This window comes from Schistocerca nitens, chromosome 5 (assembly GCF_023898315.1).
Source record: "Schistocerca nitens isolate TAMUIC-IGC-003100 chromosome 5, iqSchNite1.1, whole genome shotgun sequence".
NCBI classification, from domain to species: Eukaryota; Metazoa; Arthropoda; class Insecta; order Orthoptera; family Acrididae; genus Schistocerca; species Schistocerca nitens.
This window is the reverse complement of record NC_064618.1, coordinates 390,295,892-390,584,249: the sequence shown is the minus strand read 5'-3', so window position 1 is coordinate 390,584,249 and position 288,358 is coordinate 390,295,892. Positions and strand designations below refer to the sequence as shown.

Below are 288,358 nucleotides of genomic sequence, written 5' to 3'. Positions count from 1 at the left end.
CACCCGGCCTCCCGCATGCCCACTATATGCCCTCGCTCAAAGTCCGTCAACTGCACATACGGTTCACGTCCACGCTGTCACGGGATGCTACCAGTGTTAAAGACTGCGATGGAGCTCCGTATGCCACGGCAAACTGGCTGACACTGACGGCGGTGGTGCACAAATGCTGCGCAGCTAGCGCCATTCGACGGCCAACACCGCGGTTCCTGGTGTGTCCGCTGTGCCATGCGTGTGATCATTGCTTGTACAGCCCTCTCGCAGTGTCCGGAGCAAGTATGGTGGGTCTGACACACCGGTGTCAATGTGTTCTTTTTTCCATTTCCAGGAGTGTATTTTTCCCACGTGGAATGTTTGCCTCTATTATATTCAACTAATTGTCAGCATTTTTCTGTAACACAACAGTTCAAAGACTTATGTTGTCCACTTCCCTGTGCTGTTTATGGTCCATGATTCACTTTCATATAAGGCCATATCTGGGACAAATATTTTAGAAACTACAGGGCTGTTCACAAAGAAGAAACATATTTCAACTATTTATTGTTTCTAAACTACAAAAGACAGAAGCAAAATTCCAATGTTTCTGGAAAGACTTAGGTTCAAATTTTTATGCATTCAGTATGAGCACCATCTGTTACACAACAAGTATCAAAACAATGGTTGATTCCCTGCCACACACAAAGCAGCTGGTCTCTCATTATTGAATTCACAGCTTCAACAATGCAATGTCGCAGACTTTCAAGACTGTCAGGCATAATGTGAATAAAAACATGATCTTTTACCTAACCCCACAGATAAAAGTCACATGGTGTGAGGTCTGGAGATCTGAGAGGCCATCAGTGAAGAAGTTCACCTTCTTCTCCTCCTCTTCTGATACAACATCCTGGAGTGGTGTCATTGAGGTAACATCAGAGAGGCTTAGAGAAATTCTCTAACCATGTCTGATGTTACCTGACTGACACCATTCCAGGATGATGGACTGGAAGAGAAGAAGCAGAAGATGAACATCATTATCGGTGGCCCCCAGTTCTCTAGACCTCACACCTTGTGACTTTAATTTGCGGGTTTATGTAAAAGACAGTGTTTTTATTCCCCCTATGCCTGACACTCATGAAAGTCTGTGACACTGCATTGTTGAAACTATGAACTCAATAATGAGAGACCAGCTGCTTCATGTGTGGCATATAATGAGCCACTGTTTTGGTATTTGGCATTTAATACTTGGTGCTCACATTGAATGCATAAAAATTTCAGCTTTTCTCTTTCCAGGAACATTGGAACTGTGTTTCTATCTGTTGTATTTTGGAAACAATAAATGTCTGAAATCTGTTCTTTTTTTTCAATAGCTGTTTACTTTATAACATTTATATTTATATTTAATGATAACAAATTTCTCTGTACCAGAAAGCTTTCTTTGTCGTCCCAGTCAGCATTTTATACCTTCTTTATTTTGGCATTCATCAATAGATGAATTCTTCTTGAGTTATCAGCCAAGTGGTAGCATTGTCTTGTCATAACATTTCGATGAGTTTTGTACCCATCATCTTCTGGTGAAGTCAGAAGATGATGAGTATGAAACTCATCGAAACATTGCATCAAGACGATGCCACCACTCAGCTGATAACCCAAGAAGAATTCATCATTCGAATACACCGAGAAAGACTGCAGTTGCGTATATTAATCAATTATTTTACTGTCCTAATAGCAAAACTCATATACTACTTTTAGTGTGTCACTTCCTTATCTAATTCCCTCAGCATCATCTGATTTAATTTGACAACACTCCATCACTTTTTTTTACTTTCATTGGATCTCATAACTTCCTTGTGAGACACCATCCACTCTGTTCACCTAATTTCAACAACTTGTAGGTAACCTTCTTCTCCCTGTATTTCATCCTTGCTGTCTTCAGATTTTTAAAATTGTATTCCAGTCAGTATCATCAAAATCTTTTTCTAAATATACAGATGTGATGAATGTAGGTTTGCTTCTTTTCAGTCCATCTACTAAGATAAACTGCAGGGTCAGTACTGCCTTGTGTGCTCCATACAATCTGATCTTCCCCAAGTTTGGTTCCTACCTGTCTTTCCATTCACCCGTAAACAGTTTGTGTTAGTAAGTGATCTGATATTTTCTCAAAGTGCTTGTAACTTGTAGAGTTCTCAGGTGTCTGACCAGGCTATGTGGTAAATTCTTTATTGCATTTCATCTAACATACTTGTTGCCATCTTCAGGTGGGTCCTGATGACTGATGCTCTGTTTGGGTCACTGTCCTACATATGGTGGCCATTACCCATTCTACTATTCTGCTCCTGTCATAATCTATGTAGCCATCACATTGGTTGGTGATGGAAAGGATAAAAACACTAGAGAGCAGACTGTGGCCTCCAGAATTCATGTTATTGACATTGGGTATAGACCTCACTGTGCAGGAACACTTTTATTTTATTATTATTTTCTCAGCTCGGTGCAGGATTCCATGACATATTTAGCTGTAGGCTACTATCATTGTTAATTAGATCATTTTGGGCTCTATTTTCAATGGCATCTTTAGTCATATCCCAGAAAGAGCAAGATTGAGTAATTATCTTAGTTTTGGTGTAATATGTACTACAGCCATTTTTTATATTACAGTCAACCACAGCTGATTTGCTGATCTGCTGTAATTCAGTGTTGCATCTATATTCAAGTCTATGTTAGTGAGGTTTCACGTAGATTCTCTCTTCAACAGGGCACCACTAAAGGAATCCATTAAACTGATCTGTAAGAAATTTAAGATGAACATGATGAGACTCTAAAGTTTGTGCTCGCCTCAAATTTTATTCCTGTTCAATGTAAGTTGGTATGAAATGACAAACATGTCAACATGGGATGTCCTCTGCTGCCAGTTGTAACAAAGTTGTTTGTGGAATATTTCAAGAGCAAGATATTGCAGCAAAAGCAACTTGTTTCTGCCATTACATGAATTTCTCATTTGACCAGATAGAAAGGACAGCTCAGTTGAAGCTTTCAATTACCTTAACATACAGCTTAGCAGCATATGGTGAAGTGTGATAAATCTTTTTCCTCTTGCTAACCCTTGTAATTCCAACGGCTATGCTGTACAGTCATGTATCTTTTATATTCTGTAATATTACCTAAAAATATCAGATTTGACCTTAAATATGTATTTTATTCTCTAGTTATGTGAGTGATCTTTTTTATTAATAATATTTAAAGTTTGTGTTAATGTTTAAAACCATTACATTCATTGGATATGGTTGGTTTGATGACGCAGTGATCCGTGCCATCAGTGCACTTTTGTTTCTGCATTTTCATTTGTACAAGTCAAGACTGCAAGCTAATGTTCTTTTTGACGTTTGATCATCACTGATATTATTGTGCACATAATTTGGTTCCATTGATACTAGACATTAACACAATCTAGTGTCACAAAACTTTTCCGTTCTCTAACAATGACTTCTGGGCCTGTAACTCACTTACATGAAGATACCAGGTATTTATCCAAGTAAAGGGATTAGATAAAGCAGGAGAACTTGATTCTAGTCCATTAATTCTAAAAGATATAGTATTCTTTTGCTGTCAGCAGTTTCATGCAGTGTTGTTTCGCAAACATTGTACTTCAAATATAAAAAAAAACTTTGAAAATTCCACACCAGTCAAAACAAAGTCAGTGTTATGCTGGTGATGCAATGACAGGTGCAAATTATATGTAAAACTGATGAGTAATAGGAAAATTAATGAGCAGCCAAAGAACAAGCTGATTATAAAAAGGAAATTAAAATGAACAACTCTGAGCCAAAAGTCCTTCACCAGAAAAAATTAAAGGAAATTAAAATGTACAACTCTGAACCAAAAGTCCTTCACCAGAAAAAATTTTTCAAAAAAATTGTGGAGAGCATTCTTAATTACATCATAATGCAAAAAGTAAGGGAAACATCATTTATTCTCCTTTACCCATGCATAGAGTAGATTTTCTGGGCAGCTGTAATCATTAAATTCTTAATTTTCTTTGGTATTTGAATATTTTAGAATTTTTATAGTAACTAACCTTAGCAATAGTGAATTTGATATGTACAAGATGGCTGCCTTCTTATCATGAGAGTGTGGAATAATGCACCATTTCTTTATTGTTTCAAATAATTAATTTTATCTTTCCAGAATGTCCACAGTCAGCATTATTGTCATTTGATAACTAATATTAAATTAAAATACATGATTTCAGACACATTAATTCTGTCACTTTCTATGTTATAGTAAAAATATGGTAGCCCACAAAAATGAAAACTGAAACACAAAATGAGATAGAGTTGAATGCCAGTGATAATGAATTGACTGATGTGGCCATTGAAAATGTTGGCACTTCAGCACTCAAAATAGGATCTAATGCTGAGAGTGAGGAGATAAATCCAACCACTTGCCCCTCACAAGATTTGTATAACACTTTGTATCATAGATCAGAAGAACTGTTGAAAGCAAATGTTAATAATTCTCACGAAAGTTAAATGAAGGGTCAAGTCAATTGCCAAATAAATTTTGTGATGAAATATCCACTAAATGTAATGAACTATCATCTAAACTTACAAACTTGATAAATAATGTACTAAATTTGGCACTATAACAAAATGAAATTTTAACTAAACAAAATGCAATGTCAACCACCATTAAAAATTTAATGTTACAGCAAAATGACATTGTGGGGACACAAGCTCTATGGACTTCTGTTACTAAGAATATTGTTGCAAAAACAGTATCTCTGGACCTTGGACAGTGTATTCTAAGATGCCAAGTATTTAAGTTGTATCTGTCTGTATAATGTGTATAAATAAATATTGTGTATGTGAATCGGTAACATTGACAGTCATTACACATCATGAACATCGTGTTTGTAACCGAGACCCTACAACATGTCTTCTAAATCGACAAATTTGTTAGTACAGCAGTGTGCCTTCTCAAAAGAAATTAAAGCACATATGTAATGAGGTTTGAAACATAACTACTTCTAAAAATAGGAATGAAATAATACAAACTTACTGCAAGTTTGTCCACCAGAATTATGCAGTCCAGAACAGTAGTGTAAAACAGACACTAAATTATTTGTATTTGATGTCCCAGTGATCTTGACTACAACAGGATTGCTGGAACTACCACCACATTTCAATGTGACTTGAAATAACAGTTTCACCTTTATACATTTTTAAGACATTTTATTACTCAGAGTGAGACAGGTTGTCTGTCACAAATAACAGCTCAACAGCTAACAGCACACTCCCCAACTCACATCCTTCAATTAAAAGTATTTCATCAAGTCAATTTTACATATCTATAGAAATGGTACAAACAATACTATTTGTTTCAATGTAAAATTGGCCATAAGACAATGCTATTGAATCCACATCAAATATTTGGAATAAACAATGACTTTGACAGTTTCATTAATAACACAAAATTAAGGATGATGTTCCTGCCATGTTTTTGACATGCATTTTAACAGAACTTTCCGTTAACATTTACAGTAATTTGTATTTTACACAGAAAGGTTCTTTTGATGACTTTTTTTTACATATGATGCTGTTCAATATTTTGTTAAACTTGCACATTTATGTAGAATATCAATAAACTTTGATACATATATTGCTTACAAAGATGAATAATAGCAGTTCTTGTAATATTCTGAACTTTATCTATTTTGACTGAAAAGCAAAACTAGCGAAATGGTACAACACATTTTTATGATATGTTAGTTAAACCAGAATATGACAATTTCTGATGCTGCGAGCAATTGACCAAGTTTTATGGGTTTGATATGTTAGTACTTCAAAATCAGTTACGTGTTACATTATCCTCTAGGTGGAGATTATTACTTTATTTACATTTCTTACATTATAGTTATCTTGTTCTTTGTCTAATGGGGAATGGTTTCATATGATATAATTGGTGTACTAAGGCAATATACAAAGCAGAGCCATTACATTCTTATAACAGTACTGGAATCTGAGCGATGGCTAGCTCTCACTGAACTAAGAGTTGTGGTAATGATCTGTTCAATTTGCTTTTCCTTCTGGCCAGCTACATTTCATGCATATTCTGAGACATGATGTATGACCTGACACATGGTGCATTTGCATTCCAGCCACATGAGAGGATGCGTTATCTGGTACTCATGTCATGTGGGGGCATCATGGTGCAACTAAATGTGCAAGAAAGATCAATTTGTATTGCTGTTTTCCCAACATGAGAAGGCAAATACAATGGATACTTAAAACATGTCTCATATGTCAGAAAACAAAGTCTGTGGACAAAAGTGACTGCACAGAATTGCATCTTATCATATCAACAAAACCCCTAGAAATTGTTTCAGTTGATATTTCAGAACCTTTTCCATCTGCAAGAGGCAGAGTTATCTATGTAGCAGCTCTTTATGATATTTTCAGAAAGTATGTTAAATTATATGTTACTCATCCTGTTTCAGCAGATGACTGATTACTCTTTTTTTTCTATTCAACTAAGTACCTGTGTATACATGAATTATTAAATATGATTTAGCAACTAACTTAATAAGTGATGTTTGTAGAAACTTTGGAGCCATATACAGGCATCATATCTATATGAACTGAAACAAAGCTCTGTGATTAGCACTAATGGCACTTAGACTTGTTACAGGGAGAGAACTGTGACTCTTAGTATTTAGTTTGACCAAACTCTCCTGCAGTAGCTATATATGGCAAATTGACTTATTGCTAAGCCCCACACTGCCTGGATCACTCAAACATTAGTTGAAATGTATAGATAAGCAATAGTTATTAGAAACGCAAAATCAAAGGGACATTTTAGTTTTTGTATGTATACTGTATGGAACCGTACATTATGATACACATAAGCTATGTATTATAATGCCATCCTACTCAAGATGGGTATACTAATATTCTATAAAGAATAGGAAGTCATTTGTAAATACACTCCTGGAAATGGAAAAAAGAACACATTGACACCGGTGTGTCAGACCCACCATACTTGCTCCGGACACTGCGAGAGGGCTGTACAAGCAATGATCACACGCACGGCACAGCGGACACACCAGGAACTGCGGTGTTGGCCGTCGAATGGCGCTAGCTGCGCAGCATTTGTGCACCGCCGCCGTCAGTGTCAGCCAGTTTGCCGTGGCATACGGAGCTCCATCGCAGTCTTTAACACTGGTAGCATGCCGCTACAGCGTGGACGTGAACCGTATGTGCAGTTGACGGACTTTGAGTGAGGGCGTATAGTGGGCATGCGGGAGGCCGGGTGGACGTACCGCCGAATTGCTCAACACGTGGGGCGTGAGGTCTCCACAGTACATCGATGTTGTCGCCAGTGGTCGGCGGAAGGTGCACGTGCCCGTCGACCTGGGACCGGACCGCAGCGACGCACAGATGCACGCCAAGACTGTAGGATCCTACGCAGTGCCGTAGGGGACCACACCGCCACCTCCCAGCAAATTAGTGACACTGTTGCTCCTGGGGTATCGGCGAGGACCATTCGCAACCGTCTCCATGAAGCTGGGCTACGGTCCCGCACACCGTTAGGCCGTCTTCCGCTCACGCCCCAACATCGTGCAGCCCGCCTCCAGTGGTGTCGCGACAGGCGTGAATGGAGGGACGAATGGAGACGTGTCGTCTTCAGCGATGAGAGTCGCTTCTGCCTTGGTGCCAATGATGGTCGTATGCGTGTTTGGCGCCGTGCAGGTGAGCGCCACAATCAGGACTGCATACGACCGAGGCACACAGGGCCAACACCCGGTATCATGGTGTGGGGAGCGATCTCCTACACTGGCCGTACACCGCTGGTGATCATCGAGGGGACACTGAATAGTGCACGGTACATCCAAACCGTCATCGAACCCATCGTTCTACCATTCCTAGACCGGCAAGGGAACTTGCTGTTCCAACAGGACAATGCACGTCCGCATGTATCCCGTGCCACCCAACGTGCTCTAGAAGGTGTAAGTCAACTACCCTGGCCAGCAAGATCTCCGGATCTGTCCCCCATTGAGCATGTTTGGGACTGGATGAAGCGTCGTCTCACGCGGTCTGCACGTCCAGCACGAACGCTGGTCCAACTGAGGCGCCAGGTGGAAATGGCATGGCAAGCCGTTCCACAGGACTACATCCAGCATCTCTACGATCGTCTCCATGGGAGAATAGCAGCCTGCATTGCTGCGAAAGGTGGATATACACTGTACTAGTGCCGACATTGTGCATGCTCTGTTGCCTGTGTCATTGTGCCTGTGGTTCTGTCAGTGTGATCATGTGATGTATCTGACCCCAGGAATGTGTCAATAAAGTTTCCCCTTCCTGGGACAATGAATTCACGGTGTTCTTATTTCAATTTCCAGGAGTGTATACAAGGTATTCAGAAATTCCACTAACAAACTTCTCAGACTTGTAGAAGGGAGTAAGCACATAATATTATTAGTAGAAAACCGTGTCCAGAAATGTACCATTTCTGTTCCATGATGGTTTCACTTCAGATGTTTAACTCATCCACTTCTGCTTGAGGAATTGAACTAAATGACCCAATACAATTATTAGCCAATAATTTGAAAGGAAACATAATGAAACATCAATTTACCTCTTAAGCACACTTGTTTGTATTAACACTTGCATTACATGTTTACATTCTTCCAAAACAAAAAAAGAACTCAGTATATTGTATGTACAGAGCAGTACTGATGCATTCAGCAGCTTGATGTGGCAACCATCAATGTTGTTACAGAGACTGTACTTATGAAGAATGTTCCAGTACACATGCTCCATCCCACCTGGTGTCTCATCAGTTTCTAGTGCAGCAGCCAGAACTCATGCCAGCAGATCTAACTTGGTTGCTGCAAGTGTGTCATAAATTAAAGCAGTCCATAGGGGTTAAATCCGTCAATTGCAGTGACCACACAGTTGAATCGCATTGGTCTATTCATCTTTCACCATATCATCTGTTGGAATGTTTCCAAACTATACATGAGAAGTGAGGTGGTCCACTGCCATGCTGAAGCCACATTTTCTGATGGGCATTCAGTGGTACAACTTCCAAGATGAGTCCAGTATGTCTTGTAGGAAGATCAAGTACGCAGAATCAGTTAGTTTGAGTAAAAGAGGTATAGCCAAATCACATAACCATCCAGCAGCAAGGCAGGCATTAAGTGACATTAGGTGACCATCTGATGTAGTACATGTCATGCTGTCTACCCTACTGCAGTTCTGAGACTTTTCTCCTTCCTTCAGCAGACATGGATGCTTTACACATCTAAATTGAAATTATCATAGAATGGAAATGGTATGTGTCCAGACATGGTTCCTATTCAAAATATTATGTACTCACTCCTCTCTGCAAGTTCTAGGAGTTTGTGGTGAGATATTCTGAACATCCTGTATGTGGCTAGACTCCTCACTATGAAAATGCTCTCTTAAGTTGATTGAAATGTCATGTATTTAGCTGTAGGTAATATTTATTTATGTATTTTTCCAGTACTTCTTGTACAAATGAAATAAAAGATTGGCACAAGAAAGGCATGCCATCACTATCAATTACTTGTAGGTTCATAAAAGTCCTGTTGATATATGGTAATGATGGAAAATTGGTTTGGTATTAGTGGTATTCAGAGCCATGTAAAGAGTGATATTTGCCATGTAAGCAGGCTTTGCATGATTACATTTGTCCTGGTACCTTGTGAGTTCTAAATAAGTGTTCTGTTCAGATTTGAGCATATTCTTGGTTCTTTCACTATGTTTTGCCAGTTTGTCATGTATGGTTTTGACTTTATGCAGACAAAAGTTAATTTTGACCTATGCATGAATGATGTTGTCCTAGGTTTACAAAATCAGGCCAGAGTAATAAAAGAAAACTATTTTATTGATTGTAAACTTATTTCTGTATTGGTGTATGGATATATTCCACCAGAATGATGTATGCAATTAATTCTATGAGCAATTTACTTGAGTTTTGATTTAATAAAAAAAAACTGAGAACTGTGGACATAACACAAAAGCACATACTATAAGTAATTATGTATGATGAACTGTAGTGTAGTGAATTTGGTTTCTAACAGGTTATTGTGTTAGTGAATGTGTGATGAAGATTTGGGGCAGAGATGAACAGACATGATGTAATGCAAGCTGTTGAAGTTTTCTTCATGTGATTTGGGACAGTTTTACATATACTTTCACACACTCTAAGGAACTCAGATGAACCATGTGTCTAGCCTGATTGTTGTTATCAAATACTGGTTGTGCAGTCATTATTGATTTGAACTGTATATTCAAAAAATATAAAACTGCTCTACAGAGACACTTACACACTGCATGCTATGGACATTAATTAATAAACTGAGTTTGGCTCTATGGACTCGTTCATCACAAACCTCGATTATTTAAATCGCTGCATACTAGACACTGAGAGACACTTCGTAGATTACACATAAAAAGATCTGCCCCATGATAACATAGAACCATCTACTGTGCAGAGTGTTTCAAAATTAGTTATATAAAAGTAACCTTTAATTGTGAAAAAAGTAAATAAATTACAGAAATCCAGAATGAGATTTTCACTCTGCAGCGGAGTGTGCGCTGATATGAAACTTCCTGGCAGATTAAAACTGTGTGCCCGACCGAGACTCGAACTCGGGACCTTTGCCTTTCGCGGGCAAGTGCTCTACCAACTGAGCTACCGAAGCACGACTCACGCCCGGTACTCACAGCTTTACTTCTGCCAGTATCTCGTCTCCCACCTTCCAAACTTTACAGAAGCTCTCCTGCGAACCTTGCAGAACTAGCACTCCTGAAAGAAAGGATATTGCGGAGACATGGCTTAGCCACAGCCTGGGGGATGTTTCCAGAATGAGATTTTCACTCTGCAGCGGAGTGTGCGCTGATATGAAACTTCCTGGCAGATTAAAACTGTGTGCCCGACCGAGACTCGAACTCAGGACCTTTGCCTTTCGCGGGCAAGTGCTCTACCAACTGAGCTACCAAAGCACGACTCACGCCCGGTACTCACAGCTTTACTTCTGCCAGTATATCGTCTCCCACCTTCCAAACTTTACAGAAGCTCTCCTGCGAACCTTGCAGAACTAGCACTCCTGGAAATAAAGGATATTGCGGAGACATGGCTTAGCCACAGCCTGGGGGATGTTTCCAGAATGAGATTTTCACTCTGCAGCGGAGTGTGCGCTGATATGAAACTTCCTGGCAGATTAAAACTGTGTGCCCGACCGAGACTCGAACTCGGGACCTTTGCCTTTCGCGGGCAAGTGCTCTACCAACTGAGCTACCGAAGCACGACTCACGCCCGGTACTCACAGCTTTACTTCTGCCAGTATCTCGTCTCCCACCTTCCAAACTTTACAGAAGCTCTCCTGCGAACCTTGCTAGTTCTGCAAGGTTCGCAGGAGAGCTTCTGTAAAGTTTGGAAGGTGGGAGACGATATACTGGCAGAAGTAAAGCTGTGAGTACCGGGCGTGAGTCGTGCTTCGGTAGCTCAGTTGGTAGAGCACTTGCCTGCGAAAGGCAAAGTCCCAAGTTCGAGTCTCGGTCGGGCACACAGTTTTAATCTGCTAGGAAGTTTCAATTACAGAAATGTTTGATAAACACTGAATGCAGTATATCTTCAAGTTTTATTTAAAAATTTTCAATGTGCGTACCTCTCATAACACAACAAGTGTCCCATCTGTAATAAATTTCCTGCCAAATCATATGAAGCAAGTCTTGATGTATGGTGGCACCTGCATGTGTTATCCATTGTCACAACTTGTCAATGTTTCCTGTAACCAGAGGAATAAACACTCTGTTTTTGATTTAACCCTATAATAAGTTCACTAGGATTAAATCAGGTGATCATGATAGCCAGGATATTATTCCACCATCTCCAGTCCAAGTCAGCATGTTGCTACAGAGATACAAAACAGCTTCACGGTGATAATGTGGTGGTGTGCCATCTTGCTGGAAAATAAATTCTGCGCCCATATGTTGTTGTAAGTGAGGCAACTAATGCTGCTTTACATAATATTCAACTGTGTCCAGGTATGATATGCTTGTTACAATTGACTCACCAAATACAAAAGGATTCTAAATCTTGTTTCAACTTACAGAGCGAGAAACATTTACCCTAGGCAATTCCCACACATGTTTGATTTATTAACACAGTTTCTGCTCATCCCATACCCAAAAATTATGGTGATTCACTTTACCATAGCTATGGAAGATGGCTTCATCACTGAATACAGTTTTATTAAGAAAATCACCTTAAGTTTGCATTTTGTTAAATAAACACAGAACTCAGCTTGTTTTTCCTTGTCATTTTCTCTTAAAGCTTGCAACAGTTCCATTTTGTAGGGTTTTAATGACAGGAATTTCCATAATACCTTCCACACTGTAACCCTAAGCTGGGTCTCATTGATTTACCTGGACTACTGATGTAAGACTGTTTCCCGTCCTGACTACTCTTTCGTTAATTGTTTTTATAAATTGTTAGTCTCTTTGGTTCATTTATTTATTTTTTAATTATTATTATTATTAGCGTAACAACGCATATATGGAAAGAGTGACGAGAAAATCTTTTAACAATGCTGTGCCTTTAATTTCTTTATCATCGTTACCTTTTAGTAAAAAAAATGTATCTATGGAAGTCTTATTGTTCTGGATCTGGCCTACAATTTAAAGAACGATTTTTAGTAACTGCAACTCATGCTAAGGATCAATATATCTTTCCTACTTCATAGTTATTCAAAGTTGAAATTACTGTTTTATGATCACTGATGTTACAGTTCGTACAATCGTTCAAAAACACAAGTTTGCAGTGGATTTTATTTCTTACTAGAATGCTGTTTCATACCACGACTAGCCCAAGAACATGAGACTCTCATTAAAGAAAATTACGTTATCACTATAAAATTTAGCCAGATCAGAACGGAGCACAGCAAGATTCCTATCAGATTCGGTAAGTACATTAAATTATTTGCACTGTAATTTATATCCTATCAGCAGCCCGCGTCAACCTGCAACACATCATAAAATCTGCTGATCTTCACTGCCAGTCTGGGAGCTAAAAGAAATAATATTATTCTACTATTATTTTACCGCTTCCTTGCGGTATACTCGACGATATTGTAAGTCGTTTAAATACGCCGCGGCAGCGGCTCTTCTTTCTCCACACAGCTCAGCTCCACAGATAATAATTTTTTTTTATATAACTGAAAAATATCTTAACAGGATGGGATAATAGTCAAGCAAGCTTTAACAATTAAATAATACACGTTTTCATTTAAACAATTCTATTGAAACATTTAAATATCTCAACAATTACAGACCTGTGTAAATGCACACGTAATGGCGTACAATTCCCAATCTCGACAAAAGAATGCTACCTCCTCGCTCTCTACGACAACAACAGGAGATCTTTCTCTCACAGCTTCCAGATTAAGAAGACAAAGACTTTACTTTACATCATGCATTATATACTAATTCATTTTGTGATCTCTGTACAACATTTATCTTCTGTGTCGGTCTTATTACTCGCCGACGCAGACGTTCTCAGAAATAAATAATAAAGAAAAAATACATAATTTTACACAATGACACAATATGACACATCTAATATTCTCATTATTACACAATATATTGTCTTTGTTTATTACTAGACGTTACAATGCCCCCTGGCAGCAATTGACTAACGTTGAAAATGTTCGGCAATATGCTGCCACTAACGTCTGTTTAGTTATTGTCTGTTACTTCTGTTGGAACATTCACTTTACACTACTCAATTCTTTTACACTGTAGGTTTAATTACACTTTGTATACTGTTCTTACACTTTGCGAGGTGACCGTCAACCTAGTCCCAGGGTCATTACATTTATTTGGCTCCCCCATTCGGGCTACGTGCGATCAGAAAACCTGGGAAAACTGCGCCGGAGCCATGGTCATCTCACCAAAAGTTCAAACTCTATTCCATGTTCACATATAACAAAGGCTATTTGTGATAGTATGCTACACTTTTAGTCTCTTTGTTATCAACATAATACTTGTGTTCTGGATTGTAATGTAAGTCACTTATTACACATTTTTACAATAGTATAATGAATCGTCCTTGCATTTACTCGCGACAGTTGGTTTAAAATGTCTAGCATTCGTGCGAGTATCCTTCATTAACATGACGAAAACATATTAGATCGATACATCACTAAATCCATGAATATTTTGAGTTTGTGTTGGATAACAACAAAAAAATGTTTATCACGTCTTTTCGTGTCCATTAAACACTTCTCATGTTAGTACATTAAACACATAGTTCATAGTTCATTTGAATGACAACAATGTGGTATGGAGCTGGCGGCGCGAAGCAATTGTTGAGTAGCGTCGTCTGGAACGCCGCGTACCGACGGTCGCTGGGTTCGACGACCGGCTCTCAATAACATCGACGTCGTGCTGGCGTGGCGCCCACGCAGTCGCAAACCGCGCTGAACCATTCGCTGGTATCGGCGAGTGGCAGTGGTTTACCGCGACCGGCTGGATGGCGGCACGGCACTCGTCTCTGCTTCTCCGCATGGCTCCCCGTCGTAGCGCATGAAACAAATATTCCACAACGGTGTACTGTCTTTAAGGACACAGATTACTAGCTGTGGAAGAAGAGGCAATTTGTTAAAAGCGTTTATTGTTCAGTAAGCCGTCGCTTCACTGGTATGCACAGGATGTTTTGGCGTGATAACAGGTTTCTTGTGGCATTGTGACACTGGTATTCAGAGTTCGTCACACGCACATTGTACTACACGTTTTCATTCACTTTCACGGTTGATGCACTGCCAGAGCGTCTTTCAACACGCGAAAATGGTTCGTTACACTCATACTACATGTCTCCGCCGAGCGATGTTTGTTTAAATCGACTCCGAACGGACCAATAACTACTGTTTTTATACATTGTCTATTGTTCGTTGAGCACTGCACTAGGACAGTCTATCACTCAACACTAGACTTATCGACGTATATATTGGTGCAGATACAACAGTCATTTTCTGTCCCTACTACACACAATATTCCGTCCTGTACTTAATTGTTTATGCACACAGTTTATTTTTTAACACCTTTTAATTGTTCTTTGCATAGTCACTCTCATTTACATAGCATTTATTTGTTTTTACCTTATCACAACACACTTTTCATATTGTTACTAGGCGTATATAGCCCTTTTGTAAAAATTTTTAAAGGTGTGTGGATTTTTTGTACATAGTTTTTCTTTCCTCCTTAGTGTAGCTTGCCTGGTTATCACCCATCTATCATACAGATTTTACCATGTGCATGACAGCTTGACTTGGGCATATTGCTCAATAAATACTTCATTCATCACTAACATTATTTTTAATGATTTCTCCTATATGACTACAGTGTAGGTTCTGCATTGTCTGACTTAACTCCCGTATCGCGTAATGAATATTCAAGGGCGTGTACCCAGTACACAGGCTTCAATTGAAGCATTGCTACATACAGAACGGAGTTTCCACGGAACGGGTTGTTTTTAATTAGCTTCTGCTCCAGTGTCGTTCTCAAATCACTACTGGCAGCAAACATCACATCACATAATTGTTGCATATTGCAAAGTCAATGTTTGGCTAGTAAAGACTCTCTCTCTCAGGGTTCCTTATCTTAATACAATTACAGCAATTACCTTACTCTATAAGATTGCCTCATTAATTGCACTTACACACTACACATAGAAAATGGTTCAAGACATTAATTCTTTATAAAATGATTCAAGAAATTAGTCCTCACTTTGTCAACAAGAAGATTGTTCATTGTTTAATAAGCACATAATATCTTAATGACTAATTGTCTGTAAACAAAATCTGTCCTGTGTAAGCTATTGCTCACTTTCTGATTCCACTTCCTCCCAGCTTCATTACACACAAATTTCTTTTTAAATACTAACATCCTTATGTTCTAAAACACAATTAACATCTTCTTACAACTATTACTCTTTATATGTGATATGTCACTGAATAAATAACTTCACGTCTTCAATGATGTCCCACTCTAACATCTTTCGAATCTCTTTGGCTATTAATTCCCTCCTCGACCAAGGGATGGAGTAGGTTGCGCGACAGTATGTTTTATGGGGCATCACCTCTATGTGATAGTGGTACCCTTTGACTATTCCTGGTCGGTCGGTAAATACCGTAGTATATTCCGATAGCAGCTGCGTCAACCGTTGCTTTTGTGTATCATTTAAACCTTCAGATTCGTGCACTTTGGTTTTAAATGCCTCAACATTTGTCTCAAAATTTTGGTCCTCTAAATTTGTGTAATAGAGGTCTGTTGCATGTGAAAAATCATCGAGTTGTAGTACCCAAGGGTTCCTACCTTTGATATTGATTCGATTACAGCACGGCACAAGTACCTCCTTCGATTTTATCATAGATAACTCAATCCTTCTACCCCTATTAATTATGCTTAATTTCCCTACGGAGAGGTCGATCAATGCGTCCCTCTCTCGGAGAAAATCTACTCCCAGAATGCAGGCCACCTTTAATCCTTTAACCACGAGGAACGAGCTCACTATGGCTTCGCCCTCCTTATGAATCTCCACCTGCACCTGGTACTTAACTGATTGGCTCTGTGCACTAATGGCTCCAGACACTTTACAATTGTTAACCGGGAAGGTCGGAATACTATGTCCCTTTCCCAGTGCTTTAAATAACTCCATACTCATCACACTTACTGAGGCACCTGTGTCGATAATTATGTTCACTGCAACATCATTGATTCTAGCTTCAATAATAGCTTGCACATTTTCGTTATTATCTTTCTTACATTCGTGCGGCTCATTCAGTAGCTCTTTATCCATACTAACACCTTCGTTGTATCGCAGCATGCGTATCCCAGGTATATTACTATTACTCGAGTTGCTCTCACTCCATCCCTCGGCCGTCGATGGAGAGCATATCGAGGCCGATTCTAGTTTGTTGGATTAATTACTTGTGAGGTACTTGGACGGTTATTGTCCGCGACCTCCACTATATGTACATTCTGATTTGTAGGCCGCCACGGCTGCGCAATAGGCGCGTTTTGCGGTGGTGGTCTATTGTTGTCATACCGGTCACTAGCCTGTCGTTCTGGGCTTCTACGCTGATTCTGTTGCCAATTTCGATTACTATCATTATAATTGCTCTGCCACTGACCTCGCGCATTTTTCCAGCGGTTGGTCCCTGACATTCCGGATTCGTACCTGTCGTCAAATCGACGCTTTTTGTTATAAATTGGTTGTCCATACCCGTTCTGGCCTCTACCGTTACTACCATTTTGCGATTGTTCTTGTCGCTTGCTACCACCCCCACCATTTCCATGGTTGTGGTTCTGTGCACTACTATTTCTATCGTGTTTACATCCTGACCCATTATTCCGCGAGTGATCGCACGCTGATTTTGCGTCTTCCTGTATCAAGTCTATGGAATCTAGGACCGACAGGAAGTTTTCCATGTCGCTTTCTGGTACATGTATTAATTTCTCCTTGATATGAATAGGTAAATGTGATTTTAGTAGTCTTACTATGTCTCTTGGTGATATAGGCTCGTCCCAGTAGCGCGTTTTGTTTATATATTTTTCAAAATACCGCCTCAAATTCCCAAGACGGGGTGAGTACGGTTCGGGATTATATACCTCTTTTCTTAGTCGCTCTTGTATACAAGGCGACCAATATTTTGACAAAAATGCCCTTTCAAACTGTTCGTATGTCTTGCAGCTGTCTGCTACTTCTGTAGCCCATAGCGCTGCGTCACCTTGAATGTACGACATTACGTATTGTATTTTCTGTGTTTCGTTCCATACACTGGGTAAGATATTTTTGAAGCTTTTTATGAATACTACTGGGTGTACTGATTTCCTTTCAGTAGTAAATGTTTGAAATTGCCTATTTTTAATTAAACTTTCTTCCACTAATATTTTTGAACTACATGGGTTTGCTGCTGGGACATATGCTGTGTGCTCCGAACCGGAGCTACAGCTCTTCGCATTATCGACTACAGATTCCCCATTGTTGTATCGCATATAAGTTTGTGCGTTGCCAAAACCATGGGCTTTTGGCGACAGAGATTCCTGTTCCACATGTTTCCTGCTTTGTGCTAAACCTTTCTCCAGTTCGGATATCCGTTTGTTAACATTCACTTGCCACTGCGGAATATCCTCACTGAGTATTTGTTTAATTGTTTGCACATCATTCTGTACTTGACTATTTACTGCGGTACTGAATGATTCAGAATCTCTATTTGCTATGGCTGCTTCTACTTTAGACTTAATATTCGTGTCAATCTCACTCTCCTTCACTTCTAGCCATGAGTTAAATTCTGTTTCAATTTTATTTGCCTGTTCATTCCACTTCTGCTCTACAAGCTGTGTGGAATCTATTTCGAGCTTTTCTACTCTGTTGGCTAATACACCTATTTCGTCTACCATGTTAGTGTTTGCTACTTGCAGGTTGTTGACCTGTTCAGTCAGCTCCTGCATGGCCCTAGGTATCGACTCATAATTCCTTTTCATATCTGCTATCTCTTTTTTCATACTTTCTATCGATTGCACAAGTTGCTGGTCTCGCTCAGCTTGCTGGCGATCTCGCTCGGCTTGCTGTTGCGCAAATTCTGCCTGGTAATTTAGCACACGCTCTAATATAGCCTGAATTGAATACCCACCAGGCAGATTACCACTCTCTGGTTCCTGCTTTTCTGGTGGTGGTACAATTTCTTTATCTACATCGACTTGATGACTAGTGGGCGGAGGCACTACTTCCTGTGCCCCTGCCCCCCCATTTTCGTCTGTTATATCCTCAAAGAGAGTACTAGTACTACTTGAGGCACCCGGTTCCACATTTCCTTCACTAGCTAATTGTTGTTCCTCAGTATCCATATTGCTTGGACGTTGACTACGCAACTTAACCATATTCCTAAATTGCTTACTAAAACACAAAATCTAACAGTTTTTCCCCTTGCACACAAAATACATCACTTTATATACACTACACTGCACACTAAAAATTACTATCTACCACCACTTTGTCCTGTCACAAATACTAACATCAAACTACGTACAATATGCACACCACTAGCGATATGAGATTACTCCACTGGAGCTCAACTTCTACCAACAGGACAACTACACTGTAGTCTTACCTTTAATTTATCTTATCTCGGGGTTCGGCTGCCCCCCGGATTACGTAGTCGTTAGAGCTTCTCAGTACTATCAGGATCGTCTTCTCAGACTCGCTTGCAGTAGTGCGTTTTGTCATGAAAGAGTGTTTGCACATTCATTAATACATAGCATAGATCATGATATACATACATACATTTAACACTAAATACATATATATCTATACATACATAACAATAGACACTGAAAGAAAAATACATAAAATTTTATAATTGTGGCCACTGCAAATTCGGGCCCCGCGTTTTTGGGCGACAGTTTCCCGTCGTGACTACTCTTTCGTTAATTGTTTTTATAAATTGTTAGTCTCTTTGGTTCATTTATTTATTTTTTAATTATTATTATTATTAGCGTAACAACGCATATATGGAAAGAGTGACGAGAAAATCTTTTAACAATGCTGTGCCTTTAATTTCTTTATCATCGTTACCTTTTAGTAAAAAAAATGTATCTATGGAAGTCTTATTGTTCTGGATCTGGCCTACAATTTAAAGAACGATTTTTAGTAACTGCAACTCATGCTAAGGATCAATATATCTTTCCTACTTCATAGTTATTCAAAGTTGAAATTACTGTTTTATGATCACTGATGTTACAGTTCGTACAATCGTTCAAAAACACAAGTTTGCAGTGGATTTTATTTCTTACTAGAATGCTGTTTCATACCACGACTAGCCCAAGAACATGAGACTCTCATTAAAGAAAATTACGTTATCACTATAAAATTTAGCCAGATCAGAACGGAGCACAGCAAGATTCCTATCAGATTCGGTAAGTACATTAAATTATTTGCACTGTAATTTATATCCTATCAGCAGCCCGCGTCAACCTGCAACACATCATAAAATCTGCTGATCTTCACTGCCAGTCTGGGAGCTAAAAGAAATAATATTATTCTACTATTATTTTACCGCTTCCTTGCGGTATACTCGACGATATTGTAAGTCGTTTAAATACGCCGCGGCAGCGGCTCTTCTTTCTCCACACAGCTCAGCTCCACAGATAATAATTTTTTTTTATATAACTGAAAAATATCTTAACAGGATGGGATAATAGTCAAGCAAGCTTTAACAATTAAATAATACACGTTTTCATTTAAACAATTCTATTGAAACATTTAAATATCTCAACAATTACAGACCTGTGTAAATGCACACGTAATGGCGTACAATTCCCAATCTCGACAAAAGAATGCTACCTCCTCGCTCTCTACGACAACAACAGGAGATCTTTCTCTCACAGCTTCCAGATTAAGAAGACAAAGACTTTACTTTACATCATGCATTATATACTAATTCATTTTGTGATCTCTGTACAACATTTATCTTCTGTGTCGGTCTTATTACTCGCCGACGCAGACGTTCTCAGAAATAAATAATAAAGAAAAAATACATAATTTTACACAATGACACAATATGACACATCTAATATTCTCATTATTACACAATATATTGTCTTTGTTTATTACTAGACGTTACAACTGCCAAACTTGTCCAATTGCTGCATCAGAGACTGCTGCCTGACACTGACCTGGTGCCCTATATGATACACTTCCAGTTTCAGTGAGATGATTGTAACAATTAATAATAGTTTGGTTTTGATGTGGTAGCTTGTGATATTTGGTCCTGAATTGTCTCTCAACTATAGCAGTGGATTTGGGTTCATGAAACCATGTTCTGCACTGTTATATAACTCTATGATGACTGTTGAAATAACTCATTCATGTATTTGGTCTAGCAGGAATGTTAGCAACTATCAGTGACAGGTGGGAATAAAATTGTAGATATATTCCATTCAGTGCTACATAAAACATTTCTGTAAGTTGTTTACCCTTTTCCCTATTAAAGATTACTTTTGTATAACTAATTTATAAAGACCTGTATTTAATTATCCTTATACATTTCTATTTATGTAAAATATTTCACTTGTATGTTAACAAAGAAGTTTCTTTCACTACAACCAATGTAAGTCATACCTTACACTGTAGTAATTATGTTGTAAAAGTGTTGGATGGTAAACTGATGACGATGCACTGTCTGATGGCTTCATGAGGTACAACATGAGCTATAATGACAAGACCTGCCTGTTTGCTGTGCTGTGCATCATCTGGGCTTGACTACAGAGACAGGTCCCAAAGATGATTGACAATGCCAACTACAACATGTCCTTTGGTCCATCACTCATTGTCAGCCCAGCAAAACCACCGAACCATCGCCACCATCCAGCATCTCCTGATTTTTACACTTACTGTAATGAAACACAAACCATAATTGTTATTTCACTGCACCTATCCAATGTTTATATGTTGCTTGTATGATGCTAACTGCAAGAAATAATGGAAAAGAAAAAATAATAATGAGAAAAATTATCTGTCAGTTTAATGTGTATATTTGTCGATTGCATCAAATGAAAGTTTTTATGATGAATTTGAGACATACAAACTGAAACTGTAAAATATACTAAATGATAATTTTGCTGAGCACTACATCTACATTATGATATACTGTCTTATCGAGAACCATACTCAACAGAATTAGTATCTACTCTGTACTGTTCTCACTGTTAAATGCTGCATTACATCTCTAACTCTGTAGAGTGTTAACATATGAAAGCACTGTCACAGCTTTTTCAGGTTTTCTGTTGACTACAAATATTCACCTAAATAGTCTTGAGAATTGCTGTAGGGTAAGGTTGTGTTAGTTGTACCAAAACCTAAGTCATACTACAGTAATATCTGATCCCATTTTTATAAATGTAACAGCAAGTAATCAGAAAGAAGTGAATAGACTGCTGGCTGTCATGACAGGAAAGTAATTAGCAAGTATAATTTTTGGCTGTTTTTATTACACTCTCTTACTCGACTGTACCATTTTCAGAGATGAATATGATGATGAAGTAATTGCTTTATATCATATTTATTTTCGCGGTGCTCTGTTACTCATTTAAGCATAATCAGATGGTAGAAAACTTTGAAGTTATGCCTGTAGTTCTTGTTTGAAATGGTTGAGGTCTCACTCTCTAAGTTATACCCATGATGCATTCATTAATCATACTGGTATGACTTAGGCATTGGTGGACATTACATACCAAGAAAAAAATGTTTATTTCAGCTGATTACTATGACAAGAGAGTTTACAAGTGGAAGCAGGAATATATGGATGAAGCTTTACTGAAACATTGGCAATGGCCTTGTCGCAGTGGCTACACCGGTTCCCATGAGATCACCGAAGATAAGCGCTGTCGGGTGTGGTCGGCACTTGGATGGGTGACCATCCAGGCCGCCATGCGCTGTTGCCATTTTTGGGGTGCACTCAGCCTCGTGATGCCAATTGAGGAGCTACTCGACCGAATAGTAGTGGCTTCGGTCAAGAATACCATCATAACGACTGGGAGAGCGGTGTGCTGACCCCACACCCCTCCTATCCGCATCCTCCTTGAGTAGGGTGGTCCCGGTAGGCCACTCGTGGCCTGAAGACGGAGTGATTTTTTTACTGGAACATCGGAGTGGTGAAATTGTATTTAGTGAAGAATTTAGAAGATATAATATACCAAAGCCTACACTGCATCATCATTTTAAGGGTTTGTAGAACATCAAAATTTGGAAGACCTAATGATATGACAGATGAGATGGAAGACAAATGAGCATAGTATATAATAAATTTAGAGTCTAGTTTCTTTTAAGTAACTAATACTGAATTAAGAAAACATGTCTACCAATTCACTGAGAAATATCATGTACTGCACTGCTTCAATAAAGAAAAAACGGTAGCCAGTAAAATATAGTTTTACAGGTCTATGAAAGATCATCCCACTTTGTGTTTGTGAGTTCCCAAAACAATATTGATGGCACAAAGGAAGGGGTTTAATAAAGAGCATGTTCATGAGATTTTTGATAAATATGAAGAAATATTAGATGCCTGAAAAGGCAGACACCAGGTGGGCACAATCACAAGTGGAGAAAGGAGTCTGTGGTGTCAACGCCAGACACCACACTTGCTAGGTGGTAGCCTTTAAATTGGCCGCAGTCCGTTAGTATACGTCGGACCTGTGTGTCGCCACTATCAGTGATTGCAGACCGAGTGCCGCCACACGGCAGGTCTAGAGAGACTTCCTAGCACTCGCCCAGTTGTACAACCGACTTTGCTAGCGATGGTTCACTGACAAAATACGCTCTCATTTGCCGAGACAATAGTTTAGCATAGCCTTCAGCTATGTCATTTGCTATGACCTAGCAAGGCGCCATTATCAGTTATTATTGATATTGTGAATTATGTACCGTCCAGACCGACGTTCACCATTAATGGATTAAAGTTAAGTATTCCACCAGCTACGTCCTTTTTTCTAAATTCTAATTTCCTTGCACTGTTCCAGACCTCACGCCAGCCTGCGTGAGCTAAAACGCGTGCCTTTCGGCCTCCTCTAGTAACACGGTGTTGGCTCTCCTGCCAACCAAAACATTGGCGACGAGGCCAAACCGCGTTCTTATCGATATTGCCCTGATTTACTTGTGTAATGGCTTCGCCACAATCTCCAGATGTACTGTCCGAATTTTATAGCTTACAGAATCAGCAGACGCAGGTCTTACTGGATGTCCTTGAACAGCTCATCCAGGGTCAACGGGCAATGCAAAACGATGCGGCAGCCGCTGCTCCACCGCTAACGCAGCCACAACACGCTGTTGCACCAACTTTTCGACCTTTTCATGCTGCACTGGAAAGCTGGACAGAGTGATCACGCCAATTTGGATTCCATCTCGCCGCCTACAGAATTCAAGGTAATGAGCGGCAGCCTTTTTTGCTATCATCAGTCGGGGTGAAAATGTACCGTGTGATAGTCAAATTATTTCCCCAAAGCGGCGTAGCAACTCTGTCCTACAACGAAATTTTGTCTGCATTAGATGCATATTTCAAAGAATCAGTCAATGTTGTTGCGAAAAGGTATACCTTCTTTCGTACAAAATGTACGGCAGGTCAGACTAATCGGGAGTGGGTTGCAACCTTGCAAGTCCTTACTAGAGATTGTGCTTTTGAATGTCAATGTGGACTCCCTTATTCAGATACTATGGTGCGTGATGCAATTGCACAGAACATTTCTGATGTTCGTATAAGGGAACAGATTTTGAAACTAGTCAATCCCTCCCTTCAACAAGTGATGGACATATTGGATCGGCAGGACACACTTGACTTTGCTCAGGAATCATTTGAAACTTCACTAGCCGTGTGTCAGGTTAACCGGCCCGTTGGGCGAGCTGCACGGAGCAGTAAACAGCCCTCGCGCCTGGCCGTGCTGCTGCCGCCAGGTTCTCAGCCACGTGTGCCGCGCAGGCAAGCAAATGCAGTGCTAAAATCATGCCCGCGGTGTGCTACTAGACATTCGCGTGAGAATTGCCCATCACGCCAAGCTATTTGCTTTTTCTGTAATAAAAAAGGACATGTTTAGAGTGTTTGCCAGAAAAAGCTCAGATCGGAAACTCACAACCATTCCAGGCCCTTTGCTTCGTGCCGGAATCGGAATCAAACCAAGGATACTCAAGCTCGTGAAACTTCGCCCATGGGAATTCATGTCGTTCATTCCACTCCACCCAGTGCTACTCTCTCTGTCAGTGACTGTGTTCGTCCCACGAATAGTGTGCGTCGACATCGCCGGAAATCCCGTCAAGTCGCAAGTGATTATGTGCCAGTGTCAGTTCACGTTGCACGAGACAGTCGCTCTTGTCATCAGCAGGACAATAAACTATTTGTAGGCTTGGACATTAACGGCATAGTGATACCCTTCCAGCTCGATACCGGAGCTGCAGTTTCACTGATCAATCAAAACACGTACAAACAGCTGGGCACACCTCCGTTGCGTGCCGCAAATGTTAAGCTAACTAGCTATTCAGGTCAAAAGATCCCTGTGTTAGGACAGTGCAACCTTCTTGCAACATACAAAGGACACACAAAACTTGTGTCATTTTACGTCCTTCGTTCTTCTTTGGTTTCGATTTATTTCAGTTGTTCAACTTGTCTATAGTAAATCAGGTCCTATCAGTGAACCAGACTGTGCCTTCAGACAGTGTTTCTGGTCTGTGTGAAGAATTTGCAGACATTTTTGCACCGGGCCTTGGTTGCGCTAAGAACTATAAAGCACACTTGGAACTGAAAGTAAACGTGCAACCGAAATTTTTCAGAGCGCGCAATGTTCCCCACGCATTGCGTGATGAGGTCGCAAAAACATTACACAATTTGGAATCGCAAGGTGGAATTGAACGTGTGCAGGCTTCTGTCTGGGCATCACCCTTAGTAATTTTGCCAAAACCTTCCGGAAAATTGAGACTTTGTGTGGACTTCAAGACAACAGTGAATCCGCAACTAGTGATTGCAACTTTTCCTTTACCCTGCTGGAAGATCTTTTTGACAAACTGTGCCCGGGTAAATATTTTTCGAAGTTGGACCTAGCCGATGCGTACTTGCAAATACCGATGGATGAAGAATCCCAGCGCGTTTTGGTGGTTAACACGCATCTTGGATTGTATCGATTCAAACGACTGCCATTCAGGTGTGCATCTGCCCCTGCATTGTTTCAGCAATATTTACAAACTGTTTGTGCGTCGGTCCCTACTGCAGCAAACTATCTGGATGATATTGTGATCTCCGGAAAGACGGAAGAAGAACATTTAGCCAATCTCAGAACATTGTTTCAGGTCTTGCGACAAAATGGTCTTCGCTTGCGGAAGGACAAATGTGTGGTTTTTGCTCATGACTTGCCCTACCTGGGACATGTACTCAATGCCCAAGGCATACATCCTAGTCTCGAGCACCTTCGTGCCATACAAGACGTGCCTTCGCCGCAGAATTTGAAGCAGCTACAGAGTGTGCTGGGAAAAATCAACTATTATCATAAATATGTGCTGCATGCCTCTTCCATTTCAGCTGCGCTTCATCGCTTACGCCGTAAAGGTGTTCAGTTCGTCTGGACGACGGAATGCGAACACGCCTTTCACTAGTTGAAATCGGCGTTGCTTTCCAATACTTGCCTTATGCCATTCGATCCCCAGAAGCCCCTTTTGTTGATGGTGGATGCATCGGATTTCGGGATCGGTGCTGTGCTTGCGCACAAAGATGGATCGCACGATCGCCCTATTGCCTTTGCGTCCAAATTGCTCTCGTCTGTGCAAAGAAATTATTCACAGATCGAGAAAGAAGCATTGGCTCTCGTATTTGGTGTTACAAAGTTTCATGATTTCTTGTATGGTCATCGCTTTACCATCATCACAGACCACAAACCTTTGACATCGCTTTTTCATCCGAACAAGCCTGTACTTATTTTTATTTTTATTTATTGTATTTTCTTTGCATGGAGACACCAACTGGTGTCTTTTGCAAACGTCATAGCATTTTTTTTACAAGTTTAGTACAGTCATATATACATATGTGATTACATATACATGATACAAATGTACCATTGTACCTAATAAGGCACAATATTGGGTGTTACATCGTACCTATTACAAATATTCAGATTTTATATATATATATATATATATATATATATATATATATATATATATATATATATATATATATATATATATATATTAGTTTAATATTAATATTCACTTAAAGAATATAAACACTTGCCAATCAAGAAATATTTCAGTTTCACTTTGAATAAGTTCCCTTTGTGGCACCTTATAGAGCTCGGTAATCTGTTGTACCATATTTGACCACTAATGCATGGACTATGGTCTGTTGTTTTTAATTTTGTTCTTTGTCTGTAGTAGCAGTCTTTATTTCTTGTAATATAGGCATGCATATCAGAGCACTTTGTTGCTTTGTTTTGATGTGTCACAAAAAATATAATTAATTTGTAAAGATACAGTGAGTAGACTGTGAGGTATTTATGATGAACAAAGATTTCCCTGCATGAATCTCTATACCCTAATCCATGGATAATTCTGATTGCTCTTTTCTGTAGGGTTAATATTCTGTTCATATGTATGTCGGCAGCACAACCCCATATCTCTATCCCGTAATTAATCTGTGCAAAAATGGTTCCATAATAAATTGTTTTTAATGTCTGATGTGGGACTACTTTTGATAACTGGCTGATTAGATGTAATGAACTGCTGATTTTATTGCATAAAAATTTGATATGGTTTACCCATCTTAGATTTTCATCTAGGTGAATACCTAGAAATCTGCAGCCTTCTGTGTCCACTACTTCAATTCCACCTATGTCACTGATAGAGGTTTGGTGTGAGTTTGTAAGTTTAAATGGCAATAACTGAGATTTACTGATATTAACTTTCAAACCTTGATCTTGGAAATAAGTAGTTATTTGACGTAGGCCCTCAGTTGCTACCAACGTTAACTCATCATTTTGTTTACCAAGAAATAACAGTGAGGTATCGTCTGCATAGGTTACCAATTGGGAGTTGAAAGGTTGCTCTATATCATTTATGTACACTAGGAAAAGGAAAGGGCCCAAACTTGAGCCCTGGGGTACACCTTGCATGACTGTCTCATATTTGGACTGGAAATTAATGATCTGATTATTGATTTTGTAAGTCAGCTTTGTACACTGCTTGCGGTTAAATAAATATGTAGCCAGCAATTGCATGGATGCAGCATTTACATTGTATGACTCAAGTTTACTTAAAAGTAACTCATGGTTTACCGAGTCAAAGGCTTTAGTGAGGTCTAGAAATATGCCAGCTGTTTGCATTCCTTGATCAAGGGCACCACACGTTTTGTGAAGAAATTCTGTAATTGCTGTGATAGTACTATGAGCCTTTCGGAATCCATGTTGTGTGTCTGTTAGGAACTTATTTTTCAAGAAATAGTCGCTAAGTTGTGTCAGCAGCACAACTTCAAATACTTTGCTGAAGACAGGTATTAATGATATGGGCCTGAAATTTGAAACCTCTTCCTTGGATCCTTTTTTATGCACTGGTTTAACTGTGCTCCATTTCAATACATTTGGAAATGTATGTTCTCTAATACTGCAGTTTACCAGGTGGGTGATTATTTTAACTAATTCCTTATTACATTTTTTAATCGCGATACTACTCAAACCATCCCATCCAGATGAGTACTTATTCTTTAGGTTATTTATTATCCTGCCTATTTCTTTTTCACTTACTTGTTTGAATTCAAAAGGTGGCTCTTCAAAGGGGCAGAGCTTTACCTCACTACTCACAATTGTGTTATTAACTGGACTAACAGCTGCAGATATAAAGTATTTATTGAAAACATTGCAGACTTTATTAGGATCTTTAATTGTGTTTCCTTCATGTCTTATATTTACAATTTCAGTTTCTGGCTTCGGTGTGGCTTTGCGAAATTGATTTACAATTCTCCATGAGGTCTTGGCTATATTGTCTGACAGCTATTTCACTGCTGTATATCTGTTTTCTTAGATTTGAAAGCTCTTTCTTAAAGATTTTCTTGGCTTCATTGTGCTTGGCCTTAAAAACCTGCAGGTTTGCTGACTTGTGTAACACATCCAGGTCCTGGATGTTTTGCCTGAGTTTTATCATATTTGCTGGAAGTATCAGTCTGTTGGTTTTTGCACTTTGGTTATGGGTGAACACTCTTTGTATTTTTTTAACAGGGCAGCATCTGTCAAAGTGTCTTAGCATAGTATCATAGAATTTGGCCCATTTGTTTTCAGATCCTTCAGTCTGATAAACCAGATCCCAGTCCTCTATAGCTAATTTATTTCTTAGGGCAAGGATGTTACCCTCTTTTAGGATTCTTTTATTTGCCGTAACTTTTGTCATTTTTGGGATGCTTGTGTTTACATACTCTACAAGCTGGCATTTGTGGTCAGAGTAGTGAAAATCCATATTGCAGCACCTAACACTGTCTTTAATATGTTTACATAGTATAACGTAATCAATTCTGTTAGATGTGGACTTTGTTACCCTGGTATCACTATTTACTACATTTATGAGATTATATGAGTTAAGAGTATCTATTAACCTCATATTACACAAACTGGAAGATTTTGCCTCAATATTCAGATCACCAAGTATAGTTAGGTCACTGGGACCACAACGTCCCACTACTCTACTAAATATGTCTATGAAGCTAACTACATCAGTCTTTGGTGGATGATAAATCCCAATAACTTTATGTTTTCTCATAACCTCTCTACACTCTTTGGTGTGGACTTCGATGCCTGTCACTTCAATCAAGCCTTCTTTGTTGTACTGGTCTAGATAGTTTAATTTCTTGTACTCAAGATTCTCACTAATGTAAACTGCCACACCACCAGCCTTATGTTGCTGTCTACAGTAACTATTTGCTAAGGAGTAGCCCTCTAGTTTACAGTAAATAATTTCATCAGATTTTAATCCATGCTCAGTTAGCACTACTATATGAGGTGACTGTTCATTTACAAAAACCTGTAATATATTAAGCTTATTTCTAAGGTACTGTATGTTTAGGTGCATGAGCCTTAGTGGTATTTTTAACTGGTCACTCTGATTGTCTTCCTTTAAAATGCACTGAGTTGGTTCACTAACAGTTGGCTTTAAATGTAATAGTTCCCCTTCCTGTAATATACTAAGCACTTCACTTGCTCCCTTTGCTTCTGGTACTATGCAGTGATTTTTTTCAGTTTGTGTCATTAAACCTGGATCGTATCTTTGTCCGGTGTTTACATTCCTCTCACTATTGTCACACTGGTATTTAAGATGGACAGTTTTACTTACATCTTTTTCCATGTTATCTTTCTGCTTACTCGGTACCATAAAAAATCCTCACTTAGTGTAGCAGGTCTCCTAGTCCTCAGGCATCTGGCTTGATTGGAAGCTGCTTCTGCTGTTGATCTCCCAGGCCTCAGGTACCTCTTCTGTGTGGTTGCTGTTGCTGATGACTCCTGTGCTCCCCGACTTGGTGACTGCCCTTCTTTGTTAGCTGCTGTGGCTAATGACCTTTGTATATTTTCCTCACATGCATTTTCATTGCCTTGAGGTAGTATTATGGGGTCTGCTGTTCTGGATGATGTTGCTGATGACGACAGCTCTGCTGATGGTTGTGGTGATTCTGCTGCTATTGGTTTATCTGACACTGCTGCTGAGAATATCTGAGCCTTTGCTGCTGCTACTGGTGTTTGTTGTAGCTCTACTGCAGATAATGATGGTTCCACTGTTACAGACAACTCTTGTTTTGGCGGAATTGGGATTGGAGACACTTCCATTACAGATGACTCATTAATAAATTTAAGTATTTCGGCACTAATAATGTTTTTCCCTTTTACGTTCATGTGGAGACCATGTCTTGTGAAGTGCTCTCTGTGAACACTGTTTATCTCTACGAAAGTCGTATTCTGGAAACCTCGACATATTTTCTCAAATAGCCTGTTTGCTGTAACAATCTCGATGTTTACGCACGAGTTTTCCATCAGATCGTGTCTCTTGGGGATGTTAACGATGTAGAAATGCACTCGAGGCATCCTTTTGATTGTTTCCTTTAGGATTCTCGTTGCACGCCAAGTTTCATTACAGTAAACATCATTTGCGCCTCCTATTATGATGCAGCTGTTACCCGTCGTTAATATGTTGTCACTGTTTTTCAGAATTTCGCGTAATGGCGCGCCTGGTTTGATGATGCCTGTAACTCCTCTCCCATGACTATCTGCAAAAATATATGTCTGTTGCTTGTATCCTTGCTTATGCATAAGGTGATTGTTTACTTTTTTTTCTTTACGAATATTTACCTTGTGTTTTTCTCCGTTTAATCCACTTGTATATTTTTGTGTGGATAGTTTATTCATATTTTTATCCATAGATGCACTATTAACACTTTCTTTTCTTGCGTTTAATTCACTTGTGTCTTTTTGAGTGATCAGTTCGTTCATATTTCTAGTTACAGTCGTACTGTTTACACTTTGTACATTTGGTTGTGCAGACCTACGAATTTTATGGCTAGCATTAATGAGATCTTGTTGCCTTGACGATTCAGATAGTTCCCGTATGGTTAGTACCAAATTTTCCATTGTTTTTATATATTTTTTTATAATGTCAAGTTCTTTTTGAAGTTCGTCATGCACGCTGTCTTCTATTCCCGCGTAGCACTTTTCACTCGCGATCTCGCGGCCGTTACACTCTATGTCACATTTACAATGTATTTGTAAATCATCTTGAGCATACCAGTGTGAATGGCACCATTTATGTTTAAACACGCATATTCTAATTCCATTTAGCACTGTTTAGTCACAAACACTACACTTGATTGAAATTAAGTCCTCAAAAACTGCAGAGCGGTTTAAAGTTACGTGTACACTTGCCGCCATATTTTAGCACACCTCCTGTACCTCCACGTACAGCGCAGAAATTCATTCGCTGGTCTATTTTCCTCTCGCAGTACCGCTACAATATCTTGAATCGGTCCACTGCTAAGCACAGAAACACCGATGCGTTGCCCCGTTTGCCTGTTGCTGAGGATAGAGCATTCAATTCCTCCGAACTTGCTTGCATGTTCATTGATTCGGCAACCGATGACGTGGTCGAATCCTTTCCGATTGATTTTCGTCGTGTAGCTACTGCCACAGCTGCCGACCCAGTCCTTCCTACCATTCTGCGTTTTGTTGCTACGCAATGGCCCTTGTCGAAGTCACGGATCGGGGACCCGTTGGTTCGCCGATTTTTTACTCACAAGGAGAGACTTTTTGTTCGACGTAGTGTTTTGTTGTTGTGTTCTGATAATGATCAGTCCAGGGTCGTGGTCCCACGTTCGTTACAGTCCTCTGTCTTACAGCTTCTCCACCAAGGACATTGGGGTATAGTGAGAACGAAACAACTTGCTCGTCAGCACTGTACTTGGTTTGGAATCGATGCCACAATTACGAATATGTGCTCTTATTGCATGGTTTGTGACGAACAACAATCAGCCCCACCGTGGAAATTCTTTGCATGGCCAAAAGCCACTTGCCCTTGGCAACGCTTACACATCGATTTTGCTGGTCCATTCTGGAATGCTCGATGGTTGGTTGTGGTAGATTCATTCAGTAATTTTCCTTTTGTTGTCAGGATGTCTTCCACGATGTCATCTGCCACCATCCAAGCGTTATTTGCTCTCTTTTGCATTGAAGGTCTTCCACAGACTATTGTTTCCGACAATGGCCCACAATTCATGTCCGCAGAATTTCAGTCATTCTGCAAGGCCCATGGTATTCAACATCTGACGGCCGTGCCGTTTTCGCCACAGTCAAATGGTGCCGCTGAACGATTGGTCAGGACTTTCAAGTCACAGATGTTGAAGTTAAAAGAGTCACATTCTCAGGAGGACACGTTATTGCTCTTTTTGTCTTCGTATCGCTCTCAGCCCCGAGATGGTCATTCACCAGCTGAGTTGCTCCACGGTCGTCATCATCGAACATTGATGTCTTTGCTACATCCGCCGCATCAGGTTCCTGTGCAGCGGCAGACACCTGCTTTTGCTCCAGGCGACGTTGTCTACTATCGTCACTACCGAGGTTCACGGCGTTGGCTCGAAGGGCGCATTCTTCGCTGCCTCGGACGCGCTATGTATCTGGTTTTGGGGGCCTCTGGTGAGGTGCGCTGGCATCTCAACCAGCTGCCCCTCTGTCGTCGCATGGGATCTGCCGCTCGCCGTCTGCTTTCAGCGACGGTGCCGTCCGGTCAGCGCCCTGGGGACCCATCTACTGGCTCGCCTCAGCCCCAGGTGTTACCGACGCTGCCTTCCATTTTGCCCCATGGCGACACACCGCCGCCACCGCTGACGCCGCCTGTTCTCCCGCCGGCGATGCCCGCAGTGGATGCGTCGCTGCAACCGTCGGGCACCTCCCTGGGTCATGCGCTGCCGATCGCTTCCCATGACCGGATGTCGTCCGACATGGAACTCTTGCCCGCTCCGGACCATATGTCGTCTTCGCCCGTCGGGTGCCCCGACCCGATGGAGGTTGACCCTTTGGCCCCTCCTGTCTCTCTTCAGGCGCATACACCGCATGTTGGCGTGCATCCTGGAGCAGGTTTTCAGGCGTTTCCTAGCTCCCCGCGGTCCAAATGGCAGGGTGCGGGTGGCACAGCCTCGCCTGTTGTTAGGCTCCCCACCTCGTCGCATATGTCAACATGGAGTCCTCCCCACGGCTGGCGGAAGCCTTATGTCACAACCGTACGCCGATTCGCGGGGGAGGAATGTGGTGTCACCGCCAGACACCACACTTGCTAGGTGGTAGCCTTTAAATCGGCCGCGGTCCGTTAGTATACATCGCCAGTGATTGCAGACCGAGCGCCGCCACACGGCAGGTCTAGAGAGACTTCCTAGCACTCACCCCAGTTGTACAACCGACTTTGCTAGCAATGGTTCACTGACAAAATACGCTCTCATTTGCCGAGATGATAGTTTAGCATAGCCTTCAGCTACGTCATTTGCTACAACCTAGTAAGGCGCCATTATCAGTTACTATTGATATTGTGAATTATGTACCGTCCAGACCGACGTTCACCATTAATGGATTAAAGTTAAGTATTCCACCAGCTATGTCCTTTTTTCTAAATTCTAATTTCCTTGTACTGTTCCAGACCTCACGCCAGCCTGCGTGAGCTAAAATGCGTGTCTTTCGGCCTCCTCTAGCAACACGGTGTTGGCTCTCCTGCCAAACAAAACAGAGTCTTACAGTAATGTGGATTTGCAATGAATGTAGCAAGCAAATTCATACCTCCAATGTTAATATTGAAGTGCAGCGGAATAAATGTCTTAAAAAGGGTAGCTCCACCAAACACAGCATTCGGATGCTTAACAAATGGATGGATAACATCAGACGTGTTTGTCCCATGACTATCACATTTCATAAAACGTACAAAAGTAGAAAAAAGGGATCAGAAACAAATTTTGCTGTTACTGGATGGACACAGCACATATACCCAAAATGTAGAGGCAATTCTGTTGGCTTGCAATTATGGTAAATTTACCTATCATTTCCTGCTCACACGAATCACCACCTGCATTCAGTCAGGGTAACTTTTTATCAGTCAGGGTATCTTTGTACCACTTACCATTTTTGTTTCAAATAGCTTCAGCTTCATCTACTTGTATTATCTTGTACTGAAAGTAATTTTATTACCTCTGTGATTTCCAGCTAGTATTTCAGCAGCCTTTCCAACTTCCTTCAAGCTCTTAGGCTTATGATTATTGTTTAATTGAGTTGGTTGTGAAGAGAGCTTCTGATGACTGTGATTTAAGTTGAACAATCACAGGTCGGTAGAAATATCTTGATATTTCAAAGTAAACCTGCAGTACTGAATTAACGCTGTTTGTTTTTACTTTTTATTCACATCTGATTTCCTTCTGGCACCATCCAAATTTCCCCAGAGCATTAAATACACAAAAAATTCTTTGTCTTTTAAGACTGGTCTAAAGTTATGCTGAAATGAAATTTTACTCTAACAGGTCATAGTTAGTATACATTTTCACTTTTCCAAGCACTCAGTAACTAAAGATGTAAAATTTTACAATGTCTGCTGTGATGTGTAATTTATTTTGTGTCCCGTATTTTCAAAAAAAAAAAAAAAAAAAAAAAAAAAAAAAAAAAAAAAGTGGTACAAAGTTACTCCAACTGACTGTACAGCAATTGAACAGATCATTATTCAAAACACTAAAAAAACAACTAAAATGAACCAACAAATCCTGGGAGCATCATAAAATAAACTAACACTGTAGAACTCCTGGGCTATGCGTAACCCAGATCAGTCCATGTGAATATAGCACCACACAGTTTTAAGGGAACATGCTTGTGACCAAGTATAGAAATGTAGTCGAAGAAGAGAATTTTGTGGCTACTACTGTTGATCAATCAGACCAAGAATAAGCAGATGGAATTGAAACAACAACACTAAAATCTGGAAGGTCACCTAATGTTGCAACACCATTCAATGATCAGTTTAGACCTTGTACAATGTCTCAAGGATTTGAATCTGATTAACAATATTGCAACAGTTGCCAAAATTAAAATTTATCTTGTATCCCACATATAACAACACTTATCAAGAAAAATATGAAACAACCAAGAATAAAAAAAATAAAGGACAGAGTGACTTGGTTATGGATGTCATCTCTGCAACGGAGGTCAGAAGAAGATATGATTCAGTGTATGAAATGTTAAGGTTGGGCACATGACCTATGTGCTGGCATGGAAAGTGAAACTAAGAAATATTTTTGTGAAGTCTGTGTTCAACCAACTGATTTTCAATATGCCAATTTAAGCAGTTTAATTTGTTGAGAACTTAAATTATGTTTTTTGTGTGTAATTTATTTATGTATAACTGTAGATGTAACATTATGTTTACTGTTTGTAATTCGTTATTGTGACATTTTGTTACATTATCCCATATATTTATTATGCTGTTGCTGACTTCATATACCGATTGCAACTTAGGTTATAGGAAGTATGGATTAGAAAAATTAGGCCCCTTAATGGTACTGAAGGGACAGATTCAAAAAAAGGCTGAAAACCCATTTTGAGAAAAGAGTTTTATACTTGTGTGGAAGCTGGCTGATAACTTAAAAATAAAGATTCGGTGTACACAAAACAAACTGTGTTATTTAAATAATCCTATCAAATACTGTAAATCTCTCTTAAGGGATATGATTCAAGCAAGCTTACCTTAATCCCAGACTTTAACACTAAGTCATGACATCTAATATTTCATTACCAAAACTTGAAGCAAACTGTTGTGACCAGCTTCCCTAAATGACATGTCACAAATCACTTCTTTCATATTAGTCAGCTGTAACTGCTTACTGTGAATCATTCTTTATCTAAAACAAACCATTATCTAGTGAATCTGTTTTATATTCAATTAACTGCAACTACACTATGTGATCAAAAGTATCCAGACACCCTTAGAAACATATGTTTTTCATATTAGGCGCATTGTGCTGCCACCTACTGCCAGTTACTCCATATCAGTGACCTCAGTAGTCATTAGAAATCGTGAGATAGCAGAATAGGGCACTCCGCAAAACTCACGGACTTCGAACGTGGTCAGGTGATTGGGTGTCACTTGTGTCACACATCTGTATGCGAGATATACACACTCCTAACCATCCCTAGGTCCACTGTTTCCAATCTGATAGTGAAGTGAAATGTGAAGGGACACATACAGCACAAAAGTGTACAGGCCAACCTCATCTTTTGACTGACAGAGACCGCTGATAGTTGAAGAGGGTCATAATAAATAATAGTCAGACATCCATCCAGATTGTCACACAGGAATTCCGAACAGCATCAGGATCCACTGCAAGTACTATGACAGTTAGGCAGGAGGTGAGAAAACTTGGATTTCATGGTCAAGCGGCTGCTCCCAAGCCACACATCACACCGGTAAATGCCAAACGACGCCTCACTTGGTGTTAGGAGCATAAACATTGGATGATTGAACAGGAGAAAAACGTTGTGTGGAGTGACAAATCATGATCCACACTGTGGCAATTCAATGGCGGGGTGTGGGTATGGCAAATGCCAGGTGACCGTCATCTACCAGCTTGTGTAGTACCAACAGTAAAATTTGCAGCAACTGGTGTTATTGTGTAGTCATGTTTTTCATGGAGGAAGCTTGCTCCCCTTGTTGTTTTGTGTGGCACTATCATAGTACAGGCCTACATTGATGTTTTAAGCACCTTCTTGCTTCCCACTATTGAAGAGTAATTCGGGGATGGCGATTACCTCTGTCAACATGATCAAGCACATGTTCATAATGTACAGCCTGTGTCGGAGAGGTTACATGATAATGGCATCCCTGTCAGGGACTGACCCACAAAGAGTCCTGACATGAATCCTATAGAACACCTTTGGAATGTTTTGGAATGCTGACTTCATGCCAGGCCTCACCAACTGACATCGATACCTCTCCTCAGTGCAGAATGGACTGCTATTCCCCAAGAAACCTTCCAGCATCTGGTTGAATGTATGCCTGCAAGAGTGGAAGCTGTCATCAAGGCTAATGGTGGGCCAACACCACATGGAATTCCAGCATTACCGATGGAGAGCACCAAGAACTTGTAAGTAATTTTCAGCCAGGTGTCTGGACACTTTTGATCACATAGTGCATGTAATTTTTAATATTGTTACACTGAGTCAAACACTGAGCCCCTAAATGCTGTAATGTTGAATGGTGCTCCCAAAAACAAAAACATTGTCTTTACTGTTCAAGGGGACAGTGTGCTGCCTCAGAGATGACATGAACCAGAATTTATTTCCACATTATGAATTGATATCCTCTTCTGATGATGGTTTAAAAAAAAAGTGATAAGTCTTCTTCTTTTTGCTAACCCCTATTGTTCTGCCATGCTATAAACTTACATATCTTCTATATGCAGTAATCTTACTTTAATACTATAAAATTTGAGCTTAACTATGTTTTTATTTTTTAGTAATCTGAGTGATTCTCTTTACTAATAATGCGTAAAGCTTGCATTAATGTTACAGCCTGTTACACTCATTGGAAGTAGCTGGTTTGGTGATGCAATGGTTTCTGTTGTTTATGCATTTTCATTTCTGCAAGTCGAACCTGCAATCTAATGTTCTCCATGAAATCTGATTATCACTGATATTATCAAGCAAATCATTTCATTGCTTTAAAGTCAGTACTGCCATTAGACAGTTTTTTTGTTTGTTTAAAGAAATATATTATGACTGTGGCCTCACATTACGAAAAAAAAAAATCATTTCATTGCATTGAAACCAAACATGAATATGATGTTGTGTCACCAATTGTTTCAACTATCCAACAATGACTTCTGGATTTGATGAGTCATTTTCATGAAGACAACAGGTATTTAATCAGTTCAAGGAATTGGATGAAGCAGGAGAATTTGATTCTAGTTCATTAACTCCAAAACTTGGATTTTCATGACTTTAGTATTCTCTTACTGTCATCATTGTGATGTGGTCTTGTTTTGCAAACATTTTATTTCCATTTTCAAAACACTTGCTAAATTCCACACCAGTGAAAACAAATCTGGCATTACACATTCTCCCTTTTCTTGACACCCTGATGAAACATAAACCTGATGAAAAGCTGGAGCACAGTGTATTGAGAAAGTTTACATAGATTCGCCTGTATCTACATACCTCTAGTAGCCACTACAACTTCGAATGTAAAGGCATTTTACCCACACTTGATCACTGGGTGGATTTCCATGTGCAACAGAGACAGTCTTCCAACTGAACTGAAGCACCCAGTGACAACATTCTTAAGAAATGGGTGTAGCAACAGGCAGAAAAGACATGCATTTAGGCAAGTTATACATAGACAACAGCAGGAAGAAAAAGAGAAGCACAAATCATTAGCATACATCTCAATTGTAGGCAACACCTCCAGAGAAGTCAGTAGAATTGTGCAGTAACACAATGTCAGATGTGTATTTTGCCCATAATATAAGATGTTGACTCTACTAGGTTAAGTAAGGCCTATGAAAATCAGGGGTTTACCAAATGCAAGCCATATATAGAGAAAACTGTAGTCATGATATAAGAGAGGTGTCAGCAGCAGAGACATCACACTGAATTATGCCAGGCTACCAAATCAGCAATGGCCAACCATATAGAAAAAACTGGCCATGCTATAGACTGCAACAAGACTAAAATCCATAGGTATTCTTCTTTCTCCCAGGAATGCTTCATTAAAGAGGCCATTGGAATTAGGATCCAAGATGGTCCAATTAACAAAGATAGTGGCCTACAGCTAAGTCAGATGTGGAAACCCACACTGAGCAGGAAAAAGGAAAAAAAATTCATGTGCAGTGAGGTCTGCACCTGGTGGCCATTCCTGTATGGCCAGCTGCAGAACAGCTATAGAACAAAGACTGAAGACCCCAATCTGCAACCAGGCATTACCACCTTCACCACCCAACAAGGCAGCTGCAGGGATAGTGACAGGAACAGAGCGGTTGAGAGCATAACACCCAACATATATAGGACACTGACCCGGGTAGAACAGCAGTCATCAGGAACCACCTCGAAGATGGCAACAAGTCTTTTTGCCAAAATGTCATGGAAAACTTAGGATGGGACCCAAACAGGCACCTGAGGATTTTACAATTTTGTGTTAATATATTAAATTGATGCTTTGATAATATCCACATCTGTCAGGACCTGCTTTCCTTGGAATTGGGATTATCATATTCTTCATAAGGGCTAAGGGTATTTCTTCTGCCTCATATATCTTGCACACAAAGTGGAATAGTTTGGTTATCTAAAAGATATTTACAGTTCTGATTCAGTGACATCTATTCCAGGTATTTTGTTTTGTGGTGTACTGAGATATCATACAAGAAGAGATTCTGCCAGTTGGTATCAGAAGTACTGTGGACATCTGTCTGCAGCAGGAACAATACTGCACGTAAACCAATAATGCTGTCCACATCCCCTGGAGCTGCAGCAGCACCAAGAAGAGAGAGAGAGATACTAGCTTAAGTAACCATGCACAAGCAGACATTGTCAGCTGCAAGTTGTAAATCAGTCCAAGTCTTGCTATTGCTTTCCTGCAGAACATTCATTGTGTCTTCAAGTTGTAAAGTGAGACAGAAGCAGTGGCTGACAGGTAGACAGTAAAAACAGAACAGTTAACAGAATTATCATGTATGGACAGAGACTGCCTCCTTAGAGATTTAAGTGAGTACTGTTACATTTGTTTTGTAAATAAAAATTGCCTTCCTTTGCATCACTGCAGCAAGAAAAGGTATTTTTCTTTACAAAACAAATATTTCTGTGCTTGCTGTGGAGGATGGCCACACAAACAAACTTGTTGAGTACTGTTAGTTTGGAACAGTTCTTTGAATATTATATGAAGACAGAAGATTAGTTTTCTTCCAATTTTAGTTCAGAGAACATTATTTACTTGTGTTCATGGAACTGTAGTCAACACAGGATAGATGCGCTAAACTTGCATTCCACGACTGCGTAATCAGAGTTACCAAAGTTGAGTAAAATATTCTACTATTCATTATTTTGTATTACTTTCATTGTGTGTGTGTGTGTGTGTGTGTGTGTGTGTGTGAGAGAGAGAGAGAGAGAGAGAGAGAGAGATGATGTTACTTACACAATTCAGCATTCCCTTGTTTGCTTTGTACAGATGAGCCATCTGAGTTTTTGACTTCAATACAACTATTTCTATATTCTTCAAATGTTTCTTAAATTTTGCTATACACAAAACCTCTGTTTCTTATAGTCATGCAAGCCTCTACATCACTGCACTTACCCTCTAGCCATTGATTCTTTCCAGTTTTGCTCATTCTGCCAAACTCATATTTTAGATGTCTGCTTGAAACCATGCCACATCACGTAAAACAGAAGGCAAATCAGGACAAACTGTTTTGTGACATTTTGTCATCATGATAGGAGACAGCCAGTTACAACATAGTATACAGTTTTCCGTAGTTCACTAGCCCACTACACACTTGTGAGGCCTGGAGTGGGAGGCATGAGTAATAGACTTCTGTCCTCTAAAGACGTTTGACAAAATTATTTCATCTTGTTTCAGTGGCTAGAAGGAGAAACATCATGACTAGGTGATTGGTTTCCTTGATCATAGCTTGTAGTCCATCAATCTTATTGACTCTTCCTCACACTAACACCTGATTCTGTCCCATGACAATGTAAAGACAGCACTTAATAGGACAAAAACTTATTCCCCATCCATTTATATGGTTTTGCTTAATTGTAGAACAAGCAATGCAATGAAACTACAATGAGCAAGGGGTTAACAATCATGATACTTTTTTCTTATTTGTGCCCATCAGATCTTTGGTAGTGACATCAAACAAAGATTTATTTGTAGAGATGCCAATACAAAAGTCAAACAGAGAAGCCAAACAAGTTACTACGTTCAGTCTTGATTAATACTTTCTCATTTTGCCTCAAAATCCTGGAAGGAATACAGTAAGTCTATAATTATAAATTACTTGTTTTTCTCTTCCTTTACAGTGAAGAAATTTTACTGCATGCTTCAAGTTTTCAAGAAATTAACCTTTAATAATTGATTAACTATAAATATACATGAAAATCTCAGTATTTTTCTGGATACATCTCTGGATTATCATATTTGGATAATCACTTCATCGACTGCATGGTTTTTGTAAACTGTTCATCAGCTGTCTTGTGATAAATGACCCTTAGTAGTGTATTGGTAATAACTTCGGCATCGAGACACACCAATGTTGAATTTGTATCTGTCCTGAGACGTCATGACCGGCCTCATTTGGACTCTTCTGTTGGGAGAGTTAATTTGGAGTTGGAACGGCTGCTTGGGTCGGGTGCGGGGGCTCATATTGGTGTGGTTCCTGTTGATTATCTCAGTAGGTGGGACTATACCAGGCACGGCCTACATCTCAACAGGAAAGGGAAGGGGAAACTGGCTGGGGTAATAGCAGGAAATTTAAGGGGGGGAGGCACTGCCATGAATGGTAAAATACCAGTGGTTACAGGTGTTGGAGCAGCACCTTTTTTAGGATAGGTAAGACAGAAAGATGTCAAGTTCTACGAGAGGTCAGGATTGAAACAAATCTTCAGTTTAGGAAAGAAATTAAACAGCACAATTCTAGCACATTGGATCACCAATCACAGCTATCAATTATAAATTTTCACCAATCACCAGAAATTTTATTTCCACCAAGTTGTAGCTCAGTCCTAGGTAATTGCATTGATGAATTAAAGTCACCCAACCCAGTTGACATAATCTGCCTCTCTGAACACCGTGTGACCACTGGTATAGGAACTAGGCCTAAGCACAATGAGAAACTCAGACAGGAGAGTACTGCAAATGTTAGAATAACGAAAGGTTCTCATAAAGGTATAATTAAAAATAATGTAAGTATATTTCATCAAAATATTGGGAGTTTAAAGAATAAAGTAGATGAGCTTCTGGTTTGTTTAGAAGATTTAGAAGCTGAGAATGAAATAGATATACTATGCCTGTCTGAGCATCACATTGTTACTGATATGGATAAGGTAAATGTAAGTGGATATAAGCTCTCTGCACATGTAATGAGAGAAAATATGGAGAAAGGAGGAGTTGCCATATATGTCAAAAGTTATCATTGTGCAAAAAGTATAGAAACAAAAAAGTTTTGTGTAGAGAAACATATAGAAGCATGTGCCTGTGAGCTTAAATTAAATAAAGGCACATTTATAATTGTAACTGTATATAGGTCCCCATCAGGAAATTTTCATCTATTTCTGAAAAATTTGGACTCCTTGTTGTGCTATCTGTCAGACAGGGGGAAGCAAATTATTATTTGTGGGGACTTCAATGTAGATTCTCTGAAAGAGGGTAATAGGAAAAATGACCTTGAAGTATTACTCGGTTCTTTCAATTTGACACCTGTTATTGATTTTCCTACTCGGGTGGTAAAGGATAGCAGCTCACTGATAGATAACTTCTTTATAGACCAAGATAAGTTTAACCAGATAAATGCTCAGCCTGTTGAGAATGGTCTTTCTGATCATGGTGCACAGCTAGTTACAATATATGACATAGCTCCATTCAGCAATACTAAACAGTCCTCCAAAGTGGTACGTTCAGTCAACGATTTAACAATTGCAAATTTCAGGGAAAGCCTACAGCAGTTAGACTGGGATGAGGTGTACCGTGAACCTGATGCCAATTTAAAATATAATTTATTTCATGACATTTTTGTAAATGCATTTGAAAACTGCTTCCCCAAGAAAATAGTTAAATATACTCGTAAGAAACCTTGTAAGAAACCATGGCTTACTAAGGGTATAAAAATATCTTGTAACCGCAAAAGGGAAATGTATCTGACAGCAAGAAAGAGTAGTGACCCAGAAACTATCAAAAATTATAAAAACTACTGTGTTATATTAAGAAAAGTTATTAAAAAATCCAGGAGTATGTGTATCATGTCTGAAATCAGCAACTCTGATAATAAAATTAAAACAATTTGGAATATTATTAAAAGAGAAACAGGTCAACCAAGAGCAGAGGAAGACAGTATTACCATCAAATTGAATGAAAACTTTACGAACAAAAAGTCAGAAGTTGAAAATATTTTTAATAATCATTTTCTAAATGTTGTGGATATAGTAGGATCCAGGTGTTCATTAGAAGATGCTAGGCTGTTAATGGAAGAGGCCATACCTATGCAATTTGATACAATTGAAATCTCACCCACTTCTCCCTTTGAAATTAGGAAAATAATAAACTTGCTTAAAAGCAAAAACTCACATGGAATTGATGGCATTTCCAGCAAAATACTAAAAGCTTGTTCTCAACAGATAAGTAAGATTCTCAGCCACCTGTGTAATAGCTCTCTGGAACAGGGCATTTTCCCTGATAGACTGAAATATGCTATTGTTATACCTTTGCATAAAAAGGGGGATAGATCTGATGTCAACAATTACCGTCCAATCTCCCTTCTAACAGCTTTATCCAAAATTTTTGAGAAAGTAATGTATTCAAGAGTAGCTTCACATATCTGTAAAAATGAAGTACTAACAAAATGTCAGTTTGGTTTTCAGAAAGGTTTTTCAACAGAAAATGCCATATATGCTTTCACCAGTAAAATTTTGAATGATCTGAATAACCGAACACCACCCATTGGGATTTTTTGTGATCTCTCAAAGGCTTTTGATTGTGTAAATCATGAAATTCTGCTAGACAAGCTCAAGTATTGTGGCATGAGTGGGACAGTGCACAAATGGTTTAATTCGTACCTAACTGGAAGAGTGCAGAAAGTTGAAATAAGTAGTTCTCGTAACATGCAAAGATCAGCACATTCCTCAAACTGGGGAACTATCAAGAATGGGGTTCCACAAGGGTCAGTCTTGGGTCCTTTGTTGTTCTTATTATATATTAATGACTTGCCATTCTATATTCATGAAGAGGCAAAGTTAGTTCTCTTTGCTGATGATACAAGTATAGTAATCACACCTGACAAACAAGAATTAACTGATGAAATTGTCAATACTGTCTTTCAGAAAATTACTAAGTGGTTCCTTGTAAACGGACTCTCACTGAATTTTGATAAGACACAGTACATACAGTTCCGTACAGTGAATGGTATGACGCCATTAATAAATATAGACCTTAATCAGAAGCATATAGCTAAGGTAGAATATTCCAAATTTTTAGGTGTGTCCATTGATGAGAGATTAAATTGGAAGAAACACATTGATGATCTGCTGAAACGTTTGAGTTCAGCTACTTATGCAATAAGGGTCATTGCAAATTTTGGTGATAAACATCTTAGTAAATTAGCTTACTACGCCTATTTTCACTCATTGCTTTCATATGGCATCATATTTTGGGGTAATTCATCACTGAGGAATAAAGTATTTATTGCACAAAAGCGTGTAATCAGAATAATAGCTGGAGTCCACCCAAGATCATCCTGCAGACATTTATTTAAGGATCTAGGGATATTCACAGTAGCTTCTCAGTATATATACTCTCTTATGAAATTTGTTATTAACAACCAAACCCAATTCAAAAGTAATAGCAGTGTGCATAACTACAATACTAGGAGAAAGGATGATCTTCACTATTCAAGATTAAATCTAACTTTGGCACAGAAAGGGGTGAATTATACTGGCACTAAAGTCTTTGGTCACTTACCAAATAGTATCAAAAGTCTGACAGATAACCAACAAGTATTTAAGAAGAAATTAAAAGAATTTCTGAATGACAACTCCTTCTACTCCATAGAGGAATTTTTAGATATAAATTAAGAAAAAAAAGAAAAAAATATTAAAAAAATAAAAATAAAAAATAAAGAAAAACAAAAAACACAAAAAAAATAAAGTTGTTATATTAACTTAAGTATGTTGTTAAATTAACCTAATTATGTCATGTATTGGAAAATTCGACTCGTTCCACATCATTGCGAAATGTCGTATTCATGATCCATGGAACTAGTATTAATCTAATCTAATCTAATCTAATCTGAGTAAATATACAGGACATATACAGGGGTTATGATGGTTTTAGAAAAGTAATAAGGCTGGGAACAGTGTGCATGAACTGACAATGCTGTTGCCTTATTGTTCATATGATAGATAGGTTGCATTGAGCATCTTGCAAGTGTCTGAAGCAAAATTATGTTTGTTAAATGTGTTCTAACATGAATTGAACTGACAAAAATATGAAACACATTGTGTAATCAAATTTTGTGTAAATCTTGGTGAGATTGCTGTTTGTGGAGAACATTCTCTATCCAGGATACAAGTTTTCAGATTGCATAAGTCATTTTTCACAGACTGACAATTAATAGAAGACAAAGCTCATCTGGGAAGAAATTCAAATTCAAGAACGTATGGGTAGAGTGAAGTATTTTATGAGATGAGGTATTTATTGATGGTAAGAACAATCGGTAATAAGTTTAATTTGAATGTGTTAAGTGTCCATCAATTTTCAGTACAGTATTTTGACATGCAGAAAGAGTGCACAAACATGGGTCCAAAAAACATAATGACTGAGCAGAAAAAAAGTTGGAAGAATGCATGTGTTCATCTTCAGACCACCTTCGGAGGGAGTCAGATTTCTTTAGTAGCATTGCCACGATATATGGTGGTACAGATTCTCAAATTCCAAAGTCGGATATGACACATGTACACTTTCCCCATCCCAAGAAAATGAAAATGAAAGAACCTAAATTGAAATGGATTTTTTTTTCTTTCTTTTACAGTCAGGGAATCGTATTCAAATACTGTGACACCAGGAGTCACACAAACAGTTTATCATAACATACTTGAAAGGCTCAGGAAAAAGGTAATATGGGTGTGCCCACTGTCCAGGCATTGCATTTACTGGGATGCTGCACCACAACAATGCTCTTTGTAACACAACAATCCCTATTAATAAATGAGTGGCAAGGAATGTCATTCTTGGAGTTACTCAACACTTCCCTCCCATACCTAATCATTGAATCTCAATCCCTGTTACTTCTCTTTATTCCCTGACTCAAAATAGTCTCAAAATGTCATCCCTTAAAAATATTATGTCAAAAGCCTACTGGTACAGCTACAGAGACAATGTCTTCAACACTGTATAACTGGTGAGGGAAACTATTTTGAAGGGGATTACCTTGATGTGTATAAATAATAATAAAAAAAACACTAGAAAATTAGTGAATTACTTTTCTAAAAGAACCTCCTTCATTTGACTGGCAGTTTTAAGAACCTAATACTCCTGTCAGTGTTGGTAAGAAATCCAAACAATGGAAAATCCAGAATGGAATGTAACAATATTATGAAAAGGAAAGTTGCTACTCACCATTTAGAGGAGATGCTGAGTCACAGATAGGCACAACAAATAGACTGGCACAGATAAAGCTTTTGGCCATTAAGGCCTTTGTCAACAGTAGACGACACACACACACACACACACACACACACACACACACACACATTCGACTGCAGTCTCAGGCAACTGAAACCACACACTCAGTGTGTGTGTGTGTGTGTGTGTGTGTGTGTGTGTGTATGTGTGGTGCCTGTTGTTGACAAAGGCCTTAATGTCCAAAAGCTTTATTTGTGACAGGCTTTTTGTTGTTACTATCTGCGACTCAGCATCTCTGCTATATGGTGAGTAGGAACTTTCCTTTTCATAATATTGGTAAGAAATCACGAACTTGGTGGCCAGTTATTTCAGTTTATCTGTGTTGTAACTAATGTGAAGGTTTTGCTCGATTGTCTCACAGGTTTTTCTTTGTCTTTTTTTTTTAATTTTTGCTTTGTAATGTTGGAAATATATCTCCGGTCTACTTAGAAGTTCCTTTATTTTATTGCTTAGCACATTCATCATGAATATTTTCATACATATCAAATTAGTGTTGGTTTGAGAACCTTTTCATTCTTGACAGTTTTGAGTATTTAAGTTACTGATAATACATTAAGTGGTAACGCCAATGTAGTCTGTTACACATACCTTACTCTCATTATAATGTCAATGAAATTCATAGTATATAACATGAAAGTATTCGACCATCTACATTTGCATCTACATGACTACTCTGCAGTTCACACATAAGTGCCTGGGAGAGTCTGATGTAAGGAAATATTATTATTATTATTATTCAGCATCAGATTGAGAGGGGGAAGACACATATACTTGCATGGCTCCCTTTCCCGTTTAGAAAGTGCTATGTACCATTGTGAAACAGTGAGGCTTTGTGTGAGCAATGTACAATTTGAGAAGTGAAGTTGGCTAAGAAATTCCCGGACGTCACTCACACTGAAAATGTAGCTAAGGGCCAGTTTACAACACAGTTTGAAAAATATTACAAGTGGGGGGGGGGGGGGGGGGAATAAAAGTAGTATGTTAAAGTTGGCCTCGACTGTTCTGTCCACACAATGACACATTGGGCACGGTTGGATGTCAATAACAATGACAGAGCCTGAGTGGTGGTTTGTTATGTCCATAAAAGTTTATAAATCACATAGAAATGTCCATTCATTAACCGCTCTGTGTTTTTCACATGTACTAGTCTCACATTCAAGAAAAAAACAGTATTTCTGAATAGATTAAACAAATGAAAAATCTTATAATGACACTTATGTAATGGTGCGACTGTATTATACAGGAGATAAAAAGAGAGTAATATCGCCCGGCAGTGGATGACAGGTTGCGCACTTGTTTTTAGTAATATTCAGATTTCTTCAGAGTCTGTCTCTAATATCAATGTTCTTACATGTGCATTGAATAGTCTATAGTCTCTTAGGAGCGTCAGTGGCGCTGGCTTCATTTCTCCTCGTAAATCATCAAAATACATCATTACAATGTGTAGTTAAATATTACACATTGGCAAATAAATGGCTCTTGGCCTCTTTCCTTACTCAAATCAATGTTTTATGTGATGAGATGTGGTGGTGAGAAAATACAACACCCCAGAGAGGGTTCATCAAATCACTTTCACACCATCTCCCTACCAACCCACTATCTAATAGTATGTGGGAAAAATGAACACTTAAATCTTTCTGTGCAAGCTCTGATATCTCCTGTTTTTTTCTAGTTGGGTGTCAACAAAATATTTATGCATTTGGAGGAGAAATCTGAAATTGAAATTTTGTGAAAAGATCTTGCTGCAATGAAAAATAGTTTTGTTTTAATGATTGCCATTTAGCTTGATCGTATGTGTATTTAATTAATCTACAGTTTAATATAAATATTCTGTTGCACAGATAACATTCTCTAACTATGAGCTGAAAATATGATAATGTAAAATAAATAAATACTTGGACTGATTTAAATTGTTCAACATGTTTTTAGCCTTTGCAAGTTATTTAGGTACTCATTACACAAACTGTATTCATCTTACAAACAGATGATAACCATTCTGCCAAGACTTCACATTTGTTCATCAATCAGCTGTACTGTACATAAGTTTTATCTTTAAGTTCATATATTATTGTCAGCAAACTATGAGGTGGTATTACTGTAATACATAAAAAATTTATATTTAATCTTCCTTTTCTAAAGTGTCTGCAGAAAAGTCTAATATTAATAGCTATTCATTAATAATTCAATGAAAATCACCCTAATTTTAATGTCAATAAACATCATTTCTCTTCTGCTTTTAAATGACAGTTACCATTCATAACTACATTCTAAGAACTTATAATGGAGCAATTACTAAATGATATGTCTTTGTTGATAACTATATAAAATGGAAGCAATCTGATGTTAAAACTTGTACATCTTTGAAGCAACTGATCTGGAGTCTGGTACAATCTGCATAATGTTTCGAGTTGTATTTTCAAAGGAGTTTCAGTTGGATTATGGATACTGCGAAAAATCCTACAGAAATAGAAAAATTTTGTTTACTTGATAGCAGCATCAGTCTACTGAAAAACATTGCGGCTGATTCCTAGCTTTTAATGTTCTGTCAGTAGAATGATGCTGCTACCAAGCAAAGAAAACATATATTTCTGTAGGATTACTTATTTTTCCAATTTGAGTATAAACTGGTTGAGAGTTCTGTATAACTAGTGCTCTAAAATCTGTTCACTACTTCTGCTACTGTGCTTATGATGCACAGAATGTGCTCTAGAAAACTGTAAAACGTTAATATTAGCACAATTTTTTGACCCAGAAGTTTCTTTTTTCCAGTCTGTGAACAGGCAATGCTCTTCAAAGTCCTATGATAAGACAGATAGCACTTCAGCTACCTTGGTGCTCAGCAGTAGTTCTCCAAGATTATCAGCATGCTCCATTTTTTCTGGGGTCAGTAAATACTTCTATACACATGATTTCTTTGTTGCCAGCAATAATTGCTGTGTCAGGTTCTTTAGGCAGTCCTTTTAGACACTTCGAAAAAAGAAACATCCTACTCTCTCTTGTCCCTTTATTTTTGTCCCACCTGATGACAAAAACAAGCTGGTCACTCTCAACCTGGAGTCTGAGTGGTCTGATCCTCCTTTCTAACATTCCCCAACTTACATGTCTTTCCTCCCAGAGGAAGCAACAGTTCCAAATGGTAAGGTAGTACTTTCTACTTTTATATGTTTCTGTCATCAGTACATTCCACTTCACGATCAGCAATTGCACCTCCTCCTAATTACGTAGTTTTCTAGTATCAGTCAATCACATGTAATTAATCAAGATCATGGATATGCACATGAATGTGCATTCAAAATGACCGATATTAATTTTGTCAGAATCAGTGTCTTAGCATTATTTTAAGGTCAATTGTAAAAATAGGAGTTTGGAGAATTCCAAGACTCAGTGCACAGTTTTCTATATGATTTATTGTAGTTTCATTGCTGATAGAAGTGACTGAATACACAAACAAATATTGAAATGAAAGTCTTACTATGGCCACAGGATTGCACATTTCAGGGTTGGTGTGAATGTATGTACTTTTGTTAGAAAAACAACAAGAGATTGAAAGCTAGTGTCAATGATTTTTCCTGTTATGTGTGTCTGTGCTCTTGAATTGCTGCACTGTAGGTGAATAGCTGGCTTCCCTTGATTTACGTGTTGCTCCATCCAGGAATTTCCATTATTGTTGTGAAATGAAAAACGTAACTTTTCAGAATAGTACCAATGAGTAACACAAATAATTGATCAGAGTAACACAGAGGCTGAGCACTTCAGCAATACGTGGATTGTTCATGTAAATAATAAGGCAACTGCACATATTCTAAAGTGGCTTGTGTTCTCTTTCAGTTATTTTCTTTTCCTTTGTGTGCAACTCATATTTTGCCAAGTCAAGTAATTATTCCTGTTTACTTTGAATTTATGGTGTTGTCATCCTTTACTATCAATTAGCTGATAAGGATAGCATATTTATTGCTCTAAATGTGTGGTTTGAGGGTGGCACTAAGTTTTTTTTTCTACCTTTTGAAGAAATGGGTTGTATAGTTTTCAAATGGTCTAATTAAGGTTGTACATTGTAAAGTACAATTAGCTGTAGATTAATCACACTTACTGTTGTTGTTGTTGTGGTCTTCAGTCCTGAGACTGGGTTGATGCAGCTCTCCATGCTACTCTATCCTGTGCAAGCTTCTTCAACTCCCAGTACCTACTGCAACCTACATCCTTCTGAATCTGCTTAGTGTATTCATCTCTTGGTCTCCCCCTACGATTTTTACCCTCCACACTGCCCTCCAATACTAAATTGGTGATCCCTTGATGTCTCAGAACATGTCCTACCAACCGATCCCTTCTTCTGGTCAAGTTGTGCCACAAACTCCTCTTCTCCCCAATCCTGTTCAATACCTCCTCATTAGTTATGTGATCTACCCATCTAATCTTCAGCATTCTTCTGTAGCACCACATTTCGAAAGCTTCTATTCTCTTCTTGTCCAAACTATTTACCGTCCATGTTTCACTTCCATACATGGCTACACTCCATACAAATACTTTCAGAAATGACTTCCTGACACATAAATCTATACTCGATGTTAACAAATTTCTCTTCTTCAGAAACACTTTCCTTGCCATTGCCAGTCTACATTTTATATCCTCTCTACTTCGATCATCATCAGTTATTTTGCTCCCCAAATAGCAAAACTCCTTTACTACTTTAAGTGTCTCATTTCCTAATCTAATACCCTCAACATCACCCGACTTAATTCGACTACATTCCATTATCCTCATTTTGCTTTTGTTGATGTTCATCTTATATCCTCCCTTCAAGACACCATCCATTCCGTTCAACTGCTCATCCAAGTCCTTTGCTGTCTCTGACAGAATTACAATGTCATCGGCGAATCTCAAAGTTTTTATTTCTTCTCCATGGATTTTAATACCAACTCCGAATTTTTCTTTTGTTTCCTTTACTACTTGCTCAATATACAGATTGAATAACATCGGGGAGAGGCTACAACCCTGTCTTACTCCCTTCCCAACCACTGCTTCCCTTTCATGTCCCTCGACTCTTATAACTGCCATCTGGTTTCTGTACAAATTGTAAATAGCCTTTCGCTCCCTGTATTTTACCCCTGCCACCTTTAGAATTTGAAAGAGAGTATTCCAGTCAACATTGTCAAAAGCTTTCTCTAAGTCCACAAATGCTAGAAACGTAGGTTTGCCTTTCCTTAAACTTTCTTCTAAGATAAGTCGTAAGGTCAGTATTGCCTCACGTGTTCCAGTATTTCTACGGAATCCAAACTGATCTTCCCCGAGGTCGGCTTCTACTAGTTTTTCCATTCGTCTGTAAAGAATTCGTGTTAGTATTTTGCAGCTGTGGCTTATTAAACTGATTGTTCGGTAATTCTCACATCTGTCAACACCTGCTTTCTTTGGGATTGGAATTATTATATTCTTCTTGAAGTCTGAGGGTATTTCGGCTGTTTCACACATCTTGCTCACCAGATGGTAGAGTTTTGTCAGGACTGGCTCTCCCAAGGCCGTCAGTAGTTCCAATGGAATGTTGTCTACTCCGGGGGCCTTGTTTCGACTCAGGTCTTTCAGTGCTCTGTCAAACTCTTCACGCAGTATCGTATCTCCCATTTCATCTTCATCTACATCCTCTTCCATTTCCATAATATTGTCCTCAAGTACATCGCCCTTGTATAGACCCTCTATATACTCCTTCCACCTTTCTGCTTTCCCTTCTTTGCTTAGAACTGGGTTTCCATCTGAACTCTTGATGTTCATACAAGTGGTTCTCTTATCTCCAAAGGTCTGTTTAATTTTCCTGTAGGCAGTATCTATCTTACCCCTAGTGAGATAAGCCTCTACATCCTTACATTTGTCCTCTAGCCATCCCTGCTTAGCCATTTTGCACTTTCTGTCGATCTCATTTTTGAGACGTTTGTATTCCCTTTTGCCTGCTTCATTTACTGCATTTTTATATTTTCTCCTTTCATCAATTAAATTCAATATTTCTTCTGTTACCCAAGGATTTCTACTAGCCCTCGTCGTTTTACCTACTTGATCCTCTGCTGCCTTCACTACTTAATCCCTCAAAGCTACTCATTATTCTTCTACTGTATTTCTTTCCCCCATTCCTGTCAATTGTTCCCTTATGCTCTCCCTGAAACTCTGTACAACCTCTGGTTCTTTCAGTTTATCCAGGTCCCATCTCCTTAAATTCCCACCATTCTGCAGTTTCTTCAGTTTTAATCTACAGGTCATAACCAATAGATTGTGGTCAGAGTCCACATCTGCCCCTGGAAATGTCTTACAATTTAAAACCTGGTTCCTAAATCTCTGTCTTACCATTATATAATCTATCTGATACCTATTAGTATCTCCAGGGTTCTTCCATGTATACAACCTTCTATCATGATTCTTAAACCAAGTGTTAGCTATGATTAAGTTGTGCTCTGTGCAAAATTCTACCAGGCGGCTTCCTCTTTCATTTCTTAGCCCCAATCCATATTCAACTACTACGTTTCCTTCTCTCCCTTTTCCTACACTTGAATTCCAGTCACCCATGACTATTAAATTTTCGTCTCCCTTCACTATCTGAATAATTTCTTTTATTTCCTCATACATTTCTTCAATTTCTTCGTCATCTGCAGAGCTAGTTGGCATATAAACTTGTACTACTGTAGTAGGTGTGGGCTTTGTATCTATCTTGGCCACAATAATGTGTTCACTATGCTGTTTGTAGTAGCTTACCCGCATTCCTATTTTCCTATTCATTATTAAACCTACTCCTGCATTACCCCTATTTGACTGTGTTTATAACCCTGTAGTCACCTGACCAGAAGTCTTGTTCCTCCTGCCACCGAACTTCACTAATTCCCACTATATCAGCCCGCATCTCGTGGTCGTGCGGTAGCGTTCTCGCTTCCCACGCCCGGGTTCCCGGGTTCGATTCCCGGCGGGGTCAGGGATTTTCTCTGCCTCGTGATGGCTGGGTGTTGTGTGCTGTCCTTAGGTTAGTTAGGTTTAAGTAGTTCTAAGTTCTAGGGGACTTATGACCACAGCAGTTGAGTCCCATAGTGCTCAGAGCCATTTGAACCATTTTGAACCCACTATATCTAACTTTAACCTATCCATTTTCCTTTTCAAATTTTCTAACCTACCTGCCCGATTAAGGGACCTGACATTCCACGCTCCGATCCGTAGAACGCCAGTTTTCTTTCTCCTGATAACGACATCCTCTCTAGTAGTCCCCGCCCGGAGATCCGAATGGAGGACTATTTTACCTCCGGAATATTTTACCCAAGAGGACGCCATCATCATTTAATCATACAGTAAAGCTGCATGCCCTCGGGAAAAATTATGGCCGTAGTTTCCCCTTGCTTTCAGCCGTTCGCAGTACCAGCACAGCAAGGCCGTTTTGGTTATAGTTACAAAGCCAGATCAGTCAATGATCCAGACTGTTGCCCTTGCAACTACTGAAAAGGCTGCTGCCCCTCTTCAGGAACCACACGTTTGTCTGGCCTCTCAACAGATACCCCTCTGTTGTGGTTGTACCTACGGTACGGCTATCTGTATCGCTGAGGCCCACAAGCCTCCCCACTAACGGCAAGGTCCATGGTTCATGGGGGGGAACTTACTATTTATACTAATTTAGGGCAATAACGTTTAAGATAAGCAAAATAAAGCTGTCCCTTTGAAAACCACAAAAAGCAATTACATACTACTGACTGCTCAATACTTCACTATTAGAAGTGTATTCATTTCCATTTTGTTTTGTCAAATGGATATTATGACTTTTTTCCCCACTCATATGTCACAAGTAAATTAAAATTAAGCATAAAACAGCGATAAACATCTTGGTAAAAATGGAAATGCGATGTGGCTAGGGCCTCCCGTCAGGTAGGCCGTTTGCCTGGTGCAAGTGTTTCGAGTTGACCCCACTTCGGCAACTAGCGTGTCAATAGGGATGAAAGGATGATAAGGACAACACAATACCCAGTTCCTGAAAGGAGAAAATCTCTGACCCAGCCGGGAATCAAACCCGGGCCGGTAGGTATGACATTCCGTCGCTCTGACCTCTCAGCTAACAGGGGCGGACAAAATCTTGGTTATCAATGAATTTCAGACTTATTTTTGTGTAATTGAATGAAGATTTACTTTAATCCACACCATATTTGGCTTATTTATAATTTAAAGTCTCTCCAGTGGGAAGTTATACAGCTGCTACTTGGTTAATGGGTTTACGTATTGCAATTAGCCACACCATACTGACTACGCTGTGCTTCATACCAAGAGAAACATAGAATGAGAGTTCTGTTCTCAAAATAATGGATTTGAAAATAAACCATTATACAGTAATTACAAATGTTGCTTTGTTTTTGATTTACTGACAGTGTCTTCCTCTGTCAAAAAATTTGGAGATGAATATTCCCATAATATGTATAACATGCATGTCCTTTCTTACTGAAAATTATAAGGCTACCATTATTAATTTCACAGTATGTTGCTGAAGAAATGGTATACAATCTTTTATATTTGTCATTGGAAGGGCATTATTTTTTAATCTAAATTGATAAGTCTTACTTTTCAGACATTTTTATTCAAAACTCACACAAAAAAATCCTTAAATAATTTGAAGTGAAACAAACTGTTCTTCAATTTGGTCCCTTGATTTATTAAGAACCATGAGGTATATTAAACATGACAAAAGTTGAAATATGCCGTCTTTTACATCTTTTATGTGAAAAAGAATGTTTGTTTCATAATAAGGAACAGCAAAATAAAATTAGCAAAGAAATCTTATCACAAGATAGCAGCTGACTGAAACAACATGCAAATGTTGGGAAATACACCAGATTTCAGAACACTTCATTCCTTCATTAGTATTAGAAAGAAAAAATATTGGGACGAAACCATTCTTAAGTATTAGGCAAGATAGGCACCACAATCCTTAGGACAATGAAGACCAAACACTTGAGTTTTCTGTTCTTCAGATATGGAATTTGACAGAGGATTACTACAAAGTCATTTTAATTTCAGAGTTTCAGTTTACTGCAATCTCATTAATAGACATTTTATTTTTTATTTACATTTATTTTAATTTTTGGTTGTTCTTTACTTTATACAAAAACATTTAAAAATTACACTAGAACAAAATTTCTTCAAAACTGAGTATCCAAAGAACACATAAATAATGTTTTGCACATCAAAAAACTATTTGCTGTCTAAGAGCTGACCACTTACTTGCTAGCACTTTTCTTCTTATTAGCAGAAAAGACCATAGTTACATGCATAAAAATGAAGTGGTACCTTGAACTTTACAGAGGATAAATGTGCTGATATTTATAACTTTAATTTAAAAAAGTCACTTATAATTAAAAAACACTGAAAACTGTCAATAGGAGAAACGTTCTTCAGTATGGAACAAGCTGAGGAACATATAAGCAATATTTGGCAAATAAAGAAAGTCATTTGGTTTTTATGAGCTGTCCACATTATTGGCAGAGCACTTTTCCACACGTACATGTCACACCTGTGTACCCTGCACTGCACAACTTGTTCTCCTTGTAGTTTCAGGGAAGAACTTCCAGTTAGGACGTTCCAATCTCTGTGCATCACTATGAGCTCGATCTGAAAACAAGAAAAGATATGGCACTTATTTTTTCTGCTTTTGTGGCATTGATCTTCAATTTAATAAAATAAATAGTATTATTGTTGAATTTTGTCACATTCGACCACAGCCTAATGTCCATGTAGTGAAAATCAACAACAATGCGAATTTTAGTCATTAAAGCCAGAAGTTTGTTTGATAAAAAATACATTGTTCATATTCAAAAATGCTAAAAATTAAGAGAGAAACTTCGTAAAGTAAAATAAAATTTATATGCATCAAGCTATTGTGGGAACTCTGCCACAGTGATAAATTTTATGGCTGAAGACAACTGTATTACAATGGAAATAAGGCAATGGTTGTAATTATCAAGTATTAATCACATACAAAGCATTTATCATTTTCTTCAAACTTAATACATTGATTGTGCAGAATTGTACACAGTTTGCAACTACATTGGATGTATATTTACCTCTAAATTTCATCAGCTGTGGAGATTCCAAAATGTCAGAGTTACATTCTGTGGCAGTCCTTGTACGGTGAGGTAACTGAGTGTGCCTGAACGATGCTATTGATGTCAGTACTGAACGGGCACTGGAAACAGTCTGTGTTGGATTTCTTTCAGGGAGACGGAGTCTATCATGTTGTTCAGAACCTGTAAAATACATAATGTATTATTAAATTTAATAGATATTGAAAATTTCCAAAGTAATTACTACTACAGAGGAAAATTCTGTAGTGATTGTTTTAGCTTATGTTAATTTTGTGTAAATTAAATTAGTCATGAGCTAAAAGTGACATTTCCATTGAGAAGCATCACAAGTAAGGTATATCAGGTAAACAAAACAATGTTTGTAAGTGATAAGAACTCGTTGTGATGTAGTTTATAGCAATATCAATAAAGAAATTAAATCAGATATTCATATCTGAAAGTTAGAAAGATAGGGCAATCCAAGAGCACAGAAGAGAAGACTGGAAAAGAAGAAGTCACTCAGAACACAGACCAGAGATCTAGACCTGATTCAAAGGCAGCAAATTCTTATCTTTTGTCTTCTTGTAATGACAAATATACACTGGTGTCCAAAATTAAAGCAACAAATGGAAATTTTGCAAGGTTGCATTTATTTCTCCACAAGACAGTATAAATAGATGATAGTAAAGTAGAAACAATGTAAAGAATACAGAATGCAAACAAGTGCAACATGCGTAACGATAGACAAAAATGTGCTTCATTTTTTCCAACTTAATGGATTTGCACACACATTCTAACAACTGGTTAATGTGCTCAGTATGGGATGTGACCACCTCTGGCAGCAGTACGAGCCTGACAACAATGGGGCATGTTGTAAATTATTTCATCAGTCTTATGATGAAGCAATAATGCCCTTTCTTCCCGCAGAGTTGCTCTCTTCTTGGAGAGTGGTTAGTGGATGCTGAGGTGACACAAGCTGCCTCCCTAGTGCATCCCAGACATGCTCTATGGGATTCAAATCGGGAGAGTGAACAGACCACGTCATGCTTGCAGTATCTTCTGTTTTCAAGAAAACATCAACCACATGTGTTCTATGATGTCGAACATAAATAGTAAGTCTAGGCTCACGGCACCTTGCAACAATGACGAATGAGGTCCCATGATCTCTTCACAATACCGGACAGCAGTTAAACCTTGCCAATTCACCTGTCCAATTTTATGAAGAGGGACATGAGTGGTACACATAATCCCTGTCCGCACTATTAGGGATCCTTCTTGATATCTCTCTCTTTCCACAACATTTGGGTCCCAAAATCATGTTCCACATTCCCTCGAATGCGAATCCATTGAGAATCACTCTCCAGACTAAATCAGGATTCGTCACTGAAAACAAGATTGGCCTGCTGTTTGACCATCCCAGGTGACATGTTGATGTGTCCACAGGCATTCCATTCAGTGAAGATATGTCAGAGGTAGATACACAGCAGGGCACTGCCGAAGCCTTCTGCACACCATTTGCCTCCATACAGCACATCCAATGGATGCTGCGAGCTCAAATGCTAGTTGCTATGTAGTGCAAGGTGGTACAGTCATGCCCTTACAGCAAAATAATGGTCCTCTCTTCTGAAATCAAACAAAGGAAAATCCAGGATGGAATGTAACAATATTAGAGAAGGAAAGTTGCAACTCACCATATAGCAGAGATGCTGAGATGCGATAGGCACAACAAAAGATTCACACAATTATAGGTTTTGGCCATTAAGGCCTTTGTCTGCAGTAGACACACATACACACACACACACTCACACAAACGCAACTTGCACACACATCTGCAGTCTCAGACAACTGGTTTCAGTTGTCTGAGACTGCAGACGTGTGAGCATGTTGCATTTGTGCGAGTGTGTGTGTGCGCGTGTGTGTATGTGCGTCTATTGTTGACAAAGGCCTCAATGGCTAAAAGCTAGGATTGTGTGAATCTTTTCTTTTTTTTGTGCCTTTCTGGGCTCAGCATCTCCTCTATATGGTGAGTAGCAACTTTCCTTCTCTAATATTGTTACATTCCTCTCTTCTGAAGTCACATTTCAGCCCTGTCCTGGTCTTTGGGATACAGTTTCAGTCTGTGTTAACTGTTGCCACATCTGAGAAACAACAGAACAATTCACATTAAGCCATCAAGCCAAATCAGTTTGTGACTGTACTGCTTCCTTTCTTTCTATGGCCCTCCACTGTAGAGAGTCTGGTAGGTATCTTCTCTGTGCCATACTACACCACCTATGACTGTGTGCACAGCAATTGTGGATGTCACACTACACAGCAAACACTCTTCATTTTGTAGGTGCCCTGATGTCATTGTCAGCATGGTTGTCCAGTGACTGGAATGCCATCTTCTGTGCAGAACACGATTGTACAGACATCTGGTTGACAGTTTGTATGATTATATCGTGGATTAGACACAAATAGGGAAATAGCAGTTTGTTGCTTTAATTTTGGACACCAGTGTAGTAAAAATCTTGACAAGCTACCCTATTTTACATTTTTCATCATGCTCCTGTATCATACAGGATTGTTTAAGATTTTTTCATTAAGAACTACCATCACCTACATTGCATGTGACAGAATAATTATAAATGAAAAAGGATGGAGACAGAGATTGCTTTGGTAATTAAGTAATCATGCCTTCTGTAGCTTCTGAAGGCACACACTGTATTTATTTTCTCCTTAATCTCTACAGTTTTACATTCGATGAGTTTATCATTTTTTACTTGATGCCACGATCAAGGCCCTTCCACTTCTGGCCATATCAGATTTTAACACTTTTCACACACTTTGAAATGTAGAACAAACTGTATGCAATAAAATATATTTACCTGAAGACATGAAGAACACATCACTGTTGAGACGATAGCTTGTAGGTCTGCCCCTGAAGGTCGAAGCAACTGACGGAGGATTTTCTGATTGTATGTCACAGCTATTGATGTCAATATCTGTTAACACTGGAAAAAAAATCTGGTTTTATTTGTGTACAAGTAGTGATACACAGGTAATAAATTCTTGTTCCTATAACTCAGACCTATATTTCATATGAATGTTTAAAACTGATGACTGTTTCAAATGACACGATATGGCACAGACAACTCATTGGAAAATTTAAGGGTAGAGCATAATGCTCAAATCACTTACATGAAAGTCTATTTTCCCTGTCAAAGTGCTTGCGTAGGAACCATCTTTCATCATCATCTGCGTCTGCACACTCTGTTCTTCGGCGATCTTCAGTTCGGAGATGCTGCTGACGATGATGCTGTGCCAGGTCAGGAACACTGTCTGATAGCTGTTGCTGAAGGTGACCTGCACAAAAATTAATGTTTGAGTTACAAATGTATACGGTAGTTTATTGTATCTACTATATCCAGCAGGTATTAATACAATTGATCTACAAGAACTGAATCTACTCAATGTGAGAATACTTCCCAGAATATGCGATTTCATATGAGCTGTTTATTTTTTAGATTTCTTTAGTGTAAATCACTTTCAACCTAGTGGTACTCAATCTGGAGATGGCAGATATAAACTCTACTGCTATAATATTTTCTCAACATCAGTATTTGTGGATCAAATGGACAGGAGACAGTAGATTACAATTCTTGATCACAGGACTGCATATCAAACCTCTCCACAAACTCTTATTGAGGGAGAGCATGTGCTGTTAATAGCAATCTATCTGTCTGATTAGAGCTTTAAACTTGGTGCTAACTGAGAGGAGTAGGGTGTGTATTTATCCTTTCATCTTCTCCCTTCCTTTATTTCCATGCTAATCCATAACAACATGAACTCAGATCTATATTGTACATGCACTCAACAATCACCCACAGTGTTAAGAAATGCCAGTGAGATATGACACTGCAGAAAAGGATTGAAACCATATCTTAGTGCACATAAATCCTTCAGATGAATGGCTAGGTGGATCAGCTGAGAAGGGTGTTCCAGTTCATTGTGAATCATTGTGTAGAAACCAGATTTGCCCTACCCCTCCACCTCAGTCCAAGACACAGTGGCTGTACAACTTCTCACTTTTAGGGGTTTAATGATGTAGCATGAATCTGAAGAAGTAACGACAATTATCTGTGCTTACCAGAGTTCCTGGTTAACAACCAGTCTTGCAAAGGTGTTCCACGGTGAGGAGTTGGTGATGGCCAGCCTGGGTTGTGAGATCGTCGTAGAGCACGCCGCCGCTCCTTGCTTGCCAGTGTACATTCCTGAAATTACAGACAAACAACAGTCAGTTGGTTACAGTGCAGTACTGTACATGAATTGCCTGCAATAAATTAAAAACAGTGAACACTCCTGAATTAAGGCACCTGTCTTCAGTTCTGACAGATTTGTCTGGGCTATCAAGGTTACTCAGCACTGTTATCTCACAACATTCTATCTTATGATGGGAAGTGTGTTTAAATATAAGCTTGTAAGCTTCTAAAATTGTATTCCATCACATCAATAACATTACAAATTCAACTTATGTGAACACTAATGTCTACTTTTCTGTCAGTATAGAGGTCACTGGGGTCACATTACAACCACTCTCCAGAGTGAAAATTGCATAGTACAGTACTGTGTTAAACATCTTGAAGCATAAGTTCAAGTGCAATGTACTTCTGAATAGACATTTGTGACCAACCCACTTGATCTTCCAGCCTTGGCTATTTATCACACAGATCTGAGTCTGTTACTCCATTTCCAACTGAAGTACAACTGTGCAGGTTCCCCACAACGTATTCCTTTTGTTCATGTTACTACTGGGCTTTAAAATGTGCAAATTTTCCGGTAATTCCACTTCGTTTGAATTAACATGAAAGTGTTGGGGGGAGATGATTGAACAGCTGATGTGAATGTCAACTGGAGTTTGGATGACTATGAAAAACCAAATAAAATCATACTGAGATTGACATGTATACTATCTGATCAAAAGTATCCAACCACCCCAAGTAATTGGGAATCGACCACTAGACGCCACAAGAGGCCAATATAAAAAAAGATTTTTTTTTGGCTGGGGGGGGGGGGGGGGGGAGGAGTGCGGAAGGGTACTGTGTCATCAACAGTGAAGCAAAGAGCAGAATGGGCTGGTCAGGAGAGATCAATGATTTCGAATGGGAACGGGCATTGGATTTCACCTGAGCAACAAACCCATAAGAAGGACATTGAGTTGGGTCCAAATCTGTAACGTTCAAGTCGATTGCTGGTGATGTGATTATGGAGTGAAAACACAAAGGAACAACCACGGCTAAACCAGGACCACACAGACCACAGAGATGGTGTATATAACTGTCAAATGGAATTGAACGAAATCAATCGACATGTTTGTCAGAAAATTGTATCATGCTTCAAGTCTAAATATTTGTTAATCTTCGTGCATAGTTCTGTAGTTCTAATTGTCAAAGAGGTTTACTAAATTGTAATTTGCCCTGACTAACCTCAGCCTAGCAAACCATGAGTTTCCTCGTTCTGGATTTGTATATTATGAGCGTACTCGCTGCCTGGGAGCTGTTTAGGTTACTGCGGCTCCCGTAGTAGCAGTAGATGCACGCTCCAGTTGTTGTGTAGTTGCGTGCAGCTCCTGCTGTTACGGCCTGATTCCGGCCCTACCCTAAATCGTTCTGCGGAAATTTGTTTCCAGTTTATTTGACGTTCTAACACACTCTTGCTGTGAAAAAATAATTAACTGTAATCCTCTAAAAATTATTTTCATCTCTTTTCGTTACAAGTGTCTCCTGCCTAGTGTTTGGTTTCTTGTACAATAATACTAACGTCTTAATTAGACAGGTAGCACACAGAAAACGATGTCTTGAAATGGTCGGTCCGTGCTGCAAGCATCTCGTATTTATTTGTTTCTGCTGCCAACGAGCGTTTTTTTCACGTCAATCTACCTTAAGCTCTAATACTTATCTTTTCGCTGAGGTCTTTGTCGCTGCGTGTATGCTAGCTCAAACTTTTCGATAAATGTGGATTGGTCTGTGAGCGCGTGTAGATGACTCAGCGTCATCGTGAAGTTCAAAGACCCGGACTCTATTCCCAGTCTTGCACATTATCCATTCCAGTGCAAACGTGTCGGCATATGTGAAATAACCAACCTTTAACCGTTACAAATTTGGGCCCAACTTAATGTCCTTCTACAGCGAAATGCTTCATTAAACAGAATTACCGATAACTAGGACGTAGATGACAGACGAAATTTGACAGTACCTTCCTTTTTTTTCTTGGTAAATCCTCGTAGTTTCAATATCGTGCTCAAAAGCTTCTAGTATGTCTATACATGTGCGTCCAAAATGCATAAAGTTTGGCGCTCCAGTCGTAGCGACTTTTGTTCATACTCTTATTTCCGATCTAAACAAAAGAATCTGAATGAGTCAGCAAAAACGCCTAATAATAACAAGCAGACTTGATTGAAGGTCACAGATAAACTTGATCGAAAACTAATAAATTAGCTCCATATATGACTGGAAAGATTTGCGTGCCAGCCAGAGGTTACATGGTACTATATACCTACTTTCTACACCAGTGTTCTTAATGATTTTTTTTATTTGCTTCTAGCATACAAACTTTTTAGCCATCACAAGTTCTTAATTATACTTGCGTCAAATATGTATATACAGATACCGAAAGCTCTCGGAGACTTTGCTGATAACTAACCTACTCCTGAGAGACGTTTTTTGCATCAGTACACGTCCTCTCTCCTTCATTGGAAGTTTTCCTTTTAAGGTTGAAATGGCTCTGAGCACTATGGGACTTAACAGCTGAGGTCATCAGTCCCCTAGAACTTAGAACTACTTAAACCTAACTAACTTAAGGACATGACATACATCTATGCCCGAGGCAGGATTCGAACCTGCGACCGTAGCGGTCACGCGGTTCCGGACTGAAGCGCCTAGAACCACTTGGCCACCGCGGCCGGCTCCTTTTAAGGTTACGGAATACGTCAGGTGGGCTTCCTCTGTGCTTCACAAATAAACAAAATGACTTTTGTCCCTGATGGAGGCATTATATGATGCAGAGGATCGTTTAAAATGCTGGCAGGAAATAAAATTTGAATATAATGCTCTCAATCCGCAGTCATGCGCGTCATATTTCCTCTGTAAGGAAGACGTTACGTTCCAGGTCTCTTTATTCTTTCCTGCTTCTCGATGCATCATGTCTGCGTGTGTGATGCATCTTTACGCTTTTGACCACGAACTTCAATTTACTTTTACTTAGGAATTTATTGCCTCGGTGTGAAGGCAGCTGAAAATACACATCTGTTTACGACTGTTTACAGACAGCTGCAAACAACTATTAGGCACGTCGCATCGGTAATTTATTGCCATCTTTTTTCAATGTGAACACCGCGGTGTATAAAATCTTAATACAAAACACATAAATAGTCACACACGTTAATGCCGTATCCGACGTGGTCATAAATCTGCGACTTTCGCTAAATAAAGCTATCTGTAGTTTACGCTTTTAGATTCTGCTTTACGACATACACAGAACATGTTCCTTCCACTCGTTTCTGTTCTGTGAAATTTTCTTTGTTATAGATTTCACGTCTAATTTTGCTCTTATGTACACGTTCCTGATTTTATCTGATCTGCTACACATTTTTACTGATCTGAGTAGCATCACTTCTAATGTTTCCGATTGTCTAAGATCCTTCATTCTTGGAGCGCAACAGTCTGATCCATACAACGAGGTGGAAACTATCATTAGTTCATAACCTGTCTTCTGCTACTATCGGGGTTCTTGCAGTTGTCCTTGCGCTCTTTTGAATGTTACACGGACAACGGTACATCATTGTACCAAACATTTGGCCCAACTAAGTGAAAATTCTGACTGATTAATGAACAGTGATGCTGTGTTCTAATAGCATTTGGGATACATATAGGCCATCACCATTGATTACACAATACAAATTACAGTCATAAAGAATCTTGTGCAACCAATCAGCTTATACAATGAAAGACTCGTTTCACAGAGCTCATTGGTCTTGTACAGGATAGATAGTTAGGTCCCTGCATCAAGTTTTTTTTTGTTGTTTATGATTTTTCATTCCACCTCTGCAAGAGTTGGTGGGTTGCAGGAGATCACAGCCCTTTCAGCAAGTAGTTGTAGTCTACGCTATTGTGTCACCCTTTACTTACAACTGGGTGTTTATTTAACTTTTTAGGATTTTTAATTGCATGCAGACGAGTAGTTGAGAGGAAGATGTTGCTCATTAAATTTCCTTCATTCCAGATCCCAGAATTTGCCTTACCGTTGGGGGAAAAAATTCTAGGTCGAAATAAACTCCAGCTGGAATTGTTTGCCTGTTGTTCAGCTTATATATCTTCATATTTTCTCAGTGATCTTGATAATGTTATATCGTGATCTTGGAATTTTGTTGATGTAGAAAATTTACGTTTAATTCTGTAAAAGATGAAAAACTTTTAAATCTAGTCGATGTAGATAATATTGCCTTCTTCTATAGGAGTTGATTGAAGTAATTTTCGTCGATAAGTTGTTCTTTCTACACACTCGACAAAAGTTTAGAGTGTCGTTGAGATTACCGCAATTACTTCATACAGTACATCCTTTGAGATTTGTACAGGGTGTTTCAAAAATGACCGGTATATTTGAAACGGCAATAACAACTAAACGAGCAGCGATAGAAATACACCGTTTGTTGCAATATGCTTGGGACAACAGTACATTTTCAGGCGGACAAACTTTCGAAATTACAGTAGTTACAATTTTCAACAACAGATGGCGCTGCAAGTGATGTGAAAGATATAGAAGACAACGCAGTCTGTGGGTGCGCCATTCTGTACGTCGTCTTTCTGCTGTAAGCGTGTGCTGTTCACAACGTGCAAGTGTGCTGTAGACAACATGGTTTATTCCTTAGAACAGAGGATTTTTCTGGAGTTGGAATTCCACCGCCTAGAACACAGTGTTGTTGCAACAGGACGAAGTTTTCAACGGAGGTTTAATGTAACCAAAGGACCGAAAAGCGATACAATAAAGGATCTGTTTGAAAAATTTCAACGGACTGGGAACGTGACGGATGAACGTGCTGGAAAGGTAGGGCGACCGCGTACGGCAACCACAGAGGGCAAGGCGCAGCTAGTGCAGCAGGTGATCCAACAGCGGCCTCGGGTTTCCGTTCGCCGTGTTGCAGCTGCGGTCCAAATGACGCCAACGTCCACGTATCGTCTCATGCGCCAGAGGTTACACCTCTATCCATACAAAATTCAAACGCGGCAACCCCTCAGCGCCGCTACCATTGCTGCACGAGAGACATTCGCTAACGATATAGTGCACAGGATTGATGACGGCGATATGCATGTGGGCAGCATTTGGTTTACTGACGAAGCTTATTTTTACCTGGACGGCTTCGTCAATAAACAGAACTGGCGCATATGGGGAACCGAAAAGCCCCATGTTGCAGTCCCATCGTCCCTGCATCCTCAAAAAGTACTGGTCTGGGCCGCCGTGTCTTCCAAAGGAATCATTGGCCCATTTTTCAGATCCGAAACGATTACTGCATCACGCTATCTGGACAATCTTCGTGAATTTGTGGCGGTACAAACTGCCTTAGACGACACTGCGAACACCTCGTGGTTTATGCAAGATGGTGCCCGGCCACATCGCACGGCCGACGTCTTTAATTTCCTGAATGAATATTTCGATGATCGTGTGATTGCTTTGGGCTATCCGAAACACACAGGAGGCGGCGTGGATTGGCCTCCCTATTCGCCAGACATGAACCCCTGTGACTTCTTTCTGTGGGGACACTTGAAAGACCAGGTGTACCGCCAGAATCCAGAAACAATTGAACAGCTAAAGCAGTACATCTCATCTGCATGTGAAGCCATTCCGCCAGACACGTTGTCAAAGGTTTCAGGTAATTTCATTCAGAGACTACGCCATATTATTGCTACGCATGGTGGATATGTGGAAAATATCGTACTATAGAGTTTCCCCGACCGCAGCGCCATCTGTTGTTGACAATTGTAACTACTGTAATTTCAAAAGTTTATCTGCCTGAAAATGTACTGTTGTCCCAAGCATATTGCAACAAACGGTGTATTTCTATCGCTGCTCGTTTAGTTTTTATTGCCGTTTCAAATATACCGGTCATTTTTGAAACACCCTGTACAATACCTTATAAACAAAATAAACTTAATTCCTCCTGAAAACAAGATCGATTTTGGTTAGTTATAAAAATCATTACAAAACAAAGCAGACTCTCTCCGAAATGTCATCTTGAAAACAAAAACAGTGAAAATCCTTCTCATGATGACGATTATTAGTCTTTGGTAGTGAATATATCCTCCGCGCGCATGGATGAGTTCTTCAACTCCGCGAGGCATGCTCTGGATGAGACCCTCAAATTTATCTTGGGTCATGAGGTCCACTGCTCTGTGGCAGTTTGAGTAAGGTCCTGAAGATTGTCTGGTGGATTCGGACGCTGCGCAATGGCCACCTTGCATGCTCAGTTGCACTTATGTCATGGGAGTGTGCTGGCCAATGCATTCGGTTCATGTCGCGTCTTTGAAGATACCGAGACACTGCTAGAGCATGACGCGGTCTAGCACTGTCATCGACTAGCATGAATCACCGACTTCACAATATCTGTAGCGCCTTACAATCGTTTGTAGAACCTCTTGAATGTATCGGGGACCGGTCAAATTGCCGTAGATGAGAATTAGAGGGGTCCGCCGTCCCACCATTATTGCCGCCCAGAACATTACATTTCCACTTGGAAACGGATGGGTTTCCGGAACGTATCTGCGTTCCTGGAGTCGTGTAGCGCTTCTTGAAACCCTAACACGTCTAGTGTCTGGTCGCAAACCAATCCTGGTCTCGTCAGCAAACATGATATGACTCCATTCTGCAATGATCCAACGTTGATGTGCAAGAGCCCAGATCCTTCGATTGCGTCCTTTCCGTTGGTTCAGAGCAAAACTTCTCAATGGTCCTCTGGAATGACGACCACTCTGCTGCACTCTTCTCTGCACTTTTTGGTCTGAGATAAGAATCCCTATTGCCCAGGAGAAGTCATCTCCAATATTTCTGGCAGTTGATGTTGGATGTTGTGCGCCTGCGAGCCGGCAGTTGGAGGAAATGATCCTGCATTGGTGTTGCCATACGAGGACGACCACTGCGAGGTCTATTGTTCCCATCTCTCTGTACTTTCTCCACGCCTTAGACACACCACTATGAGTGACATGTAACCGGTCGCTAACATCTTGCTGTGTATAACCTGCTGAAAATAAAGCCACTATCCTGACTCTATCAAAGTGTTGCATGCTTTAACGTGGCAGGTTACCGCAGTGCTGAACACAAACCGAATGAAGCTGTCGTTGATACTGGACTGCTCGTGGTGTGCTGCTGTGGCAGTGGTATGTTTATATGACTGGGAAACGGCCACAAAGCGTGCCGGCGGTAAACACTGTCCAGCATATGGGCTCTAACTGGATAACGCATGAGACATCTAGTATCGTTGACTACTTTTTACGACAGTATTCCACACTTTTGTTTATCAGTATATATCAGGCTGCTACATCACCCCAAATCCTTGTCAGAGTTCTTGGTCTGTTGACAGTTTCATTGATTTCTTCGTTTACCAGAAGATTCTATTGGAGTGAATTCGATACTGCTTCAAGAATAGTGTACGGAGAAAATGCATATTTGAATTTCGGAAAATTAAACGATGCTGCGAGAGTGATTTTGTAAGTCCATTGTTTTGTTGTCTGTTGAGCCCGAATCTGGTGATTTATTCTTTTCTTCTGTCTGTCATGTTCTTGGTTTCAAGTGTTTTGTGAAGGGGGTTGGTTGGGAACTCTTAGTGCATATCTCCAGCTACTCGAAGCATCGTCCAGTCAGTAGGTAGAATTGTTTTCGTTTGGTTAGATGACATAATCCATGCTTGAGATCCACATTCGAGAATGGGACGGACAAATACTTTCTAGGTACGAAGGGCAACTGGTTGCTCCACTCCACGTGTAAGTTATTTCATGAGACACACCAAATTAAGTAGGCTTTCATTTTCTTTAATCTTTTCAGACGTCTTTTTCTGCCAATTTAACTGTTCATCTAGATAGAGTCCAAGATATTTGACGGTTGGTCGCGAAGTAATTTCTTATCCCAGAAGTTGGATGTTGAGTTTGTGGGGTCCTATTGTTGGTAATCAGTAAGATTTCTATGCCTGAATAGTAAAAGTTGACTTTTTGTTGGATTAGGTCAGATTCTTCATTTACTGAGCCGGGTTTCAAGTCTGCTGACGTAGTTGTTGGCTTCTTCATTGATTGCATTTCAGGTGGGTGCATGACACCAATACGTGGTGTCAACCGCGTACAGAGCTATGCCTTCATGTCACCACCTGAGTGTTGGGATGTCAGCTGTATATATCATATAACAATGGGGAGATAACAGTGCCCTGAGGGACTCCGTCCTACGATGGTTTTCTTTGGTGCGTTTGGACGATTAGATAGTTATAGTTGTCAAGGTCTTCTATAGTATTAATGGCTGTCGTGATGAGCTAGTTATTTAAAAATTCTGTTCTGAAGTTTTCTGTATTAAGGTTTTTGGAGTCGATGAAAGTTTTCCTCTCGTGGTTGTTATTTTTGACGAGGGTAATAGCCGTTGTTTTTATGATAGTGGGCAGGAGGTCGCTGGAAATGCTATCACATATTTCTACTTCTCTGCAGTTAGTAGCAATTTGCGGTGTGCAAATAATGGCCGGCCGGGGTGGCCGAGCGGTTCTAGGCGCTACAGTCTGGAACCGCGCGACCACTACGGTCGCAGGTTCGAATCCTGCCTCGAGCATGGATGTGTGTGATGTCCTTAGGTTAGTTAGGTTTAAGTAGTTCTAAGTTCTAGGGGACTAATGACCTTAGAAGTTAAGTCCCATAGTGCTCAGAGCCATTTGAACCATTTTTTTTGCAAATAATCTGATCAACTATGGAGGTTCCAGTTCATTGATGAAAGTAGGTGAATTATTTTCTAAGAGGATAAAATTTTCGTTTCGAGTCGCAATGAGAAGATCGCCATTTTTGTTGTTGATTTTGTCACCAAGAGCAATGCATCTGGTATTAAGGTCCCCTAAGATGATTGCTGAGCCATGTGTAGAGATATAATCAAAGAGATCTATTGGTAGCTCCTGAGTGGGAGGTACATATACAGTTGCGAAGAAGATCGGTTTCCTATATTTTCCTACTATTTTTAGGACAACAGCTTGATGGGTATTCAGTTTTTCTGATAAATCAAGTCATATAGGGGCAAGTTGTTTTGTATGCAATATGGCGACCCTTCCTTGTGAACATCTTCCTTTGCCTGTCTTGGGTTTGTCTAGCCTATGACGTGTATAACTGAGAAGTCTTACGTCTTTGCCGAATCATTTGGTTTCGGCAATTCCAATACTTCAAATGTTTTCTTCTCGAATCTATTTTTCTAGGAGCCCTCTCTTAGTACAGAAACCATTTTCATTGACAAAGCATATAGCTGCAGTGTCTTTTCTGGACGTGAGTGTGAGAAGACTGCCAAATTTGCAGAGCGTAGCAATAGGTTAGGCTTGGGTTGGTTGGTTGGTTTTGGAGGGGGAGATCTGACAGCGAGGTCATCGGTCTCATCGGATTAGGGACGGATGGTGAAGGAAGTCGGCCGTGCCCTTTGAAAGGAACCATCCCGGCATTTACCTGGAGCGATTTAGGGAAATCACGGAAAACCTTAATCAGGATGGCTGGACGCGGGATTGAACCGTCGTCCTCCCGAATGGGAGTCCAGTGTGCTAACCACTGCGCCACCTCGCTCGGTTTAGGCTTGGGAAGATGGGTCAAGTGGGTTGCTGATGTAGATGTGTTTTTTGTTCCGGGCGTGCGTAATTTCCAGGGCCCGCTGGAGGAACTTTCTGGAAACCGTTTTCATCGTTTCAGCAATAAGGGATCTACGTACCGGAAGAATGTAGAGTAGTGCAGTGGTGAATGCACGCAGAAAGTTTAAGTTTGTGAACGTTCCTGCACTGAGTAAGTTGGTTCATCAATGCACTTGATCTTCTCCGTTCTGTCGGCGGAGATGGATTTCTTCAGCCTTTCTGAGCAATTTGAATCGGTAGCGAGAAGAGTACTACTGCTATCGCTGCATTTAAGTGTTTCCTTTTTAGAATACAGTTTGCAGTTGAAAATCGGGTGAGGACCGCTAAATTTCCATATTTGATTTGTCGCGACATTTTTCTAAGGTAATCGGCTCCATACTTAAGATATTTCAATAGTGTAGATCGCAACTGTCATCAGCCTCAGGAAGCACCTGGTGAAGACTGCGAGTTACGCAGTCGAAATATCGTGCAAGTACGACATGGAATATCGGCAGAAACCCGATTTTCCAAGATGACAACACAATAACACTTTTTCAGGCGATTTCAGTTTCACAACAATAATCTAAAACAGACTTTAACTATCAGTACTTGGGGCCGGCGGCAGACTTGTCGCGCCTTTACTACACCTAGTCTATTGGTGGCACACGTCGTACTAATTTATGTAGGCTACCAATTAGTAACATCGGTACATACACTACTGGCCATTAAAATGGCTACACCTCGAAGATGACGTGCTACAGAAGCGAAATTTAACCGACAGGAAGAAGATGCTGTGATGTGCAAATGATTAGCTTTTCAGAGCATTCACACAAGGTTGCCGCCGGTGGCGACACCTACAACGTGCTGACATGAGGACAGTTTCCAACCGATTTCTCACACACAAACAACAGTTGACCGGCGTTGCCTCGTGAAACGTTGTTGTGATGTCTCGTGTAAGGAGGAGAAATGCGTACCATCACGTTACCGACTTTGATAAAGGTCGGATTGTAGCCTATCGCGATTACGGTTTATCGTGTCGCGACATTACTGCTCGCGTTCGTCGAGATCCAGTGACTGTTAGCAGAATATGGAATAGGAGGGTTCAAGAGTGTAATACGGAACGCTGTGCTGGATCCCAACGGCTTCGTATCACTAGCAGTCGAGATGACAGGCATCTTATCCGCATGGCTGTAACGGATCGTGCAGCCACGTCTCGATCCCTGAGTCAACAGATGGGGACGTTTGCAAGACAACAACCATCTGCACGAACGGTTCGAAGACGTTTGCAGCAGCATGGACTATCAGCTCGGAACAATGGCCGCTGTTACCCTTGACGCTGCATCACAGACAGGAGCGCCTGCGATAGTGTACTCCACGACGAACCTGGTTGCACGAATGGCAAAACGTCATTTTTTCGGATGAATCCAGGTTCTGTTTACAGCATAATGATGGTCGCATCCGTGTTTGGCGACATTGCGGTGAACGCACATTGGAAGTGTGTATTCGACATCGCCATACTGGCGTATCACCCTGCGTGATGGTATGGGGTGGCATTGGTTACACGTCTCTGTCACCTCTTGTTCGAATTGACAGCACATTGAACAGTGGATGTTACATTTCAGACGTGTTACGACCCGTGGCTCTACCCTTCATTCGATCCCTGCGAAACCCTACATTTCAGCAGGATAACGCACTACCGCTTGTTGCAGGTCCTGTACGGGCCTTTCTGGATACAGAAAATGTTCGACTGCTGCACTGCCAGCACATTCTCCAGATCTCTCACCAACTGAAAACGTTGGGTCAATGGTGGCCGAGCAACTGGCTTGTCACAATACGCCAGTCACTACTCTTGATGAACAGTGGTACCGTGTTGAAGCTGCGTGGGCAGCTGTACCTGTACACGCCATCCAAGCTCTGTTTGACTCAATGCCCAGGCGTATCAAGGCCGTTATTACGGCCAGAGGTGGTTGTTCTGGGTACTGATTTCTCCAGATCTATGCACCCAAATCACGTGAAAATGTAATCACATGTCAGTTCTAGTATAATATATTTGTCCAATGAATACCCGTTTATCATCTGCATTTCTTCTTGGTGTAGCAATTTTAATGGCCGGTAGTGTATGTGGCCCGAGCTGCCGCCCCACAACGTAGTATTGGCTCTTGATCAGAAAAGTTTAGCGACCACTGCCCTAGTCTGTTTCTGGCCCCAGAGTGGGTTGATTGCAGGGAGCAGAGGGTGATTAATCGCCGCGACGGCGGAAGCTGTGCGGCCCGGCGGCTCCACGCAGTCTGGCGCGCCGGCAGCGGCGGATGTCCGCCCGTCCACCGCCGAGATAGAGAAGCGCGACAGCTCAGCACGACGCGGCACCGTTTGCGCAGGGGCGACCTCGTTCTCGCTTTGCGTGACAAACGGGACAGATCTGCAGCGGCCTTCGCCGCCGTCTCGACAGCCGAGAAAAAGGCTTTGCAGCAGCAGCCGTCGGACAATCGGGGCGCCATTCGAAGGTATCCTCCGCGTTGCCGATTTGTGCCGGTCGCTTTTTGTACAAAACGTACTTTCTCCGACTATTGTCTTTTTTGGTAGGACAATACGAGCTTTAGAGTTGTAGCTTGTCGCAAGGCTACAAATGACTGGGCAATTACTACAAATAATCTGACCTTCAGGAGCGGGAAGGCGTTCATATATTTCACAATCTTCATCCGAAAATGGAGACTTGATAGAAATCTGAATTACATGTTTGTACGTAGCCAACAGAATATCTGTTTTCTACTTCTAGGCCTGAGAATCATTCATAGGACCAAGTTAACGAATAACCAAAATACTGAAATGGAAACTGTGGAAATTTGCAATTGAGTCAGAAACCTACTAAGTCTGGGATGCTTTTGGTAACCGAAATTGCGGTTTCAAAAGTAATCTTCCTATAGGGCTCAAACAGACAGTTCACAGTTATTATATGTCACCAGTTTCGGCTTGGAGCAATGAGACGAAACTTTTAATCCTAAAACAATTCGAGACCTGAGGTTGCTTTCGAAGCGATGTTAAGGTACGTTTTGAGAACTACCAATGGGGCAGAAAAACAAACGAATGGATCAGGGAAGAAATTGGAGTGCAGAAAGTGGACTGAAATGAAAATAAAACTGAAGCAGGTGGGACATGTAGCCAGACAAATTTATGTTATTTTTATCTGACAATGCTAACGGCAATGATCCCGACAGATCACCGATGTTAAGTTCTGTCGGGCTGGGCTAGCAACTGGATGGGTGACCATCCGATCTGCCGAGTGCTGTTGGCAAGGGGTGGGGCGGGGGGCACTCAGCCCTTTGAGGCAAACTGAGGAGCTATTTAATTGAGAAGTAGCGGCTCTGTGCTCGTAAACTGACATATGGCCGTGAGAGAGGTGTGCTGACCACATGCCCCTCCACATTCTCATCCAGTGAGACCTGCGGTTCTGAGAACGACACGGCGGCCGGTCGGTTCGGACGGAGTTCAAATGGTTCAAATGGCTCTGAGCACTATGGGACTTAACATCTGAGGTAATCAGTCTCCTAGAAATTGGAACTACTTAAACCTAACTAACCTAAGAACATCACACACATCCATGCCCGAGGCAGGATTCGAACCTGCGACCGTAGCGGTCGTGCGGTTCCAGACTCAAGCGCCTAGAACCGCTCGGCCACTAAGTCCGGCTTTGGACGGAATTACCTGACAATGTCAGCAGGATATAGATCTCTGAATTTGAATAATGTAATCTTCTTTCTAGTTTCGGCAAGTTAAATTACCGTCTTCAGATCTTCTATATACACAGACCATTGTGGCACTCTGTGTGGTACACGGTCATTTAGCCATTCATCAAAGACTTGTTTCCAGGTATGTCCGTTACTACATGAACGTGCACTACATAGCATGGCACAGTGGTGTATCTATGTAGACGATCTGAAGATGCCAATTTAACCTGTGGAAAGTAGTTGGCTATATGAGTATCTGTTGCCATCTGGGCAAATAAACTTCTCTAGTAAGAAGATTACATTATTAAAATTTATGTTACAGGGACCAAGGATTTTTTCCGGCGATCTGACGAAGGACGAGTAGACAACAGTAGCAGACATCTTGTACTAAGGTAGGTAGATGCGTCTAGCTGAAGACAGTAACTAGCAGCAGACTTACATAGACTATAGTCGTGAGCTATCGGTTCCGTAGAGGCCCTGAATTTCATCTCCTTAGGTTTATGATGTATTATACATGGGTGAGTTTGGTAAATGTGGACAAACTATAGGAAACGATCCCTGAGAGGAATAAGTAGGAAAACAGGCCATATGAACATGTCGGAAACGCGTTCCAAAGGAGGTATATCCACTTGAAGGTGCAAACAATAGAAAGCACACAGAGCGTACCAGGCAAGTGGGAATGTTCTGCCTGTAGGAGCGTTTTAGTCCAGGCTCCATAGGGCAGAGTGCTGGAGCACCGTCACGTAGTGGCCACACTACCCTTCGCACCCCATAGGCACGTCTTCCAGCAAGGCAGAAAGGGTCACTCGCAGGAGTTGCAGATATGCCTCGCCTGCAAGGCGTTGTAGACGGATGACTAGTCCCACAAATCGGCCCCCCATAATCCCAAACCAAATATTGACGCCGAAAAGGTGTTGATGGTTTGCTGTAACCCTACCATGGGTATTCTCCGTATCCCGCAAGTGGTTGATGTGACGGTTGGCAATATCTGTGGAATCCTCCAGCATCATGGTGGACTATGGGACGAACCAGCGACTAAACCACTGCCTCTGAGGCAGGTCCGTATGTAATAAGGCCAAGTGATACGGACAGTGGCAGCTGTTCTGCAAAATGTTCCACACTGTCGTCTGGCTTAACCCCCCCCCCCCCCCTCCCCCGCCCGCGGGCCACACGCCTTGTGCTGATACCGGAGTCACTGTCAAAGATCTTTTATCTCCAAATTCAGGTCTGTGTACCTCCCATGAAACGCATTTCGGGCCATATATTCATATGACCGTTTATGCTCACTATCCCCTTAGAGAACGTTCCATAATTTTGTTCCCATTTAAGAAAATCACCCTGCTTAAGAGGACTTTCTGTCACCCTTCCACCCTTCTCCTCCTTTATGCCTTCAAAGGAAGTAAGGTAGAACAAGTCTTAACGACAATAAGGTCATTACTAGCAGAGATGGAGCAGAGACTTACACTGGGCAGAGCAAAAGGTCCGCGTCTTTTCCAAATGGAGCATCCCAGAGTTCGCCTTTATTTTAGTTCATTTCACGTGTTAACGGACTCTGAAAATAGTTTCGATGAGTACATCACGAATTTTGCCTCATCTCCACTTTCAGTTATGAATGCTATGTCATCTTCAGATCTCGTTAACTGGTACACTCGTAAGGTCTTAACAAGTCCATTCCCAGAATGCAAAAAGATTCCATATCCGCATCTCCTGGGCCGTTATAGTAAATAGTTGTCAACTTCGGCATTCTTTTTTAAAAAATCAGTGAAAAAATTTCTTTTTCGTTCCAGGATATGTTACTGCAAAATCGTGTTTCGTGAACAAGCTTCCAAGCTTTTTGTTCGTTTCCGCACGGATGGAAAAAACATCCGGCTTCGCACCTGATAGCTTTCATTTCGTAGTATTTGCAACTCCGCTGCGTGTAACGAACAGGAACCAGACCGTAGTTTGCAAAACATCCGGGCCAGTATCGTAGAAGTGGCCGGGCACAGCTGACCCGCAAGCGCGACAGCGACTGAAATCACGAATCGTACAGGAAGCTGCGGTAGGATGTGTGACGTAGAATTCCTGAGGTCGTGAGTCACAGACTCGCACAGGAAAGAGATTCTGGCAGCTTGATTCTTTCTACGGCTTTTCTATGTAACAGCACGCGAAATGTTTTAGTTGTTCACGCTTGCATTCGTCCCCTCCCACAAAACACCTTCAAGTAAACATGTTCTTCGAACGCATATTTACTGGTTAAGCGAGCGAAATTTTTGCGATCTTTTGGTCTTAAGCTCTAGAATTATGAATTTTGCGCACAAGCTCGCGAATTGTGGAAGATAATCGAGTGAAAATGCACAGTCTCAGTTAAAATACGTACATATTATAAACATGTGTGTGTGTGTGTGTGTGTGTGTGTGTGTGTGTGTGTTCCACTTCTCCTAAACCACTGGACTGATTTCAGTCAAAATTGATACATATATCCTGTCAGACAACAATGCCTGTGGGGGTAAGAAGAACCTACCTAGCATAGTTCACGAGATATGACGTCATAAAAATGAGATGCGTGAAAAACTGCAGCATCATGCATGACGTTTAAATCTATTACGTCTGTGTTATTAACTATATTCTCAATAAATTTCGCAGACAGTATCCACATATCCCAGCAAATGCACCTACAGAAGTACTAGTATATCTGGTAACAGACGGTTCAGGAGATATGACGTCATAAACACCGACATGTGTCAAAAACTGCCGCATTATGTACGATGTTTAAATTTCTTACTTCCTTTCTACCGAATCTATTCTCAACACAGTTTGCAGAAAGTAGCCACATATGTCGCAGAATGTACCTAAACAGGTACATCGTTGTATGATACATAGATCAGGAGATATGACGTCATAAACACTGACATGTGTTAACAACTATCGCATGATGTTTGGCGTATAAATTTGTTACTCCTCTGGAGACAGCATACACTTATGCCGCTGAGTGTACCTGCACAAATGCATCATTGTACGACACACAGTTCAAGAGATATGACGTTATAGACACTGAGATGCGCGAAAAATTGCCGCAGCATGCGCGAAAGTTTAATACATTTGTTCTTTATTACTAAGATACACGTGCAGTCGAGTCAAAATAAGGAAAATTCTTGACATCTGACACCTCTTTCGACACCTAGCGCCTAAACCGAAGTGGTGGGAGAGGAGGCGAAGAGAAAAACATTAAAAGTGAAAATAAGATGTTGACATATGAATGACGAGATCATTATAGGCAGAGCGTAAGCATGCAATGAACCCGGGGAAGATAAGAAATCTGAACTGTGATGCCATTGCCATTCGTTATACAGGGAACGATAGAAAATCTAAATTTGGACACTTAGGCAGAGATTACTCGCTTGTAAAAAACGAAAAAATGTTTTGATTACGTGCACATAGCTGAAAATGGAAGTACTTAGAAAACTACAAGGTGTACAAATTTGCCTCCCCTGTTTGCCGATAGGTGGCGGCAACGGTAAGTATCGGTCGAAAGAAACAGATTGCAGACGTCAGGCAGTTAGTTTGGACCTCGGTCAACATAACCTCATTCAAACATTAGTCGATTTGTGTCTACATCATGAAGTTGTTATTGATTGAAAATGTCAGTTTACGAGCCTAATTCTCGTCATTTGCGGGAGGTGTTACTGTTTTGTTTCAGTACGAAGATAACAGCGGCCGAGTCTCATCGAATGCTCTCAAGTACGTATGGTAAGGACGCTATTAGTGAAAGAACGTGTCGTGAGTGGTTTCAACGCTTCAAGAACGGTGATTTTAACATCGTAGACCGGCATAGTGGTGGAAGAGAGAATGTTTTCGAAGATGCATAATTGAAGACATTGCTGAGTGAAGACTTGCGTCAAACTCAAGAAGAATTGGCACGATTAGTGAGAGTGACACAGCAAGCCATTTCGAAACGTCTCAAGGTTATGGGCAGGATTAAGAAAGAAGGAACTTGGGTCCCGTGTGAGCTGAAACCAAGAAACATTGAACGGCGTTTGTGTGTAGCTGCTTCAGAGGCAAAAACGGAAGTGATTTCTGCATCGCATTGTGACCGGGGACGAAAAATGGGTTCATTACGATAACCCTAAACGCAAAAAATCATGGGGATATCCTGGCCATGCTTCCACGTCGACGGCCAAACCTAATATACACGGCTCCAAGATCATGCTCTGCCTCTGGTGGGACCAGCTAGGCATCGTGTACTATGAGGTGTTAAAACCAAGTGAAACAATTACAGGTGCCCGTTATCGAAGGCAGTTAATGCGTTTGAGCAGAGCATTAAAAGACAAACGGCCGCAATACAGCGAGAGGCACGATAAAGTGATTTTGCAGCACGACCATGCTCGACCCCATGTCCCAAAAGAGGTCAAAACGTACTTGGAAACGTTAAAATGGGATGTCCTACCCCACCCACCGTATTCTCCAGAAATTCTTCCCTCTGACTATCACCTGTTTAGATCAATGGCGCATGGCCTGGCTGACCGACACTTCCGAAGAAGTGACAAATGGATCGATTCGTGTATCGCTTGAAAAGATAAACAATTTTTTCAACGCGGGATTCGTACACTGCTCGAAAGATGGGAAAAAGTAGTGGCCAGCGATGGAAAATACTTTGAATGATGCATGTTTCATTAAAGCCTCAAATGTTGAGGAAAAAACTGCGGAAGCAAAGTTGTACACCTTGTATGAAAAATTTTTACTTAAAAATTTTGTCCTTCCGTGTCAGACCAAGTAGTTTCTTTGTGACAGAAATGATTCTGGGTGTCGTACAGCGTCATTGTATAAAATACACTACTGGCCATTAAAATTCCTACACCACGAAGATTACGTGCTACAGAAGCGAAATTTAACCGACAGGAAGAAGATGCTGTGATATGCAAATGATTAGCTTTTCAGAGCATTCACACAAGGTTGCCGCCGGTTGTGACACCTACAACGTGCTGACATGAGGACAGTTTCCAACCGATTTCTCATACACAAACAGCAGTTAACAGGCGTTGCCTGGTGAAACGTTGTTGTGATGTCTCGTGTAAGGAGGAGAAATGCGTACCATCACGTTTACGACTTTGATAAAGGTCGGATTGTAGCCTATCGTGATTGCGGTTTATCGTATCGCGACACTGCTGCTCGCGTTGGTCGAGATCTAATTACTGTTAGCAGAATGTGGAATCGGTGGGTTCAGGAGGGTAAAACGGAACGCCGTGCTGGATCCCAACGACCTCGTATCACTAGCAGTCGAGATGACAGGCATCTTATCCGCATGGCTGTAACGAATCGTGCAGCCACGTCTCGATCCCTGGGACAACAGATGGGGACGTTTGCAAGACAACAACCATCTGCACGAACAGTTCGACGACGTTTGCAGCAGCATGGACTATCATATCGGAGACCATGGCTGCTGTTACCCTTCACGCTGCATCACAGACAGGAGCGCCTGCAATGGTGTACTCAACGACGAACCTGAGTGCACGAATGCCAACACGTCTTTTTTTCAGATGAATCCAGGTTCTGTTTACAGCATCATGATGGTCGCATCCGTGTTTGGCGACATAGCGGTGAACGCACATTGGAAGCGTGTATTCGACATCGCCATACTGGCTTATCACCCTGCGTGATGGTATGGGCTGGCATTGGTTACACGTCTGTCACCTCTTGTTCGCACTGACGGCACTTTGAACAGTGGACGTTACATTTCAGATGTGTTACAACCCGTGGCTCTACCCTTCATTCAATCCCTGCGAAACCCTACATTTCAGCAGGATAATGGACGACCGCATGTTGCAGGTCCTTTACAGGCCTTTCTGGGTACAGAAAATGTACGACTGCTGACCTGGCCAGCACATTCTCCAGATCTCTCACCAATTGAAAACGTCTGGTCAATGGTGGCCGAGCAACTGGCTCGTCACAATACGCCAGTCACTATTCTTGATGAACTGTGGTATCGTGTTGAAGCTGTATGGGCAGCTGTACCTATACACGCCATCCAAGCTCTGTTTGACTCAATGCCCAGGCGTATGAAGACCGTTATTACGGCCAGAGGTGGTTGTTCTGGGTACTGATTTCTCAAGATCTATGCACCCAAATTGCTTGAAAATGTAGTCACATGTCAGTTCTAGTATAATATATTTGTCCAATGAATACCCGTTTATCATCTGCATTTCTTCTTGGTGTATCAATTTTAATGGCCAGTAGTGTACTTAAATTATAAACGTAGCCTTATTGCAACAGCCTTTCTCTTTCCCTGAGGAAGGCCTTTGCAATAAGGTCGAAACGTTGGTTTTAAGTTTACAATTAAAGTACTTTATACCATGACGTGGTACAACACCCAGAAGAATTTTAATCATCATGAGACCGGTCGCATAAACCTACGTAGTTTTGACAAAAGAGTTTCTTGTTATGCACCTAGTTTCAATGTACAGACGCAGACGTAGCGTAACGTGGTGACAGAACACTGGCAAGCAGGCTGCAGGGGCGGCGCGTCGCGCTCTGCTTACGTCACGAGGCCGACGAGGGCCAGTGATCCAGCCGGGCGCCACCTTCCCACCACAGCTCCCAGACAGACTCGCCGTACACTGCCAGGTGTCGCGTGCTTGCTGACCAATAGTAGTCAGAAGCACATGTTTACGCTTTCGCGGCTTATCAGCCGCTCATAACCGCCTCATAATCCGATAGCTTGCTTGCATCGACTGAGAGTAGTGGGGAATTTCCAACCTCCTGAGATAGTGAAGTGATCATTATACGTTCAGTTGTCATTCAAAAAGTCGAAACATTAATCGGGGTACTAATAAAATCGGTAGTACGTTTACAGCCATGGCTACTTGACCTCAGATCTAGTTTAGCCCACAAATCGTGCCCAACAAAGGGCCAAAAAGCGGACAGAAATTGAGTCGTCTGCTTAATGATGTGGAACGGGTGCTAGCTGATAGCTATAATCACACAAACAAAATGGAAACTAAGAAAAAGGTGCGCGCAGGAGGTAGACATGCACGATGGCGAAATGTTGAACAAAAGAGTGTAGAAGAAGTGCATGGATTTCACCATCTGGAAGATAGAGTAAGTAGGAAGGAAAGGCATAGTAACAAGGATTGCACGAGGAGAATGGACTTTCAGAGAAAGAAACAGCTAACAACATCCACACATATAAACTGTGAGAGTAGAACAACATTTAAGAAAAAGCTTAACTGGGAGCACAGCACTATGTGATTGCGAAACATGGGCAATGGGGAAGGCGGTAGTTAAAAGTTGAAGTCTTCAAAATATGGTGTTAAAGAAGACTATTGACGGGCAAGTAGACTGATCTGGACGTCTTGCAACTAAAAACAATAATTATAAATAACATAATGAATCGAAGATACAGAAAGGCTGGACACAAATTAAGACATGAGTCGTCGCTGAAAACTGCAAATGGAGGGATTGTGGAAGGAAAGAACTGCAGCAGCAAGCCTAAATGTGAGTTCGAACAGCAGATCGTCCATGATGTGGCATGCAGCAGTCACGTCAGAACGAAGAAGAGGAACGGGAAGCGACAGAAATGGAGAACTGAATCGAACTAATCTTAAACATCTGCGTTAAATATCAGGCGTAGTTCAGGGAACGCTGTTTCTAGTTAACGAGTCACCTCGCGGTAAAACTTCCAAGGAACTCGGTCGTTCTGAAAGCCTCTTCCAACAACAGAACGCCGGCCGCGGTGGCCGTGCGGTTCTGGCGCTGCAGTCCGGAACCGCGGGACTGCTACGGTCGCAGGTTAGAATCCTGCCTCGGGCATGGGTGTGTGTGATGTCCTTAGGTTAGTTAGGTTTAAGTAGTTCTAAGTTCTAGGGGACTTATGACCTAAGATGTTGAGTCCCATAGTGCTCAGAGCCATTTGAACCATTTTTGAACAACAGAACAAAACAATCTCGAACTAATTCTAGGTCTTAGAGACTGTTTAGAACAAAATAGGCAGAATTAACTATCTATCACAACGCACCATACACGTACATGTATGGAACTTGGAGGTGCACTTCAACGCCGGCCTCTGTGGCCGAGCGGTTCTAGGCGCTTCAGTCTGGAACCGCGCTGTTGTTACGGTTGGAAGTTCGAATCCTGCCTCGGGCATGTATGTGTGTGATGTCCTTAGATTGGTTAGGTTTAAATAGTTCTAAGTATAGGGGACTGATGACCTCAGATGTTAAGTCCCGTAGTGCTTAGAGCCGTTTTCTTGCACTTCAACAACAGTTTGTGGATTACTGCGGAATTGCAGATGTGGCTTAAAATGCTGCAGGTACTGGCGCAAACGACAGCAATTTCAGCTGTCAATAATACATTCACCCCCCCCCCCCCCCGGTCCAAAAAAGGACGCACCACAAAGGAATTATCCGAATGGGGCGGAAGTCGTTAGATGTGATGTAAAAGTACAGAAAAACACATCACAGTTTCAGAAAAGTGGATAATTTAATCAAGAGGAACAGATTCACAAAGAGAGAAAGTCAATAACGCGCTGGTCCACCTCTGGCCCCTATGCAAGCAGCTATTCAGCTTGATACTGGTTGGTAGAATTGTCTGATGTCCTCTTGAGGGCCATTGTGCCAAATTTTGACCAACTGGAGCGTTAGATCGCTAGAGTTTCGATTTGGAGGGCCTTGCCCATAATACTCCAAGCGTTCTCAATTGGAGAGAGATCCGGGGACGTTGCTTGCCAAGGTAGGGTTTGGCAATCACGAAGACAAGTAGTAGAAACTCTCGTTGTGTGTGGGCGGACATTACCTTGTTCAAATGTAGGCCCACGATGGCTTGCCATGAACGGCAACGAATCGAGTGTAGAATATCGTCGACGTACTGCTGTTCTGTAAGGGTGTCGCGATGACAACCAAAGAGATCCTGCTATGAAATGAAATGGCAACCTGGGCCATAACTCCTCGATGCGGGCCATATGGCGTGTGACAGTCACACTGGTACACCGCTGTCCTCCTTCCCTGCTCATCGGGGCTGAGTTTGAAGCGGGACTCATCACTGAAGACAATTCTACTCCATTCAATGAGATTCCAGGCCGAATGTGCGCGGCACCACTGTAAACAGGCTTATTGGTGTACAGAGGCCAACGGTATTCAGGACAAGGGCCGCCATTATATCAGCCGCCTATCTTTGAGGCGCCTATTAATGGTCCCTGGGGTCACTGATGCACCAGTTGCACACCGGATCAATCACAATGACGAATCCGGGGCTCTGAGGGCCCCTCTGACGATTGCTCTGTCCTCACCTTCTCGTCTCTATAGGTCGACCGCTTCCTTCTTGACGCCGTTTTCGGCCATGGTTCAACCATTCCTGCCGACATCGTCGAATAGTGGCATCACCCCAATACAAATGTCGAATGATTCACCGATTACTCCGACTGGCTTCTTTGAGCCCAACTATACGTCCTCTCCCGAATGCTGTGTATATTGTTCAAGTGCCTGTCTTCGACGCATAATTACTGTCTGAGTAAACGGAATGAAATTCGCAAAGATTTTATGCCCTGGTTTCGACATGTCTTCTATTCGCTAGAAGTGTCAAATGGTTCAAATGGCTCTGAGCACTATGAGACTTAACATCTGAGATAATCAGTCCCATAGAACTTAGAACTACTTAAACCTAACTAACCTAAGGATATCACACACATCCATGCCCGAGGCAGGATTCGAACCTGCTACCGTAGCGGTAGCGCGGACCCAGACTGAAGCACCTAGAACCGCTCGGCTACAGCGGCTGGCCGCCATAAGTGTCAGCTGGGCTGTGAAATTTTCTTACACCGCCACACGTTCATCCCTCGGCAGCCAAAGTTTACAGTTTTTCATTTTCCGTCGACACCTGTACGAATAGCAGTTCGCGACCAATTTGCATAATTCCTTCGTGGTGCGTCGTTTTTCGTCTTAGAGTGTATTAACATAAATAAGCAGTTAACGATAACCGATTTCCAAAATAGGAATTATCTACGTTCATTTCGGTCGTGGAACTGTTGTACTTGGTGACAAAAACAAATGACTTTTTTTCACTTGAAATCGTTGTGGTACAATATTCACAAATATTAGCATGTCCCCTGTAAATGTAAGGTTGATTCGTACAGAAAAATACCGACGTGCCACATAATAATAACGTTGTTTATAAAGGACAAATAGCGTCGTTAGTGGTCTCAGGTTCACTATCAGACTGCTGTTCTCGTTAATTTTTATTTAAAATACCCTCCACTCGAAATGTCGGCTGTTTTTTATTCTGGTGAAAGTTTCTAGCGGCAGTGGCGCTGTACAGCAACAACCCTATCAGAAAAAGGACTACTTTACATTAACCAGTCCTAGTAATGAGCTGAAAGAAGAGAAATACTGTGCCTATAATAAAACCCAAGGCAGTGGCTAGCGAAAAGAAAAGAAAAAAATAAAAAATTATGAGTAACTACAGGGTGGTCCATTGATCGTGACCGGCCCAAATATCTCACGAAATAAGCGACAAACGAAATAACTACGAAGAACGAAACTTGTCTAGCTTGAAGGGGGAAACCAGATGGCGCTATGTTTGCCCCGCTCGATGGCGAAAAAAGTGGTCCAACTAAAATATTCATATTTGTTTACATACTACACGAATATGTAATAAAAAATGGGGGTTCTTATTTTAAAAAAACGCAGTTGATATCCGTTTGACCTATCTGGTTTCCCCCTTCAAGCTAGACAAGTTTCGTTCTATGTAGTTTTTTCGTTTGATGCTCATTTCGTGAGATATTTGGCCCAGTCACGATCAATGGACCACCATGTATAGTAGGCAGGTTGCTACGAAGTAGGACGTTACATATGGAATCTGGCAAGGACTTCCGAACTGGGCGTCAACGATCGTCGGTAGGAGATGTGGTAAACTTCAGACTGTACCGGTTGGCAGAGCCTACGCGTTCCGGCTTCGATTCTTCTGAAATGCAGCCGGACGGAAGCAGCTAGTTGAGGTGCAGGAACCATAGCTGCAGGGACCGTCCCCCTCATAAGGATAACCGCAGCGCCGCAGCGCACGCCTGACTCACCAGGAGCGTTGGCGGACATTGCGGGAATCTTTGCACCACAACTATCCGCCGCGAAATCTGAACGGAAGAGCCAGCCAGCTGCATTCCTGAGCTCACAGATGGCAGAATTTCGTAGCTCGTCTCTTGGAAGCTTGCACAGAAGTTCGTCGAATGATGTACTCTAGTTACGTAATTCTTATTCACCATGAGTGTGGCTCAAGTTCCAATTCGTCCATGATGATCTTTGTTTCCGTTTCACCAACTGTCTTTAGGCGAATGTTAGAACAGTTCTTCCGACGAAGTCACGGCCGGTTCTTCTTTCCGTTCTCGTGCCACTTACCTTCTGCTTCATCTCTAAGATCTTCGATGTTAACAAGATGTTAAGTTCTTAGTGTACTTCCATACTGCTCACTGCAGATTTGTTTTTAACCCGCCACATTGTGTAATACGTAAATACAGCGCAAAAATCCGCGTGCTTTTTCGACGAATGTTCCTGTGGCAGATACGTGAGCGGTGTGATAAGCTCCACGATGGCACCCAACTCTGAAATTTTTGCTCCAGCTGAAAGCGCTGAACCTGAGCTATACCGTAAAGTGGTGTTGCTAGTGAGGAACAAATCTACAAAGTCTTCTTCGCCCAGACTGTAACGGTACGGATATCACAAGGCTTATATATAATTACAGAGTGTTTATTGACTAACATTAAAAAAAAAAAAAATGGTTCAAATGGCTCTGAGTACTATGGGACTTAAACATCGATGGTCATCAGTCCCCTAGAACTTAGAACTACTTAAACCTAACTAACCTAAGGACATCACCCAACACCCAGTCATCACGAGGCAGAGAAAATCCCTGACCCCGCCGGGAATCGAACCCGGGAACCCGGGTGTGGGAAGCGAGAACGCTACCGCACGACCACGAGCTGTAACATTACATGTTTTGACTTTTTTCAGTAAACGTTACCCATAATTTGACAACCGCACTAGTCAACTCTTACATAATTCAGCACTGTGTTACTGCATACAGCTGTCACGTGATGTTCCAATATGGTGTGCTTCGTTCTACCTAGCTATAAAATTCCCTACAGCCACAATAAAAAAAAATGGAATAGTATCATCTTCGTAGAAGAATTTCATGTATCTGAATGCGATGCTAGATACTAACGACAGCGTTAGTTCGACTCGAAACTTTCGAATAACATTTTTCTTCATAACAAAAATAAAGCAGCAGTCCTTTCCAAAAACTCCACTAATTTCTGTTCTTAAATCCACATTAAAGACGACAGATAAAGGGAAACACCCTACGGAAAGTAAAGCGAATTCTCAAACGAGTTGGGAGAAAAGCGGTGATATCGCAAGGGCCTCAAGGACTGTCGAATAATTCTTTGCACGTGATTTAAGGAGTAAAAATAATATGCGTCTGCTTTTAAAGTGTAGAGAAATTGGGCGGAAAGAAGCTGCTATGTTCAGTAGATAGTGCTCAAGCGAATGAAATGGTTCGGTGTGACACATGACTAAGGTCCCGTCAGCATCCTTACTGATCGTCTAAGTGAAAAACGCGACATCGAGGCTGGACAACACAGGGAATCTCCACGTGTCTATGGAGTAGTGCGGCCATTCCTCTATTCATTGACCAGTAGGGAAGAGACAAAGCGAGCGATAAACCTATCCTTAAATCGCAGCCGATACTGTGGTCAACACCGTTTGAATGACTGGTGTCAACATCGGCTAATTGAAACTATCACAATATACAGCGAGCTGCATATGCCACAAACACATCGTCGGCTAAATAATTAAAGAAAACAGTATTTTAGCACCCATAACATACAGAAATATTTCGTTGCTAAGTCGTACTGAATCCCCTTCCTCCAGTAGTAGTTTTACCAGCCGCACGTCACAGGACATAGAAATTAGGACTGGTGCAGGAATACCACTGCAACGCCAGACGCATGTAAGAAGGTCTCTTCGGCTGATGAGGTGCGTTACAATTTGGTACCCGCCCACAGAAGAATACATTTCAGGCCGTAATGACAGCTAATTGTGGGGAATTCTTACGTTCTTCTTCTGTCATTGTCCCTCCGTCAAAATTCACAAAAGGGTTCGTGTGCAAACATTTGTTGGTGTACATGAGCTCGGAAGAGTCCTGTAGTTTCGATTCACCTGGACATTATACGGCCTCATCGCTCCCATAGAGCGTCCAAATGGTTTAGTGAACATTATACGTGCCCCAAGATCCGTACTGATCATCGCTAGGACATCTAACCTTCAAAGCTGCTGAACACATGTCAGAGTGGCATGTGTCGCTGGAATATTTCGAGTTCTGCTCAGTGATGTCTCAATATGACTCTTCTACCACCTCAAAAAGATGGGATGAGGGGAGGTAAAGAGGGAGTGAGCGTCTAAATCAAGTTACTCCTCTGAAACGACAGATTCTCGTCGTGAAGTGGAAAACAAGTATCGTAGTCAGACAGGGTAGTCAAAAACAGTCTGAAAATCATGTAACTGCGTTACAGGACACGTTGTGCTCAGAAATAATTTTTGAGAAACAAAATTCGACGCGTTGCGCCATTTCCGAGTAATTTGGCATTGAAATTAGCCAATCAGATCGTCGCGCTCGCTAATTCAAGCAATTGCACCCCCTAAAATGAGATAGTGCACAGGCAGTTTTCGGTCTGTGAGTTATCACTTGTTGAAATGCTCATTACCAGTTAAAATGTGCCTTTTTCGGGAGTGATAAATTTAAGCTAGGTGAGCAAAAGCTACGTTTGTTCTGTTTGAGGAAACCAAACGAGGAACACTTTTGGGGCACTGTCTCCGGCAGGCTGCTTCAATTTGCCCGCGCAACTACCTCACTGGCTAACTTCAATTATAAGCAAATCGGAAATGGCGCAACATACCAATGTTTTTCTTAATAACGATTTCTCAGCACAGCCTCGCCTGCAACGCCTTTACAAGCTTTTCGGACTGTTTCTGATCATCAACGGAGGAAGAGTAAGAGTAATAGGTGTGAGTACGAGGCATAGAGAGCACAGCAACTCCGACTCTGAACTAGAGAGCAGCACGGAATACGCACCTCTAGCAGCTCGAACCAGTCCTCGAGTCCGTCGGGGGCCCGTAGCAGCAGACGGCCGTCCCTGGGACCCAACTCGAGCGCCACCGTGCTGTAGCTCTTACGGTTGATCCACTCCACGCGCTCCACGTCCACCAGCTTCAGCTGTAAAAACAGACACGACAGTAGATTATCACATATGTCACTTGGCTCATCTACAGTTTTATATATTTACTAGCGGAGAAACCCGGCGTTGTCCAGGCATCTGTTTATAGCCGTGCTTTCACACCTGCACCACGCAACGTCTGGCCTTGCGCTTAGTGTTTATAACGTTATACCTACTGAATTATGTGTGGTACAATGATATAGCTACATTCAGCATCGTTTGTCGATACCGTCGCGAAATTTATTGCTGACAGACTTAGCACCAAAGAAGTAGTAAATTTAAACGTCAGGCATGACGCAACAGTTTTTCCCGCATTTCATTGTTCATGACGTCATATCTCCTAAAGTATGTGTCGTACAATGATATAATTTTCCATTTTCATTCAGTGGTACATGTCCATACTGTTTGCAAAATATGTCGTCAATACAGTTAGCAGCCGGCCGATGTGGCCGAGCAGTTCTAGGCGCTGCTGCGACGGTCGCAGGTTCAAATCCTGCCTCAGGCATGGATGTGTGTGATGTCCTTAGGTTGGTTAGGTTTATGTAGTCTAGGGTTCTAAGTACCATAGTGCTTAGAGCCATTTGAACAGTTAGTAGTAAAGAAGTAACAAATTATAACATCATGCCTCATGTGGTAATTCTGCAGCATGACAGCGGAAAAGTAGTACGCGATAAATTTTTCCCTTTCTTCATTTTGTAGGTCTTGACAGTGAGGGGGTTGTCAGTGAGAAAAAAAATGGTAAACGTTTGAAATTACGTGTTAAGTCTGTTGCAAGTCGCTAGGTGTTCTCATTCTCAAATACTGGATGAATGAAGTGTGGGAAATCTTGTGTAGCGGTCCACGCTTTTCTTTTTTCACCCCCACTTGTACCCCTTTGACAGGTAGATGGCTCTTACCCCGACAGCGATTGTCGCCTGACACTAAAGCATACATGTACCAGGTTTGGTTGAAATCGATCCAGTGGTTAAGGAGAAGATACAGAAAACACACACACAGAATTCATACATATTTTTGTTGTTATTTTCTTGCGCATTTAGGAACGCACACTGTGATCCAAAATAATGAAATACCTCGAACAAAACTGTCTATTGACACATAATCACCAAGGATTTAGAAAATATCGTGCTTGTGAAACACAGTAGACTCTTTACTCACAGGAAGTAGTTAGTGCTGTCGACTGGAGATCCCAAGTTGATTGCTTATTTCTAGATTTCCAGAAGGCTTTTGGCAACGTTCCTCACAAGTGGCTTCTGCGCGCTGGATTGCCGACTTTCTGCCAGAAAGGTAACACTTCGGAGTAACTGACGGGAAGTCGTCAAATGAAACAGAAGTGATATCTAAGGTTCCCCAAGGAAGTATTGCAAACTTACTGTTGTTCATCTACACAAACGATTTAGGAGACAATCTGAACAGCCGGATTAGATTATGCAGTCGCTTACCGTCTAGTAAAATCATCATTAGATCAAAATGACTTAAACAAGATACTTGTATGGTGCGAAAGGTGGCAACTGGACATAAACAATAGGGAGTGTGAGGTCCTCTACATGAGTGCTAAAAAAGGCTGTTACATTTCGGTTACACGATAAATCATACAAATTTAAATGTTGTTGATCCAAGTAGATACCTAGGGAGAAAAATTTCGAACAACTTAAATTGGACCCATCACACAGAAAAGTTTGTGGGGGACGTGGAACAAGGACGGCATTACATTGGCAGAACGCTTAGAAGGTGCATCAAATCTGCTAAAAAGACTGTCCACACTGTGCTTGACGCGTTCTCTCTTGGAATGATGCTGCGCTATGTGGGATCGTTACCTGACAGAACTGGCGGAGGAAATCCAAAAAATTCAAAGAAGTTTACTTCTTTTTCTATCACTGCGAAGATAGGGAAGAGACCGTCACGGCTGTCACAGCTGGAGAGGCAATCGTTAAAACAAAGGCGGTTTTCGTTGCGGCGAGATGTTTCCGCGAAATTTTTCAGCAACTTCCTCCTCCGAATGCAGAAGTATTTTGCTGTCGCCCACTTACATAGGGATAAATTATCATCGTAATAAAATAGGAGAAACCAGAGCCCGCTTGGAAAGATTTAGGTATTCATCTTTCTCACGTGTCGCTCGAGAGCACAGTCTGAAAGTAGTTTTATAAACGCTCTCCCAAACACTTGAGTGTGAAGTGCAAAGTAGTCATGCAGACGTAGAAGTATCTGTTATATTGTTGTGATCTCGTTCCATGTCGGCGGAACACCATTCCAGCAGTGTGGATTAATCTGTATTTGTTTCTTGTGAGAAATATATGGCACTTAATCAACTATTGATAATTTATCCCCTAAAACTACACTCTACCTAATATTACAAATGAAATAAATCTAATAACAATAATAAAGAACTAATACAGTAAAAAATGATTCATAGAAGTAGATGGAAAAATAGAAAAGGAAAAATAAGGAAGATGTTTGTCACTGTTACTGAAATACGACAATGTATCTGACATGCGATTTACCCTCAAGAGAGTCTTACTCACTAGCTCCATAACGCACTGCGGAGAGGTCTGTAGTTTAGCACAAGATCTGGTGATGTGTCAGTTCCTCCATATTAGTTTATCAACCAAATTCTGCAGACCATTATGATTCTATGATGACCATTATGATTCGAAATGGCTAGTTCATTGTAGAGAGACATAACACACTTGTGGGAGCTATTCGAGATGCTCCGTAACAAGCGTTTCATATTTGTGCAGCAGAAATGGCTACTGGTTTGTTTTAACCATGGAATAGCGTTACGGAACTACTTAACAATCTGAACAGGCAAACGCTTAGACGTAGAGGCCTACTGTCCCACGAAAGCCTAGTTCAGAGTTCCAAGGATCACAGCTAAATGAGAAATCTAGGAATATACTACTGATCCCTAAGTACCGTCACGGCATGAACCGCGAACACTAGACCAATAACAGCACGCACAGAGATGTTTAAGCAGTCATACTTACCGCGCTCCATACGCGGATGGAAAAGGTAGAAACCCTAATACGTGGTAGTATCGGAAGTACCCTCTGCCATGCACTTCAGAATGGTTTGCTGAGCACGATGTATACGTAGATAACTGCCATTTAGTGACAGTAGCCACTTAGTAGCTTCAGCGATACATGAACTTCAGACTGTGTGATTGGATTGAAGAGTTCCCAATAGACAGACAAGCATCTCATTCTCAATGGAGAGACGTCTTCAGACGTAAAAGTGACCTCGGGCGGACCCCAATGGAGTGTTCTATGTTCATTGCTTTCCACAAATGGTATAACAGGCAAGTTCCATGAGGATTTGCGCGGATGAAGGTGTTGTATACAGAGAAGACGCAATGCTGGAAAATTGTAGTGATATGCACGAAGACCTGCAGAAGAGTGACACTTTGTGCAGAGAATGGCAGTTGTCCCTCAACATAAACAAATGAAACGTATTGCGAATATATAGACAGAAAGACACCTTACTCTATCACTATGCGATTGCAGAATAATCACTGGACGCAGTTACTTCGATAAAATATCTACGAGTATGCGTACGAGGCGATTTAAAATGGAATGACCATGCAAATCGAATTGCAGGAAAAGCAGTTCTTCCGAGCGCTGTTGGCAAGCGGGGTACACTCTGCTCGGGTCACGAAAACTGACAATGGCCGGGAAGGCGGTGTGCTGACCACACACATATGGTAACGCCATCGGCGGAGGATGATGCGGCGGTCGGTCGGTACCGTTGGGCCGTCCGAGGCCTGTTCGAACGGAGTTAGTTAATCAGTTTTAGGTAGTATAATTTAATCTGTAAACGCATGATTTCTCCACACTAAGCGACAGACAATTAACAGAAGCTTAGTGTCACTAATAACACAACATTGTATGCTCTTCATATCACAGTAATAGTTCTAATATATCATTTTTTCCCCTCGTTTGCTATGATGAACAAATTCTTTCTGGTCACATTCGCATACACCTGATTCCCGCCTGTTGACAATTGGTAGGCATCATGGCACTCGCGAGGTAAGAGGCGTGTGCTGGTTTCCAGGTATTGTCAGGGTTCTTTTGGTAACACTATTATCGGCAATAGGTCCCTTCTAAGAGAGTGCAGTTCCTCCGCCTTTAGTCATAGGGTGTCTGCCGTTTAGGACCTGTTGTTTGACGACTTAGCCGAGTGTTTGCCGGTGACGCAGTTATTTACGACAAAGTGTTGTCACAGGAAAAATGTACGATGTCCGGCTTGCTGCTGATAAGATTGTGACCTGGTATGGGGAGTGGCCGCTGGAGGCTCGCAGTTGACTCACAACTCTACTGATGTTGAGGCTTCGCAGTAACAACCTGATACGCTGTGCCTATGATTTACTATGGAGTCGCACAGAAATGTAATCAGATAGCGACTTGCTTCATCCGCAAACTGGAATTGGCACTAATTGCTTACGAAACATTGAAAAGCAATAGCATGTTATTAGTATTCATTACTCGGCTATGAAATGAAGTGATCCACTTCGGTCAGACAGGTGGACGAAGCAGTGAAAGAAACTGAAAACGGTGATATATACGAAACATATTCATAACAAAATATTGACGCGTCCTGTAATGAATCTCGTCTTCTCAGAACTTTCATACTTCAGTTGAAATGTTCGATTCCGTATAAATTTAGACCTGACTTGAGTTAATTTTTATATTTAAATTATATATTCCACATCCAAAAATAATTCTTCATATATTGGATCACAAAAGCACCATTTTTCTGATAATATAATTTCATTTTTCGTATCGATCCATTTAGCAACATCGATCTTGAACCATGAAATTAGTTATCACAATTGTTAACTTAAGTGAGTCAAAAACTACTTTACAGCGAAGCTAATATTTTTATGCTTTAGTTTTCATGCACATAAATTTCTGTTTTCAATTTTAATTTTTCTAGTTATATTATTGATAATTCAATCAGCAATTATAGAAAGACAAGAAGCTGATAGTTTTTATATATACTGCCAAAATTTGCAACCTCCATTATTATTAGGGGCATAAAGCTTTATGCAAATAATTATTTCCCAGAGATGTTATGTAAATTATACCCGAAAAGTAATTTCAGTAAAGAAAGATTCATTTGAAGTACGTCCTGTTCTATAAGGATCCGGAAGCTAGGTATGTATTACTTACACAAATCTTAGGCTTCAAACGCTCCATAATAGTTTCAGTTGTCGTCGAGATTTGTCAATGTAACTAACAAGTTTTTTTGTTATGTTGAAATGCTGCACAATGCATGTACTTAACAATTGGTGTTGTAGAAAGTGTCAAGAATTTCTGAAAAAATACTGATGATATCAAAAAGCAACAATATTCCAGTGACTTTTACTGAAACAAAAAACCTTGCACCTATTCGTTGGAAAGCATAAACAGAAACTGACATCCTTGATAACGAGACAGCCACAGAAAGGTAAGTAACATTTACCTGCTAAAAGAATGTTTCTACCTTTATGAAATTATATGAGCGTTGACAATGCTAGAATAGTTTGCCCGACGTAGGCTATTTACTTTCTGTACATCTACGAACATTTTGATACGAGGGGATATGTAACATTAGAGCCCTATACTGCACGAGAATCAGAGGCAGCGCATCAGACCGCATTGAGTACGACTGGCGTGAACTCTTCTCGACTGGTACAGGTTGCGTGAGAACGTTACAGTAACAAAGAACCGTACAAACTGACTGCTACAGTCGCTCACATGCAGCTTTCGTGGGAGTTGCGAAGAAATAACTGGATCAAGTTACAATGAGCGCCGAGGCACATCACCTGTTCCCGGGAACAGTATATACGAAGGCGTGCTGAAAAGTAATGTCAACGAATTTTTTATGTGAAAACTCGAAATGGTTTTTAAATAAGACAAAACCTTATTAACGTTCCGCATCTTTATTCTTCATTCCTACAGATTTGCAGCACTCTGCCGCTAGAGGGCTCCAAATGGTGGCCTGTTACATGCCGGCGTGTAACGCAACTATGTTGATGCTTGACAAACAGCATTCTGTATTCGAGTTTCGAATTCGAAGAGTTCGTCCACACATGGAACACCTTCTCCTGCAGCACGACAGTGCCAGACCACATACGAGCGCTGCGACATATGCAACAATCTGACGCCTTCGGTTCACTGTCACGATCATCTTATATAGAGTTCCCATTTCGCCCATCCGATTTGCATCTGTTTCCAAAACTTAAAGAACACCTTCGGGCACATCAATTTGATAGTGATGGAGTACCGCATGCAGATATTGTGGCTGCACCAACAAAGTCAAACATTCTTCAGTGACGGTATCACCAAACTGGTCTGTTTAGAAACAGTTATGTAGACATGAAGAATAAAGGTGTTCTATTTCAAAAGTTTTAAGAGTTTTCACATAAGAAGGCATTACTTTTCAGCACGCCCTCGACTCTCCTATCAGGTACATGATACTCATTATCAAGTAAGTACAGATTCAAATTGCCCTGTAAAACTGATTTTACTGTTTATTGCGGAAGAAGTGGTACTGAAATCCCAAGCCTTTTGCGTTTAACATGGACTTATGAGAACTTCGGTACGGTTGTCGCAACGAGAACGACCGATTCCTCCGCCCACGCTTATCCTTCTGAAGTTCTCTGTGTGTAATAATTACATAAATAGTGCTCCATCTCCAGCGACCTCGCTACAGACCACACGAAAAATTACTTTCTTACAGTGGGGGTGATATCAACTAGACGTTCATTAGTGACGAGAGATGAATGCTGACAACAGAAGGATTCTGCAAATCAGTATTCCCGACCCAGGCAACTTTTAATGACATGGTTATCCACTGTGTAGACCATTTCTCTCTCGTACTCCCCCCTTCACCTGTCTCCAAAGCAAAGAGAGAAAAAAGAATAGATACAGAAGACAATTTCAGTCCTTTTTTCTCTCGTTACTATTGTTCTACACTGTCCTCCGACACAAATACACGATTGAATAGCTGCTCTAATTGTCTTGCTCTGGCGATGGCGAGTACCTGGTATCTCTATAGAGACCTGTTGATAAGAAGCAAAAACGGCAGGGCATAAAGTCTCTTCGACAGCGAGGTCATTAAGAGGCGGGGTAACATCTCGGGCGAGAGAATTGGCCGTGGCGTTATCGCAATAATTATCCCGATATCCACCTCTAGGGCATTAACGGGTGCGTCACATAAAGTAGTATAGAACCAGGAGGAGAGAGAAGGAAGGGAAAAGAAGAAGGATTAGGGCTTAACTTACCGTCGACGACGTGGTCATTAGAGGTGGAGTACAGTTCAGATTAGATATAAAGGAGGACGGAAATCGGCAGTGTGCTTTCCTCAGTAGGTAATGGTAGTGCCCGCGAAAGGCAGGGTTCAGAGTTCCAGTCCCTGTCCGGCATACAGCTTTAATATGTCAAGAAGTTTCAAAATTTTCCTTTTATTTTTCTCAGCAAAGAAATATTCTTGCAGTTGTGTGTTTCGTCATCTTGGTGTGTACCAGTTGAAAGAATGGTTTCAGTGTATCATAGAACCCGTAAAATTGATTCAACGACATACGAGAGAAATGGAAAAAATTTCTCGAGTTCTGGTGAAGCGTCTCGTGAGAGCAGTGGAAAACTCTTAAACGTAATCTATGACTAGTTGCTGAGAGGCATAGGTTCTTTGATTCTCGTATTTCGTGTTTCTTATTAACGATCATACTTGTAGCAATCACAACTAACTTCTCTGTCACAAGCATTTTTACTATCCCTCGGTAGCTGAATGGTCAGCGTGACGGATAGTCAATCATCTGGGCCCGGATTCGATTCCCGACTGGGTCGACGGCCGGAGTGCCCGTGCGGTTCTAGGCGCTACAGTCTGGAACCGAGCGACCGCTACGGTCGCAGGTTCGAATCCTGCCTCGGGCAAGGATGTGTATGATGTCCTTAGGTTAGTTACGTTTAATTAGTTCTAAGTTCTAGGCGACTGATGACCTCAGAAGTTAAGTCGCATAGTGCTCAGAGCCATTTTGAACCGGCTGGGTCGGGGAATTTTCTCCGCCCAGGGACTGGGTGTTGTGCTGTCCTCGTCATCATCCTATCATCCTCAGGTCGCCGAAGTGGCGTCAAATTGAAAGACCGGCACCTGGCGAACGGTCTGCCCGACGGGGGACCCTAGCCATACGATTAAATAAATAAATTTTTACTATTCGACAAAGCGAACCGCAGACCCAGCCGTAACAAAAACTAACTTCATAACATGACTTGGTTTAGCCACGTCGCAGTTCAGAGAAGTGCACATTATTACCTCGCAGTACGAGCGCGGAGGGAGGTCGCGGAAAATGTCTTTTGGGGCCGTCGCGACGGCTTGCTGTAAACTTCTTTAAACTTACTGATGATGGTGAAAAAGGAGTGACAGTACTGACCAGAAAAGATGACGGACGTGCAAGCAAACTGTTTAAGTTGAGTAAGTCGATAAGGAGCAAGTTACGGAAGGGGGAGAGGATGCCGAGTGAACTGGGATTCAAGTATGTACCACAAAAAAGGTGAAACAAAGCGAACACAATAAATATCCGATTGACGATAGGTATAAAGATGGCATTAGCAGCAGCTTCGGCGACATTATGAACGATACTAACGCTAACTTCGTGAAACGATGTAGTTTTAAAAGAGACATCGTACATGGGCTTTTCACGAAAAAAAAATAAAATCTGTGTGGGCACTGCAGTTCCGTGCCGTAGAGTTTTCTTGAAAGCGTCGGGATAAAATCGTAACATGTGTTTCAAATCAACGTATAATTTAGTTATCTATCTCTTTAGTACAAAGGTAACACACAATAGTTGTTTGTTGTGGTCTTCAGTCCTGAGACTGGTTTGATGCAGCTTTCCATGCTACTCTATCCTGTGCAAGCTTCTTCATCTCCCAGTACCTACTGCAACCTACATCCTTCTGAATCTACTTAGTGTATTCATCTCTTGGTCTCGCTCTACGATTTTTACCCTCCACGCTGCCCTCCAATACTAACCTGGTAATCCCTTGATGCCTTAGAACATGTCCTACCAACCGATCCCTTCTTCTAGTCAAGTTGTGCCACAAACTTCTCTTCTCCCTAATCCTATTCAATACTTCCTCATTAGTTATGTGATCTACCCATCTAATCTTCAGCATTCTTCTGCAGCACCACATTTCGAAAGCTTCTATTCTCTTCTTGTCCAAACTACGTATCGTCCATATTTCACTTCCATACATGGCTACACTCCATACACTTTCAGAAACGACTTGCTGACACTTAAATCTATACTCTATGTTAACAAATTTTTCTTCTTCAGAAACACTTTCCTTGCCATTGCCAGTCTACATTTTATATCTTCTCTACTTCGACTATCGTCAGTTATTTTGCTCCCCAAATAGCAAAACTCCTTTACTACTTTAAGTGTCTTATTTCCTAATCTAATACCCTCAGCATCTCCCGACTTAATTCGACTACATTCCACTATCCCCGTTTTGCTTTTGTTGATGTACATCTTGTACCCTCCTTTCAAGACACTGTCCATTCCGTTCAGCTGCTCTTCCAAGTCCTTTGCTGTCTCTGACAGAATTACAATGTCATCGGCGAACCTCAAAGTTTTTATTTCTTCTCCATTGATTTTAAAACCTACTCCAAATTTTGCTTTTGTTTCCTTCACTGCTTGCTCAATATAGAGATTGAATAACATCGGGGAGAGGCTACAACCCTGTCTCACTCCCTTCCCAACCACTGCTTCCCTTTCATGTCCCTCGACTCTTATAACTGCCATCTGGGTTCTATACAAATTGTAAATAGCTTTTCGCTCCCTGTATTCTAACCCTGCCACCTTCAGAATTTGAAAGAGAGTATTCCAGTCTGAAAGAGAGTATTGCAGTACAATAGTATAACAGTAAAAAGAATAGATAAATCACAAATTTTTCATGTATGGGAAGGATCTGTGGGCTTATGAAGACAAACGAGTGTGTCGAGAGATGTTTTAAGGTGTGCGTAGTATCATAATAGAGGAAGTCAGCATGACAACGAGTGGCATATTTCATAAAATAGACAACGGCCTGAAGCAGATCAAACGCGTACGTCACGTGAGCTGCGATGAGCTCTATGTAATACTGCGAGTGATATGCTCGATGAGCCAGCTTTGCGCCGAGTTTTCATTTCCTTTTCGGCGCTGCCGTAGCTGCTGCATTCACCAGGCACTGCACTTTTTAGGCGTTTTGGATTCCTTTCGACTCGAGCTTTTCTCTGACGTGGCGTTTCCGACTGTTTTGTAGCTGCCTCTTCACTCCCGACCAACCAGTTTTGCACCGAGGTATTTCCGACGAGTGCCTCCCCCACTCTTTCGGCTTCCTTCGACGCGTACCTTCATTGCTACTCGTTCCGTTAGCAGCTTTCCTGACCACACCTTCGGAAATAGCAAAATAATTGAAAACAAAGTCACGTAATTGTGACCATCAAGAATATCATTATCAATAGTAAGATACGCTACAGTTGTAATATTTACTTGTTTCTAATAAGGAAAGCACTACTTTGCTTCAGGAGATATGTTCGATCTTCAGGTGCATCTGCAAAATTTTTAAATGAGTAATAATACCTATCCTCTTCATTAAGATAATCAAAGCTAAATAGAACCAACAGAAATTCTTAGCAGAATAGTTACATTAAAATGCGAGTCCACAAAGGGTGCATAGCTATGGTTAAAATAGGTTGAATATGTTAGAACAGTGCCTCCCTGGTACAGGACATGCAAGAGAAATCCTCCTCTTCAATTCTAGGTCTGCCAGAGAACCTTTCGCAGAGGATGACTTACGTAAAAGGATAAAGGTCCTTGATTAGAAAAGCGGAAACCACCGTCAAATGAAATAAGAAACATAAAAAATTAAAGTGCAAACATCCCTAATGCCCCATCACGAAACTTAAAACGGTCCAGGTTTAGGGGCGCGCCACACACGGATCCGCATTAAGACAGAAGGGTAGTCTTCCGATCACTGAAACGTCCAAAACAGGGATTACTGCTCACATGCAGGTATGTGGGGAAACGAATGTAACCCCCCGAGTATGCGACTTACCACTGCTTCAAAGATCAGTACGAAGCACAACCCCAAAGTTGAAATGCTGGTGGGAGCGGCTGTGTACCCGTGACGTTAGCGAGAGGATTGCTCATGCCATCCGACGGTCAGAATTCACATTAATGTAGCCGCCAACAACAGGTCTAACAAACCACAAACTGTCATCCACTGCAGTGAAAGCTACTCTCGTGTACCAACGAGGCACTAATTACAAGTTTACCGCGTCCGTACGTGAATACATTGCAAACCCACCAATAGGGTAACCTGAAGATGGGACATACGTCCTGAAACCGGGCAGTGTTTTCCTTTTTAGAAACAAATAATTTTACAGCTGTAGCTGATTTTACCATTAATCATTTGCCGTGAAGGGGAGACAATATCAGTCACTGATCTTCGTTTCACTCGCAGCTATTTAAACTGTACTCTTAACATTCCTGAAACACATCATCGGAAATCTAAACATATTCGGAGAAAAACAGCAAGAATACGAGTGCCAATTCTGCTGGTTTCATTCGCACATATCTGGTTCCACTCGCAGAAATTCAATCTTCCATTTTTTACTCAGACCAAAAATAAAAAATAAAAACATTTTATGTTTCTGATCTCGCTTTCCGTTCTTCTTCAGAGATTTGGATTGGTCGTTTGGTTTTCATTTTGACTTTGAACCTACCTTTCTTGTCTTTACGTGTTTTTAAAATTTTTGTCTATGAGCATTTTCTATGATTTGGAGTTCTCTTAAGTCATTTCCCGTTTCCTTAAACCAATTTGGTCGGGTCTTGTTGTGGAACTGACCAAACCTTTTTTGTTAATCTATTTGGGCTGATTCTGAGGAAGTGACCCTAAAAACTAATTCTCCTTTTCCTCATTGGATCTGAGAGTTTTTCGGTAGTTCGGTAAAGGGTTGCATTTTTTATGTGAATTAGTTCGTTGTTGAGGAATCTGGAGCCAAGGATATTTCTTAATATCTTCCTTTCTTTGATCTTCAGTCTTTCAAATGGGCCATGGTTGGTGATGGACAGTGTTTATTTCAATACAATGTATTTTTTTCCTGCGTTTAATAATCAATTTACTTTATTTGCTTAAAGAAAGTGGCAACCTTAGTCTTGAGAACGACTAAAATGTGAACGGATGTTCTTATTGACATAAGGACAGGAAACGCCACGGGTAAATATAAACCAGTTTTACACAGTGGTATTTCAGATCAGAGTTCTCCGCCCCCCTCCCCTTTATCTACCCCCCCCCCCCCCCACCCACTTTTACGGCTCGTTTGACTGTCGGAAAGGCCATGGCTAAAATATTTCTGGTCGGACACATCACGTTGACATCACGGGTCGCACAAGTCCACGACACCCAATGTTGTATAGGTGTCTAGTGTGTGTCGTGGCAGCGCTCCACTGGAGTGTACGTTGTTACTAATACAGTGTCCCGCCCCCCGTTTTCCGAGCGTAAACACGACAGTGCTGCCACCCTGGTCAGGTCTTAAATTTACTTTGCCGGGTAATAACTGCCTAGTACTACAAACAACACACCGACAGGCGGCAGCTCAGCCGCCACGTGGCATCTAAACTACGGCGAGAGAGACTTCCGCTCTGTGTGCCGCAGACCGGCTGCTGTTAGTGGATCACACCATCCAGAAGCACGACCTGCCGTGTGAAAGGGGACTTTGCCAGCCGGTGCCCCCCGGTGGGGTTTTGCGTATCACAGACCACTGTGTGCGAACTCCTGCCTTCCGGTGCGGCGGAGCTAGCTCCGTCCCAACTAACTGGAGCCCATTTCCTCTGTGAAAGTCCCATTCACCCCGAGCTCGCGCTGACTTAGCATTCGCAGCAGCCGTGAGCTCCCCTTCCTTCTCCTCTGGCGATGCCGCATTCGTTTGTACAGCAGTGATGCCAGATGCACACACTTTCTGGGACACCCGCAGCTCCGTTCTCATGCGGCAATATTCACTGTGACGACGTAACTCGCAGCATTGCGTCAACGTGCCACTAAGTACACAACCAGGTTTCTCAGGAGAAGAATTGTACAGTGCTCGTACGTCTGTGGTCTCTGCCAGCTACGTTAACATTTATGAATGCTTCCGGTATGGGGGCGAAGGGTGTCTGCAGGGAGGGAAAAGGGCTTAGCGTTTAGCGACAGTTGCAGCCGACATGTTGTTGTTGTCGTCTTCAGTCCTGAGACTGGTTTGATGCAGCTCTCCATGCTACTCTATCCTGTGCAAGCTTCTTCATCTCCCAGTATCTACTGCAGCCTACATCCTTCTGAATCTGCTTAGTGTATTCATCTCTTGGTCTCGCTCTACGATTTTTACACTCCTTGCTGCCCTCCAATACTAAATTGGTGATCCCTCGATGTCTCAGAACATGTCCTACCAACCGATCCCTTCTTCTAGTCAAGTTGTGCCACATGCTCCTCTTCTCCCCAATTCTATTCAATACCTCCTCATTAGTTATGTGATCTACCCATCTAATCTTCAGCATTCTTCTGTAGCACCACATTTCGAAAGCTTCTATTCTCTTCTTGTCCAAACTATGTATCGTTCATGTTTCACTTCCATACATGGCTACACTCCATACCAACACTTTCAGAAACGACTTCCTGACACTTAAATCTATACTCGATGTTAACAAATTTTTCTTCTTCAGAAACGCTTTCCTTGCCATTGCCAGTCTACATTTTATATCCTCTCTACTTCGACCACCGTCAGTTATTTTGCTCCCCAAATAGCAAAACTCCTTTACTACTTTAAGTGTCTCATTTCCTAATCTAATACCCTCAGCATCTCCCGACTTAATTCGACAACATTCCATTATCCTTGTTTTGCTTTTGTTGATGTTCATCTTGTACCCTCCTTTCAAGACACTGTCCATTGCGTTCAGCTGCTCTTCCAAGTCCTTTGCTGTCTCTGACAGAATTACAATGTCATCGGCGAACCTCAAAGTTTTTATTTCTTCTCCATGGATTTTAATACCTACTCCGAACTTTTCTTTTGTTTCCTTTATTGCTTGCTCAATATACAGACTGAATAACACCGGGGAGAGGCTACAACCCTGTCTCACTCCCTTCCCAACCAGTGCTTCCCTTTCATACCCCTCGACTCTTATAACTGCCATCTGGTTTCTGTACAAATTGTGAATAGCCTTTCGCTCCCTGCAGCCGACAAAGAAATTCAAAATTCGTTTCCTCTTGAATAGCTCTACTCTTACAGGTTAATAGATGTTTTTGGTGATGAAAGCATGAAAAATTTGACTAACTTTGTGTGCCGCATTTCATTAACTTTATATGAAATACTTTCTGCGAAAATTCCACATGTACATGCTGCATTACAATTAATAGCGAAAACTGTCTCGGGAGAAAGTGCAGGGGTTTGACAAAACGTAGAAACACAGCGAGAAATCCATGCTTGAAGATAAACAGATATTCGTCAAGCCTGTAAGCTGCGCTGTTATATCTGACCAAGAACACGTCACCTCTGCAATATCCTCGATACATTGCAAGTGTCTGTCGTGGTAAAAACAGTGTTCTGTGTAGGTGTGTGTGCACTACATCGGAGATAAGTGAATTAGGACGTGAGAAAATTGATCCATATTGAAGATTTATACAGCATACAAGGGAAGCGGAAAAAAAACAGCCATTAAGCCACAATGCAGACAAAAGTGCGTGTTTCGTGATCCTGTTCCGGTCTTCGAAGAGAATCTTGCCGAAAAGTAAGAGGACGACAGCTGCAAAGTCACTAAATGTTGCGAACCTTATCAGCTCCGAAACACCAATGGAACTTCGTGAGCTGGGAATTGCAGAGCGAGGTGGAATTCCAAAACCACTCATCAATGACTCAAATGCTCTACCTGGACTATAGAACAATGGAAGAATGTCATTTGGTCCCATGAGTCTCGTTTAACACTGCTTCTGAGTTCTGGAAGATTTTACGTCCCAAGAGTGAAAATGGCGAGCGTTCAGTGATGATCTGGGCAACCATATTGTGGTATACCATTGGCATTCTGCAAAGTCGATCTACAGCCAAGGATTATGTGGCCATATTGGCTGATCAGGTCCATCCCATGGTACATAGTTTGTCCCCAAGTGGTGATTCTGTGTTTCAAGGCGACAGGACCCCTGTTTACAGAGATCTCATTGTTCAGGACAGTTTTTTGAGCACGAGAATCAACTGTTGCATCATTGAGAGCCATCACAGTCGCCAGGTCTCATTATTATTGAGCCTTTGTAGACTACTTTGGAGAGTATCCACCAACATCATCATTACCTAAACTTGCAACTGTTTTGTCGGAGGAGCGGTATACGATGCCCTTGAAAACCAAACGAGGCCCGTACGTATTGACTGCAAGACGCATGGAAGCCCTTTTGAATATCAACGGTTTTCCTTGACCGTATTAGGCATGGTGATGTGTTCTTGGTGTTTCCATTTTTTGTCCATTTCCTGTGTACGATAATATGTATTAAATATGTAAACTTCTCGATTAAGGCCCCATATAACTGGGGTCATGGTTGGCGAATGTTGTAGTTGCGTATTGGGGCGCCTGATCATTTTCATGCTGATGTAAGACCACACGTAACAGGCCAACTTAGCGGAAGATGGGTAGGCTGAGCCTTCAGCATCACCGGCATCAACCCACTCGATTTTTCTGTGATCATCTCAGAAGTAAAATTGGAAATTTGTGGTAATATCTTATGGGACCAAACTGCTAATATCATCGGCCCCTAAGCTTACACACTACTTAATCTAACTTAAACTAATTTACACTAAGGACAACACACACACCAATGCCCGAGGGAGGACTCGAACCTCCGACGGAGGGAGCCGCGCGGACCGTGACAAGACGCCCTAGACCACGCGACCTTCTCAGAAGTAAAGTATACAGCAATCCCGTTTAACATAAACGCAGGATTGCAGCAGGGAACTGTACAGTCTTTTCAAGACTTTCGTCATGATTCAGGGATCTTTGAAAGAATTTTTGTCAGGGTTTCCGTGATGATCCAGGGATGCTTGAAAGAAACTCACTCACTGCATGGGTGAGTGGAGTATCGCATACAATAGCGAGAAAGACAAGTCGAACGACTCCTTCAACCGGCACGAGTATTCAGTACACTGCAGCGCTTAACACGATGAAGCAGTGTTGTATTTCTTGTTAAGGTAAGTAATGGGAGATGTTTCACACAAATTAGATGGGAACTTAATCGATAAGTCAACATACCAAATACTTTTGTACTACCTAGAACAATATTTCCTGCTGAAGTCAGTAATTCCTTCTAACTAAACATTCGTGATTATCTTGTTAATGTCACGTTCGCGGGTCTATGTTTACTGAAACGTTTTTGTTTCTATTATCGTAAACTTTCACCCGCGACAGTGTTCGGTATTCACTATGTACATCCTCTAGATACGCAGTGTTCACTGCAAATGGAGGTATAGTAAGGATAATATGGTGTCCATCGTCGATTTTCATGCAGGCAAGTATTTAAAATACTGGGTGTACTGACTACAGCTTCACAAAAGATTTACTCTCTTACGAAGTATATGTGTCGAAAATACGCAAGTACTCCAGTTATTGAGACGTGTTCAGCTCTTATATTATCATTGGTTGCATGTGAGAGAAGGTGGCACTTCTATACGCTACAACCATTTCGTTCCCGGAAACAGGGCAGCTACCTTTCGTCATCTAATATATCAGCGGTCTGTCTAAATAAATCAGTACAACCCGTTCAGAGAACACCATTATTTTTCAACATACGTCCTCAGCGAAGCCAGCGTCAGAGACGAGAAGTAAGACTGACGAGAAATGAGCGATAAAACTCTATTTAACGTTGATACTCCAGCACGAGCAACGGACTGAAGCGAAAACAAGCTTGGTGTGGAAAAGCTCACCGCGCCTTCCGCTTATGTAGGCCGGCGTTGAGGATGTGTATTGTGGGTTGCCTGTTTCGCACGCAATGCTTTCAAGGGCAATCTTTTGATAGGTCTGCAGCAGTTGGGCAGACAGAGGCTTGGAATACGCATCCTAGAAACAAAGTTAATAAAAGAATAAAAAGAAGGAAAAAGCTACACAAGCTACAGCAGCCCATTTTCTGGCTTATTTAAATATACTATTGTCCTTGTATTCTTGTTGATTCAGGGAACTGTAATTAATCACAAGAATGCGAAAATGTCACGAAAAGTTGTTTAACACTTCATTGCCAAATACAGATTGTTACTTGTCTCACTAAGAATTTTGTGTTAAAAATACAATAGGAGGATGGATCGCAGCTCGAAATAATTTGTAAACGAAACGAAGTGCTTGACTTGTGGGGGAAAAAAAGAAAAGCACGAAAAAATGCGTTACTGACTCGTAAATGACGCATTCAGTTTTCAACACGTGATTAATATTAAATTACGCATGTGTGTCAGCAATCAAAGAACCGTATCATTCGTTTAGAAAATAATTTAAATTAGTTTTCACTGATGCTCTAGTTCGGACTCTCTTTCAATCTGGAAACGAGTCAAAATAACTAGACGCTAAATTCACTGACAAAGAAGCACTGTCTCTTCTAATTTAAGCTTCGCAAGGCCATCCGTGTTAGCGCTATTGCATTATTATTTCGTCGGCTTTCTCAACAAACTGTACACGTTGTTTCTTGTTTTACGTGTTTCAGTTTTCCCACAAATAAATTCTTAAATATTTTTTCCACCGTTTTCTTCGACTATAGAACCCATTTACTCTGTAAATCTTGTAATAGGTTTTACTCATCCATCAGCTGAATACTGATCGCACTTTAGTTTTTAAAACTATGTTAAATGTCAAGTATAACAAGTATTATCGTGATAAGGAGTTTTGTGGCTGTGACAGTTGTAACAGAAATAATAATTTAAAAAATCAAAAGATAGTTCGCATAAGGAGGGGGGGAGTGGGGTGGAACACGCGAGACAACAGCAGGTGCTGTTCAATATATTGTTTTGCATTCTACTTGAGTTTTGCGACGCCGGCCGGAGTGGCCGTGCGCTTCTAGGCGCTACGGTCTGGAGCCGCGTGACCGCTACGGTCGCAGGTTCGAATCCTGCCTCGGGCATGGGTGTGTGTGATGTCCTTAGGTTAGTCAGGTTTAAGTAGTTCTAAGTCTAGGGGACTGATGACCACAGCACTTAAGTCCCATAGTGCTCAGAGCCATTTGAACCAAGTTTTGTGACGTTTTTCGATCAACGCTGTGATACGTGTCATAAAAAGTCCGTCTATTTCGTCATAAGAATGTCACAATATGCTGCAGCTGCTGCTTCCGGCTGCACGCAGCCATTCTCATCGCTGCTTCCTGTTTCCAGTCGTCGTCGTGTGCAAGAGTGTCGAGGCACTCGCAGCAGGGTATCACGGTACTGAATAGTGAGCTGTCATTTAGTGCTATGGCATATCCCGTGTTTCAAGACTAATATCAAGTACCGAAAAAAGCAAATGTAAACGAAAATGGGGATTGTGGCAGGTATGATCCAGGCACTACTAATACATCTTTACGTTTGCCTAAGTGCCGTGTAATAAAACGACTGCGTACATGTGAAATTATTAGTGTATTATTATGACTTCTTCGTTACAAAATGTACCTGGGTTTTCTTTCTTCACTAAGGTCACTATATGCTATGTAGTTCTACAACTGTGGTATAAACGTTCGATACCACACTCGTTAGGGGTTGCAGTTATCGACCGCGGTCCGTGTTAGTGTCGTTAGACTCGCGAGTCGCGACCAGCGCCGCTCCGCGGCTTTTATCAAGTTTCTAGCGAGCTCTCGTCCATCTTGCTCGGGAAGTCAAGTAGTAAAGTAACATAGCCTTCAGCTGATAGGAAGCGACCTCTAACAAGGCGCTTAGTAACGTATGGCCTAAGTGAGGCCTCAATAACTATCTATTTATAATTATATGTATGCCGCCAAGAACAATCCTGTACAACCAGTTAACTATAATATATAATATTTTTTACCAACGACTTCTAATTATTTTAGTCGTTGCAGATTCAGACCATGCAGCCAGCACCTTATCGACGTTACTGACAAACCTGCTGTGATTTATATGTTTCTGTTTAGCATTGGCCACCAGCCAACATTGGCGACGACTCGTTCGTTGTCATCATAACAAAAATGGTTGGCTCTGAGCACTATGGGACTTAACATCTGTAGTCATCAGTCCCCTAGAACTTACAACTACTTAAACCTAACTAACCTAAGGACATCACATACATCCATGCCCGAGGCAGAATTCGAACCTGCGACCGTAGCGGTGGGGCGGTACCAGACTGAAGCGCCTAGAACCGCTCGGCCACTTCGTCCGGCGACCACAGCAATACAACAACCTTAATCTGGCGCATCTGTCTGTAACGAGCGCTTCGAGAGCACGTATGGGGAGACGTTTTAGCCACTGTAGTATTCAATGCGGGTAACATAAAGAGATTGCAACAAGTATTAGCTCTGCGATAATGTTCTGACACAAAAATGTTTTCAAGAAAGGGGCAGAAACGGAACAGTATTCTGCGTCTCTCTTAGCGCAGAAAGCATCACGCATTCGCCTTCTGATTTGCTCACCACTGTACAGGGCGAAGCTAACGAAAGTAATAATCAACGATAAATGACTATCTACTGCTGAGATCCTGTCAGGAGCTTTTAAAGACTCTGTTGACGAAATGAGCCTCTTTAAGTTGTAACGACCGCAGTCTTTCTTACGAATCTCCGCTACTGGAACACGTTCATTTTTATTTATTTTTTTAAACTATACCAGCGAACACTTGCAGACGGTGCCCAGGGAGTGAGTTGGCCACTTACCGCCGTACCTTTCTCCCAGCGCTGCTAGTTCTGCTTGTTAATCAGGACGGACAGCTTTCGTTGGAGGATAGAAAAGCAAGTAAGATGAGCTGTCTGGCAGCGGTAGGAGCAGCTTCGCCGTACAATTTGCTCGTACAGCTGAGTCGTTCCGTCATCTCATTCTCTGTGATGCGTGGCATCGCGCGAAGATTCACTCGTGTCCCCGGCCAAAAGCCATGTAGTCAGATGCACGCAGGGCAAACCATGCGACGTATTGCACCACTGAACCGCAATGAAACCTTTATCGGCGGGCCCGGATCGATCATCGTCACTTCTACACTCGGCGCGCCAGCATTGATGGAACCCGCGAGACAGGATTTAAACTGTAGCAACTTCAACACTAATAAAAAAAGTCCGGTAGTAATTTAACTCCTGCGGATCTCGGCGGTTAGCGTGTCTGGTTGCGGTGCGGAGCACCCGGGTTCGATTCGTGATGGTGCCAAAGCGTTTTCGTTGGTGGGAGGACTGGAACAGGACAACTGAGGAACTGCTTGGAAAAGAATGGCTCCAAGGTGCGAGAAGCTGACAACAGTGATATGCCGTGTCAAAGTGTAGGGACAGTCAAAAGGCTTCCGTCTTTAGGGCGATGCTGTAACATGCATATATGCAACGTAGCGCGACTCCGATGCAGGTATACGAGCACCGATATGGAGGCAAGGGTTAGTGTGACATTCGTGTCTTTCCAATGCGTCTACGATAAATAAGGCATCATGAACGAGGCGACGTTATTACCAATGTGTATGAAGATGGTATCTGAAACTTCCTGGCAGATTAAAACTGTGTGCCGGACCGAGACTCGAACTCGGGGAGACGAGGTAGTTGGTAGAGCACTTGTCCGCGAAAGGCAAAGGTTCCGAGTTCGAGTCTCGGTCCGGCACACAGTTTTCATCTGCCAGGAAGTTTCATATCACCGCACACTCCGCTGCAGAGTGAAAATCTCAGGAAGAGGATTTGCAACAGGCAGTTTCGGACTTCTTCAGGCAACAAGACATGGTGTTTTACCAAACGGGTATCTTCAAACTAGTGCGACGGTGGAATGATTGGCTCGATGATAACGGCATTTTGCCTGATTGGCAAGCCGATTGTGGACTGTACGCCATTCGAATGGAAACTTCGTGATCGTCCCTTACAACACCAGACGTCAGAAGATGACACGGAGGCAGAACCTTACCGAGGAGAATCTGTACTGTTCTGGACAACATACATCGCCAACAGTGAGTACCGTGCCATCAACTAGATCGTTGCTACATTGATAGAACTGTTTACAGCGACTAAACAGCACAGCAGTTTAAAACCATGTAGGTCGAGAGTCAGATTGAAATCGAAACACTTGCAGTTTCCACGACAGCAAAAGGTGTGTATTAGCTTCAATGTATGCTCACCAATCATCTCTCTATCATAAAGCACCACCTCCAGCTCGCCATTGGCTCTATGTTTTTATGTGAAACTTGTTTTGACAAATCTCGTGTGGCCACACTAAGACGCAACGCTCGCTTATGAATACGGAAATGACCGATCATAATTTCATGCCCACAAAGGGGAACGCACGAGCAATCTGTTTTAAGCTCCCAGTACTAGCAGAATATCGTTACTGGTCATTCAGGATCACTAACTCCCAATTCAGCGGGACTTGCCTAGAGCTGCGCGCCGACTCACAAATCTTGCTTCAGCCATCTTGCAGAAACTGCATAAAAATTCAGCCCTTCCAGCCAATCAGACATGAGGAACAGAATACAGACATTCGGAGATCCCTTACTCCCACTTATAACACCGCTTTTGTACGTTCCGCTGCCAAAACTTCTTGTAATATCGTTAATGATGCTCCTTGAGTACCTGGAGGTAACGGAAACCCAAGGAGAAGCCGGCTACCTCTAAGCTAGCCTAATAGTTCCCGACCACAACAGTCAGCATATACTGCGTCCTCCCCTTCAGCATAATTTATATGGATTACCCCACGCACAAGCTACGGGCCTCAGAGAGAGAGCTTTCTAGCTGATTAGGCTCGGGGGAAACTCCGTACAACGCCAGCCCCTGCACAATTAACAGTTAAGATCACGTTCTCCAGCCGCAGCAGTCCGTCGGGACAGATAAAAAACGTAGTTAAATCCCCGGTTGGAAGGTCATAGTGCGGTGTCTCTGATGTTGTAGAAACGGCACAATATTTCAACGAGACAGCTTTTCATCATCTTCAGACGTCACTGTGCAGTAGGCTGCAGAGTACATACACTCATGTTCATAAAAAAAAGTTTAAATGACTAGAGCTACGCCGTTCATATTTACAGTACTAGTACATTAGTATGTTCTGTAAAAATGATTAGCATAGTGATGACCACAGATGTTAAGTCCCATAGTGCTCAGAGCCATTTGAACCATTTGAACTACACACCCAGATGGATACACAACATTCTCTCATGCCAATAATGCTCCTTCTTTCAAACTCACTGATCTGACGGTACGGTTCGTGTGTACGTCGGCGAGGCATCCTGTACTTCTGCTCAAGTCACACTGATCCATTACGTTCTGTTTATAGCGACAAACGAGAGCCAAAGACACATTTTACCGGTAGGCGGTGTTGCGCCGCGATATCGATGTTGACCTTGAACCCGCGGGCTTACATGGTTCAAACGTTAATCTGCTGAACATAGTGATGTATAGGTCCCGTGAGTATGAACACCCTATCTAGTCGTTCAAGTGTTATGTTTCTTCTAAAAATGAGTGTCTGTAGATGTAGATTTTTGTGCCTGTTAAAACGCTGTGCAGCTCCCACTACAGCATCCGATGCAACCTGAGAACCCATCAAGCAATTAGTACGTCGGAAATCTTCAAACACCGAAATAAAATCCATGCTCCAATTAAAATCTGAATCGGATAACTCTGCTTCAGAGTTCTTGTCCCATCCCGCTCCAGAATGATTTGTTTGTTGCAAAACGCTGACTGCGAAAGGGTGAAACGTCAGTATTCTTGCAACTCGAGACCACTGCTTTACTCGATCCAGAGAGGTGAAACGAACGATACAGCTACTGGCTACCTATAGCAAACAAGGAGTGTGTGCGAGCGGCGGACCCACCTTGAAGATGAATTGCCCCATGTCGGAGATGCGGCCCGGCGTGGAGGCCCTCTTGAAGCAGTGCAGGTAGTCCCTGGTGAGGACGAAGTAGCGCTCCTTCCAGCGCGAGAACAGCCGGTCCCGCTGCTGCCACAGCACGCCTCGTTTCAGCGCCGGCGAGTCGTAGCCCGAGCCCGCGATCAGCGACTGGAAACACACGAACAAGCACACAGAGTAAGTCTCAGGCAAGAGGACACATTGCTAAACGTACATGACACCTCGAGTGAAAGCTCTCTAAGTGCCTGAGGTGCGAGCTGCAGGGATGGAGAAGAGTTTGTACCTCTTTCATTCAGACGAATTTTGCATGAGAACGAGACATGCACTCGACCCCCTCCTTATCTACCAGCTAATTAATTATGAGCACAATGGTAACGCAAGGAAATGATGGTGGACCTTCTAGTTGGTAAAATAAGGAGTGCACAATCACAATAATTTATTAGAAATTGTAATCTACTCAAAAAAAAAGAGAACTTTATTGTGGTGTGCGTACTGTAAGACCTTCGGTACACACACCATCATATTATTGGACTTGTCGGTCTAACGAAGTAGGCGAGTGTCAGCAATATGTCTCGTGGTCTTATCGTGGCGTGTTTATCTTCTGCTGTAAGGTCAGACGATAGAAATGCGCCGGCCGCGGTGGTCTAGCGGTTCTGGCGCTGCAGTCCGGAACCGCGGGACTGCTACGGTCGCAGGTTCGAATCCTGCCTCGGGCATGGGTGTGTGTGATGTCCTTAGGTTAGTTAGGTTTAAGTAGTTCTAAGTTCTAGGGGACTTATGACCTAAGATGTTGAGTCCCATAGTGCTCAGAGCCATTTGAACCATTTTTGATAGAAATGCCACTTGCACTCTTAGAGTAGCAGATTGACGGTGACCCACTATAAACAGAACTTGATTAAATTTCACACACATTTATTAAAATAATAAAAACATAGATATTACATAACTTGATTATGGATGCTGTTTACAATTGACAATCTCAAGTTCCTTTGGTCTTGGTACGTTAATCTTATTTTCACATATCACTGATACTTGACAAAGTGTCTATTCATTTATCTTCATGGCTATGTACAGGAATATGGTAATCTTATTAGGTGCAGACTAATGCAGACTGTACACTCGTTATAATACCTCACGCGTTCTGGTATCACTGCGTCAGTGTGATCCGTGAGGAGAAAAGGTTCTACGTTAGCAGCAATCTCATTGGCTGCGTTACATATTAATACGCGGATCGGCGGAAGCAGAATTTGGTCCCTCTCTATGGCAGCGCCATCTCGTAGCGCGGAGACGGACGAGCGCTGCGCCTGCGCTGTTGTGCTTAACGGGGCGCGCTCTATTGGAAAAGTTGTGTTCGCGCTGACTACGCGGAACTATGTACACAACATTTATCATAATAAACAACAGGAAATGGGATTCTGCCTATATCTATGAAATGATATGCGGATTAAATATTACAATGAGATTTAAAATATACATCAGGACATAAATGCACATGATTGTCTACACACACAGTAAGTTAAAGGATAGGGTATACCGAAATATTATGAGAATAAGAGTTGACTCAAGAACAAAAAATGGTTCAAATGGCTCTGAGCACTATGGGACTCAACTGCTGAGGTCATTAGTCCCCTAGAACTTAGAACTAGTTAAACCTAACTAACCTAAGGACATCACAAACAGCCATGCCCGAGGCAGGATTCGAACCTGCGACCGTAGCGGACTCAAGAACAAGGGGCTCCTACTCTGTGATGCAATAGATTCACATGGTAAGGTAATGATGCCCAAGATATGTTTTAAAAGAAGCTATGTAATCCTGGGATTGAACAGGAAAAAGATCAAACTCATGACTGGACTGACGACCGGCCATGGGAACTTCAAAAAACACCTCCACACAATGGGTATAATGGAAGAGGAACCTAAATGTAAAATCTGTGGTGAAGGTGAAGAAACTGAATCTTACCTAATCTTTGAATGCATGGCATTGGAGAGTAAAAGATACAGAATCTTCGGGACAACTAGACCTGAAGAAATTGTGTCTAACGAAAAACTGGTAGAGGGACTCCTTGCACTATTTAAGGGCACTGGTTGGCTTTACTAGATATACAGGGAGCGATACCACACAATAAACATAGTTTCGGTGCGGGCAGTGGCGGGTTAGACCTTTAGCTCTCCTGTTAAAATCAATCAATCAACCAAGGAGTGAAAATGTTTTAAGATTTATATTCGAAAAGAACAGTAGATAACAAGAAAACAGCAAAAATTCAAGAAAGGACAGCAAACGGAAACCTATGTTCTTATTCGTTGCAGAATATTTTCAGGTCAAGAAACGTTAGCAGGAATACAAAAAGGCAAATATATTTGACTATATTATGATCTATAGTAACGCTTGGATCGGAAGGCTGGGTGCTGACTAGAAAGGTTCAAAATGGTTCAAATGGCTCTGAGCACCGTGGGACTCAACATCTGGGGTCATCAGTCCCGTAGAACTTAGAACTACTTAAACCTAACTAACCTTAGGACATCACACACATCCATGCCCGAGGCAGGATTCGAACCTGCGACCGTAGCTGTCGTGCGGTTCCAGACTTAAGCGCCTAGAGACGCTCGGCCACACCGGCCGGCGACTAGGAAGGAAGAATAATGGTTGTTGAGAAAGAAAAAGAAGATTTTGATATAGATATTTGGGGCAGTAAGAGACGCAGGGTGCTGGAGAATGAGGATCAACGCAGAATGCAGTCACTTCTTGGACAGATGAATATTGTAGTAAAAATCAAGCAAAGAACAATAATACGCACTGGTCTTGTACAGAAAACGCCAGAAACTCAAAGTGTTAAGAAAGTGTTCATAGCAAAGCCCGAGGGAAGAAGGAGACGGGGAAGATCCAGGAAAAGCCGGCCGCTGTGGCCGAGCAGTTCTAGGCGCTTCAGTCCGGAACCGCGCTGCTGCTACGGTCGCAGGTTCGAATCCTGCCTCGGGCATGGATGTGTGTGATGTCCTTAGGTTAGTTAGGTTTAAGTAGTTCAAAGTCTAGGGGACTGATGACCTCAGATGTTTAGAGGCATAGTGCTTAGAGCCATTTGAACCAAGTCCAGGAAAAGGTGGCTCGAAGATACGGAACAGGACCTCAAAGCAAATGGGAACCAGGAATTGGCGAAAGAGAGAAATGGACTGAGAAGAACGGAGGCACGTAAAAAAGGAGACCAAGATTCTACTCGGACTGTAGCGCCGACCAGTAAGCAAGTATCTACCGAAACACAAGAGAACCTAGTTTAGCTCACGATGTGTCACCTTGTCTTTTCAGATAGCCGCGGGACTCATGTGTAGCTTCATTATTGTCTAAGTCAGTTTGGCAGCCAAAAGTAATGGAGGTATGATACTTGTTCCAGTATCACGTAGTCACGGACGTGAAGGATGAGAGTGGTGTGGTGTGTCGTGTCGTGTCGTCCTCTTGCGAGTTTCGTTAGAAGCACTGAGGGGAGGGGAGGTTGTAACTGAGCCACTGTACCTCGCAGCCCCCCCCCCCTCCCCTCGACAGTGGAGAGCTCTCGGCAAGTGTGGCAGCGCGCGTTCTCGCTGTAAGGGCACTCCCCAGACAGCTGACTACGCGCTTCTTCTACTCATGCGCGGCGAGACGCCAGGGCTCCGACAGTCAGCAGCTTCCGTACGAGTAGCGAGGGGGAGATATCACTGGTGCGACAGGGGCGCAGGAAGCACCCGCTGCATGCTAAACTCGCTGCTCAACACACTTGGAAAAGTTGAGGCCCGGTACAAGTGGCATCTTTTACTTATGGCTGGGGATGTTCGGAGGCGCCTCAATAACCGTACTCCCATTGTGGCTATACAACTTCACTGCTGACCATTAAAGCTGCAACAATGTAAAGGCGGCATGCGACAGACTGGAACGCAGTGTGCTAAATGATTCGATATGCAAATGATTAGCAATCCGCTACCGTCGCACGAAGTAGGCAGCGGCTAGGCCATCTACCAGGTGGTTATAATTAAACTTCCCCTATTTAACACGTTATAACACGGAAACTATCTACCGTACGAGTACCAAATTTGGTAGCATTAATGTCCAGGACACGGGGAGGAGAAACACTGCAGAATCAATTCAACTGAAACACTTTAAATGTGCTGCTAAGGTACATCATACCATTACATACCGGTACCATTACTGCTACAGAAGGGGCTCAATAGGGCACCCATCAGTGGCCAGAAGAGTCTAAAAGCGCAGGATTGCTTTCTGCACAGCAGAACGAAGCATGTCCGTGGGTATGCTGGCTACCTCTCTTGATATGCTGCGCTTCAGATTAGCACTTGTGTGAATGTTCCTCTGGTAAACCCTGTCCTTCACGTAGCCCCACAACCAGAAATCACAGGGAGTGAGATCAGCTGATCGTGCTGCCCAAGCATTTGGAAACGATCGGCTGATTATTCGATCGTTTCCAAATGTGTTTCGTAGAAGCAAGTGAACATCACGAGTGATGTTGAGTTCAATGCGTCTCTCTCCTACAGGGTTTGACACGCTGGTGAAGCATATCACAGTAACGACGGCCAGTCGCACTGCACGTCTTTGGTCCTTGAGTACCAACATGTCCCAAAAAGAATGGACCAATGATGAACGTAGAACGTAGCCGAGAAGCCACACCATACGATGACACGTTCACCATACTGAGGAACTCCATACACAGTGACTGGAGGTGAAGGTCGCCACCCTCGGCAGTTCTGTGTGTCCACCTTACCGTCAGACAAAAATGAGCTTCGTCTGACCATAGGATGGTCCAGGCCGAACCCTAGTCAACTTCAATCCTTGCGAGAAAGTGGAGAGCGAACTCAACACGTCGTTGTGCGTCCTGTGGTGCAGGCTGCTGTACGATATGGGTCTTGTACGGATACCATTTGAGAATGGTTCGAAGTACCTTCCGTACAGTGGATCACGGGATGTCCAACTGTCGTGACACAGCACGCGCACTGCCTGAAGATCGGGAATTGCGCGCAGCGTTGTCTGTCGTCGCAAAAGAAACAATCTGTGGTGTAACCGGTCGTCGGCCTCTTCCGGGAATTATGCCCAGTTCTCCAGTTGGTTCGAACTTCTTCATTGTGGTCCGCACAGCGGGTGCAGAAAGAGGACCCTTCCGTTATCCTTTCAGCCGGCGACATTCTCGAAGTGCAGTTGCAGCATTTCTGTTGTTTCGATAACAGAGCTTCACCAGTAATTCCATGCTCCTTTCGTCCAGGCTCATGTTGACATGTCAACGAGTGCACTGCGACTGCTCTGACGCGTGAGACTATGAATCACGATGACTGATCACGGCACCTGGTGGCCACAGTTGTAACTGAACGGCGGCAGCGTGACGTGTGGAAATCATGCACCTCATGCTCTGGACATTAATGCTACCAAGTTAGGTACTCGTAAGGTAACTAGTTTCCGGGTTACAACGTGTTAATTACGGAAAGTTTAATTACAACCACCCACTATATTCTGGACAAAAGCAGAGAAACAGCGGATTTCTAATTTGGAAACCACGTATCAATGACGATTACTTGCGCGAAGATCGTATTACGCCTCGTGGAAAAAGTTGTCGGAATTCTACAGCAGCAGGACTATGACCTATCGAGATGCGGTTTATCGTTCCGCTACAGTCGCTGCTTTTCGTTTGTCAGGATCCCACGACTATCAAACGAATATGGAATCGACGACGTCAGAAGGGCCGTCTCGGCGCCAAGCTGACTGTCTGTGGCGCCCGCGACGACAAACTTGTTGTAGGCAAGGGTGCAGGATCGTTTATCCACGTCAGCAAGTGGGCTCTTTTGCAACAAGAAAAATGCCTACGACGTGTGCAACACCTCGTCTCCAAGGCGACCGTTGTTGCGGCCTGCCGCTGAAAATATCTGGTTATGGGTTATCGGGAGACGCCGCCACTCGCCAGCCACTACGATTGATGAGCTCTAGCACAGAGTCGTCGCAGCATGGAATGACGCACCCGTAATCAGTCATCCACGATCAGATCGATTCGACGCCCTGCCGCTGCCAGAGTTGGTAGCTCTTTGTGCTAAATTTCGCACCCCAGTACACACCTAAATCATCCAAACCTGTGTTAATGTGTTCTTCCTACTATACTGTATACGCACAACAAGTAAAATTTCGTTACTATCTTTCCTGAGGTTGCAACTGTAATTTGTACTTAAATCTTTCTACAAGGACCTCCTGAAAAGTAATGCCTCCGAATTTTTGTGTGTGAAAACCCTTAAAACTTTTTAAATAAAACAAACGTTGTCAACATTCTACATCCTTATTCTTCATGCCTACGTATTTGCTTCGAATTGTAGCGTGTAACACGGCGGTGTGAAAAGCAACGATGTCGGCGCGCGACTAACATCGTGATGTAATAGAATATCGAATTCGAAGAGTCCGTCCGCATGTGGAGCATCGTCTCCTTCAGTATGTCAATGCGAAACCACGCAAAAGCGCTGCAACGTCCCTAGCAATCCGACGTCTTGTGTTCACCGTCATCGATCATCTTCCAAACAGTTCCGTCTTGGCTCCATCCGATTTTCACCTGTTGGACTTCACTTTGATAGAGATGAAGCAACGCAAGAAGTGACGTTGTGCTTGCGTTCAACAAGATCAAACATTCTGCAGTGACGGTATCAACAAACTGATATCTCGTTGCGATAAATGTGTTCGTCGCTAGGGTGACTATGCTGAGAAATAAATATGTATACATGAAGCATAAAGATGCCGAATTTTACTAGCGTTTGTTTTACATAAAAAGCTTTAAGAATTCTTAAATAAAAATTGGAAAGCATTATTTTTCAGCGTGCCCTCGTACAATGAAAATATTCAATACAACCACTTTACAATTGACATAGACTGCTTCATACCACCGTGTTTGTCTCTGTTGCGATTTCATCCGTAGAAACAGATAGATAATGCACAGCATATCTATCCCGCTGACTGTTGTTAGAACATTCGACACAGAATTCCAGTTGTACGGTTAGTTCAGAATCTGCCCCACGTATTCTTTCGAGAACTGTCTTCTTTCTCCCTATGACGACAGCATGCAGAATCACAGGAGCATTGTCAGATACGCAGTATCAATATCATTTAGTACCGAAGTTTTTACTCTTTCATATATTGAAGCGAATCGTGGATTTGAGAAAACTGGAGAAGAAGAGAATCGAAGCGTTTCGGATGTGGAATTACACAAAGATGCTGAAAATTAAGGTGTCTCCGCATAATCTACCAGAAGAGGAATATGTGGAAAACAAAGACTAAAAAAAGGGATAGAATGTATTAAACTATCGGGGAATAACCTCCACGCTACTAGAGAGAGCTGCAGAGGGCAAATTCTGCAGCAGAAGACTGAGACTGGAATGCATCCAATGATTAACCGAGGACGTTGGACGTAAGTGCTACTCCGAGATGAAGAGGTTGGTACAAGATAAGAAATCATGGCACACCGCATCAAACCAACGGAAGACTGATGAGAATTCAGGAGAGCGGTTCAGAAATGATACAAATGTTTACTGAAATGGCTGACGTTAGCGAATATTTTACATCAGCAACCAACTTTATAAACCTAGAATATTTCAAATAGAGGCAAGTTACGATTGCATCTTTCTGAGAATCAAAGGTGATATTCACGTGATCCACTCTCGCAGAACAAAGTAGATAAAAGACTATAGATGTGATCACCGATGAAATATGCTGTACTTAGATAAACAGTCATACGCACATGTTATGCATAGCTTATCACTGCACTGCAAGCGTCTACTAGCAATAGACCTGGTTGATCCACTTCTGACCAAAAGATTTCCGCTGTGCTGTTAACCCAAAACTGAACAGATCGCTCCTTAACAACGGAGGAGGTCAAGTTAATCATCTTTTGTTTTAATGTTTGCGACGAAGAAAACAGTTATCTCTCATTGCAAAAGTGAATAAAATATCAAATTACCGATGCAAGATAACATGAAGACTATCTGCTGCAGACGCAGCGTAGGTTTTGAATACAGTGACAGATAATGAATGCAGACGCCAGTCACTGTCTCCGTTGACACAAGTGCTTTCCTCGTCACGTGGTAACTTACATAACCACAGAAAAGCAGGTCGTCTCTGACAGTCGATAAACGAGGCAGCTACACCTGTCGAAATATTTAGCGGCAGTAATCAACTCTCCACATACCAGGACGATAGAGTACACGTCACGGCCAGCCGCTGTGGCCGAGCGGTTCTAGGCGTTTGAGTCCGGAACCGCGCTGCTGCTACGGTCGCAGGTTCGAATCCTGCCTCGGGCGTGGATGTGTGTGATGTCCTTAGGTTAGTTAGGTATAAGTAATTCTACGTCTAGGGGACTGATTACCTCAGATGTTAAGTCCCATAGTGCTCAGAGCCATTTGAACTACACGTCACGAAAACCGAGCTTGGCGCACTGTGTAAACGCCTCGCTCTCGAGAATAAGATTCAGAATGACTACGCCGTAGCGGGTATAAAGTTAGACGCTGCGTATCTTCAACTTCTCTTAGAATTTTGTCTTCTGTTTTACAGCTTGCGTAACTGCGTGGAACGTAATTAACTTACAGCAGTCCCTGCATTCGTAGTCTGATTTTTATAGCGCGAATATGACACATGATTCGTCTGAGCTGTGTGTCACTCCCGACGTGCAGCTTAATCCACTGGTCATATCTCCTCGGATATTGCCACAGGTTCATTATTCTCTACATGGTCGACAAGGAGCTCGAATTTAGAAAATTTCAAGCTGCGCTTGGTTTTGCAAAATCTCACGAAAACATGAAAGAAGCTCACCAACTCTGGGTTATTTTTGGTGTAAGTGAATAACTACCAGTAATTGCAGATATAATACATATTGTCCTTCTGCATGTTTGCTGTACAAGCACTTTAGGACCGCAATAGAAAAAAAGGCTCTCGATTCTGCAGCAAAATCTGTCCCAAATTTCTCTGAGGGACTCTTGGAAGATTCCGTTGGATGAAGCCTTTTAAATCCGGTCACCTCTTCCGTCCTTCACCTGCTCCGTTCCCCAGTGCCGCTATTCCCACATACTCTGTGGGAAAACATATGGAAGCGTGTTGGAAACGCAGGTTCGAATGCAAGTCATTCCATGTTCATTACCTTGCTGGTCCTCCATATCTAAACGGTTTGCACTGATATTATTTCATGTCAATGGATCTTCATTAATTTCAATACTTTTGATTCATTTCAAGCACATCCCATGCGGCAGAGTAAGACATGGCCCTCGATCAACTCCGTTTCGAACATAATCTGCGGAACAATCTCTGATAGCAGTTTCCGGAAATCATACATGGGGAACATCAATAACGGCGAAAGTTTTGAGTTAGGCTTGGAGACATGCTCTGATACCCTAATAGTTAAGGCGACTACTTGCGAAAAGTAATGAATTCGGGCGGAAGGCAGATCTGGCAGAACTGTTCAAATGTCACGACATACTCCTTCGTACAAAATTATTGAGACTTTCTTGGTCACTTGTTGGTGTATTGCCTATTGGCTTCTAACTCGTGCTCCCCGGCCGACGTTTATAGTTCCATTAGCAATGGAGCAGAAACTCTGACAACGCTAGCCACTAATATTGGTGAAACTTCAGAAAAATCTTTAAACAAACGTTAGCCGAAGATCGCGACCAAAAGCACACAGGCAGTACGTCATATTCCTTCGTTCAACTACTCGATCCTGATTCAGGCCCTACACTTTATAAAACAGTAACAAAGTATATCGACTATGACGTTGCCTAGAACAGCCATACCGAATTCCCAATTTGACTCCCATGACCATTTAAGAAATGAGACATGGTGTCACATTTTATTTTAAAATAACAACTACCTTGTTACCGAACGATTTCGTCGCACTTCGTATTGCAGACTACAAAACGACACCATAAATTAACGAATTATGACAGGCGAGCATAACATGATGACGCTGCTGCGTATCGAGGAGTCGGGTATCTGCAAGTGAGAGAAAGCCGTCGCCAGCAGGTTCCGCGTCTCCTCGGCCGTCCGCGAACACCTCCCTGCTTTCTACCCCAAACGGGTGACGCAGAGACAGGCTTTTCAAGGGGGGACGTGCCAATCAGCTGGTTCTGAAAGCTGTCCGGCGCCTGCCCTTGGTCGACGATGTCCGATGGTATCGTCCACACTTTCAGACCACCCCACAGCGGAACGGCTCTATATTGACGTTCAGATACCGTCGTCTTGAAGATTTCTACTACGAGACATACTCATATAGGTTATCGCCAGTAAAAAATACCATTATCTGACGAAATTCCGTGATTAAACTTCAATGGATTTATATATTAAAATCTGATATAGCAAACAGCTTACTCGAGGGACATTTAAAGATTACGATACCATGTTAGAACTAAGGATGGAACTATATATTCTAATGCAAATGTGTTCAGAGCCAGAAATTCTTAAACCCCACCAGTTCCAAGGAAAAGTAAAAACATGTCCGCTTAGCGAACCCCCTAAAAGTCATTTGGTTGTCAATAGCGGAGGATTGAAAATACCTGTCAGTTACACGGTACGTAGCAATGCATTATTGCCACATAAACAGATCTCTTCTGTTATAAATGCATTTAGCTATTGCCTTCGAAAAACATCAGTGTTTTAGCGTACATATTAAGCTACCGGCAGGAGATAAATAGCTGAACAACTGAAGAAGCACCAGCATTTTTCCGAGTAATGGCCTTCCTCCCAATTTACTACGATTTATTTCGCTGGCGTATGCACAAATAATATTAAGCTGCATAGTGATGTCCATTATTAATGTAGGGTACAGATTAATTTCCTAAGAGTTTTTTTTTTTTTTTTTTTTTTTAACGTATACCTTGATTCGTTCCACGATCCTGAAGTTTCTCCTTCCTGATGAGACCTACACAACATGATAAATGAATGAATACACTTGCTTTGAAACTTCCTGGCAGAGTAAGATTGTGTACTGGACCGGGACTCAAACCCGGGACGTTTCCCTTTCGCGTGCAAGTGTTCTACCAACACAGCGACCAAAGCACGACTCATGACCCGTCTTCGATACTTCAGTCGCGCTAGTGTGTCCTCTCCTACCTTCAAAACTGTCATGAACATCTCCTACCTTCAAAACTGTCATGAATGGCCCAGTCGGTAGAGCACTTGCTCACGAGACACAAATGTCCCGGATCAATTTGCCAAGAAGTTTCATAAAAGGGCACACTTTGTTGCAGAGTGAAAAATTCATTCTGGACTCTGCTTTGTAATTCCACTAATATAGTTTATTATCATCCTGCTTCAAACGACACGAAAACGCACATGAATTTACTTTAAGTGACAACACATTCACCGCGAGAATTTAAGAGGAAGACAAAAGCAGTAAACAGTAACATTATAAAAACTACAGACTGAGATGGAGATGAAGCACAGTTGTGAACCATGGCGAGAGGATTAATGCGAGCAAGTAGTAACTGCACATAATGAAGCATTTTGAACAGAGACGTAATTATTCAAAAAGGGCTGCGAACACAGTACCAACATTAAATCTTTAATCGGTGTGTAGTAGAACCAGACGAATCTAACGTGGGTACCGCGGGAAACTGGGGGTTTCAAACACTGTTACGGGTTACACGAACACGCACTGAAGAGATCCAAAATCTCACAATGATAAATCAAGAGACAGCATCATATAATTCCATTTTACTTCAGGTAATCAATATCAATATGACACTGACAAATCAGGCGAAAAAATAACATCGATAATTTTTACAGTGGAATCCAAAGTTCGTTTGACCTTACAACTACGACGTGTTTTCGGAAATTCAGCCGAGGTTTTTATCCATTATTCAATACGATATTTGGACACATTCGTCTAGTTCATGTTCTACGAACTTTGTTCTGACGCAGCGGGTGCGCATACTCACACGGAGAAGATAAATTTGCCAGACATCGAAATATCGTGCAGAAAAATGGATTCAACAACTCGGCTGAACACGGAAAAAAACACAGTTGATCAGTCACGCTGAGAAAACCTGAGAGATCATAACAGTCTAGATTCTTTTTGCAACTGAGAAATGGGCGCGGAAAAGATAAGAAACAGTAGAAATCTTAACTCACCATAGGGAGCGAAAAAGATATTGTACGAAGTACAAAAATACACCCCAGGAAAGTATACAGATCAAATACTGCAGTGCAATAAACTTCTCTGTCGAACGTCAGCTGTGGCGTTACGTCAAAGAACTGAAACAGCACGATATTCTTCGATTTATCGACGCACGAAACTACTAACGCTTTTCGCAGTAGACCGTAGATACAAATAGAATATTCATGATCTCATGTCTGCCGTGTCAAGGTTTGAAACCAGCTTCCAAGTCACGTGAGGTAGGGTAAAAACCTGAGTTTTGTACGGTTAACTCATCGTTTTTCGAAACTCCTTGTATTAATTCCCTTGTTGTCTTTTTACTTGTGGCCAAGTGAAAGGGTAACGATAATTCGAACATTGTGTTTTACAAGCGACAGAATTACAATTCTTCATTGAATTCCTTTATTTGTTGCATTGCGAGTTCACCGCTTTCACATGAATAAAAGACAAAATATCAGCTTGGCAGGAAGCACTTAGTTTTCTGACGGTTACTCAACAATAAGTGTGAAATGTTTAATTATGCTTTTATAGGAAATGACAGCTGTTTCTATCCACAGTAGTATCCAGTTTTTGTATGAAATAACCCCGTGTGTGTTTCATGACTTTTCCTAGAGCCAGTACGAGTAGTTCCCGCAGAGTGATCACTGTGGCGTCTCCAAAAATCAGGATTCTCCTCTCTGGGGTTGGGTACTTAAAGTACAAGAGTAAGAAATAAAAAAGAGCGTACAGACGAAAACGTACGAGCATCTTCGGTTAGAAGCGTCACGTTTGATTTTGCCTCAATGACACGCAGTTGATATGCCGTTAATCTTTACAACAGAAGTGTCCTTGCGTAAAAACTGGCTATTACCGCTGAACCTCGTTTCTGCAACGACGTGTCAGACCATTATCTCGCGTTTCAGGCAGCAATTTATAATGTTCCGCTTGGAGCGTTCCGCATTATCGCGGCACCTGTTCCGGCTCGAATCGTTTCGCGTTTGCCGCTTGCGCCGCTGCTGACTAGGCGACGGCAGAGAAAGCGGGGGCGGCTAGGAGCGCCTTGTAGGTCGCTCCGGCGACGCCGCCTGTCAACACGTGAAGACCACGCCTCCCGGGCGCTCTGTCCAATCGATCGGTCGTGCCTATTACAAACTACTTCACTTTTGGGCAGCTTCACAGGCGATTGTAAAAACCATTGCCGCACTTTATTTGCTTTCCACATCAACTTCGTAAACGGTAGCTAGATCCAGATTCAGCCCGTGCACCGGATTAGAATGAATTATTATTATTATTATTATTTTGGACAGAATCTAATCCGTTTCATTACATGGATTCAGGTGCAAAGTACACACAGAAAATTCAGTACGGTAGTGCATAGAAAACAGAATTCGTGATACTCGCGCGTATGACGTCTTCATGAATTGGCAAGACGTGAAAGTAAGTGTCGCAGGGGGAGTTGTATTCTCCAACAGGCTTCAGGCCTCCGTCCAGCGATTGCGATTTTCGTGTTTCGAGGATTACCGAAGCATTGTCCGCCCCTGGTAGCTGAGTGGTCGGCGCGATGGAATGTCATACCAAACGGCCCGGGTTCGATTCCTGGGTGGGTCGGAGATTTTCCCCGCTCAGGGACTGGGTGTTGTGTTGTCCTTATCATCATCATTTCATCCCCATCGACACGCAAGTCGCCGCAGTGGCGTCAACTCGAAAGACCACCAGGCGAACGGTCTACCCGACGGGAGGTCCTAGCCACACGGCATTTCCCCCAAAGCATTTCATGTGAAGGTTGGTAGCCGATTTCTTTGATAAGTGCAGTCTAAGTTAACTAGAGTTTTGATCATGACATGCAAATACAAATACAAAAGAAGTGTGGAATTTTTTCTGGGTTATTCAACAGGTGTTCAATCACAAAAATCGGATAGTCCTTCTCTATCTGCCTAAAATGCGTACTTTTCACTTGCGACACGTGAGTGTTGTGCTGTCAGTATGAATGTTTAGCATGGGTGAGTGTGACGACACCGTGCAGAGCAAAGCGTCGTAAAATAAATGTCGTGTGACTAGGGCCTCCCGTCGGGTAGACCGTTCGCCAGGTGCAAATCTTTCGATTTGACGCCACTTCGGCGACTTGCGCGTCGATGGTGATGAAATAATGATGATTAGGACAACACAACACTCAGGCCCTGAGCGGAGAAAATCTCCGACCCACCCGAGAATCGAACTCGGGGCCTCACGATTGACATTCTGTCGCGCTGACCACTCAGCTACCAGAGGCGGACGTAAAGTGTCGTGTATATGTTTTTGATGACGATGATGGAAGAGGAAACAGAACTCCGAACTTCTGCCGGCGTATAGTCTACTACTCTTGACTAACGTCGTGGGGCAACAGAGGTTAACTTCTCCTTTAGACGGACGAATCGGCATTACCACCACCTGGTGCTCTCATGTCATGACATATCGCGGAGAGGTTTGAAATTAAAACCAGAAAATTGGCACAAAGTCTGGTGATTAGGAACTTTACTTGATTCCGTTGGTGAGCTAAATACAAGCACTGAAGGTCTCTTCCCCTAGCAGGCCTCGATTTCCCACCACCGGGATTCGAACCAGCTGACGTACAGCCGAGCGTCGCCAGACAAGCGGTCGTTACCGGCTTTGGCTACGGAGGGAAGCTCACAGCAATTAAGTACTCTGTATTGGCGAGACTCTTAGCTCGGAACTTTTCTCGGTTTTCCCGAATATGTCAAGATGGCAACGACCGTCTAGTTAGGATGCTAAGTTTACTAGGTTAGGGGTAGATATAAACAAAGGTTGACGATGAAACTTGGGGATGGAATTAGCTTCATACGATCGACATTCCGTATGCCGCCTTAGATGAGTAGTCAGGGCAGATGACTACCATGCCGGAGATCCACGTTCGACTCTCGGTACTCGCAGGGATTTTCCCTTGGTCCGAGGACTGGTACAGGCAGTGCTCAGCCCCGTGAGACCAACTGATGAGTTACTCGACCGATTATTAGACAAAATTATTTCAATAAAAGCAATCTTGATCGTTCTGCTGCGTTCTTCACCCATCTCCAGAATGAGTTGCTCCACACCGCCGCCTCCTGCTGTTACAATACAGTAAAATCGTCCGATGATGAACCTATAAAAGATCAAAATCGGTCACCAAATAAAATAAAAAACTTACGATCAAGACTGCTTTATTGAAACAATTTTACTGTAGTTTTACGATCGCTCTATTCTCCGCGGACGGTGGGCCACAAAATTCTCGATTAGTCGATGTTCCTAAGTCATCGCGAATTTTTTTTATTTATTTCTGAAATCAAGACCTACTGCCTGTTGTTTTATAGCAGGTCGTACATTGTATGGTTTTACATGTTACATAATACAAATTCAGTTTTATTACTGGTATATTTTCTTGTTGAAAATTTTACAAACGGATTATATATACAAAAATGCATATACGCAATTTTGTTTAAACTTGTTGCCAACTTGGACAACGACGACAATAAATTATATATATATATATATATTGGGTTGTGGATGTATTTTAAACTAAAATTAAAAGCGTGAAAGCGAAACTTTACTTTTTTGATCAACAGTTTGGGATTGCCTATTGCGTACTCCTTTGAAAATGGCCGTGAACATCAGACATACGCAGCTGATTGAAGACTTGAAATAAAAAAGGCTGTAAGTGCCATTAATAAGGGACTTTGAGGTTTTGTGTGAAATTGGATCTGCAAGCCAAGTCCAATAACATATTAAAGGCTCCAACTGCCACGAAGAAAAGTGTAGTGTCAAACGCAATCAACAGATAGTATACGGTTTAACAGCCACTGCTGTTAATACATGAAAGTCTATGTTTCGCGCGCTTACTCCTTATTCTTAGACAAAATAGCGGAAGCAACAGATGTCTAACGTCTTGTGTGGGAAGAAACGACAAATTAAAGGAGGAGGTACTGAGGCAGGAATGAAGAAAAAGCTAAAACATGAATACATTAAGTTAAAGTAATAAATGTATTCCCGCAAAAGCTCGTCCTGCAAGGAGGCATGTCTCACTGCTAAACGCTAACCTACACTACAACTGGACAGAATGTTCATTCTTCATATTACAGATGTATTATTCCAGAAGATGTAAAGGACAGGGGCAGCAATCAAGACAAAGGAATTTATCGTCAGTAACATGAATGCACCTGGCTTCTTAGATTTCAAGAAAGCTGCAGATTGTAGTATAAACACAGCAAATCTTAACGTATCTAAAGTACAGTGGCTATGGTTGGACAGACATAATCCTCATGTAGTTAAGGCCAGGAAAAGCTTGAATGAAACTGAGGCCTGGGAAGGTATCACTATTTTAAGAAAAGGTGTACGAGTACAGGACATGAAGAAAAGGCAACTACCTGCCTGGATGTTATAGTCCACATCTTCGAAGGAAAGAAGAAACATTTGATGGAAATGATGCAGTACCTGACAAATTATGATCACATACAGCTTTGAAAAAGCAGATGAACTTTTAGTATCTTTTTGTTGACTGTTGAACTATGGCTCAAAATGGTTCAAAGGTCATCAGTCCTCTAGAACTTAGAACTACTTAAACCTAACTAACGTAAGGACATCACACACATCCATGCCCGAGGCAGGGTTCGAACCAGCGACCGTAGCGGTCGCGCGGTTCCTGTCTCAAGCGCCTAGAGCCGCCCGGTGTGGCCGAGCGGTTCTAGGCGCTTCAGTTTGGAACCGCGCGACCGCTACGGTCGCAGGTTCGAATCCTGCCTCGGGCATGGATGTGTGTGATGTCCTTAGATTACTTAGGTTTAAGTAGTTCTAAGTTCTAGGGGACTGATGACCTAAGATGTTAAGTCCCATAGTGCTCAGAGCCATTTGAACCATTTTTTGAAGCGCCTAGAACAGCTTTTTTTTATATAGTTCGTTGAGTCTGGCGCAGGCGGACGTCACAAGACATCCGTTCAAGTTGATCGTTGATTCCTTGACTCATTTTTTTTTTTTGGTGCAGAGGGCACGCATCCCTCTGACCGAACACGCTGAGCTACCGCGGCGGCTCTAATCGGGGCACATTTTTTCGTTCGTTGCATCTGCTCGGGGGGGGGGGGGGGGGGGGTCGGCTGAACTATGGCGCTCTCAGTAAGTGTTCCATATTATTTCAGTAAAATGTTTGTAATTTCGTTTGTAAACTAGATCCATGTTATAGTTAACTTTCAAATAAAACACATTAATAGTGCAATTATGACGTTTTATTACCTTGTATACTGAAAACTCATCTTCCTCAAACTCGTGATTTTGGCACTTACAGCCTTTTTTATTTCAAGTTTTCAGTTAGAGAATGTGTCTTCCCTGCCATGCTAATCCACTATCCGCGTTGACACGTCACAGTACTTCGAACTTGCCACGCGCCAGAGCGAAACAGCGATATAAATACATCCGCCACGTCAGCAAGCGCCATTAGTCGGAACTATCTCAACTGGTTGCAAATAACACCGCTGTCTACAGGCCCATTAGCGCTCGAGGAAGAGCGGAATGATAACACCCAGAAATTGTAAACTGAGGCGAGGAACAGAGTGGTGCTGAACACGAGGGCTGTGTCCGCGGCGGTGACCCTGTGACAATGAGAGGCGTGTCCGTGGTCTCGGACGAGCGCCGTTCTGGTCCCTGGTCGCCATGACACGCCACGCTGCCCCAGCTGGGCCGGAACGCTCGCTTCTTATTCCGCACGGCCCCCCTGTTTGCTCGGCCTCTAAAATGGAGATATCAAAGCACTCGAGGAATTCCGCAGGCGAAGCGTTCTCGCTTTATGTAAGTGGGTCAGCAGGAGAGCATCGTCTCTTATCTCCACTGAAACAGTTGCCCTATTCGACTCTGCGAAACGAGACAGAACAAAATATCTGTAGATGCACCGTCTCGCTTGCTAGTAGCAAATGAACACTGGTTTGTTTTCATTACACGTGTTCATTCCGCATTCAGTGCATCAAGTGAATGATTCTTCATAAACGGATATGCAGTAAGAAAAACACCATGCGTCTCTGCCATGCGTGGAACTCTGTTCTGCGTGATTCCTTTTCGAGCTGCTGAAGGCAATAGAGCATTCTTCTGACGGACTGTGCAGAACAGTGATAAACCGCAATCATGCTGACCAGTGCAGGTGGCTAATAACTATTTGATCCGGCGAGGTTATTTAGTTTCAATATATCCTCACTGTCTACCATTAGCATAACACGTACCTCGGCTGTCACTGTCTGTTTACAAAGAGCGTTTTCTTGCCCAACGTTAGTTCCGAGGTGACACAACATACTAGTTTTAAATTCTGGCATTACCGTTATTTTAGTTCTGTGAAGAAATGACATTTCCACTAAACAAGATGGAAAGGAAAGTTGAATATGCCATCTGTTTGCGAATCGTGTAAATTTGGTTCACGGTTCTCTACTGCAACGAATCTGGGCCCAACTGTACACAAACGTACGAAAATATGAAAGAACGGTACTTCGAATATTTTACTTTATACGGTAAGAAAATAAATATGACTTACAACGTGCACTTTGCCAGTTGAATGGACTGTGTGAACAATATGACGCTTACATCTGAGAAAAAAACGTAAAGTAATGACTTTCTGGTGAAAAGATCTGGACCGAAGCTAAATCATTGGGGAGAAAATGAATTTGGAACGCGTATTATTCTTCGTCTGCTTGGGCTGTCTAATGGGCCCAAAGATGAAGCTGTGCTCAACCTGACAGTTGCTTTGAACAACCGCAGAGCTTTCCTAGCCACGAATTAGTTAGAGGTGGTATCCACTTAACCTACTCCAACTTTGGACCCGATTCGTCCAGGAATTTATTGGAGGACGTACAGCTTAGCACGGACTCGGAACCACGGTTAAACTTGGTTTTTTTTATTTTATTTTTTTTTAAATGGCTCTGAGCACTATGGGACTTAACATCTGAGGTCATCAATCCCCTAGAACTTAGAACTACTTAAACCTAACTACCCTAAGGACATCACACACATCCATGCCCGAGGCAGGATTCGAACCTGCGACCGTAGCGGTCTCGCGGTTCCAGAGTGCAGCGCCTACAACTGCTCGGACACACAGGCCGGCGGTTTTTTCACATTACCACACGTTAACGCTACAGGTCAGAAAGACAGAAAGTGACAAGAAACATCCCAGAACCAATTGCAGATTGAAATCCGAAAGCTTTGTCTTTGTAAATTTACAACCACCCACCTAGCCACAGAGAGACAGCAGCAGAGTTCCAGATGTAAAACAGACTGTATTTGAAAGTACGTTTGGAATCGCCAGTAATAGGTCAAAGAAATAACAGCAAAAGGGGACCAAGAGTAGTTCAGGTAGCAAAAGAACTCGAGGAACAATATGAAGGGCCGGCCTTGGTGGCCGAGCGGTTCTAGGCACTTCAGTCCGGAACCGCGCAACTGCTACGGTCGCAGGTTCGAATCCTGCCTCGGGCATGGATGTGTGTGATGTCCTCAGGTTAGTTAGGTTTAAGTAGTTCTAAGTTCTAGGGGACTGATGACCTCAGATGTTAAGTCCCATAGTGCTCAGAGCCATTTGAACCATTTTTGAACAATATGAAGGGTGGAAATGAAATTTCTGGAAAGGACAACAGGCTCCTCCACAGCAGACCACATACGAAATGAAATACGAGTAGTACGACGAGAACTACAAAGGAACCAACTGAATGTAGCATACGAAAATTCCGCTACATCTGGATCGAAGTTGCACAGTTACTGACCAAAAAACGGCTACCCAAAAACCGGACGGTTTATACGGAGAGCTGAGAGCAGATGAGAAGACGATTTCTGAAGAATGGACTGCCTTAAAGCCTAATTCACGACGGAGAAGCGCCTCCCGACCACACTGGAGCTGTTCAGAAGAATAGATATTTATATTTTTGTCTGAGGTACAGACGGAAACGAAAGAAATGATGAAGCTGTATTCGGATGCAAATCTTTCGCTGGGATCTCGACGCGTGTTCTTGCCTACAGCGTACTCTGCTCCCCTTGTTCTCCGCTGCTTATTTTTCTGTATTGTTTCGCTGTGAAGGCAGCCGAGACAGATATTTGGAGTCGCTATTGCCAGATACCGCCGGAGTGAAAGACAGCGAAATGAAAGCAGAGCGCATTGTGGCGGCGGATAATGGCGGAACGTGTGCACCCATCGACGAGTCCGGTGCTCCACCAAGGCAGCGTGCTTCATATCGCAGCAGAAACCTCTCCAGCAGAGCGGGATTCTGCCAATACAGGTACGGCGCAGAGGGAAATGAAAATTTCGCCGTTGAGCTGCAAGTAAATTTGATGTTATTTCTAACGGTGCGTTAAAAAAAACGACTATGAAGCGATTGATCAGTGAGTCTATAATTACTGACGTTTTGCAGCTTTCTTGTCTTCCATTGTTTCATTAGGCTTCCTTTCGTTGGTGAGTTGCTACTTAAGTACTAGTTGATTCTGCTGTGGAAGCTTTTGCACGCTGTAACCCCGTCCGTGTGCACGCATTTTAAACAAATACTCGAACTGATATTCGTAGTGTACGAAAATTAAAAATCTTTTGTCTCTTAGGCCATGCCACACAAAACAGGGAGAAATCAAAATGCACGACTTTTATTTACAACTTCACTAGTGCAGGTAATCAATCCAATAAGGAGTATTCGCATTTATATGTCAAAATGAGACCTACTTTAGTCCAGTGATGTAAGACAAAACCAACATAACAGAAATAGGAATGATCAAAGATCATTCTGTTTTAAATGGTAATTAAATCGACACCCTACCTGCAAACAGGCGTTGATATATATCATTGGGGACATGTTGAAAATGTGTGCCCCGAGCGGGACTCGAACCTAGTCCGCGCGCGATTAGCCGAGCGGTCGAGGGCGCTGCAGTCATGGACTGTGCAGCTGATCCCGGCGGAGGTTCGAGTCCTCCTTCCGGCATGGGTGTGTGTGTTTGTCTTTAGGATAACTTAGGTTAAGTAGTGTGTAAGCTTAGGGACTGATGACCTTAGCCGTTAGGTCCCATAAGATTTCACACACACATTTTCGAACCCGGGATCTCCTGCTTACATGGCAGACGCTCTATCCATCTGGTTTTTTTTTCCGTTGTTGATCGTTGTGTTTGGTCGTTACGGACGTCACGTGACATCCGTTCAAGTTCGTTTGTTGATCCTTCCACTCAGTTTTTTTATTACAGAGGCACACCGGTTCTCTGACCGAACACGCTGAGCTACCGTGACGGCAACCATCTGAGCCACCGAGGGCACAGAGGATAGTGCACCTGCAGGGACTTATCCCTTGCACGCTTCCCGTGAGACCCACATTCCCAACATGTCCACACCTAATGTCCACGCCTAATAGATGTTTTACTTCTTATAGTGATTTGTTAAAAATAAATTAAGGTATTAAGTGTATCTATGTGATCTAGTAGTAGTTGCTGAGCAACCAGGTTCACAGATTTACTAATTTAATGCAGTCGAAAATGTGCAATGGATATGTAGATACATATCGAGTTGGATAATTGAAACGCTCTTTGTCAATATTTTGTAAGTATTTACTTCGGAGATGAGACTTTCCAATAAGACTTACCAATACTAGTAGAAAAATAAAGCTTCTTTTAAAATGACATTCTTGTCATGGACTAGACATTAACTAAAAAAGATCTTTTTACAGACTACTATCCTCGGTAAGGAGTAAAACCTACGTGACAACCACTGCGTAACCCAATCTCAAAAATGTATGAAAACAACGGCAATTTGGGAAAAAGCATTTTTTTAATACAAAAATAATAATTTATTACAAAAATAAATATTTCCGAGACGATAGAAAATTCGAAGAAAAAAGTTTGTACGGCACTAAAAGCTTGACATTTTTAGCGAAGCAGTAAAACTGCTGAACACATGTCTTCGTACAGTAACAGAAATTGCGGCTATTTCTTGAAGGAAAAGGACACACATTAAACTGCGTGGAGAAAGTAAACCAGGTGTATCAAGCAGTCCAGAATGATAATTAATTGCACACCGTGTGCTATAACTTAAAGGTAGATACAGTAAGGCAGGAAACACGCTACGCAAGTCACTACCGCAGCAACAGGAAGCATGTCGTTGCGAAATTACTACTTTGCAAATTTAATCACCAACAGATCCCGTTAGCACAGGTGTGGCCTCTATTTCCGGTTACGTAATATTTTACAAATGTCCCTCTTCTTCAAATTATGTAAGAGTAGCAGGCCATAGAACTTGCAGTTGCATGCCGACGTCTGTTTCGTGACGCAGGGCGCAGTCATGAAACGTGAAGCACTTCTAGTAATTTGTTATTCTAGCTTATTTCTTATTACCTAGCAAGTTGCAGTCGACCTAGGTATTTCGAGTCTTTGGTCTCCTGCTTCATTGATGTCCACGACGCTAGTGACATACGGTATTCGATGTCTGGAGACATATCGTAAAATGAGAATTTCAATGTAGTAACACTAAAGGATGTTGTAATTTACGTATTCATTACGGACTTTAAAGTACAGTTCACGAAGTAAAGTTATTTAAAAGACACCAATAGAACCACATTACGAGTCTCATTGGTCTACCTAATTAAGTGTGAATTTAGTTACAAAGGTATCAGTCTATATCTGATTGGTAAATACGATGATGAGAACTGTCGTCACTCGGGTGTAATTAACCCCATCTACTGCGTCTACCGCACGTCGTTTGTCTGTGCACCATCTGAGTCGACCGTACTTTATTGATTAAACAGCTTGCATCGTTATGTGGCGTTAGCATTTCAGAGGTGCTTGAGAAAAGATCCCTGCAGTAGGTAGGAACATTCGCCTAGTGGTTGTTGATTGACGCAAGACCGAGAAGAGCTGCAACCAACGGTTACATCATTTCGAAAGACATCTCTGCCGCGTTGAACATGCCGAGTAATTAGTTTGCAGAAAAGGGCAGACCATGAAACAAATTGTGATTTAATCCGATAATCAACATAATTTCCATATAAATTGCTAATTAGCATTGAAAACGCTATTTTAATCGCTAGAATGTCTGTCCTTTCGCAGTGTACGACAAACGGAGAAAACAGGCAGACACAATATTCTGCTCGTTATGAAGCAAGTTGTGTGTGCTTAGCTTGATATATGTTAATGAATGAAACGCTCCCCTGGTCTCGATCAATAACTTTTAGCTATGGCTTTTCAGGGATGGGTTTTTTATGTTGCTTTTGCTGACGAAGAAGATTTTGGTCTCAAGGGTCAATGCACCATGGATTGTTGAGAGACCGTGCGGTGCAGTCACTTAGTATTATTTAAGTTTCGTGCACTGTGTATCTACAGCGTAATAGGTAGAAGGTCACAATGTTCCTATTTGTGAATGTACAGCTGGTGGTGGACAAATATACGGAAACACCAAAAACACAGCACATTACCATGCCTAACACGATGCAGGGAGACACTTAAAACAGCTTCGAGTCGTCTGGTGACGGACAAATACAGGTCATGTACGGTTGTCAAGGGAATCTTCCACAATTCGTCCTACAAAATAAGAATAAATAAATAAAATAAAAATTAATGCAGGTTCGTGTAATGATGAAGGAGGTGGATAGCGACCATAGAGGCTGTGTTCAAAATGGTTCAAATGGTTCTGAGCACTATGGGACTTAACTTCTGAGGTCATCAGTCCCGTAGAACTTAGAACTACTTAAACCTAACTAACCTAAGGACATCACACACATCCATGCGCGAGGTAGGATTCGAACCTGCGAACGTAGCGGTCGCGCGGTTCCAAACTGTAGCGCCTAGAACCGCTCGACCAGCCAATAGAGGCTGGGATCTAGTGACAGGTGGCCAGGGGAGATGCGATAACTCATCCTCGTGTTCATAAAACCAGTCGTGGACCTTGTGATGTGAACAGAGGCCCTGTCGTTTTCGAACACAGCATCACCTTCAAAAACAAACATTGGACTATGGGATGGACCTGATCAGCCAAATTGGTCACATTATGCTTGGCAGTAATGCTACCTAGCGGAGTATCCATGGGGTCCATGGAACATCCCGATGTGGCTGCCCAAATCATCATCGACCCCCCGTCAGGTTTCATCCTTGGGACATAAATTCAGCCAGAAGTTGGACAAAGTGTAAAACACGACTTTTCCGACCCAATGACAGTCTTCCGTTGCGCCACAGTCCAGGTTTTATGGTGTCGGCACCACATTTTCCTGTTCCGGGCATTTGTATCACAGATGGGCGGTTTTGGAATTCCAGCGCTCTCTGCATTCCCAACTTATGGAGCTGACTGGGTTCGCATGTGCGACATTCAGTTCTGCAGTGACTTTTGTAGCTTCGTCACAATCAACTTCAAAGACCGTCAGCCACGATCACCCAACGCAGCATTTCGTCCGCGTTGTGACTTAGCGAATGACGTTTTTCCGCTTTTCCTATATGCGGTACAAACCTTCGATACGGTGCCTCTCAAAACACAAAACACTTCAGCTACTGTGATTGTGGAAGCACACACCGTACGAGTACTAACAATTTTGCCACGTTCACTCCGACATAATGCACACACAAAAACACAGAATACTCCAGAATGAGATTTTCACTCTGCAGCGGAGTGTGCGCTGATATCAAACTTCCTGGCAGATTAAAACTGTGTTCCGGACCGAGACTCGAACTCGGGACCTTTGCCTCTCGCGGGCAATTGCCCTACCAACTGAGCTACCCAAGCACGACTCACGCCCCGTACTCACAGTTTACTTCTGCCATTACCTCGTCTCCTACTTTCCAAACTTGACAGAAGCTCTCCTGCGAACCTTGCAGAACTAGCACTCCTGAAAGAAATGATATTGCGGAGACATGGCTTAGCCACAGCCTGGGGAGAAATATCCTTTCATTCAGGAGTGCTAGTTCTGCAAGGTTCGCAGGAGAGCTTCTGTAAAGTTGTGAAGGTAGGAGACGAGGTACTGGCAGAAGTAAAGCTGTGAGGACGGGGCGTGAGTCGTGCTTGGGTAGCTCAGTTGGTAGAGCACTTGCCCACGAAAGGCAAAGGTCCCGAGTTCGAGTCTCGATCCGGCACACAGTTTTAATCTGCCAGGAAGTTTCACACAGAATACTGTTATAACCACGACTAAAACGTACAAAGTACTGAGGAGATTGCACATATGCCGTTCGTGGTCAAATGCAACAGTGAAACCTGAAGGTTTAGCTAGCAATCCGTATTTATATTCAAACATGCATTTGTCTCGGTGTTTCCATTATTTTGTCCAACCCCAATATCTAAGACAGTTTCCAAGTCTCCATACCAAAACACCTGTCCTGAAGAGTTTTCTTCCGGGGCGGTTGAGGAATGGAGCTGCGACTTTAGCCCTTCCGGCTGCATCTGCGGTGGCAACGCCAGCTGCGGTGTGAAGGCCTCGGGACAGGATGTCGTGAGTCAAGAGTGACTTAGCGGCGTTAGCGGATCTGCGGGGGCCCTACGGCAGCCCAGACTGCACAGGTGCGCAGCTAGTGGGCCGCAGCCCGCGGCCTCGCCCAAATACGGCGGCAAAACACCAGCAGGGCGAGCCGAGTCGAGGCGAGGCACTTTCCCTCTCTGTGGCCGCGATGCGTTGCGTCACGCCGCCTGCGGCAGCCGGGTTGACTGCCCCGGGCAGCCACTGACAACCAAACACTCGCGGACTGTTGTCGGTCGGTCACCAAGTTTACGTGTTACTGTAGTTCCAAATTGTTCAAATGGCTCTGAGCACTATGGGACTTAACATCTGAGGTCATCAGTCCCCTAGAACTTAGAACTACTTAAACCTAACTGACCTAAGGACATCACACACATCCATGCCCGAGGCAGGATCGAACCGCTCGGCCACTCCGGCCAGCACTGTAGTTCCATCTTGTGTGTGAAATCTTATGGGACTTAACAGCTAAGGTCCTCAGTCCCTAAGCTTACACACTTCTTTAACCTAAATTAGCCTAAGGACAAACACACACACCCATGCCCGAGGGACGACTCGAACTTCCGCCGGGACCAGCCGGTAGTTCCGTCTTGTATAAATGGAATGGGACTGCGGCCGGTCAAAGACCTGAAGCAAATAAATACCGACAGCCGCAATTTTATCAATTATTTTATTGGACTAGCAGTTACAGCGCCTCAATGGCACCAGCTTCAAGCCCTTATACACATAGCTAGACAAGTCATCCAAACGTCCACGCTATTAACGGGATCACTTGTTATAGATGGCTTCCGTAGATTTGTAGACGTTGTTAGAGATGGGGAGAGTCTATGTCTACAGGGAAGTTCCGGAATTCTACGAAGATAGTTGAAATTAGTAATACCTGTAATAGCATGGACGTTTAGATGACTTATCTAGTTACGTGTTTAGGGGCCTGAAGATCCAATGAGGGGCCGAAATTGGTTGTCCAATAAAATTATTAATAAAATTACAGCTATCGGTATTTGTTTTCTTCAAACGTTTACTTACGGAAGACAGAATCCAATTTCAAAATGGCTCTAAGCACTATGGGACTTAACATTTGAGGTTATCAGTCCCCTAGACTTAGAACTACTTAAACCTAACTAACGTAAGGACATCACACACACCCATGCCCGAGGTAGGATTCGAACCTGCGATCGTAACAGCTGCGCCGTTCTGGACTGAAGCGCCTAGAACAGCTCGGCCACAGCGGCCGGCAAAAACCAATTTCCATCTGCCGTGTTTACACGTTAGGCCTGAATTGAGTTTGGTTGCTCGATCGGAACTTGATTTTCCAGGAACGCTGTCTGTAAATCACTTGATCCGATTTCTTCAGTAGATTAAGTGAGGTTAACTATCAGTACTTTCGCTTCATTGTTAGCAGAGAGACAGTACGATTTTCATATACTCGTACTGAACAATTTCCTGCTTCAGTCACGATTAACAGCAGTCTGTACTTTACTATGAGGGAGATGACTTGTTTGACGATGTGATAGAAGAAGCAATACGAGTCGACAGGAAAGAGATGGGCGATCGCGCAGGCTCATGCATTCTAGTTGCTGACAAGAATGATATATAGAAGAATGGGAAAAAAATTTAAGGACTGTTAGATGCTGATCAGTTTTACTTGAGGAAAGGTAAAGGCACCAGTTATGACCTTGTGGTTGATAATGGCTTCTCTTCTTGTCTGAACCGGTTATCGTCGATGTTGTTCTTCCATACAACGACACTCCAGACAAATGGCATCAGGAAAGACTTCCCAAGACTTTGATTTACATTCGATGTCAAAAAATTCCTCTTTTTCAGAAAAGCTTTCCTTGTTATGGCCAGACCGCATTTTATATCCTCTCTACAATGATGAATTATTTTATTACCTGGATAGCAAAAATGCACTTTAATGTCTCATTTTCTAATCTAATTCCCTACGCATCACCTGATTCAACTGTGCTACATTCCATCACCTATGTTTTACTTTTGTTGATTTTCCTTTTACAACATATTTTCGTTAATCATCTGTTACTTCCAACTGCTCTTCGAAGTCCTTTGCAGTCTCTGAGAGAATTACGATGTCATAGTCAAACTTCAAAGTTTTTATTTCTTCTCCCTTTATTTCTTCCCTTTACAAATTTCCCCTTGATTTCCTTTGTGGCTCGTTCAATATACGGGTCGAGTAACAGTGACAGGCTACACCCCAGTATGTGTGCCAGAAATTGGTGCGTACCTCCGCTCAAAATGTTACTAGTAGATTTTTTCATTCAATGTATACCACCTAAATGTTCTAAAATTGTTGGATGATAACTTAGTGCAGTGTTCTCGGCAGGAAAATAGTTCCTAATATAATCTATTACTCATGTGTGCTGATGACTATAATGACTGGATGGGTAACTAAAGAATTAAACAGAAGAGTAAAGAAAGACCTCTAACCGTCCGGATAACCGAGCACGTTAACAAGTCCGGCCTCAGTTACACGAGTCGCTTGCAGGTTTTCACATGGACATCTTAGGAGGGAGGGGGAGGGGGAAGGGAGGGGGTAACAAGGTGGTGAGAGGAAAGGCATCCGGCCACCCATCAAATTAAACATGCCAATTCCGTTAATAACCACGTCGACCCCGCGTAAGGTACAGGAGAAAGGCGGAAGGAAAACAAAAGGGGGGGGGGTGCAATAGGTGTGTGTGTTATCAGTTTAATGGCAATGAGACATGAACTTAACTGTCGAAAACGGTACAGAAACTGAGAACAGAGCAGGACAGACATGAAAAACAAACAAATGGATGAGCCGGCAGGTTGGCGTGGAATGCATAATGGTGACGACAAGTAAAACGCGATGGAAGTGGCCCAGCTCCCTTACTGCAGTGCAAACATCACAGACTGGAAAGAAGGAGAGGCACACAGCAATCAGGCGCAATCCTATTAGTTTTTATTACTCCTTCATATCTAGATTTTGGCTATAAAAAGCTATCTTCAGTGCAATTGAGTTACAGTCCAACAAACTCGGGGCAGTTCATGTCACCCTAAGATTTTACTGGTGGTCTGTACGCCAGTAAGATCGTATGGTGACATGAACTGCTCCGAGTTTGTTGGACCGTAACACAAATTCACTGAATGCGGCTATTTATAGCTGAAATCTAGGTATGCAAGAGTATGCAGCTCACTGCTGTGTGCCTCTCCTTCCTTATGCTCTACGGTCGCTGTGCACAACAGTTCCTTATGGAATCAAAGTCAATCACAGACGGGGACCCTCAAGCCATGCCCCTGTCTAGGACGTCACCATCACGAAGTCACAAGCCACGCCCTCTCTTATCAATGACGTCATTGTCATCAAATGACAATCCCCGCCTCCTTTTAATGACGTCATTACACCGATTCTCTCAGCCCTCCTTTGCCCTTCCCTTCCCTCTCCAACCAACCACAGCGTAGTATGTCAGCGGCCATTTAAATGAAACCGTTAGTCAAAGCGTAATATTTTTGTAGCTATTAAAAAGAAACAGTATTTTAGCTTATTAATAAAAATTTTCTGGGTTTGTGATCGCATTGTCAATATGTAAAACAACCGACGTTTCGGTCCCTGTTGTGGCTCTTCAGGGTGTTTTTGTTCAAACAAAAACACTCTGAAGAAGGCCACTTGCAACAGAGACCGAAACGTCGGTAGTTTTATATATTGACACTGCGGTCACAAACGCAGAAAATTTTTATTGAATTTGACAATGGCCGCGGAAGCCTACGTTTATAGCATTTTAGCTATCAAAAAAATTGAACAGCCGATTTAGCTGTTGTAACAGAACCTATTAAGGGCTTTACTTTACCGAAGTATGAGATACCCTCCAAATTCAACCAGTTTAGCGAGTATTTATGATTACAGAAAAGTTATTGTGTATGTTAACAATGATTGCATAACATGTCTCCATAAACAGTCAACCCATGAAATTATACTGAATAACTGACCCACACAAAAGTTAATATCACTTGATCACAGATACAGCAAATGTCATCATGTGAAAACACTAAGTTCATCTTAAATAATTAAAATGAAGTACGAAAAATAGTGGCCAACTTACGTATTTTGGGTCTCCTTAAATAAAAATCACCCAGTGAAACCTATTTGTTTTACTTGGACCGTTTTCACTCAGAATTCACGTAAACAGTCCTATTTTAGACGAAAACCAATGTAATTCTTCATAGTTCATGTTATTTACTTATTTATACAAATTAGAGAAGTCAACTGACAAACTTCTAAAAAACGGCCTTTTTGTAACAAAGAATTATTCTATCAAGTCAACAAATCTGTCTGTCATTTTAATAACCTGTTAAATTATGTCACTCGATATAAATTAATAACTTTTCTGCATAAATATTTGTTGGTTTCGCTCATTATTTATCATCAAAAGCACATCAAAAACACGGGACCTCATCTTTTTACCCCTAGAGAACCAGATTTAGAGCCAGAATTAGCATCGAGACACAGCAGCGATCCAGCAAGCAGCAGCGATTACCACAATGCATTTTAATGGCGCCAACCTAACATCAAGTGCTAACAAGTTCCGTAAATGGGAGTGAAATAGTGCGATTATAGCAATATCTACGACTAGGCGACCATTATACTGTCAAAGTACGTAAGCTTCACTCGAATTGCGTAAAACTGGCGTTACGTTAAAAAAGAAGAAATATTGCCAACATTTTCAAATCGGACAGCTATTCCCGTAAATCTTCACTACCCAGCTTAGAGCGACTCGGTGGTGTTTTTCGCACGGACGTAGTACAGGAAATGACAGTGGCGACGTCAGAGTGGCTGGTGGCGCCTGGAGCAGCAGAGGGCTACGACCCGCGCGTGGCTGCGCCCGGAGGCGTCGTCCGTGGGCGGCGGCAATGCTGACCCCTGCACCCGCCGCGCCAAGCCTCGTTAAGCAATTAGTACGCCGCGACACGTCGCGCCGGGCCCGTGCAGATATCCGTCCCACCGGATTCACTGGCAAATCTGCCGACTACGTACCACAACTTTCGCTCTTGTTCAATAAATTACGTGACGTCCTGGTTAGACGAAGTCTTCATCAGTACACTAAGGGCTTGCACCTTGACAAGTGCGCACGCGTGTTGTAACAGAACATACAAAATGAGTGAAGGGATTGCACGGATTCGCTATATTATTTGCACATCTACATCTACATCCATACTCCGCAAGCCACCTGACGGTGTGTGGCGGAGGTTGCCTTGAGTACCTCTATCGGTTCTCCTTCTACTCTAGTTGCGTATTGTTCGTGGAAAGATTGTCGGTATGCCTCTGCGTGGGCTCTAATCTCTCTGATTTTATCCTCATGGTCTCTTCGCGAGATATACATATGTGGGAGCAATATACTGCTTGACTCCCCGGTGAAAGTATGTTCTCGAAACCTCAACAAAAGCCCGTACCGAGCTACTGAGCATCTCTCTTGCAGAGTCTTCCACTGGAGTTTGTCTACCATCTCCGTAACGATTTCGCGATTACTAGATGATCCTGTAACGAAGCGCGCTGCTCTCCGTTAGATCCTCTCTATCTCTTCTATAAACCCTATCTGGTACGGATCCCACACCGGTGAGCAGTACTCAAGCAGTGGGCGAACAAGTGTACTGTAATCTACTTCCTTTGTTTTCGGACTGCATTTCCTTATGATTCTTCCAATGAATCTCAGTCTGGCATCTGCTTTACCGACGATTAATTTTATATGGTCATACCATTTTAAATTACTCCTCATGCCTAATCCCAGATAATTTATGGAATTAACTGCTTCTAGTTGCTGACCTGCTATATTGTAGCTAAATGGTAAGGGATCTTTCTTTCTATTAATTCGCAGCACATTACACATGTCTACATTGAAATTCAATTGCCATTCCCTGCACCATGCGTCAATTCGTTACAGATCCTCCTGCATTTCAGTACTATTTTCCATTGTTACAACCTCTCGATATACCACAGCATCATCCACACGCTACGGTCGCAGGTTCAAATCCTGCCTCGGGCATGGATGTGTGTGACGTCCTTAGGTTAGTTGGGTTTAAGTAGTTCTAAGTTCTAGGGGACTGATGACCTCAGATGTTTAGTCCCATAGGGCTCAGAGCCATTTGAACCATTTGCAGTCGTTGAGGAAGAATGGACTGCCCTTCCTCCACAGACAATCAGAGACCTCACTGAAAGTGTCGCCAGCAGAGTTGAAGCGGCCGTAAAGGCGAAGGGTGGACACTTCCTGTATTAATGGTGGCTGTATACCCTGCAGAGATGGTGTAGTTGTAGCAATACACTCGAAGAAAGTTGGATAGCTGTTGTACCGCCTGAACGATGAACAGAGGTCGATGTCCGACCAAGTAAGGGGTTAGGACGAGTGCAAGAGGTCATCGAACGCGAAGCTCGTGTTTCCGAACGCAGCGATAAGCGCTAAAAGCACTCAGCTCGCCGCCACCTGCGTGACGGGAGCCGGCGAGTCCTCCGAGCCAGCTGTCGTGCTACACGCATCCAGTCCAGCCCCGCCTGGCCACCGGCTCTCCGAACGGGAGCTGGCGCCCGGGGGGCATGGGCGGAGGAAGCTGTGGGATGACAGCCAGCAGCCTCGTCAGCTGGCAGCCGCTACAGATCCGGGCAGCGCTGTCTGGATAACGCGACTTTAGCTCGGGTTTCAGCACTCATGTCGTCGTGGTCTTCCTATCAAAGACTACTTTGACGCAGCTCTCCGCCGTAGCCCGGCCCGTGAGAGTCTCTTCATCTCCGCACAACTACTGCAACCCACACCCACTTGAATCTGCTTCGTATATTCGTGCCTTGTTCTCTGTGATTTCCGTTAGACAGTTACGGCTGATGCAGCCATGCGTCGTCTCTACTGATTGAAAACACTTGAAAGTGTTACTAAGATTGGCAACTTTGAAACTTACTGGCAGATTGAAACTGTGTGCCGGACCGAGACTCGAACTCGGGACCTTTGCCTTTCGCGGGCAAGTGCTCGGTAGCTCAGGTGGTAGAGCACTTGCCCGCGAAAGGCAAAGGTCCCGAGTTCGAGTCTCGATCCGGCACACAGTTTTACTCTGCCAGGAAGTTTCATATCAGCGCACACTCCGCTGCAGAGTGAAAATTTCATTCTGATTGGCAACTTTATTTAAATGTTCAGAAATGTGAAACTATGCTTTTCACAAGTGGCGTCATAACATCGGAGGTCATCAGTCCCCCAGACTTAGAACTACTTAAACCTAACGTAACGACCTACACACCAATGCCCGAGGCAGGATTCGAGCCTGCGGCCGTAGCAGGCGCGCGGTTCCGGACTGAGGCGCCTAGAACCGCTCGGTCATGGGGGCCGGCTGCTTTCCACAAGACGAACGAGAAAAAAACAGTATTCTGGGGTTACGAGTTACAGCTGCAATCGATCAGTTCATTCAAAGACCTGGGTGTGACACATTGTAGGGGTATGAAATGGAACGATCACATAGGCTCAGCCGTAGTTATAACAGGTGGCAGATTTCATTTTATCTGCATAATAATAGGGAAGTCGATCTACAAAGGAGATTTCTTGCAGATCAATCGTGCCACACAGTCTTGGAAAATTGCTCAGTTGTGTGGTACTTGTACCAAATAGGGCTAACAGGGGATACTGGACGTATATGGAGGAGGGCAGCACGAGTGGTCACAGATTTGTCTGACCCATGGGAGAGTGCCACAGAGATTTAAAGATAATCAACTGGCAGACACCTGAAGATGGACACAAATTATCCCGAGATATTATATGAATGTATGGTGTAAGAGAAATTATATGAATGTGCGACATGTCCGAAAAAACAGACACTACGCATTCATATAATTGGCTAGCCTCGATGGGCAATGAATCTACCACCTTCAGTGCAGATGCTCAATTGAGTTCGACCTCCTGTGGGGACCTCAGAGTAGCGAGCATAGATGACACGGACGAGACTGCGGATAGGTGGTGGTAGGTGGGAATGTGGATCGGCTGAGAGGCGTTCCGAGATAGTACGCGCATTTGCGATAAACACTCTGTCCTGGTGGCGCAGCGCTTAACGAAATGGCCTAGAAAGCAGGAGATCCCGCCTTAGAAGTACGGTCTGGCACACATTTTCACTCGTCGCCGCTGATTCCGCATAAAGTTCCGATGCAGCTGATATCATTAGCTACCTCCCTTTCCTTTCTACGCCCTCCAACTTCAGTTTACATAATATCTACTCACAAAGTTTCGAGAAACGGCTTTAAATAATGACTATTGAGGTATACTACAACCTCCTACGTATAGATCGTGAGGACAAGACTGGATTAATTACAGCGTGCACAGAGATATTGAAACTGTCATTCTCTCCAAGTTCCATAAATGAATGGAATGTGAAGAAGCGCTGATAACTGGTACAATGGGAAGTGCCCTCTGCCATGCGCTTCGGGGCGGTTTGCAGAGTATATTGTTGTAGAAGTAGATGTACTACAATGGGACGATAGATCTGAATCTTCCACCTTTTTCTTTCAAGCCTTAGTCTCCCTATTACCGGATTAACTGTTCCTTGTTGTCATAGGATGCGTCTCGTTACCTAACCCCTTGTGGTGTCATACGCATGTTATTCTCTCAGTTCGTTCCAGTACCTCTTACTGTTATAAACTCCCATTCTGTAGTGGTGTTTATCCTGTAATGAAACGGTTTTAATCTTTAAGAAAGTAAGTTTGGGATCTCTTAAGCATTCACGGTAAATGCCTCGGTGATGACTGGATGATGCAACGGCTATCATTTCCCAGCTATATTCAACCGCTGTCGACAAGGCTATGTGTAGCAGTATTTCCATCACCATAGCGTCTCGGAGCTGCTAAAGCTTTCTTTTATTTCCGTCTATGCATCTTCGATGTATAGATTGAACAATAGCGCATCCCTGAAACCCTTTTAATCATCGCATTTCATTTGTAGAACAGGTAACAGTGGAATGCTGTTAACATCAGCTGTACCTCAGCGTGCAAGAACCCGGAACGAGCCTAATGTATTGCAGATTTTGGAGGTGAAGCGATGTTTGCCGGGACGGATCAGTGAACGCGCGTGACCGCTGCCCTTGGATAATGGATTCCGGCGGGAATTCCGTTGGCGCGGTACGTAGGTCGGGATCGGCGCGGAATGCTGTCCTCTCTGCATCAGCTACTAACCTGTCCCAGGCGGCACGAGCCAACAGCGGGCGCAAGGGCGCAGCTCCCAGGAGGTTACTTCTGACCGCTCGTCAGGCGTGACAATAACCATCGGTGACCCACCAGGGAGGCACAAAAAGCGCTGTCACCTTGGTCGCTGATGACTCTGATGTCAACAGGGAGGTATTTTCGTTGAAATATACTATTGCTGGTTTTCCGAAAAGCGTTCGACACGGTGCCACACTGCAAACCTGTGGTCGTCAAACTTTTTTTGCACAAGAACCAATACTGACATTATGGGGCAGCACCTCTGGCCGTATATTTACTGACCTTATTATTCACTAGTAACCTACATAAATACACTACTGGCCATTAAAATTGCTACACCACGAGTATGACATGCTACAGACGCTACATTTAACCGACAGTAAGAAGATGCTGTGATGAGCATTCACACAAGGTTGGCGCCGGTGGTGACACCTACAACGTGCTGACATGAGGAAAGTTTCCAACAGATTTCTCATACACAAACAGCAGTTGACCGGCGTTGCCTGGTGAAACGTTGTTGTGATGCCTCGTGTAAGGAGGAGAAATGCGTACCATCACGTTTCCGACTCTGATAAAGGTCGGATTGTAGCCTATCGCGATTGCAGTTTATCGTATCGCTACATTGCTGCTCGCGTTCGTCGAGATCCAATGACTGTTAGCAGAATATGGAAACGGTGGGTTCAGGAGGGTAATACGGAACACCGTGCTGGATCCCAAAGGCCTCGTATCACTAGCAGTCGCGATGACATCTATTCCGCATGGCTGTAACGGATCGTGCAGCCACGTCTCGATCCCTGGGACAACAGATGGGGACGTTTGCAACACAACAACAACCATCTGCACGAACAGTTCGACGACGTTTGCAACAGCATGGACTATCAGCTCGGACACCATGGCTGTGGTTCCCCTTGACGCTGCATCACAGACAGGAGCGCCTGCGATGGTGCACCCAACGACGAACCTGGGTGTACGAATGGCAAAACGCCATTTTTTCGGATGAATCCAGGTTCTGTTTACAGCATACTGATGGTCGCATCCGCGTTTGGTGATATCGCGTGAACGCACATTGGAAGCATGTATTCGTCATCGCCATACTGGCGTATCACCCGGCGTGATGGTATGGGGTGCCATTGGTTACACGTCTCGGTCACCTCTTGCTCGTATTGCCGGCACGTTGAACAGTGGACGTTACATTTCAGATGAGTTACGACCCGTGGCTCTACCCTTCATTCGATCCCTGCGAAACGCCACATTTCAGGAGGATAATGCACTACCGCATGTTGCAGGTCCTGTACGTGTCTTTCTGGATACAGAAAATGTTCGACTGGTGCCCTGCCAGCACATTCTCCAGATCTCTCACCAATTGAAAACGTCTGGTCAATGGTGGCCGAGCAACTGGCTCGTCACAATACGCCAGTCACTACTCTTGATGAACTGTGGTATCGTGTTGAAGCTGCCTGGGCAGCTGTACCTGTACACGCCATCCAAGCTCTGATTGACTCAATACCCAGGCCGTTATTACGGCCAGAGGTGGTTGTTCTGGGTATTGATTTCTCAGGATCTATGCACCCAAATTTCGTGAAAATGTAATCACATGTCAGTTCTAGTATAATATATTTGTCCAATGAATACCCGTTTATCATCTGCGTTTCTTCTTGGTGTAACAATTTTAATGGCCAGAGGTGTAATTACGTCATGAGCCCTCAGCAGACTAGCTGTAGGAATGGCGCGGGAAGCTGGCCGCCAGTCCCCAAGTGGTCTCTGTTTCAGATTGCTGCCATCTTCAGCATACAAGTACGACCAGTTCTACAATTGCAGCGATTCGAGTTCGTGTCAAATTGCATCAGAACCGACATGGCATCCTCAACATACAACTGTTACCAGTTCTATTGTTCCAGCGACTAGAGTCTCTGTCAAATAGCTTAAGATCCGGCATGGAAGGAATTGGCAAACGCTCTGATAGATCGGTATATCCCTCACGAAAGTGAAACAGAAATGCTGAGGGAACTTAATCGGGATTCTATGCTTGGCAGCTGACGAGCAGCCAGACAGCATTTTCGCACCAAGCACAAATTTTGCTAAGAGCTGACTAATAGATCCTGCAAGTTTTGCATTTAAAGTTCATAATAGCTGTAGATGTCTTCTACAAAAATACTACCATTGAATTGATATTTTTAGCCACGTCTCTGATTCATAACTTCGCTAGTTGCGGTATTACGCAACTGTGAGACACTCCTCATTCAGTATAGGTATAACTTCATCGGCAACAAAATGGTTCAAATGGTTCTGAGCACTATGGGACTTAGCAGCTGAGGTCATCAGTCCCCTAGAACTTAGAACTACTTAAACCTAACTAACCTAAAGACATCACACACATCCATACCCGAGGCAGGATTTGAACCTGCGACCGTAGCGGTCACGCGGTTCCAGACTGAAGCGCCTAGAATCGCTCGGCCACTCCGGCCGGCTCATCGGCAACAACTTTGTGCCAGAAACTCTTTCTAATGGGTCACAAAAATGACTGGATATCTCATACCAACACATGGAATCCTTAACATACAAGTGCGACCAATCCCGTTACTCCAACGATTCGAGTCCTTGTCAAATAGCGTAAGAACCGACATAGAACGAATTCACAAAGGCTCTGCTAGGTCGGTGGTACGGCAGCTACTGAATGGTATCTCATCAAGAGCGTTGTAGGGAGGAGAAAAAAGAAAAAAAAAACTGAGCTCATAGCCGATGAATCTACATCTGTCGAGCGAGGTGGCACAGTGGGTACTATGAGCTGGCGTATGAAAGAAGCAACCCTAGTCTAGAGTTTCTACTATATCAGGTCTAGTCATCTAATGGTGAACTGTGCTCATAAAAACCGAGAGACCGTGGGATCTAGACCCGGTCGGACCACAGAAATTTTGCCTGCTTCTTATATAGCCTTCACGTCTCAGCGATGTGAGGAGCCACCAGCCGGCCTTGTGGCCGAGTGGTTCTAGGCGCTACAGTCTGGAACCGCGCGACCGCTACGGTCGCAGGTTCGAATCCTGACTTTGGAATGGATGTGTGTGATGGCCTCAGGTTGGTTAGGTTTAAGTAGAAGTTAAGTCGCATAGTGCTCAGAGTGATTTGAAGCATTTAGGAGCCACCAGGAACGACAGGTGGTCCACATTCCATGTTAAACTGTAGGTCCCCTTTCCCCGGGTGTCCTGCGGTAGATTAGCGACACACAAGTCGTCGAACTGGTGTCCAATTGAAAGGCCTATACCAGACCATTGCGCCACGTGAAATTGTTTCCGTAAATCTTGTCAGGGTGAAACATTAAAAAAGTGTCAGGCACAATCTCCTCCACTCCTTTATACAAGACACAGTTCTCTTTGAAACGAGAAGTGCAGCCTGCAACCTTTGCTTGCTTACTTCAACCAGTCCGATGATCGTGGCATCCTACAGACGTTTACACCGTCAACAAATCGTTCCTGCAGTACTTGACACGAGTCGGCAGCGCTACAGCTACTGAGCCTGGGAGGCATCATCAGGGGTGTCCAGCGGTGAGCGGAAGGCGTGACGGCGGTGGGTGACGCGGCGTGACGGAGGCGGTGGCCGTGGGCCAGGGCGCCGGCCGGCTATTTGCGTGGCGGCCTCGCGTCACACGCAGCCCCACTGACGTCCGCTCGCGCCGCGGCGTTTCGTACACAATCGGGGAAAAACGCTGGCTCTGGTCTCCCTCATTTTCACCGTCGCTTACACCCGCAGGCAAGTGTTTCTCCACCGGCTGGCATTTCGCTGAGAGAGGTGGCTATCTGGGGCTCGGTAAAAGAACATCTACTGCAGCCTACCTGTACTGCACGGTAAACACGCAAGCAGGTTAGCTTTCAAGAAAGCAAGTTACAAGCGGGTAAAATCGGTGACTCCAGGAGATAGTTTCTCGGATTCCAACAAGGCGCCAGTTGGTGGTCTAGAAACAGTGGAACTTCTGCAAATTATATTAAAAACACGCATACAATGGGGGGCACCACGACCGGCAACATAGTTCGATGAAAGGATGAGGGTCACAGAGATGCCGAAAAAACTAAACTGACAGACCCTTGAAGACAGGCGCAAAGCCGGCCGCGGTGGTCTCGCGGTTCTAGGCGCGCAGTCCGGAACCGTACGACTGCTACGGTCGCAGGTTCGAATCCTGCCTCGGGCATGGATGTGTGTGATGTCCTTAGGTTAGTTAGGTTTAAGTAGTTCTAAGTTCTAGGGGACTAATGACCACAGCAGTTGAGTCCCATAGTGCTCAGAGCCATTTGAACCATTTTGAACAGGCGCAAACTATTCCACGAAAATCCGCTTACAAAGTTCAAAATCAGCTTTAAGCGAAGGCGGAAGGCATGAGAATACCACCTAAAACATGACTATACCTAGTACGACACCACTGTATTCAATCCAACATCTGAGTTGATCGCAGTTTATCTATTAATTGCCGGCCGGGGTGGCCAACCGGTTCTAAGCGCTACAGTCTGGAACTGCGCGACCGCTACGGTCGCAGGTTCGAATCCTGCCTCGGGCATGGGTGTGTGTGATGTCCTTAGGTTAGTTAGGTTTAAGTAGTTCTAAGTTCTAGCGAACTGATGACCTCAGAAGTTAAGTCCCATAGTGCTCAGAGCCATTTGAACCTATTAATTATCCCTGCAGTGTGGTTGATGAAACGTAAACGTAAGCGCCACTCTGAGATTATGTCTAAGACCTGTTCCCACTGACCGACTACTGGCCTACCAGCGATCTACGAGTATGATCGTGGCCCATACTCATCAGCAGGAAGTTAATCACCCCAGGCGTTATTGCGAGTAGATGAACCGGTGCCGCTGTTTCTCTATTCAAGTATCTCCCCATTTGGCCTCACTAGGCTGAGCGGATCTCGTTCCAAATGTAATTATCCTTGAAAACAATCTGAGGAGGTACTGTGAAACGAACCCAAGTCCTTCCACAATGAAACCAGAGGCGCTAGCCCTTCGGCTACGGGGCTAAACCTGTCTTCAATCTTATGCTGATTTCAACACCATAGTGCTTTACTAGGTGGGATGCTACGTCCTTATCTTCCTCTGTTCGAACGAGCTGGCGCAGTGGTTAGCACACTCCACTCTTGTTCGGGAGGACAACGGTTCAAATCACAGTCTGGCCGTCCGGACTTTAGTCTTCTGCGACTTCTCTAAATCTCCCCAGACAAATGCCAGAGTCCTTCCTTTGAAAGGACACTGCCAATTTCTTTCCTAATCCTTTCTTTCGTTATGCGAGCAAAAGCTCCAGTGCCCACGCTGTCGGCGGAGTGTTACATTCTAATCACCCTTTCTTTGCCTTTCTCCGATCTTTGACCTGACTCAGCTCGCCAACTATAGAGGTTGCGGTGGTGGTGGTTGGTGCGGAGGGGGAGGCGGAGGAGGGCTCCTGTTCAACGCGGCCTCCGAATCACAGTGTAACACGCAATTTATTGATATATGTATAACTACCAAAGCTAAAAGAAGCGATAAGGCATCTGGAACCGACTGAGGGTGAAACCCTGAACCTTCGTATTTGTTGTCTGACACTTAGCTACTTAGACACCAGTTACTGAAAATAAATTTATGTTGAAGAACGGAAGGACGAAGGAAGACAGGACTGTAACGCCTCGTTGAATTCTGCGACGATAGAGACAAGATAATAGCTTAGGTTCCTGACGGAAGCGGCCCTATTTTTCATGGAGGTACGCGGTTTGAGCCGTCAGAACAGAAGCCCACTGACTTACACTACATCATCGTGCTTGTTGTTGATGATGATAACCGTAGTTTGATCCATTGCCTCCACTGTCCCTCACGACCTTGGCGTACCTCCAACTCCGTTCCAATGTCCGCCGTTAAATTCCAAACCGTTCGGCATTGTCTTTTGGAGTGAGGACACAAGACACTGTTGATTGTCACCCTTTCATCGGGAAAGGACGATGAGCTCGTCCCCTCCGCCTCCACCGCCGCCCCCGACCGCCCCCTCCCCCCCCCCACACACACACAATGAGGCGCGTTCGCGCGCTCTCGCACGCACCCCTCCCCCCCCCCCCACACACACACACACATCCTCTTTGTTATGAGCTGGCTACCATCTGGCACGAAGCCTATTTTCTTTCTTTACTGACGCTCTTTCATGACGAAACGAACGCTTCATTACACCCTACAATTACACGTTATACCTTACAACGTTACGCCAAAGTCCTCCCAGAAAACTGAAAATATTGCGTTCAGTCGAAAGTTCTGTACCACGCTGTAATCCGCACATTCATAGCCGTTATCGGCGTGTTGTTCATCGTTACAATGACTCCACAACTGTCTCCATCAAATTGTAACACCAGTACCAGGACTTTCACAAAACGTGAATTCCCTTAATATCGAGAATCCGAGCCATGTTTTTCTACGACTGATAGCACGCGAGGTGCCAAATATTTTACTGTGTGGTCAATATTAGTAACTTTCATGTCACCAAAGGCAATGAATCCATTTTTTTTTTCTACTGAACAATCTAAATTTTAGCCCCGATTGAAACCTGACATAGAGAGTACTTAAGGGACACTTCGTTTGTAAATATTTGGAATGAGAGTCTTCGCAATAACTGATCGAATGTGCCCTTAATCTGAAGTACCTACTCGGCAACGCTGTTCCAAGAAAGAAACCAAGTAAACGCAGGATAATGAATTGGAAAATGCACTACATCGGCAATCTTGCTTTTCGATTCTAGCAAAATTCTATTTCTGTTAGCGAAAATTTCATTGTGAACATCAGAAAAAAGTTATATCAGGACATATCTTGTTTCGAGAGCTACCGAAACCACTGAACAGACACAACAATCTACTGAAAGAGAAAAAGGCTATAGTTACATTAATATTGGCCGTACAGTAAAATACTTGCGTTGTATGTGCACTGACTTGAAATAAAAGTAGAATTATATTAATACCTTGAGTTGCTGACGGGCATTGATATACCGGGTGATCAAAAAGTCAGTATAAATTTGAAAAATGAATAAATCACGGAATAATGTAGATAGAGAGGTACAAATTGACATGAGATTTTATTAGAACCAAAAAAATAAAAAACTTAAAAAAATTTCCGACAGATGGCGCTTCATCTGATCAGCATAGCAATAATTAACATAACAAAGTAAGACAAAGCAAAGATGATGTTATTTACAGGAAATGCTCAATATGTCCACCATCATTCCTCAACAATAGTTGTAGTCGAGGAATAATGTTGTGAACAGCACTGTAAAGCATGTCCGGAATTATGGTGAGGCATTGGTGTCGGATGTTGTCTCTCAGCATCCCGAGAGATGTCGGTCGATCACGATAGACTTGGGACTTCAGGTAACCCCAAAGCCAATAATGGCACGGACTGAGGTCTGGGGACCTGGGAGGCTAAGCATGACGTAAGTGGCGGCTGAGCACACGATCATCACCAAACGACGCGCGCAAGAGATCTTTCACGCGTCTAGCAATACTTTTTTTTTGTTCTATTAAAACCCCATGTCATTCCAAGCATGTGTGTCAATTTTTGCCTCTGTATCTACATTTTTCCGTGGTTTATTAAGTTTTCAACTTTATACTGACTTTTTGGTCACCCGGTATGTCAACGGGGACAGGTGAAAATGTGTGTCCCGACCGGGACTCGAAACCGGGATCTCCTGCTTACATGGCAGACGCTCTATCCATCTTTTTTGTCATTTTGTTCTACTTTGTCCGTTGTATATGTTCGGAACGGACGTCCCATGACACCCGTTCAGGTTGTTCGTTGAGCCGTTCACTCAATTTTTTAGTACAGAGGGTAGCTAACCCTCTGACCGAACACGCTGAGCTACCGTGCTGGCTAACACTCATTACTCTTACCAAGTCCCGTATGAGTTCGGGGAATATGTGTGCATCCGCACAGAAAAAGAAGGTCATGGTCGGTAATGCCAGAACTATATACTTGTATGGAAAGAACAGACACCATATCCATATAAGTATATGAAATAAAAGTGTCGATGAGATTGAAATCAATGAAGATCCAGTAACATTCATTGAAATCAATACAAACTGTTCAGATGTGCTGAATCTACAATGAATCTCGAACGGTAGCCTTCTGAAATCACAGAAATATCAGAGACAAGAGTTTGAGTGACGCCTTGGTATGCGCTGATACCCTAAAGGTTTAGGAGACTCCTCGTGGACTGTGCGGCTGGTCCCGGCGGAGGTTCGAGTCCTCCCTCGGGCATGGGTGTGTGTGTTTGTCCTTAGGATAATTTAGGTTAAGTGGTGTGTAAGCTCAGGGACTGATGATAAAATGGTTCAAATGGCTCCGAGCACTATGGGACTTAACTTATGAGGTCATCAGTCCCCTAGAACTTAGAACTACTTAAACCTAACTAACCTAAGGACATCACACACATCCATGCCCGAGGCAGGATTCGAACCTGCGACCGTAGTCAGGGACTGATGACCTTAGCCGTTAAGTCCCATAAGATTTCACACACATTTGAACATTTTTTTGACTCCTCGTGATTTGGAAGAACTTTAGGTTCGAATTCCGGTCCGGCACAGATATTCAACGATCACTCTGAAAGCAGTCGTGAAATAATTGAAGCATCCACGTCACGCGAAGACTCACAGACCAAGCGCCAATAAGAAATTCGGTTCATTTAAAAATAAAAAGGGATGAAGTTTATAATCGTCACAAAAGCAAAGTGTTCCAATTTAGTGCTTTTTTTTCCAAAGTGAGAAAGCTGAAATTTTGGTAGTGTGTATTCTACCAGCACGTTAATTGGCGACCTCACGAACTACACAGCAAACAGCGGATAGGCAGACCTTGGAGCGAGTAATGAAAGGACAAGGCGCGACTGCTGCCCGGAGGGGAGAGACACCGGTGTGTCCAAAGGCTGTCGCGAGCGAGAATCAGGTGTGAGTCAGGCACCGCGTTATGCAAACGCTGCATTCCTGCTGGGGGTCAGCCACCGGGGCCGGCGCGGCCAGTGTCACGGCGAAGATCGCCTCTCTATCGAGCCGTGATTCACTCCACACCGCACTACACCACAAAGAAAACGTCCGTGCGGACAGTGTTTCACAAACAAACCTAGCAGTGTAGACGAAGGGTGGCCAGGAGGAGTAAATAAATAAAGGTGTGGAGGTTTAAGGTTTAACGTCCCGTCGACGACGATGTCGTTAGAGACGGAACACGAGATCGCGTTGAGGAAGGAAGGGGAGGGATGTTGGTCATTTTCAAAGCAGCGACACCGGCATCTGCCTCAAGCAATTAATGAAAACCACGGAAAAGTCAAATTTCGATAGCAAATCGTCGAGCTGCAAAATCATGTCTGGCGGCTTCTCCAATGCGCTACCTCACTACCGTGAGGAGTGCAGGTAATATTTTGGAAAGCGTGAGACCAAAAAGCTACTGGAACAAAGGGCAGTCTACAACATTCGAGCCGGCCGCTGTGGCCGAGTGATTCAAGGTGCTTCAGTCCGGAACCGCGCTGCTGCTACGGTCGCAGGTACGAATCCTGCCTCGCTGGCCGGGGTGGCCGAGAGGTTATAGCCGCTACAGTCTGGAACCGCGCGACCGCTACGGTCGCAGGTTCGAATCCTGCCTCGTGCATGGATGTGTGTGATGTCCTTAGGTTAGTTAGGTGTAAGTAGTTCTAAGTCCTAGGGGACTGATGACCTCAGAGGTTAAGTCCCATGGTGATCAGAGCCATTTGAACCATTTTTTTTTTTAATCCTGCCTCGGGCATGGATGTGTGTGATGTCCTTAGGTTACTTAGGTTGAAGTAGTTCTAAGTCTAGGGGACTGATGACCTCAGATGTTAAGTCCCATAGTGCTTAGAGCGATTTGAACCAAAATTCGAGAGAACCAAGAAGGAGTAATAAAAATGTAAAATCAGGAGAGAGAAGAATCTCGCTCAGCTATTTAAGTTCTTCACCTAAAAAAGCAGTAGAAGAAGTGAAACGTAATTTCAGTATAGAAGTTAATTTGCCGAGCGGAGCAAATACGCAAGTTAAATATCGTTGACAGTATAGTACTTTAGTTGAAGGAGCATGAGGGTTTTTTTTTAATTTTTTTTTAATGTAGTAGACGCATTACAGAATTTGGCCTTTTAAGGGTAAACAAAGCACAAATGAAATTAAACCAAATCGTAAGTGAAGGATATAGTGGCTTATCAAACAAAAAGCTTGGAGAGATGTAGACGAAGTGTTGGAGGAAGTTTGTAACGTGGGATGCAAGATTACACAAGATAATGAAATTGAGGAAAATGTCAGCAGATTACAGCAGGCAAAGGAATCTCTCTTTAGATGTGTAGTGTTAAATATAGATACATAAATGTGAATAGCGGGAAAATCACTGCACAACACAGAGAAGCGTTCGTGAATACTTGAAGGGGTGTAGTGATCTGAAAAGAGAATACAGGGCAGAATTCAACATAGGAGTGTGCGAAACTAGCTGCATTCGAATGGCGTTATGAATTTACTTGGAAAGGGCAAACTGGTGGATTTTAAATGAATAACTGATTGCATCAGCCACCAAGAACCTCGTAATTGGGAGGGCCACTACATATCCACAAGCAATCTTTCTTTCCAGACGTATTTATAGTGCTTCCGATTCTTCTGCCGTCTTTCGTGTACCTGCTGTGTGGTGTCCATTCTGAATTTACACCACAGCACAGCATTTTAAACGTGCTTTTTTTCTTTACTGTTTCTTGCGTCTTTTTTTCATGCGCAGTTTACGTTTTTGTTCCAAGAGACGCTGTTATCGTTGACACAAACGGCATCGAATGAGCTTAACCTAACTCTCAAGCTGGCCAACACTGCTAGTGGGTCACGCGCTTACAATGGAGATGAGGTAAAGTACGCGTATAAACAGAGTGCATAGAGCGGACGTATAGGCAAACACCGCTGCCGCGGTCACGTGGAGACGTTTGCGAATAACTGTGCGTGGCGGCGTGGCGCGGCGTGCTGCGACCGGCAACCGCCCACCGCACAACAGGTTGCAGCGAGCCCGGAGCCCGCTATCGGTGACCTTTATCTCCACAAGCCGTCCATGCGCTCGAAAGGCCACTCCCAGCACCTGCGCCCATACGAGAGAATGCCTGTCCGCTCCACGACACCAGCAACAAATGAACCGCGAATTTAAGCCAGGTGACCCCGTGCCTTCCCACGTTCACAACGATAACCCCTTTCGTTGGAAATTCCCAGCGGGGGAAAGGTAACACTGCACTGGTATTCGGATGGTGGCGAAATTCCAAGATACTGCTCGTTCACAGTCAACTATGTATAGCGAGTTTTCCCAAGATCGCTTCAAACAAAATACAGGTTGGTATCATCAGTCCAAACATTGCCACAACGATCTCAATATGTTTTACCTCACAACTACCAAAGCAAGGCTCCGCGTTCTGATCGGCCAATCGGCACCGACCGACCTCCGCGTCATCCTCTGCCAACGACGTCATTGGATGCAATATGGAGGGGCGTGTGGTCAGCACAAGGCTCTCCCGACCATTGTCGGCTTTCTTGACCTCGTAGCCGCTACTTCTCACTGAAGTAGCTCCTCAGCTGACATCACGATGCTGAATACACCCCGTTCCAGTCCTCACATCACGAAAAAAGTCCCTGACGGTACCGGAAATCGAACCCGGATCCTCCGCAAACAAGCCATACACGCTGACTAAGACGGACTTAGTATATCGGCAGCATAGTCACAGTTTGTGGCGCTAGAAGCTGCCAATACTAATACGTTCACAGTAACTTCCTGCATTTCACTACGAACTACCATCTACATTTAAGTTCCGCTAGTCATATTTTCGCGATGTTCGTATATCTAGGAAGAAGCAATGTGTTGGTTGTGTCTTTTGGCAATGTATGCTCTCGGAATGTTAACAGTAAACTATACCGTGATAAACAACGCCCGTCCTGTAGCATCTACCACAGGACTTCGACGAGCATCAATATGACGCGTTCGCGCTTGTTCACTGAAAAGTGTGGGGAAACGTGCTCCTCTCCTTTGGATTTTCTCTGTTTCCTCTATCAGTCCAATCTGGTAAGAATCCCAAACTGACGAGCAATACTCAAGTACATATCCACCGGACGTTATGTAAGCTATCTCCTACACATTTTGAGCTGGGCTGCCAAGTGCTCAGTTTTTTACCGACCTGTTCGGTATTTTATCCCGTGTTCGGTGTTCGGTACTGAAGTATGAGCAGTTCGGTAATTTAAGAATTCCATTCATATCAGTGATTTCGACAGTTTGTACGCAGTAACCTGTATTCTAAATAAAATTTGGGAACAATCACAAAGTCAAGAATCTACATCCACAAAATCGTATTCTGGGAAACGTTTTTATAAACGGTAATTTAAGAATTCCATTCATATCAGTGATTTCGACAGTTTGTACGCAGCAATCTGTATTCTAAATAAAATTTGGGGAAAAATCACAAAGTCAAGCATCTACATCCACAAAATCGTATTCCGGGAAACGTTTTTATAAACGCAGAAGAAACGCCTAACATTAAAAATAATTATCCAAAGGGTAATGCAGCTATGCCTGCGCATAAAGAGACTTCAGTCACGTGAATAATTTATGGCCTGCCGCTGTAAACAAAATGCTTGTCGTTAAGGTAAAAGCAGAATTATGCAGTCGTTGTAATTTGAAGTTTGCAAGATGCAACGACTTTTACCAAAAACTTATAGATGACAAAAATTTCTGAAAGCTGTATCTAGCAATAACAAATATATTTTTTACTGTTTACTAAGTGTTTCATTATGTTCACCCTCAGGTCAGCAAAACCTTTCGCCACGAAAAGTTCGGTAATTTGGTTAATTTAATTTGGTAACCCTGATCCTGAGAATCCCAGTGAATGTCAGTCTGGTATCTACGTTCCCTGTGACTGTTTTTTGCTTAGTTGTTTCACTTTAAATCGCTCGCTACATTTGCTCATACGTATAACGTGTGCGTGTTTTTTTTATAGCCCACCTTCGGTTAAGATCGAAGTTACTTTTACGTCTGATAAAATTTCGCCATTAAGTACGACAGGAAAGACGAATAACATGCTGTGTTCTATTAGCTATGAAATCATCAATCGGTCACAGGTTTAATGTGCTACAGTCACAATGCATACATTACATCGAAGTAATTAAATAATTAAATCATTCGTTCCTTTGTTTTCGAATCACTAACCACAATGCAACAGAATACTTATCAGAGCAGTATAAATGCGTAACAAACCCGTCTATCGAAAGTCTTTTGAGTTAATTCCGAGCGCTGAAGAAAGGCGTGACAGACAGCAACGGTTCACCGTACACAGTAAACAAAGGCATTGTTTCTCGAGCGTGTGTGTGACCCGTGAGTCAAACGAGTGGTGGTTTATTTTTATCTCGATACGGTAGACGTAGCACCTCTCAGATCCTTGCCCTCTGTTTTTGAAGGTGCACTTAGGGCTGCTTTATCCGTCACCGGCTGTATCAACAACCTCGTATCACGCGTACGTGCGTGCCCGCATCTGTTGTTATCTAGGAGAATCCCCCGTAACGGTCCTGGGTGGTGGCCGATTATGCTTACGGGATGGGAAAAGACACTTCTAACGGACTAGTACTTTCAATCTAATGTAACCGCACGTCAGAGCAACCGGAACGGTGGTCCGCGCTTCACATTCTCTACGTTAGTAGAATCGTTCTCAATGTCTAGCTTATGTTGTAAAGTAGGTTTACCGTACGTCCATCATAAAAAGGAGAACAGTGCATATGAAAAGAGGACATAACTTCTCTATACAATTTTGCCCTTTACAATTTAAAAATAAGCCATTTAAAACTACCCTAAACTAAAACAATGACTTTCCGTGGTTATTTTGAGACTAAATATGCAGTACCTTGACAGTTTATTCGTCATCAGTAAACTCAATTATCTCATTATTGTCTTTTTCACTATTATGCCACGATTATTTAGAAGATGAATACATCTCTCGTAACTCTTTTTTGACGTTCAAGACAATCACAAAAAAATGTGCAGGCACTGTAGGAGCACGATAAAGCCAGCCCGCTACATCGTAGTTTTCTCACAACAGTATACTAATACAAAAGAAATAGCTGCCTGAAGCGCTTTCATAATTAACGTTTCAAAGTCGTGTGGAGTGGCTGCAAGAGCAACTATCAAAGGTTCAAATGGTTCAAATGGCTCTGAGCACTATGGGACTCAACTGCTGTGGTCATAAGTCCCCTAGAACTTAGAACTACTTAAACCTAACTAACCTAAGGACAGCACACAACACCCAGCCATCACGAGGCAGAGAAAATCCCTGACCCCGCCGGGAATCGAACCCGGGAACCCGAACTATCAAAGGTGGTTTCCTAGATATGTTCTCACTCGGAGACAACGCGCAAGCAAAAAAAAAAAAAAAAAAAAAAAAAAGAGCACGAAAGCGCTGAATTGCTTTTCTATATTTGTTTCTTGATTGTCGCATGCACAACGCAGGTCGTCGTGCCATAATACGAGGGCAGTTCCATAAGTAATGCAACACATTTTTTTCTGAATCAGGGGTTGTTTTATTCAGCATTGAAATACACCAGGTTATTCCCCAATCTTTTAGCTACACAACACTATTTTTCAACGTAATCTCCATTCAATGCTACGGCCTTACGCCACCTTGAAATGAGGCCTGTATGCCTGCACGGTACCATTCCACTGGTCGATGTCGGAGCCAACGTCGTACTGCATCAATAACTTCTTCATCATCCGCGTAGTGCGTCCCACGGATTGCGTCCTTCATTGGGCCAAACATATGGAAATCCGACGGTGCGAGATCAGGGCTGTAGGGTGCATGAGGAAGAACAGTCCACTGAAGTTTTGTGAGCTCCTCTCGGGTGCGAAGACTTGTGTGAGGTCTTGCGTTGTCATGAAGAAGGAGAAGTTCGTTCTGATTTTTGTGCCTACGAACACGCTGAAGTCGTTTCTTCAATTTCTGAAGAGTAGCACAATACACTTCAGAGTTGATCGTTTGACCATGGGGAAGGACATCGAACAGAATAACCCCTTCAGCGTCCCAGAAGACTGTAACCATGACTTTACCGGCTGAGGGTATGGCTTTAAACTTTTTCTTGGTAGGGGAGTGGGTGTGGCGCCACTCCATTGATTGCCGTTTTGTTTCAGGTTCGAAGTGATGAATCCATGTTTCATCGCCTGTAACAATCTTTGACAAGAAATTGTCACCCTCAGCCACATGACGAGCAAACAATTCCGCACAGATGGTTCTCCTTTGCTCTTTATGGTGTTCGGTTAGACAACGAGGGACCCAGCGGGAACAAACCTTTGAATATCCCAACTGGTGAACAATTGTGACAGCACTACCAACAGAGATGTCAAGTTGAGCACTGAGTTGTTTGATGGTGATCCGTCGATCATCTCGAACGAGTGTGTTCGCACGCTCCGCCATTGCAGGAGTCACAGCTGTGCACGGCCGGCCCGCACGCGGGAGATCAGACAGTCTTGCTTGACCTTGCGGCGATGATGACACACGCTTTGCCCAACGACTCACCGTGCTTTTGTCCACTGCCAGATCACCGTAGGCATTCTGCAAGCGCCTATGAATATCTGAGATGCCCTGGTTTTCCGCCAAAAGAAACTCGATCACTGCCCGTTGTTTGCAATGAACATCCGTTACAGACGCCATTTTAACAGCTCCGTACAGCGCTGCCACCTGTCGGAAGTCAATGAAACTATACGAGACGAAGCGGGAATGTTTGAAAATATTCCACAAGAAATTTCCGGTTTTTTCAACCAAAATTGGCCGAGAAAAAAAATGTGTTGCATTACTTATTGAACTGCCCTCGTAGTAAGGTTATCTACAACACAAAAGGTGAATAACTAAAAACTCGAGAAGTTTTGTCAGCAACGAATTATTGAATTCACACAAATGCGCGGAAAGACACCTGGCATGTTTTTTAATACTTCTTTTTTAGTCATCAATCTTTTAACAGATTTAATGCGGCCCGCCACGTATTCCTCACCTGTGCCAACCTTTTCATCTCAGCTACATCCTCAATTATTTTCTGGATTTATTCCAATCTCTATCTTCCTCTACAGTTTTTACTCTCCGCAGCTCCTTTCAGTACCATAGAAGTTGTTCCCTGATGCCTAATAATTCTAATACCACAAAGTACCAAATAATTGCCAAAAAGATTTTCCTGTACAAAGTTGGATCAACGAGGTCAAGAAGGATATAAATGTAATAAACTCTTAAATAATTTTTAAAAAATCATAAATACTTAACGCAATTCAAATATTTAAATTCCTCTTGTATTTCGAAATCGCCTAGGTTAAAAATAATTGTGTGCGGCTCAGTGGTCACTTCGGCGACTGTCCCTAATCTTCCTGTAATCTAACTGGGGAAAGGGGACCTACTGTTTAACAAGGGAGGCGAATCACGTGTCGTTCCTGGGCTCAAATCGTTGAGAGCTGAAGGCTAGCTTAAACGCAGATTAAAATTTTCCGTGATGCTACCAGAATTCGACCCCACGACCTCTCGGTTCCCAGGGACGTGCTTTAGCGATAGACCGCCAGGCCCGACATCACCCAGGCTGAAAATCAGAATGAGACGGTTGCCAGCGGAGTAAACGGAAGAGGTAGAAAGAAACAGTCGACCATGGCTTTGCCCAATTATTATTGATCCCAGTCATGCATTAGATGAGATGATGGAAATACCTGCACAGAGATTTTGTCCAATTATGTCTACAACTACATGCAATTTACAACTAAAACTATTCACAGCTCTGAGGTTAATTTAAACACCGCGACGCGACGCTAGGCACAGTCCTATTCGAGGTGGGAATCATTTGGCTAACTCCGACCGTAGAACTAACTTATTCAGGCAGTTATAGAGGAACCTACAACTACGGAACGCGATGTAACTCGATATTTGTCTCGTAAACAAATCACGGGATATCGAACTGCAGAGCCCAAGAGTATTAATGTGAGACCCATTCTCTTCACGTTATTTCTCTACTCCTGAACCTTGCCTTTCTCAGGAAATGCTCTTACTGACTGAGCTACCACTTCTTTTTTCTTGTTATATCGGCTGAACCATCAAGCCATTAGAAATTTTCAGTGGTGTTAAGAGTGACCTATACGGACATTTAATCTGAGGAGAGGTGGTTCACTGCAGGTAGATGTACAGTACTCCCCTGGACACCCACTGGCGGCAGACTTTCTCCGCGGTTTTGCCGGCGACCGGCAGGTGGCCGGCGCTACGCGGCGCTTTATGACTTCCGCGGACCCTCCAGTGAAAGCAGACCGACGACACGCCACGCCGCCGCTTCCTGCAAGCACGACACGTGTCCTCTGGTACAGCCACGTGCTTCACCCGTGCGCACTATATGGTGACGCGAAGGGCGCTATTACCTCATAGTGACATCACGGCGTGTTTGTATAGTGAGCAGACGCTTTCGCTAGATTCAGTACCCACAATACCCGCTCACGCTTGCGTGAAGGGGAATGTAGGAAGGAATATTACAGTTTAACGTCCCGTCGACGTCGTGGTCATTAGGGACAGAACAAAAAAAAAAGGTTCAACTGGCTCTGAGCACTATGGGACTTAACATCTATGGTCATCAGTCCCCTAGAACTTAGAACTACTTGAACCTAACTAACCTAAGGACATCACACAACACCCAGTCATCACGGGGCAGAGAAAATCCCTGACCCCGCCGGGAATCTAACCCGGGAACCCGGGCGTGGGAAGCGAGAACGCTACCGTACGACCACGAGCTGAGGACAGGGACGGAACACTTGCTCGTATTGGGAAGGGTGTGGAAGATAAGACGGCTGTGTCACTTACAAAAGAATCTTTGCAGCATTTCCCTTAAGGGGGGTAAGACGTCAAACGGGCCGACGTGGAGCAGGAGAGGCACCACAGGACATTTTATTTTCTACTGTCTACACTTTTACAAATAAATTCATAAAACTTTGTCAGCATGACCAGGAGGAATTCAGGATTCACACTCATAGCAGTGGAAGTGCAAAAACATAACAAAATAATTTTATTTAGAAATTTCATCACTTTTTTCACTTACTGTTGGCTGCATTTGTTGCTATAGGTACATTTTTCTTCACAAGTAAGAGAGATTCTTTGATGAATTTTACACAGCATACAAACTATACTTACAGGTGTATGATACTCCAGAATTTTCCAAATCTATTAAAAACTGTGGTAAAAATTGAGATAATTAACTACAAAATTTGATTTTTTTCTGAACATAATATTTAAAACGTAACAGTTCATTCATTTTTTCATAAATTAAATAGATTCTAGAGTTTCAGACACCTGTGTGTATGGTTTGTATGCTGTGCAAAATTCATCGAACAGTCTCTGTTACTTATGAAGAAAAGTGTACCTATAGCAACAAATGCAGTCAGTAGTATGTGAAAAAATGATGAAATTTCACAAGTAAAAAAAATTATTTTGTTATGTTTTTTTAACTTCCGCTGCTAAAAGTGTGAATCCTGAATCCTTCCTGGTCATGCTGACAAAGTTTTATGAATTTACTTGTAAAAGTATAGACAGTGGAAATTAAAATGTCCTCTGGTGCCTCTCCTGCTCCAAGTCGGCCCGTTTGACGTCCTACCCCCCTTAAGAAATGCAACGAATCCACCAAAAAATCGAAATCTGGAAGAACGGACGAGTATTTGAACCGTCGCGTCGTCCTTCCGAATGTGTGTACTGTGTGTTAATGCTGTGCCACCTTACTAGAAGGGTGGAACTGAGGAGACGGCAAAAATATAGGGTGGTCTACGAAACGCAAACACCGTGTAATTTCCACATGCCGAAAAATCATTAACCTATAGTAGGTACGGGGGCATTTGTTTATTGTACGGTTAACACTTGTGATTTTTTCATTGACCGAGATACAAAACTACTATGTTTTTTTTATTTGCAGGGATTATTTTCTTGCCGGCCGAAGTGGCCGTGCGGTTAAAGGCGCTGCAGTCTGGAACCGCAAGACCGCTACGGTCGCAGGTTCGAATCCTGCCTCGGGCATCGATGTTTGTGATGTCCTTAGGTTAGTTAGGTTTAACTAGTTCTAAATTCTAGGGGACTAATGACCTCAGCAGTTGAGTCCCATAGTGCTCAGAGCCATTTGAACCATTTGATTATTTTCTTACCGTCACTCGACATCTCACGAAAAGATGAATACGCTGATCCATTTGGCAACGCTCATAGTGAAATTATTCGCAAAAATAAAATACTGGCAATTGAGCTAAACACTAAGCCGGAATCCGCTGATCCGGCTCAGTTTTTTGGTCGTATTAAGAGAAGTAGAAATGAACAGCTTCACATTCAGGATATCTTCCAGATTTTTGTTTTTGGAGAAGAGTATTAACATGTGCTATACTACTACACTCCTCTCTTCGTGAGCTACGCAGTGCCGCTGAAAAATACTGAGCTCCATTAAAAACACTACATTTACTCTTAGATTTTAGTAAATAATAGCATTTCAAATTCTAACCGTGCAGCGAACTACTTGCCGCCTCTTTACATGCTACTATTTGGCGGAAACCGTACTCTGATATCTGCAGCCGTCGCGGGAATTTTTAGGTATGCGCTTTACAGGAGCGTATGTTCCATGGATGAGATGGAATCGCCAAATCCGAAGGAAGCCAGATGTAATGTCACGAGTTTGTCGTTCTTGGAGAAGAAGGGCTGAAGGTTGTGTCCGTTTGGGTGGTAACCGATTGAACACTTGCTGCATTGTCAACGTATAGATGGATATCACAGGACAGAATGGTCATATCTAAAAAAGATTTGGCTCAGAACATGTACAAGGTGTCCCACCTAACTCTGCCACCTCAAATATTTCCGAAAAAAAGTTAAATACAATTGGCCAGGGATGGACCCATGTAAGAGACTTACACAATGAGCAGATATGCGCAATACATAAACGTAGACAAACATCAGCTTCAAGCACAAAGTTACGTTTTTTTTAAAAATGACATGTGAATGTTTTTTCTACGGAAATGAAAACCAGAGATATAATTAGTGACGGAAGACCTGTTTTCATTGTTCTAAACCTCATACGTCTGAAATATGTAGAATTTACAGCAGGGGTGTCCAACCTGGGGGCCGCATGCGGCGCAAAGGAAGTATCAATGAGGTTCAAATGGTTCAAATGGCTCTGAGCACTATGGGACACAACATCTATGGTCATCAGTCCCCTAGAACCTAACTAACCTAAGGACATCACACACATCCATGCCCGAGGCAGGATTCGAACCTGCGACCGAGTGTATTATGTGCGGCCCAGAAGTACTCGTCTTCTTCAAAAGCGACCCAGGTGCTGAAATGTTGGACGACGCTGTTTATAAGCTGACAACTCTAGCACAGCTTCTGCGGTACTGCGCGGAGCAAGAGTTGCCTACAGCAGCCTTGAGGACAGTGTAGGCAACACGCATTACGGAATAACAGCAGTACGGCAGAACCGTTTTCATGATTTAGTCTTCAGAATTCCAGAAGACATAAGACTTAGAGCAGTGAAATCAAGTCTGTCATCACTAATTGTACGTCTAGTTTTTTTTTTTCGGTAGAAAAACACACATGTGCCCTTATGCCATTTAAAAAAAAAAAAGGTAACTTAGTGTTGGAAGTGATGTTTGTTTACTTGTAGGGATTGTGCAGTCCTGCCTATTGTGTTAGCACCTGACATACGTAGACACCTGGCCAATGGTATTTTTCACATTTTGTTTCATTTCGGAAATACATGAGGTAGCAAAGTTAGGCGGGGCACTGTGTACGTAAGAAGGTATTTTTAGTTTAGTTGAGTACCGTAGCTTGCAAGAAAGTGGGTCAATTCTTTTGAACAGGATTGCATTTGAGACGTTTGAAATTTCTGTAAGTAGCAACAGTCACAGTATGTGAACATGCAGCGCTGAGGAGCATCGTTCCTGACGAGCGAAAGCAGCAGGAAAAATTAGCGAAAGCGCTTGAGCACCGTGGTGGAACTGAGCGTTAGGAATGAGGAAAATAAACCGATTAACTCTTCTGGGGATGCGCGCCTCCGACTCTCTCATTTATTACGTGCCGGAGGCTCGTTAAGAAGCTAGACACGCGTCCCGCTCAGGGGAGAGGATCCCTAGTCGGGGATTTCCAGTGACAGATTACGGCAACGCCACTGGCGCCGAGAGCAGACATCTTTATGGCGGGGATAGAATTTCTACGGCGCTTTGTCCTCTCTGCTCCCTCACCGGTGCGGTGACAAAGTATTACTAGGGATATCCGGTCTCCTCATACTATCAGGTTGGTACGTAGGTTCGTTGCGTTTTTCAGTAAATTCAAAAAAACGCAACAGATACACATAACAGAGACTTTAGCCATAAATAATGTATTTTCCTTCACTATTTATAACAGCCTGCCAACGCTGGGGTAACGGTCGGAGCGCACTTTTATCTGGAAAGGGAGTACCTTTAAAGTTTTCCGAGCCGGCCGGAGTGGCCGTGCGGTTCTAGGCGCTTCAGTCTGGAACCGCGTGACCGCTACGGTCGCAGGTTCGAATCCTGCCTCGGGCATGGATGTGTGTGATGTCCTTAGGCTAGTTAGGTTTAAGTAGTTCTAAGTTCTAGGGGACTGATGACCACAGATGTTAAGTCCCATAGTGCTCAGAGCCATTTGAACCATTTTGAACCAAAGTTTTCCGACAGAGAGCGGAAAAAGTGAAAACCTGAGGGCGCAAGGTCAGGCGAATAAGATGGGTACAGAATTACTTCCCAGTCCAACTCCTCTATAGTGTTTCTTGTCAGTGTAGCAGAATGAGGGCGTGAGTTGTCTTGGAGTAGCATCACTTCACGCAGTCTTCCTGGTCGTTGTTCTTGGATTGCGTCTGCAAGATGTCTCAGTTGTTGACAATAAGTATCAGTAGCGAAGGTCACACCTCGGAGAAGCAATTCGTAGTACGCTACACAATGGCTGTTCCACCAAATGCATTACATTATATTTTGTGGATGCACGCAGGCCTTTGTACCGGAGTGGTTGTTACGTTTGGGCTCAACCATTGTTTTCTTTTCCTTATGTTAGCGTAAAGACACAATTTCTCGTCATCAGTAATGGTCGGTGTTGTTCGTGAGCCAATTGACGAGGAGTAGAGATGAACATATGGCCGCCAGCTGATTTTTGCGATTTTGGCTTCAAGTATGAGGTACCCATTCACCCTATCTTAGAACATTCTCCATTGCATGCAAATGATGCACGATGGTGAAATGTCCACAGTTCAGCACACTTACCATTTCTCGACTATAGTGAATGCATTTAAACGATGTTCTTCAAACCCCGAAGGTCTTCCTGAACGTAGAGAGTCACTAATGTCAAAACGACCCTCCTTAAAACGAGGAAAACATTTTCTTGCCGTGTTGTGTCCAGTGGCATTACCCCCGTACACGCCGCAAATGTTTCTGGCTACCTCCGCTGCTGTCACCCCTCCATTGAACTCAAACAGAAGAATATGTTGGAAATGATCCGGTTCCTCCACTTGTCACTTCATAGAGCCGGCCATTGTGACCGAGCGTTTGTAGGCGCTTCAGTCCGGAACCACGGCGGCCGAAGTGGCCGAGCGGTTCTAGGCGCTACAGTCTGGAACCACGCGACCGCTACGGTCGCAGGTTCGAATCCTGCCTCGGGCATGGATGTATGTGATGTCCTTAGGTTAGTTAGGTTTAAGTAGTTCTAAGTTCTAGGGGACTGATGACCTCAGACGTTAAGTCCCATAGTGCTCAGAGCCCATTTGTCACTCCATAGTGTCCACAGCTCCACTCACTACCTCCTAATGACAAAATAACAATAAGCAAACTTAAGTAGCAACAGTGAACTATAAATAAAAATGGCAATCGATAAATAAACCCATAGCCTCGGAATACCAATATGCAAAACAAAAACGTTACGAACTTATGCACCAACCTAATACACAAGACAAGACATTCTTATCGCTGACAAGTGTCAATGAATCTGAACGTGGCCGGCCGAAGTGGCCGTGCGGTTAAAGGCGCTGCAGTCTGGAACCGCAAGACCACTACGGTCGCAGGTTCGAATCCTGCCTCGGGCATGGATGTTTGTGATGTCCTTAGGTTAGTTAGGTTTAACTAGTTCTAAGTTCTAGGGGACTAATGACCTCAGCAGTTGAGTCCCATAGTACTCAGAGCCATTTGAACCATTTGAACCATCTGAACGTGTCCAGGAAAAAAATTGGAAATTTGTGGTAAGGTCTTATGGGACCAAACTGCTGAGGTCATCGGTCCCTAAGCTTACACACTACTTAATCTAACTTAAAAGAACTTGACGCTGAGGACAACACACACACCCATGCTCGAGGGGGGACCGTGACAAAACGCCTTAGACTGCGCGGCTATCCCGCGTGACACGTGTCGAGGAAGTATATTAAGTATGTGATGGCGAATCAATCGAGAGTCCGTAAATACCCGCTGGTCAAAACAATTAGATCGGTCAACGCATGCTGACGTATACAGGTGAAAATGTGTCCGGGCGAATTGAATACAATCGTAGGAAGAGATGAGAGGTCGACCTCTCACCTGGCCACGTCATTACAAGTGGTACATTGTTCGCGTGTAGGATCCCCAGAATTGTCTGTAGGTGGCGACTGCGTTTAATTCGATGCGAGTAAAGTCGCTGCAACGTCTCGGCAATCAGTTTACAGGGAAATGTGGCGCGCCATTTGTAGTAAGCATGTGTGATGTAGCAGATTACACACAACAAGAAAGAAAATGTGGGAGAATTTTAACTCTCCATTGAAGTTTGGCTGGTAGTACAAGGTCAAATAAACAAGTAAGAAGCAGGGACTCACCCGCCAACTGTCGTAGGTGTTTTGAATGACCATCCAGATATTTTCTTACAGTGCTTAGAATAAACCGTGACGTACAAAAATTAGAATAGCAACGGGGATTTGAATCCCCGACAGCAGTCTGAAAACTGTCTCTATCGCCACGTGAATATCGTACAAAGCAGCGGGAACTAGACGACATAGTTGACCTTGCCGAATACAACTCTTAACTTTATTTTGAAATGTTTTATTAGTAACATTATTTACATCTAAGTCTGTACTACATACGTTCTTCGGGGAGGATAAACCATTGTACAAGAACAGTTGCCCTTTCCTTCTTGCCGCGCGGGGTAGCCGTGCGGTCTAGGGCGCCTTGCCACTGTCTGCGCGGATCCCCCCGTCGGAGGTTCGAGTCCTCCCTCTGGCATGGGTGTGCGTGTTGTCCCTAGCGTAAGTTAGATTAAGTAGTGTGTAAACCTAGGAATCGATAACCTCAGCAGTCAGGTCCCACAGGAGCTTACCACCATTTCCTTCTTCCTTTTCTTCTTTACTTCACGGCAAGAAAGATAGTTGAACAGATACTAGACAAACTCCGGTTTCTCTAATATAACGATTGTTCCATTACTGTGTTGATTTTGTCGAAGTGCTCTCGAGCGCCATTAAAATCGTAGGAAGTTAAATTTTAAAGAACTATAGGTCCTTGAAGATTTCGTACATAATTATTGACAAATACGAACAGTACACAAAAATATTCGGCTCTTTGCGTAAAATCATTGTCCGAAATATTTATTTACCTATATCCATACGTTCAAGAAGTGACGGAGGTATCTGCGTTACGTGAAACTCCCTGTATACGCAGGTGTAGTAAATTTAGTGGGTGTATATGAGGTGCTTCAGGATATTTGTCATTTAGTTGTCGCTTCTTTTATGCGTGCAGTGATTTGTATACTGGGACTTCCATTTACATTGACTACCCAAGATAACTTTTTGTACAGAAACAAAATAAAAAATGTATGAAACAACTGTTCTTTAGCTACCAGAGGGACATTAACCGTCATAACCTCTTGAGCTTTTGTTCGTTATGGAGGTGTGAACGGCAGTACCTCTTTTTTAAATAGCACACTATATGTTTTTGTTCGGTAATTCACTGCGTCTCCTGAAGATCTGCTCAAGAATGTATGGCGCCCGAGGCGAACTAATCTGTCCACTTACTGGAGTTGACAATAAACAAACGGAAATTATTGCAGTTACAGTTCCGCTAACTGTAGATTCTCTATAGATGAGTAGTTATGCTGGGTAACGGCACTTTGTACTAGTACATGAGAATCGAAGTCACTTTAGTGTTACGCTGTAAATAATGTCATGTTTACGTGACTGATATACTGGTGTCACGTTCTTGGGCGTGCGTTCAGAAGACGAACTGGATTACTGTATAAAAAATATAGGGTGCTATTTAAAAAAGATATACGGCTATTCAAGTCTTCGTAATGAACAACGTTAAAAGAAAAGCAATTACTCTTATAACATTTTTTATTTTGCCTCTGGGCAAAAAGCTATTTGTACCGGCCGCTATGGACGAGCGGTTCTAGGCGATTCAGTCCGGAGCCGCTCTGCTGCTACGGTCGCAGGTTCGAATCCTGCCTCGGGCATGGCTGTTTGTGATGTCCTTAGGTAAGTTAGGTTTAAGTAGTTCTAAGTCTAGGGGGCTCATGACCTCAGATGTTAAGTCCCAAGGTGCTTGGAGCCATCTGAAAAGGTATTTGTAGTTGTCACGATAAAGCGTGCACCATGTGTGTCGGGAATGCCAAGTTGCATTGTGATTTGGAGTCCACGTTAAACTGCAGGTCTCCTATAAGTGGTCGGGTAAGGCAAGTCAGAGGATGGCAACGGCAATGTCTCGTAGAGCACTGCGGGCATTAAAATAAGCCTTCGGTTTGAGAACAGTTTCAGTTGTGACAAGCAGTTGGGCTGAACGAGGAAGAACTCCGATTCCCAAAGACTTACCTTGATTTATGTAACTTGGATGTACGTGGTGGCACATATACAGCAGTTTACCTACAGCTACATGACTGCTTTGCAATTCAAAGCACCGACCGCTGTGGACGAGGGGTTTCTAGGCGCTTCAGTACAGAACCGCTCGACTGCTACGGTCGCAGGTTCGAGTCCTGCCTCGGGCATAGATGTGTGTGATGTCCTTAGGTTAGTTAGCCCGCATCTCGTGGTCGTGCGGTAGCGTTCTCGCTTCCCATGCCCGGGTTCCCGGATTCGATTCCCGGCGGGGTCAGGGATTTTCTCTGCCTCGTGATGGCTGGGTGTTGTGTGCTGTCCTTAGGTTAGTTAGGTTTAAGTAGTTCTAAGTTCTAGGGGACTTATGACCACAGCAGTTGAGTCCCATAGTGCTCAGAGCCATTTGAACCATTTTTTTTAGGTTAGTTAGGTTTAAGTAGTTCTAAGTTCTAGGGGACTGATGACCTCAGACGTTAAGTCCCATAGTGCTCAGAGCCATCTAAACCAATATTTGCAATTCACATTTAAGTGCTTGCTAGGGGACTCATCGAGTTACTATCAGATTATTTCTCTACCGCTGCAGTCTCGAATAGCACGATTTGCGGAATCCGCGGAGCGCTTGTTTACAGGTGCAGAGCTCTAATGGCGCTGGGAGAGAGGCCGAACCCTGGCCGTGCAGACGGCGGCAGAGTGTGCAGGCTTTCGCCCGCGCCGCTGCCGGCTTTCCCGAGACACGCCCCCGCTGACCTTCCAGGCTGGCGGCAACAGGTGGCGTACGCCATGCCACCTACTAGCTACAGCTCTGCCATCTCATCTCCATGTCTTCAATAGCAAGGTGTCCTCGCGGAATCCCTATAGAAATCATCGCTAGAGGACAAATATGGACCACGCGTGACGTAACCTTTGAACAGGCGAACCTTAAAGCTTCAGAACAGTACAACGAAAACACTGTCCTGCAGCCGCCATTTAATGATGTTGCCATTAGCGCAAACTAGACTTTCTATAAGCGATTGTCAAATTAAAACGAGACGGGGAAAAACGTAACACTGCTGTGTCACCGGCTGTAAAAAAAAAAAAAAAAAAAAAAAAAAAAAAAAAAAAAAAAAAAAAGCGGTTCAAACGGCTCTGAGCACTATGGGACTTAACATCTGAGGTCATCAGTCCCCTAGAACTTAGAACTATTTAAACCTAACTAACCTAAATACATCACACACATCCATGCCCGAGGCGGGACTCAACCTGCGACTGTAGCAGCCGGCCGTTGTGGTCGAGCGGTTCTAGGCGCTTCAGTCCGGAACCGCGCTGCTGCTACGGTCGCAGGTTCGAATCCTGACTCAGACATGGATGTGTGTAATGTCCTTAGGTTAGTTAGGTTTAATTAGTTCTAAGTCTAGGGGACTGATGACCTCAGATGTTACGTCCTATAGGGCTCAGAACATTTTTTTTTTTTTTTTTTTTTTTTTTTTTGCGACCGTTGCATTCGGGCGGTTCCGGACTTAAGCGTCTAGAACCGCTCGGCCACAGCGGCCGGCTGGCTGTACTTAAATGGCCTATGGCAAATCGAGAATTGTCCCGACATCAAGTACCGATCAAATGTGAAATACGATCGTAGAAAGCCTGCTGGAAATACGTCACAAAGACTCGTATTACTTTTTTGGCTCCTTGCAGAGAATGTATACGGGACAGTCAAATGACAACGAGAAGGTGATGAATGCTTTCAGGAAAAAAATGTTTGCGATTGTCTACGGAACCACGATTGAATCTACGCCTGCAGCCCTTCGTCCGAAGTAAATAGACGACCACGAATATATTACTTCAAGGCCCCAAAAATATGGAAATTACATGGGGAGAGCTCGGGACTATGGAGAATGTGTAAGGGCTTCCCAGCGATACTTATGCAGCGGCTCCAAACAACCTTGGCAACATGTGGGGTTGCATTCCCCTGCAACAAGTTGATGCCGTACGCTAATATTCCTGGGCATTTGGACTCGAACGGTGCGCTTCAGTATTCTCAAAGCGTCCACGTACCGCAATGTGTTAACTGTGGAGCCGTGTTCGAAAAAGTCAATAAGCAAGGGGTTCTTGCAATTAAAGAAGAAGGTCATTAAGACTTCTCCGGACCTGCAGAAGTTTCGCTGGGAAGCCCTTGCGCATTCTCCATACACTCCCGAGCTCTCTCCATGCGATATCCATATTTTTGGAGCCCCGAAGAAAGACATTCACGGCTGTCGATTTGCTTCGGGCGAAGATGTGCTCGCCTGGGTACAATCAGGCGACCGCAAACATTTTTCCCTGAAGACATTGACCAACTTGTCTCACACTGGGATAAATATATTAACAGTATTGGCGGTTACTTTCGAAATAATAAACAGTTTACTATTTTCCCATCTGTCTCGTTTTCGTGTGACTGCCCCTTATACGTTCCACTGAGTGGTACCGAAGAAGTAATACGAGTCTTTGTGACGTGTTTCCAGCAGAGTAACTACGACCGTATGTCACGTTTGGTCGATACTTGATGTCGGGACAGTCCTCGATTTACCATAGGCCATCTAAGTACACTCGGTGACACAGCAGGAAAACAAGTAAGCCCCGGAAATAGCCCCCCCCCCCCCCCCTGTTGCATTACCGAGTGTGGTGGCATGGTACTTCAGACAGTGGTCTTCCATTCGGGAGATGGGGGAGTCTGAGAATTCCGGTTTAGGATTTCTGGCATTTCCCTAAGTTAAAATTTCCCTGAAGTAAGGTGTAGTACACTCCTTCGATTTTTTGTGGATTCTTTGGGGCCACGGACAGCTAAAGCAATTTCTGTTAATCGACTGCACGACAGGTCTACAAGTTTGGTGTCCCCTCTGTCTAGGAAGGTGGCCCGGTGGGAAGACACTGGACTGGCTTTCGGGAGGAGCTGAGTTCAGTTTTTCATTTCAGCCATCTACAGTTGTGCCTCTTCTATTAAGACGATCTAGCGGTTCTAGACGCGCAGTCCGGAACCGCGCGACTGCTACGGTCGCAGGTTCGAATCCTACCTCGGGCATGGATGTGTGTGCTGTCCTTAGGTTAGTTAGGTTTAAGTAGTTCTAAGTTCTAGGGGACTGATGACCACAGTAGTTAAGTCCCACAGTGCTCAGAGCCATTTGAACCATTTTTTTTTTATTAAGACGAATGGCTGGATGGTTCCTTTGAGCCAACGCGGCTGATTTCCTTTCTCGTCCTCCTGGTGCTTCTTCTGTAAGGATTTCGTCTTCGATGGGATGTTAAATCCTAACCTTCCTTCATTTTCTCATGCCATGTGCGTATTCATGTATTTTGTCCAACCTCTGCCGGCCGTGGTGGCCAAGCGGTTAAAGGCGCTACAGTCTGGAACCGCGCGACCGCTGCGGTCGCAGGTTCGAATCCTGCCTCGGGCATGGATGTGTGTGATGTCCTTAGGTTAGTTAGGTTTAATTAGTTCTAAGTTCTAGGCGACTGATGACCTTAGAAGTTAAGTCGCATAGTGCTCAGAGCCATTTGAACCATTTGTCCAACCTCTGTAACGGAACTACACTAATGACATTCAGAATGATATTGTCAGTATAAGATGTTTGAATTATCTCTTCACTGCCAGGTTTCGTGTTAAAGCGCGTACCTGGAAACCGGAAGGTTGCCGAACCGAATACCTTTTGGGATTAGAATTGCATTGTGTCTGTAACTTAGCCTTCACCTCTCAGTGCTGAGTAGATCCGTCAAGGACGACACGTAGTTCGGATTCCACATTAAACTGTAGGTACGAGGCCGTTGGGTCACAATGAATTGTTATTATGTGGCCATAATTGTGTTGTTTGACTAATATATGTTTAATATAGTCCATTTTATCGAAGACCTTTCTCGAAGTTACGCGTTAATAGAAAAATCGTGGATCACTGACCTTAAGAGTAAGGTAACTGATGCACAGAATTATAGAACACTATCGCTAACATAAGTACGTTGCAGAATACTGTTGCACTTTTCCTGAGAGCAAATTAGTTGAGTACTACACCTCAACATCCATACACATGTATATGATCCAATAAATAGGGGGCTCAGCTATATTGAGCTTCCAGAGGATATACACTCCTGGAAATGGAAAAAAGAACACATTGACACCGGTGTGTCAGACCCACCATACTTGCTCCGGACACTGCGAGAGGGCTGTACAAGCAATGATCATACGCACGGCACAGCGGACACACCAGGAACCGCGGTGTTGGCCGTCGAATGGCGCTAGCTGCGCAGCATTTGTGCACCACCGCCGTCAGTGTCAGCCAGTTTGCCGTGGCATAAGGAGCTCCATCGCAGTCTTTAACACTGGTAGCATGCCGCGACAGCGTGGACGTGAACCGTATGTGCAGTTGACGGACTTTGAGCGAGGGCGTATAGTGGGCATGCGGGAGGCCGGGTGGACGTACCGCCGAATTGCTCAACACGTGGGGCGTGAGGTCTCCACAGTACATCGATGTTGTCGCCAGTGGTCGGCGGAAGGTGCACGTGCCCGTCGACCTGCGACCGGACCGCAGCGACGCACGGATGCACGCCAAGACTGTAGGATCCTACGCAGTGCCGTAGGGGACCGCACCGCCACTTCCCAGCAAATTAGGGACACTGTTGCTCCTGGGGTATCGGCGAGGACCATTCGCAACCGTCTCCATGAAGCTGGGCTACGGTCCCGCACACCGTTAGGTCGTCTTCCGCTCACGCCCCAACATCGTGCAGCCCGCCTCCAGTGGTGTCGCGACAGGCGTGAATGGAGGGACGAATGGAGACGTGTCGTCTTCAGCGATGAGAGTCGCTTCTGCCTTGGTGCCAATGATGGTCGTATGCGTGTTTGGCGCCGTGCAGGTGAGCGCCACAATCAGGAATGCATACGACCGAGGCACACAGGGCCAACACCCGGCATCATGGTGTGGGGAGCGATCTCCTACACTGGCCGTACACCACTGGTGATCGTCGAGGGGACACTGAATAGTGCACGGTACATCCAAACCGTCATCGAACCCATCGTTCTACCATTCCTAGACCGGCAAGGGAACTTGCTGTTCCAACAGGACAATGCACGGCCGCATGTATCCCGTGCCACCCAACGTGCTCTAGAAGGTGTAAGTCAACTACCCTGGCCAGCAAGATCTCCGGATCTGTCCCCCATTGAGCATGTTTGGGACTGGATGAAGCGTCGTCTCACGCGGTCTGCACGTCCAGCACGAACGCTGGTCCAACTGAGGCGCCAGGTGGAAATGGCATGGCAAGCCGTTCCACATGACTACATCCAGCATCTCTACGATCGTCTCCATGGGAGAATAGCAGCCTGCATTGCTGCGAAAAGTGGATATACACTGTACTAGTGCCGACATTGTGCATGCTCTGTTGCCTGTGTCTATGTGCCTGTGGTTCTGTCAGTGTGATCATGTGATGTATCTGACCCCAGGAATGTGTCAATAAAGTTTCCCCTTCCTGGGACAATGAATTCACGGTGTTCTTATTTCCATTTCCAGGAGTGTAGTTGCTAAGCAGTCATGTATTAATGTCCAAAATAAGCGTGACAACTATTGCTCTGGATCGTCAATCCTGGATTGTGAGAGAAGTTATAAGAAAAATCCGCAGTGTCCCAATAGGTACCATATAGGTAATAGTATTCCCTGGAACGGACCCAGGAAAACTGCTTAGATGATGTACAGCGTGTTTTGAAGACTAACACGAGGCCCACATAAGTGATGATTCCGTGGAAATGAATACAGTGCTGACAACTTCACTGTACAGAAAAAAATCTCAATAAATAATTAAATGAAGAGCAATGAAATTTCGGGCATAAATTTCTCTAGGGGACATATTTCAGTGAATATCATTACAAGATCACAGGTTAACGTAAGCGCGAGATAGGTCATTAAAAATGTGAAATGCTGGTACATTAATGACCGGTGTAATCACCAGAATGTTGAATGCAAGCATGCAAACGCGGATGCATTGTGTTATAAAGGCGCCGGATGTCCGTTTGCAGGATGGAGTTCCAGGACTGTTGCACTTGGTCGGTCAATACAGGGGGGGGGGGGGGGGGGTTAATGTTGTTTGTGGATGTCGCTGCAGTTGTTGTTCGATGACGTCCCATATGTGCACGATTGGAGACAGATCAGGTAATCGAGCAGACCAGCGCTACATGTCGACATTATGTAGAGCAAATTGGATTGCAACTGCACTATATGTGTAGTGGACTGACAAGGCAGCCAGTCCACAGTGACGGGTAGCCGATAGGGCACACGTACACACACGCCGACTGGCGCGAAGTCTGGAACAGGATTCGTAATGAATGTGATAAAGAAAAGAACGTAGCTGCTAGAACACTTAACTTTTATATCGTCCTTTGGTATACAGCATTCATGATGATACAAGTGAGACTATCTTGAGATACATGCAATGGTACAAATGGCGCCTTGCTAGGTCGTAGCGTCGTCCGTACAACTGGGCGAGTGCTCGTAGGTCTCTCTAGACCTGCCATATGGTGGCGCGCGGTCTGCGATCACACAGTGGCGACACGCGGGTCCGACATGTACTAATGGACCGCGGCCGATTTAAAGCTACCACCTAGCAAGTGTGGCGTCTAGCGGTGACACCACAATATGGGTGAGCGTTATCCTGTTGGAAAATATGCTCTAGAATGCTGTTCATTAACGGCAGCACAACAGGTCGAGTCGCGAGACTGAAATACAATTTTGCAGTTAGGGTGCGTGGGACATCCACGAGAGCTCTACTGTTGTAATACGAAATCGCACACCGGACCATGGCTCCAGGTGTACGCCCAGCGTGTCTGTTACACAGACAGGTTAGTTGCAGGCTCTCTCAAAAGGCTTCATTCTAACCAACACTGAGGCAAAAACCAGCTTTGATCAGAAAACAGAGCAGACCTGCACCTCGCCCTACAATAGGCTGTCACTTGACGCCACTGAAGTCGCAGATGGCGGTGATTTCGGGTCAGTAGAAAGCACGCTACAGGGCGTCCGGCTAGGAGTTTTCCTTAAAGTAGAGGCTTTGTAACATTTCCTTGGGTCGCTGTGGTGCTAACTGTTGCTCAAACTGGTGCGGCAGATGCAGTACGATGCGCAAGAGCCAAATGCTCCCGGTAGTGTGACTAGGCCGTCCGGAGCTCGGTCGTCTTGCGACCGTAATTTCTCGTGACCACCGCTGCCAGCAGTCTTGTACAGTGGCTACATTCTTACCAAGTCATTCAGTAATGTTGCAGAAGGAACCTCCAGCTTCTTGTAGTCCAATTACACGATCTTGTTCAAACTCGGTGAGATGTTGGTAATGACGTCTTCGTGGCCCTAAAGGCATTCTTTACTAAAATTAACTCACCACATCCAATCTCAAAGATAATTAACGCTCAGAGCCGTTACAGCGTGTATTAAAGGAAACGTGATTTGCATCCTCCTAGTGGAGCGAAATTTGAGTAGACTTTTTTTGAGGTGTAGCACACCTACCAACTTTCGTTTATGTCGCACAACTGTTTCTTGGTGCTGTGACTTTTGCCGTCAGTGTGTATAAACCGCTTGACTGTATTGTACAAGGCATTGACCGGAAGACAGGCAAACATACAGGGACGCGGGGGTTCCTAATCGTGGATGTCGAGCCCAGCGCTCACGCTACACGCGGCTGTTTAACCAGCAGCGACGACAGCAATGTCTCCATTGCAGGCAAATCGGACAAGAGGCCACTAGTGATTGTCGACACGGCACGGGCCCGCCGGCGGAATGCTGAGTGGTGGCGCCACAGGATACTGCAGGCGGGACGCATCCTGAGCCACCAAACAAAGGGCGAGTCTTTGGTCACCGGCCAAAGCGGTATGCCGCGCAGACTGCCGTCGCGCTGAATTCAACGCGCGTCCGCAGTTCCGCGGCGACCCCGCGGCGTGACGGACCGTGACTCACCGGGACTGGGGATCAGCAGCAGCTCTTTTTAACGGCTTACGCACGCGGCTGATTCACTGGCAGCTAGTGTTTGGAGGATCGCGTTTCGAATATCCCTCTAACCATTCAATTACATTACCCTGTTAGTGACTTACGTCCTACAAACAGAGAGAATTAGCCTATGGCAAACGTCGTGCCTTATTAGGTACAATACTATAAAGGGCGTTCAAAAGGTAATGCAACACTTTTTTTTCTGAAAGGAGGTAGGTTTTATTCAGGATTCCTATACATCATATTATTCCCCACTCTTTTGGCTATAAATCCCCATTTCTCAACGTTATCTCCGATCATTGCGATGGATTCCTATACATCATATTATTCCCCACTCTTTTGGCTATAAATCCCCATTTCTCAACGTTATCTCCGATCATTGCGATGGCCTTACTCCAATTTAGTGGGAGGGCCGGTATGCCTGCAAGGTAATACTCTGCTGCCCAACTTCGGAGCCAACGTCTTGCTGCATCAATAACTTTCCCATCACCTACGTACTGCTTCCCGCAGACTGCACCCTTCAGTGAACCAAACAGATGGAAGTCGAAAGGTGCGAAATCTGTGCTGTGGGATGGACGAGGAAGAACGGTCCAATGAGGTTTAGTGAGCTTCTCGCGGGTGCGCAGACGTGTGTGAGACCTTGCGTTGTCCTGGAGAAAGAGGTTCGTTTGTATTGTTGTGGCGACGAACACGCTGAAGTTCTTTCATCAATTTCCTGAGGATAGCAAAGTACACTTCCCATTTGATCAAAATAGTTCAAATGGGTCTAAGCACTATGGGACTTAACATCTGAGGTCATCAGTTCCCTAGACTTAAAACTACTTAAACCTAACTAACCTAAGGACATCACACACATCCATGCCCGAGGCAGGATTCGAACCTGCGACCGTAGCAGCAGCGCGGTTCTGGAATGAAGCGCCTAGAACCGCTCGGCCACAACGGCCGGCTCCCATTTGATCGTTGCGCCAGCATGGATCAAACAGAATAACCCCTCCAGAGTGTCGGAAGATCGTCACCATGACCTTATCGACTGTGGGTGCGGCTTGGAACTTTTCGTTCGGAGGAGATATTGTGTGGCGCTACTCCATTTATTGCCGTTTTGTTTCCAGTTCGAAGTGGAGAACCCACGTTTCGTCGTCTGTGACGATCTTCGACAAAAAAATGCCATATCAGCCTCGTAGCGCACAAGCAATTCCGTGCAGATGGCCCTTCGTTGCTCTTTGTGGTCTTCTGTTAGGAGACGAGGAATCCACCGGGCACTCATTTTTGAGTATCCCAACCAGTGGAAGAGTGTGTCAGCACTGGCAACAGACACATCCCGTCGAGCAGCGAGGTGTTTGAATGTGGTCCGGGTATCACTTAGAATGAAACTGGCCGCACGTTTCAACATTGGAGTCACAGCTATGTGAGGCCGGTCGGCACTTTGAATGAGACTGTCCGCAAGTTTCAACCTGCAGGAGACATAGCTCTGTGGGACCGGTCGGCACGCGGCAGATCGGACAGGTTTGAGCGACCTTGTTGCTACGATGACAGACGCCCAGCGACTCACTGTGCTATTGTTAGCTGCCAGACCTATGTAGACATTCGGCAAGCGCCTATGAATATCTGCGATGCTCTAGTTGTCCGCCAAAACAAACTCAATGACATCTCACTGCTCAGAACACATCTCCGTTACAGACGCCATTTTGAAGGCTACGTATAGTGCCGCCACCTATCGGGAACTTCATGAAACTATAGAGCCTGAAGCGGGGATATTCCACAATGTCCCACAACAAATCCAGCACTTATTCATCGAAATCGGCTGAGAAAAATATGTGTTATGCCGGCCGGTGTGGCCGAGTGGTCTAGGCGCTTCAGTCTGGAACCGCGCGACCGTAACGGTCGCGGGTTCGAATCCTCCTTCGGGCATGGATGTGTGTGATGTCCTTAGGTTCGTTAGGTTTAAGTAGTTCTAAGTTCTAGGGGATTGATGACTTCAGATGTTAAGTCCCATAGTGCTCAGAGCCATTTTTTTATATGTGTTATATTACTTACTGTACGTTCCACGTAGTAAAAATACTAGACAAACATAAAGAGACGACATACGTGAATATCTGAACGCAAATCCTCATACAGGGGAACAATAATTGAACTATGTGGAAAAAAAGCGTAAATTAGTTACAAACTACGGCGTGCACACACTTTATTCAACTGTAAACCTTACTACAGATATTCGGATTTAGGTTATGATATGCTCGATATGCCTGCCATCATTGGCGATGATGTGTCCCAACCGGATAGCAAAATTCTGCATGACCCGCTGAAGTGTCGGACATCAACCTGTCGATGACCTCCTAAATGGCTGTTTTCAGTTCAGCAAGGGTTTTGGGGTTATTGGTGTACACCTTATCTTTAATATAGCCCCGTAAAAAAGAGTCGCAAGTGTTCAGATCAGGAGCATATGGCCCCTGCCACTGGCTTCTGGGTACCCCAGAGCCAGAATGCGGTCCACAAAGTGCTCCTCCAGGACATCAAACACACTCTCGCTTCGATGGGGTCGAGCTCCGTCCTTCATGAACCACATCTTGTCGAAATCATGGCACTTTGGACAATGGGGATGAAATCATCTTCCAAAACCTTGACGTGTCGTTCGATAGTCACCGTGCCATCAAGGAATATAACGATTATTCCGTGACTGGATATTGCACACAGTCATCCGTTGAGGGTGAACAGACTTCTCGATCGGGAAGTGCGGATTCTCAGTCCCCCAAAAGCGCCAATTTTGCTTATTAACGAAACCATCCAAGTGAAAGTGGGCTTCGTCGCTAAACCAAAGCAACGCATGCGCATACCAATTCCCAACCGAGCAGTTTAAACGTCCTAACGCAAACGGTTCAGAAGTTATGACGATTTTATTTCATATAGTACAATAATTGTCACCCTGAATAAACGAAATCAGGCTGAATTCCTATTAGGTAGAAAGAACTACGATTGTATGGCGGCTGGGCCCCACCACTCCACTCACTGACACGCCAGTCTCAGAGTCGAAGTGTAGCTAATGCTCTCAACTGGTCATCCCGTCACGGATGCTGCATGGTGCAGCCTCCCACTGTCCACGAGATTTCTGTCACATTTCCAGGCCCACGGCGAACTCTCGCGTTGTTTTATTAGACTGTACGCGAGGAACACCTTTCTAGCTGCCCTTATCTGGCTCACGCATTTAGCAGAAAGACCGCACTGCCACGTCTTTCGTATGCGGAAACCACACATCCTTATCGCGACCTCGGATTCTTGCTAGAGAAAATCCTCCCTACGAACTACCTCGCCTGCTCAACTTACAGTGCTAACCACTTGCGTACGTTTTCTACAAAAAAAAAATGGCTCTGAGCACTGTGGGACTTAACATCTATGGTCATCAGTCCCCTAGAACTTAGAACTACTTAAACCTAACTAACCTAAGGACATCACACAAGACCCAGCCATCACGAGGCAGTACGTTTTCTACGATCCATATTATTTGGCTGAATATTTCTCAGTTTGTAATTGTTTGAAAGCGTCATTGGACATAACATATTCAGAAACATATGGGCAGGTCAGGTAGTATCGAACGAGAGCTGTTTCTACACTATAGCGCTGGTGTCAGCAGCTGTCATAGTACTGCAGTGTGAACTATCCAAAACCAAGGCCACTCACTCTATTCTGAATCAAGACAATAGTGTGTTGAGAAATAGCAACAAGTAATCTATTCCCAGTGAGTTTTTTGATGTAATATTTTGTTGGAAGTAATATTATATTTTTCATGTAAATTTACGTACAACAGTTATTATGCTCTGTATCAAGCGTAGTCAAATGGGTCAAATGGCTCTGAGCACTATGCGACTTAACTTCTGAGGTCATCAGTCGCCTAGAACTTAGAACTAATTAAACCTAAGGAGATCACACACATCCATGCCCGAGGCAGGATTCGAACCTGCGACCGTACCGGTCGCTCGGTTCCAGACCAGGGGTAGCCAACCTTCTTTTACCTACCACCCAATTTTGTATCTTCGTTAGTAAAATTTTCTAACTGCCCATCGGTTCCACTGTAATGCTGATTTACAAAGTAGGGCAGTAACTTTATTTTAAAAATTTATAAAGCACAGTTACAACAGTTAAAGCACATAACAATAATTACTTATCAATATGTTGTGTCAAAATTTTATGAAAATATAATGAACATACCACCGCCCGCTATGAAAGCTAGAGCGCCCACTAGTGGGTGTTACGAAACAGGTTGACTGCCATTGCTCTACACTGTAGATTGTGACAATGTTTGTCCAAAAATAAAAACAAAAAAACAAAAAACACAATGGGAATGTTAAGATATCACGGCGATAAGTTCCGGTTGTATCGGACAGTGGAATTTTGGATTGTGCAGGACAAAACAAATTCCATAAAATCTTAAATCATGTTTTCTTTCTTTAACAGGCTAAGAGAGAGAAGTGTGGACATAAATTGGGTGAAGATAAATTGAAGGAAGCCATGGAAAAAGACCTCTTGGCATCACAATTAGAGAAGCTAGAGATAAATATTCACTAACAAGAATTACATTAAGTGATAGTCTCAAAGCTTCGGGGGTAAACGAAGAGGTGGGCACTGACCATCTTGAGGAAATAATAAGGGTTTTTTTTTTTCGAGAACATCCAGTGGCGAACACGAAACAATATTTTACGATCATGTTAAACTTAGATAGCCAGCTTATGCTCTTGGGTAAAAATGAGTTCAAAATTTAGTGCTCAAATATGCAGAGCAGCTGAAAATAAAGCATCGGTTCAATGATACATAAGCATTAACATTTCAATGGATGTATACAAGGTGTCCCTTGAGGGATGACCAACATTCAGGCTTACGACAGAAACAATCATTTGAAGCAAAGAAGTCTAGTAAACATGAGCATTTCAATGCATATCATAAAGCTATGAGAACTTCAACTTCTAAACGCTGAAACAAATTCCTTCTACTACTAGCTCTTTGGTTTCCATACTCTGGGAGGAGGTAGTATAGATCAAAACAAGAAAAATTGTCTATAAATAAGGACTCTAAAATGCTTACATCAAGAGCTATGACCACATGTTCAGTACAAGAGATGTGTTTCACACTTGTGCCTCTCAAAATATGGAAAGCAAAGAGCTGGCACTATAAGAGATTTGTTTCGCGGTATAGAGGATGAACAAGTGCTCATAGCTCTTAAAGGTATACATTTTAGATCCCGTGTTTACTAAACCGTTTTGCTTCGGCCTAGGACACCAAAATTGTTCAAATGTGTGCGAATTCCTAAGGGACCAAACTGCTGAGGTCATCGGTCCCTAGACCTACACACTACTTAAACTAACTTAACGCTAAGGACAACCCTCGCACCCATGCCCGAGGGAGAACTCAAATCTCCGGCGGGAGGGGCCGCACGATTAGTGACATGGCGCCTCTAGCCGCGCGCAACTCCTCACAGCCCCTAGGACACCCTCTATTCTTATGACATCGGATTTTGTAATTCTGTTAAGTAACGTATCGTAGTTCAAACAAACTGTCGACATCTGAACGATTCCATGTAGCCCAATGCGCGTGTAGTTTCTTTCACGGCGGTACTCCACGCAAGTTAATATCGTGTGAAAATCGCTACAGTTAAGTGGATTCTCTGCGTTCCAGTGAGATTTACAATTGTGCCATTCCTTCGCCTAACGTAACTGGCCGACACCACCTGTCGTGACGTCAACTGTAGCTCAATGTCGTGTACTCAAAACCTCGGGCTGCGGGTCCATACTCGGTTTGCTGCTGATTCAAATTGGCGAATTTTCGTAACCTTCAATTTTCAAGAGTGTGGACGCACTGATTAACGAATTTAATGGTGAGAATCAGAACGACCAGATTCGTTTCTTTCTTTCTCAGCTACCTGAAATATTGCAGCATTTTTAATTTACAATAAGGGAAAAAAATCAAGTGTTAATACGTGGGAGCAAATAGCTGTGGAACAGTTCCGAGGTTGCAAAGTCGCATGGCCTCACTGAGGCATCGTCGCTTGTGGTGCCAGTAATACAGGCGTACCTCCGCATGTCTGTAGGTCAGTGAACATCATCACGTCCGCCGGCGCACAACGTAACAGGCGTCATTCCATGGCTGAGTAACCACGGTACGGCGAAATACCAAGGGGCAGCAGCGAGCAGCAGGCTATATGTCAACATATATGGGCTCGCGCTTCCTTCGTACATCAGACATTGATGAAACGTAAGTTAACATTACTGTCCACTAACAGTGGTTCGTTTTCAGGGTGATGCGGCTTATGCGTCGCTTGTTTGAACCAGTACCAAAGCCTCATTTCTTCTGAGATTACATTGTCCAGCGCGTCAGTGTTCATTGCCGGTACGCGATATGCGTTTCGCGACCCTTTCCCACGGGCGAAATCTATTTATAGGCGCATCGGCTGGCACTCGGCGACTGCGCAGGAAGCGCGTGGCTGCGGGTGCGTTGCTCCTGGCAGGGCAGGAAGCGAGCTGTGCGTGGCGTGTGAGGCGCGCCCACAACTCGAGGCCGCTACCTGTTGCAGTCGATTTACACTCCAGGGAACGCCGTCGGCTCCTTCACTCTCTGCGACGGCGGCTACGTGGACCTTCCGGTCCTGGCGTTTCCGACCCTACTGTAGGTGTAACAGATACCGTTTCACTTTCGACCAACCAGTCTTGCACAATACCCGTCGACATTGGAAGCACATATTTTATTTTCTTTATATATATGAATATCTCTTTTCCAGATTGAAAAATAAGATGCTTGGGTCTTCCGCCAGTATCTCGTCTCCTACCTTCCAACCCCCCCCCCCCCCCCCATGAACCATGGACCTTGCCGTTGGTGGGGAGGCTTGCGTGCCTCAGCGATACAGATAGCCGTACCGTAGGTACAACCACAACGGAGGGGTATCTGTTGAGAGGCCAGACAAACGTGTGGTTCCTGAAGAGGGGCAGCAGCCTTTTCAGTAGTTGCAGTAGCTGCAGAGTGAAAATTCCATTCTGGAAACATCCTTCAGGCTGTGGCAAAGTCTCATGTCTCTGCAATATGCTTTCTTCCAGGAGTGTTAGTTCTAATAGTTTCGCAGGAGAGATTCTGTGAAGTTTGGAAGGTTGTTGTTGTTGTGATCTTCAGTCCTGAGACTGGTTTGATGCAGCTCTCCATGATACTCTATCCTGTGTACGTTTCTTCATCTCCCAGTACCTACAGCAACCTACATCCTTCTGAATCTGTTTAGTGTATTCATCTCTTGGTCTCCCTCTACGGTTTTTACCCTCCACGCTGCCCTCCAATACTAAATTGGTGATCCCTAGATGTCTCAGAACATGTCCTACCAACCGATCCCTTCTTCTAGTCAAGTTGTGCCACAAGCTCCTCTTCTCCCCAATTCTACACAATACCTCCTCATTAGTTATGTGATCAACCCATCTAATCTTCAGCATTCTTCAGTACCACCACATTTCGAAAGCTTATATTCTCTTCTTGTCTAAGCTATTTATCGTCCACGTTTCACTTTCATACATGGCTACACTCAATACAAATACTCTGAGAAACGACTTCCTGACACTTAAATCAATACTCGATGTTAACAAATTTCTCTTCTTAAGAAACGCTTTCCTTGCCATTGCCAGTCTACATTTTATATCCTCTCTACTTCGACCATCATCAGTTATTTTGCTCCCCAAATAGCAAAACTCATTTACTACTTTAAGTGTCTCATTTCCTAATCTAATTCCCTCAGCATCACCCGACTTAATTCGACTACATTCCATTATCTTCGTTTTGCTTTTGTTGATGTTCATCTTATACCCTCCTTTCAAGACACTGTCCATTCCGTTCAACTGCTCTTCCAAGTCCTTTGTTGTCTCTGACAGAATTACAATGTCATCGGCGAACCTCAAAGTTTTTATTTCTTCTGCATGGATTTTAAGACCTACTCCGAAGTTTTCTTTTGTTTCCTTTATTGCTTGCTCAATACACAGATTGAATAACATCGGGGAGAGGCTACAACCCTGTCCCACTCCTTTCCCAACCACTGCTTCCCTTTCATACCCCTCGACTCTTATAACTGCCATCTGGTTTCTGTACAAATTGTAAATAGCCTTTCGCTCTCTGTATTTTACCCCTGGCACCTTCAGAATTTGATAGAGAGTATTCCAATCAACATTGTCAAAAGCTTTCTCTAAGTCTACAAATGCTAGAAACGTAGGTTTGCCTTTCCTTAATCTTTCTCCTAACAAGGGAACCCCCCCATCGCACCCCCCTCAGATTTAGTTATAAGTTGGCACAGTGTATAGGCCTTGAAAAACTGAACACAGATCAATCGAGAAAACAGGAAGAAGTTGTGTGGAACTAAGAAAAAATAAGCAAAATATACGAACTGAGTAGTCCATGCGCAAGATAGGCAACCCCAAGGCTAATGTTAGCTCAGGAACGCAGTGGTACCGTGGTTAGCGTGAGCAGCTGCGGAACGAGAGGTCCTTGGTTCAAGTCCCCCTTGGAGCGAAAAGTTTACTTTATTTATTTTCGCAAAGTTATGATCTGTCCGTTCGTTCTCTGACGTCTCTCTTCACTGTAATAAGTTTAGTGTCTGTGTTTTGCGACCGCACCGCAAAACCGTGCCATTAGTAGACGAAAGGACGTGCCTCTCCAATGGGAACCGAAAACATTTGATCACAAGGTCATAGGTCAACCGATTCCTCCACAGGAAAACACGTCTGATATATTCTATACGACACTGGTGGCGGCATGTGCGTCACATGACAGGAATATGTTGTCGACCCACCTATCTTGCACACTTGGCGAATGGGTAAGAGTCTTCTACTCTGCCCGATTTAGGTTTTCTTGTGGATGTGATAATCGCTAACAAAAAAGTGATGAAAACATAAGAGTTTGTCACATAAACTGAAAATAAAAAATTAAAATTTCCACACGAGGGAAGATTTGAACGAAGGACCTCTCGTGCCGCAGTTGCTCACGCTAACCACGGGACCAGGGCTCTCCGGAGCTCATCTTATCATTGTGTTGCCTATGATGCGCATGGACTACTCAGTTTGTATATTTTGCTTATTTTTTCATAGTTCCACACAACTTCTTCCTGTTTTCTCGATTGATCTGTGTTCAGTTTTTCAAGGTCTATCCACTGTGCCAACTTATAACTAAATCTGAGGGGGGTGCGATGGGGAGGTTCCCTTGTAAGATAAGTCGTAGGGTCAGTATTGCCTCACGTGTTCCAACATTTCTACGGAATCCAAACTGATCTTCCCCGATGTCGGCTTCTATCAGTTTTTCCATTCGTCTGTAAAGAATTCGCGTTATTATTTTGCAATAAAACTGATAGTTCGGTAATTTTCACATCTGTCAACACCTGCTTTCTTTGGGATTGTGGTTATTATATTCTTCTTGAAGTCTAAGGGTATTTCGCCTGTCTCATACATCTTGCTCACCAGATGGTAGAGTTTTGTCAGGACTGGCTCTCCCAAGGTTGTCAGTAGTTCTAATGGAATGTTGTCTACTCCGGGGGCCTTGTTTCGACTCAGGTCTTTCAGTGCTCTGTCAAACTCTTAACGCAATATCATATCTCCCATTTCATCTTCATCTACATCCTCTTCCATTTCCATAATATTGTCCTCAAGTACATCGCCCTTGTATAGGCCATCTATATACTCCTTCCACCTTTCTGCTTTCCCTTCTTTGCTTAGAACTGGGTTTCCATCTGAGCTCTTGATATTCATACAAGTGGTTCTCTTTTCTCCGAAGGCTTTCCTAGTATACCGTCTGTTAATCAGAATCTGGCCATTTGCTTTGCCCACTTATCAGAGTGATATTTCCGCTTCACACTCACACGTACTGACATTTCCAGGTATTTGTGTGACAAAGCGGAATCTGCTTGTGGGCTCTTCGGGGTAGTACAGTAGTTAACATGCTTTTTATACAATGAAGTGTCAAGAAACTGGTATAGGCATGCGTATTCAAATACAGAGATATGTAAATAGGCAGAATACGGCACTGTGGTCGGCAACGCCTATATAAGACAAGTGTCTGTCGCAGCTTTTAGATCGGCTACTGCTGCTACAATGGCAGGTTATTAAGATTTGAGTTTTAACGTGATGTTATGGTAGGCGCACGAGCAATGGGTCACAGTGGCACCGTGGTAGCGATGAAGTGGGGATTTTCCTGTAAGATCGTTTTACGAGTGTACCGGTAAAACATAAAACCTCCAACATCGCTGTGGCCGGAAAAGATCCTGCAAGAACGGGGCTAATGACGACTGAAGACAATAGTTCAACGTGACAGAAGTGCAACCGTTCCGCAAATTGCTGCATATTTCAGTGCTGGCCATTAATAAGTGTTAGCGAGCGAACCATTCAACGAAACAACATCGATATGAACTTTTGGAGCTCGTGTATCTTGATGACTGCAGGACACAAAGTTTTACGCCTCGCCTGGGCCCCTCCAACACTGACATTGGACTGTTGATGACTGGATATATGTTGCCCGGTCGGACGAGTCTCGTTTCAAATTGTATCGAGCGGATGGACGTGTACGGGTATGGAGACAACCTCATGAATCCATGGACCCTGCATGTCAGCAGGGGACTGTTCAAGCCGGTGGAGGCTCTGTAATGGTGTAGGTGCGTGCGGTTGGAGTGATACGGAACTCCTGATACACGTAAGCATCCTGTCTGATTACCTGCGTCTTTTCATGTCCATTGTGCATTCCGACGGACTTTGGCAATTCCAGCAGGACAATGCGACATCCTACACGTCCAGAATTGCCACAGAGTGGCTCCAGGAACACTCTTCTCATTTTGAACACTTCCGCTGGCCACCAATCTCCCCAGACATGAACGTTATTAAGCATATCTGGGATGCTTTGCAACGTTCTGTTCAGAAGAGATCTCCACCCCCTTTGAACTTTTACGAATTTATGGACAGCCCTGCAGGATTCATGGTGTCAATTCCCTCCAGCACAATTTCAGACGAGTCCTTGTCATGTCGTGTTGCGGCACTTCTCCGCCCTCGCGGGTGCCCTGCACAATGTTAGGTAGGCGTACCAGCTTCTTTGGCTCTCCCGTGTATTACTGTATGTTCGTATCTTTACCTTGTATGTAGGTATAACCTGTTCCAGACGAAACTAAGAAGTGAACTACAACGACGTAAGGTAGAAAAGATCGCCCCGTTCAAAACGATAAATAAATAAAGTAGTGCATAAAAAAACGAACTACGGCAACAGTCGTGGCAGATCGTTATGGCGAAGGACGTGCAGAACACAAAACATGAGGGACAAAAATGAAATACTTTAATAGGCTGCCCTCTGTCAGAGACACTGGATACTGCGGCTCTGGAAACACACATTGCGCGGGACACTACAGAACCGGTTACTAGGCAACGCATATTCTGTAAAAAGTGCGGTAAAGCAAAGACAGTCAACAACTTAGTCGTTTTGTGGGCGGTCGAACGTTGCCTGTCTTGTGATGGCGGCGGCAAACGCTTTGTGTAACAACGAAGTGTGTAACAACTACACAGATTGCGCCACTTTTATTTGCCGGCCGTTCCATTGTAGCCACTAACGTGCGTCAGATCTCAACAAACAAAGTAGCAACCGCAAGTCAAACAGTGATGCTACGCGTAAAGCAGTAGTACGTGACAGTACGGTCAAGAAGCATCATACTAGCTTGAATGAACAGGCGACATTCAGAGCTTAGAAACGAGACACCAAAACGATCAAATACGACTCCCTACAGCAGGAATGGCTGAAATTCTCACTTATTTTAACTTACAATACACGACAAATGGTTCAAATGGCTCTGAGCACTATGGGACTCAACTGCTGTGGTCATAAGTCCCCTAGAACTTAGAACTACTTAAACCTAACTAACCTAAGGACAGCACACAACACCCAACCATCACGAGGCAGAGAAAATCCCTGACCCCGCCGGAAATCGAACCCGGGAACCCGGGCGTGGGAAGCGAGAACGCTACCGCACGACCACGAGATGCGGGCCAATACACGACAAATTTACACTTTTCCATAGGTCTGTTTTTAAACAAAACCGTATTTGAAATAAATAATCAGTTATTTTACAACAACTACCGGTTGAAATCCTTCTTGACATACTCCAGTCTTAAACTTCACGCATCCAACTACATTCCACCGGCTTTCCGTCGTCTGTCCATCTTTCTTCCGTTTGATTCTTATCACAAGGAATCCAGCAAAGAAATTTTTTCATACAGTCAGTTCTTTTGACTTTATACCCTTATAAACGAAAATAACTACATTCGATTTTTTAAAATTACTTTTATAAGAAAGCGAGGTGGTGCAGTGGTTAGCACACTGGACTCGCATTCGGTAGGACGACGGTTCAAACCCGCCTCCGGCCATCCTGATTCAAGTTTTCAGTGATTTCCCTAAATCGATTCCGGCAAAGCTGGGATGGTTCATTTGAAAGGGCACGGCCGACTTCCTTCCCCATCCTTCCCTTGTGCGATGGGATCGATGACCTAACTTTTTGCCCCCCCCCCCCCAAAAAAAAAAAATCAACCAACCAATCGAGAATTAAACCACGCTGTTACGCACACAAAATTTCACCACTTGTTCTTCTAAAGGATCTTTGTTCTAGATTCATTCGTCATATTCACCATATTATACTCGCTGTTACAACGTTACTTTTCATAACTTATCAAGTTTCGCTACTCTAGTGCCCTCAGGTATTCGAAAAATTGTTTCCTTATTTCCAACAGCTTTATCCAGTAGTTTGCCTTCATAGACGTTTGTTATTGGTCTGTTAGGGCTCGTTGTATGGTCAATAAAGTTTACCTTTCTTCTTCTGTTTCGTCAACTGATTTTTGTGTGCCTGAACCGATATCGTTTCGGCAACTCTCGTCTACATCCACATTCCACTCACTTATAGCTATTGCTCTTTTGTCTTGATTGCCTATTACTCACTTCCATAGTCACAAAGCAGCACATTTCAGAATAAAAATATTTATCAAGAGCCCGTTTTCTATCGATGTTCCAAGATTTGCTTGCAAACAAAGTCGTCTTGACACAGGTGATTCTCTTGCAAGTGTTACCCGCTTTCCGATTTCTGTAATGACTAGAACTCCTCATAAATAATTTTCCCTAAATAATGAAATTGTTTTATCGTTCCCCGCTGTTTTGTGTTCTAAAGAATGGAGCACGGCGGCTGACACCAAGAAGGTATATATAACTTAAAACCCGAGTGCAATATACAATTTCCGACTTAATTCACTCCAAGGAACCTAATTCACTAAGAAGCAGGGATCTCATACATCACTGAAATCTAAATCTACCTACATGCTCCGCAAACCGCCATACAGTGGATGGCGGAGGGTGTCTTGTACTACTTCTAGTCATTTTCTTTCCTGATGCACTTCGAGCGGAGCAAAATCTCCGAGCCGGCCGGGAATCGAAAGCGGGCCCTTTTGATAAGCAAACAGCCGCGTTGACCGCGCAGCGACCGAGGCAGACCCTATTGCAGTTCACGAAACATTTTCTCAAAGCAAGCATGTTGATCGAATCTTTCGATTACAAATCTAGCAGCACGCCTCTGAATTTCATTTCCAGAATTATTTTAACAGATAAGATAGTTCGTAGCAATCTCCTATTGTATGAATAGAACAAAATATTTGTAACTTCGGCTATAAACATCACAATCTCAGTGCATCGAGATAATTAACTTTTCTTTGCTCGATTGTGCAGACGATGGCGCACACAACACAAAATCCGCTCCTGGAACCGTGGTTAGCCGCCTCTGACAAACACACCCCAGAATGAAAGGCAGGGAGATATTCTACTGGCCCTTCAGAAGAATCTAGCTTCCTGACCCAAGCATGCTTAATGGGCCCAGTTCAAGTCCTTCAAAGGGCGGAAAGCTTTGGCAGTAACGAGGTTCAACCCAGGGTCATCTAGCAAAAACGCGCGGTGCCCGCTCTGTCACGAACAGGAAGACGGCGACCGTCTGACTTTGTTACAGTTACTTCTGGCGCCAATTGGACGGAATGGGTTTCTTGGCGGACAGCTGCCAGTGCCTTGCCGCTGCCGCCATCCCAACTCAAAGAGGGAAGGGCTTTGTAACGCCGACAGGAAGAAGCTCGCCAGATAAGGCCCAGATAGCTGCCACAGCCGCAGAAGCGGTAGCTGTATTTGTATGGGGCCGTGCCGGTGGCAGGACCGAGAAAGTGTTAGAGCACACACATCACGCCGCGGCTGGCTGATGGCGACTCGCGCTCAGCAAGCTCAGGTATCTGCAGCTAGTCCAATACAGTCGTGAAGGCTCATATGCAACATAAAGATGATTGGAACCCTAAATAATAACACAAATGGGTAGCAGAAATATCCGTGTAATGTTCAAAATCAAATGGTTCAAATGGCTCTGAGCATTATGGGACTTAACATCTATGGTCATCAGTCCCCTAGAACTTAGAACTGCTTAAACCTAACTAACCTAAGGACATCACACAACACCCAGTCAACACGAGGCAGAGAATATCCCTGACCCCGCCGGGAATCGAACCCGGGAACCCGGGCGCGGGAAGCGAGAACGCTACCGCACGACCACGAGCTGCGGACGTGTAATGTTAGACTGAAGAATTAATAACGTACTGGCTGACTCAGCCACATCTGTCAAATGTCTATGTCTAACGTTACGAAACAGCGTTGGAAGGAACACATAAACTGGAAGAGTTCTGTGAAAGTGTAGTTCGCGAGAGCTTCTACCTCTACATACAATACTCCGCAAGCCACCCCGCGGTGCATGGTGGACGGTACCTTGCAGCACTACTATGCATTCCTTTGTTACTTCCACCTATCAATGGAGCGAGGGAAAAACGACATGCTCTTGTCTATCCTTCTCTTTGCGATCCTTACATGTAATGCAACTTCAAATGCTCTAATCAGTAGCGATTTGCGGAAAGAACGTCCTCTTATCTCCATGTATTCCCATTTCCGTAATACTCGCGTGCTGACCAAATCTACCGGTAAACAAAACTAGCAGCACCCACCGCATTGCTTCGATGTCTTGCTTTAATCCGACCTGGCGGAGATCCCAAACACTCGAATAGTACTCAAAAATGGGTCACACTACTTGTTTTGTAAATCAGCAAATCGTAAGTAATTACTTTTTTACAAAAAATCGCGACGTGAACTGTTAAATAATCTCAAACTAACAAAACTGTATCCTTGTAGATCCCACTGATGATGCCTTAGAAAAGGAAAAGGCGAAACGCGTCTGGGATGAAGAAAGTGACCAGCAGCAGGAAATGGCAGTTTTATTTACAAAACAAGTATTGATTGTTTGCTGTGGAGGATAGACACACAGCCCGCATCCCGTGGTCGTGCGGTAGCGTTCTCGCTTCCCACGCCCGGGTTCCCGGGTTCGATTCCCGGCGGGGTCAGGGATTTTCTCTGCCTCGTGATGGCTGGGTGTTGTGTGATGTCCTTAGGTTAGTTAGGTTTAAGTAGTTCTAAGTTCTAGGGGACTGATGACCATAGCTGTTAAGTCCCATAGTGCTCAGAGCCATTTGAACCATTTTGATAGACACACAAACAAACTTGTGGGCCACACTACTATTGGCTCTGAGCACTATGCGACTCAACTGCTATGGTCATCAGTCGCCTAGAACTTAGAACTAATTAAACCTAACTAACCTAAGGACATCACACACATCCATGCCCGAGGCAGGATTCGAACCTGCGACCGTAGCGGGCGCTCGGCTCCAGACTGTAGCGCCCAGAACCGCACGGCCACTCCGGCCGGCCCACACTACTATTCTATATGCGGTCTCTTTATGTAACGGAAAGTCAAATAAAAATGAGAAATATGGAAAAAGCTAAGTAAACCGTTAATTATTCCAAAAGGTATCAAAAGACTCTAAGCACTATTGGACTTAACATCTGAGGTCATCAGTCCCCTAGACTTAGAACTACTTAAAGATAACCAACCTAAGGACATCACACACATCCATGCCCGAGGCAGGATTCGAACCTGCGACCGTATCAGCCGCGTGGTTACGGACTGAAGCGCCTAGAACCGCTCGGCCACAACGGCCAGCAAAAGATATCACCATAGCTGTTAATACTTTTATCTCACTGTCAGACAAGACGGTGCCTTCACGGAAAAAACGATGAAGGTTGCCTACGGGATTATAACCGGGCCCACACGTTGCCAAGGCTGTTTCGTCTACACGCAGAAGTTTCGCTGAGAAGCCGTTGCACATCCTCCATGCAGTCCTGATCCCTCCCTATGAGATTATCTTATTTTTAGAACCGTGAAGAAATATATTCGTGGCCGTCCGATTTGCTTCGGATGGAGCATGTGTACAGACATGGTTCCGTAAGCAACCGCAAACAATTTTCCATGAAGGCTATGACCGTCTTGTCAGACAGTGGGATAAATTTATTAACAGTCATGGAGATTATATTTGAAATAATGAATAGTTCACTTACCTCTTCCCATTTGTGTCGTTCTCTTTTGACTAACCGTTATACATTGAATATAAATTTGGCTTGTGGTTTTTAACTTAGGTTCCCTTATCTTTACTAATACTTCAACTGTTTCGCAATTCGAAACTGGTTTTCACTGTAGGGCATCACGACATTGTAAACTCTCCACAACTGATTATTACCACTTCCTGCAATGTAGCTAATCTTAATATGATGTTCGAAACAAACAGTGGTAAGAGACTACATAATTAATTAAACGCTGTACCAGTTGCTGTTGAAAGCTGAGTCAACTAGTGGTTTTCAGCCTTTATATTAAGCCGTTTTCAAATAGATCTGAAAACTGACATAAATATGACACATATACAGGGTGTCCCATGAGGAAAGGCCAATATTCAGTAACATGACAGGAATGGTCGTTAGAGGCAAAAAAGTCTAGTAAATATAGGCTCTAAAATGCATTCCTTAAACAGCTAGGACCACTTGTTCACCTGAGATATTGTGAAACAAGTCTCTTCTACCGCAAGCTCTTTGCTTTCAATATTTTCGGAAGAGGTAGTGTGTACCAAAACAAGAAAAAATTGTCCAGTAAACATGGACACTAAAATGCATAACTTAAGGTCTATGAGCACTTGTTCAATAGAAGAGATGTGTTTGACAACTGCGAAGATGAGTACGTGCTCATAGCTTTTCAGGTATGCACTTTAGAGCCCATGTTTATTAGGCCTTTTTTGCTCCATGCTCCCATCTCTCCAAATATGGAATACAAAGAGCTTGCAGTAGAAAAGATTTGTTCCACAGTATCGAAGATGATGAAATGCTCGTGGCTCTTATGGTATGCATTTATAGCCCGTGTCTGTTAGACATTTTTTCTTCGAATGATCGTTCTTGTGATACCCTGGACGACTGACCTATTCTTCTTGGGAAACCCTCTACAAACATCGTATACAATAGATGAAAACACAAGGCATTCATTATGTATATATTATGTATATAACTACGGTATAAAATTTGTAGTATGCTATACAAAAGCCACGTCCAAACGATAAAAGTGCAAGTGGGGTGGATTTAAAATGTTTCTTGCCCAATGATTTCATGAGAAACATAGGCTGTATAATTGAGTACATTGTAAATATCCTTTGGGATGGGTTTAAGAAGATTTATGTTTTGGCATATTCGATAATTCCTAATTGTATGTAATACGAATAAGCTGCTAAAAAACTGTTTTAGATTTAATAACAAATTAAAATAGTTCTAGTTGACGGGGCATCCAAGTGAACTATAGAGTTATGTCCTTTGGCGAGGGAAAGTTGAACATCATGAAACTGCAAAGGTCGTTAACGCAGCCTTAGATGGAGTGTGGACAGCTTACAGAGTGGACTCAGTATAGTCCTCAACAGCAATGAAACAAACAATAAAATGTTTTAAAAATTTGTCATCCACTTACTCGATTGGAAATGCTACAATCGTCTGTTTTACCACACATCCAATGAATCTGTAAAATGTTAACTAGTCCTAGTGACAAAAATGTTTGGTACTTTGGCACGGGTATATTGAAGATAAGAGACACGCAAGCCGTGGGCCGTACGAGTAAATAAATAGAAAACTAAACTCTGGTACGTTAATGAGTATATTAATGTATAGGATGAAAATCGGACGAGAACTAATGAAATAAGCAGTTGTAAAAATTCTTCGCCTTAGTAGAATTTCTTAGGCTGGAGAACTGTCACAAGCTTGTATTAACCAACATCAGTTAGTAGTTATTCGATGTCGGCTTGCTTGGTAATCTTTTGTTATTACGGTAACCATAAAATGTAACGGCATCTTCGATTTGTATGAAGTATCCATAATCAGTTTCGACGTTCCGTTAATGCCACTTTTTATAGGAAAATACGCAACAGTAACACCACACGTGTGAGAACGCACAAGTAAGTTTGCTCAAAGAATTTCGGGGCTAGCCTGAGCGTGTACTGGACTAACTCGGGCCAAGACATTTAGAAACCCAGCGGGGTAGCGCAGTGGTTGGCACACTGGATTCGCATTCGGGAGGACGACGGTTCAAATCCGCGTCCGGCCATCCTGATTTAGGTTCTCCGCGATTTCCATTAATTGCTTGAGGCAAATGCCGTGATGGTTCTTTCGAAAGGGCACTATAGCTTTCCTTCTCCATCTTTCCCCAAACCGAACTTCTAATCCGTCCCTAATGACCTCGTTGTCGACGGGAGGTTAAACACGAATCTCCTCCTCCTCCTTCTACATTTATAGGTTGAAGCCGTGAACTTCTCTAGCGAGTGGGAGACCTCACATTACGTTCATGTAGCGTAGTGGCGACTACTTGGAGAGAGTAGCCCTTGAAATGTAGGAGCGAGTACCTTCTCGTATCGTATGGATGAGGGCGCAGAGTCACGGACTAAGCTTTCGAGAGAGGGCACTGGCCACTCTCGCGTGTCCTGGGCAGACTTTCCCTGCGTCTCCGAGACTCGTTAGCTTGCTCTGCACACTGCGCTTTGCGCGTTTTCTCTGTTTCTGCACTTTGAGCGGCAACGAAATGACCTGTGGTGCCTTAGTGTATGCAGAGACAAGAAATGCAGACTTTTGTATCCTGAGAGTACTACAGTGACTGTTACACATTTGTATGTGCGACTTCGTTCTACAGTCAGCTGTGCGATGCTTGACAGACAACGTTTTTTATATACTGGAGCAACAAATTTTTAAACCACTGCAGAAACCGTGGGTGGTCCATATCCTCATGATAGTCACCGGTTTTTTTCGGTCGAAAAACTAGAGGTCCTTCAGGCACAAAGCCGTTTGAAGATCCTGCATGGACCACAATTAATCGTGACCCTCTTCCTGTTGGAAAATGGCCGCTGCTATTCGGAGTATCATCTGTGCAGCATTTCTCAACGGATTCACCAGCGTTGACCCAGGTTTCGTCTAACCATATGACTGAGTGTATGTCCTTTCCTACAATTTTGTGTAAGAAAATGGCACGAGCTGCAACGACATGAGCTTTTTCTCGTAACAGTTTTCGTCCATCTAACTTTTTAAAACGGAAGCCCATACTTTTTAATATCATCTTAAGTGACGTTTGCCCCCTGAGAAAAGTTCATTTTCTTTTAAAGAAATTAGCAACTTCGCTATTGTGGGGTATTCTTTCCTTTTATACTGCCCGCAAACGTGCCGACGAATTGCATCGGATTGGAGAGAATCAATATCTGTAATAGAACGAAGCCGCTTCTTTTTCTTTCCCGAAGTACACTGTTTATTTCTCTGTCTTGTAAGCCTTGAAGTAGCACCCCTTTCCTTATAACTGTTCTTTCACTGAGTCATAGAGTTTTCGAGGTACGCTCTAAAACTTTATCGGCAGGAATAGACGCACGCCCATGAACAGAAACAAATTCTTTTTCTTGCTCGTAAAACTCACGCGTCCTCCGTAGTAATTCCAAAGCTTGACTATTTAATGGCACTCCACGGCGCAACCGATTGTCGCTTGGTGAACAACATCGCTTTGGAGACATTGTTTAACAAACAAAAACTGTAGTCGAGGCGGTAACACAACACAACAGCAGGCGTTCGCGCACTAACATAACAATGTTTACACGGAAGCCGGCAACGTGGTAGCGTCAACGCCGGAACCGGCTTTTGATCGGTGCTGTTATTGGTTCAGTAGACGCTGCGCCTCCCGTTCCTCACTTGTTCGTTAGTTATACTACCAACTCTACGGCGCTTGGGGAGTGACCTTGAAGTGACATATTTCAGCGGCCCGGCGATAGTATTGTATTTTAAAGTCTCTGTTCCGAGCACTCCTCGCGTATATAGTGGAAATACTCTGTCCATATTTGCCTCTCTACGAGTGTAGACATTTCGTAACGAAAAAAAAAAAAAACAAGAAAAAAATGTAAGTACGATTTTGTTTCCGTTCTTCCGTTATGATTATAAACCTTGAGTTTATTGTGGGTTAAATGCTTACTCCAAGTGCAAGCCGGATTCATTAGCCCAGCAGCATCCTGGACTAATAAATCCTATCTTTGGCAGATGCAGAAAAACTGTTTTAAAAAAAGCTAAAACTAGCCATTATACAAGTAGCTAGTTTATAAAGCAAGTATCTCTGAATGCACCTGAATGTATTACCTTAAACTAGGTAAATATCTGCTCGTTGAAGTGTAACGAAAAGAGAGAATGAATGTGCATAACGTATTTAACATAGACTACGAAAGCGAGACTTACGTAAGAAAATCCAAACAAGAAACATCCCGAGATAGAAAAGATCAGACATACAACGTTCAATTATATATCCCATTTCTATAGTCGTATAAAACTATGGGAAGTGTCCCATGGACTAAAAATATTTTTAATTCAAAGGAAAAAAACAACAATTATCTTTTGGATATTGTAGAGCTTATCAATTCCCGTGCTTACCAAGGGATTCTGGAGAAAACCCCTGCATTATGCAAGCTATGATTTATAGCCCTTTATTATTCCTATACATACTTCCGCTATTTTTGTGTGGTACCATCAATGGTTTATTTTTTACTAGTCCATTTCACATAACGGTGCCAATTACTTTGTGCTGATATTGCCTTTGTCATATAATTTTTGTAGCTTGTCACAGTTTCTGGTGCTGCCGTTTTCTTTACACTTGCATCAGACGTACCATTTTAAGTCATTTGGTTTAATAGCGACATTTTACTTATTACACAGACATTGTATTCTTTATTATCACGAATACTCAATGTGCCAATATGATGCACATTTACTGAGATATTTTAGACCTTGTGAAGTTCAAGTGCCTACAGTAACCTTTATATACATGGACAATAATTTTCAGTTGATTAATGACACATAAAGTTGGCAACTTGGTTCCGAAACGGGTAATTTGAATATTACATATTTTTAAGTAATGGTAACGTAATAAATTCTCATAAAGGGTCATCATTATCATTATATGGAGATGGCCTACTACTAGCGGCCGAAGCCGTTTATACCTGGAATAAATGACTCTGCATTTGTGTTTTTTTTTACTTATTTATGAAGGTCGCATACTTCCATTTGACAGTTTGTCAATTTCTAAAAATACATAAAATGGCTGCAATTAGCTCCTGTGTTACTGTAGCGTTATTTGAAGCAGGTGAATAAAAAAGTTCACGGAACGCCGGCTGAGGTGGCCTAGCGGTTCCAGGCGATAGTCTGGAACCGCGCGACAGCTACGGTGGCAGGTTCGAATCCTGCCTCTGGCATGGATGTGTGTGATGTCCTTACGTTAGTTAGGTTTGAGTAGTTCTAAGGGACTGATGACCTCAGAAGTTAAGTCCCATAGTGCTCAGAGCAATTTGAACCACTCCACGGAAGATAACACACAATGTGTTGTATCATATTTGGGTAAAAGAAAAGTAGACACTTCATTTTGTGACAGCGATAAAAAATGTCGAGATGTGCCAAGTTTACGAGATGGATTGATAATGGTTAGGCAGCTAATAATAGCTAGACACACCATATAAATTGTTCAAAAATGGTTCAAATGGCTCTGAGCACTATGGGACTCAACTGCTGAGGTCATAAGTCCCCTAGAACTTAGAACTACTTAAACCTAACTAACCTAAGGACAACACACACATCCATGCCCGAGGCAGGATTCGAACCTGCGACCGTAGCGGTCGCGCGGTTCCAGACTGTAGCGCCAGAACCGCTCGGCCACCAGCGGCCGGCATATAAATTGTGTTGACGTTATGTTCGCTGTGTGGCCAAATCTGGTATTCCTGACATGTTCTATAGCATTCATGTGGACTAATTATCATAGGATACTTATGATTCACTTTAAAATGGCCATCGATTCGAAATTGCCAAATCACATGTATAAAGCGTTAGGCCTATCATTTAGACAGAAGTAAATAAATCGTTTATTGCATTAAGTAAAAACTCTCTCAAAAATTTATCAAAATAAAAAAAAGTGATATAATAACGATACGACAAAGAGACGCACACGAGCGAATCCTCTTTACTGAGGTTTGGGATTTTTGAGGTGGGTAACTACTAATTTGTGAGTAATGGTTACGTGAACTACGTGCTAAAAAACAGCGAGCTGATAAAAGATGGATATGAACATTCTTCGTGAAGCCAAACAAAATTTTATCAGTCGAAGAAAATAGGTACCAACGGCCGTCATTTTATTTAATAATTTTATTTAACTGCTAGTTCGGTACTATATTAGCACAATGTTCATGTTAAAATGGTTCAAATGGCTCTGGGCACTATGGAACTGAACTTCTGAGGTCATGAGTCCCCTAGAACTTAGAACTACTTAAACCTAACTAACCTAAGGACATCACACATAGCCATGCCCGAGGCAGGATTCGAACCTGCCACCGTAGCGGTCGCACGGTTCCAGACTGTAGCGCCTAGAACCGCTCGGCCGCCCAGGCCGGCTCATGTTCAGGTCCCTACACACGAAGCCACATAAGTCATCTAAGAAGCTGTTGTACTGTTATAGGGACCACTGTATCCAACTGGTTACAGTTGAATTCTTCTCGATAGACGTGGACCCTTCGCACCTCTAACGTCAATATGAGTCAATGAGGCGCCGGAACTGCTAATTAAATACAATTAAATTATTAAATAAAATTACGACTGTTGGTATCTATTTTCTTCATGTCTTCGACTAGTCGCAGTATCATCCCATTGATACAAGAGTGAATTGCAGGAAATTTATCGCCGTCCCTACGGGCCTGATTAGCGATATGAAAATAAAATACAAGTAATAAAAACAGTTCGAGTTCCTTTATGAGGACACGATTTCTTCTTCTTGTTTCCGATGACCGCAGCGCAGAGGGGGAAGGAGTAGCAACGAGGAGTGACGCAGAGGGCGGCGTCGATTGCCTGGTGGTTATCGACGTCCGCTTCCGCTTCCTTGACGCGGCAGTGGCGACGCGCCGGCGAGCTGTCCCTTGTGGCTTGCGCCATGCCCAAAAGCAGCCGCGAGACTTTTCCGGTCATATCTGCCGCACAGCCCTGCGGGCATTGACTGCGGCGAGGCGGGCAGTGTCACCTCTACCGCCCGCCAAGTCGTGTCCGAGACCCTTAGCAGGCATGCTGCTAGCTGTGACTTAACAAGCGATGCATTACTCCCAATGATGGTCTGATGCAGCCCGCCACGGCTTCCTTGCCGTACCACAGTAGGCATCCAAACTCGTCTATTTACTGGATATGTTCCAGCCTCTGTCTTCCGCTGGAGTTTTTAACCACTAAAGCTCCCTCGAGACCGTGAAACTTATTTCCCGACGCCTTAACACTTGCTCTGTCGTGCTGTCTCTACCTCGTCAGCGTTTTCCCCGCGTTCCACTCCTCGTCGATTCTGTGCAGAAGCTCCCAATTTCTTATCAATCTACCTAATTTCCAAGAATAATATACAGAAGAAGGGAAAAGAAAACTGGGGATCTCTTATATGACGGACAGTTTGGCTTTACGAAAGGTAAAGGCACCCGAGAGGCAATTCTGACGTTGCGGTTGATAATGGAAGCAAGACTGGAGAAAAAACAAGACACGGTCATAGGATCTGTCGACATGGAGAAAGCGTTCGGCAATGTAAAATGGTGCAAGATCTTCGAAATCCTGAGAAAAATAGGGGTACGCTATAGGGAAAAACGGGTAATATACAGTACGTACAAGAACAAGATGGAACAATAAGAATGGAAGACCAAGAACGAAGAGATCGGATGGATGTGTGTGATGTCCTTAGGTTAGTTAAGTTTAAGTAGTTCTAAGTTCTACGGAACTGATGACCTCAGAAGTTAAGTCCCACAGTGCTCACAGCCATTTGATTTGAAGAGCTCGGATTAAAAAAGGGTGTAAGACAGGGATGTAGTCTTTCGCTCGTACTCTTCAGTCTACACAGCGAAGAAGTAATGACAGAAATAAAAGAAAGGTCCAACAGTGAGGTGAAAGGATAACAGTATTAAGATTCGCTGATGACATTGGTATCTTCAATGAAGTGAAGAAGAATTACAGGATCTGTTGAGTGGAATGAAAAGTGTAATGAGTAGAGAATGCCGGTCGGAGTGACCGTGCGGCTCTAGGCGCTACAGTCTGGAACCGAGCGACCGCTATGGACGCAGGTTCGAATCCTGCCTCGTGCATGGATGTGTGTGATGTCCTTAGGTTAGTTAGGTTCAATTAGTTCTAAGTTCTAGGCGACTTATGACCTCAGAAGTTAAGTCGCATAGTGCTCAGAGCCATTTGAACCATTTTTGAGTAGACAATATGGACTGAGAGTAAATCGAAGAACGACGAAAGTAACGATAAGTAGCAGGAATGAGAACAGCGAGAAGCTAAACATTAGAAATGGTTCAAATGGCTCTGAGCACTATGGGACTTATCATCTGAGGTCATCAGTCCCCTAGAACTGAGAACTACTTAAACCTAACTAACCTAAGGACATCACACACATCCATGCCCGAGGCAGGATTCGAACCTGCGACCGTAGCGGTCGCGCGATTAACATCAGAATTGGGGAACACGAAATGAATGAAGTTACGGAATTGTGCTACCTAGGCAGCAAAATTACCCATAGCGGACGGAGCGACGAGGACATCAAAAGCAGACTAGCACTGGCAAAGAAAGGCTTGTTTGAAAAATAAGTCTCAATTTGAGGACTAAATTTGTGAGAATGTACGTTTGGAGCACAGCGTTGTGTGGTAGTGAAACATGGACTGTGGGAAAACCGGAATAGAAGAGAACACAAGCATCTGAGATGTGGTACTACAGAGGAATGTTGAAAATTAAGTAGACTGATAAGGTAAGGAACGAGGAGGTTCCCCGCAGAATCGGTGAGGAAATGACTGTATGGAAAACACTGACAATAAGAAGGGACAGAATAATAGGACATCTGTTAAGACACCATGGAGTAACTGCCATGGTACTAGAGGGAGCTGTAGAGGGTGAAAACTGTACAGAAAGACAGAGATTGGGATTTTGTCCTCCTTGCTTCGTCGTTTTGTTATTTTGCTTCTGAGGCATAAGAACTCCTTCACTTCGTCTACTCCGTCGTCCCCAATTTTATTGTTAAGTTTATCGCTGATCTCATTTCTGATATTTTTCGTTACTTAGAAGTAACGAAAGTACTCTAGTACGATGCACTTCGGAACCATTAGTGAGAAATCGAGGTTCGAAGTTTTACAGAGCTTGTTCCATACCATACCAGAGCGCCAGGCACCGAACAGCAGCCTTAGCGTAACCGGCTAAGGTGGAAGACTAGCAGGTAGTTTGGCCTTAACTGCGCTCGAGTCCCATTTTGTTCTGTTTCCGTAGTCTACCCCGAAACAGTCGGGTAATGAGTCTTCAGTAGCCGGCCGCGGTGGTCTCGCGGTTCTAGGCGCGCAGTCCGGAACCGCGCGACTGCTACGTCGCAGGTTCGAATCCTGCCTCGGGCATGGATGTGTGTGATGTCCTTAGGTTAGTTAGGTTTAAGTAGTGCTAAGTTCTAGGGGACTGATGACCACAGCAGTTGAGTCCCATAGTGCTCAGAGCCATTTGAACCATTTTTGAGTCTTCAGTCGTCAATGTCCTGGTAACGGCTCCATTTCAAAAACGTGTGCAGAAACGTATGAGTGTTCTGAGCGCTTATGAAACGTTGATTAACAACTCGAGCACTGTGATTAGAATTCTTCTAGGTGTTGTATTGCGACGTTATATAAAATACTGTAATTATAAATTGTAAAATCACCGTTTCGACCGTATTACAACGGTCTTCCTCGAGGGCGAGACTGCGAGTCTTGTCCTGAGGAAATCCGTTGTCACACAGTTTGTAATTAAAGTATTTAATACAATGATGCGGTATAACACTCAGGAGAGTTTTAATCATAATGACACCGCCGCGAAAGCCTATGTAGTTGAGTCTATCACTTCTGATATCGAAATGAAGCGGTGTGCTAGAAATAGGGTAGGAAAGAAGGCAACACTGTACATTCTACGAACGGAGGACACAACTGTTTCCTACGGTACTACAGCTCCAAAAGCAAAACAAATTCAATGTCTATTATTCATAGTAGGTACAGCTCAGGGTCGTCTTCACTGCAATACACGGGAATGTATCGATAAGTAAATGTTCATTTCATCACGTTTCATTACTGTACATCATTACACGCCGCCACTAATATACCACAATGATGACGCGCTCTCACACGGTACTCATGTTCAACACAGACCGTTTTCTTTCTAGGTTGCGGTCAACAAGTGTTCCGTTGCGCGGCGGAATTCTTTATCAGAGACTGAGACTAGTTCAGACAAATAAATCGGTTTCATTGACGTATCCAAAGGTAAATAAGCAGTGTGGTCTGTAGATCCTAATCCACGACAGCTACACAAACACGAAAACCGCCAAAAACATATTAGTCAACGAACAGTACAATCGTTTTGGGAATAACAAAAAGCGACGGAAAGGCGAATTTAGAGGCAACAGAAAATGAGGTGAGGCCCTCATAGTGACTGTTGGGAGCGGATTCTCCATATCATTTCCAGCTACTAGGAGGATGGTTCATTCAGCAAGATGACATGCTATTTCTTTAGTTTTACATTGCGTGGTAGGTAATGGAGTTTCTGTCAATAGAAATTTTCAGAAGGGCTCAGATCCCTTGTATATTTTTGTGTTGATTGTTCTGCGAGGGTAGCACTTAAAAAAAAACATTGCTTTGCCTGGTGGGAAATAAAGGTTTTCTTTCTTCCTAGCTGTAAGATAAGACGGTGTTCGTAATGCTCAGATTATAATCAGTGTATCGTCTTCTCCTCTATCGTATTTGTTTAAGCAGACTTCCCAATGGTTTCATGACACGTTTGAGAGTTAAATATCGGTTACCCACACAGGTGACTAATGTCGCTTTATCAGTTCGTACTAAGTCGTAATTCTTTGTTATAGGTAAATAACTCGATGACGACAGTGTGAATGGCGAGTAGTGGGCATCGCGTATGATTACAGCCTTATCAGAAACCTCACACTGTCTCCGCACAGAATGGGCTCTTTTATCTGCTATTAGCTTTATCACAACGTGGTTAAAATTCCAAGAGCAACAGATTTTCGCTGTAGCACTTAAGGGTTATTTAGTTAATACCTAGAATCAGTTCACATATACAGAGTACAGTTTTCATGAAAAACTTATCATAGATTAAACTCCAATGTGGTGAGGCAACTTCGATGTTCGCCGATATTGTAGCACTCGATACAAGAGAAATACATACATAACTATTTTTAGTTCAAAATGGTTCAAACGGTTCTAAGCACTATGGGACTTAAAAACATCTGAGGTCATCAGTCCCCTAGACTTAGAACTACTTAAACCTGACTAACCTAAGGACATCACACACATCCATGCCCGAGGCAGGATTCGAACCTGCGACTGCAGCAGCAGTGCGGTTCCGGACTGAAGCGCCTAGAACCGCTCGGCCACAGCGGACGGCTATTTTTAGTTATCAAAAACAAGTACATACAAGTGACATCATAGTAAAACGAATTAGTGGAAGCTCTGTAATAGAGTACAGCATGACAGTTAAGTATCTAATGACTACGCCATAGCGCAATTTTATAGAATTTTGTATTCATGGAAAGATAATTTGCTACGCAGTGCAGATTTGGATACCATCGTCCATGATATTACGTGATGCGTGAACTCTGCAATCTGAAGACGAAACCGGCGATGGAAATACTGCTTTAAACTGAGTAGATAATTAAGACATTATTGCTTGTTGTTGTCTCTGTTAAGAAATATTGTAGGGAACTGTACCCTCAAAGCGTAAATAGGCGACAGGGTTTATGATAAATAGTGTTAACGCCTTATCCTCTTAGATTTCTTTTTTCATTTGATTTAGCTTTAAGACACAGGGTAGTGAGACTCTGGCTCTAGAGATCATAGGTCCAGTCCAGGGTAGAGGCGGGGATTTTTCCTCCTACCAGTTCCTCCAGGTCCAGCTATCAAAGTGAATGCCGTGGACCATCCCGAGGATATAAGCCTGCCGGGGCGACAGGCCCGCCACCCTTCCCATGCTAGTGCCACACCGACGAAAGGCTGCATTCTACTTACAGTCACGCCAGAAGCACTACAGACTTTACTTTCTCTTTTAGGTCACTCGACCTTACAGGCAGCACACCTGTACTGATATCTCTGTCATTCTTCAGTTGAGTCCTTTACTGACATACAGCTCGAAAGAGAAGAGGAAAGATTAGGACTTAATGTCGGATTTCAAACGAACGAGGAAGGAAAAATGCCATGACCTGTACAAAGAAAAGATCCCAGCGACTTTGGGAAACAGCGCAGAATCTAGACGTGAGTGGCGAGATGGTGAACCCCAGTCCTCCTGAAAAATGGCTCTGAGCACTATGGGACTCAACTGCTGAGGTCATTAGTGCCCTAGAACTTAGAACTAATTAAACCTAACTAACCTAAGGACATCACAAACATCCATGCCCGAGGCAGGATTCGAACCTGCGACCGGAGCGGTCTTGCGGTTCCAGACTGCAGCGCCTTTAACCGCACGGCCACTTCGGCCGGCTAGTCCTCCTGGAAGCGAGTCTGTTGTCATTACCGCCTTTGTTGCTATGAAACTGGGAACCACACAGATTGCCAATTATGTTCTGTTGCATAATTTACCTGAATTTCTGAAAGGTAGCTGAAAAATTTGAAACATGCATGGTAAAGCAGATAACAAAAGAAAAGATTCCAACAGTATCTGATTATAATAGAGTATTAGCGGTAAAGGTCTGAATTCTGTCACAGTGTTTAAATATCTAGACATAATGCAACACAGCAATATAAAATGGGATGCAAATATGGAATTAGTTGTAGGGAGAGATTAATATTTGTTGGGAGGGTTATGAGAAAGTGTGGTTAATCTGCAAGTATTCAGTATACTACTCGGTCCAGTTCTGAGTACTGCTTCAAACTTTCAGTTCTTTATCACATAGACATTAACCACAGAGACCGAAAGAACTCGGCGGCGCTGCTAGGATTACAGCAGGTCAGTACAGGTCCACATAAGAGTGTAACGGAGATCCTCGGAGAACTAAACTGTGAGTCTCTGGAAGATTGGCACCGTTATTCTAGCGATGTCCCTTCGAATAAATTTAGATAACCTGCATTCGAAGAAGACTACGTAAAATTCTGTGAGCTCCGTCACATCTTGCGGAGATACTATGAAAATGAGACGGGGGAGATTCAGACACATACCGAGGCATACAGACAAAAAAGTATTTTTATATTAAAAAACTAAAAACCCGCCTCGATTACGAAAGAAGCACCTAGGTGCTTTTTTCGCAATCGAGGCGGGTTTTTAGTTTTTCAATATATTAACCAACGATTGCTGACGCGCTGCGATGTTGAAGGTTCTTAAGTTTTTTTTTTTAAACTTTTCTGCTTCAGGTAGTATAATAACAATCACACATAGCTAGTTCGGCCAGACGTTGGCCATCTTCAAATTCTATACGTCAGAGCCTCCATTTCTTGTGATCACTTGGTTCCCCAACTTCTGCCTGCGATGTAACGGATCCAACGTAAGGCCAAAAACGGATTTTTTTGTTATCATATTACATGACTGTGTCTAAAATAATAAATTTCCTGTTTCTTCCTGTACGGGTGCAAGTGTTTCAACTGTAAGCCATTTCGACGACTTACGTGTCCCTTACCTACCCCATTTATCCTATTGGGGAAAGGAGACCTACAGTTTAACGTGGAGTCTGAACACGAGACGTTCCAGGCAACTTGGTGAAGGGTAGATAACAGGCAGGCAAAATTTTCGCCGTCCGACCGGGATTACATCCAGTGACTTTTCGGTTTCCAGGCACGCACTTCACCACTTTTTTTTCTTTTTTTCCCCGTTTTGTTCGTTTTTGTTCGTTGCATTAGGTCGTGACGGACGTCACATGACATCCATTAAAGTTCATCGTTGGTCCCTTCACTCAGTTTATTTTATTTTTTAATTACAGAGAGCAGCCAGGCCTATGACCGAACACGCTGAGTTACCGTGCCGGCACCACTAGATCACCAACCTCGACTGTCTACAGTAAAATGAAAAGTAATCAAGCACGATTAATTCTTTTCTATAGCTCAAGTCTGCTTTTTCTACAAGAAAGGCCGCCGGCCGGAGTGGCCGTGCGGTTCTAGGCGCTACAGTCTCGAGTCTCCTGCCTCGGGCATGGATGTGTGTGATGTCCTTAGGTTAGTTAGGTTTAATTAGTTCTAAGTTCTAGGCGAGTGATGACCTCAGAAGTTAAGTCGCATAGTGCTCAGAGCCACTTGAACCAAGAAAGGTCGTTTGATACATAGTAAAGTAAAGCTGTCGTCAAGCCTACGGTTGTTTGGAACACCGTATAGGATTTTACGAGGCATCGTCCTATAGGAGGATCCTGCTTTCCTCCGACCTCCGAACTTACTACCTCAGCCACTTACAACGGACAACTGTGAGCCATGAAGCAACTGCAAAAGTGCTTACCAGACTTGAAATAGGTGATAACCGAGAGAAAAAGACCGTAGGATCGATTTCAGATCGAGCCCAAAACCATTACCCATTGAGCCACAGTGTCATATGTGATTACAATAGGACTGATAGTCGCTAATACGCTGTATGGTCACACGCTAAATGGCTTGGGGAACAAGTTTTTAGCAGTGTATGTAAACAGTGCATACACGGAATGCCACACTTAAAGCCTACATCCACTACAGAGGTGAGATCTCTGGTTTGCGAAGCAGCAGTTATAACCCAGGCTGAGGGCGCCCGCCTACGTTGCAGTATTTCAGGCTGTATAAATAAATTACGAGGGTCGTTCTGTAAGTAATGCCCCACATTTTTTTAAAAAAGCCATTAATATACATAGACAAACGTCCTTGTTGGTGCTTCACATTTGATATTTGTTCTGTGCGGCGGTGAAGTTTCGAACCGTTCTGGAAGATTTCTGGGTCGCAGTACAGCGTCAAACTGGCGTCTACATACGACACACGTTACAAGCAGCGTGCTGTTATTGACAGAAACCGTGGTGAACATCCATAAACGTTTGTGTGCAGTGTATGGTGATGCTGCATTTTACAGGGGTACAACTGGGCAATGGGTAAAGAAAATTACAGCATCAGGAAATGCCGAAACAGAGCTCCATGATCAGCCACGCTCGGGACGTCCTGTCGCAGCCACTGCTCCAGACATGCTGAATCGTCTGGATGCCATAATTCGTACCGACCGGCGCATCACAACTTGACAATTGGCTCTACAGTTCGGTCAGCATTGGAAGTCTGCAATGATGGAGACTCTTGGATATTCAAAGAGGTGCTCACGATGGTTTCCACGAATGCTCACAGCGGACCACAAGATTCAAAGAAAGGCTATTTCACCTGAATTGTTCGAGCTTAAAGATTCTCTACGGGGGAACACGCTTCGAAGATGACGAGTGAGCCTTTACCAGCAGGGAACATATGCTCTTCCACAACGTTGGCGTACGGCCATAGAACGTGATGGAGACTACGTAATATATGGACAAGACATATTGATGTACATTGTCACTAAACTCTGACTCTTAACAACAAATTTGTTTTGAGAAAAAAATGTGGGGCATTACTTATTGAACGACCCTCGTAAATGAAGTGAAATGGCGCAGTTAGGGGCTGATTAGGGCGGCGCGTACTTGCGCGCCTAAAGCACGTCGAGCTACGCGAGCGCCTGGTGTGGTTTCTACGTCGGACTTAGTGGCGAGAGGACCCGGTGATTTGCTTTCACTGGGAGAGCCTATTAGGGCGCGCGGTTTCCACGGGAGACGCCGCCTGTAATTGGCTGTTAGTCACGCGCCACAGCCGACACGTCTTCTCGCGAAAATCCAGTCCCGTGGCGGCGGCGACGGCAGAGGTGGTCCGGTTGCCGCCCGTACAATAGCTAGCCACAATAGTCGCTCAGCCATCGGGGAAACACTGTCGGGGAAAGGCGACAACTTCGTCTACCGAGGAAAACTCGGAGCTTCACTTGGATTTTACAGTGAATTTCACGGTTTTCAGACTGAAGACTAGTGTGGTGCAGCTCTCCACGCTAAGTCTATCCTGTGCAAGCATCTTCATCTCTGAACGACTACTTTGATCTACATCCATTCCAACCGGCTTGCGGTATTCAAGTTTATGTCTCGCTCTATAATTTATACCCTTCCCTCGCTTTCCTCTTTTACTAACACGGATTCAAACGTTTACTTTCTTATGAAGCAGGCTAATAATTATAGCTGTGTCCGCTTTCGTAGCGCAGCGGTAGGGTTACCGCGTACCACGCAAGGGAACCCGGGTTCAATTCCCGGCAGGAATTACTACGCATAATGCACTATAAGCTTATATCGTGTATTTTTATGTAATTTTTTTGTTTTTTCTTCATTTTAACTGTAAACCACTAAATTCAAATTGTGAACGGCCGGGCTATTGGGCCCGAGTTCTTCTCTCCGTCAATAGATGGCAGCACTTTTGCCACTCTGGTTTACCAATTTGCCTCCTCGTTCGCATCCGCTACTCCCTGTTCTGCGCTCATAGGCAGCACACCGCTCCGCCGCGCGGGATTAGCCGAGCGGTCTCAGGCGTTGCAAAAAAATGGCTCTGAGCACTATGGGACTTAAAATTTGTGGTCATCAGTCCCCTAGAACTTAGAACTACTTAAACCTAACTAACCTAAGGACATCACACACATCCATGCCCGAGGCAGGATTCGAACCTGCGACCGTTGCAGTCTCGCGGTTCCGGACTGAGCGCCTAGAACCGCTAGATCACCGCGGCCGGCGCAGGCGTTGCAGTCGCGGACTGTGCGGCTGGTCCGGGGGAAGTTCGAATCCTCCCTCGGGCATGGGTGTGTGTGTTTGTCCTTAGGATAATTTAGGCTAAGTAGTGTGTAAGCTTAGGGACTGATGATCTTAACAGTTAAGTCCCATAATAAAAAAAAGAAAAGAAAAAAAGCACGCGGCGCTCGGGGACCACAGCACAGCGTTTAAGTGTCGTCATATCATTTGTATATATTCCCTACCGAGGCAGTTGTTCGTAATACTGTCTGGTGCCACTCGCGCATTGACATAGGTTTCGTAACACCTAGCCCGACAGGCGGTTTCGAAATGTTTCTTAAAACTTTTCAGAAAAAAATTGTTTTTTGTTTTTTTTATGTGTGTTGCGGCGTGTAAAAATTATCTCCGGTCTTTTACTATTTCCAGTACGACACCTGAGAATGGGCTTATAACAGTCCGAAACCGGTCGTGCGAAAATTAAGTAATTTACAACTGAAGCGGTATTTGCAACCGCTGCTCCCGGCGGGGGACTGGGTGTTGTGTGTTGTCCTTCATCATCATTTTCATCATCACTGACACGCAAGTCGCCGAAGTAGCGTCAGCTAAAAAGACTTGCAGTACGGCGGCCGAACCCCGAAGGGCATATCCCGGCGAATAAATGCCACACGATCATTTTCATTATAGCTGTTACGAGCTTTAGGCCGGCTAGTAGCTCCAATTACATGTGGCAAGAGCAAGTCATTGTTACTTATTTTCTCTTGGGCAACAGCTTAAATGTTGAAGAGTGGACGCATGTACAAAAAACGATTAGTCTATACTGACCGCTGTAGTCCATATAGTGGTGCAGTTACGATCGTGCAGAAAATACCAGGTAGTAAGTAATATGTCGTGTTTGCGGCAAGACTGTTAGACGCAGAAAAAAAACAACGAACAAAAAAAAATGGTTCAAATGGCTCTGAGCACTATGGGACGTAACTTCTGAGGTCATCAGTCCCCTAGAACCTAAAACTACTTAAACCTAACTAACCTAAGGACATCACACACATACATGCCCGAGGCAGGATTCGAGCCTGCGACCGTAGCGGTCGCGTGGTTCCAGACTGAAGCAGGCCGGCCGCAGTGGCCGTGCGGTTAAAGGCGCTGCAGTCTGGAACCGCAAGACCGCTACGGTCGCAGGTTCGAATCCTGCCTCGGGCATGGATGTTTGTGATGTCCTTAGGTTAGTTAGGTTTAACTAGTTCTAAGTTCTAGGGGACTAATGACCTCAGCAGTTGAGTCCCATAGTGCTCAGAGCCATTTGAACCATTTTTGAACCAGACTGAAGCGACTAGAACCGCTCGAACAACGAACATAATGAAGTCGGTACATATTAAGGTACAAATAATCACAATATCTGCACTTATACCTCTAACACCCCGCATACTGCAAAATTTGTTGCAAGAAGTGTAATGAGAATCAGTATCATGTACGCTCGCTCTTTAAAGGGAAACAGGAAAACTGAAGCAGCCAAGTGGGATACAGTTTAAAATCTTCACGGCGAAACGCTAAGGCAGGAGTAAACGTTCTCGTCTTCAGCCAACCAACCAGAGAGGGACTCAGGCAACGAAAGGACAAGTAACCACGTTATTCGATAGTAACTGACTTTTGAAGCAACACAATTGCGAACAAGTGCCCTTGAGATAGCGGGCTGCAAAGCGACCGAAGGAGGCCAGTGTTATTCTGCGGCGGATGTGGCGAGGGGCGCAGCAGGAACTGACCGGGCGTTGAGCAAGCTGGGTGCTTGGCTTGTGAAAGGGCTGGCGCCGCCATCCTTCCGTCTCGTGTTGCTGGCCGCCGGGGCGGGCGCGTTTGCTGCCCTCGCCAAGCAAGTGGCAGCCATCTAAATACAGAGGGGTCCAAAAAATGTATCCACTGTTTAAAAGCCCATAACTTGCAAACTAATTGACTGAGTTGACTCATTTTTGGTGAAAGTGTAGCTAAGTCCAACTTAAAGATACCACTGTAGGTGTTCGAAATGCTCACCATTAACATCCACACACAAACGATGCCGCCGAACTCGAGCGCGAACTACTGACTGCAACGTGTTCAGTTGGATATTTGCACATGAATGTACGATGGATTCTCGAAGTTCATCCAGTGTGTGTGGCTTTTGTCGAAAAACGACGTCCTTTAGTGTTCCCCACAGGTAAAAGTCCAGAGGAGTTAGGTCCGGGGAACGTGGTGGATACTCCACAGCACCTCTAGGGCCTGTCCATCTTCCTGGTAGATTTTCGTCGAGATACGCCCTAAAACGATTTTGGTAGTGAGCTGGGGCACCATCTTGTTGAAAGTAAACTGTCTCACAGACTTCTGTGGTGAGCGAGTGAATTTTTGTTAACACACGACGGGAGTTAGCTGGAATTGTTACTGTTACAGGTCGTCCAGATCGTTGTTTGTGTACATCTTTAACACAGCATTCGGCTTCAAATTTGTGTCGAATGCGACGATTCGTTAAACGTGTCGGTGGCTCCGTATATTACTCATTTCGCCATTGCCGTTGAACCTCATTAATGTTTTCGTACTTAAAATACCACTTCAAAACTGACTTCCTTTCATCGAATGTAAGCCTTGCGCTAGCCATGTTTACTCCAGTAACTAGTTGCAACTAAGAACAAAACACTGACTATCTGGCGACTGTCATCTGACAAAACAAAACAACGCAATACAACGCTTGTGTGGCGTTTGCCGGAACTGCAAACTATTACACTACCAAAGATGAGACAACTCCGTCAATTAGATTGCCAGTTATGGACTTTTAAACAGTGGATACATTTTTTTGGACCCCTCTGTATAATACCCTACGGCACTCTCCTGTTTCGCTCCATTGTGGCAGAACGTGACTAAAAGAAGGGGTTGGTTGATGGGGCACATCCTGAGACATCAAGGGATCACCAATTTAGTACTGGAGGGAACTGTGGAGGGTAAAAATCGTAGAGGGAGACCGACAAATGAATACAGTAAGCAGATTCACAAGGATGTTGGTTGCAGTAGTTATTCGGAGATGAAGAGTTTTTCATAGAATAGAGTAGCATGGAGAGCTGCATCAAACCACTCTCCGAACTGAAGACCACAACAACACTAAGCAGCACCGTTCATTTAATCACTAGCTATAATCCACGAACAGAATTATTCTTTGTCCTGGGCGAAACCACTAAACGTACGTATCATTCGAAACTGAGGTGTCTGCTTATAATTATGCGCATTTACATCGCCAGAAAATTGATCAGAAAGGAAGTGAGATTCGGTGGTGCACCCCATAGGTCACGTTCATTCCACAACGTTATGTGCAATGATGTCGTAAGTGGGTGTTGGTGGTAACTGATTTGAGGATACTGGATTTTTTTTAAATTTTAGTTCTTCCGTCTCAGATGCACTGGTATACAATTTTTGCTACAGTTGTTACTAGTTTCGGGCTGACACGTCCATAATCAAACCACACCCCTTTTTATTAATCGGAATTAGTCATACGGTATGGTATGACTAGTTACAGTTCATGAAAGGTATGTGGTTTGAGATGCAGTTGAGGCGAACGAAATAAAAAAAAAGGGGATATGCAATTTCAGCAGTACTGAACAGTTGCGGGCCTACAATGTCGTGGCAACTAGCCTCGAATCAGTAAGCTGATCGATTTCTCAGATGGAGACGCGTTTCGGTGCCTCTCGGAGGCGATGTGAATCGACGCGGAATTTTATTCTGTCTTTCACTATGATCAGACACTCACCCATAACAAGGCAAACACCACAGTGCCCTGCACAAGCAACGACGAACACATTTACATAATTGCCAAATCATCTGCAAATACTCTAAGGTTCAAATGGCTCTGAGCACTATGGGACTCAACTGCTGAGGGCATTAGTCCCCTAGAACTTAGAACTAGTTAAACCTAACTAAGCTAAGGACATCACAAACATCCATGCCCGAGGCAGGATTCGAACCTGCGACCGTAGTGGTCTTGCGGTTCCAGACTGCAGCGCCTTTAACCGCACGGCCACTTCGGCCGGCAAATACTCTAAAGACTTACTACATTAACAATACCTCATCCGCATATTACATACCAATGCCCTTACCTACCACAGAGCTCTCCGTCGTTCCCATAAATCTCGAGTATTTACAAGCCTGTCTGTCTCTCAAACTTTTTCACTATCGCAAAAAACATACAAACTATTCGCAACAGTTTGCACTGGAAATCAAAAGAAGTGATTACCGACTTTTTATGTAGCTCTTAATGCCTATTACGTCCGTCTCCATAACTGAGTGCTCAACATGGCGACTGTCATGTGGAGGACCCAGGTTCGATCCCCGGCAATTTTTCCTTGCTGGGAAGATTGGACTGGAGTGCACTCACCCTCTTTATGCCAATTGAGGAGCTACTTGAGTGAGAAGTAGCCGCTTCGATTGCTGCAAAGACGACAACGGCCGGGAGAGCGGTGTGCTAGCCCTACGGCCCACCAATTAGCATCCAAATGACGTCACTGGCTGAGGATGACACGGCGGATGGTAGGTCCCGATAGGCCAGTCTGAGGCCTGAACCATTCGTGAAATGTGTTCGCTGTTGCGGATATGGACAACCATCTGTTAAACGGAATGATGACAGTGAAAATTTGTGCCGGACCGGGTCTCAAACTTGGATTTCCCGCTTATTGAATGCAGGTCCGAAGGAACATTGGATCGTAATTCGGAATGACACAGGCGCTGCAACATCGTACGATCTCTATTATCTCGTTGCAACTATTACATTAAATTTCTTACGCGCCCATGCTATGCGCCATTTTGTACAACATTTTTCCCGTACATGAATGTGTTCATTAAGTTAAGGCATGTTGCCTAGAATATAATAAAACGGAAACACAGTTGCTGATACTAGGTAAAAATGTTGTACTTGAAAAAGAAATTCATTCTATGAGGACCAAATTAATGACATGTTCTGACCTCATCAAAGCGATTTTACGAAAAGTGGTGCGAACCTTATCAAGCTCCACCGGTAAGAAGCGATGTAGGTGACGCGATGCTGCGTACAATATTCACTCGCATTCGAGAGGACGATGGATCGAATCCCTTTTCGGTCGAATAGATTTAAGCTGTCAAATGGTGCAAATGGCTCTGAGCACTATGGGACTTAACTGCTGAGGTCATCAGTCCCCTAGAACATAGAACTACTTAAATCTAACCTAAGGACATCACACACATCCACGCCCGAGGCAGGATTCGAACCTGCGACCGTAGCGGTCGCGCGGTTCCAGACTGTAGCGCCTAGAACCGCTCGGCCACCCCGGCCGGCATTTAAGCTGTTCCTGGTTTCCTTAACCACTTAAGCTAAATAACAGGACGGTTCCTTCGAAAAGAAGATTTTCTTGCCCGTGTTAGATTGTGTCTCATCTCAATGACCTAGACGTCTCCAGGACTTTATATGCTAATTTAACTTTATTCTTTTATCGAAAGGAGGTCATTTCTTTAATATTTACTGACGCTGACAAACCAAAGTTCCTATTACATAAAGCAGGTCGCATAATACGTCTACATTCCTTCACGATATGACGATTTCCATATTTGGGATTAATTCATTGTATGAAGCGGAAACAACCAAAAAACAGTTATAACTTTATAGTCAAATATAAAGCCATAATTCACAGATGTTAAATTAACTATACAGCTAAACACAAATTCCGTCCGTTTCTGTGCCGGCCCAGGATGAAGTCTGCATAAAGGACACTGTTTAGGATTCCTCGCACAGTAAAATGAGACTACGGCGCTTAGCGTCACTTTACATAGCTGACCGTTGTTTGAAACTTAAAGTGAATTATCCGGATCTGTAAAGACTGGAAAATGGGCACATTGTTTGAAGGCACAGCGAAGTACACGCAAAATGCTGTAACCCAGGGCTTCTCAACCTTTTCAGCTGGTGGACCCCTTCTTCAGACGAAAATCCACGGCGGACCCCTAGTCAGTCAAGAGCACAGTAACTTATAAATTTCAAAGCGAAACCCATGGGAACTGTAAGCTTCTTAATGCAAGTTTCATGTTCCCAATAACGCCCCCCCCCCCTCCCCCCGAAGTATCAATAGTCTTTGGTTTAGAGATGAATGAAAACAACTTGAAGGTCAAAAATCGACTTATGAAACAGGTAGTGCACTGACAAAGCAAGTTTAACATTTAATGATGCCTGTGGCCGCTTACGTGCCAGCGAGCGTTGTGGTTGGTCGACAAAGCTCGCTCCGCGCATGCGTAAAAGGTTTCAGCGCATCTACCTCCGTAAGCCGGCACACAAGCGACCCCCGTATTGTTGCGAAACAGTCGATCAGAGAAGCCGCATTCTCCGACACTAAACTGTGTATGCGTTCTCACTTAGGAACCGCAAAGGCTGCTTGGGAATACGACCTGAAGTAAAAGTACACATGTTTTTCACACCAAAAAAAATAGTGATGAATTTGATTTTCACATTTTTATTCAATAATTTTACTCATTATTTTACACGATAGTAAGAGCCGGCGGACCCCTAAGGGCCCTGCTGTAACCTATTGCGAGGACACCTGCACAGGAATTTATAAACTTATACCTGAAAATACGATTCTTCTTTGAAGCGTACGGCGTAGTGTACAGGCTGAGCAAGTGCTCCGTCTTTGACGATTAGTCATAATGGGGCGACAAAATTCTAATTCTTGCGACCTAAAGCCTAATATTTGCGAAAGTCCTCAGTTCAGTTTCACGTCGTTAGTGATGGACATCGACAACTATGAGCCAAGTAATACGAGAATAGAATCGAGCGGCCGGAAGTTGCCGGTGCTATTCCCAAGGCGAGTGAAAGTTCGTTTTCAGCCGGGACGCCTTGACTCGTTATCACGCGGGCGTTATCTTTGAACAGAGCCCGTGTATTCAACGCCAGGGCTTGGCAGTTGACCAGTCGACCTTGCCGCTCCCCCGTCATAGCCGCCGTGTGTTGTCGCGCTGGTGGCGGTGTATTTGCGGAGAAACTACAAGGTAAAGCCCAACAGGGTTAAACACACAAACGATGGCCACGGATCTTCGCCGTCAAGCGCTAGCTAAAGTGTATGTCGTACCACCAAATCAGGTCAAACGAGTAAATCAGCGTAGTATTGTGTGAGAGAGGGTGCAGCATCAAACGACTTTTTTCCACGAAATGTTATAGAATGTTCTATTTTGTGTAATTTTTCTCTTCATCGTTTCATTTCTGTAGCAGCTAAAATCTATCATGCAGAATTTAAGAAATAATGGTATAAATAACTAATTATGAATGTGATGAAAGTTATCAACCAAATACAAGGACTTGCTAGGATTGGGATACATCAGATGCTCGTTCGGCATACATAGTGTTCCTATGAGATGCCACATTATAGTTAACAATGTCCTAGAGGCATTTACTGTATACGAAATGCTCTGATTTGTACCAAGAGTGCTTCGACTACATATACCACCACAAACTCTGCCCGTCACAGTTTCAGTAATATCTCCCCTTTTTTTCCAATGTTATTTTCATTAATGTGGTAACATCAGTTCTAGTCAGATCACAGAAGTTAAGCGTTGTCGGACTTGGCTAGCATTTGGATGTGTGGCCATATGGGTCTGCTGACCGCTGTTAGCAAGCAGGATGCACTAAGCCCTTATGAGGTCAAATAAAATGGTTCAGATGGCTCTGAGCACTATGGGAGTTAACATCTTAGGTCATCAGTCCCCTAGAACTTAGAACTACTTAAACCTAACTTACCTAAAGACATCACACACATCCATGCCCGAGGCAGGATTCGAACCTGCGACCGTAGCAGTCCCGCGGTTCCGGACTGAAGCGCCTAGAACCGCACGGCCACCGCGGCTGGCCTTATGAGGCCAATAAGGAGCTACTTGATTTAGATGTAACGGCTCCTATAACGAAAACTGACAACGGCCGAGAGAGTATTGTACTGACCACCTGCCCCTCCATATCCGCATCCAGTGATGCCTTAGGACTGAGGATGACACGGCGGTCGATCGGTGGTCGGTACCATTGGGACTTCAAGGCCTATTCGGACAGAGTTCTTCTTATTGTTGTGTACATGATACTATGGATGAGGACTTCAATGACGATGCGCTCACGCTTTTCGAAAGGAGCAAGCTATATGCCTAACCTGGATTTCACCCGTCATTGTCAACAACACGAACTTCACCCTACACCTATTCCTCAGTTATCTTTTCTAAATACTTACAGACAAGACGCTACAGTCACTCTTCGTGGAGGACAGACACGTGCACAGTATATGAGGAAAGAATGTGTTTCCAATTAGCCAGATGAACATATCGCTGAGCGCCATTCCAGCCACAAATGACATGCGGCCGTTCCCTAGTTCCTCTTCGCTGTGAACTCAAATAGCATTCTACTCCGCTACTTCATTCCCAGTCTGAAACATTTACAGTAAGCTGCGAAACGGAAGAGTGAGAGCTCACACGAGATATACTTGTAGGAGCGTTTTTTTATTTGCTGTTTCGTACGACAGCAGTAGCTACTGCAATGTCTCAGCCTCACTTTTGCTCGGGGAATAGATAAGTGCTGTTTCTACAGAAACAATTTTCGATAGGTCATTCCTGGAAGCTTTTCAGCCACGTTTCATTGTAAGCACCAATCTCGAGATCTAGGCAGGCGCATAATTCCGTTGTAATGTCTGAATCAATGTGATAAATTTTCAGCTTTACATCTTCCACAAGAGCTCCGCGTTGAAAGTCATATTCATACATCGCAGTCACCATACTAAACTGCGAAGGTGTGTGAGATAAATAGCTTCACCAAAACGATGTGGATCTATGGGTGCTCCACGCACCACCTTTCGCGCTCCGTTTGCTTTGGCAGTAACTGCACGGTGCACAGTTGAAAAAATCTCGAAACTTAATCAATGATTCAACGATATGGTGCAGGGATAAGGTATAGAACTAGTTCTGAAGGGGGGTGGTGCAAGCCCCCATCCCGCAGTCTACATACTGGCTTGGTGTAAGTGGAACGCGCGCTCTGGATAAAGTCCCGATTTAAAGTTAGAAGTAGTGGGTATGACACTCTGGCCTTTCCGCATTTAGAACATCTAAAGGGTGAAAACTTACGGTGTTATGCGTTTTATTGCGACGTGTACGTTAATGAAAGGCACGAATGGTATTCAGTCGTCAATAGAATTCCAGTACACGCTGAGGACGTCGTAAATTTTATGCACTTATACAAGTAGATATACGTTAAGCACATAAACGACTACAGATGTTGCTCTTGACAGTACAAGATGGCGCCGCAACGAGCAGCCCTGTACGGTTGGGCAGGGAATGGAAAAAAGAAGGAAAACTGTAGTAATGTGCTTTACACATTAGATGTGTCACACCATGAGACTTTTGCACTAAATCATGTTGTAATCTAGGATTAAGAGGGGGTAGAACACCACATCACTAGTCTTACGACTTATTGGATTTTTTTTTCCACTGCAACTAAGAAAGGCAGCATATACATTCACTTGAATTAAGAATTTATAAATGCAGTTTATTGCCTACTCCTGAAGAATAATGCCTTTTCTTTATGTCCTTCATCTCCGTATGAGACAATCTGCTGAAACTTTGAAAAATCTGTTTCAGCATTAAAATACAAATGTGCCCTATACTCTTAACTTCAATTCAAAATTCTCAGGAAATTTGTCTTAGTTGTAAGTTAGCTATCAAAAGAGAAAGTCATTTTCAAATTATTTGCAGCTGAGATACCAGCACTTGTTTTCTCGCTTTTGCCATATTCCCCCACTACTTCGGCTTTTAAATGAAAAATGGAAACGACAAATACTTAAAACCCTATGTGTTGTCCTTAAACTCTACGCTGAACAGTCACTGAAAGCAGTCACATTCGTTGCATATCTTGGAGTAAGCGTACTGAGTGATTTAAAATGTGACGACGACGAGAAACTAATCGTAGACATGGAAGACACCAGACCGAGATTCATTGGAAGAATCCTTAGGATGTGTATTCCATCCACGAAAGAGGTAGAGTACAAAATACTCATTCGACAGATATGGTCGTCAGTCTGGCAGCCTTACCAGACAGGATTAACAGATGCAATGGATGTGATCCAAACAAGAAAAACTGGATTCGCCACGCTTTCGTTTACTTAGCGCGAAAGCCCCACTGAGACGCTCAGCCATCTCCAGTGGCACTCACTACAAATAAGGCGACGTGGATCACTATGCAGTTTATGCTAAAATTCTGAGAACAAACCTTTTTGGGAGTGTCAACCAATATACTGGCTTCTCCTGCGTAAGTCCCACCAAGAGACCACGAAGGCAAAATTAGATTCAAGATCGTACGGAGGCTTGCCAGCCAGCAATTGTTCTTTTTTGCGCACCATTCCTGTTGGGAACTGGAAAGGGGGAAGAGGGTTGGGGTTACAGTGGTCTAGGAAGTATCACCCGTCAGACGTCACAGCGTGGCTAGCGGGGAATCGCATCCAGCTGCAGCTTCGCTTGAGCGCGGCGCCCGGTGCAGTGGATTCTACGAACAGCTGATGGAGCTCCCGTTTCCCACGTGCCGACCAGCCTGCGGGCCGTTCTGTGAAGCGTGTGATTATTAAATGTAGCGGTGGGACAAAGGGCGACTCGATGGCGCAGGCCAGCTGGCCGGCGTGGCGCGGACCACAGCGGCGGGCTGTAACAACATCCTGGCAGGAAGCGCGATGCTCCGCCATCCGCAGATAACGCTTCCTGCGGCCGCCGGCCACTCCGCTCCTGTCCTGCCGTCCCACCAGCACTGGGTCCTGTGTTGACACCAGCCGTCACTACCGAGCAACATCGCGTGGCAGTCTGTAGGGAATAGACAATACAATATCAGCCTCCTAGACACGCCTCACTCATTTCCTGAGTGTGTACCGACTGACGTCATTTGTCCATTGTACTTAAGTAGAGCTCGTATATCTGACGCTCTTCCTAAGTTACAATAATACACTCCTGGAAATGGAAAAAAGAACACATTGACACCGGTGTGTCAGACCCACCATACTTGCTCCGGACACTGCGAGAGGGCTGTACAAGCAATGATCACACGCACGGCACAGCGGACACACCAGGAACCGCGGTGTTGGCCGTCGAATGGCGCTAGCTGCGCAGCATTTGTGCACCGCCGCCGTCAGTGTCAGCCAGTTTGCCGTGGCATACGGAGCTCCATCGCAGTCTTTAACACTGGTAGCATGCCGCGACAGCGTGGACGTGAACCGTATGTGCAGTTGACGGACTTTGAGCGAGGGCGTATAGTGGGCATGCGGGAGGCCGGGTGGACGTACCGCCGAATTGCTCAACACGTGGGGCGTGAGGTCTCCACAGTACATCGATGTTGTCGCCAGTGGTCGGCGGAAGGTGCACGTGCCCGTCGACCTGGGACCGGACCGCAGCGACGCACGGATGCACGCCAAGACCGTAGGATCCTACGCAGTGCGGTAGGGGACCGCACCGCCACTTCCCAGCAAATTAGGGACACTGTTGCTCCTGGGGTATCGGCGAGGACCATTCGCAACCGTCTCCATGAAGCTGGGCTACGGTCCCGCACACCGTTAGGCCGTCTTCCGCTCACGCCCCAACATCGTGCAGCCCGCCTCCAGTGGTGTCGCGACAGGCGTGAATGGAGGGACGAATGGAGACGTGTCGTCTTCAGCGATGAGAGTCGCTTCTGCCTTGGTGCCAATGATGGTCGTATGCGTGTTTGGCGCCGTGCAGGTGAGCGCCACAATCAGGACTGCATACGACCGAGGCACACAGGGCCAACACCCGGCATCATGGTGTGGGGAGCGATCTCCTACACTGGCCGTACACCACTGGTGATCGTCGAGGGGACACTGAATAGTGCACGGTACATCCAAACCGTCATCAAACCCATCGTTCTACCATTCCTAGACCGGCAAGGGAACTTGCTGTTCCAACAGGACAATGCAAGTCCGCATGTATCCCGTGCCACCCAACGTGCTCTAGAAGGTGTAAGTCAACTACCCTGGCCAGCAAGATCTCCGGATCTGTCCCCCATTGAGCATGTTTGGGACTGGATGAAGCGTCGTCTCACGCGGTCTGCACGTCCAGCACGAACGCTGGTCCAACTGAGGCGCCAGGTGGAAATGGCAAGGCAAGCCGTTCCACAGGACTACATCCAGCATCTCTACGATCGTCTCCATGGGAGAATAGCAGCCTGCATTGCTGCGAAAGGTGGATATACACTGTACTAGTGCCGACATTGTGCATGCTCTGTTGCCTGTGTCTATGTGCCTGTGGTTCTGTCAGTGTGATCATGTGATGTATCTGACCCCAGGAATGTGTGAATAAAGTTTCCCCTTCCTGGGACAATGAATTCACGCTGTTCTTATTTCAATTTCCAGGAGTGTACAAGAAATACACAAGATCGGCCGGCCGGTGTGGCCGTGCGGTTCTAGGCGCTTCAGTCTGGAACCGCGTGACCGCTACGGTCGCAGGTTCGAATCCTGCCTCGGGCATGGATGAGTGTGATGTCCTTAGGTTAGTTAGGTTTAAGTAGTTCTAAGTTCTAGGGGACTGATGACCAAAGATGTTAAGTCCCATAGCGCTCAGAGCCAAATACACAAGATCAAATGAAGGTAGTCTGGTCCCTTCAACCCCCTCAAACCAACCAACCAACCATCAAAACCATCAAATGAAGAGCAGCACAATTCGGTATGGTATTATTCAATCAGCACAAGTCCATAACAGAAGTACTCAGCAAACTTCACTGGCAGCTGCTACAAGAGGTCTTCTGCATCCTAGTGACTTTATTGTCTCTATTCCTGGAATGTGCATTCCAAGAAGAGTCGGGCAACATATTACTATTCCCCCCACCCCCACCCCCACCCCTCCCTCTCTCTCTCTCTCTCTCTCTCTCTTGATTCGGACTTAGAAATTTTCAGCGCCCAGTATATTTACTTAACCCGTGTTGCTCAAAAATTCACATCCTCAGCACAAGTTAAGAAAGATAATAGCCGGCCAGTGTGGCCGAGCGGTTCTAGGCGCTCAGTCCGGAACCGCGCGACTGCTAAGGTCGCAGGTTCGAATCCTGCCTCGGGCATGGATGTGTGTGATGTCCTTAGGTTAGTTAGGTTCAAGTAGTTCTAAGTTCTAGGGGACTGATGACCACAGACGTTAAGTCCCATAGTGCTCAGAGCCATTTGAACCATTTTTTTTTTGAAGAGAGAGGGAAATATATAAAAATATATAAATAATATAGAGAGTCGAATAAATAATGTAAATATAAAAATATAAAGACGAATGTATCTATGTGTGTATCTCTGGTATCTCCTCTCAAGCCCCTGGATCTTATTCTACCAAATCTGGGAGAGAACCAGAAGGCCTAAATAATATCAGCACTGCGGGGTTTGTAATGTCCTAGTTTAAACAGAAGCGGAGATATGGACAAAAACCTATTTCCACACCCGGCGTATAGACTGCCTTGCATGGAAGGCATGGTAGTAGTAGTAGTAGTAGTAGTAGTAGTAGTAATAGCATCCTTCATGGAGAGATCGCTAGTGAGAGAGGGAATGCAAAGAGAGAAGGGGGAAGGAGGGTAGAGATGGAGACTATGGTAGGATGATAGTATAGCATCCTGGATGGAGCGATCGATAGTGAGAGAGTGGATGCAAAGAGAGAAGGGGGAAGGAGGATAGGGATGGAGACTATGGTAGGATGATAGTGAGAGAGCGGATGAAAAGAGAGAAGGGGGAAGGAGGGTGGAGACTATGGTAGGATGAATAGGACAGAGTTTGGAGGAGGAGGAAACAGATTGTATGGAGGAGGACCAGGTGGATCCCAAGGAGAGGGGGAGGAGGAGATAGACAGAGAAAGGGAAGGAGGATATGATCAGACAGATGGAGAGGAAGAGACAGGGAGGGAGGAGGCGGAGATGAAGAGGCAGAAAGAGTGGGGAGAAGGAGATGGAGGTGAGAGGATGAGGTGGAGAGAGTGAAGGAGGAAAAGGGGGAGGAGGTGTGGGCAGTATTGTGTTGAATGCGTCTGCTGGCGAAGCCGAGGGGGAAAAGGCTAGTAAAGTAGTGACACTTTTGGATCAAACACATAACATTTGTGATAAGATTACGAGTAACTCGACGTGACTGGAGAGCAGGTTTTCAACTTCTTCTAATATATAAAAGAATCTTGTACCTTTCACGACAAAACGAGCTCCCACTTTCGTACGCGATGTTGAAGTGTGACCTTGTCACGAATTTTATTTGGCTGAGCCAAAATTATAATACTATGCTAATATATTACAATGGTAACTTCACCCACAGCTTATACGAAAAATTACATATTACTTTCTCCTTCGCTCAATTCACGCCAAGAACCACCCCGACAAAATGTGACAAATTAGGTTTATCGGTTTTCACTTTTTTCCAGGCAACATTCTAGAACAGAACATGGAAATAATGAAAAAGACAGCGATACTAGAAGCAAGCGCCCTCCGTCATTCACCATTAGATTACAGATTTTCTTATGCACTATGACAGCCATGGAAGTGACTGAGCTGCCAGCAAGCTTGTTATGGGTATGGCATTGTGGTCGTCTATCGCGATATTGCGCCATTGACTTTGTTTCCGTCTCCCGTGAGTCGCCGACAACTGACTAAAGCTCCAGCTATAAGAAACAAAGCAAACATTTTCTACACTTCTAAGCAGCCAAATTCAGCTACTGCCGATATGTGCCTGGAATATCAAAACAATTATATTTTCCCTTCACTAGACTTCTACCGACAGTACAGTAATAGTGTAAACACGAATGATGATGGAAAGTTGAATAATTGATAAACTATGTACCACACAAACCACAGTTATCTTGCCAAATGAAGTTACGCAGTGGTTGAGGCTCTGGAAACGCATTCGGAAGAACGAAGTTGAAATCTACGTCCGACCATCCACATTTACGTTCCCCGTGATTTGTCGTAATCGATTAAGACGAAAGACAGCATGATTGCTTTCAAAGGGACACAGTACGTTTCCTTCCGCATCCGTATCCCATTCGATCTTGCGTCCTCCCACTAGTGACGTCATCGTCTTGAATGACGTTAAAACCTAATCTTTCTTTCTTGCAACAGTCTTAGCAGGAAAAGTACTGACGCAGGCATTGTTCGCCAATGCAGAAACAGCATAACCAAGACACGCGATGAAACAAAGAATTTTGGTAGACAAATCAGCTGTATTACTCAGTCATTCGTGGGTAAAATTGCTGAAGCTAATGTAAAAAAAGGTTGGCATGTCACTGATGACGATTGACAAAAAATTGAAATTTACCAGTAAGCACACCCCAGAATCGTTATAGAATCCAACAAACCACGTATAAAATAGCTTCAAACTATTGAGTACTATACGAATGAGTTAATGTTAAATAATTTACGTCAAGCATGTAAAACGTTTAGGGTTCAAGACGCAAAATCTAATTATGAAGATTTTCTTATTTTCAGATTGTTTACTCATAGGACTAATGAAGTTTTACTGCGCGAAGAACGAAAAGGTTGTAGGCAACAAATTTTTTTCCTTTCATATCCTGAGGGGGTTATCTGCGAGAAAAAGTTTCGAAAAGGTCTTAAATTATGTGTAAAGTGCTCTCATTGTCAAGTACTAGATGAAAATAGTCCGAGTTATTAGCGTACTGTAAATTACGCTGTCTCAAGATGGTTGGTTGGTTGGTTGGTTTGGGGAAGACCAGACAGCTTGGTCATCGGTCTCATCGGATTAGGGAAGGATGGGGAAGGAAGTCGGCCGTGCCCTTTGAGAGGAACCATCCCGGCATTTGCCTGGAGTGATTTAGGGAAATCACGGAAAACCTAAATCAGGATGGCCGGACGCGGGATTGAACCGTCGTCCTTCCGAATGCGAGTCCAGTGTCTAACCACTGCGCCACCTCGCTCGGTTGTCTCAAGATGGAACTTTCTAGATGTAAGATATAGGGAAAGACCAGTAGTATACAAAATGTACGAGAACCAAGACGGTACAATAAGAGTGGAACATCAAGAACGAAGTGCAAGGATTAAAAACGGTGTAAGACAGGGATTCAGTCTTTCACCCCTACCGTTCAATATATACGTCGAAGAAGCAAAGGCAGAAACAAAAGAGTGGTTCAAGAGTTGGATTAAAATTCAATGTGAAGGGATATCAATGTTAAGATTCGCTGACGAGACTGGTATCCTCAGTGAAAAGAAGAAGAATTACAGAAGCTGTTGAATGGAATGAACAGTCTGAGTACAGAATATGGATTGAGAATAAACCGAAGAAAGACGAAAGTATTGAAAAGTAGCAAAACTGAGAAGAGTGACAAACTTAATATCATAACTGATGATCGCGAAGTAGATGAAGTTAAAGAATTCTGCCACCTGGGCTGCGAAATGACCCATGATGGACGGAGCAAAGAGGACATAAAAAACAGACTAGCACTGACAGAAAGGGTCATTCCTGCCTAAGAGAAGTCTATAAGTATTAAACATAAATCTCAATTTGAGGAAGAAATTTCTGAGGATGTACATTTGGAGCACAGCATTGTATGGTACTGAGACATGGATTGTGGGAAAACCGGAACGCTAGAGAATAGAAGCATTTGAGGTGTGGTGATACAGAAGAATGTTGAAAATTAGATGGACTGGTAAGTTAAGGAATGAGGACGTTCTCCGGAGAATCGGCGAGGAAAGGAATGTATGAAAAACACTGACAAAAAGAAGGAACAGGGTGATAGGACATCAGGTAAGAAATCAGGGATTAACTTCCATGATACTAGAGGGAGTGGTAGATGGCAAAAACTGTGAGGAAGGCAGAGGTTGCGCTACATCCAGCAAATAATTGAGGATTTGGGTTGCAAGTGCTACTCAGAGATGAAAGGGTTCGTACAGCAGAGGAGTTCGTGGCGGGCCGAATCAAGCTAGCCGGAAGACTGGAAATTAGGAAACAAAAAGAAAAGGAAATACGAGTTCAAACGCACGACATCAACTGTCCAACACTTGTGCGTTTGGAGTTTACACATCGAATAAATAGATATCCACATTATCCAGTTCGCTGTATATGGAATCTGTTCTATGTGCGCCTGTGTTTGAATGTCTCCATTCGATTTTCGCATAGAGGCCTGAATATGACGCTAATGAAGCGACGAACTTGGTTGACTACATTACAAAATTTTTAGGAAAAGTTGCGGCAGTTGGTGTCCTTATTCTGTGAAAAATACTTGAAGACTGGTTACTGGGAACAGGCCAAAGGGTTAAAGACAGAAAACGGAGTGCCTGACCCGCCGAATACATTTTTCTTATGTCTTGTAGAAGGAACACTCGTAGCTATACAAATCAATTGACCTACGACCGATCTAAATAAACGAACCGTTACAACATATCGCGCCACTTCAATCACTCGATTGCAAAGTATTGCGCGCAAAGTTCCTTTGGCAGACTAGATGAAAGCAATGCTAACTCCTGTCTGCGGGTATCTCTCTAACAATGCATTAGGCATGTTTCGAGATTGACTCGGTGTCGAAAGAAATTAAAGTGCGCCTTTTTAGGGGCGTTACGAGTATACCGACGATGTGGGAATTCGGCGAAGTGCGCTGAAAGGGAACTGCCGCGTTTGATAAGCGTCTGGCGCCGCGGTACATTCCCGGAATGAGACTGCAGCCATCCGCGGAAGGCGCGACGTCAGAGACACCTGGCAGCAGCGATAGCAGACGAGGAGGACCCCGCCCACGGCCACAGCCGGCACGCGCTCATCGCAGATGCGGCCGCGCGAGCGCGGGCGTGCATTCCCGTGGCGTGTCGGAGCCGCGGCGCCACCGCGCAGCCGCCTGTTTCCGCTCGCTGCCGCCTCCTGCTGCCCAGTGCTTGGCATTAGCGCACTCTTCAGGCGAAGAACCACACAGCGCTCACTGATTTTCCTCGTCTTTTGCACGGTGTACTCCATACTTAAGGACCGCATAAACGAGCGATAGATCTCTGGCGACACCGCCTGCAATTTACCAAGCAGAATTTCGAATGCCTCTCTCAAGAAGGTTTGCTGTGTCCACCACTTAAAAAAATAGAAAAATAAACTTATTTCGAAACTTTCCACTGGCTTACAGATTTTTAACATAAATATTGTCGACTAAATAATTATGCTTTCTCGTGTGCTTTCGGATGGCAAGAACTATTGTGATTTATGCAGTCTGTGATTATCTTTCTCCAGAATACCGGGTGATAAAAAAGTCAGTATAAATTTGAAAACTTACATACCACGGAATAATGTAGATAGAGAGGTAAAAAGTGATCACATGCTTGGAATGACATTGGGATTTATTAGAACAAAAAAAAAAATTGCTAGACGCGTGAAAGATCTCTTGCGCGCGTCGTTTGGTGATGATCGTGTGCTCAGCCGCCACTTTCGTCATGCTTAGCCTCCCAGGTCCCCAGACCTCAGTCCGTGCGATTATTGGGTTTGGGGTTACCTGAAGTCGCAAGTGTATCGTGATCGACCGACATCTCTAGGGATGCTGAAAGAGAACATCCGACGCCAATGCCTCACCATAACTCCGGACATACTTTACAATGCTGTTCACAACTTCATTCCTCGACTACAGCTATTGTTGAGGAATGATGATGATGATGATGATGATGAAGTCCCATACTTCTTTACAGAGCGTAGGGGAACAACGCGGGAGACCCGCGCCGCCTTACTAGGCAAGGTCCTAGTGGAGGTGGTTTGCCATTGCCTACCTCCGACCGTAATAGGGATGAATGATGATGATGAAGACGACACAACAACACCCAGTCATCTCGAGGCAGTAAAAATGAGGAATGATGGTGGACATGTTGAGCATTTCATGTAAAGAACATCATCTTTGTTTTGTCTCACTTTGTTATGTTAATTCAAATGGTTCAAATGGCTCTGAGCACTATGTGACTTAACTTCTGAGGTCATCAGTCCCCTAGAACTTAGTACTATTTAAACCTGACTAACCTAAGGACATCACACACATCCATGCCCGAGGCAGGATTCGAACCTGCGACCGAAGCGGGCACGCGGTTCCAGACTGTAGCGCCTAGAACTGCTCGGCCACTCCGGCCGGCTTATGTTAATTACTGCTATTCTGATCAGATGAAGTGCCATCTGTCGGACATTTTGGGAACTTTTGTATCTTTTTTTGTTCTAATAAAACCCCATGTCATTCCAAGCATGTGTGTCAGTTTGTATCTCTCTATCTACATTATTCCGTGGTTCATTCAGTTTTCAAATTTATACAGACTTTTTGATCACCCGGTATGTTCAATGGGTGTACTGGTCCATTTTGTGGGATTTCGAGGTCTAGAAATTTATTCGGTTATGTTGTTCGTGCTCCACTGTACACGTGATGTTATTTGTAAGTTATTTCATTGTAAGTTGAATGCGTCTCTTTCCTTTCCTGTTTCTTCAAATGAAATTAGGTGAGTGGTCTACATATCTGCGGTAATAAAGAAGTTTATTAGCCATTTGAGGACGGTTTTGAAAAAAAAAAGTATTACTATTGTTTAGGAAAATATTAGCTAGTGGACCAGCAATTCAGTTTCCCATTAATAAATTGTGTCCTTGTACACATAGTTGCTGAACGTGAAGTAGTTGTGTGAGACTGTTAATTTTAGTATAGTACCTATCTCTTTCACTTCGTTTACTACCCGGCTACTCTATTTTGTGCTACTCCTCAATACTTTTGCACCGGACAGCTGTACCTTCATTACTTACCTGGGATGTCACCCAATAGAATCAAAAGTTCAATATCGACGCCGTAAATAAACCCGAATTCCTGCTGTGAACTACAGTAGGCTGAGAACAATAAACTGGATAAATTCGACAATGAAATCCACTTAAGATGCCGTCATGTATCAAACAAATTAGCCACTTTTGATATTTTAGGAATTCCGCGTATACGATAATGAAGATAACAGCATTCTTAGGCTGCGACTTGGCATTGTCGCGTGGGGATTGTATTTTTTTGTTTTTGATACCCGACCGGCCTTTTTACCTCTTGCAGTGCCATTTGGACGCTCATGTCCAGAAGCACCACAATGCTCCGGTCTACTGGAAACATGGAATAACTTTGGTTCGGGTTGCTTTTTAAAGAGACCAACTACGTCGTCATCGGTCTCACGGAGCAAGTTATCAATTTCAGGCTATTACACACACAGATACATACATACAAACGCTGTACACATTCGAAGTTTTCTCTGGAATATAGTCCCATAAATAAAGTAGTTCTTGTCCTCCAGGTCTGGTCAAAGGTTTCGTCAGGCTCCCATTGGTGGTAGAGCGAACGCCCATCTCAGTAAAACAGTGCTATTTTGAAACCAGCCTTTGAATCAAAGGCTTTTCATTTTTAGGGCATCATTCTTCCTACTTCGCCGCCTCCCACCCAATCTAGATTGGTTTTCCGTTAGCTCCACTACTAGCTTGCATGGTCTCCAACTTATTTTCTCTAGCATTTAAAACCTCTTGTACGGGGTCCCCCTTTTCAGGAATTGGCAAATTTTATTTTAACTAACTTTGTGACCGAATGTTCTTTCTTGACGCCTTTGTCGTCGAGATAACCGAAGAGAGGGCAGTCACATGTGCCATATGTGTACGAATCACGTGAAGTTGGTCTGTGTGTTATACTACACTGTCCAGTCACAATGTGACCAACGCCTACGTACAACGTCAACGTGCAATAACCACTCATAGACGACAGTTGGCACCACTAGCAGTAAATACGTATACACACCCACGCTGTCTGCTGTTCATCGGGGACGAAGGTAGGAATTTGCACACCAATACTGCGACTGGACGTCCATCGAGTGGCGACAGGTGACTTTTTCAGATGGCTCACGTCTTATACTCCATCGGACAGACGGCCGTTGGGGATACGGCGTGAACCGTCAGAAAACTACCGTCCTGAAACGATCGTCGGAAGGTTCCCGGCAGTAGGAGGGAGCATTATGGCCCGGGGGATGTTTTCGTGACATTCCCTTGGTGATATCGTCATTCTAGACGGCACAATGGATAAATATAAGTATGCTCGCATTCTTGGGGACCATGTCCATCTCTACACGCAGTTTGTTCTTCCTCGGCATGATGACATCTACCAGCAGGACAATGCAACGTGTCACGCAGCTCGCAGTTCACGTGCGTGGTTCGAAGAGCACCAGGATGAGTTTGCCGTACTTCCCTCGTCACCAAACTCGTCAGATTCCAACACAATGGAGAATCTGTGGCACCACCTAGATTGGACTTTACGTGCCGTGGATCGTCACCCGAGAAACCTAGCGCAGCAGGCCATGCCACTAGATTTGGCATGCTTCCACATCCTATCGGCATCTTACAGAATCTTATTGAGTCTCTTGCTGCACGTCAAGCAGTGGTCCGCGATGCAAAAGGTCCACAGTCAGGCTTAATGTCTCTGGGCAGTGTGCTTAACCGTTTGCGTGCCTTATTCTGAGACGGAATTTGGGGCCCAGCCTAGCATCTGTCTCAATGAGAGAGGGAAATTACCTCAAGCTGGCCGGTGTAGCAGCTCTCGTTAATCCGTGACGCGGATTCGATCCAGGTCTAGCCTACCTTCTTGTCCCATAAGCTAGCGCGTAACGCTATATGAGCAGGTCACTAGCTTGCCTGGTATTTAACTGAAAAGATACTGAGTCTACAAAGGGTCAGTACTCGAACAGCCCGTTTTACCATTAGGAGTAAATGAAGAGTAGTAAAAGAAAAAGATTCCGAGGTAGATGTAGGTGCCCTAATAACCGTCAAGGCGAGTCGGATCCCAAGGATAGGTCACCTTAAACAGGGTCAGCGTGGCGCTGTAGCCACTCGTGTTCTATAATGGAAACAATGGTGTCACACGTGGCTGAGGCGGGTGAACGTTGAGAGGTCGGCTGTGGAACGTGGAATGCGTCGCCGTCCTCTCACACGGAGCGGCGCCGATGTGGCTGGCTGGTCGGAGGCTGGGCCAGCCGTGGCGTTCCCAGGGCCCGCGGCCGGCAGATCGCGTTTCGCGCCGAGCCAGGTGGGAGCTGGCTCGCCACTCGGACGGCCTGCCCGCGATCAGCTGCTGTCTCCGCCACACCGACCACTTGCCCACGAGCGCGGAATTCTTTCTTCTATCGGCCCACATTTGTAACTGGATTCAGGAATTTACAGCAGATCTCAACAACTGTTCTTAAAGAGGCGGAATCGACAGATATAAAAGTCGATCTCTCCATTTTTTTTTTTTTTCAAGTGGGATACCGCAGCCGTTCATTGCAAGAATGTTACGGATATGTTACGAAAGAATTGGCTTACAAAACACTCGTTCGAACGACTCTTGGATACTGATCATTGGTGTCGGACGCTATCAGATAGGATAACAAGAAGAGACAGTGATCCAACGAAGAGTGGCGCGCTTCGTCCCGGGTTCGTTTAAAAAGCGCGACATCGTTAAGGAGTTTCTCACCGAACTACTGTGGCAGACTCTACAAGAGAGGCGTTGTGTAATCCGGAGAAGTTTACTGTAGGAATTCGCACGTTCTAAGAAGACACGAGAAAACCGGAGAGAGTAAAGTTCAGAAGGGGGCTTACCGACAATCCTTCCCTCCACGCATTGTCTCGAAGTATACTGCTTCCACAGTAATATCGCAGTACAATCTACTTAATTCCTTTCTGTATGATTGACGTTTCTCCATTATTAGTCGGTTACATTCGTATAGAAACAAACTCTGAAGTTGCAAGTTTTCTTCACTTTTTTATGATAATAGACCCGAAACGACAAATGCCGCTTCCTGTATTCATTCAATGCAAGATACTGCTGTTTACTGATACTGAGAAATCATATGTGCCGCGCGGGGTAGCCGCGTGGTTTACGGCGTCTTGTCACGGTCCGCGCGGCTCCCCCCGTCGGAGGTTCGAGCCCTTACTCGGGCATTGGTGTGTGTGTCGTCCTTATACTAAGTTAGTTTAAGTTACGTTAAGTAGTGTGTAAGCTTAGGGACCGATGACCTCAGCAGTTTGGTCCCATAAGCCCTTACCACAAATTTCCAAAATCATTTGTGCCAAATTAATATGCATAAAATTTGAAAGACATTGACGTATGTTTCACCTAAACTAGAGACAAGTATGTGACTGCGACTACCATTCAACGACAGCAAGAATACGCTTAAAATGCTTATCTCTGTATAATAGCTTATCTTTCTCCTAGCTGTGTGATTACAATGTTATTTTAATTGGTCAGATGATAAGTCAGGCCCACTAGAGTTATCTTTTTTTTTCTTTTTTTTTCCCTACCGTTCACGTTATACTTACAGTTAAGCGTGAAGTCGCTGTCGCAAACAGAGGCACATGCTTCTCGCTAGTTCGCCAGGTGTGTCGCCAGCGATCTGAGGAATGTCGCCACGCACTCAGCCACTACCGAGAACACTACATATCGCGGGCGCGCTTACCCAGAGAACGGGGGCTGACGCCACCGAATAGCGGAGGGTCCGGATGTGCCATGTAAGCTTACGCCTTACGGCAAACAAATTCATATCTTGCTCGAGGTTTCACGTAATTGCCAGCAACAGAGCCGACGAATACTCATTTGTCCGTTTGTGGAATCTGACGGAATCGATTCACAGAAACTGCGGTGTTAATGCACTATTTGAGCAAAACCATCCGGACACCCCTGTGTAATGCGGAATTAAGCACTAGTTGTCAGGGCCCGCAAATATCAAAGGAGAAGCAGTACAGAAGCTGTAATGTCAGTGGCTTCGAGCGCAGGCTAGTCAATGGATGTACTCGGAGTAACAAATCCATGGAGGGGGATGGGGGGCTCCTGAAGCTGTCCAACCCGATTGCTGGTGAAGTCATTGTGAAGTGGATACGACAGGAACAACCGTAGCTAAACCAAGACCATGCAAAGCTCATGCAGTGATTTTCAAGGACCGTTGAGCATTGCTACGGATGGTTGTAAAATATCGCATGAAATGATCGGAAGCAATCACTCGTGAGTTCCAGAAGTACCACCAAGTAGAACAGTTGGCACAATGACTGTGCGTTGACTGTTAAAAAGGATGGGCCGGCCAAAGTGGCCGAGCGGTTATAGGCGCTTCAGTCTGGAACCGCGCGACCGCTACGGTCGCAGGTTCGAATCCTGTCTCGGACATGAATGTGTGTGATGTCCTTAGGTTAGTTAGGTTTAAGTAGTTCTGAGTTCTGATGACTGATGACCTCAGATGTTAAGTCCCATAGCGCTCAGAGCGATTTGAACCATTTTGAGCCGGCCGCGGTGGCCGTGCGGTTCTGGCGCTGCAGTCCGGAACCGCGAGGCTGCTACGGTCGCAGGTTCGAATCCTGCCTCGGGCATGGGTGTGTGTGATGTCCTTAGGTTAGTTAGGTTTAAGTAGTTCTAAGTTCTAGGGGACTTATGACCTAAGATGTTGAGTCCCATAGTGAACAAAAAAAAAAAAAAACCATTTTGAAAAAGAATGGATTATTATGGTCAAGCAGCTCCTCACAAGCCACACATTTCTATCTGTGGTAATCCGTCAAGGAAAGTGGGACTACAGCCAGACAGGAAGTAATTGAATTGTGTTAAAAAAACAGCGGCTGTATTTGAATCCAGCATCATTTATTCTTTTTAACACATGCTACCAGTTTCGACACCCCATAGTGTCGAAACTGGTAGCATTTGTTAGAAAGAATAAACGACGTTGGATTCGAATACAGCCACTGGTTTTGCTAACATTATTCAAGTACACACTTCTGTAGTCAGTGGTAAGTGATGCTTGAGGTGCGATAAAGAGCGGCACAACTGGACAGTGAAAGGGCAATTTGGAGCAAAGGGCGGTTTGGAGTTACAACTCACGCTATACCCTATGGGAATCCAATAGAAGTGTTTGGGTCTGGCGAATGCCTGGAGAACCTAACCTGCCACGGTCTGTTGTGACAACAGTGAAGTACGAAGGAGATAGTCTTATGGTATGGAAGGACTGTTTTCGGCGGTCGGTGAGTGGTCTCGTTACTGCGCTTAGGAAACGCCAATTTCAGAAGCATATTTTACAGCATTCTGTGCAGCGTACAGTGGAGTAATAGTTCAGAGACGATGATTGTATCAGCATGGCTGTGTACCCTGTCATAAAACAGCATCTCTGAGGCGATGGTTTGTGGACGTGAGTTTGAACGTGGACTTGCCTCCAGACCCCAGCGTTCTCTGTTTTCGACTTTTGAGGAAGAATGGGCTGCCATTCTTCTACGAAACATTCAGACACGTTACTGATAGCGTCCGCTCCAGTATTGTGATAAAGGCGAAGGGTCGACACACCGCATATTAATGTCCACTAGTAGTTGTCCAGATACTTTTGATCAGATAGTGAGCATCAAGACAACGCCACTAGGAATTTTAGCCTCTCGTCCTGAGGATGAATGTGGGATCTCAACAACTGCACCACCTCTCTTGGTATCGAAGACAGAAAGTGAGGTAAACACGTTCGTTATCTAGGTCTGGTCGGGAAGAAAAGAGACACGGTGACATCGACCGGCGCCAAGCGACTGGACCTGACAAGAGATGCGTGGGATGCGGGCCATCGGCAGTGTGTCGTGGTGTCAGTGACGCGTTGATCAACGCCGACATCTGTAAGTGGGAGGGTCATGGGCTCGCCGCTTGAGTCAGCTGACGACGTCACGCGGGACGCAACTGCGTGCTGATTCATTCATTCGCTCCTCGACCTCCCAGACTACACCGCCTCCTCTGACTGCGCCCACGCGGGAAAGTCGCGAAGTCGCATTCCAGCATAAAATACGCTTCCGGGGAAGAGCTATCCTAAAGAATGTCTTCTTCATAAAACGACGCCATCACAGGAAACATTCTTCATTTTGATTCAAAGGCGATGATATTTCTGACCCACACACTCTCATGTTGTGAACCACCTCTGGCGAAATATTAAAACACTTGTACCATGCGCCGGCCGGAGTGGCCGAGCGGTTCTAGGCGCTACAGTCTGGAACCGCGCGACCGCTACGGTCGCAGGTTCGAATCCTGCCTCGGGCATGGATGTGTGTGATGTCCTTAGGTTAGTTAGGTTTAAGTAGTTCTAAGTTCTAGGACACTGATGACCTCAGCAGTTACGTCCCATAGTGCTCCCCTAAATTTTAAGTATAAAGAACAATTAAATGAAAACCGAACACCCGCCACAACGGGACCAGGGAATGGTTCCATTCTAAAGTAGTCACCACAGGCATTAATACATTTATTCCATTGGGAGACGAGACGATCAACTCCTGTCTCGTAGAACGCGGTCGGCGGCTCACGGATCCACAGCCGCACCCACTCCGGCACTTCCTCGCCGAATAGAAACCAAGGTCCACGCAAGTCTATCTTCAGGCCGCCAGATATGTGCACATCGCACGGTGAAAGTTCCGGGCTGTATGGGGGATGCTGCAGTGTTTCCCAATCAAATCGCTGAAGAGCAGCCTTCGTCCGATTGGGAGTGTCAGGGTGGGCTTTATACTGCAACAGGATGATTCCGTCTGATAGCATTCCTAGGCGTTTTGACTTTAGGACGCGTCGCGGTTCATGCAAAGCGTCTTCAGAGCGCTGCGCACTGATTGTGGTTCCACGCTCAATGAAGTGGAAGAGAAGAAGGGACCGTGCAGTGGAAGAAAGAGATCAGGACCTTACCGAAACTTATGTGAACAGCTTTGGACTTCTCTAATGGGGGGAGATGTCGGATGTGTCCACTGTTCGCTTTGTCATTTACCCTCGGTCTGTCGGAATGCTGTCGACGGAACCATCCTGTTCCACGATAACGCCCACCCCCACACTGCCAATCGGACAAAGGCTACGGTTCAGTGATTTGGTTGCTATACACTGCAAACATCCTCTATACACCACGGTTCTTTCACCGCGTTGCTTTCACATCTTTAACAACCTGAAGAAAGACGTACTTGGTCGTCGGTTTCAGTCGGACGAGGAAGAGCAAGAGCGGGTGCGGATCCGTTAGCGGCCGACAGAGTTTTCCGAAACAGAAATTTATCGTGTCTGTCCCGAGTGGGACAAATATTTTAGCGCGTGTGGTGATTACTTTCGAACGGAAGCATTCCTTGGTCCCGTTGGCGGGTGTCCGGTTTCCATTTGACTGCCGCTCACACATACAATGGACCAGATATAAGATTGCGAACATCTGTTTTAAACATTTCAGCAACAAGAAGCGGCTGCAATAAATGAGCTTCAGTTATGACAGATTAGATGCTCCTTTTGCCGGTGATAATGCTGAAATAATGTGAAAATCAAATGGGTGGAAAGGGACAGTAACACCAACAAACACGAGTTCGTTGACTGTAAGAATGTGGTTGAACCGGCATTTACCAAACACGCGAGAGCGTGTGCGTGGATTGTTTGTGTTTGTGTGTTACGGGCGCTCAACGGCGGGGTTATCAGCGCCCTTACACACATTAAAAGCCGGCCTCTATGGCTGAGCAGTTCTAGGCGCTTCAGTCCGGAACCACGCGTCTGCTTACGCTCGCAGGTTCGAATCCTGCCTCGGGAATGGATGTGTGTGATGTCCTTAGGTTAGTTAGAGAACTGATGACTTCAGATGTTAAGTCCCATAGTGCTTAGAGCCATTTGAACCATATGAACACACATTAAAAGAAACGAATGTGGAAAACACATGAGTAAAATGTGATCATACACGCTAAGATAACGAGAAAGAATTTTGTAAATTTATGGCAAGATCTCATGGTACCAAACTGCTCAGATCATCGGTCCCTAAGCTTACACACGACTTAAACTAACTTACGCTAAGGCCAACACACACACCCATGCCCGAGGGAGGACTCGAACCTCCGACGGGGGCAGCCGCGCGCACCGTGACAAGGCGCCCTAGAGAGCGCGGCTAGCCCGCGCAGCGAGAAAGAATTAAAGATGCTATACATGAGAATAAAACACAAGTAAAACGAGAAAGGAGCTAAACAGAAGGCACAGGAAAATGTGACTGGTTGGCCACTTACTTCAAATATGGGCGAGCCAGTCACCCTGTGAACAAATTAAAACCTTCTCCCTAAACGTAAAAACGTTGGACAATTCATAAAACTTTAAAACTCAAGCCAGATTCACATGATTATTATGTGAAACAGATTGCAGATCCGTCGGAAAAGCCGCCGGGATTCGCTGGTCGAAAAATAAAACGTACTCCAACACAATGTGGCGCACAGTGAACTGCGCGCCACAAGCATCATACATTGGAGGGTCCTCTCGCCGGAGTAAGAATCCATGCGTCATAGGGCTGTGGCCTATGCGACGAAGAGTAAGGACCTCGTACCGTCAGCATTGTTGGAAGGAAGTTCGCCACGGCCGAGTTGTGGGCTTTACCACACGGCGCTTGTTGTCAGTCACTTCCAGTCGGTCGTCTTCTCATCGATGCATGACTTTGTACCTCAACAGCGACGTGATAGCATGCACGGGGATTTTCAGCACATATTTATTTTCGTTAAATTTTTGAAAACATTAAATGTTTTAATAACAGCTGTGGGGACAACAAAACCAGGCATTGACATGTTGAGAATTTAAATAATTGTTTGCCGTGTGTAACATTTATTACGGTATTAAGAGGTGAGAGAGGTGACACACAGTGAAATTTAAAATTTTCCCGGCGAACTGAATGTTCGAAAAGATTACTGGATTGCTGCCGGTCGTCGTAAACTTCACACCACGGAATCTCAACTGGACACCTGCCAGTCCTCTTCAGGTGAGTCATCGAAGATTTCAGCCTTCAGTCTTCCATGGCTCACCTGAGGATCACTGGTCAGTGTCCAGTTGAAATACCGTGGAGTGACGTTTACGACAACCGGCTCCAGTCCAGAAATCTCTTCGAACAGGTGACATACTCCTTAATGAAAATTAGTAATTTGACAACATTGCAGTGAAACGTTAAGGCAAAAATATCGCAAATCTGTTGTGACGGACTTTAGTACAAATATTGGTTTGATGCAGACTTTTATTCTGCCTTCTGTCCCTTCCATAATTACGGAAACCTATAACCACTTGAATGTGGTTAAAAAAAAAAAAAAAGAGCAGCAAACTAGAGCCCTACAATCCTGCATTCGCCCCTACATCGTTAGAGAATAAAACATCGAAATTTCCTGGCACAACTTTACAGAGACAAAAAATACTGAATGAACCAAACGCGCTGATGCGCTGATGACAGCCGGAGGCTGTAGCAAAAACGTTACAGAATATATCTGCCGAACACCGCGACTGCGTATATGCGTCGCGTTTTCGCAGGAAGGAAGAGCAGTTTTCGCCAAGGATATGGCACATGCGATCTGTCGACAAACCTGAACCGTGTGCGACGAGTCGAAAAGATACGGGCTCATGTGTCGGGCATCACGTGTATTCATGCAATGGCGTAACGATTCTCGTTGCTAGTGACCGAATGAAACAGATCAGCTTTGACAATAAAAGCGCCCATTATGTTGCAGCGGAAATAAAAACTTCGATGTATTTAGTTGCCCATGCGACCAATCGATAGGAACTACAAACTGGGTGGAGCTACTAAAGAGATCTCCACAAGCGACCACTGTGCTTTGAAAATAGTTGACTGCCTAGAGTTTATCAAACGGAAGGTGTATTTCTCAAAACTGATACGTGAAAGACGGAAATAGCGCCAGCAATGGTGTAGCTACATACTGGAAAGAGTTAGCTGGTGAATCACGCCAATTGCAGGGAGAGCATAAACTGTTATCACTTAGCGACTAACGCTACACTGATTCAGCGTTTGTAAGAAATTAAACAACCGTACTCGATAGCTTAGGATCGCGCCATCATTCTTGCTCTTCCTGGATACATCTAGATCATTACGAAAACATTATTAAATTAAGTATCTACATTGACAGTTTTGTTTCCAAGCTGCTGCATCAGATACTCACCAGACAACATATGTTGTTAAAGACTCTAGTAACTGTGCGGCAACATTTTCGATTAAAGTCCACGGATTCTCACAACGTTTCAAGAGAGAAATCATTACCATCCATTTTGATCGAGAGTCTTCCAGTAGACATAGACATTAAATACATAAATTTCTTCTTTCCCAAAGGCTGCATCTTCTCCTTTCGTTTGAGTTCTCTATTCGTAGTCAACAACTTCCTTCAGATCGTACCAGTTGTCGGGTCTGAATCCCTGGTTTTCACAGGGTACACCTAATTCTTGAGTCATATATTCTCTGCCTCACAGCTTCAAATGTACCACTGCCTGTCTCTACTTCCCAAAATTCACAGACGCTCTCCTGTATATTGTGCTGGATTAGCACACATTGAAGGAAGAATATCAGAGGGAAATGGCTTAGCAACAAACCTAGGCATTATTTCTAGAATGAAAGCCAGGTGGATCCGAGTGACGGTCCGGTACACAGCTTTAATGAATGTGTAGCAGAGTGGGCTTAAAGTACTGGGAAAATAAACTTGCGGAGCCAAAACCGACTACTCGAAAGAGGCCTACCTCCCATATACTCAGAACAAACGAGGTAGTACGCGTAGGTTAACAAGAACTGGCCCGAAAAGTGTTTCCAAAATCTCGTCACAACAAAACCCAAGCAGCAAACAGACCGGTTCATTGTCTCAACAGCGGACATTTTCGTCATCTTCGGTAAAGAAGAATACTCCTAATTTCGCATCTTCCGGGGCAGTGCTGTACTAGCTCTTCTGCCTTTCAATCCACAGATTCTGTATGTGACTACAGGAGCAACTATACGTAGTGCGTACAGATTTCTGAGTAGGCTATGTCTACACTACAGAGGCAGCTGATAAGTCTCACATCCTACATCGAAAACTGCCCAAGAGAGAGAGAGTGTGTGTGTGTGTGTGTGTGTGTGTGTGTCTGAATGCATGGAATACCTGGTTAGACTGACAAGGGTCATGGCGTGTATGAAAGAAAGACTGCGCTAATGGTTCCAGCAGCTGTCCAACTGGAGCAAGAACCAGCACTCAGAGAAAGACGCCGAACATATTCCGTAAATTTATTAGGAAATTACAAGAAACTATTTTCACGACAAAAACAATACTCTTCAACACTCGACGAAGCTTTAAGGACAAAATTTAGTTGATAACGTCTCGTATAGCGACTTATAACGAATTACTATTCCCGTGCCTCACACTTGAATAGAAGGGGTAGAAGCCTTCATTTAAGGTATAGGTGATCGGCGATTAAGTGCTCATTCCCTTGTCGATCCTTAGGTTTCCTCCTTACGAACTGTCAATGTTGTTCCTTTAATGGCTCTGAGCACTATAGGACTTAACTTCTGAGGTCATCAGTCCCCTAGAACTTAGAACTACTTAAACCTAACTAACCTAAGGACATCACACACATCCATGCCCGAGGCAGGATTCGAACCTGCGACCGTAGCGGTCTTGCGGCTCCAGACTGTAGCGCCTAGAACCGCTCGGCCACTCCGGCCGGCAGTGTTGTTTTCCTTCCCGCCGGTTTGTTAAAGTGAAAAATGGCGAGTTACATCGTCATGAGCAGTCAGCGTTAAATTGTAGGAACCCTTGAACAGCCGTTAAGTTGGTTCAAACGCTGAAGTGTGAATTCCCTAGTAATCAAGTGGAAAGATCAGAAGAAGATAACGGCTCACCACTGCCATTACGACCATATCTAGTGAACTAATGCTGTGTTCAGACCAAGTTACAGGTAGAGAAAGGTCGTAACTTTACCTACCAAGCCACCTGACCTGTACGTAACCTCAACGTTGCTCAGTGAAAAGGGATTCCACTAGATTCTGGTTTCTACTAAAATATACTATACAGCGGATTTCTGTTCCGATCGCACATGTGCATCTTTTGACGTGCTACCACCGCCACTATATTCGTACCTAGGTTGCACTTCATCAGGCCTCAAGCTAACAGACTGCAAGTGTAAAAATTGGCTATACGTGTGATCCACGGTAACATATCTTGGAATAATGCAATACATCACCGACTGCTCTTTTTATTACATCTTAGGGCGTTTTTCGAAGCAGGAGGCAGAGAAAAACACTTGGCTGCAGCCATCTAGTAGTTACGAATACGGTCGCTTCTGGGATGACTGTTACAACGCACAAAATTATGTAGCCTGTATAGCAAATACAATGACTATGTCAAAGTACGAGAAGTGAAAGCGACGAAAACCTGTATGTATACGACATAGAGTATACAGATACCGACGACTGTTAGTCCATTCCTGCGATTTGTAAACCGGACACACTTGCACAGAATCTTGGAGCTTAGAAGTGAGTGCCAAGGCATAACAAAGGCTTATAATACCTCCGAAACAGTGAAAAGCTCGATATCTGCTGTATTATGACAGGCACTAGATGAACGGTGGTTAGCGTTCAGCTATACCGGCGCAGGAAGGGAGCCGGCAACAGGTAGCTTGCCCGGGGGACGGGAAGGGCTCTGCTATTAACACACCCCGCATTCCTCGCCAGCCGCCTTCAGGCACCCACAGAATAGTTAAGGCGGGAAGTCAGGTGTCAAAGGCCGACTTCTCTGAAACGAAGCCGCGGTACTTTGTCGCCGTGGTACAGACTTTTGTCGACAATGGTGATCACGTGTCTGCAGCCATCAATACAGAAGTTACGAGTATAACAGCTTCCATGATGGTTGTTAAAAACAAAATCATCTTACGGAGTCAGTTATTTATTTCTAGCTCGAGGAACGCAGTTTGTTAAAGTCGGCTTATTACAAGCAGTGACTTGTCAGAACTCGGTACAGAATTCGATCCCGCAATGCATTCAATCCAAGCTCGAAAATAACCTGACTTACCATACTTGGAAAATATGAAGTGAAGTTAAAAACGAGAAAAAGATGTGGACTCAGAAAATAATATTGGTTTAAAGTATGTGCTCAGGTTGAGCGTCAGCTCGAAAACGGTCCTGATGATAAAAAAAAAATAAAAAATTGTATGCCATCGGGGATGCGATTTGCTCAAGTCGGAGAATTACGCTACACATTTTTTCGTTACTGCACAATGAATTTAAGTAAACAATATCATAACAGATTGAAATAAGGAGAACATAAAGAATTGTTATGTCGCGATTTGGGACCTCTCTGTCTTCATGCAGGTCTCATCGGTTGCTCTTTGCATAAGTTGTAAAGTTTAAGTGCTACATATTCGCTGCAACACAAGAAACAAGTGCTCATACAAGGATGAAAGATCCCTTCTGTAATTATTATAACCGAGCAAGTTAGAAACTCCAACATCACTGGAACGTCACATTCCTGATACGCAATCATTGGGCCGTCCCCGTTGAAAAATGTATCCGCAAACGGCAACAACCAAGATGTTGGGGCCAAGAGTAGTTGATGAGATTGCCAGGAAGCAGGCCAGCTCTCATTGTCCTTTTTGAAGATGGTATTGTATATTTAGCAGATTTCAAAAGACATTTCCAGAGAAATTACACCGACGTCGTATAATTTTTGAACACTGATAAAACAAATCCTTGAGTAATGTATTTGCTCGGTATAAAATTATTTCACAACGCATCCAAATGGGCAATTTACTAATCCTTACACAGTTTAGTAATACTTATCAATGATATCCATTCGTAACATCATTATCTGGGAGGCGTGCAAGAAATTTGAAAATATACAAATAAAATGAGAAATTGTGTTTCGTTTTTCCGTCGCTGTCTATCTGAGAAACATGAAATCCTAAGAATAAGTAAAATTTACCGTTTCCCTTTCCCGAAAAAAAAGTACACTGAGTCACCACCTTGGAACAGATTACTCAAAACTTTCCGAATAGCGAACGGAAAGTGGCAATACGCTAACGCTGGAAATAGCTACAAATATAAACGTTCACAAAACAGCGCCAACAATTAAGCGTTATGCACACTGTATTTCCTAGCGTAAACACATGCTATCGCTATTTGCTGGTATTCTTCCGTCGTAAATACAAAAAATATAGTCACAGAATATCTAGAAATTCTGTCAGTGCAAACCTGCACAGAAAAAAATGTTTCACCGCGAGATTTATAAAGGCCCTGCTACATAACTGTCGAAAATCCCACTACTGTTATACAACCAGCATCGAATTTGTAACATCGTACATGTTAACAACGTTCCGACGGCCAGTCGATACATTCGACTAAGATTTCCATTTCGTGTAATTAATTATAGCAATGAAGAAACAATCGTTAAATGTTTGTGAGAAATACCTGGCAGCATGCAGAACGCGTTGCGGTGCCTTCCTGACGCATGCGCGCTCGTTCGACGCGCGCCAGTGTTGGGGAGTCCAGCAGGAGCTGCGGCGTCTTCGGTTCCGTCACCAGCATCGCGATAGCCAGTTGCTGTCGCTACCGCGTCTGAAGCAAAACTGACTCTTGAGTGCCCACTGTTGCTCCACGCCCCACGCGCAGGCTGCGGCGCGCCGGCTGCTCGCAGCGCCCCTAGCGGATGCTCGCTCAACCTCTCTGAACGCGCCGGCACTTCCGATTGTTGGGATACGGGTATTTGCAGACACGCGAAGGAATTGCGTCACACGAAAACATGAATCACGCAGCGGGACTACTTCATAGATCTGGTCCAGTTATTTGAATTTAACTTGAACTTCCAGCAGGCTACAGATAACAGTGGAAACACGATAATCATCTGCCAAGTCTTAACAACCACGTTGACTATATGGAGTCGAATGGATGTTCATCTACGGAGAGGCATACTTTTTCTTTCTCAAGTGGTTCCCAGAATAATTATTCTCAATCAGCTTGTTAAACTGTACTCTCACTGCGTAACTTACAGTGCGTTTGCTCCTCGCGCCATATTAAATATCGATGAAAGAATGTCATTGTTCTGGAGAGGCTGTATTTCCGTTCTGTGGAACAGTTACTTTCTCTAACCATTTTACGAAGGTTTTTCAGCATGAAAAAACATTAAAAATCGTTTGTGCTTGATTTATCTAGATAACTGGTGGTATGGTTCTCCCATATCCACTTCTAAACTCCAACACAAAAATCAATATCTCACGATAGTGCACATAACGCATTTTAAAGGCTTTATGTACAGGTGACGAGCACAACTTTCTCTTGCCTCTTGTGGTCCACGATATGTTAAGAGGGAGAACAGCCAACCACATAATTACAGTTAATGCTGTCTGAGATGTGTCAGTAAGTATCCCGCGGAGCTGAGTAACCTTTCCATTTTCCTCGAATTAGGTTCCTCCTGAAATATTTTTGATATCCACCAGGCGCTTAAATTTTAGCGAGAATTCCTTTTATATATTCGCTCGGCTTATTATATTCTTTCAGCCGGCCGGTGTGGCCGTACGGTTCTAGGCGCTTCAGTCTAGAACCGCTCGATCGCTACGGTCGCAGGTTCGAATCCTGCCTCGGGCATGGATGGGTGAGATGTCCTTAGGTTAGTTAGGTTTAAGTAGTTCTAAGTTCTAGGGGACTGATGACCACAGATGTTAAGTCCCATAGTGCTCAGAGCCATTTGAACCAATTTTATTATATTCTTTCCACTTTCTTCTTATTCATGATTCGGTCAGGTTACCTTTTTCCAGGCAACGGCAATGACTCGAGTTCTTGAATTCTGGGTGCGTTATGGAATATTCTCTGTTATGTGTTGTGAAATTAATTGGAAATTTGTGGTAAGTTCCTACGTAACCAAACTGCTGAGGTCATCGGTCCCTAGGCTTACATACTACTTATTCTAACTTAAACTAACTTACGGTAAGGACAACACACACACCCATGCCCGAGGAAGAACTCCAACCTCCGACGGGGGCGCGAACCGTCTCCTCGGAAATTAATTAATCCTCTTGTTATCGAATGTATTCCGCTAATGATGTTGTGGTTTTTTCTTAAAGTAAATTTAAAATATTCCTATATATGTGTGAATAAAAATTGGCTAGGTGGGAGTACGACTGAGGATTCCGCATATACTTAATTATGTCTGCAGACAGTTCATTCACCCCGGGAATCGAGGATACCGACGAATTTTGCCTGTTATCGGCATTGATACTGGCAAGACATCAGTCCCAGGGATTCTAAGACTTTCGAGAATGTTTGAGTCTGGTAACAGATGATGGAAGAAATATTTATTTCCGTGTTATATAATTAAACATTAACAATTTTCGGATTTTTTCCTTTGGATATAGTGTAAGACCTTGTTTGTCGACAAATCTCATGATTCTAGGTGCACGGGGTTTTGATGAGTGAATTTGCGAGTGTCAAAATGTGTGACATAAAATGCCTTATCTTCTGGCTGCATTGACTTAGAAGCTTACATTTATTACACTGCGAAATGTCTATAGACCTTAGTATGACATCAGTTTGTAATTGATACGTGTGCCCGTTCCAGAGAAAAACGGGGCGTAACAAAAGGACGAACCGACAGACAGACGGACAAAAAAGGTGATCCCATAAGTGTTCCATTTTTACCGACTGATGTACGCGTCCCTAACAATATAAAAAAAATATGTGTCTGTTATTTTATTTTACTGAGTTTAGGTACAGTTTTTGTGATGCATTAGAACTACAGTTTTCCAGCTAAATCCAGACAGCGTTTGAAATTTGTAGGATTTCGTAATCTATGAAATACTTTCCTTCCATTGTTGTTCGTAAATACTTCCTCTATACCTTTTCATAATTTTCCTTCTCAAGTGATAAGTGGACTTGAGTTTCGTGTTAAAGGACATCATTTAGTTACAGAATAAGAAAAGATTACATTACAAATTTCATACCGCACAGTTCCTCCAGTAATTCGGAGGAGTCGTAGAGCTGTACTTTTAGTTTTCTTCGAGTGCGCTAGGGCACAATGTAATCTGAACATCTCCCTGGCAATTATGTAACTAAAATACCAGCTATCGTTTTAAATATTCGTTTTGCTTATATAATACCGCCATATGTTTCAAGAACACCATGGACGGTGAAGCAAGGTAGCCTTGCTATAGTATTCCTTGCTCTTCACAATTCGAAGTGTCAGTCACAGCAGTTTCCTTCTAATAGTAATTGTATGTTGTTCTCGGCATTTCAGATTCTCAACACACAGTGCATAACACCGAGTAGTTCTGTGGCAATTTATTTCAATTCCATATATTCCTGAGATTATTTTGCTGTCGTACTTTAGCACGTCTGATGGTCTTTCCTGTGTGCCACATTTCTCAGTACTGAAGTAACAACAAAGCATATACGGAAATAACATATCTTTAAAGAAAGTAAAAAAATAGATTGAAAACGATTACGAAAATTAGTGCTGATGTAACTTCTTTCTAACATCTTATTCATTACTATCACAAAATACTTAGCGAAAATTTGCATAAACGTAGATGTAGGGTACGTGAAGAAGAAGTGAATGAATTTTTCTCGACACATCTACTTATTTTAATGGAAGTAACTGTGAGGGAACGAAGCAATGGTTCAGAACGTTCAGTCTCTCAGATTTTAGAGAGAAGTGCAACTTGAGGAATGTGTTCCTGATAAGATCAGGAACTCATTAGCCTGGTAATGGTCTCTAATGCCACAATGTTACCGAACAGAAAATTTGTTGTCTGCGTAATATCAAATAATTGTAGCGTACGTATTAAGTTCTGCAGTTGTAATATTCAAAGTATCACATATATACATGTGGAAACTAAGAGTACTTTCTTCAATCAACGGTGAGGAAATCTCATATAATAAATATATAATGGGAGATGCTACATGCCTCTGATTTTCAAATTGTGCTCAAATTTTAAACAGGGGACAAATTACAAAGATGTGTACGGAACAGACATAATCTCACTACCGGCAGTCTACGGCTGCGAAAATCGGCTGACTCGTAAAGCAGTGTAGTCAATATAGCGCAGATGTTTCTCTAAGGAAGCAGTACAGGCTGGGGCAAATAAAAGTGCCCCGGAGAACAAAGTTCCAGGGTACAAAGAAACACGCCAGAGGGAAGGAACTACAGTACTAAACTGACTGTAGCAGGTGTTGAAAGTGCTCACCATTCATCTCTTGGCACTTTTGGATCCTGGTCCGCAAGTTGCTGAAGGCGGATCGTAGCTGGACAACTGGAAAATTTCGGATGAGATTCCAGCAGCAGTCTCATCGTAAATGTTCTGCTACAGTTCTTGAAGACTGTGAGGATTGTTGCGATACACCTTAAACCTGAGAGTTACCCACACGAAGTAATCGCACACTGCAGATTAGGTGGTCTGGATGGCCTGCCTATAGGGGTGCGGAATATATTGACCTCTGCTAACAACTCTGTCAGGCGCGACGATTGTGTGCGTATGTTCGAAGGCTCTGCCGGCTGTATGGACAGCTGCTCCGTCCTGTTGGAAATAACTGTAGGTCTTTTCTTCCCCGTTAATGCAGCCACAAATGGTTTCAAAATCTTGGCAATGCAACGCGCCGAAGTTCGGACCACTCTTATTTGCCCCACCCTGTAAAATGAAAGTGATGCTCTTTGGTAGTCAACTATTGTCTCTCAAAATAATGCGATGAAATCTCTAAGCTTATGTCATATCTCAGTTTGAGCCAATCAACGTGCGATAGGCAAACGTCCTAACACTGCATGCAATATGTAAGCAATATCCCCTCCATGATCCACGGAGCGCCTTTCTCCGTAAGTGATTTTCAGACTAGTGCCCATATCACTCGGCCGGCCGAAGTGGCCGTGCGGTTAAAGGCGCTGCAGTCTGGAACCGCAAGACCGCTCCGGTCGCAGGTTCGAATCCTGCCTCGGGCATGGATGTTTGTGACGTCCTTAGGTTAGTTAGGTTTAACTAGTTCAGAGTTCTAGGGGACTAATGACCTCAGCAGTTGAGTCCCATAGTGCTCAGAGCCATTTTGAACCATATCACTCGGCACAAGGATATCCGTTGCAGCAGGCGGACTCCGCAGAAGAGATTACTGACGATAACGCTTTCAGAACGGAGTATTCTACATTGACGTATACTCTGCATGTCAAGGAATAATGCACGAAAGATACTTCGCACTACATATGGGACAAAGAGTAAAAGTTCGAAAGGTTCTTATGCGTAACACGCTATGGTAATAGATCTTACAGCCTTTGGCAAGGACATAGATTAAAGTGAATAGTATTTCGAGTCAAACCCTCGCGAACTCCATCGACTCTCAACCCACCAACCGCCTTTGCGCAGTGAACCTATTTTCTCCAATGACATTCTACATAGAAAACAACGATTTCATCATCGACGTCTTCTAGACATTAGACTGTAATATTCCTTCTCGAAGTCAAAGTTTTCTACGTTTACCTAGCAGTGTTTCGATTACGAAAATTAGTAATTCTCTTCGAACCATCAAAGAAAGGATAATGTGATGTCGACACCATGGACGTAAAAGACGGAGCGCAAAGACAATCGAGGTATGGTGAAGAAATAAACTGGGCAAGACATCTAAATAAAAAAGTAAATTAAAAAGCGACTCACAGTTGACTGAAATTTTTTGCAGAAAATTCAGAACCGATAAACATCCAGGACTTTATCACGATCTTCCTAATACGGCTTAAAACCACATTTTTAAAGTTTTTTTTATGTAAACACACGTCTTAAGTTTTCACTCATCTTCAGTTGGCGTAAATCTGCTATATACCTGAACCTTCCTGGCAGATTAAAACTGTGTGCCGGACCGAGACTCGGACGCGGGAACTTTACCTTTCGCGGACAAGTGCTCTACCTCCTGAGCTATCCAAGCACGACTCACGCCCCGTCCTGCCAACTTCAATTCCGCCAGTACCTCGTCTCCTACCTTCCAAACTTCACAGAAGCTCTCCTGCGAAACTTGCAGATCTAGCACTTCTGGAACAAAGGATATTGCGGGGACATGGCTTAGCCACAGCCTGGGGGATGTTTCTAGAATTCAATTTTCACTCTACAGCGGAGTGTGCCATGATATGAAACTTCCTGGCAGATTAAAATTGTAATCCGAAACGAGACTCGAACGCCGGACCTTTGGCATTCGCGGATAAGTGCTGTACCACCTGAGATACCCAATCACGACTCACGCCCCGTCCTCACAGCTTCAGTTCCGCCAGTACCTCGTCTCCTACTTTGCAAACTTCACAGAGGCTCTCCTGCGAACCTTGCAGATGTAGCACTCCTGGAAGAAAGTATATTGCGGAGACATGGCTTAGCCACAGCTTGGGGGATGTGTCTAAAATGAAATTTTCACTCTACAGCGCAGTGTGCGCTGACATGAAACATCCTATCAAGTTAAAAGTATGTGCCGGACCGAGACTCAAACTCAGGTCCTTTGCCTTATCGCGAACAAGTGATTTACCACCTGAGCTACCCAAGCACGACTCACGCCCTGTCCTGACAACTTTAATTCCGCCAGTACCTCGTCTACTACTTTCCAAACTTCAATGAAGTAGTCCTGCGAAACTTGCAGATCTGGCACTCCTGGAACAAAGGATATTGCAGTTACATGGCTTACCCACAGCCTGGGGGATGATTCTAGAATGAAATTTTCAGTCTACAGCGGAATGTGCACTGATATGAAACTTCCTGGCAGATTAAAACAGTGTGCGGGACCGAGACTCGAACGCCGGACGTTTGGCTTTCGCGGACATGTGCTCTACCACCTAAGCTACCCAAGCACAACTCACGCCCCGTCCTGACAGCTTCAATTCCGCCAGTACCTCGTCTCCTACCTTCCAAACTTCAATGAAGATGTCCTGCGAACCTTGCAGATCTGGCACTCCTGGAACAAAGGATATTGCGGATTCGTGGCTTAGCCACAGCCTGGTATATGTTTCTAGAGTAAAATTTTCACTCTACAACGGAGTGTGCGCTGATATGAAACTTCCTGACAGATTAAAACTGTGTGACGGACCGAGACTCGTACACCGGACCTTTGCCTTTCGCGGACAAGTGATCTACCACCTAAGCTACCCATGCACGACTCACACCCCGTCCTCGCAGCTTCAATTCCGCCAGTACCTCGTCTCTTACCTTCCAAACTTCACAGAAGCTCACCTGCAAACTTCGCAGATCTAGCACTCCTGGAACAAAGGATATTGTGGAGACATGGTTTAGCCACAGCCTTGGGGATGTATCTAGAATGAAATTTTCACCATCTACAACGGAGTGTGCGCTGATATAAAACTTCCTGGCAGATTAAACTGTGTGCCGAACCGAGGCTCGAAAGTGGTACCTTTGCCTTTCGTAGACAATTGCTCTACCACCTGAGATACCCAAGCACGACTCACGCCCAGTCCTCACAGCTTCAAATCCGCCAGTACATCGTCTCCTACCTTCCAAACTTTACTGAAGCCTTCCTGCCAACCTTGCAGATCTAGCACTCCTGGATGAAAGGATATAGCGGCGACATGACTTAGCGACAGCGTGGGGGATATTTCTAGAATGAAAATTTCACTCTACAGCGGAGTGTGCGCTGATATGAAACTAACTGGCAGATGAAAACTATGTGCCGGAACGAGACTCAAAGTCGGGACCTTTGGCTTTCGCGGACATGTGCTCTACCACCTAAGCTACCCAAGCACAACTCACACCCCGTCCTCACAGCTTCAATTCCGCCAGTACCTCGTGTCCTACCTTCCAAAATTCACAGAAGCTCTCCTGCGAACCTTGCAGATCTAGCACTCCTGGAACAAAGTATATTGCGGAGACATGGCTTAGCTACAGCCTGGGGGATGTTTCTAGAATCACATTTTCACTCTACAGCGGAGTGTGCACTGATATGAAACTTCCTGGCAGATTAAAACTGTGTGCCGGACCGAGAATTGAACGCCGGGCCTTTGCCTTTTGCGGACAAGTGCTCTACCATCTGAGCTACCCAAGCACGACTCACGCCCCGTCCTCACAACTTTAATTTCGCCAGTACCTCGTCTCCTACCTTCCAAACATCACAGAAGCTCTCCTGCGATACTTGCAGTTCTGGCACTCCTGGAACAAAGTACATTGCGGAGACATGGCTTAGCCACAGCCTGGGGGATGTTTCTAGGATCAAATTTTCACTCTACAGCGGAGTGTGCACTGATATGAAACTTCCTGGCAGATTAAAACTGTGTGCCGGACCGAGACTCGAACGCCGGACCTTTGCCTTTTGCGGACAAGTGCTCTACCATCTGAGCTACCCAAGCACGACTCACGCCCCGTCCTCACTAGTTTAATTCCGCCAGTACCCCGTCTGCTACCTTCCAAACATCACAGAAGCTCTCTGCGAAACTTGCAGATCTAGCACTCCTGGAACAAACTATATTAAGGAGACATGGCTTAGCCACAGCCTGGGGGATATTTCTAGAATGAAAATTTCACTCTACAGCGGAGTGTGCGCTGATATGAAACTAACTGGCAGATGAAAACTATGTGCCGGAACGAGACTCAAACTCGGGACCTTTGGCTTTCGCGGACAAGTGCTCAACCACTTGAGCTACCCAAGAACGACTCACGCCCCGTCCTCACAGCTTCAATTCCGCCAGTACCTCGTCTCCTACCTTCTAAACTTCACAGAAGCTCACCTACGAACTTTTCAGATCTAGCACTTCTGGAACAATGGATATTGCGGAGACATGGCTTAGCCCCAGCCTGGGGGATGTTTCTTGAACGAAATTTTCGCTCTACTGCGGAGAGTGCGGACTTTTGCCATTGGCGGACAAGTGCTTTACCACCTGAGCTACCCTTGCACGACTTACACCCCGTCCTTACTGCTTCAATTCCGGCAGTACCTCGTCTCCTACCTTCCAAACTTCAATGAAGTTGTTCAAATGGTTCAAATGGCTCTGAGCACTATGGGACTCAACTGCTGTGGTCATAAGTCCCCTAGAACTTAGAACTACTTAAACCTAACTAACCTAAGGACAGCACACAACACCCAGCCATCACGAGGCAGAGAAAATCCCTGACCCCGCCGGGAATCGAACCCGGGAACCCGGGCGTGGGAAGCGAGAACGCTACCGCACGACCACGACATGCGGGCAATGAAGTTGTCTTGCGAAACTTGCAGATCTGGCACTCCTCGAAAAAAGGATATTACGGATTCATGGCTTAGATACAGCCTGGTGGATGTTGCTAGAATATAATTTTCACTCTACAGCGGAGTGTGCGCTGATATGAAAGTTCCTGACAGATTAAAACTGTGTGCCGGACCGAGACTCGAACGCCGGACCTTTGCCTTTCGCGGTCAAGTGCTCTACCACCTAAGATACCCATGCGCGACTCACGCCCCGTCCTCATAACTTTAATTCCGCCAGTACCTCGTCTCCTACCTTCCAAACTTCACAGAAGCTCTCCTCCGAAACTCTCAGATCCAGCACTTCTGGAACAAAGGATATTGCGGAGACATGGCTTAGCTACTGCCTGGGGGATGTTTCTAGAATGAAATTTTCGCTCTACTGCGAAGAGTGCGGACCTTTGCCATTCGCGGACAAGTGCTTTACCACCTGAGCTGCCCAAGCACGACTCACGACCCGTCCTTACTACTTCAATTCCGCCAGTACCTCGTCTCCTACATTCCAAACTTCACAGAAGCTCTCCTGCGAAACTCTCAGGTCTAGCACTTCTGCAACAAAGCATATGGCGGAGACATGGCTTAGCCAGAGCCTGAGGGATGCTTCTAGAATGAAATTTTCACTCTACAGCGAAGTGTGCGCTGATATCAACTTCCTTGCAGATTAAAACTGTGTGCCGCACCGAGACTCGGACGCCGGACCTTTGGCTTTCGCGGACAACTGCTCTTTCACCAGAGTTATCCAAGCACTACTCACACCCCGTCCTCACAAGTTTAATTCCGCCAGTACCTCGTCTCCTACCTTCCAAACATCACAGAAACTCTCCTGCGAAACTTGCAGGTCTAGCACTCGTGGAACAAAGCATATTGCGGAGACACGGCTTAGCCACAGCCTGGGGGATGTTTCTAAGATCAACTTTTCACTCTACAGCGAAGTGTGCGCTGATATGAAACTTCCCGGCAAATTAAAACGGTGTGTCGGACCGAGAATCGAATGCGGGACCTTTGGCATTCGCGGACAAGTGCTCTACCACCTGAGCTACCCAATCACGACACACGCCCTGTCCTCACAAGTTTAATTCCGCCAGTACCTCGTCTCCTACCTTCCAAACTTCAAAGTAGCATTCCTGCGAACCTTGCTGTTCTAGCACTTCTGGAACAAAGGATACTGCGGAGACTTGGCTTAGCCACAGCCTGGGGGATGTCTCTAGAATGAAATTTTCACTCTACAGCGGAGTGTGCGCCGTAAAGAAACCTCCTGACAGATTAAAACTGCGTGCCGGACCGAGACTTAAACGCCGGACCTTTGCCTTTTGCGGGCAAGTGCTCTACCACCTGAGGTACCCAAGCACGACTCACGCCCCGTCCTCACAGCTTAAATTCCGCCAGTACCTCGTCTCCTACCTTCTAAACTTCACAGCAGCTCTCCTGCGAAACTTGCAGATCTAGCACTCCTGGAAGAAAGTATATTGCGGAGACATGGCTTAGCCACAGCCTGGGGGATATTTCTACAATGAAATCTCTCTACAGCGCAGTGTGCGCTGATATGAAATATCCGGGCAGATTAAAACTATGTTCCGTACCGAGACTCAAACTCAGGTCCTTTGCCTTTCGCAGACAAGTGCTCTACCACCTAAGCTACCCATGCACGACTCACGCCCCGTCCACACAACTTTAATTCCGCCAGTAGCTCGTCTACTACCTTCCAAAGTTCAATGAAGTTGTCCTGTGAAACTTGCAGATATGGCACTCCTGGAACAATGGATTTTGCTTAGACATGGGATAGCCACAGACTGGTGGATGTTTCTAGAATAAAATTTTCACTCTACAGCGGAGTGGGCGCTGATATGAAACTTCCTGACAGATTAAAACTGTGTGCCGGACCGAGACCCGAACGCCGGACCTTTGCCTTTCGCGGACAAGTGCTCTACCACCTAAACTACCCATGCACGACTCACGCCCCGTCCTCATAACTTTAATTCCGCCAGTACCTCGTCTCCTACCTTTTAAACTTCAATGAAGTTGTCCTGCGAACCTTGCTGATCAGGCAGTCCTGGAACAAAGTACATTGCGGAGACATGGTTTAGCCACAGCCTGGGGGATGTTTCTAGAATGAAATTTTCACTCTACAGTGGAGAGTGGGGACCTTTGCCATTCGCGGACAATTACTCTACCACCTGAGCTACGCAAGCACGACTCACGCCCCGTCCTCACAGCTTCAATTCCGCCAGTACCTCGTCCCCTACCTTCGTAAATTCACAGCAGCTCTCCTGCGAAACTAGCAGATCTAGCACTCCTGGAAGAAAGTATATTGCGGAGACATGGCTTAGCCACAGCCTGGGGGATATTTCTACAATGAAATCTCTCTACAGCGCAGTGTGCGCTGATATGAAATATCCGGGCAGATTAAAAGTATGTTCCGTACCGAGACTCAAACTCAGGTCCTTTGCCATTCGCGGACAAGTACTCTACCACCTGAGCTACGCAAGCACGACTCACGCCCCGTCCTCACAGCTTCAATTCCGCCAGTACCTCGTCCCCTACCTTCGTAACTTCACAGCAGCTCTCCTGCGAAACTTGCAGATCTAGCACTCCTGAAACAAAATATATTGCGGAGACATGGCTTAGCCACAGCCTGGGGGATATTTCTACAATGAAATTGTCACTCTACAGCGCAGTGTGCGCTGTTATGAAACATCCGGGCAGATTAAAACTATGTTCCGTACCGAGACTCAAACTCAGGTCCTTTGCCTTTCGCGGACAAGTGCTCTACCAACTGAGCTACCCATGCACGACTCACGCCCCGTATTCACAACTTTAATTCCGCCAGTACCTCGTCTCCTACCTTCCAAACTTCAAAGAAGTTGTCCTGCGAACCTTGCAGATCTGGCACTCCTGGAAAAAAGTGTATTGCGGTGACATGGCGTAGCCACAGCCTGGGGGATGTTTCTAGAATGACATTTTCGCTCTACAGCGGAGAGTGCGTACCTTTGCCATTCGCGGACAAGTGCTCTACCACCAGAGCTACCCAAGGACAACTCACACCCCGTCCTCACAGCTTCAACTCCGCAACCTCGTCTCCTATCTTCCAAAATTCAAAGAAGCTTCCCTGCGAAACTTTCAGTTCTTGCACTTCTGCAACAAAGGATATGGCGGACCCATGGCTTAGCCACAGCCTGGGGGATGTTTCTAGTATGAAATTTTAACTTCACAGCGGAGTGTGCGCTGAGATCAAACTTCCTTGCAGATTAAAATTGTGTGCCGGACCGAGACTCGTTCGCCGGACCTTTGGCTTTCGCGGACAACTGCTCTACCACCAGAGTTATCCAAGCACAACTCACACCCCGTCCTCACAGTTTCAATATCGCCAGTACCTCGTGTTCTACCTTCCAAACTTCACAGAAGCTTTCCTGCGAAGCTTGCAGATCTAGCACACCTGGAACAAAGGATATTGCGGAGACATGGCTTAGCCACAGCCTGGGGGATGTTTCTAGACTTAAATCCTCACTCTACAGCGGAGTGTGCGCTGATATGAAACTTCCTGGCAGATTAAAACTGTTTGCCGGACCGGGATTTGAACAGCCGGGACTTTGCCTCTTGCGGACAAGTGCTGTACCCTCTGAGCTACCCAAGCACGACTCACGCCCCGTCCTCACAAGTTTAAATGCGTCAGTACCTCGTTTCCTACCTTCCAAACTTCAAAGAAGCTTTCCTGCGAAACTTGCAAAAAAATGGCTCTCAGCACTATGGGACTCAACTGCTGTGGTCATCAGTCCCCTAGAACTTAGAACTACTTAAACCTAACTAACCTAAGGACAGCACACAACACCCAGCCATACCGAGAATCAAACTCGGTACCTTTGCCTTTCGCGGGCAAGTGCTCTACCACCTGAGCTACCCAAGCACACTCACGCCCCGTCCTCACAGCTTCTGCGGGCGCGAAACTTGCAGATCTAACACTCTTGGAACAAAGGATATTGCGGAGACATGCCTTAGCCACAGCCTGGGGGATGTTTCTAGAATGAAATTTTCACTCTACAGCGCAGTGTGCGCTGATATGAAACATCCGGGCAGATTAAAACTATGTTCCGTACCGAGACTGAAACTCAGGTCCTTTGCCTTTCGCGCACGAGTGCTCTACCACGTGAGCTACCCTTGCACGACTTACGCCCCGTCCTCACAACTTTAATTCCGCCAGTACCTCGTCTCCTACCTTCCAAACTTCAATGAAGTTGTTCAAATGGTTCAAATGGCTCTGAGCACTTTGGGACTCAACTGCTGTGGTCATAAGTCCCCTAGAACTTAGAACTACTTAAACCTAACTAACCTAAGGACAGCACACAACACCCAGCCATCACGAGGCAGAGAAAATCCCTGACCCCGCCGGGAATCGAACCCGGGAACCCGGGCGTGGGAAGCGAGAACGCTACCGCACGACCACGACATGCGGGCAATGAAGTTGTCTTGCGAAACTTGCAGATCTGGCACTCCTCGAAAAAAGGATATTACGGATTCATGGCTTAGATACAGCCTGGTGGATGTTGCTAGAATATAATTTTCACTCTACAGCGGAGTGTGCGCTGATATGAAAGTTCCTGACAGATTAAAACTGTGTGCCGGACCGAGACTCGAACGGCGGACCTTTGCCTTTCGCGGTCAAGTGCTCTACCACCTAAGATACCCATGCGCGACTCACGCCCCGTCCTCATAACTTTAATTCCGCCAGTACCTCGTCTCCTACCTTCCAAACTTCACAGAAGCTCTCCTCCGAAACTCTCAGATCCAGCACTTCTGGAACAAAGGATATTGCGGAGACATGGCTTAGCTACTGCCTGGGGGATGTTTCTAGAATGAAATTTTCGCTCTACTGCGAAGAGTGCGGACCTTTGCCATTCGCGGACAAGTGCTTTACCACCTGAGCTGCCCAAGCACGACTCACGACCCGTCCTTACTACTTCAATTCCGCCAGTACCTCGTCTCCTACATTCCAAACTTCACAGAAGCTCTCCTGCGAAACTCTCAGGTCTAGCACTTCTGCAACAAAGCATATGGCGGAGACATGGCTTAGCCAGAGCCTGAGGGATGCTTCTAGAATGAAACTTTCACTCTACAGCGAAGTGTGCGCTGATATCAAACTTCCTTGCAGATTAAAACTGTGTGCCGCACCGAGACTCGGACGCCGGACCTTTGGCTTTCGCGGACAACTGCTCTTTCACCAGAGTTATCCAAGCACTACTCACACCCCGTCCTCACAAGTTTAATTCCGCCAGTACCTCGTCTCCTACCTTCCAAACATCACAGAAACTCTCCTGCGAAACTTGCAGGTCTAGCACTCGTGGAACAAAGCATATTGCGGAGACACGGCTTAGCCACAGCCTGGGGGATGTTTCTAAGATCAACTTTTCACTCTACAGCGAAGTGTGCGCTGATATGAAACTTCCCGGCAAATTAAAACGGTGTGTCGGACCGAGAATCGAATGCGGGACCTTTGGCATTCGCGGACAAGTGCTCTACCACCTGAGCTACCCAATCACGACACACGCCCTGTCCTCACAAGTTTAATTCCGCCAGTACCTCGTCTCCTACCTTCCAAACTTCAAAGTAGCATTCCTGCGAACCTTGCTGTTCTAGCACTTCTGGAACAAAGGATACTGCGGAGACTTGGCTTAGCCACAGCCTGGGGGATGTCTCTAGAATGAAATTTTCACTCTACAGCGGAGTGTGCGCCGTAAAGAAACCTCCTGACAGATTAAAACTGCGTGCCGGACCGAGACTTAAACGCCGGACCTTTGCCTTTTGCGGGCAAGTGCTCTACCACCTGAGGTACCCAAGCACGACTCACGCCCCGTCCTCACAGCTTAAATTCCGCCAGTACCTCGTCTCCTACCTTCTAAACTTCACAGCAGCTCTCCTGCGAAACTTGCAGATCTAGCACTCCTGGAAGAAAGTATATTGCGGAGACATGGCTTAGCCACAGCCTGGGGGATATTTCTACAATGAAATCTCTCTACAGCGCAGTGTGCGCTGATATGAAATATCCGGGCAGATTAAAACTATGTTCCGTACCGAGACTCAAACTCAGGTCCTTTGCCTTTCGCAGACAAGTGCTCTACCACCTAAGCTACCCATGCACGACTCACGCCCCGTCCTCACAACTTTAATTCCGCCAGTAGCTCGTCTACTACCTTCCAAAGTTCAATGAAGTTGTCCTGCGAAACTTGCAGATATGGCACTCCTGGAACAATGGATTTTGCTTAGACATGGGATAGCCACAGACTGGTGGAAGTTTCTAGAATAAAATTTTCACTCTACAGCGGAGTGGGCGCTGATATGAAACTTCCTGACAGATTAAAACTGTGTGCCGGACCGAGACCCGAACGCCGGACCTTTGCCTTTCGCGGACAAGTGCTCTACCACCTAAACTACCCATGCACGACTCACGCCCCGTCCTCATAACTTTAATTCCGCCAGTACCTCGTCTCCTACCTTCCAAACTTCAAAGAAGTTGTCCTGCGAACCTTGCAGATCTGGCACTCCTGGAAAAAAGTGTATTGCGGTGACATGGCGTAGCCACAGCCTGGGGGATGTTTCTAGAATGACATTTTCGCTCTACAGCGGAGAGTGCGTACCTTTGCCATTCGCGGACAAGTGCTCTACCACCAGAGCTACCCAAGGACAACTCACGCCGCGTCCTCACAGCTTCAACTCCGCAACCTCGTCTCCTATCTTCCAAAATTCAAAGAAGCTTCCCTGCGAAACTTTCAGTTCTTGCACTTCTGCAACAAAGGATATGGCGGACCCATGGCTTAGCCACAGCCTGGGGGATGTTTCTAGTATGAAATTTTAACTTCACAGCGGAGTGTGCGCTGATATCAAACTTCCTTGCAGATTAAAATTGTGTGCCGGACCGAGACTCGTTCGCCGGACCTTTGGCTTTCGCGGACAACTGCTCTACCACCAGAGTTATCCAAGCACAACTCACACCCCGTCCTCACAGTTTCAATATCACCAGTACCTCGTGTTCTACCTTCCAAACTTCACAGAAGCTTTCCTGCGAAGCTTGCAGATCTAGCACACCTGGAACAAAGGATATTGCAGAGACATGGCTTAGCCACAGCCTGGGGGATGTTTCTAGACTTAAATCCTCACTCTACAGCGGAGTGTGCGCTGATATGAAACTTCCTGGCAGATTAAAACTGTTTGCCGGACCGGGATTTGAACAGCCGGGACTTTGCCTCTTGCGGACAAGTGCTGTACCCTCTGAGCTACCCAAGCACGACTCACGCCCCGTCCTCACAAGTTTAAATGCGTCAGTACCTCGTTTCCTACCTTCCAAACTTCAAAGAAGCTTTCCTGCGAAACTTTCAGTTCTAGCACTTCTGGATCAAAGGATATTGTGGAGACATGGATTAGCCACAGCCTGGGGGATGTTTCTAGACTTAAATCCTCACTCTACAGCGGAGTGTGCGCTGATATGAAACTTCCTGGCAGATTGAAACTGTGGGTCGGACCGGGACTCGAACGCCGGACCTTTCTCTTTTGCGGACAAGTGCTCTACCACCTGAGCTACCCAAGCACGACTCACGCCCCGTCCTCACAACTTTAATTCCGCCAGTACCTCGTATCCTACATTCCAAACTTTACAGAAACTCTCCTGCGAACCTTGCAGGTCTAGCACTCCTGGAACAAAGGATATTGCGGAGACATGGCTTAGCCACCACCTGGGGGATGTTTCTAGAATGATAATCTCACTCTACAGCGGAGTGTGCGCTGATATGGAACTTCCTGGCAGATTAAAACTATGTGCCGAACCGAGACTCAAAGTCGGGATCTTTGCGTTTCGCCGACAAGTGCTCTACCACCAGAGCTACCCAAGCACACTCACGCCCCGTCCTCACAGCTTCAATTCCGCCAGTACCTCGTCTCCTACCTTCCATACTTCACAGAAGCTCTCCTGCGAAACTTGCAAAAAAATGGCTCTCAGCACTATGGGACTCAACTGCTGTGGTCATCAGTCCCCTAGAACTTAGAACTACTTAAACCTAACTAACCTAAGGACAGCACACAACACCCAGCCATACCGAGAATCAAACTCGGTACCTTTGCCTTTCGCGGGCAAGTGCTCTACCACCTGAGCTACCCAAGCACACTCACGCCCCGTCCTCACAGCTTCTGCGGGCGCGAAACTTGCAGATCTAACACTCTTGGAACAAAGGATATTGCGGAGACATGCCTTATCCACAGCCTGGGGGATGTTTCTAGAATGAAATTTTCACTCTACAGCGCAGTGTGCGCTGATATGAAACATCCGGGCAGATTAAAACTATGTTCCGTACCGAGACTGAAACTCAGGTCCTTTGCCTTTCGCGCACGAGTGCTCTACCACGTGAGCTACCCTTGCACGACTTACGCCCCGTCCTCACAACTTTAATTCCGCCAGTACCTCGTCTCCTACCTTCCAAACTTCAATGAAGTTGTCCTGCGAAACGTGCAGATCTGGCACTCCTGGAACAAAGTGTATGGCGGTGACATGGATTAGCCACAGCCTGGGGGATGTTTCTAGAATGACATTTTCGCTCTACAGCGGAGAGTGCGTACCTTTGCCATTCGCGGACAAGTTCTTTACCACCTGAGCTACCCAAACACGACTCACGCCCCGTCCTTACAACTTCAATTCCGCCTGTACCTCGTCTCCTACCTTCCAAACTTCACAGAAGCTCTCCTGCGAACCTTGCAGGTCTAGCACTCCTGGAACAAAGGATATTGCGGAGACATGGCTTAGCCACCACTTGGGGGATGTTTCTAGAATGATAATCTCACTCTACAGCGGAGTGTGCGCTGATATGGAACTTCCTGGCAGATTAAAACTATGTGCCGAACCGAGACTCAAAGTCGGGATCTTTGCGTTTCGCCGACAAGTGCTCTACCACCAGAGCTACCCAAGGACAACTCACGCCCCGTCCTCACAGCTTCAACTCCGCAACCTCGTCCTTTATCTTCCAAAATTCAAAGAAGCTTCCCTGCGAAACTTCCAGTTCCTGGACTTCTGCAACAAAGGATATGGCGGAGACATGGCTTAGCCACAGCCTGGGGGATGTTTCTAGTATGAAATTTTAACTTTACAGCGGAGTGTGCGCTGATATCAAACTTCCTTGCAGATTAAAACTGTGTGCCGGACCGAGACTCGTTCGCCGGACCTTTGGCTTTCGCGGACATCTGCTCTACCACCAGAGTTATCCAAGCACAACTTACACCCCGTCCTCACAATTTCAATATCGCCAGTACCTCGTCTCCTACATTCCAAACTTTACAGAGGGTCTCCTGCGAACCTTACAGATCTAGCACTCCTGGAACAAAGGATATTTCGGAGACATGGTTTAGCCGCAGCCTGGGTGATGTTTCTAGAATGAAATTTTCACTCTACAGTGAAGTGTGCACTGATATGAAACTTTCTGGCAGATTAAAACTATGTGCTGGAACGAGACTCAAACGTGGCGCCTTTGCCTTTCGGAGACAAGTGCTGTACCACCTGAGATACCCAAGCACGATTCACGCCCCGTCCTCACAGCTTCAATTCCGCCAGTACCTCGTCTCCTACCTTCCAAACTTCACAAAAGCTCTCCTGCGGAACTTGCAGACCTCGCACTCCTGGAACAAAGGATATTGCGGAGACATGGCTTAGCCACCACCTGGGGGATGTTTCTAGAATGATAATCTCACTCTACAGCGGAGTGTGCGCTGATATGGAACTTCCTGGCAGATTAAAACTATGTGCCGAACCGAGACTCAAAGTCGGGATCTTTGCGTTTCGCGGACAAGTGCCCTACCACCAGAGCTACCCAAGGACAACTCACGCCCCGTCCTCACAGCTTCAACTCCGCAACCTCGTCCTTTATCTTCCAAAATTCAAAGAAGCTTTCCTGCGAAACTTCCAGTTCTTGGACTTCTGCAACAAAGGATATGGCGGAGACATGGCTTAGCCACAGGCTGGGGGATGTTTCTAGTATGAAATTTTAACTTTACAGCGGAGTGTGCGCTGATATCAAACTTCCTTGCAGGTTAAAACTATGTGCCGGACCGAGACTCGTTCGCCGGACCTTAGGCTTTCGCGGACAACTGCTCTACCACCAGAGTTATCCAAGCACAACTCACACCCCGTCCTCACAGTTTCAATATCGCCAGTAGCTCGTGTCCTACCTTCCAAACTTCAGAGAAGCTTTCCTGCGAACCTCGCAGGTCTAGCACACCTGGAACAAAGTATATTGCGGAGACATGGCTAAGCCACAGCCTGGGGGATGTTTCTAGAATCAAATTTTCACTCTACAGCGGAGTGTGCGCTGATATGAAACTTCCTGACAGATTAAAACTGTGTGCCGGACCGAGATTTGAACGCCGGGACTTTGCCTTTTGCGGACAAGTGCTCTACCATCTGAGCTACCCAAGCACGACTCATGCCCCGTCCTCACAAGTTTAATTCCGCCAGTACCTCGTATCCTACATTCCAAACTTTACAGAAACTCTCCTGCGAACCTTGCAGGTCTAGCACTCCTGGAACAAAGGATATTGCGGAGACATGGCTTAGCCACCACCTGGGGGATGTTTCTAGAATGATAATCTCACTCTACAGCGGAGTGTGCGCTGATATGGAACTTCCTGGCAGATTAAAAATATGTGCCGAACCGAGACTCAAAGTCGGGATCTTTGCGTTTCGCCGACAAGTGCTCTACCACCAGAGCTACCCAAGGACAACTCACGCCCCGTCCTCACAGCTTCAACTCCGCAACCTCGTCCTTTATCTTCCAAAATTCAAAGAAGCTTCCCTGCGAAACTTCCAGTTCTTGGACTTCTGCAACAAAGGATATGGCGGAGACATGGCTTAGCCACAGCCTGGGGGATGTTTCTAGTATGAAATTTTAACTTTACAGCGGAGTGTGCGCTGATATCAAACTTCCTTGCAGATTAAAACTGTGTGCCGGACCGAGACTCGTTCGCCGGACCTTCGGCTTTCGCGGACAACTGCTCTACCACCAGAGTTATCCAAGCACAACTCACACCCCGTCCTCACAGTTTCAATATCGCCAGTAGCTCGTGTCCTACCTTCCAAACTTCACAGAAGCTTTCCTGCGAACCTTGCAGGTCTAGCACACCTGGAACAAAGTATATTGCGGAGACATGGCTTAGCCACAGCCTGGGGGATGTTTCTAGAATCAAATTTTCACTCTACAGCGGAGTGTGCGCTGATATGAAACTTCCTGGCAGATTAAAACTGTGTGCCGGACCGAGATTTGAACGCCGGGACTTTGCCTTTCGGAGACAAATGCTGTACCACCTGAGATACCCAAGCACGACTCACGCCCCGTCCGCACAAGTTTAATTCCGCCAGTACCTCGTATCCTACATTCCAAACTTTACAGAAACTCTCCTGCGAACCTTGCAGGTCTAGCACTCCTGGAACAAAGGATATTGCGGAGACATGGCTTAGCCACAGCCTGGGGGATGTTTCTAGAATTAATTTTTCACTCTACAGCTGTGTGTGCTCTGATATGAAACTTACTGGCATATTAAATCTCTGTGCCGGACCGAGACTCGAACGCTGGACCATTGGCTTTTGCGGATTAGTGCTCTACCAACCGAGCTACCCAAGCACGACTCACGACCCGTCCTCATAACTTTAATTCCGCCAGTACCTCGGCTCCTACCTTCCAAATTTCACAGAAGCTATCCTGCAAACCTTGTAGATCTAGCACTCCTGGAACAAAGGATATTATGGAGACATGGCTTAGCCACAGCCTGGGGGATGTTTCTAGAATTAAATTTTCGCTCTACAGCGGAGTGTGCGCTGATATCAAACTTCCATTGTAGATTAAAAGTATGTGCCATACCGAGAATCAAACTCGGTACCTTTGCCTTTCGCGGGTAAGTGCTCTACCACCTGAGCTACCCAAGCACACTCACGCCCCGTCCTCACAGCTTCAATTCCGCCAGTACCTCGTCTCCTACCTACCATACTTCACAGAAGCTCTCCTGCGAAACTTGCAGTTCTAGCACTGTTGGAACAAAGGATATTGCGGAGACGTGGCTTAGCCACAGCCTGGGGGATGTTTCTAGAATGAAATTTTCACTCTACAGCGGAGTGTGCGCTGATATGAAACTTCCTGGCAGATTAAAACTGTGTGCCGGACCGAGACTCGAACGTGCGCTCTTTGCCTTTCGCAGGCAAGTGCTCTACCACCTGAGCTACCCAAGCACGACTCACGCCCCGTCCTCACAGCTTCAATTCCGCCAGTACCTCGCCTCCTACCTGCCAAACTTCACAGAAGCTCTCCTGCGAACCTTGTAGGTCCAGCACTCCTCTAACAAAGGGTACTGCGGAGACATGGCTTAGTTACAGCCTGAGTGGTGTTTCTAGAATGAAATTTCCACTCTACAGTGGAGTGTTCGCTGATATGAAACTTCCCGGCAGATTAAAACTGTGTGCCGGACCGAGACTCGAACGCGGGAACTTTGCCTTTCGCGGACAAGTGCTCTACCACCTGAGCTATCCAAGCACGTTTCACGCCCCGTCCTCACAGCTTCAATTCCGCTAGTACCTCGTCTCCTAGCTTCCAAACTTCACAAAAGTTGTCCTTGCAGAACTAGCACTCCTGGAAAAAGGATATTGCGGATACATGGCTTAGCCATAGCCTGGAGCATGTTTCTAGAACGAAATTTTCATTCTACAGCGGAGTGTGCGCTGATATGTTATATAGCTGGCGTCGTTATTTATGTCGACTGCATTTTGAATGCTTCAGATGGCCTGTGTGAAATAATAATTAGTTTGCCTACTACGTTTTTTCAGTTTTGCTAACTTCCTATATTTTCGTATTGAAAGTGTTATCATTAGACTTAGATATACAACTTGGAAGAATGTAGATGCTGAATTACTTATTATTTTACACAGGGCAACAACAGCAGCATCGAAAATGGGGTTGACGTGAAATAATGATAACAAATATACGTCTCTCCTATGAGTCGTCAGGCCCATTTTCCCTGGTGCTTCAGCAGATATCTGCAGTTGTCAGTCCAAATAAATAGTGTTCATCACGTCTTTCATGTGAGTCCCAATATCGACGGAAAGCGTTGGTTTGGTTCCCGTTGCAGACAAAATTATTTTTGAAGCGTAATTTTACGTGCCCATTCGATGGATGCGACCCCAGATTAGTTGAGTGCGATGGTCGTTTTATCGATATGTATTAACAGGGACAGCAGACCTCGATGATCTCCAGCAGCGACATGATTGCCCTGCCCCCCGCTGACTGCTACAACCAAGCATGCAGCACTACCGACATGCGAACCTCCCCGTCGCACCCCCTTCACATTTAGTGATAAGAAGTTCCAGTCAAAAACTGAACACAAGAAAACAGAAAAAAGATGTACTGAACTATGAAAAAAAGCAAAATAGAAACCGTGAGCTGTTTATGCTTAAGTACTGCAAGGTTGGGAAACGTTAACGAACTTTCGTTAAGTGGTCTGGTATTTTGTACGTTTAAATTTTGGCTCTGTTTTTACGGATGTCGCGCTCTTATGACGATTCCCGCATTCTCCTCTATCCGGACGCTGTCACGTGGATCACAGGTCATGCGATTCATTATTTATTTGGATGTGGTATCACAGAAATCATTGATTTGTGGAACTATTTAGACGATTGTCGCTGTGCTATCGTGAAGAACCCTAAGTACAGTCAATACTTTTCGAACTTCTTGCTGAGCATCACCCACCATCCGCCCCGTAGCTGGATTATTCATCACAGGAGATAAATTTGATACCTTCCCACAAGGAGATGAACAGATAATGGTACCCTCACGACATTACAAAAAGACATGCCATGAAAATGGGGCGGCGGTGCATGTGCGTGTAACAGGAGTGTAGCTTTGTGTTTATTTTTATTTCTTTCAGAGACAAGTCACGGACAAGGTGGATTATTTTTGACAATAAATAAATGAATATTCTCCTTCGGCATTTACCTCTTCCATATGTTCCTGTTTGGCGACGGAGACATCGTGGCCAGGCCTCGTACACTTATTGACGGATTGATAATATTCCCATTCAGATGTTGAATTTCATGAACAAGTGTAATCTACCACACTTCCCCTGGCTGCGATGTAACTCTTTGAGTTTAACTTTGTGCTGTTAGATACCTTTTTCGTCGTTGTTTTTAGGGTTAATTTTTCCTTGTTATCGATCAGACACTCACTTGGGCAAACTTCATCCTTCATGCTGCTGTCATTTTCACTTCTCTCAAAAGAAACATGGAAAGACAGACCTAATTTGTCTTTTGCTCGCAACTGTGCAACTGAACGCAGTTAGAGAGCTATGCGCTCATGTTTTTGTACCATATATACGAATAATAATCGGCGAAGGTAGTAAAACATTGGTGTGAACTACATTGACGGGTAAAGAGGAGTTGTGCAACGTATACGAAAGTTGGTAGGCGTGTTTCTACATAAAAAAGATGATGTTTATTCAGATTTGGCGCCAGTCGCATAAGAGTGGCACTAGTAGCGCCACTATGATGATGCAAATCAGGTTTGTTTTAAATTGCTTTAAATACACGCTGTAACAATCGCGAGCATTAATTATCTTTGAGACTGGACGTGGTGAGTTGATGTTAGTCAATAATGCCTTTAAGGCGACAAAGACGCCATCATCAACACCTCACTGTGTTTGAACGAGTTCGTGTTATACGGATACAAGACGCTCGAAGTACTGCGGTACTGCAGAAAGACTTCGCAGGAATGTAGACGCTGTACATGATTGCTGGCAGCGGTGGTCACGAGAATGTACGTTCATAAGGAGACCGGGCTCCGGACGACCACCTGTCACTACCGAAAGGAAAGACCATCATGTTCGGCAAATGGCTGTAGCACATCGTACTGCACCTGTAGCGGCAATATGAGCAGTAGTTAGCACCATAATAGCACAACTAAGTGTTACAAATCGATTAGTTCAAGGACAGCTCCGAGTCCTGCGCTCTGTAGCGTGCATTCTACTGACCCCAAATGGTTCAAATGGCTCTGAGCATTATGGGACTTAACTTCTAAGGTCATCAGTCCCCTAGAACTTAGAACTACTTAAACCTAACTAACCTAAGTACATCACACACATTCATGCCCGAGGCAGGATTCGAACCTGCGATCGTAGCAGTCGCGCGGTTCCAGACTGTAGCGCCTAGAACCGCTCGGCCACCCCAACCGGCTACTGACCCCAAACCACCGCCATTTGTGACTTCAATGGAGTCAAGCGAAAGCTCTTGGAAGGACAGGGTGGAGGTCTGTTGTTTCTTCTGATGACTGGTGCTTCTGCCTCGGAGCTAATGACAGCCGTGTGTTACTTACGAGAAGGATGTAAGTGGAGGGCCAGCAACCAACCCGTCTGCGTGCTAGACACATTGGACCTACACCTGGAGCTATGGTCTGCGATGCGGTTTCTTAAGAACAGCAGCAACTCTCGTGGTTATGCTACGCACCCTCACTGCAAATTTGTACGTCTGTCTGGTGTTTCGACCCGTTGTGCTGCCTGCCATGCATGGACAGCTTTCCAGGGGGGTGTTTTCCGACAGGATAACGCTCGCCCAGATACAGCTGTTGTAAGCCAACATCCTCTACAGAGTATCGACATGTTACCTTGGCCTGCTCGATCGCCAGATCCATCTCCCATCGGCCACATATGGGACATCATCGGACGGCAACTCCAGTGTCATTCACAAACAGCATTAGCCGCCCTGTAATGACCAACCAAGAGCAACAGTCATCGAATTCCATCCCACAAACTGGCATCCGGCACCTGTACAACAAAATGGATGGCCGTTTGCATGCTTGCATTCAACATTCTGGCAGTTACACCGGTTATTAATGTAGCATCATTTCACATTTGCAATGTCATATATGGCGCTTACATAAAGCTGTGATCTTAGAATGTTAATAACATAAATACGTAACGCAGACAAATGTATTCCCGAAATTTCATTACTCTACATCAGTTAGGTCCTATTTTTGGGTGTTCCTATTTTTTTCCTCCAATGTATATTACTTTATTAAAACTAGTACCCACTTTACATTTTATTAAAGAGGAGAAAGAATCGGATTGGAGGCATGCCCAAAAAGAGATTTTTGTGAATTGTCTATTGTTCGAACGAAACTGAAGAGTGATACAGCTATTGTACGAAATGATGAATTTTCAAAAAGATTTCGAAACTGTAAATTACGACTTCCATAAAATAAGCTGTATATATAAGAGCGATATATTTAGCCACACCGTCACACAGAACAAAGATAATGTCCATAAGGAAGGAAAGCTGTCTGGTCGGGTTTAGAACGAACTCGTTAAAGTGAAACTCTGCTGATAGCTAGGTACTGCCACCAATTACCGCCACTAATCGCAGTGCTTATAACCTAAACTGAAACCGGTACAGCGGTGGTACGTATGAACATATATGGGCTATGAAGTAGTTTCACGAGCTCTTGCATTTCCCGGAAATTGGCCAACAGACATTATTTTCTGTCTTGGAAATGTAATCAACCAGGAGGCATCTTACAGTAATGTAGATAATCTGAAATTAAAAAAAAACTCTTTATTGTCTTGATTCGTATCTTTTAATACGTGATCGGTATCAGTCCGAAGTCGCTGGTAATGATGCCCTGATTAGTGGTAAATCTCTTGACTGAAACCGTTTCTTTGAATGTTTACAATCTTGATAGACAAAACTTAGCCATTCACGTTTTTTGAATGGTCGGTAATTAGACTTTTTTCTTTCGATGTCTCTGTTTTAACGTTTTAAATTTCAATTTAATAACAACTTAAATTGGACAGAACACATAGAAAATGTTTCGCAGAAGGCAAACCAAAGACTGCCTTTTATTGGCAGAACACTTATAAAATGTAACAGATGTAAGAGCCTGCCTACACTACGCTTGTTCGTTCTCTTTTGAAGCACTGTTGCGTGATCTGGCATCCTTACCTGTATTGATTAACGGAGTGAATCGAAAAAGTTCAAAGAAGAACAGCGCTTTATGTATTGTGGCGAAATGGGAGAGAAAGTATCACTGAAATGATACAGGATTTGGGGTGAACATCATTAAAACAAAAGCGTTTTTCGTTGCGGCAGAATCTTCTCACGAAATTTCAATCACCAGCTTTCTTCTCCGAATGCGAAAATATGTTATTGACGCTAACCTACATCGGGAGAAATGCTACAGAAGAATGCTGAAGATTAGATGGGTAGAACACATAACTAATGAGGAGGCATTGAATAGAATTGGGGAGAAGAGGAGTTTGTGGCACAACTTGACTAGAAGAAGGGATCGGTTGGTAGGACATGTTCTGAGGCATCAAGGGATCACCAATTTAGTACTGGAGGTCAGCGTGGAGGGTAAAAATCGTAGAGGGAGACCAAGAGATGGATATACTAAGCAGATTCAGAAGGGTGTAGGCTGCAGTAGGTACTGGGAGATGAAGAAGCTTGCACAGGATAGAGTAGCATGGAGAGCTGCATCAAACCAGTCTCAGGACTGAAGACCACAACAACAGATATATTTCTTCAGTATCATCTTAGGAGCGAGTTCGTAATGCATCTGAAAACTTTCTCCCTCAGGTCCTACTTCTTTACGCATAAATAGGGTGAATTTCCTCATATTACACAATAAGGTAAGTACAGATAGATTACCCTGTAGTAAACTGTTAAAAGTAAACTAAATGTAACGTAAGCAAAATATCCCACATTACGAATGGTTCAAATGGCTCTGAGCACTATGAGACTTAACGTCTGAGGTCATCAGTCCCCTAGAACTTACAACTACTAAACCTAACTAACCTAAGGACATCACACACATCCATGGCCGAGACAGGATTCGAACCTGCGACCGTAGCGGTCGCGTGGTTCCAGCTGCACTTTCCTTTCTGTGTGTATCTTTGTATGTATTTTCTTGTTTGCACGTAGTAACAATTATTCTCACAGAAATTTTTAGCAATCTCTGCACGTTGGAGAAACTCAGGTCTGGAAGTCAATAGCTTCAGGCAACCTCAGGAAATGTACTAAATCCTAGCTGTATTGATTATGGCGAACGGAATGAACCGCAGTCTTAAAATCCGAACGCTATCCATGGGTTTAGTTTTTGACACTTGTGCAGACCGAGATACGTGCGGGGACATCATTAAAATGTGTCGACATTTCTGCAGCGCCAGACACACTTAGGGTAGTGAACTTCTAACAGGCTGTTCCAGAAGTAAGATACAGCCCCGTGTACGGCGCTTCTTGCGAAATGTTACTGGGAAACGCAGCTTCATAATTGCTGTCATTCAATCAGCTAGAAGTTTGTTTACTGAAACAGAGATTACGGGTTGCAATTATCATTTTAATCAATGTTTGTGGAAGCAAGTTCAGTGTTGCGATCTTGTTGTTACCTAAAAGGGAAACGAAGAAACACGCTGTCACATAACAATGTGATCAGCTGCAGTACGCCTTTCCTTGGAAATTCTGGATAATGGTTGGCTGTGTATTCAGCACGTCTGCAAACCAAAGATTCAGTATTTCTACGACTATTTTGTGGGTCAGTTGTTCTATAACAAGCTTACGCCAAGCGATATGTTGAACTGTAGTGGAGGTCGCCGTCACACTAACAGTGTCTCTGAAGGATGGATCGAAGGATAAATACGTTAATATCAAAAGTTCTTCCAAATGCTTATCCGTTAGTGTAAAAAATATCTTCGGGGATACGTATAGTTCCGCGATTACCGGTTTATCCCACTAATTTTAAATTTCGGTGGGAAATGAAGAATGAGGTCAGTAATTAAGATTGACGAGACTATTGCAAAGGCTTTAAAACCATTCAAAATTTAGGGAGACTTAAAATCATTGCTGGCTTGGGTGGACTGTGCACGGAAATTCACGGTGAAGAAAGAAACGTCACAATCGTTGGAAATTACATAAATATCGAAAATAAGTTAAATGCGCGTCATACTAATTGGGAATCCTGTAAATATTGTAAGTACATCTAATGGAGAACGAAAAGAGACTCTCTACTCGTGGTTTTTTCCAGTAACGACACAGAGTTCGATAAATGACTTATATTTTGTAAAATATTCGCTAATGAACACCGACAAGAATCTTTCAAAAGGTATGCCTTTCCTGCAGAATCATAGCGGCATTCTCCTTGAGAGATTTCTACAATCATAAATCTGTATGGGTGGGCACCGAATACAAAATCGTTGCAGCGGGAACGCAGGAAAATGACATGCGACTACATCCTTCATTCTCCCGCTCATAAATATATCTTCATTTAACAAATAAAACATGTACATTAAACTTATTTCATCCATATTGGATGCTAGAACTTCGTCACTGTTGATATAATGAAAGATTGAAGGAACTGCGGCCAATGACTTTTTTAAGATAATTTGCCGTTGTCTTCATGAAATCGTTACTATCTTGGAAGTAATAATTTATGGCCGGCCGCTGTGGTTGAGCGGTTGTAAGCGCTTCAGTCTGGAACCGCGCGACCGCTAAGGTCGCAGGTTCGAACCCTGCCTCGGGCATGGATGTGTGTGATGTCCTTAGGTTAGTTAGATTTAAGTAGTTCTAAGTTCTAGGAGACTGATGACCTTAGATGTTAGGTTCCGTAGTGCTCAGAGCTATTTGAACCACTTAATAATTTATGCAAAACTTCTGTCCTTATAAAAGCACATACTGTATGTAACCACCGTCTGAAGATGGGCAAACCAGACAAACTCGTAAATGTCAAATAAATTATCATAAAAAAAGTCTGTGGTGAAAGTATATTAAACCTAATTCCAGTAAGAAAAAGATTTATGAGAGAATCTGACAATTAGTAGCAATCTTAGGTTGTTTGCAAATGATGCTGTCATTTACCGTCTAATAAAGTCAAAAGATAAAAACGAATTTGAAAACGATTTAGACGAGGTATTTGTATAGAGCGAAAAGTAGCAGTTAAATCGTAACAATGGAAAGTGCGAGGTCGTCCACGTGAGTACTGAAAGGAATCCGTCGAACTGCACGATAAATCACACAAATCTATAGGCTGTCAGTCCAACTACACATTTAGAAATTACAATTACGAATAATCTAAATTTGAACTGCGACACAGATGAGGTTATGAACCAAATACTGTTTTTTATTGGAAGAATAGTTGGAAGAGGCAACAGGTCTACTAAAGAGACTGCCCACACCACGCGTCTCCGCCCTCTTCTGGATTACTGTTATGACCCGCATGGGGTAGCCGCGCGGTGTAAGGCGTCTTGTCACGGTTCGCGCGGCTCACCCCGTCGGAGGTTCGAGTCTTCCCTCGGACACGGGTGTGTGTGTATTCCTTAGCGTAAGTTAGTTTATGTTAGATTAAATAGTGTGTAAACTTAGGGACCGATGACCTCAGCAGTTTGGTCCCATAAGACCTTACCCCAAATTTCCTATACTGTTGTGAGTTATGAGACCCCTACCCGATAGCATTGACGGCGGACATCGAAAAAGTTCAAAGAAGTGCAGCTATTTTGTATTATTGCGAAATGGGGAAGATAGTGTCACGGATAAGATACACGAGTTGGAGTGGCAATCATTAAAACAGAGGCGTTTTTCGTTGTGGCGAGAGCTTTTCAGAACATTACAACCACCAACTTCCTGCCGGCCGGAGTATCCGAACGGTTCTAGGCGATACAGTCTGAACCGCGCGACCGCTACGGTCGCAGGTTCGAATCCTGCCTCGGGCATGTATGTGTTTGATGTCCTTAGGTTAGTTAGGTTTAAGTAGTTCTAAGTTCTAGGGGACTGATCACCTCGGATGTTAAGTCCCATAGTGCTCATAGCCATTTGAACCATTTATTTGAACCACTTTTCTGCTTTGAATGCGAAAATATTTTGTTGGCGCTCGCTCACAAAGGGAGAAATGATCATTGCAAAAATAAAATAAAATAAAAATAAAAGCTCGCGCGGGAAGTTTAATTGCCCTTTTTGCCCGCGCGCTGTTCCAGAGTGGAACATTAGAGAAGTAGCTTGAAGATACCTCGATGAACCCCCTGCCAGGCAGTTAATTGTGAAGTGCAGAGTAGTCCTGGGCAAGTGTATGCAGATGAAAATTGTCGTAGACTACAGCACGCTATGCAATGCTGCTAGCCGGGGAACAAATTCTTTGTCTGAACACCACCTGCGAATAGCCGCTTACCTCAACAAGAGCCCCAGACTCCGCAGAAAAGTCTCACCGCACAAGTGTTCCAACCCCCATGGCTCGGCCAGACCAAATACGTTTCAGCCAAACGATACGTCAGAGTTCACAGCAGCACGGCACAAAATGTCAAGGCCAAATGCACTACAAATCATTAATTACACAGTGTCCTAAATTAAGACAGAGCAGGGCATTTTGGAAATGGCAGCGACGTTCTGAAAGTCACCGTCAATTCTAACGTTGAGCTGCACTCCATCGTCCTTACTGTGCGCGGTATATTCCTCTGAAATGCGAACGGACGCAGAAAGCGACGTATACTGGGACATTAAAGTTGATTTGGAATGGGACCCACGACCATAAATGGCGAAACTGACTCACAGTGAGTACATATAGCATGGTCTGTTCCACTTTTGTGCTACCAAGGCACGCCATCATCAAACCGTATCCAGAACAAAGCTACAGCTAACGTATTGAGTCCGTCAATAAGTGATGCAATTACGAAGTTAATATAGATCTCATTTATTGTTCCATCTCAGTTGCACATTTTTTAAATGAGGTTACTTGTTTGGAACATTCTGCATTATCCTCAGATCTAAGTAGTTGCGTCAGCAACGCATCTCGTCTAGTCAGAACCACATATCAGAATTCACATTCAGGATTCTTAGATCTGAAGATGATCCAGAGTGGTAGAAACAAGTAATCTAATTAAAAAATATGCAACTGAAATGGAACAATAAATGAGAAATATCTTGAATATCTAAACGGCCTTGCGGCAGTGGTAACACCGACTCCCGTCAGATCACCGAAGGTATGCGCTTTCGGGCTGGGCTAGCACTTGGATGGGTGACCATCCGGTCTGCCAAGTGCTGTTTGCAAGCGGGTTGCAATCAACCCTTGTGAGGCAAACTGAGAAGTTACTTGATTGAGAAGTAGTGGTTCCGGTCTCGTAAACTGACACACGGCCGGTAGAGCGTGTGCTGACCACATGCCCTCCATATCCACATCCAGTGACGTCTGTGGGTCGAGGACGACACGGCGGCCGGTCGGTACTATTGGGCCCTCATGACCTGTTTGGGCGGAGCTCTTTTTTTTTAATTTATCCAAACAGTTGCTGAATCTCACAGCACTATTATTCGACTATAGTGCAATTATGAAGTGGCAGCCTTTCAGTAGAAAGCAAGAAAGGGCCGCCAATTTCTGTACAGTATGACTCATCATACGAAGACGTTACGATAAGTGTTCGTAACGGTTCTCCTCACCTCTTCAACATTCCATTCCCCAAATGAAACTAATGCAGAGGTAACATAGCTCTGTCAGTGATACGATCCGTTACCTTAACGACTGTACATTACAGGTCGCGTTCAAAGTTCACCAACTGTCGTTTGCAGCTGATTATAGCAGCCCTTCTGGTTGGGAAGCGACGAAGGTAGCGCAATGAACACATTGTTGCAATACGAACATTGTACTTAGTGTTCAAGAATAGTTTGAGTCAAGGCCTTACGTGGTAGTATCTCTGAAAAACTGATCTCCACCGTTTCCCTCTTTCCTTTGTTTTTTTTTTTTTTTTTTTTTTTTTTTTTTTGTTGAGAGATAACTTTTGATTAACTATCATATTCGTGGTATTATGTCTCTTCCTCAGTTCTGGGCTTCCAAAGCAAAACGGGAGAAAATATCTAAAATATCTTCCTTATGCTAAGCACAATTCGTTTATTATTCATTTACACATTTAAGTTTCAACACTTTATGTGCTTTTTGCAATGTTTTTTATCATTTTATCTAACAATATTGTCAATTATTTTGCACTAATAGTGTCGTAAGTATACTCCGTGCAGTTTGTTATAGTTTCTGTTATTGTCGTTATTTAGACTACTCTCTGTTTAACAATTTGTGCCGGTCGGGGTGGCCGAGCGGTTCTAGGCGCTACAGTCTGGAACTGCGAAACCGCTACGATCGCAGGTTCGAATCTTGCCTCAGGCATTGATGTGTGAGATGTCCTTAGGTTAGTTAGGTTTAAGTAGTGGTAAGTTCTAGGGGACTGATGACCCCAGAAGTTAAGTCCCATAGTACTCAGAGCCATTTGAACCATTTTTGAACAATTTGTAAGTGCTCTCCTACGCTGGTGACGTAATAAGGACAGTCAATGAAGACCAAATAAGGTCGAATGTGGTGAACAATTTGTGCAGTCGCCACGAACAATGTACTAGAAATCCTGACCGGTGGGGCTGAGTGTGGGAGTGGGGGCGCGTTTGAAGGTCCCTTTTGTACGTTTTTCTTGAATAACTAAAAAATTATGGCTTCTAGCGAAAACGTACCCCAGTACAAAATTTGACTATATTAAGTTTCCTACAAAAGGTCCTATTCATGTTTTTCTATAGGGCTAACAGCTTGCGCTAACAGAGCGTGATAATACAAAAATCTCACGAGTGGTTTTTGAAGGCCAGATACAACATTTCAGGTTTCATGAAATGACGTCGGCAGGAGCAGCTGAATCACACTGCGTAAATGAGAAACGGATAGAATTTTGATGACAGTTGGACATCAAGATAACACAGGATGGATGACAACTGCGATTTGTGCAGACTGTCTAGAAGAACAGATGTAAATTGTTTCAGTAAACATGCCTATAACCGATAGCAGAACTTCCGATTTCAGTGTTTGTAAAGAAAAATAGTTTTCGAAGAATCCGCCTGATGCGGAGAGCTAATACACTGCTGGCCATTAAAATTGCTATACCAAGAAGAAGAAATGCAGTTGATAAACGTGTATTCATTGGACAAATATATTATACTAGAACTGACATGTGATTACATTTTCACGCAATTTGGATGCATAGATCCTGAGAAATCAGTACCCCGAACAACCAACTCTGGCCGTAATAACGGCCTTGATACACCCGGGCATTGAGTCAGACAGAACTTGGATGGCGTGTACAGCTTCAACACGATACCACAGTTCATCAAGAGTAGTTCAAAATGGTTCAAATGGCTCTGAGCACTATGGGACTTAACATCTATGGTCATCAGTCCCCTAGAACTTAGAACTACTTAAACCTAACTAACCTAAGGACATCACACACAACACCCAGCCATCACGAGGCAGAGAAAATCCCTGACCCCGCCGGGAATCGAACCCGGGAACCCGGGCGTGGGAAGCGAGAACGCTACCGCACGACCACGAGATGCGGGCATCAAGAGTAGTGACTGGCGTATTGTGATGAGGCAGTTGCTCGGCCACCATTGACGAGACGTTTTCAATTGGTGAGAGATCTGGAGAATGTGCTGGCTAGGGCAGCAGTCGAACATTTTCTGCGTCCAGAAAGGCCCGTACAGGATCTGCAACATGCGGTCGTGCATTATCCTGTTGAAATGTAGGGTTTCGCAGGGATCGAATGAAGGGTAGAGCCACGAGTCGTAACACATCTGAAATGCAACGTCCACTGTTGAAAGTGCCGTCAATGCGAACAATAGGTGACCGAGACGTGTAACCAATGGCACCCCATATCATCACGCCGGGTGATACGCCTGTAAGGCGATGACGAATACACACTTCCAATGTGCGTCCACCGCTATGTCGCCAAACACGGATGCGACCATCATGATGCTGTAAACAGAACCTGGATTCATCCGAAAAAATGACGTTTTGAAATTCGTGCACCCAGGCGCTCCAGTCTGTGATGCAGCGTCAAGAGTAACCGCAGCCATGGTTTCCGAGCTGATAGTCCATCCTGCTGCAAACGTCGTCGAACTGTTCGTGCAGATGGTTGTTGTCTTGCAAACGTCCCCATCTGTTGACTCTGGGATCGAGACGTGGCTGCACGATCCGTTACAGCCGTGCGGATAAGATGCCTGTTATTTCGACTGCTAGTGATACGAGGCCGTTGGGATCCAGCACGGCGTTCCGTAATACCCTCCTGAACCCACCGATTCCATATTCTGCTAACGGTCATTGGATCTCGACCAACGCGAACAGCAATGTCGCGATACGATAAACGGCAATCGCGATAGGCTACAATCCGACCTTTATCGAAGTTGGAAACGTGATGGTACGCATTTCTCCTCCTTACACGAGGCATCACAACAACGTTTCACCAGGCAACGCCGGTCAACTGCTAAAGTATGGGAAATCGGTCGGAAACTTTCCTCATGTCAGCACTTTGTAGGTGTCGCCACCGGCGCCAACCTTGTGTGAATGCTCTGAAAAGCTAATCATTTGCATATCACAGCATCTTCTTCCTGCGGTTACATTTCGCAGCTGTAGCACGTCACCTTCGTGGTGTAGCAATTTTAATGGCCAGTAGTGTACTTTTAGCGTTAACGAAAGGGCATGTCAGAGAACTGTTGCGTTATTCTGCTATTCATTAAAAAAATAATGCAACACGTAACATATAAATGGATCTTGCATAATATGAAATTTCCAACCAAACCCCAAACGTTCTAACATTCACCGGAACTAATTTACTGAAACCAGAATAACTAACTTAAATGTAGCCAGATATAGGTTTGAACTGTACTGCTCTTGTACGTCATTTCACTGCGCTATTTTACCCTAAGCTGGCCAGTTTAGTCGATACGAACGCTCAAGAAAATGTTTGGCGAACTTTCCGTAGAGGAACAGGAATTCCTCCCTTCGAAATGCTGTTGATTTAACTGGGTTAATGCGTGTTCTAGAAAGACAGCAACATAATTCAATTTCTCTAAAGTACGCGTTTCTTAAGACCTTTCAGAAGCAAATCACAGATTAGAGGTCGTATATGGAGGAATACAGACAGACGATTTTTCCTGAAATTTTGAGCGAGTGAAGCAAGTAAGGGGACAATTACTAAAGGCACAAACACGCTCTGCCACACAAAATTCATTTGTTTAAACAGCACGTTTGTACGAGTAGTGCAACGGCCTTGCCGCACCGGAGACACCGGTTCCCGTCAGATCACCGAAGTTAAGCGCTGTTGGGCGTGGGCGGCACCTGGATGGGTGATCATCTGGGCTGCCATGCGCTGTTGCCATTTTTCGGGGTGCACTCAGCCTCGTGATGCCAATTGAGGAGCTACTTGACCGAATAGTAGCGGCTTCCGTCAAAGAAAACCATCACAACGACCGGGAGAGCGGTGTGCTGACCACACGTCCCTCCTACCTGCATCCTCATCTGAGGATGACACGGCGGTTGGATGGTCCCGATGGGCCACTTGTGGCCTGAAGACGGAGTGCTTTTGCTTTTTTTTGTACAAGTAGTTGTAAAATCGAGTAATATCGTAGAGGGCCTAAATACAAAGCTATGGTAATGGTAAACCGAAAATGAATAAAGCCATTATTACGTTACTTTTACATTGTTACTAAACGATGTACAGTGACAACTGTGCAACCTCAAAATAAGTCGCTCTATGCCAATCGTTTACTACACTTTTAAAAGCCGCGGTCTGGTGTTTCACTGTTCCGTTATACGGTAGAGAACTTGCGATTAACAAGGTGGAACTGGCAAGGTCACCAATGAGTCAGGATCCGAGTGTTCGTCACCAAACGCTTACATCATCTGTTTTAACACCGACACGTTTCAGAATTTGCACAAAGAAAAATACGAAAAACAAATACGACGAAACGCACCCATATTTCAGAATCCACAAATGCACTGCAGTGTCATTCGGGTCTGAGGCCTTCGACGGTATCGTGGATACGAAAAGTACGCGATGAACCTGTGTTCACGCACGAGTTTCATTCCACTCTATGCCAGGGGAGATTACGTATCTAGTCGACGCGATCTGATACAATAACAAAAATACAATAATAGAAAGAAGGAACTTTGGGGTCTTCCCTATGTTTGCAACTGGTATCTTCTGCCAACACTGCACATAAAGCGCTTGTATCATAACTAAAAAGACACATAGCTGGAACCGTTGCGTGGCAGATAGCTCGTACCACGAAGTCCAGTACAATATATTTGCCTTAGGAGATCGGAATCTGGAGGCAAGGCGGGTAGGGTACCGGAAGTTGATGGCTAGTACTAGTTTGGTAGTTAACTGTCACCGTCTCTGAGCGTATCAGCGAAAAGGGGCAGGTTCCTGGACTACGAACCATTATTATACCTCGGTTGCGGCCGGCTGCAAAACCTTTGGACACGTGGGGCGCCTACCAAGGGAAGGAGGGTGTTGTATTTCAATTCATAATACTGAGTGTTATTCGCCATTTTTAGCTCCCGGCGTATAAACAAGGGATATTGCAAGTTTGACGCGTCCGTGTGTCTGTCTGGCATCAGAGCTCGCGATTTTAGTGCGGTTTGAAGACTGGTTTGATCGGAATGGCTCTTACTATATTTTCTACATCTACATCTACATAGATACTCCGCAAATCACCGTAGGTGCGAGGCGGAGGCTACTCTGTACCACTACTAGTGATTTCTTTTCCTGTTCCACAGGCAAATAGAGCGAGGGAAAATCGACTCTCTATATATGCCTCCGTATGAGCCTTAATTTTTTCCCTTCTCATCTTCGTGGTCCTTGCGCGCAATGTATGTTGGCGGCATTTGAGTTTCTGAAGTATCACCGCTTACTTGTTGTTCGAACCTACCCGTAACAAGTGTACCAGCGCACCTATGAATTGCTTAGATTTCTTCCTTGAATTCGACCTGGTACAATTCGCAATCACCCGAGCATTACTCAACACTTTGTCTCCCAATAAACCAGGTTCGACCATTTGCCTTCCCTACCACAGTTCTCATATGCTCGTTCCCTCTCATATCGCACTGCAACGTTACGCCCAGATATTTAAACGACCTGACTCTGTCAAGCAGGACACTAGCAAATACTGTATTCGGATGTTACAGGTTTGTTCTTCCTACTTATCCGCATTAACTTACATTTTTCCACATTTAGGGATAGCTGCCATTCAGTACTTCAATCGTAAATTTTGTCTAAGTCGTCTTGTATCTTCCTACAGTCACACAACTTCGACACCTTACCGTACACGACAGCATCATCAGCAAACAAATGCAGATTGCTGCCCACCCTGTCCGCCAAATAAATTATGTACGAGTGACGATACCCTTGTCTCTGACAAACCCTCGCCGTTGAGGGCAACATACCGGGTTTTATTATTTAAGAAGTCTTCGAGCCACTCACACATCTGCGAACGTATTCCATATGCTCGCACTTTCGTTAACAGCCTGCAATGGGGAACCGTGTCAAATGCTTTCCGGGATCTAGAAATGTGGAATCTGCCGGTTGCCCTCCATCCATAGTGCGCAGTATGTGAGAGAAGGGTAAGCTGTGTTTCGCACGAGCGATGCTTGCTAAAACCATGCTGATTCGTGGACATAAGCTTCTCAGTATTCCAACTGTGAACATATTCAAGGATTCTGCAGCAGACTAAAATTACAAGTACTGGTCTGTAATTTTGGGTGTCAGTTATTTTACCCGCCTTATACACTGGAGTCACCTGCGCATTTTTCCAGTCGTTTGGGACTTTGTGCTGAGCGAGAGATTCACGATAAATGCAAGCTGGGTAAGGGACCAGTGCCGTAGAGTACTCTCTGTAAAATCGAACAGGGATTCCATCCGGACCTGGCGATTTATTTACTTTCAAATCTTTAAGTTGTTTCTCTACACCAGGGATGTTTATTACTATGTCGTCCATACGGCAATCTGTCCGGTGGTCAAACGATGGTATGTTTGTACGATTCTCCTGCGAGAACGATTTCTTAAATATTAAATTTAAAATTTCCGCTTTCGTTTTGCTGTCTTCAGTTGCCACACCGGATTAGTCAACAAGGGACTGAATGGAAGCCGTAGACTCGCTTAGCTATTTTACGTAAGACCAGAATTTCCTCGGATTCTCTGCCAGATCTTTTGCTTAGGGGTGACGGTGGTAGCTGTTGTATGCTTCACGCATAGGTCTTTTCACAGACGCCCGAACCTCTGCTTACCTTCGCTTGTCATCATCTGTGCGTTCCCTTTAGAACCGAGAATGCAGCATCCTCTGCATCCTGAGCATCCTCCAAATTTCGTGATGTCAATTCGCTGTCTAAGTGAGGTAGTAATAACTCGGACCGATGACCAAGCAGTTTGGTCCCTTCCTCTCCCCCCTCCCCTTTTAAACCAACCAACTAATAAGTGCTTATTTCCTATGCCTAGCAAAAACACTGTTCTAGCCTTCTTGACTGGTTTATTAACTTTCGTAATCATAGTTGCTATGATGACATCATGATCGCTAATCCCCTTCTCTATACTGACATTGTCGATGAGGTCCAGCCTATTTGTAGCTACAAGGTATAAGATATTTTCATGGTGTGTGGACTGCCACGCTGGCTGCTAAAGATCTCAGGAAACGTGTTCAAAACTGTTTTGCATGAATGTCTGTCTGTAACCCCCGCAACGAATCCATAGACATCCCAGTCTATACTCGGTAGGGTAAAGTCGCCTCCAGCTAGTATTGCATGATCCGAGTATTTACGCGCTATTGACCCTAGACCTTCTTTGAATGACTCTAGAACTGTCACAGCAGAATCGGGTGGCCGATAAAAACATCAAACAATTAACTAGGTTTCATCTACACCTGTTATAAGCGAACAGATAACTTCACTGTCACCCTCAACTTCGACGTCACTAGAGATAATGTTTTTGTCAACTGCGATGAACACTCCCCCTCCTATTGGTCTCCAACCTGTCTTTCCGATACTCATTTCACGGCTCCCTAAATATCTCAGAGCTTTCCACTTCGGGTTACAGCAGCTCTCGGTCCCAATAATAATTTGAGAAAGAGAACTTTACTGGAGGGCAGTGAATTCGGAAATTTTATTACGAATACTGATGAAGTTAAGACAGTCGAAGTGCCTTTATTCTGAACGTCATTTGACTTACCTTCCTCCGTGTGGACTGACGAGCGTTCATCAGAGCACTACCTAGTAAAAAAAAACCATCATTTGCACTTTTCAAGTACTCTGCTAGCCGAGTAGCTGTCTCCTTTGTGTAGTGCAACCCTGATCTATCAAAGGAAGTCCTACAAATCCCCACACGGTAACGCAGGTCTACAAATCTGTAGCCTAGATCGTCACAGAGTCGGCTCCAAACCAAAGGACCCTGATCAACTCTGGGAACAATGGTGCAAATTGCAAGCTCTCCGTGCACCCAGCATTCTTCACCTCCTCCGTTAGCCGACTGTACGATCTGAGGATCGCCTCAGAACCCATGCGACAGGCGTCGTTGGTGCTGACGAGCCACAACTTGCAGACGACTTCACCCTGCGAGCTCCATAGCCGTAGGCAAGGCCGCCTCCACATTTCGGATGTGGCTCCCGGCAGACGTACCGAATGCACACTGGTTTTCTTTCCAGCCCTGAACGCTATCTGCCTAAGGAGCTCCATAACGCGCCTAACATTGGAGCTACCATTAAGTAGTAAATCCCTCGCCCCGTGTTCCTGCTAGGATCCTGATGAAGAAGCGACCACCTGTCCATTCACAGAGTGAATAGGCGAGGCCGGGCAGCTATCCTCAACATTGGCCCTCCACTTCGAACGATGCGAACGCGTTTGCACCCGCCCCTCACCCTGCTGTATGTGTATATATGTGTGTGTGTGTTTGGCGTGGGGGGGGGGGTGAGGGGGGGGGAGGGGAAGAGTCCACCGCATCGGGTGCAATAGGAGGTGTCTCGGAAGCAGAGCCCGTGGGCAAAAGAAACTATACCTGGTGTGTCCCATGTGACGCACCAGTTTCCCCGCCACCGCTTTACCCTGAGGCAGCAGCCTGAAAATAATTGATCCCAGCCAACAGCGCATTCAGCTGTTCGCGAACTGCGGCTACCTCCTCCTGCGTCCGCACAAAGCAAGCACACATCCTAGCCATCCTAGCAAGACTAACTGCTGAAGTATAAAAGTAGTCAGAATTCTAGCTATGCGACTTGCTTCCGTCCTGATGTGTCAACAATGGACGCTAATGCGTTAATGAGCTATGTAGCTGGCTGTTGAGTGAGTCACTACTGTGGTACACACTGAATGAATTTACACTTACAAGAACACAAGATGCAACCTCTTAAACAGAAAACACGCTCGAAATTTGATAAATATACTACGACGAAAACATAGAAAAATATTAACACTTAACTTGCCGAGCTGCAGTTGTACATCAGCTGAGAGCTGGGGCCTGACTGGTTTACTAAACGAATGGACAATTGCTTTCACAACAAAACAGACTGAAGGAATTACACTTACAAAAACAAGAGATCAACATCTTAAACAGGAAAACAGGCACGAAGCTTAATATACTACGACGAAGACACAGAAAACGATTAACACTTAACTTGCCGCTCTGTAGTATATAAGCTGAGAGCTGAAGGCTACATATTCCTAATCTTGTGACAGTCTCTTCACCCGTTTGATGACAATAAACTATATAAAGTAAAAAAGTATACTGACAGTACGCTCTCTTCCAATACCCTGCCTAAATAACGAGAGATTCACCAAATGGTGTAATGTCGAATTGTAACTCTGAGAACTAGCTGAATAAATGTAAGGAAGTGCATATGTCTAACTCCTATGGTTGAGTCACAGTCATCATTAATCTTTTTTTGTAGTTTCGCACCAGCCAACTTGAAAAGATGAAAATGGTTATTGTAAGTCAACGTCAGTCTTGCTAACTTTTGCGTAGATTTTTCGAATTCTACAGTCTGGTTGTATATAATCTGATGTTACATTTATAGTATAGGAAGTAATTGCAAGAAGAGCACTGGCGACAAACTACCCGACGTGATTGGCTCTTATTGTCACGCATATTCGTAATTTTGCGAATTTCGGAAAATAAATAGCTATACCTAGCAAGATAATATATCTATGAAGTGAAAAAATGAAATATTTAAAACCTACCAATGAGTTTAGAGTACGACTGTTTGTATACCCGGTTCTGAATTCTCTCAACTCAAATGTTCTTCCGCCACATACGCAGAATCGCACTCACAGTTGATGTCCCTATCAGACTTCACGTAGCATGTGTTGGTTTCTTTTTTTAAGTTTTAAACAAATTTCTGTTTTTATTCCTAAAATTATCTTCAGCTGCCTCTCTGCTCAGCGCTACCAGGGATAGCGAAAATAACTTGCGTGATAAACCTCA

At 43.8% G+C, this 288,358-nt stretch overlaps 1 protein-coding gene and 1 pseudogene across 1 annotated transcript; one reads left to right on the top strand and one right to left on the bottom strand.

Annotated features, from left to right (window-relative positions):
• Positions 1–55,178: 55,178 nt before the first annotated feature.
• Positions 55,179–247,471, bottom strand: LOC126259510 (uncharacterized). The gene is made up of 8 exons (XM_049956363.1): positions 247,310–247,471; positions 111,346–111,531; positions 88,245–88,385; positions 60,706–60,829; positions 59,757–59,921; positions 59,444–59,569; positions 56,577–56,759; positions 55,179–56,124 (listed from the first exon to the last, which is right to left on the bottom strand). Exons 1-8 carry the CDS (start codon positions 247,424–247,426, stop codon positions 56,021–56,023), a joined length of 1,146 nt encoding a protein of 381 aa, XP_049812320.1. The 5' UTR covers positions 247,427–247,471; the 3' UTR covers positions 55,179–56,020.
• A 34,685-nt stretch (positions 247,472–282,156) lies between these two features.
• On the top strand, positions 282,157–282,274 carry LOC126261071 (5S ribosomal RNA; annotated as a pseudogene).
• Positions 282,275–288,358: the final 6,084 nt, after the last annotated feature.

Coding starts and splice junctions, on each gene's coding strand:
- LOC126259510 (XM_049956363.1), bottom strand. CDS start 247,426: ATGCTGGTGACGGAACCGAAGACGCCGCAGCTCCTGCTGGACTCCCCA. Junction 88,386..111,345: donor TGGGGCAATTCATCTTCAAG/GTGGGTCCGCCG, acceptor CTGTTTTTACAG/CTGAAGCTGGTGGACGTGGA. Junction 59,922..60,705: donor GTTGTTAACCAGGAACTCTG/GTAAGCACAGAT, acceptor ATTTTTGTGCAG/GTCACCTTCAGCAACAGCTA.